The following is a 288358-nucleotide window of genomic DNA, read 5'->3' on the forward strand; positions in this document are numbered from 1 at the left end:
AAAATATATATAGGGGGCTGTTGCGCCTGCAAAAAGATTTCTATTTCTGTCCACCCAGTCAGGATATGTACACAGCCTTTTCCCGTCAGCACAACCAGCTTGGTGACCTGAATTTTCTCTATCGCAGTTGAGCAGCACAGATGTAATTGGACAGTGAAGGAGCAGCAACAGGAGTCATTTCTTTGCTTTCTCCTCAGCAAAAAAAAAAAAAAAACTTGGGTATTTGTACGAGTTACTTTTAAAAATATATTTCATAATTCTATGAAAAATATATAACAGTATTTATGTATTCACTGATACTTTTTGATCTGCCTGGGGTTCAGATTGAATGATTAGTCTTCCCAGCAATCCTCCATGTATTCTCATTCATTATTCTTTTTGGTGGTACGATGCAGCACTTGATCATCTCAATTCATTTGCACTTTAGAAACACAAATTTTCAGAAGATCTAAAAAAAAATCCAAATACTCTACAGCTTGTCAATCAGGAGCCTAGCTCTCAATCTGATTGCATATATGCGTTACATGAAGAGATGTTTGACTTCTTTGACTCCTGTAGTAATGACATGAGTTCTGCTTGCTCATAAAGAAAATTTAGAAGACATCAGAAAAAATACTTTGATGCAAGTATTAAGACAAATACGGTACATATCAATGCTAATACACCAATGACTATAATCCTGCCCTTCCTTGCATTATGAAGCATATATCTCTCTAGAGGGTACTTATGTATTTTTTTTTTTACAAATAAGTGCAAACTGAAAAGTTTTGGTAATTGTTCTGCCTTTTTGATAAACTCTATTACAAAACACCATTTAATTTCTGTGCCTCTGGATACAATCTCAAGATAATAGTTTCTTGATGCATTTATGTTTTTAATCTTTTTTCCCCCATTTTTTTTTCTTTTTTCTTTTTAAAGTAATGATCTGAATCTGGAATGAGAAGAAATGTTAATTTGTAACTGGATATTATGAAACATTCTCTGTATTTTTTTGTATAATGATACAAATATGCATATCGCTGACATAAACAATATCAAATATGGTGGGTGTTATTACCAGCTAGTCTAAAAAGGTGTTACATTGAGAAATCTTTGTAACAGTGCACGTTTTAATAATTCATGATTATTTTTAAGTGCATCAAACGTAGAAAACTGTTTTCTTACGTTGTTCTCAATCTGAATTTATCAGAAGCCAGTTTGTATAAAATTACAGTTTGTTTTTGGTTATATCTATTAGATTGTAAGCTCTTCTGAGCAGGGCCCTCTTAATTCTCTTGTATTTTATTGTATTATAACTGTATTGTCTCCTTTTTATATTGTAAAGCGCCATGTAAACTGTTGGTGCTATATAAATCCTGTATAATAGTAATAATAATAATAAAAAAACAGTACACCTTTTGTTGGCATTTTGACTACAACTAATATACATGGATGCTAAAAACTGGCATTTGATGCACATTACTACATTTCTTTAAATTTAAAGCAGTATTTAACCTACAACCAAGCATTTATCACACTGCAGTTTTCCAATCATTAAATGTGGTTGCTGCATTTGCTTTATTTTTTTAGGATTTTTTTTATTTATTTGCACCTGGTGATCCTGTCTGTAAGGCTGTTATTTTTCACCAAAACAGGCTGTCCTTCAAATGTAGCAGTTATAATGTTGAGATTAACCATGCATCACTGAAAGGGGTGTTTATAATGTTTAGCTTTTATTTATTTATGTAAAGCCTTTATCCTAAAAGAAAAAAAAACAACTGTTGCTGTAACTGCTTGTGTAACTGCAGTGTGAGCTGTAGTTTTGCTTCAATCTATTAAATTTGCTAGTACATCTAGCACTCCCCTCCATCCAGAATGATAATGCTGTGGGCATGTGAAGCCCACAAGCATCCTGTTCTGGGATACGGTGCCTGTTCTCTCCCTGATCTCGTGCAAGCGCATTGGGTCATTTTTGCAGCGTCGTTGTTCTGACGAGAAATGCCCCCTGTCAAATAATGCCCACCCTGTACTGCGCATGCGCAGCGCTTGTGTAGTATGGAGCCGCCGAAAGCCGCCGAACAGTGGAATGCAATGTTCAGCAGCTTTCGGAGGCTCCATACTGCACAAGCGCTGCTCATGCGTAGTACCGGAAGGGCATTATTTGACAGGGGGCATTACACCGTCAACTAATCAGGCCATTAAAGTGCCCACCCCCACTGTGATGGCAACAAAGCCCTCGGTGCTGCCCACTGACTCCTGGAAATGATGACACACATCTCCCAGGAGCAGTAGCGAGCGGAGGCACAGAGGGAAGTGATGTAAGGAGCCGCGGTGAGGAAGGAGGAAGATTTCAAGGGACCACATAGCAACAGGCATTAAGAGATGAGTAAAAAAAAAAAAAATGTCCAAATTTTTTTTTTAATATTATTTCATGCACAGTAATGCCTTTTTTTTTTTTTTTTGGGTGGAACTCCACTTTAAGGATTGCTTGGCTGTTAGTAGCAACAAATACACAGGATAAACTTCCTCGATGTGCGCACTGACATCACTAGGCCTGCCCCTAGCGCATTTCATCACACGTCACGTAACTTCTTTAAAGGGACTTTATTTTCAAACTATTTAAATCTACCTAATAACTGGTTTATACGTATAATATTCTCTATTTCACGGAAACTAATATCACAGTGGTGGCTTATTGCATTAGAATTTACTTGATTATTTTATTTAAAGTGACACTGTCGGAGTGATTTCACTGTTCTTATTTTTCTGTTCATATTGTGTTGATGTTCCCCATAAAGGATATACACAAAGGGGTTTATTTACTAAAGGCAAATCCACTTTGCACTACAAGTGCACTGCAAGTGCACTTGGAAGTGCACTTGGAAGTGCAGTCGGTGTAGATCTAAGGGGGACATGCAAGGAAAATAAAAAACAGCATTTTTTCTTGTACATGATTGGATGATAAAATCAGCAGAGCTTCCTCTCATTTCAGAGCTCCCCCTCTGATCTTAAATGACTGCACTTCCAAGTGCACTTGCAGTGCACTTGTAGTGCAAAGTGAATTTTCCTTTAGTAAATCAACCCCAAAGTGTTTATATATTATATTAATCACGTTATATGTTCAATAGGGGAGCACTGTACCACCTTTAACACTAATATATGATAATCTTTGCAGATCATGCTGGGATTCTCTAACTGCTGCCAGGAGTTCAAATGACAACAGGGTTGAGGAGAGGGTGCAAAGGCATGGGATGGAATCAAGAGTATCTAAAAAGTTGACAATAGATAGATGGAATGTTGGCACTGTCTTCAGCAAAAAAAACCCCACAAATTTTGAAAATATTCGTAATTACTCATCTTTATGAAGTGGTGACAAGGTCTCTTTAAGCAGAAGCAGTTAAATACAACAGTTAATTTATGTTACCTTATCTGCCTTTAGGACAAAAAAAGCATTATTTTGATGTTCAATGCACTGTGCAAGCAGGGACCATGGTATGTGCATTGAACATGAGTGTATGTTTTAGCAAATCAATTAAGAGATCATGTTTGCTGAGATCACATTTGCATTAATTAATAATTAGCTAAACCCTAGGCAAGTAAGTACAGATTCAAAATACATAATTGGGAACAGTGCCAAAATATTTATTTAGTTTGTTATCCAGGCACCCCTACCAGTGATCACAGCCAGACCCATTGCCTGCAATGCAACTGTAAACCATCTTGGTGATGAACACTGGTCAGAACACACCCCAGCTTAGTTACAGGTTAATCATCTGCTCACTCAACCTTCACTTCCAATTAGCATATTTATTATAAGCACATACAGTATGCACTGCTGCAGAGCCTGATAGATTTGTAAAGCTTCCTTCCTGCTCCCAACCTGGGTGTTGATGGATTGGAGAAAGCTTATATCAAGGCAAATTCAGGTACTTTAATTAGTTGCGTTTAGAAACACGTCTAATTATTTTAATTAGCACAAGAATTTTTAATGAATACATAGCTTTTTTATCATATATGCTTGGGGATCAGCTTTGATAGGACTGATAGGACACAACGTACACACAGTAAAATCATAGAAAATATAGTTAATAGGGTTTTTTTGCTTTTTAAAGAATTTTTAATGAATACATAACTTTTTTTTTATCATATATGCTTGAGGATCGGCTTTGATAGGACTGATAGGACACAAAGTACACACAGTAAAATCATAGAAAATATAGTTAATATTGTTTTTTTTTTTTTTTTTAATATTTTTTTCTTTAAAAAAGCTAGTGCTTTTAGTATATTCTTGTTTCAATCCCTCTAGCATTATATTTATGTGTAATCATTACATAGCTAACTTCCATCAATATCAAGCTTTCTCTTAATCCATTCAGTTTTTATTCTTTGCAGATTGAGCTCCTTGGTCTAGTTCTCTCTGTTTTCCCTTAAACTGTGTCAAGACACTAGCAGCAGGATTCACATACCACCTGGCAGTGAACAAAAATGATGTATTAAAATATAACAGTAAGATTAGTTTTCTTCTTTGCACTATGCACAAAGTTAGGAAACATTGTTAAAGCAAAGCTGTGCAGAGAGAACCACAGGAGTTAAGACTGCCGACTTTTTTCTGAAGGTTTTGGTGCTGGCTTTTAAATCTACAGTCCTGACCTGGAACAAACATGGAGGATGGGAGTTTAGACTTTCAAGGCTGCAAAGCATTATATTCTACTTCTTGCTGTGAATTTTGCACATGCTTAGCTTATGTTGAGAAGTAAATGATTTGTACAACAGAGCCACATTTATGCACAATTTTACATCAGCTTGTTCCAGAAACAACATTTTGCAACATGACCCGACTGATTTTCTCTTAAAGCGGAGTTCCACACAAAAATGGAACTTCTGCTTTTCGGAACCCTCCCCCCCTCCGGTGTCACATTTGGCACCTTTCAGGGGGGAGGGGGGTGCAGATACCTGTCTAAGACAGGTATTTGCACCCACTTCCGGCATAGACTCCCATGGGAGTCTATGCCTCTTCCTGTCCCTCCGCGCTGTCTCCTGGGAACACACAGCTCCCAGGAGAGAGCGGGGACCACTCGGGACGCGCAGCGCGACTCGTGCATGCGCAGTAGGGAACCGGGAAGTGAAGCCGCAACACTTCACTTCCTGATTCCCTCACCTAGGATGGCGGTGGCAGCTGCCGAGAACCGAGCGGGTTCTCGGCGTCCCCTGCCGACATCGCTGGACCCTGGGACAGGTAAGTGGCCATGTATTAAAAGTCAGCAGCTGCAGTATTTGTAGCTGCTGGCTTTTAATATTTTTTTTTTTTTTGGCGGTGTGGGTGAACCCCCGCTTTAAGAGGGAGCCATGCATCCACAATGTATGCAGCAAAAATGTTTAAACATTGGTCTGCAGTTCCCTAATCTAACTTACTGGTAGAAAGCCAAGTAAAAATGTAATGGGGCCTCCTAACCTTCAGGGCTATGTTTTGACTCATGTTTAGGCATATAATGTGATCAAGGAAGGAATAAAGGAATTGGGGGGGGGGGGTGTAAGTGGGGCAGCTTCTCCAGGCACAGTGTTTTCATTTGGGGAGAGGGGGAACTACATGGCATGTTGCACCCTCCTCACCCACACCGTCACTGACAAACTGTTGAGTTGCAGCATAAAGTATTGCTTTGCTGGCTAGTGTTCTAGTACACTCCATTGTTTTTTTTTTTTGCCCACAGCTAGCATGGCACCTTATTGCATGGCATACCCTCTCTCGCTAGTCTGCTGCAATAGGGACAGTAAGCTGTTGTTGCTTAGCTCCAGTTCCCATCCACTCAGGTGGCAGAGCTGCTGTGTGCCTGGATTTTCCTTTATCCTCTTCATCAGCATTGTAAGAGAGAGAGCAGAGTAGCAGGCTGAATGAAAAGCCAACTTTGTTTCTGTTGTCTCTGTTCCACTTCTCCATTCCTGGGAAGCAGCAAAACATCTGCATGGTAAATGCAGTGCTCACAATAGGCATTAAAAGCAGCCAAAAAGTTGGTTAGGCATTTTAACTCTTGGCACTGATTGTCATACTATAGTACAAAATAGTACCTATCCTCTTTTAATTAAAAAATGAAGATGTGCTATGTCTAAAACAAACCTCTACTGCAGGCAAATATATTAAGCTAATGCTAGTGTTAAAGATTTGAACCAAAACTTTGTATTTCTTTGGGCTCCCTTGGGGATCTATTAAACCAGCCATGTTGTGCAGCCAAACACCAGCCATATATCCCAGCCAATCACTTTGCTAGTTACCCCCCCCAAAAAAAAATCAATTTGCTGTGACACTATATATATATATATATAGATATATAGATATATATATATGGATATATATAGGCTTATGTTACCCCCAGCTTCTGTCCCCAAAATATAGGTAAGGGTGTCACTGTCATCCTTTTGACAAGATTCCAGAAAATGCTGAGTATCCCAAATGTTGTGAGAACACTATCCTGCATTGTGCTCATGCATAATCTTGTGGGGTCTGGGGTACTCAGCATTCCTTGAGATCTTTTCAGAAGAATGTTCAGAAGAATGTGAATGTTGTTTCATTAAGGTGAAAAACTTCTGACAATGACTGGCCCCCCAGCAACCCCCCCCCCCCCCCCGTTTTACTCACCTAAACCCGTTCATTTCCTCGGCGGAGATGCGCTCACCTTCTCTGCCCAGGGTTCGCGGCGCCCGCTGTTGTCAATCAAATCCAGTGACGCAGGTGCCGGGGAGCGGGGCTGAGTCCTGCATTCTGCATCTATGGACACAAATGCTGGACTTGGGAGCGTGCCCGCAAGGTAACCCCCTGGGAGAGGGCTTCTCCTAGGGGGTTATTCGATGGGGAGAGGAGCTGATAGCACCACCGGTTGACCCCAGAAGAGGATGATCAGGGCCACTCTGTACAAAACAAACTGCACAGTGGAGGTATGTATGACATGTTTGTTATTTAAAAAACAAAAACAGGTGTTTACAATCACTTTAACATCACTTTGAAATATGGAAGCCAGTGTAAAGTAAGCATAGAAACCGGTTTTCTTACATTTTTTTTTACTGTTATGCTGCTATTTATTATGGAGTAGCGGTCCATATATAATAAGTGCACCTTGTTTTTTTTTTTACTGTATTACATTAATAGGCTCAATTCCCACAGCTAACACACCAACATAAGGAAACTTAAGAAAACGTGCTTTTTTTCCCAGGTAAGTCTATTGAGATTTGGAAGTTACAATCACATTGCTAAAATAATGATCCTTTTTCTTGTGTTAAAGCTTTGAGAACTGAGCCTATTTCATGATTCTCTACAGAATGGCACTTTAACTTATGCACAAGCATTTCATTTATGTTTACTGTAAGCAAGTTTTTTGTAAAAACTAAAAAATTGTGATAGAGCAGGGTTATCACACAGTTTTATCTTAAAGATTATCTCCAGTGATGAAAAACCTTTAGCCACTGCAAGGGTTATCTACTTATTTTGCCTAGTCAATGATTAACAAGGTGATATACCTACTTTTTACTTTGAAAAACTCACAGGCTTTCTCCTCCTCATAGGACAAGTCCCCCGAAGCCTATTCTTTTTGTTGCCCTGCGAGGTACAATTCTCTGATTTCATCCTGTACAATGCAGGACCATTAGGCCTGCATTGCATGAGAGGACACCCAGGACCCTAGGTTAGAGGTCATCTATGGCCCACGGACACATCTGGCCCACAGGATTATGCCTGGACTGCATCTAGGATCAGTGCTGTACCCTCAGACTGCACTAAGTGAGGAATCAGATCAGTCAGTCTACACATCTGATAAGGACACTAAAGTAAGGCGGAGACTGATGTATGCAAACATTTTTTTTTTTCCAAAATCTTTTTATTGGTTTTTAAAAAGAGAAACAAAAACAGATAAAGAGAACAAACAGTTAAACATACATTGGTCTAATATGATGTCTATGTGATCCTTGCAGGAATCACGCTGTCACCTTATTCATGAAAAATATATTATGAAATCAGTCATAGCGGTAAAGTTTACTGGGTCATGAGGTGGTGCTATGTGCAGTTGTACATGGTAAAATAGCATATTGTAGATTATTGTGTACACCTGGCACCCGCTTGGGAGCTACTTTGTGATTGGGGTCTACTGAGAGGCCTCTGAAGCGGTGGAGGGATCTGCCAGCCACTTAGACCAGACTTTGCTATATTTGTTGGGGCAGCCTCTGTTGTCATATGTGTCTTTATACAGAGGTAAGCTATTGTTAATTAATTGTTTCCACAGGGAGAGAGGAGGGGGGGTTGGTTTGTGCCAACTAAGGGCTATAGCTTTACGGGCATAGAACAGGAGCAATCCCACCAGTGTGCGTCCCGCCACCGTAGGAATTAGTTATTCTACCAGGCCTAGTATGCAGATTGACATTGATGGTTTTAGTGGCACAGAGGTGATTTGTGTGATAAAGTCCAATATCTCCCTCTAGTATCCGACAATTGCTGGACAGGTCCAGAAGATGTGGGTGAAGTCCCCAGGAGTCCCACCACATCTCCAACATCCGGGAGGGGAGTCGGGGTTCATTTTGTGTAGACTGTGAGGGGTAAAATATGCCCAATGGACTATCTTGAATTGGATCAGGCGATCTCTCAGAGAGACCAGGGAGCTAAATGGGAAATCCCATATGTCATCCCAGTCATCGTTGTCAAAATTGGGGATGTCATGGGACCATTTAGATCTTAGCTTTTCCATAGTCGGGAGGGAGATGACAGTCAGGTGTGAATATAATTGAGAAGTGGGTTTTTTTGCACAATCTGATCTAAGAAGGTCCTCCAGTGAAGATTGGACTAGTTGAGGAGGGGAGTTGGAGAATTGGTGACTAAAGGCATGGGAGAGTTGAAGGAATCGGAAAACATAGGACTGTGGTATATTAAAATCGGAGTTTAGTTTGGAGAGCGGGACTAGGGATTGATTGGAGATAATCTGTGCTACCGTTTTAATGTTAAATTTGGTCCAGGCATGAGGCTCAGGTAGCTTATAGATGTGCTCCAGGGTTGGGTTTATCCAAAGGGGAGCATTGAGTGAGATTGCCTGTTGAGGGTATTTTTCTAATTTGAGACCTGCCCCCCATGCACGCAGTGTGGTGCGCATGGAGGGTGTCAGTGGATAAGGGGCTCGAGGGCCTTGAAAAAGCAAAAATTTGAGCGCCTCTAGGGATCCCAGCACTGCCGTCTCGACCTGGGTAGCTGGGTTGGAGGTGTCCGGATTGAGCCACCAAGCAGGTGTTACCAGCTGGGCGGCCAGATAGTACTTGTATAGATCTGGACACGCCAAGCCACCTTGGGAGGTCGGGCGTATCAGTGTTGACCAGCTGTATCTGGGGGATTGGGACCCCCATAGGAAAGAGGCGAGGAGGCGATGTAGTCGTATGAAAAAGGATTCAGTGCCGGTTCACACTAGACGCGACACGACTTGCAGGTCGCCTCACCGAGGCGACCTGCACACGACTGCCGAGGCGACTTGCAAGACGACTTCTGTATTGAAGTCTATGCAAGTCGCCCCCAAAGTAGTACAGGAACCTTTCTTCTAAGTCGGAGCGACTTGCGTCGCTCCGATTAGAACGGTTCCATTGTACAGAATGGGAGGTGACTTGTCAGGCGGCTAGGTCACCTGACAAGTCGCCCCCGTGTGAACCGGCCCTTAGGAATCCACTGTGGAGAGTGGCGAAATAAGTATGTAAATTTGGGGAGTATTTTCATTTTAAACAAATTAATGCATCCCAACAGTGAAAGAGGCAACGATTCCCACGCCTTCAGCCTTGCCGAGTCTCCTGAACCACCGGGGACAAGTTGAGGGGTAAGAACTCAGAAGCCTGCCTGGAGACCACCACCCCCAAGTATTTAAAATTCTCGACTCATTGTAGAGGGATGTCCGTGGGAGCTGTGTCACGGGTTGCAGGATCCACGGGGAACAGGAGAGATTTTGTCCAGTTAACCCTGAGGCCCGTGACAGAGGAGAAGGAGTTGAGGACCTTTAGGGCTTCCTCGAGTGATGGACCCGCATCATTGAGGAAGAGTAGGAGGTCATCCGCATACAGGGCGACCCTCTCCTTCAGCCAGCCAACCTGCAGTCCCCTAATGTGAGGAGAGGTGCGAAGGGCCTCGGCAAGTGGCTCCATCGCGATGGCAAATAAGGCCGGAGAGAGAGGGCAGCCCTGCCGCGTGCCCCTGGACAGATAGAAGGACCGTGACAGGCCCCCTCCCAGCTTAATAGCCGAGGTGGGGTCACGGTAGAGGACCTTCATCCATTCAATGAAGATCAGGGGGAACCCCATCCTGCGGAGGACCTCCCAGAGAAAAGGCCACTCGACCGCGTCGAAGGCCCTCTCAATGTCTAGGGAGGCCACCACTCTAGATCCTTCATTGAGATGTTGTGCGTGTATGTTGGTGAACAGACGCCTCAAGTTAACGTCTGTCGCTCTATTGGCCTGATGTATGCAAACTTTAATATATAAGGTGTGGCTCTGAAATGATGGGGAGCTGCTGGTGTGAAAGGAGGACTATGATGTGATAAGGAGGCTTTTGAGTGGAGGGAGGACTTCTGATGAGATTGAGGGCTTCTGATATGATGTTCCTGGAGCATGTTTATTCATTTATTTAAATTTTATTATTTCATTTGTAAACCTTTTTATTTTTTTGTGGCTTGAGAATATTTGTGAAACATATGATGTGACCTCTATACTTAAAGGTTTGAAAACCCCTGTGCTAAGCAGGGAGGGTGGTCTACTAAAAGGTTAAAGTTTATTTCATCCTCGGAGTTCAGCTTTAAAAATTGGTAATTTTGTGTAGTGTTACAACCAAAGTTACTTAAGTGTATAATTTCTCCACGAAACAGTTTGCATGGAAATTGCAAGTGTTTGCCGAAGGGTACTGCATTTCTACAGAAATAAATACCATTTACATATTTAAACAAGTTCATTTGTGAACTTTTTATTGGAATTTAAAACTCTAAGATGTAAATACAAAGGCATGACTCAAACATATTCACGGAAGTCAATGCCTTGCTAACTTTGCCCATATGAAGACAGTACTGGTTACTATGACAACTGCTTCTGGTAAACATGTTTAACATTACGTGCAAAATACAAGCAACATGTTACAATCTCTGTAATAATAGCAGATCTGTTAATGCAGCTGATTACTCTCAATGGTGGCTGCATCGTCGTCATTTTCTGTTATAAGAAATGTAAATATTGAAATTTATTCTAATGGAATAATCTCACAGATGTTTCTACTGTGTGGCTCAGTGATTAGGCTAGGTTATGGCTCTAGTTATTTTAATAAAAACTGTGACTGACACCTCCGTTGATTCTTGTCTTGTGTATCCCAAAGTGTTATCCATCACAGATGTAGCTGACAAGAATAAATACATGTTGGCATTGAAAGGCTATTCTGTCCTTGGAAATGCATTGAATGATGGAATGATGAAGAATTAGACATGCATTTTTATCTTACACTTAAAGAAAACAAATGTAAATAACATTTTCTTAACATCTTTTGACCAGTATTGACCTTGTACATCACTGCTAACTACATATTGACGTATACATTTAAAAGACTTAGGGCTTATTATAATGGTGGTCATATATGTTTATGTCATTATTTGTCACTTTGTAACTGTTTTTGCACAGTTATTGGGTTTTATCACAGTTATCATCTTAAAAATGCCACCAGCAAGTATACAATAAATATTGCTCATAGGGAAAAAAAAGAAAGTTTGCAGGAGAAAGCCAGTACCAAGAAGTCACACAGAGGGCAGCAGTGAGCACCTATTGAATATGACAGCATGCAAGTCTTTCTGCTAAACCATTAAAGGGTAAGTGCACCTTTACTAAAAAACTGCCTACGCATATGAGGGGCCTCTGCAGATAAACAACAAACTGTGCAACTTTGACTAAAGTTGAATATTGTCCTTGCTATAGGTGTAGGCCATTTACATACCTCATGAAGCCTGACTGAAATACTTCTAGGATGTTGCTAAGCGAGGCCTAGTTATTACTGCTCACCTCCACCGTCACAGGAGTGAACTCTCAAAGAGCTCAGAACTACTGCATCAGGGGTGAGAAAGAGCATGTGAGTTTGAATAAGAAAAAAAAGCTTACTCCTGTGATGATGGAGGTGAGCAGTAACAAGTAGGTCTCACTTAGCAACATCCTAGCAACATCCTGGGAGTCTTTGAGTCAGCCTTCGTGATGTATGTAAATGGCCTACACCTGTAGCAAGAACATTATTCATCTTTAGTCAGAGCTGTATGGTTTGTTTTTATCTACAAACACTCCTTACCTGCATAGGCAGTTTTTTTTGTAAACGTGAACTAACCCTTTAAGGTGGAGCTAAACCCTCCTATCCTTTACTTCCATCTTAGCCTCTGTTTGATCTGCAGTTTCCATGGTGCTGTCCATGTGAACAGTTATGACTCCAGCCAGTTGATGACTTGAGAGTTCTGTTGAGAGTACAAACAACTGTGATAGTGATCATTCACGGTATGCTTTAACTGTACCTGTTTCGGGAAGCAGTTAATTGGATGGGTTTAGTTCTCTTTAAAGAGCACCAATCAGTGATTATTTTCACCAGCTTCTAGGATAGAAGCTTTCATCCCACCTCCACTACCAACAGATAGAGAGGAGGTGTTGCTTTCCTTCCAAGTTTAGGTGTGCTAAACATAGAAGTTCTTTAACCAAAATAAGATAAACATCAGTATTTTCCGTTTTTGTTAGTGCTCCTGGGTACTCCCTCTTTAACTTTTTCATTATACTGGAACTGATCAGATAAAAATATAAGCTACAGCATTACAATGAAAATGTCAAATGCCACACGTCTGTCAAAATCGTAAATGTTATGTACAGTTACTTACATAAATGCTTTTTATAAGAAATTTCACATATAATATAACCTCCTCCTTAATCGACTATAGTATGAACTGTAATCATGAACCAGATTTGATTGGAGTTAATCAATTCTTTGAGATTTTATTTTTCAAATTTTGCTCATAGAAGGTCCTGTATGAAATGCATACCTATATCAAGACTATGTGCATACAAATTCACTCTCAGTGTGTTCTGCTGTTCAAGGGATTATAGAAAGCTGTGATCAGGTTAATGTAATCATTTTTGTAGCTTGTCTACAAGTCTATATACACTACATCTATATATTCAAATTTTACTGCACTTTTAGATAATATAAGGCTGCAAAAAATCCCTAAAATTACAAGTTACACCTCTATACAGTATATGCTGCCTATGTGAGCGATTACCTGAATCAGGTATGGAAGCATGTAAAGTCACCCATGTCCCAAACCCAATCTCAACCATTTCACTTTCTGGAAATGAATTGCCTTGTAAATATGTGACATATTCCTGCTATTGAAAGCTAGGAGTTCCTCATGGATGATCATGGAAAGGCAAAAGTCTGTGCATAACAGGCTGGTCTACAACAGAATTTAGGCAAACACATGCACATTGGCTGTGATAAAAGACTGGAAAAAATTTCAGTATAGCCAACTGTGAGCATGTTCTTATGCACATGAGTACACAGACAGTATGTCGTCATGAATATTAACGAGTACTCAATGTAATTTCTTATATACCCTTTGGATGATTAGAATAAGAAAAAAAATCAAATAGATTTTGCATCGGATGTGTAACTCCCTTATTCCCATAAGTTCATTTATAAATGCTATAACTGAGTTGCAAACATTTTGAGAAAAAAAAATAAAAATATTGCTTGCGGTTCACAAAGTATGAAATAAATGTGTAATACAATACCTAAAACAAAGTAATTTTAAGAAACGTTCTTTCTTTCTTTTTTCTACTATATTCAAAAAAGCAAATAAAAAAAAAATCTGAAAATATTTTTTGTTGAAGGCGATGTAATTAAGGCTCAGAATTCAGATTATGTGTCCTTTGTTGATGCCCATTAGTTGGTATTGTTGGGCGAACGGTTTGGTCCGAGCAAAAGTTTGGCCTGAACATCGTCCGTTCAGGTGTTTTCTGTTAATCCTGGGAGATGTTCGTCCACTGAGTGCACAGTCAAAATGTTTTCAAGGGGCGGGGCTGGGAAGCCAGCCACCATGTCCTCAACAATGAATGAGTCATCAGCTGTCAGCTTCCCCGCTGACAGCTGATGTCAGTGGACTTTTCTGCTGACAGCTGAAAGAAAAAAAATGGCGGCAATACAAAATAAAAAATAAAAAAACAATGTGGGGTACCCCCAAAATCCATGCCAGACCCATATCTGATCATGCAGCCTGGCAGGCCAAGAAAGGGGAGGGGACTAGTGAGTGCCCCCCCCTTCTCCTCAACCATACCAGGCCACATGCCCTCAACATAGGCGGGTTGGTGCTTTGGGCAGGGGGGCTCTGACAACCCTGGGCTGTACTTGTGGGGGTCTGCCGGCAAGGGGTTAATGGAATCTGGAAGTCCCCTTTAACAAGGGGGCCCCCAGATCACGGCCTCCCCCCCTATGTGAATGAGTATGGGGTCTATTGTACCCCACTTCATTTACCAAAAAAGTGTAAAAAACAGTAGACAGGTTTTTGACAATTTCTTTATTAAAAAAATGAAAAATATGCCCCTGATGTAGATCCGCCGCCTGCCGCCAATGCCGGACCCCAAAAAGAAAAGAAAATGCTTTGCCGTTAGTGAAGGCTGACTGCCTACTGCAGGCTCTGCAGTTTGACAGGAGCCACCTGGCAATGTCACCTGGTGGGAATGCCCCCTTGTTATGTCACCGACCCAGCATGCACCAGTCAGTGATGTCATGAGGAGGCAGGGCCGGATGACATCACCAGGTGGCCATGCCCCTTACATATTTAAAGCTTAGTTCCAGCCATTTCTGTGTTTGTTAAAAGTCAGCCGCTGTAGCTGCTGAATTATAATAAACACACAGTCACCTGTCCCACGGTCCAGTGATGTTACCGCTTGAAGCCTCTCTTCTCTGCTTCTCCTCTCCATGGCACTGGCATTGCAAATGTTGGCACCCAGCTCAGACAGCTTGCGGCTTAACAGCCGGGTGCGCACTGCATATGCACGAGTTGCACTGCACTTCCTGAATGGTCGGGCAATCTTCTGGGACCTGTGATGTGTCCCAAAAGATTGCAGGGAGGGAGGGGAGAAGAGAACTTCCGCTCATGGTGCTGCAGCACTACAAGCAGAGGTGGGAGCTGGGTACCTGTCAAAACTAGGTACCCACTCCCCGCCCCCCCCAAAAAAATGACATACCAAATGTGACATGTCAGGGGGTTAGGAGTCCTTAAAGTGGAAGTTCCACTTTTGGATGGAACGCTGATTTAACAGCGATTTAGTAAAAGACTTGTTAAAAACCCTTCTAGTGTTGTTATTTATTTTGGACAGTTTTTTGGGTGAATGAGTATGGGGTACAATGTACCTCATACTCATTCACATGGGGGGTGGATCTGGGGGCCCCCTTGTTAAAGTGGGCTTCCAGATCCCGATAAGCCCCCTGCCTGCAGACCCCCACAACCACCACCCAGGGTTGCCGGGAAGAGGCCTTTGTCCCCATCAAAGAGTAGAGAATGATCAATTTGCACTTTAAAAATTCTCTAATACTTTAGTAAATCAATCCTAGTGCATTCTGGGTCTGCACAAAGACTGCAGACTGCAATCAGCAGTTGCTACAGTGTTAATAGAAACTTAGCTGAGTAGAAGAAAAAGTTTTTTTGACCGATTATATTTTTTTATTTTTTTTTTATTCCATTTTATGATTTTAAGTTATTTTTAGTTAATTTGTATTGTATTTTATAGGAATATGATTATCTGTATTTATTCATTAAAGTCTTTAATCATAGTTAAATATGAATTATTAAAATATCCTCTTTGGATCTGTGACTCCTCAAATGCTCTGGATGAAACTGACATATTAATTATAGCTTTATTTTTTGGAACCTTGTTATGATCGATCAGTTTATGTTTATTTAGCTGTAGATATTATATTTGTTCTAGGGATGGTGCCATCAATATGGTCTAGTTGTTCCTTCATTACTTTTAGGCATTTGGAGAGTATATATTCAGTGGTGATCCGGTGGAGCATCCTTGCCCTTTGAGAATGTCATCACTGATGAAACATGTCAGGATGGAGCTATGCTACATGACAGCACCATGCACTGAAAGTGTCCCCTAGTGGTTAATTAGTGACATGTTTATACAGCGCTGATATATCCTATATTTATGTACAGTAAGTGTAATATTTTTATTTAATGAAATGTTCCTTTACTGGCTTACACTATGTGTAGCATTGGTTTCCTTTTTTCTCTTTCTGAGTATATTACTTTGAGAAGTTGGAGCAAGGTCTAAATAACCAGTGGTGTCCTGTGGTGGTGTTTTGAGAGTATCCTGGTTATTATGCATATGCAAGTGTAATCTTCAAAGTGATCTTGGTTCCAGTTTATTACCAACTAGCAATCTGTCAGAGAATACCTATCAGATTTTTGTCTTGCCGAAATGCGCATGTGTGTGGCATTCTTAGCATGATAGTGACCAGCCACATGCATGTGCGCATGTTGGTACCAGATGGGCTATTAAAGGATGCTTCTGCTCATGTTTAAGTGATGACTGGTCTTTCAGCTATTCCCTGCATCTTACTACTACTCTGCTTGTTCCCTTGTTGCTGACCAAGCTTGCCTCTGACCTGAACTTGATTTCTGCTTCTGCCTTGTCACCAGTTGCTGACCCCGGCTTTCTTCCTGACCAAGTCTCTGCCTTATGATTCTGTACCTCGCTGCCTGCCTGTTGCTGACCTCATCTATTCCAGTGACCATGCTTCTATTCCTGGCTTGGTTTCCACATCCTGTTTGATTGCCTACCTGGCTCTCATTTGTACCAGCTCTGCTCACGACAGTGAGTTCCTGTCTCAAGTCTGCTGGGATCTCTGACAAGCCTTGCATCTGGACCCTTCAGCCCAGGTGAAGTGCCCCTTCAACTTTAGCTAGATCTCAGTGCACATTTCCTGTTCCTGACCATGTTCTGCCAGTCTGCCTTGGACCGCATCGCCTGCTGCAAGCACTCCTATCAACACCTGCCGGTACTCATGTTCCTCCTGTCCCTGGGTACCCTCTGTTCCATCCTCAATGGGACCTGGATTGGAGATACAAGAGAGGCCAACCTTGTCATTTCATGTCTCCGATCAGGTACGTGACACATTCCTTGATAAGCACTAATGGGGGTGGATCTACATAAAAACACTCTCTATAATCTGAGGGACATGGGATTACGGTAAGCCTTGTATGAATTATTCATGATGGAGGCTTACTCACTGGAGTGGAATGCACATTATTTCTTTTGTGTGAACTTTATAAGAAGCTATGTGGACTTTTTCACATACTGTCTATTTATGTTATTATGCACAATGGTGTTTTTTTTGTATTTGCATTTTCCCAGATAAACCAGACGCTAATCTGATCATGCACCCTGGCTGGCCACTAAAAGGAGGAGCACTGATTGTTACTCCCCTATCCTGAACCATACCAGACCAGGCCATTTAGCTGCCAGATGTGGTGAGAGTTCATCAGCAGTAGGTCATCTCAACAGGTCAGTGTGTTTTGTTTTGGTAAGTAAGTCATTGTCAGTCATCATTGTTGACACAGTTCACTAGTAAGATACCCTCCACATTCTGAAAGCATGTGGCCTGGTGTGGTTCAGGCTGGCTCCATAAGACTTCCATGGGGTTTGCTGCTACATTTAGGCTTAGCATTTTTTTTAATTGTTCAGGTAACATCAAGCAATCCAAACTTTGCTTAGTTTGCTCAGCACTAATTATCAAGTATCATGCCAGACTTACATATTTTCCATTATTAACTACTTGGAAATCTGAGTTGCCCTATTTTAGGAAAATGTCATTATCTTTTCACACCAATATGTAATAACTTGTCAGGTTAGGTAGGAACAGGAAAGTCTCTAATATCACTCTAAACATAGCATGTTGATACAACATATACAAACCAGGACAATGCTAGTTATTTAAAAGAAAGTGCAGCCTTTATCACTTTTCACAGACTCCTTTGATTTTATTTATGAAAATCTTGAGTATTTATTTAACTTGTGCACATTAAATACTCAACTGAAGTAAATAAGGGATTCTATTAATAAAAAGTATGTCAGTCCTTTGCTTTCAGTGCAGGGTTGCTTTTGTCTATTTACTATGTTTAACATTTGTGTTACCCTATGCCTGACAGAGTACTGTATTTTTTATACATTCTAAACTTTCAACAGTAAAACTATTGTAAATGTTACAATAATGGCATTAAAAGGAATTTTGTCAGTTTATACACTCTTGTGGAACTTGTCAAATCCATGACTGTACTATAATATTCAAGAGCTTGATAAGCAGTATTAACTTTTCTGCATATGTGTGTGCATGTGTCAATAGCTAATATGATGTTAAATACATTAGCTATAGATTATGGAAGATGCTTCTCTAAGTAAATTAAATGAACCAGCTTTATCTTCTCAAGTACTTTCTGCAGGTCATTACTTGCTAGTCAAAAAGAGAAAAGTTCAGAATATGAAATAAAATCAATGAGGTTGACTGAAAGCCAAGGAATAATAGAATATAATTAAAAACTGGTTATTTCAAGATCTACCTTGCACAATTCACTTTAGAATAACATACAAAGCTTGTACCATGTTATTTGGTAAAACAGCAGTCTATGTAGCAGTGCATATTTAAAAAAAACAAAGGATTTTTTAAAAGATACAGTAGATGAATAATGTCAACAGCTAGTAATTATTTTTATGAGTGAGATGTCTCTGTAGCCAAGGACATCTGAGCACTGCTTTATTTAGTGCTTCAAATTGATTTTAAGTGAGAAAGTTTTCAACATAGCGGATTAAAAAATACTTTATTCTTATCTTATGCTAATTTCAGCAAAGGTAAAGGGTGACACTGAGCACGAATATTGCAGCAAGAGCTGCTTTTTTATTTTTATGTGGTTGGGGGACAAAGTTTTAAAAATGACCAGAAAAGTTGAGTTAGGCCTAATTTTCAATATTAACTAAGCCTTTCCTTTGTAAAATAAAAGGTTTGTGGTTGTAAACTGTTACTTACTGTATACCCAGTGAAGTGACTGACCTCAGGTGATACACAGAGGTGAAAAAAATTCTCCTACATAATTTTTAGCCCTTATCTACAGTCTTCTCTTCTCTATAGCCATTCAAAGTGCAGAATTTGTACAGCTTGTCTGAGCTTCGTGGAAGCAGGTGTTGCCTTATGAGTTTATGTGAAATCTCCATTAATAGCTGTAAAATATTGTAATTAGGAATACATTACATTTAGCTTGTATCTATGCAGGCCAGAACATATTAATCTTCAAATTTATCTCCAGACAAGTCGTGCCCAGGCTTTTGTGTACAAACAATGGGTTTCAAACCTCATTGTGGTACACAAACTCACTTCAAAGGATCCCATGCTGGGATATGCAATGAAGGTAGGCCCACCCCGGATTCAATAATTAAACTTCCTGGGACCATTCAAGTCAATCTTAAGCTCACAAGGATTAGCATGAAAGGGGGGATTTAGGCAAAGTAGAGGGAAGCTAACCAATCAGAAGTAACGCTATGCCAACCATTGAGGCATCGGCCTGTATTGATATACACAGACTAGCTGGGAGAAAAACGTTCTCTGTTGGGGAGACCAGACATCAGCATGAGACCTTGGTAAGAATGGGTAATTATGGGAAAGGTATGCCCTCTACTTGTAACTAAATATGTGTGTAGATTAATGTTTTAAGGAATATACTCTGTATTCCTTCATGTAATTCTTTTATGTTAACCTAATATTTTCTTCTTTGGTGTAAGACTATAGATAGATGTTTGTGTATTAGATAGATGCTTTCAACTATGGCCTAATAAATGCTATTATAGTAAAGCTTTCATTCTAAGTCAAAAGAACTCTTATTTAACCCACATCATATACATGAGATATTAAATCTTAAATATAACAAACAGGTAACACAGGGGCCAGGAAGCTGAATTTACACTCTGCAGAGCTCATTGAGGAGAGTTAAGAGCTGGTTGGAGGGAAGAAACACACCCCCTTCAGCTCCCTCCCCATCACCTTTTTTATCTCTTGGTGTCAGAAAAATCTATCAGAAGTGACTCATGCTGGCAGCAGAGGAACAAGGCAGCAGAGAAAAATGACGCTTAGTGCTCTGGATTGAGACATGTACACACTATAAAAGGATATGATTTGCTCATATTTTGTGTCTGACATTTACAACTCCCCCACTCCCCAACAACATATGTAAATTGTTCTTTACTTAGTGAATCAGTGAAATGAAATACCTGGTACTTCCAGGTATATGTGTGTGACTCACTCCACCTCTCCCATGTGATAGTGCTAGGTTCCACCTGGTTAGCACAGCAGGGTCATATGAGGCTGGGAAACAAGCTGGTTTGGAGCTTTCACAGGGATTTCTTTCACTAGCCCCTGTGACTGCACAGAGCATTAACAAAGTAAGGAAACGTACTCCTGTGGGGAAGCAGGAAGCTAGCAAAGTGAGTATTCTACGTTGCAAAATATTGCCTAAGACCTAGCACTTATTAACTTTGATCCAAACTTTAATCCTAACGTAACTCTTATCCAAATTCCAAACACCAAGGCACTCATAAAAGTGCAGGCTTATGATAATTTTAGAGCTATTATGTCAAAGCCTAATAGTTCTGCACCCATATCCTACAGACTCAAGATCTCCTTACCAAAAGACCTAAATCTGAGTACCTATGAAGGTATGTTAGCTAATAGTAATCTTTTTTTTTGGATTTTGTGGAAAGATCAGTTGAGATGCTTTCTCCCAATTTGTTATTGGTTACTGCAAATCACCAAAGATCTTTCCTTTGTCTTAACGAAGACCAAAATTAGTTTACTTACTAAGTAAAATTATATAACTTACTAAAGTAGAAACTGTACATTTCAAATAAAATGCAAAAGAAAGTTCTCAAAACTTAGTGAATAAGGTGAAGGTGTGTTCATATCAATCATTCAATCAGGTGCTATAAAAAATCTTTTTTTTTTTTTACATCTCCCTCACACATGAATGTTTTTTCTAAGTGAAAACAGCATCACCTACAGTAATTCAGTAAACATTCCGAAGGTATCTGATCCTTTAGTAAATCAATACCAATGTGTCCTGTAGCATTACATGCAAGACAGCTCATCTGCATTTAGATGCAATGTTAAAGTGTTAAAGAGAACCTCTCATTGTCTAAACAAGAGAGTTGATACTACTCTCACCCCACAAATCAAATAATTTATTTATATATATGTGTATACTGCTAGTCAGACAAATAAAAAAGGCATTTCAAAATGTTATATGGACTGACCCTATATTAAAATGAGTCAGTTTGGTAGCATCTAAGCAAAGTCCATGGGATATCAAATGGTCTAAACATGTCTGTATCTAACATTTAAGACATTATGTGAATATACAAATAGATAGTAAAAGATGTGACAAGTAAGAAAAAAATTGTCTGGAAATGTCTGTTATAATGTTCAAGTTATAATGTAATTATGTAGATAGATAGCAAAAGATGTGGCAAGTTGTAACAAGCTCAAACATTCCTATGACTGACCATTGCAGTCCTGTTTTTGTAGAAAATTGAGGTCTACTAAATGTGAATAATGAAAATACCACATTTACAACAAACATTGTCATTAAACAACTCATACAATAAAGACTATGAGGAAAAGGATCAAACATGTGTTGAAAACTATTATCTTAAGGTCCATGCTACAGAATGTGAAAGATTTGCTGTACACTGCATCTAATTAAATACTTCTGATCCTGATGATTAAATCTAAAACAATGCACTCACTGCAAAGACATATTCTAGGAAATATTAGCACAATAATATGATGATTCTATGTATTATGGTGTATATAAAGAACCCACCCACACCTCTGCTCATTTGACTGAGATTAACTAATCCTCATTCTCATGGCAACTTTCGTTCTTTCTTGTTAAAGATGTTCTTGCTTTATATAAAATGTAAGTATAAAATGTGTAGTACATATGTAAGCCAAATACGTCAAGCGAAGAAAAGCTAAATTACACCACTTGACTTTGGCTAGTAAGCACTAAACATTGCTGTGATATTTTATGAAATAATAGAGCCTTCCCTTTTCACCACACTTAATAAACAATATTATTCACATATTCTTGTCCATTTTGTGCCTAATACATTTAATTGCATAAAATGTGTTACTTGTAGAAATGCAATTTATTACTGGGTAAACAAAGGACATGGTGTATGTATGGATTTTGTAAATTTTTAGAGCACACATGAATTAAAATGTGCTTAAAATACACACTATAGCACAGGTAAAACTTACTCAGTAATGATCAATAAATTTTTATTAAAGCACATAAAAAGCTATGAATTGGACCTATATGGACAATAACATATTTTATTGAAATTCCTTTTTTACTAACCACGATATTGATAATTTACAATGAATTTCTTAGCTAGTCTTTCATTCTGGCTATTATACTGGACAATTTTGGGAAAATTACACAAAGATTCAACTTATATCCTTTCATTTTTTAGTGAACATCACAGTATCGGAAGATTGGAACGAATACGTTAGTCCAATTGCCAAACACTGTTTGGGTGTTTGGTGTGGATAAATGTGGCAGCTTCCAGCTTGTTCATTTATGTAAAACTTTTATTCCAAATGAGTTCATCTTTGTAAAAAAAAAATAATAAATCTACATTGTTTTGCAAGTAAAAAAATGTGCATTTATAATTTTTTTTACTAGCAGATCGTGGGTGCCATGCAGGACTTCTGCAGACTGTCTATGTAAGCTATCTGCTCGTGCCTCATACAGGCAGGCAGTTACGTAATGACAGGAAGAGATGATGAACTACCACACTGACAGGAAGAGACGATGAACTACCTAGAGTGCTCAACAGTGCCCTGGTAGTTTATTGAGAACTACAAGTCGACAACACACAAGAGTGGTAGCGTTGTATTGTGTTATGGTAAAAACTAGGCAGCACGTTGCTTTCATGAGGCATCAACACTTGTTAGCCGCCTCCACTGATTTCAATGGTAATGCCCTGTAACTGCACCTGAACAACATCTACAGCATTTATACAGTGTTACTAAAGCAGTTATAGTAAAGCAGGTAAGTGTTAATTGGGCATTGGGGGATAGGCAGTGGAGGTTCCTGTATCCCAGATGCACTGGGAAATAATAGAGAACTAGGACAGAACAGCACTAGACACTTCCTCTTTCTACAGAGCAGCTGGTTGGTAACATCATTTGCTTTTATGTGCAAGTAAAAGCATTAAGCCAGCCACCAATACTTACTGACAGTGCCAGACAGGACCAGCAGCACTGAGCATTATTGTCGAGCAAAGCATTTTGTGTTAACAAAGTTGAGCTGGACCAAGCCAAGTGTCAAAGAGATCAAAGTATACAAATCCATCTTGCAGAGAATTCACAAAAATGTCTGCTATCACACTGCAACCTAACCACGCCTCAAAGCAGATCATTTCCTTTCCATCACTTCCCCTTTATACAATTCCCACTAGAAAAGCAGCTCTTTCATGGACATTTTTTCAAGCATTCTTGAAGCATTTTCAACTCTTTATAAACTTAAGAAAAACATGTCATAAACACATCATAACTGCCATAGGAGCGTTCAGTTAACATTGCTTCATAAGGAAATGCTTCCGGACGGGTGCACTTCCAAAAAATCCTTTTATTGAAGCTTCATGTGACAAGTGGTTGACAGATGGAGTAGGGGACAAAGAGGTAGACGCGTTTCATGCAAATGTTACCGCTTAGTCATTACCTAGCTAATATTTGTGCAAAACACATTTACCTCTTTGTCCCCTGCTCCATCTGTCAACCACTTGTCATATGAAGCTTCAATAAAAGGATTTTTTGGAAGTGCAGCCATCTGGAACCATTTCCTTATGATACACAGCATGCGAGCTGGGCTAGCACCTGACTAGTGTGTGTACGGATTAACCAGAGACTCACTCACCTGGAGCAGCTTTTTTTTTGTTAACATTGCTTTGTTCTTCATAGTCAACACACATGTAAATGAGCCCTAACACACGTAAGCTGGATTCTGCTTTAATTTATTAGTCAAATTCATCTAAATCTGCTAGTCTTATGCCCTGTACACACGGTTGGACTATGATCGGACATTCCGACAACAAAATCCATGGATTTTTTCCAACGGATGTTGGTTCAAACTTGTCTTGCATACACACTAAATAAAGAGGGGATACCATCCAATTAGGTCATGAAGGTTGCCACCATCCCTGATGCAAGGAAATAAGATAACCCCCTCAGATAGTTGGTGGGACTGCAACGGAGTAATAAAAAAACAGTTTTATTGATACAAATATAGAAAAATACAAAAAAATATAAAGAAATCCACGTATAAATCAAGTAATGTAGAAAAAGGCTAAAAAATAGATATGCTGGTGTAGTAATCGAAAACATATATATTCATGCGGTCTTCCACTTGGACCTATGCGTTTTTGGACTGAATAGAAAGTCCCTTCATCAGGGGAAACTTGTGGGAAGAGTCACACTGCATGATAGAATATAGATTTCCTTGTACCTGTTTACGGCTCTTCTTTCTACCGATGACTCCACGACGTACGGCGCCTGTACGTCCAATAGCATCGCACCTGATCCCGCCCTTCTGAAACTATATGAAGCCGCACCGGACCATGAGACACTGTCACTGTCCTGGTCGGTGGCAGTTTCACTCATATGGACGAGTACCATGCCCTTTAGCAGTGGATGCCAGCTCCAGACCCTTATGGTAATCTTTCCCTCTTCTTCTGGTTTGTGGAAATGTTATGTGCTGAAGGCACAATTTGCTGCCTGTCATTATTGCTTTTCCTTTCACTTGTAGACTCTGCTTTTGTGAAGGAATCACCTACTTAATTGGTCCACCGGAGCTACCTACCTGCATAGGGTGGTCTCTTCCCCCCTGTACTGTTTTGCTTTTTCCCTCACTCGTTCTTTAGCCTTGAGGTTCAGTGCTACCATTTGGGTAAGATATATACTTCTACTTATTTTGTGTTTTGCTTGGACACAGATTCATATGATAGTCACATAGCTTTGTGTTCACGCTACTATCATTATTTTTTATATAGATATTGGCCTCGCCAGTTTTCTTGTTTCTAGATACCAACATATGTTCCATTTAAGATATTATCATTTTTTTCTCCAGCGAGCCTTGCCAATTTTGGCATCATACGGGTGGACCAGTGTGGATAAGGCAGGGCCAGCCACACGCCCCGTCCTCTTTGGGTATCTCGGGGCATTTTTGACGGGCCTGTCTCCGGGATCTGGCAATGAGCTTCTTATCCACTTAAGGACTAGCCTCGTTTTGGATTTTAGGTGTTTACATGTTTAAAACAGGTTTTTCTGCTAGAAAATTACTTAGAACCCCCAAACATTATATATGGTTTTTCTTCTAACACCCTAGAGAATACAATGGCAGTCATTGCAATACTTTTTTTTGCACCGTATTTGCGCAGCGGTCTTATAAGCGCACTTTTTTTGGAAAAAATTCACTTTTTTGAATAAAAAAATAAAACAACAGTAAAGTTATCACAATTTTTTTTTATATTGTGAAATATAATGTTACGCCAAGTAAATTGATACCCAACATGTCATGCTTGAAAATTGCACCCGCTCGTGGAATGGCGTCAAACTTTTACCCTCAAAAATCTCCATAGGCGACGTTTAAAAAATTCTACAGGTTGCATATTTTGCGCTACAGAGGAGGTCTAGGGCTAGAATTATTGCTCTCGCTCTACCGGTCGCTGTGATATCTCACATGTGTGGTTTGACCACCGTTTTCATATGCGAGCGCTATTCGCGTATGCGTTCGCTTCTGCACGCGAGCTCGTCGGGACAGGGGGGTTTTAAAAATTTTTTTTTTTTATTTTTATTATTTATTTTAAAATATTTTATTTATTTTTACACTGTTTAAAAAAAAAAAAAAAAAATTGTGTCACTTTTATTCCTATTACAAGGAATGTAAACATCCCTTCTAATAGAAAAAAGCATGGCAGGACCTCTTAAATATGAGATCTGGGGTCAAAAAGACCTCAGATCTCATATTTACACTAAAATGCAATAAAAAAAAAAAAAAAAAAGTCATTTAGAAAAATGACATTTGAAAAAATATGCCTTTAAGAGGCGTGGACGGAAGTGACGTTTTGACGTTGCTTCCGCCCAGCAGTGTCATGGAGACGAGTGAGCGCCATCTTGGCCTCACTCATCTCCAGACACACCACGCAGAAGGACGCGATCGCCTCCGCCGCTACCGACGGCTCCGGTAAGCGGCGGAGGGCACCGGATCGCGGCGGGAGGGGGGGGGCCCTCTCCCGCCACCGATAAAAGTGATCTCGCGGCGAATCCGCCACAGGGACCACTTTTATCTGAAAGCACGAAAACGGGGATACCGGGGTTATGGCAGCTAGCTGCTGCCATAACAACGATATCCCCGTTCAAACTTAGGACGTATATAGTCGTGCGGCGGTTGGGAAGTGGTTAAACTGAATATGCTTGGGTATGTTGTACTTCTCCTTTGGGTAACCGGGCTGAATGGTCTGTGATACAAGCAGTTGTTGTAATGCACATGATGTGTACTTACTTAAATCTATATTCTATCATGCAGTGTGACTCTTCCCACAAGTTTCCCCTGATGAAGGGACTTTCTATTCAGTCCCAAAATGCATAGGTCCAAGTGGAAGACTGCACGAATATATATGTTTTCGATTACTACACCAGCATATCTATTTTTTAGCCTTTTTCTACATTACTTGATTTACCGTATTTATCGGCCTATAACACGCACTTTTTTCCCCTGAAAATCAGGGGAAAATCGTGGGTGCGTGTTATAGGCCGATCCCCGCCGATTTCTGTGTCATCGGAGCGATCGCGGCAATTGCCGCGGTCGCCGCCGACATACACAGCCGTGGGTAGATTCAAAAATGGCGCCGAGACTGCAGGGAGCCGAGATACACATACTCGAGTGTTCTCGGCTTTTTCCGGCGCCGCCGTCACGCCCAGTCCCGCCCCTGGACCTGTGTTATGTCCATCATAGGGCGGGACTGGGCGTGACTGTGAGCGGCGCTGAAAAAAGCCGAGAACACTCGGGTATGTGTATCTCGGCTCTTGTCGGATCCGAGATACACATACCCGAGTGTTCTCGGCTTTTTTCGGCGCCGCTCACAGTCACGCCCAGTCCCGCCCTATGATGGACATAACACAGGTCCAGGGGCGGGACTGGGCGTGACGGCGGCACCGGAAAAAGCCGAGAACACTCGAGTATGTGTATCTCGGCTCCCTGCAGTCTCGGCGCCATTTTTTGAATCTACACCGAGTGCACAAAGCTGCACTGACATGGCTGGACTGGGGCAGACCTGCACTAACGAAGCTGCACTGGGGCAAGGCTGCACTGAGGCAAGGCTGCACTGGGGCAAAGCTTCACTGACAAGGCTGCACTGGGGCAAAGCTTCACTGACAAGGCTGCACTGGGGCAAAGCTGCACTGACAAGGCTGCACTGGGTCAAAGCTGCACTGACAAGGCTGCACTGACAAAGCTGCACTGACACTGAAAAGGCTGCAGATGGACAGATAAGGCTGCATTGATGGGCATTTTAATGTAAGTTTTTTTTTCCTTAAACTTCCCTCCTAAAAATTTTTTTTCCTTAAAATTCTCTCCTAAACTTGGGGTGCGTGTTATACGCCGGCGCGTGTTATACGCCGATAAATACGGTATATGTGGATTCCTTTATATTTTTTTGTATTTTGTATATTTGTATCAATAAAACTGTTTTTTTATTACTCCGTTGCTGTTAAAGTCCCACCAACTATCTGAGGGGGTTATTTTATTGTCTTGCATACACACGGTCACACAAAGTTGTCGGAAAATCCGATCGTTCTAAACGGGGTGACGTAAAACACGTACGTCGGGACTATAAACAGGGCAGTAGCCAATAACTTTAGTCTCTTAATTTATTCTGAGCATGCGTGGCACTTTGTGCGTCGGATTTGTGTACACACGATCGGAATTTCCGACAACGGATTTTGTTGTCGGAAAATTTTATAGCAAGCTCTCAAACTTTGTGTGTCAGAAATTCCGATGGAAAATGTGTGATGGAGCCCACACACAGTCGGAATTTCCGACAACAAGGTCCTATCACACATTTTCCGTCGGAAAATCTAACCGTGTGTACAGAGCATAACACTACCCTCTCCCCAGATTGACAATCTCAGTGTTTCCTCCATTGAAGTGGAGACATCCTAAGAAAAAAAAAAGTATGTTACTGGCCAGATCACCAAGTGAAAAAAAAGCTTAATAAAGAAAACAAATACAGCCACCACAGTTAAAATAGTACTAGAGATTAGTGTCACGTTAAAAAATGCCCTAGTACTTGTGCTACCTCTCCCTGTTCTCAAACATTTACCTACTGTCCTTGTTTCTGCAGCTGTATTCTGCACAATCCATACTGTCCCTTCAAACTTCCAGGTTGTTGAAGAGAGGTGAGGGCAGGGGAGCAATTGGCACCTACATGTGTCTGCCAGGAACTAGAAGAAGAAGCGTAGCTTGCTGGCACTGTGTGTTTCAGTGAATGCCCCAGTCAGAAGGCGTACACGCATGGGTGTCTCCTTTACTGCCATCTAGGCAAAAGAGACACCTGAAAACAGGGAGAAGGAGGGAATGGCTAGGGGACCACCTGGGGCAGCCAAGAAGGATGATTTTGTAAAACATTTTATGTAAGTGTGAAGTTCTTGAACTAAAATTAAAAAAAAAATCGAATTAGTATAATTTATCCCTTTAAGGACAGTTATGCTGCTATATATTACATTTGTGGTTTTGGGTTTGATACTGATTTAAGCTACTCTATTTCTTTGGTAAATTAACACCATGGCTGTTATCTGTAATTTTCTATAAGATATGCTTTGCTGTATCTAATTACTTATTGTAACCTAAATACATAATGTATCTTATGTAAAGATAATGTAAATCTTATGTAAATAGGAGGATTACATTGTGTATTTAGTATTAATGTTCACTGCAGGGATAAATATTATAAATATAAATATTACAATTAAATATAATTGTACCTAACCTTTCAAACCTGTTGATTATAAAATATAGATAAGATGCTAAAATTAATAATATGAAAAAAGCATAGAGGCAACTTTAAATGCTAACTCCATTTCCGTGGGAAAATATTAGCACATTAAAAAAATATATACTGTATACAGGTATATAGCATATACATTTGCTACACAACTCATATTGTAATTGAATGTTATTAAAAATGACCTTTCCTTTTCAATCTGTAGTGCTGTAATTTTATGTAAAATGCAATACAATATGGCAACCTGGAGCTGTTCTGTGCACAGACGGTGTACAGTATGCTTCACAGAAATACCATTTCCTTCTTGTGTGATTGGCTTACTTATTTTCCCAGAAATCTGCACAAAGTCAGATTTTGGGCATCCTCTGCAACAAAAATGTCCCTTTTGGTAAGATACTTAAGGAAAATCATATCTAAAGGGATGCAGACCTTCAGAGGCGGCTCTCTAATTAGGCAAATTAGGCGGTCGCCTTAGGCCTCGCCCCCAAAGGGGCCTCGCGGCCGCCTAATTTGCCCATACCGCAACCTCGATGATTCGCCGGGACCGCCTTGCATTCTCGATCCGGAGTCCCGGCAAATCAGATTCCCGCAATGCCCGCGGCTTGTGTGGGGTGTCTCCGCTCCCACACGCCGCAAGCTCCACTCCACTGTGCATTGCAGCCGGCATCTCTCCCCAGCTGCCTGACACGCACAGTGCACTGCGGAGCGAACTGAACCCGCCCCTCCTCCTCCTCCTGTGATGTTTTCCTGTGCAAGGAGGAGGAGGAGGGAAGGAGTCACACCACTGTACCGAGAGGCGCGCTGGTCTGAAGTCTGTGTGATCTAAAAGTGAGTCTTGGAGGGGAGGAGGGCATGAAGAGGAGGGCGAGGGAGGGGGAACAAGCAAAGAGTTCACTTGGAGTGATTTGGGGGAGAGGATATCCATCCATCCCCCATACCATCCTGGCTCCATCCACCCCACCCCAATCCCGGCTCCATCTATCCCCCGATCCAATCCCAGCTCCATCCATCCCCCCTTACCATCCCGGCTCCATCCACCCCACCCCCATCCCATCCCGGCTCCATCCATCCCACCCCAATCCCATCCTGGCTCCATCCATCCCCCGATCCAATCCCAGCTCCATCCATCCCCCCGATCCAATCCTGGCTCCATCCACCCCACCCCAATCCCATCCCGGCTCCATCCATCCCACCCCAATCCCATCCCGGGTCCATCCATCCCCCGATCCAATCCCAGCTCCATCCATCCCCCCATACCATCCCGGCTCCATCCACCCCACCCCAATCCCATCCCGGCTCCATCCATCCCCCATATCATCCCGGCTCCATCCACCCCAATCCCATCCCGGCTCGATCCATGCCATCCTGGCTCCATCCATCCCCGATCCAATCCCACCTCCATCCATCCCCATACCATCCCAGCTCCATTCACCCCAATCCCATCCCGGCTCCATCCATCCCCCCTGATCCAATACGATTCCCATTCCATCCCCCCATACCATCCCAACTCCGTCCACCCCCCATACCATCCCAGCTCCATCCACCCCATCCCAATCCTGGCTCCATCCATCCTCCCGATCTCATCCTGGCTCCATCCATTCCCCGATCCCATCCATTCCCCCCAACCCATCCTGGCTCCATCCATCCCCCAAACCATCCCGGCTCCATCCATCCCCCGATCCCATCCTGGCTCCATCCATCCCCCGATCCCATCCAGGCTCCCTCCATCCCCCCATTCCATCCCGGCTCCCTTGATCCCATCCTGGCTCCCTCCATCCCCCCAATCCTTTCCCGGCTCCATCTACCACCCCGATCCCATGCCAGCTCTATCCATCCCCCGATCCTATTCTGGCTCCATCCATTCCCCGATCCCATTCCAGCTCTATCCCCCCAGAACATATCTTCTCCCCTCCCAAAGCCCTCCTAGCACATATCCTCCCCCCAATCAAACAGATGCTGTCTGCCACAAAGGGGGTGGCATCCATTTGATGGGCACAGTGGCTACATTTGATGGGCACAGTGGTTGCACTTCATGGGCACAGTGGCTGCATTTGATGGGCACAGTGGCTGCTTTTGATGGGCACAGTGGCTGCTTTTGATGGGCACAGTGGCTGCATTTGATGGGCACAGTGGCTGCATTTGATGGGCACAGTGGCTGCACTTGATGGAACAGTGGCTGCATTTTATGGGCACAGTGGCTGCAATTGATGGCACAGTGGCTGCATTTGAGGGCCCTGTGGCTGCATTTGATGGGGACAGTGGCTGCATTTGATGGCACAGTGGGTGTACTTGATGGAACAGTGGCTGCATTTGATGGGCACAGTGGGTGCACTTCATGGGCACAGTGGCTGCAATTGGTGGCACAGTGGCTGCATTTATGGTCACAGTGGCTGCATTTAATGGTCACAAAGGCTGCATTTGATTGGCACAGTGGCTGCAATTGATGTTTTTTTTTTTTTTAGAATTTTTCAGTTTGTTTGCATCCCCCCCCAAGAATTGTGAGCAATTTATACAGTTAATTTTTATCGCTTGAATTATTTTTCCCATTATGGATGTGAATGGGGCCTCATGTCTTAGATTTGCCTAGGGCCTCACAAAGCCTAGAGCCGCCTCTGCAGACCTTGTCACTTTCCTCATTAGAGCCCTGCATATGCAGCAGCTGATTGATAATGATAAAATCACTCCCATACAGATTCACTCTGCTCATGAACACAAACAAACAGCTATTTCTTCAGAATAACAAAAGGTAAGAATCTGCAAACAAGTTTGTTAAAATCCCTGCAATGTACATAGATCAACCAGAGGGGAATGTTAAAAGTGGAGTTACTCTTTCGTGCAGGTTGATATTTTTATCAAGTATTTTTTAGTTATTTTGTTAAAAAAGCTGAAACTACAAAACACTTTCAACTTTGTTCTTCATCAAATGTTTTTTTACTTAGTATTCTTTTATTACCACCACCACACATAATGAGAGTTAGCAGTCATCAAAAAATAAGCTATGGTCATTTTGCAGAGCAAAGCATGTTGGGATTTCGCCTTCTCTATATTCCCCCCAACTGTTTTGAAATATGAGTCTTCTGAGCACATTGCACAGTAACATCAAATTAAAATTTGTTGTTGCAATATATTCATAGATATTATGTGTGCACGCAAATAAACAGTGTGACATTTATGGATACAAAACCTACTTTCTAATGGAAACCCCAGCTAATTGTAATGTTCTGAGCTGCAATTGTTCTTACAAGATGCTGTGATTGTAGCACTTCACACTGAGGGAATGCTTGCAATACATCATGTAATATGCTATACGAAGTACACAGCTGAAATGCCATAGTAGTGTTGTATAGAGTACATATTTGTCATATGATCATATATATATATATCATTTATAATATGTGGTGTATTGTTAATATATATATATATATATTTAAACAATACACCACATATTATAAATATATTATGATACACCAGTGACCGTATCAATGTATAAGACCACGTGCAAAAATCACTATGACTCCAAATTAAACTTTAACATTATAACATCTCTATATTGACATAGTTACTGATAAAAGAAAACTGTGACATGCAGAAGCAGAAATAGAAACTCAGTGCATATTCACAAGCAGCACTTGGAGTAAAACTGTAGGTAAGTACTGTCTTTACTGAAAGTGCTTGGGGAAGGAGGAAGCAGATATGACTATTTGAGCTGAAGTACATTTATCATTTAACCTAGCTTATACTAGTCAAAAGAGGGAATACAGAGGAATTACAGATATTGTTCTGTATAAATCATATCCCTGTGTGGTTCCGCACAAGTAAGATGACAGAGACTTGGTAAAAAAAAGCATGGGCAAAATAAAGTTTAAATCAATAGCATAAAACCGATGCAGTAATTCTTACCATTATGTTCCCAAAAACCTATTTTACTCTTGATATTTAAGTATTTATTTCCTTATACATATGTTTCCTCATATTTTACTTTGGAAGTAGGAAATCAATAGGAGTAACAGTGGCAACTATAGCCTACTTGAAACATGGTGCTGAACAAAGAAGATTTATTTTTCTTTTAGAGGAACTATTCAATATTTTTTTAAATACAAAATTCTGAATTAGCAGCAGTCACTTTGCAGCCCCATTTTATTTCATTTTTTTTTCACAGAATTTGAATAAGTATACAGAAAGCTGCAAACAGTATACACACCCCACAATCTGGAATGACACTAAGAACTACAGAAAACAAAAAACCTTATCACCGTCTTTCCTTATGCCCATCCCTCCTCCAACACTTATGGAGTTATGGAGTCACCATCATTTCCTACAACCTAGTCATGGTGGTAAGCGACAAAGAGATATAACTGGGTCACAGGGCTATAGTGCAGGAGAACTATGTTAGAAAGTACATTCCAGATGACTTTGGCCTTATTGATCATTGTGTAGCCACCAATGAGGCAGAGGCCAAGGGACAAGTGTGTCTTGCCTACAGTCAAGTATGGTGGTGGGAGTGTCATTGTCTGGGGCTGCATGAGTGCTGCCGCTACTGGGGAGCTACAGTTCATTGAGGGAACCATGAATGCCAACATATACTGTGAAATTCTGAAGAGCATGATCCCCTCCCTTCGGAGACTGGGCCCCAGGGCAGTATTCCAACATGATAACGACCACAAACACACCTCCAAGACGACCACTGCCTTGCTAAAGAAGCTGAGGGTAAAGGTAATGGACTGGCCAAGCATATCTTCAGACCTAAACACCATTGAGCATCTGTGGAACATCCTCAAATGCAAGGTGGAGGAGCGCAAGGTCTCTAACATCCACCAGCTGCATGATGTCGTCATGGAGAAGTGGAAGAGGACTCCAGTGGCAACCTGTGAAGCTCTGGTGAACTCCATGCCCAAAAGGGTTAAGGCAGTGCTGGAAAAAAGTGGTGGCCACACAAAATATTGGCACTTTTGGCCCAATTTGGATATTTTCACTAAGGGGTGTACTCACTTTTGTTGCCAGCGGTTTAGACATTAATGGCTGTGTGTTGAGTTATTTTTAAGGGACAGCAAATTGACACTGTTATACAAGCTGAACACTCACTACTTTACATTGTAGTAAAGTACTTTACATTGTACTAAAGTGTTATTTCTTCAGTGTTGTCACATGAAAAGATATAACAAAATATTTCCAAAAATGTGAGGGGTGTAGTGACTTTTGTGAGATACTGTATATATGGACTACTGGCTACCAAGATCAGATTTATAATTGTTTTCTCCTCTAGGCCAGCTACCTTGACCCCCCTTATTAACACACACGCAGCTTCACAAACAAAATCCAATGCAATATTATAACCAAACTAACACAATCACAGAAACATGTCCACAGAAACAAAAAAAAAAAACATACTAACATAGCCACAAATATGTCAACAGAAACATAATTAGTATCCTTTTGACACATCCAGATACATCAGCAAAAACCTAATCAGTACCCTACTAACAAAAGCAGGGAACACAACCAGAAAATATAATAATCTGGCAAATCAATCAGTAAAATACTTGCATAACTAGAAATATATAGAAGGACACAGTCACCAACATTAGTAACATTAGTAATGTACTGACAGAACCAGAAATCTGATAGTGTTTCAGTAAAAAAGCATATTGTATGACTATAGTAGGTGGATGCATGTGGCACCTATGTTGCAAAAATCCATCTGCTACCTAGATTGTGTAGATGATACATACAGTAGAATGTTGTATCATAGCTTCCACATGGCATGTGCAGCAAAAGTCCATGTCGCCTATGCTGCAACAATGCACATGTTACCTAGGCAGCATATGTAGCAGATGGATTTTCATTCCATAACTCACTTGCTAAAAAATATTAAATAAATAAACAGTGGCTTTAATCTTACTACACTGTGAGATGTGTTTCCCATACTATTGTCTTAAATAATCTGAGGGACAATAGAAATGTAAGCAGAATTTTTTTTGTATTACACTGGTTAATGTGATACGCTACACTATGAATGCAGTGTTTTTGGTTTTTGCATTAGATGCTGTGAGCGCCATAAGGACAGTGGAACATCTGGGGATTAACTGCAAGAAGGGAGTAGACATCTGGAGGCAAGATACTTGCATTGAGACTGATTCGACCCATTGATACATAAGGCTCAGAATATCTGGTGAAAGTTTATTCACAATGAGGGCACAGAAACAACAGAAAGATGTGAGATTTGAAGAATTCACATGTTGTGGGGACTATTTTGTGTTTTGATTTTTCATGCTTACATGGACTATAATAATATTCAAATAGACTGGGGTTATAGTACATTTTTGGTTTAGGAATAAAGCACTGGTTTCTGATTCAATTTATTATACTTACCCAGGGGGATAAGATACTTCCTGCTGCTAGGGATACGAAAATTTGCAGTTGGGAGTGTCATCTGGGGTGCTGGATAATTGATAATTCTAACTAAACAATACGCTAAAAGGTGATTTGGGGTGATATTCATAACACATGTCCCCACAGTGCACTGAGGTGAATTGGCCCTTAAATTTTAAACACACAATAAAAAGTATTTTTATTAACTACAGTACTACCTTAACTGCAGTGGCCCAGGCAAAAAAAAGGAAGTAGGCATTTGGCACATGCACATGCAGTAGTCTGCCAACTCTAACAATTTTGCAGGCCATCTAGCATCCACCCCATGCCCAGCATCATTCCTGCAAGAAGGTCCCACCCCAGCATCAGCCCTTCAAGGTGGCCCACCCTACACCCCAGTGGCACTGAATAAGAATATTGCACATTGGGGTGGGTAGAGGCAGGAAGCTTTACTAGCAACAGCTGCTGTCCAAATAAACAAGGAGCAGCAGCAAGCAGGCACCTAAACTCTATGGGGGAGATTAACTAAAACTGGTGTACATAGAATCTGGTGCAGTTGTGCATAGTTACCAATCAGCTTCTAACTTCAGCTTGCTCAATTACGCTTTGCCAATAAAGCCCAGAAGCTAATTGGTTACTATGCACAGCTTCACCAGATTCTGTGTGCACCAAGTTTTAGTAAATCTCTTGGTATGAGCCTAGTAAATCAGGTCCTACAGGAGGATCCTCCAGTGTTCAGGAGGGGCACTTTAATAATTTCCCCTTTAAATTGTATTTCCACTTTTGCAGCCAGATTTGATAACTCCCCTCCCCCATATATTTGCTATGTATTCTCATTCAGACTACTTTCCTATGAATAATTATAAAAATTCATTTTTTACCTTTTAGATGTTTCTGAGGAGAAGATGTCTTGGCTGACTGCAGTCATTTTTTTTATAGCTAGCTAAGCATGATCTGACCCAATAGCTGGACTGGGTACTGCTGAGTCCAGTTCTCATGAACATAAAATGGAGAATGCCAGCTCCTAAACCTTCGGGCTGGGTTCACACCATTGCAAATTCCCTGCATCAAATTCGCAAATAGCAGGAGATTTTGAACGACTCTCTATGGAGCCAGTTCACATATCTCCGCAATAAGTCAGGTGCGTTTTGCACAAAAATGCTGTGCGTCTTTTGGTCAGTTTTAGGTCCAAATTCAGCCCAAAATTCGGGCTGAAATCGGACCCGAAATGGTCAACCAGCACGCACCGGACCCCTGCTGTAAGCCGCATGCGGGTCATTTGTGAACCGAGCCTTAAGCCCCGTACACACAGGTCGAATGTCGGGCGGCATTTGGCCCATGTATACTGCAGCCAGTCCGACAGAAGCCAGCTTCTGTTGAAGGGGCATGACCAAAAAAGGTCTGCTGACCGCCTCCCGATCAGCGCTCTCAGTCATTGTAAGTATTTTTTAATGTAAGTAATGCTATGTGAATAGGGGCAGGTAACAAATAAGTAGGTATTATCCAAATTAGGAGTAAAAGTGGCAATGCCCTTAAAATTATTCCAAGCTGGGAACACGAATGGGATAAACATTGCCATTGTCTCTGTAATGTCAAACCAGTCCACTGGCCCTTCTTGGCTGTATTTATATAGAATGCAAGCAGATTGCACTGTGTGGATTTAAATTACAATAATCACATACTTTTTCATTTGTTCAGTACTGTAACTACAATTAATATATTTTACTCTTAAAATAATGAAAAACACATTTCTCAAAGTTTATCAAACTAAAGATTTAGACTTAAGCAAGCTTTGCACATAAATGCTGCATTTTAGGAACATTATTGGCTAATGTAATTGTTCCATACAGTAAGAGCTAAATATACTGAGTACATCTCCCAGTTGTACAACCATTTAATCCCTTTCACACTAAAGTAACCTTAATTCTAAACTGGAGATTCATTAATACAAAATGCTACATATTCAGCTTTTTAGCTGGGTGCTGAGAAACAAATCTTGTAAAGCTTCCTGCAGAGAATTACACTTTAAATATTCAGTACTGAAACATTACTGTCTTTTCTTTCTGCCCATCCTTTATATGAATTTTAATCTCATGATAATAACATTGCAGGTTACTTCTTGAATGAGAAACCTATTAGTTGTTGAAAGCTGAGAACACCATTTATAAGGAATATTGTTTTATATACTCTTCACCCTTAGCTTTTATTTCTGGTTCAGTGATGGGTAAGATAAGGCCCTTAATCTAGTTTAGTTTTACGATATAATGTTCTGTATTCACAATATTTCTGTACAGCCCAGAACAATTGTAGCTAGAGCACAGTACATTTACCTTTGCCCATAAGAAAAAGAGAGATTCAAAAACAGATTGAATGCTGGTGTTAAACCTTGATGCTTTGCATTAGTGGGATAGCATGACACTATCATTTGGCTTAGCAATGGCTGCAGCAGTTGAGAAAAAAATGAGAATTCTAGTTGGCATTTCTTGCCACTAGTGTCACCAAAAGTCAGCACGTGATGCCAGTTCTAAGGAACCGCACTCAGAGGAAATATTGGAGTTTGGCTTTTAGAGTGTATGTCTTTAAATAAAATACATATGCAGTACCTCTCTGAAATACATGCACATATTTTGCCTTTTTAAAAATAATGCAAGTGCAGAAAATAACCCATTGATCTACCAGAAAACCAGCATTCTCTTAAAGTGATACTAAAGTCTCATTTTTTTTTCTTTAAAAATAACAAACATTATACTTTGCCTTGCACAGAACAGTCCAGATCCTCCTCTTCTTGGGTCCCTCTTCGGCTCTCCTGGCCCCTCCCTCCTGTTGAGTGCCCCCACAGCAAGCAGCTTGCTGTGAGGTCACCTGATCCGAGTCATAGCTCTGTGTTTCCATTCAGACATGAAGCCATAGTTTGGGCCTGCCCCCTCTCTCCCCTGATTGGTTAACTGACTTTGATTGACAACAGCGGGAGGGAGTGTTCCGGATGGTTGAGGCACTTGTGCACATCGCTGGATAGAGATGGGCTCAGGTAAGTATTAGAGGGGCTGTGGGGGGCTGCTGCACACAGAAGGTTTTTTTATCTCAATACATAGAATGCATTAAGATAAAGAACCTTCTACCTTTACAACCACTTTAATTTCCTGTTTGAGCTGAACTACAAAATGCCTCCCCTCACCTTATCTCTGTAACATATACAGTAGACAAAGTGTTCTGTAGTCCACAGAAGAGAAAAAGCAAGGGCTGACAAAACTGAAGAGATTTCAGTGACGCAGAGGATGAGTTGTCAACCCACTAAAGAAAATGAGAAGCTCAATGGGTTTCTGGCAGCATCAACATGATTTTTAAAGAGACAAACATGGTTAAATGTGCATATTAAGACAATCACAAGCAGAAACATGTCTTCAGAAACAACATAATTAACGTACTGACACAACCACAAATATGTCAACAGAAACATAATTACTACCCTAGTGATACAGCCATTAACATCCACAGAACATAATCAGTACCTTACTGACAAAAGCAGAGAATGCAATCAGTACTGTACTGGCACAACCAGAAAACAATCAGTGCCATACTGACTTAACCAGAGATATATTTGAGGACACAATTGGTATTGTACAGATACAATTCTGTATCTACAGAAACACCATTAATACTGTACTGACAAAATCAGAAACCTGAAAGTGTTTTTGTAACAAAAACATACAGTACATATAAAGATGGATGTTATCCATATAATACCCATTTATTGATAAAATATAAAAAGGAGGTTGTGTCCAGTAAATAGATACCACATATGTCAAGTCTTAAAATTGTGTGCGCCTGTGATATCACAAAAAAACTATGGTACCCAAAAATCTATGTAGGTGATGTTTTAAAACAAGCTTATCATTTTAGAGTTAACCATGAGCTCTTGTGCTAGATTTCTGCTCTCACTCTGACATTCGCAGTTATATGTCACACATATGGTGCAACAGCAGTTTGCTTACGTGTGTGCACCCTGGGCATGCGTTTGCATTTGTGCATGTGTGCAGGGCAATGGGGATTACGGTAATTTTTAAACATACATTTTTTAATACATTGTATTATAATTTTTTAAACTTTTTCCATTTATGTATTTATTTTTATTTGATTGCTATCCAAAGGGGTTAATAATCCCCATGTGATAGTCGTGAGCAGGTCACAAGTAATCTTTTCAGAGACATTAGGGGCCTAATAGACCCCGATGTCTACTCTGCCCTTCATACCATCTTACCAAGTACAAATCTACTCAGTTAGATGTGTCCCCTGGCTGTACCAGACAGGAAATAGTTAATAACCCCCATGTGATAGTCATGAGCAGGTCACAAGTACTCTTTTTGGAGACATTAGGGGCCTAATAGACCCAGATGTCTACTCTGCCCTTTATACCATCTTACCAAGTACAAATCTACTCGGTTAGATGTGTCCCCTAGCTGTACCAGACAGGAAATAGTGAATCTAAAACGGGAAGTGAAAAAATCATGGTTTCTGTTTTTTTTGTTTACATTTGAGATTGAGGTATGGATATGCATTGCTCTCACATCGCTCTCCATCCTGAAGCCAGCAGTTGTGGTCCTAGGCTCCAAGTAAAAGTGGGAGAGCCAGAGAACCACAGGGGGAGAGGGGACCATTACCGCCGGCATGGGGGGGACCATACCACACAGCCCACTATGTTAAAGTGATCAGTGGCTATACAGCTTCTGCATCACTTTTACTTTATAGTCTTAAGGTTTCTGAACAAACAGAGCAAACGCTAATGGCTGCTGCACCCATCAATCCAGAGCTAAACTAGTTAATCTATCTGCCACCTATGTCACATTGAGACACATAAATTGTTGTAGCATACCAGGTACATAGATTGTTGCAAAGAAATTCACAGTGTTAAGTGATAACCTTTGCTTTCCATATGCTGAGAATTTAAAAAATGTTCATAAAATAATCTGTACACATATGGAAAACATTATTTTTGCTGTACACTCTTAAGAATGCTATTAGTTGTTAGCTATAACTTAATGGAGATTTTTTTTAGGATAGCAATGTCTGCTATGATTTATAAAGATGGATATATTCCTTATTTAATTTTGCTAGTTTATTTGTATTTTACTGAAGTCACTAGTTAGTAACATATGCAAAGCTGTATATAACACATCTGTATCCAGACTGGGTCTCAAAATCAGAACATGTCCAAAATCTCTATATAATGAATGCATAGAGCAAAAACTAAGTGGTAAATATGTGCAGAATAGTAATGGTTTTCACACTTTGGTTTAAACAGTGTTATGTAAAGACTAAATCCACCAATATCTGAAGAGGTGTAAATTTCAAACGTGTGGTTTACTAAACCTCTGCATTTCATATTAGCCTTGGAATGCAATGTTTACTGCAAAGAAACATGAAATTGAATGAAATAAGATTTCATACCGGACATTCTTACACCATGTTCATGCACTTGCAACAACACAGGCAAATGCTGTCCATGATACTTTCTGTATTTGGGCACTCAAACTTTGTAAATTATAATATGATGTGGAGAAAACATATAGGAAATGCCGTTAAAGTCATTACATTACAAACATTACATACAATATGTACCAATATGTACACAGAGCCCTTTTTTTTTTTTTTTTTTTTAGAAGATTCCCTGGTACATAGCCAATTCAGTTTAGGTAGCAGTGAATAATACTATCTATTAAAGAGGCCTTCAGATGTAGGCAGTGGTGTACTTTGGTTTTGTGCTGCCCTAGGCAAGACAAAGTCACCGCCTACCTCCCACTGTGCTTCCTGGTCATCAACAGGCCAAGGACCGGTACCGGTCCACAGCCTAGGGGTTGGGGACCCCTGCATTAGCCAACTTTTGTTAGGACATGCGGCCCAGTGTGCCCTATGGCCAGTCCGGGCCTGAGTAGGACTATGGAGAAGGAACGTAGCTACCCATAGCTAGAGTTTAGTGTCACTTTATTTAGACACCCTCTCCCACTGTTCTTATATTCACCTTTCCTTAATGTGGGGGTAAGTAGAGAGTTCTGAGCCCTGCAGAAACTCTTAACATGACCTGGAGCTTACACAACATTTTTTCTCATTGGTGCAGCAAGTAAATAGTGTGGTGGGGGTTCCCAAGCTGTACATACTGCAACTCTTCATCCCCTCACACCTAATACAGTGCTGTGAAAAAGTATTTGCCCCCCCCCCCCTTTTTTTTGCATATTTCTCACACTTAAATGATTCAGATCATCAAACACATTTTAATATTACACAAAGATAACCCTATTAAATCCAAGATGCAGTTTTTAAATTATTATTTAATTTATTAACTGCTTGCTGACCAGTGCACGCCAATGCATGTCGGCAGAATGGCGCTGCTAGGCAAAAGGGCGTACAGGTACGTCCCCTTTAAGAAGCGGTGGCGTGCCCGAGGCTGGCAGCGCGAGTGCGCACCTGCCACGGTCTCCGTGATCGTGACCATGGGTCCCACGGACTCAATGTCGGCCGGGTGCCTGCGATCATGTCACGGAGAGGAAGAACGGGGAGATGCTTTTGTAAACAAAGCATTTCCCCATTGTGCCTAGTGACAGGACAGGGATTACAGCTCTCTCTCTCATCGAGAGCTGTGATCCCTCTCCTGTATATTGAAGTCCAGCCCCCTAACAGTTAGAATCACTCCCTAGGACACACTTAACCCCTTCACTGCCCACTAGTGGTTATCACTTCACTGCCAGTGTCATTTACACAGTAATCAATGCATTTTTATAGCATCGATCGGTGTATAAATGACAATGGTCCCAAAATAGTGTCAAAAATGTCCGATGTGTCCGCCATAATGTCGCAGTCCTGAAAAAAATCGCAGCTCGCCACCATTACTAATAAAAAAATTAAAAATAAAAATGCCATAAAACTATCCCTTATTTTGTAGACGCTATAAATTTTGCGCACACCAATCAATACACGCTTATTGTGGTTTTTTTTTCCAAAAATATGTAGAAGAATACATATCGGCCTAAACTGAGAAAAAAAAAATGTTTTTTTATATATTTTGGGGGATAAAATATTGTGTTTTTTTTTTAAATTGTCGCTCTTTTTTTGTTTATAGCTCAAAAAATAAAGACCGCAGAAACAACATGTGATGTCTAAGGTAAATAGTACAATGGTAGCTATAATAGCACATTAAAATAAGGCAGGTAAATTCTAGAATGAGGAGGCAGCCATCCTCAGAGGGTGTCCATTACCTCTGTTGATAATCAATGTTGAAAAAAGGAGGGGTGTGGAGGCGCCAACTGTGGTAGCTTGTTTATGCAAAAATAAAAGTTAGTGTAACTGGCCAGTAGAAGGAGCTGTGAGCCCCGAGCGCGTAACCTGTACTATCCCTGCATTATCCCCAACACCAGCCTGGACATTTGCCGTGCATCAGTGACGTAATTTCCTCTTCCGCGCTCCAGAGTGGTCAGCGTGGAGCTTCCCATGCACTGGATGCAGCGGTTCAGCCTGTGTACAGACTCCACACCCAGACGCCTGAAGGAATGAAATCCGAGCCGGAAATAAGATAACAGCACATCCCAGGACACTTTCCATCTCAAAGAAACACCTCCACCCTGCGAACCAGTAAGTGTAATTGTTACACTAACTTTTATTTTTGCATAAACAAGCTACCACAGTTGGCGCCTCCACACCCCTCCTTTTTTCAATAGAGATAACTTGGAACAGTGGTGAACCTTCCCAGCAGTGTCCGGCCCTACAAAAATTACTCCAAGAGCATGACGAGGACTCATCCAGGAGGTCATAAAAGAACCCAGAACAACATTTAAAGAACTGCAGGCCTCACTTGCCTCAGGTAAGATCAGTGTTCATTATTCAACAATAAGAAAGAGACTGGGCAAAAATGGCATCCATGGGAGAGTTCCAAGGCCAAAGCCACTGCTGACCAAAAAGAACACAAAGGCTCATCTCACATTTACCAAAAAACATGTTGATTATCCCCAAGGCTTTTAGGCAAATATTCTGGCCATCAGTTGTGCCCTATAGCCAATCTGGGCCTGCTCATAGCGTCCCCTTCTGCCTGCGTGTGGCACCACCCCCCCTAAAAAATGCCACCCAAGGCAAACACCTGGTTTGCCTCATGGTAGATATGCCCCTGGATGTGGGTCCCAGAGTCAATGTTGCTTAGAGATTTAGGCTACCAAATGGGGATTTTTTTGTACCTAAACATCTTGTGAACTGCTCCACATATAGGGTAATGTATTCAAGGGCATTTTAAGAAATCAGTGGGCATGTGTGCAAGATCATAGGTTGGGTCTCATTGCTTGCTATAAAAAAAAAAAATAGTGTGCTTAGTGCACTGCAGTGACAATTGGGCATGGGTTTCATTATGCCAGGTGTGTTGCTAGGATTATAAAAAGATCTAGGGCACTACTGGTTACAGAAGGAAGAGTAGTAGTGAGGCGTGTGTAGTGCGCCGAAGCGAAAAGTGGGTGTGACCAAATTGCAGTAATGAAGTGAGAGGCTTAAAGAGGCATGTTAAATAAAAATAAAAATGTTTAGATTGCTGTGTCACAAGTTATGCCGTGTACACACGAGCGGACTTTTCAGCATCAAATGTCCGACGGTCTTTCCGATAGACCTTCAACGGAGTTACGATGGACTTTCAGACCGTTGGTATGAATGTGATGACGTATGAAGGGACTAGAATAAGGAAGTTCATAGCCAGTAGCCAATAGCTGCCCTTGCGTCCTTTTTTGTCCGTCGGACTAGCATACAGACGAACGGATTTTTCGACCGGACTCGAGTCCATCGGAAAGATTTGAAACATGTTCCAGATCTAAAGTCCGTCTGATTTTCGACAGAAAAAGTCAGCTGAAGGTCCGATGAAATCCACACACAGTCGGATTGTCATGGCATAAGAGTCTCACAGACTGAATAAACCTCAGCAATCATTAAAAAAAAAAAAAAACTTCCATTACATAACATCATTAAAATAGACAGGGTCTGCTTAGCAACCAGAAACTGTTAAGACAATGAACACTTTGGTCAGACGTATGCAATGTAAAATATAGTTTATACAGTGCAGGAGTGTGTAATGTACAATATAGTGTATACAGTGCAGGAGTGTGTAATGTACAATATAGTGTATTTAGTGCAGGTATGTGTAATGTACAATATAGTGTATATAGTGCAGGACTGTGTAATGTACAATATAGTATATATAGTGCAGGAGTGTATAATGTACAACATAGTGTATATACTGTAGTCCAGGAGTCTGTAATGTACAATATAGTGTATATAATGCAGGAGTCTGTAATCTTCAATATAGTGTATATAGTGCAGGAGTCTGTAATGTACAATATAGCATATATAGTGCAGGAGTGTATAATATACACCATAATGTATATAGTGAAGGAGGCTGTCCCCCAGATCAATTGCCTCCCAGGTCAGTGTCCCCCAGCAAAATCACCCTTCAGATTTGAATCCGATTTTTTTTTATTATATTAATTAAAGTGCATCAACAAACAAAATTGCAAAGGCAAACCCTTTCTTAAACCGAAAAGTCAGTGTGAGGTTATCAGAGACTGTGGATATACTGCATGAGGTTATCAGAGACTGTGGATATACTGCATGAGATTATCAGAGACTGAGGATATACTGCATGACGGTTATCAGAAACTGCGGATATACTGCATGAGGTTACCAGAGACTATGGATATACTGCATGAGATTATCAGAGACTGCGGATATACTGCATGAGATTATCAGAGACTGCGGATATACTGCATGACGGTTATCAGAGACTGCAGATATACTGCATGACGGTTATCAGAGACTGCGGATATACTGCATGACGGTTATCAGAGACTGCGGATATACTGCATGACGGTTATCAGAGACTGCGGATATACTGCATGAGGTTATCAGAGACTGTGGATATACTGCATGAGGTTATCAGAGACTGCGGATATACTGCATGAGATTATCAGAGACTGCGGATATACTGCATGACATTATCAGAGACTGCGGATATACTGCATGACGGTTATCAGAGACTGCGGATATACTGCATGAGATTATCAGAGACTGCGGATATACCGCATGACGGTTATCAGAGACTGCGGATATACTGCATGAGGTTATCAGAGATTGCGGATATACTGCATGAGTTTATCAGAGACTGCGGATATATTGCATGAGGTTATTAGAGACTGTGGATTTACTGCATGAGGTTATCAGAGACTGCGGATATACTGCATTAGGTTATCAGAGACTGCGGATGCCGGATATACTGCATGAGGGTATCAGAGACTGCGGATATACTGCATGAGATCAGAGACTGTGGATATACTGTATGACAGTTATCAGAGACTGCGGATATACTGCATGAGGTCATCAGAGACTGCGGATGCCAGATATACTGCATGAGGTTATCAGAGACTGTGGATATACTGCATGAGATCAGAGACTGTGGATATACTGCATGACGGTTATCAGAGACTGCGGATATACTGCATGATGGTTATCAGAGCCTGCGGATATACTGCATGACGGTTATCAGAGACTGCGGATATACTGCATGACGGTTATCAGAGACTGTGGATTTACTGCATGAGGTTATCAGAGACTGTGGATTTACTGCATGAGGTTATCAGAGACTGCGGATATACTGCATGAGGTTATCAGAGACTGTGGATTTACTGCATGAGGTTATCAGAGACTGTGGATATACTGCATGATGGTTATCAGAGACTGCGGATATACTGCATGAGGTTATCAGAGACTGCGGATATACTGCATGAGGTTATCAGAGACTGTGGATATACTGCATGAGGTTATCAGAGACTGTGGATATACTGCATGAAGGTTATCAGAGACTGCGGATATACTGCATGAGGTTATCAGAGACTGCGGATATACTGCATGACGGTTATCAGAGACTGTGGATATACTGCATTACGGTTATCAGAGACTGCGGATATACTGCATGACGGTTATCAGAGACTGCATATATACTGCATGACGGTTATCAGAGACCGTGGATATACTGCATGATGGTTATCAGAGACTACGGATATACTGCATGACAGTTATCAGAGACTGCAGATATACTGCATGAGGTTATCAGAGACTGCGGATTTACTGCATGAGATCAGAAACTGCGGATATACTGCATGACGGTTATCAGAGACTGTGGATATACTGCATGAGATCAGAAACTGCTGATATACTGCATGACGGTTATCAGAGACTGTGGATATACTGCATGAGGTTATCAGAGACTGCAGATATACCGAATGACATCAGAAACTGCGGATATACTGCATGACGGTTATCAAAGACTGCGGATATACTGCATGACGGTTATCAGAGACTGCGGATATACTGCATGAGGTTATCAGAGACTGCGGATATACTGCATGAGGTTATCAGAGACTACGGATATACTGCATGAGATCAGAAACTGCGGATATACTGCATGACGGTTATCAGAGACTGTGGATATACTGCATGAGATCAGAAACTGCTGATATACTGCATGACAGTTATCAGAGACTGCGGATATACTGCATGAGGTTATCAGAGACTGCAGATATACCGCATGAGATCAGAAACTGCAGATATACTGCATGAGATTATCAGAGACTGCGGATATACTGCATGAGATTATCAGAGACTGCGGATATACTGCATGACGGTTATCAGAGACTGCGGATATACTGCATGACGGTTATCAGAGACTGCGTATATACTGCATGAGATTATCAGAGACTGCGGATATACTGCATGACGGTTATCAGAGACTGCGGATATACTGCATGACGGTTATCAGAGACTGCGGATATACTGCATGACGGTTATCAGAGACTGCGAATATACTGCATGAGGTTATCAGAGACTGCGGATATACTGCATGAGGTTATCAGAGACTGCGGATGCCAGATATACTGCATGAGGTTATCAGAGACTGGGGATATACTGCATGAGATCAGAGACTGCGGATATACTGCATGACGGTTATCAGAGACTGCGGATATACTGCATGAGGTTATCAGAGACTTTAGATGCCAGATATACTGCATGAGGTAATCAGAGACTGTGGATATACTGCATGAGATCAGAAACTGCGGATATACTGCATGACGCTTATCAGAGACTGTGGATATACTGCATGATGGTTATCAGATACTACGGATATACTGCATGACGGTTATCAGAGACTGCGGATATACTGCATGACAGTTATCAAAGACTGCAGATATACTGCATGACAGTTATCAGAGACTGCGGATATACTGCATGACGGTTATCAGAGACTGCGGATATACTGCATGACGGTTATCAGAGACTGCGGATATACTGCATGACAGTTATCAGAGACTGCAGATATACTGCATGATGTTTATCAGAGATTGCGGATATACTGCATGAGGTTATCAGAGACTGCGGATATACTGCATGAGATCAGAAACTGCGGATATACTGCATGACAGTTATCAGAGACTGTGGATATACTGCATGACGGTTATCAGAGACTGCGGATATACTGCATGAGGTTATCAGAGACTGCGGATATACTGCATGACGGTTATCAGAGACTGCGGATATACTGCATGACAGTTATCAGAAACTGCAGATATACTGCATGACAGTTATCAGAGACTGCAGATATACTGCATGACGGTTATCAGAGACTGCGGATATACTGCATGACGGTTATCAGAGACTGCGGATATACTGCATGACGGTTATCAGAGACTGCGGATATACTGCATGACGGTTATCAGAGACTGCGGATATACTGCATGACGGTGTCAGAGACTGCGGATATACTGCATGAGGTTATCAGAGACTTCGGATGCCAGATATACTGCATGAGGTTATCAGAGACTGTGGATATACTGCATGAGATCAGAGACTGTGGATATACTGCATGACGGTTATCAGAGACTGCGGATATACTGTATGATGGTTATCAGAGACTGCGGATATACTGCATGACGGTTATCAGAGACTGCAGATATACTGCATGAGGTTATCAGAGACTGTGGATATACTGCGTGACAGTTATTAGAGACTGCGGATATACTGCATGACGGTTATCAGAGACTGCGGATATACTGCATGACGGTTATCAGAGACTGCGGATATACTGCATGACGGTTATCAGAGACTGCGGATATACTGCATGACGGTTGTCAGAGACCGTGGATATACTGCATGAAAGTTATCAGAGACCGTGGATATACTGCATGACGGTTATCAGAGACTGCGGATATACTGCATGACGGTTATCAGAGACTGCGGATATACTGCATGACGGTTATCAGAGACTGCGGATATACTGCATGACAGTTATCAGAGACTGCAGATATACTGCATGATGCTTATCAGAGATTGCGGATATACTGCATGAGGTTATCAGAGACTGCGGATATACTGCATGAGATCAGAAACTGCGGATATACTGCATGACAGTTATCAGAGACTGTGGATATACTGCATGACGGTTATCAGAGACTGCGGATATACTGCATGAGGTTATCAGAGACTGCGGATATACTGCATGACGGTTATCAGAGACTGCGGATATACTGCATGACAGTTATCAGAAACTGCAGATATACTGCATGACAGTTATCAGAGACTGCAGATATACTGCATGACGGTTATCAGAGACTGCGGATATACTGCATGACGGTTATCAGAGACTGCGGATATACTGCATGACGGTTATCAGAGACTGCGGATATACTGCATGACGGTTATCAGAGACTGCGGATATACTGCATGACGGTGTCAGAGACTGCGGATATACTGCATGAGGTTATCAGAGACTTCGGATGCCAGATATACTGCATGAGGTTATCAGAGACTGTGGATATACTGCATGAGATCAGAGACTGTGGATATACTGCATGACGGTTATCAGAGACTGCGGATATACTGTATGATGGTTATCAGAGACTGCGGATATACTGCATGACGGTTATCAGAGACTGCAGATATACTGCATGAGGTTATCAGAGACTGTGGATATACTGCGTGACAGTTATTAGAGACTGCGGATATACTGCATGACGGTTATCAGAGACTGCGGATATACTGCATGACGGTTATCAGAGACTGCGGATATACTGCATGACGGTTATCAGAGACTGCGGATATACTGCATGACGGTTGTCAGAGACCGTGGATATACTGCATGAAAGTTATCAGAGACCGTGGATATACTGCATGACGGTTATCAGGGACTGCGGATATACTGCATGACGGTTATCAGAGACTGCGGATATACTGCATGAGGTTATCAGAGACTGCGGATGCCAGATATACTGCATGAGGTTATCAGAGACTGGGGATATACTGCATGAGATCAGAGACTGCGGATATACTGCATGACGGTTATCAGAGACTGCGGATATACTGCATGAGGTTATCAGAGACTTTAGATGCCAGATATACTGCATGAGGTAATCAGAGACTGTGGATATACTGCATGAGATCAGAAACTGCGGATATACTGCATGACGCTTATCAGAGACTGTGGATATACTGCATGATGGTTATCAGATACTACGGATATACTGCATGACGGTTATCAGAGACTGCGGATATACTGCATGACAGTTATCAAAGACTGCAGATATACTGCATGACAGTTATCAGAGACTGCGGATATACTGCATGACGGTTATCAGAGACTGCGGATATACTGCATGACGGTTATCAGAGACTGCGGATATACTGCATGACAGTTATCAGAGACTGCAGATATACTGCATGATGTTTATCAGAGATTGCGGATATACTGCATGAGGTTATCAGAGACTGCGGATATACTGCATGAGATCAGAAACTGCGGATATACTGCATGACAGTTATCAGAGACTGTGGATATACTGCATGACGGTTATCAGAGACTGCGGATATACTGCATGAGGTTATCAGAGACTGCGGATATACTGCATGACGGTTATCAGAGACTGCGGATATACTGCATGACAGTTATCAGAAACTGCAGATATACTGCATGACAGTTATCAGAGACTGCAGATATACTGCATGACGGTTATCAGAGACTGCGGATATACTGCATGACGGTTATCAGAGACTGCGGATATACTGCATGACGGTTATCAGAGACTGCGGATATACTGCATGACGGTGTCAGAGACTGCGGATATACTGCATGAGGTTATCAGAGACTTCGGATGCCAGATATACTGCATGAGGTTATCAGAGACTGTGGATATACTGCATGAGATCAGAGACTGTGGATATACTGCATGACGGTTATCAGAGACTGCGGATATACTGTATGATGGTTATCAGAGACTGCGGATATACTGCATGACGGTTATCAGAGACTGCAGATATACTGCATGAGGTTATCAGAGACTGTGGATATACTGCGTGACAGTTATTAGAGACTGCGGATATACTGCATGACGGTTATCAGAGACTGCGGATATACTGCATGACGGTTATCAGAGACTGCGGATATACTGCATGACGGTTATCAGAGACTGCGGATATACTGCATGACGGTTGTCAGAGACCGTGGATATACTGCATGAAAGTTATCAGAGACCGTGGATATACTGCATGACGGTTATCAGAGACTGCGGATATACTGCATGACGGTTATCAGAGACTGCGGATATACTGCATGACGGTTATCAGAGACTGCGGATATACTGCATGACAGTTATCAGAGACTGCAGATATACTGCATGATGCTTATCAGAGATTGCGGATATACTGCATGAGGTTATCAGAGACTGCGGATATACTGCATGAGATCAGAAACTGCGGATATACTGCATGACAGTTATCAGAGACTGTGGATATACTGCATGACGGTTATCAGAGACTGCGGATATACTGCATGAGGTTATCAGAGACTGCGGATATACTGCATGACGGTTATCAGAGACTGCGGATATACTGCATGACAGTTATCAGAAACTGCAGATATACTGCATGACAGTTATCAGAGACTGCAGATATACTGCATGACGGTTATCAGAGACTGCGGATATACTGCATGACGGTTATCAGAGACTGCGGATATACTGCATGACGGTTATCAGAGACTGCGGATATACTGCATGACGGTTATCAGAGACTGCGGATATACTGCATGACGGTGTCAGAGACTGCGGATATACTGCATGAGGTTATCAGAGACTTCGGATGCCAGATATACTGCATGAGGTTATCAGAGACTGTGGATATACTGCATGAGATCAGAGACTGTGGATATACTGCATGACGGTTATCAGAGACTGCGGATATACTGTATGATGGTTATCAGAGACTGCGGATATACTGCATGACGGTTATCAGAGACTGCAGATATACTGCATGAGGTTATCAGAGACTGTGGATATACTGCGTGACAGTTATTAGAGACTGCGGATATACTGCATGACGGTTATCAGAGACTGCGGATATACTGCATGACGGTTATCAGAGACTGCGGATATACTGCATGACGGTTATCAGAGACTGCGGATATACTGCATGACGGTTGTCAGAGACCGTGGATATACTGCATGAAAGTTATCAGAGACCGTGGATATACTGCATGACGGTTATCAGGGACTGCGGATATACTGCATGACGGTTATCAGAGACTGCGGATATACTGCATGAGGTTATCAGAGACTGCGGATATACTGCATGAGATCAGAAACTGCAGATATACTGCATGACAGTTATCAGAGACTGCGGATATACTGCATGACGGTTATCAGAGACTGCGGATATACTGCATGAGGTTATCAGAGACTGCGGATATACTGCATGACGGTTATCAGAGACTGCGGATATACTGCATGACAGTTATCAGAAACTGCAGATATACTGCATGACAGTTATCAGAGACTGCAGATATACTGCATGACAGTTATCAGAGACTGTGAATATACTGCATGACGGTTATCAGAGACTGCGGATATACTGCATGACCGTTATCAGAGACTGTGGATATACTGCATCACGGTTATCAGAGACTGCGGATATACTGCATGACGGTTATCAGTGACTGCGGATATACTGCATGAGGTTATCAGAGACTTCGGATGCCAGATATACTGCATGAGGTTATCAGAGACTGTGGATATACTGCATGAGATCAGAGACTGCGGATATACTGCATGACGGTTATCAGAGACTGCGGATATACTGCATGACGGTTATCAGAGACTGCGGATATACTGCATGACGGTTATCAGAGACTGCGGATATACTGCATGACGGTTATCAGAGATTGCGGATATACTGCATGAGGTTATCAGAGACTGCGGATATACTGCATGACGGTTATCAGAGACTGCGGATATACTGCATGATGGTTATCAGAGACTGCGGATATACTGCATGACGGTTATCAGAGATTGCGGATATGCCGCATGAGGTTATCAGAGACTGCGGATATACTGCATGACGGTTATCAGAGACTGCGGATATACTGCATGACGGTTATCAGAGACTGCGGATATACTGCATGACGGTTATCAGAGACTGGGGATATACTGCATGACGGTTATCAGAGACTGCGGATATACTGCATGAAGGTTATCAGAGACCGTGGATATACTGCATGATGGTTATCAGAGACCGTGGATATACTGCATGACGGTTTTTAGGGACTGCGGATATACTGCATGACGGTTATCAGAGACTGCGGATATACTGCATGACGGTTATCAGAGGCTGCGTATATACTGCATGAGATTATCAGAGACTGCGGACATACTGCATGACGGTTATCAGAGACTGCGGATATACTGCATGACGGTTATCAGAGACTGCGGATATACTGCATGACGGTTATCAGAGACTGCGGATATACTGCATGAGGTTATCAGAGACTGTGGATTTACTGCATGAGGTTATCAGAGACTGCAGATATACTGCATGAGGTTATCAGAGACTGCGGATGCCAGATATACCGCATGAGGTTATCAGAGACTGTGGATATACTGCATGAGATCAGAGACTGCGGATATACTGCATGAGGTTATCAGAGACTGCGGATATACTGCATGACGGTTATCAGAGACTGCGGATATACTGCATGACGGTTATCAGAGACTGCGGATATACTGCATGATGGTTATCAGAGACTGCGGATATACTGCATGAGATCAGAAACTGCGGATATACTGCATGACAGTTATCAGAGACTGTGGATATACTGCATGACGGTAATCAGAGACTGTGGATATACTGCATGAGATCAGAAACTGCGGATATACTGCATGACGGTTATCAGAGACTGTGGATATACTGCATGAGGTTATCAGAGACTGCGCATATACTGCATGACAGTTATCAGAGACTGCGGATATACTGCATGACAGTTATCAGAGACTGCGGATATACTGCATGACGGTTATCAGAGACTGCGGATATACTGCATGACGGTTATCAGAGACTGCGGATATACTGCATGACGGTTATCAGAGACTGCGGATATACTGCATGATGGTTATCAGAGACTGTGGATATACTGCATGAGTTTAGAAACTGCGGATATACTGCATGACAGTTATCAGGGGCTGCGGATATACTGCTTGAGATCAGAAACTGCGGATATACTGCATGACGGTTATCAGAGACTGCAGATATACTGCATGACAGTTATCAGAGACTGCGGATATACTGCATTACAGTTATCAGAGACTGCGGATATACTGCATGACGGTTATCAGAGACTGCGGATATACTGCATGACGGTTATCAGAGACTGTGGATATACTGCATGACGGTTATCAGAGACTGCGTATATACTGCATGACAGTTATCAGAGACTGCGGATATACTGCATGACGGTTATCAGAGACTGCGTATATACTGCATGAGTTTATCAGAGACTGTGGATATACTGCATGAGGTTATCAGAGACTGTGGATATACTACATGAGATTACCTGTGAACTGGGGCCCCGATGACAGCTTTGCAGAGTGCACTGCACAGAGGACACATGAGGCTGTATTCGCGCGCTAGCTAGCAGAGAGGGGGCAGGGCCGGGAGCTCCACTCGAAACAGAGCGGCTGTACTGTAGTAAGCAGTGATCAGAGTGGGCGCCTCAGTGGAGCTTCTGGTCCCGCCCATGGACCTCTGTATTCCCAGCCAGTATAGAGGGAGCGGGGCCAGGAGCTCCACTGACACGCCCACTCCGATCACTGCTCTAATTACAGCCATTCTTTTCTGAGCATACAGGCTACATGGGGCAGAGTCAGCACGTCAGTGGAGCTCACGACCCCCGCCCCCTCACTGCTGGCTACATCAGGAATACAGCCTCCCATGTCCTCTGTGCGCTCTGCAAATCTCATAACTCTGAAGGGAAAAAAATCGAAAAAAATCAATGTTCTTCAAATCTGAATCGATTTGAGGTCACAACTCGATTCAGGATTAAAATTGTTTTTTTCCCCAGCCCTAGTGAGGGATCTGTTCCAGGAAATGGGTGTCCCCAGCAGTTTTTCCTATTTGTCTCCAGCAGAAGGCAGCATTTAAAAAATGGTGCCAGCAGAGCGCTCTACACTTGTATGGATATTCATGTTGCCAGCCATGCACAGACCACTCCAGTTGTGCTGTGCAAAGCGTACAAGGCAGCATTAGTGGTCAGTTCAGAAATGGTGCTAATAGTGTGCCCTTCACATGTGTGGTCATCCATGCTACCACACATGTGAGGATGGCTCCATGTGCTCACTGCAAACTTTACACTACCCAGGGGCTCCTGGGCATGATGCTGCAATCAATGACTGTGAGAAATAGCTAACTTGATCCCTGAACTGTTATTCCAGACCTCTAAATAAGTGTGTTACTTAATCCTGGCCCATGAACTCTGTGTGTTACCTGTGTACAGAGTTCAAAGATCAGGATTAAGTATTGTACAAAGTTCAGGGTTCAAGATTAAGTAATATACAGAGTTCGGGGATCAGGTATAGGTAACACATAGCGTTTAATGGGCAGCAATAAGTGACACGGTGAGTGCAGGGGTAAGTATTAAGTAACACAGAGAACCCTGTATGTTACTTAATCCTTACCTCTGCACTCTTTATGTTACTTAATTCCAACCCCTGAACTTTGTGCATCCCTTAATCCCAACCCCTGAATTCTGTGCAGTAATTAACCCTGAACCCTGAGCTCTGTGCATTACTTACTCCTGACCCTTACTTCTGTGCTTTACTTAATCCTGACCCCTGCATTCTTTGCTTTGCACTCTCTTGACCAATAGCAGCACAGGTTTAGGTTTAATTTAACCATACACATTTAAGCCCCGCATCCCTATATTTAGTTTGTAAAATTTGGTAAACCTAACTTAGCCCCAGTGCCCCCTCTCTCCCCTCACTTAGCCCCAATGGTCCTATTCAACAATGCCTTATTCTATGCCATGCATAGGTGTGCGCAGCCTATTGCATTGGGGTGTGCACCCCAAAGCTCAAACACACGTGTGTGTGTATATATATATATATATATATATATATATATATATATATAAAATGTAAAATGTATTAAAACATGGACGGTGTCAGTAGAGCAGTGGATGTGTTAGTAGGGCAGAGATTTGTGTCTGTAGGGCAGTGGACGGTGTCAGTAGTTTTTTATTTATTTTTGAATTATTTTATTACAATTTTATTTTTTTATTATTTTTACAATTTTATTAAGAACCCCATTGAGGGGCTTTGGTAAAATATCAGCAGGGGGAATCTGTGCCCCATGGGATGATTAGGGTGTGCCCAGGCACACCCGACACACCCCCTGCACACCTTATGGTACCGTGTAAGTCATATTGGATCTGTCTGTACCACACCATTTAAGCTATGGTCAATATTCATTGCAATGAAAACCATACCCACTGTTTGCCATAATGTAGCGTTTTCCTTTTCTTGACCAAGGGGGCCTAAATTATGATCTTGCACACAGACCCACCGCATTCAGAAAACACCCCTGATGAGTTGTGTGTATAAAATACTAATATGTTGTTGATACATTTTTCATGATATTATATTACAGTGAAAAGACATAAATGTATCTATGATGTATATATGCGTATATGTTTTTGCTTTTCTAAAAAATATGCCTGGTCACCTGCATATACTGTATAACCTTAAATAATCGTACTCTGAAAAACACATTGGATAAACAGAAACATGAGCAAATACTTATAAACTATCTTATAGTGACAAGATGATTATGCATACAAGTGTGAATAGAGAGTGTATTATATCTTGGAGGGTATAAACTCTACCAGCTCATGTAAATGCTGGAATCTGGAATGTTTGGCAAACCTAATTATTCTGATTTTATTGAGACAGCATACAGTATGTAATATAGTTACAAAATGTTTAACTGTATACCCCCTGTTGTTTTCTCAACGCTACAATATCTACCACTGCAATTTACAATTTTGGAGTGTCTAAACATATTGGGGTGGTGGTGTAGGAGATAGCAAAAAAAAAATCTGACAGCCATCTTTGCATCAACTCTAATGCAGCGTACACACGGGTGGACTTTTCAACCGGACTGGTCCGACGGTCTATCCGACGGACTTTCAGCAGACTTCCGACGGACTTTCCCTTGCCTACACACGATCACACCAAAGTCAGATGGATTCGTACGTGATGACGTACGACCGGACTAAAATAAGGAAGTTCATAGCCAGTAGCCAATAGCTGCCCTAGCGTCGGTTTTTGTCCATCGGACTAGCATACAGACGAGTGGACTTTTCGACCAGACTTGAGTCCGTCGGAAAGATTTGAAACATGTTCCAAATCTAAAGTCTGTCAGATTTTCGACCAAAAAAGTCCTCCGCTGCAGGTCCGATGAAGCCCACACACTGTCGAATTGTCCGCCGGACTTGGTCCATCGGACCAGTCCGGGCAAAAGTCCAGTCGAAAAGTCCGCTCGTGTGTGCACGGGATAATACTTTTATATTTTCACTAAGAGTTACATTTTCCAGGCAAGCTTTCAGGTGATACCCCTTCTTCTCAGTCCAAGCAGTATTGTCACAAAAAACTGCAGCAAATGTTATGAAGAACAATATCTGAAGAAAACAAATGTGTAAGCTTTTTTTTCACAGATTGGTCTTCTTAACATTTTGCTAAAGCTTTGTATATCAGTACTACTTGGATCCAGAAGAAGGAGATAAACCAAAAAACGCCCATCCTTAAGATGTAACTGTTATTGTAAAAAAAAAAACATCACAGACAGTACTTAACTATGTTGACACAGGACATTAACTGTTTTGTCCAGCCAAATATTTTTTTGTTTGTTTTAGGTGGATCAGGAAAGGGTTGGAACTCCCTCTGTGTTTTTACTGCCATTCAGGGCACTGCTAAAGAGATTCCCCCCCCCCCCCCCACTACCTGTCCTGCTGACTTGTTTTACCTGACAGGAAGTCAGAGCAAATCTTCAACACAGGCAGAAATAAAAGAAACATTTTTAGTAGAGTGGAGGAAGGCTAGAGCCCCTGTAAAATGTTTATTTCTCTCTGTATCCTCATTGCATATTTTCATTCAATTCCAGTCTGGTAAAAACATTGATGCCAGAAAATTGAGGGAAAATCACTCTAAAGGGACCAGTAAAGAACTGGCATAGGGTCTATTCTTTTTCTACTCTATTTGAAAAAATGTTTTGGCTTGATATAAAGTTTAAAGCACAACTCCAGCCAAATATTCTTATTTCACTTTGGGTGGACAGTGAAAAGGTTGGAGCCTCAGTCAGGCTTACCGCATTTTTCACTCCATAAGACACACCCCCCCAAAAAATGGGGGAAAATGTCTGTGCGTCTTATGGAGCAAATACTGGCCAGACCCCCCTGTCACCCCCACCGCCATGTTACAGTACCAGGCCTGCCGTCCCCCATGAGCGCCAGTCGATCTCCAGGCTGGGCCTGTCACTCAGCCACAGACAGAAGACAGAGCAGCCCAAGTGGCCGAAAGAAGTACGGCTGTGGCGGCCGCTCGGGCTGCTCTGTCTTCTATCTGAATGACAGGCGGATGTGATGACAACCTCACCAGGGAATGCCAGTCTGTGCGAGGTGGAGGACTGTAACAAAGATAGATGGAACACTGATTTAATGATACATTGAATCAGTGTGACGGGATATTCAAATCCATGAGGTGACAGAGCTCTGTGTGATAAGGCTGCATTTAATTAGCACAGGTCAGGCTGCATTTCATTGGCACTGATCAGGCTGCATTTCATGGGCACAGGTCAGGCTGAATTTCATGGGACTGGTAAGGCTGCATTTCATAGGCACTGGTAAGGTTGCATTTCATTGGCACTGATCAGGCTGCATTTCATGGACACGGGTAAGGCTGAATTTAATTGGCACTGGTCAGGCTACATTTCATGGGCACTGGTAAAGCTGCATTTAATTGGCACCAGTAAGGCTGCATTTAATGGGCACTGGTCAGGCTGCATCTAATTCGCACCAGTAAGGCTGCATTTAATTGGCACTGGTCAGGCTGCATTTAATTGGCACTGGTAAGGCTGCATTTAATTGCCACTGGTCAGGCTGCATTTAATTGCCACTGGTCAGGCTGCATTTCATGGGCAATGGTCAGGCTGCATTTCATGGGCACGGGTAAGGCTGAATTTAATTGGCACTGGTCAGGCTACATTTTATGGGCACTGGTAAGGCTGCATTTTATTGGCATTGGTAAGACTGCATTTAATGGGCACTGGTCAGGCTGCATTTAATTGGCACTAGTAAGGCTGTATTTAATTGCCACTGGTCAGGCTGCATTTAATTGGCACTGGTAAGGCTGCATTTAATTGGCACTGGTAAGGCTGCATTTAATTGCCACTGGTCAGGCTGCATTTAATTGCCACTGGTAAGGCTGAATTTAATTGCCACTGATCAGGCTGCATTTAATTGGCACTGGTCAGGCTGCATTTCATGGGCACTGGTAAATATTTTAGTACACCATTTAGTTCAGAATATTTCTTTTCTTGTTTTCCTCCTCTAAAATCTAGGTGCGTCTTATGGTAAAGTGCATCTTATGGAGCAAAAAATATGGTATATTGCAAACCGTGTCCCTTTACAAAGGGGTTTGAACTTCTGAATAATGTATTAATTGCTGTTTGTGACTTCCTGTCCTGGTGACAACAGCTCCATCTATTTTTTGTGCACACTTCACAGGAAGAGAATGGGGAAATCTTCTCAATAGAGCCACAAAAAGAAATAAATACCTGACAAAATGTAACTCTTTCCAACTTTCCAAGGCTTTAAATAAAAGGTGAATTTTTACTTTAGGCTTTATAATTTACTTAATTGTAATCAATTTACTACAGGCTGAAAATTTAAACTCAGGTTGATAACAAATTCTGATGGCGGAAGTCTGTTATCTTCAAAGGGCATTGGTGCTATACTGTAAGTCAAATATTCATTATAAAGTGAAATAATAATATACAAAAAGAGGACAGGGAAGGAACTGGCAGACACATTTTATAGCAGAATTTACTGTACTTTTGAAGTAGTGAATGATATATTGTCTCTGATTTTTTTTTTAACCTATGTTTGTCTTGGGTTAACCTTACCATGGTATCCTTTGGAGGTAAGGTTAACCACTCTTTACTAACTACCAATTTAAGTCAGCACTGCAGAAAATGCAGCTAGCTTCAGCACCTTCCCAAAGCTACACTGTCTGTCTTTAGGAATTACAGACTCCAAAACAAGAACCTCCACCATTCAGACTGACAGGCAGGCAGGCAGGCTCTTGGATTTTCGATCCTGCTTCAGTGTGCTCTATATGAACTATCTGCAGCACAATGCAGCCACAATGCTTCTGTGGTCACATAAAAAATCTTAAAGACGTCTTTTTGCCAACTTTGAGATCTTCCTTGATCTTCACTGGTCATCTTGGAATAGGGCAGAGCTGATTTAATTCTGCTTTGTCGCTCCCTGCAGCATTCCTGCAGCAGTGATCTTTTACAGTCTGACAAAAACAAGCAACAGATCAATAAAAAAAAAATACCCTCATAAACGCCTCTCCTTGAATAAACACATTGAATGCTCTATGTGACATCTTGTTTAGGAAATAAACATATAACACCCGAGAAAGGGTTTCCAGAGTACTATGTGTTATCTAAAGAGGCAGCACAGCAAAATGGCTTGCTTAGCAGTTTCACTTGTCTGAAAAATAAACCTCCAAAATATCTTATACTGGAGGAAACACTACTCTGATGACTTCCTTTAGCGCAGCTGAAAAGAAAACTAGAGCTCCAGTTTCTGATTGTATACAGAACTGCATAATATTTATTGCTAAATCATCCACCGTTTATACCATATTACATGTTGCACCCATATTTGGGGTATAACATGCAGCATGTTGTCAGGTTTATATTTAGCAAATGTGGATGCATTTATTAGATTGTTTTTGTTTTTTTGAAAAAGATTGACTTAACATTTTAAGTTTTTGTTTCCTTGCATATCACACAAGACTGCTCAATGTAACTTTTTTTCTATAACAATCAGAAGAAACAGCACCATTGCAACAACACCCATTTTTTAGAAATCAGGTTAATTCCCATATTAGTGTTACACTACTGGTTTATGCAGAATATTTTAACCTGTGTGTGTTGCAATGTTAAAGTCTATACTTGGAGATGAAAAAAGAATTGGAGAACATGTGACAAATTTTAAAAAAGGTTTGGTCACACATAATATTTCCAAGCATTTTAGATTGTTCCATGCCCGTAGCCCCGCAAAATTAAAATTTTGGGGGGGTAGAGAAAGTGACCCCTCATTGGAGGGGGGGATTGCATTCGACAATTGAGCCATCGAGAGTCTTTTTGGGTTTATGAGACCCGAGTGGGGGTACCCATGGGGCTCAATGTCGAATTTGATTTAAATTGTTTCATTTCGGATAGCTAAATATCAGTTTTTCTTTTTGTGATCCTAATAATCTCTATACAATTTATGTTCTGTTCACTCACCTAGACTGGGAAAATATGTTATGTGACTGATTGATGAATATATACTTGTAGTGTTGTCATAGGGTGGCTGCAGCGATATCGTTTTTTACAAATCATGGAATTGCATGTCCCACATTCTATATGTTTAATTAATTATTTATTTAAGCTCTTATTATTTTCTAACCACGATTTCACATTTTTAAAGTCATTTTATTTATATATCCCTCTTTTCTCTTGTGGCCATTGTCTACTTTGACTTGTATATTACCCCCCAGTCTGTGGTCTGGCTGGTGTGTTTCTGATTTAAGCTGTCTCAGGATTAGTAGTGTGCATATGCCTTGACATTGGTTTACAGAGCAGTCCGTGGGAGCGAGGGTGGTCTCTGGCTATGCATAGTGAATACCATAGCAACGGTCTAAAGTGGAGGCTTGGTCACGAGGGGCGGAGTTTGCCTCTGTTTGTGTTCCAGCGTAAAGCTGGAAACATGAGTGCAAGGTCACATGACCGGGCATCCCGACGTCAGTGATGTCATGGCAGTCACAGCTTTTAATGTGAATAGGAATCATCTCCCTGAACGCATGGTCATGTGACCTGGTGTCATGTTGTTGATGACGCCTTGGTTGCTATAGTTACCCATGAACATTAGCAGGAAGTAATTCCCCTGACCTCATAGTTGCCCAAGTTGATTGGATGTCACCCGTGGGAGGTTCTATTACACAGGAAAATGAGATATGGGGCTCTCTATATATATAGATTTGATGTCTGGGACTCTATTACCGCTGAGGAAGTCCAGATCCGGACGATACGCATGAGGGAGTTCCTTTGGACATCACTGCAGCCACCTTCTCTATTGATGTTACCGTATGATGTCATTATACACCTTTATCCCAGCACTAGGGTTGTAGTGCTTTGTATGTGAGTACATGACTTTCAATAAATGTGATTATTTTAGCCACACACATTACATGTGAATATGATCACCAATTGAGAACAACTGAGTGCGGTCTCCTAAAATCGTGTGACTGTCTGCCTATGTAAGTTTCCATCCATGTCCACTGAGAGTGGTAAATGCTTTTTTGACCCATCTGTTAGTTCGGGGGTCCATTTGCTGAGGTGAGTGGTTTGGATAACTGGTGGTGGAATCACGGATTGCATTGCACTTATGAACTGTTGTGAGCACCTAGACCACCGCAGAGGAGACCTCTTTTGTATCAACCTGTCTATTTCTACTTTTAAAGGGGACTTTATTATATTTATGCTATGAGTAACATTTGAGTCTTCTGGTTGTACATATAGCGCTGCACTGCTTATTTATTTTGTATACTTAGAGATGAACTTTAACATTAGGCTTACCGTATTGCTTTATCATATAAAAATTACATCTCTGTAAATATCTTAAATAATAATAATATCTTAAACACATTTTCAATTATATCTTAGTGAAATTATTCAGTGTTACATTGCCGGAAAGTAGCTTTAAGAAAAATTATCTTTTATAACACCCCCTCTTCCTTTAAAATTAAAACTTTAAAAATAAGAACCATATAAATGAAATGTTCTATTTAACGCCTCACCACCTGCCCACAAGAAATGGACAAAAAAGAAATAAAAATACATTCTGATTCTATTTTAGGAAAATATTGTGGTACAGCAGGAGTTACTGGTGCAAGAGAAAGCTCCAGACAGCAAAAGCAGGCAATCTTTTTCATAGACATTTTATTTTTTTATTATAGCTTATTGCTCCCACAGACACATGTTACACTGAGCATGCAATGCTAATATTGGCAAAAAAAAAAGTGCATTAAGATGATTGGATTAATCCTCACAAGCATTCAGAGAGGCATTAATGCTTCTTCACACTGTGCTGAATTAAAAATAAATGTGACCTGTGTCAAGTTGCATCTGTCACTATAATCCTATACACCTATTTGGCTCTACTGGGCTGCAACTGTCCCTGTTAAATCCACTGAAAATCAACAATGGGATTTAAAGGGAACCTGCAGTAATAGAGAAATAGGGAGAGATTTACTAAAATGGTGCACACAGAATCTGGTGTAGCTCTGCATAAGATGTTAAAAGCTGGTTGGTTACTATGCACAGCTGCACCAGTTTTAGTAAATATCCCCCATAGTGGCTGCCATTGCCGACATCCATTGAAAAATTCAAGTTGCTGGTTAGCATTGATGAAATGTTTTCAGTTCTTTCAGAATCTTATACCAGTGACGCGCTTGAAGGTTAACATGTCACCATTAGCATACTTGTTCTAGGTGAGTGAAAATGCTGAAGACAAAGGATCAGTATGAGAGCCAAGCAGCTAGTATTATTTTTTGGATAAAGTTTTCTTTAGGCACAGGTATTTTTCTTTTCTTTGTTGTAAATGTTATCAGATATGACAAGTTTTACAGTTTGGTTCCTAAAACTAAATCTGTTTCAAGAAATTAGGAGAGTAATATAGTAAAATACTTAATGCATAGCAAGATAATCTATCTCACTCAGACTGTTTACCTATGTTTTAGATTTTGACACTAATATCCTATTTGACTGGATTGGATCTTGCTACTATCAAAACAACAAGCAATTTTATGTATTTACTACACACTTTTGCTCAGAATTTAAAAGAATAAAACTGTAGGTTACAACAAGTAACACAAAAAAGTCTCTTTGCAAATATCAAAACCTACTAAATCGTAAAGCAGGAAAGCCCCATTAAATAGTGTTACAGTATATCCATGGCAACAACCTTTTTAAATTACCATGGAAATAGAACATTTTCTCTCCTGTAAGACTTTTATTATATACATAAAGAAAATATTTGGCATCAACTCCTAGTAATTTTAAGAGGTATACAAAGATTTTTGATAAATGACAAAAATGAATATGTGCTAGATGTATTGATATTTGAGTGATGGTAAAAGCATTATATGTTGCATATGTATTATTTTGTAAAGATTTGAGAACCAACATAAATATTATAAATTTATAGTTATGTTAAGAATAATAATACTAACAACAAAACTATCACACACAAATAGAGCATTTATAGAACAGGGTAGGTATGTTTTCATTGGTAGCCCTGTGTTTAATTTAAATGCCAATGCACAGTGGACCTATAAAAATAAAAAAAATAATTGTACAGTAAATCAATCCCAAAATGTGTTTTAATACAGCACCACTGTTTACAAACCAATTGAGGAAAGAATAAATGGTACAAAGTAGGCATATAAAGAAATACAAAAGCTACCCCCCCCCCCCCGTACAGTGCTTTCAGACCAGAGATCTAAAACAAGAATGTACCTTTTTCTGGTTTTCTGAATGAGTGGCTCCTAACATGGGTTATCATTTTCATACAAGATATACCGGTAATTAGTAAATACAACTTTTAACCAGAAACATTAACAAGTTTATCTTTCTTTATTGCTTTTTTAATTAAAGGGTTTAACAATCAAGGTAATTAATGGAAACATATGTGAATCCTAGTGAAACTATTTAATTGGCAATAACTTCAGTAAAAACAGTTTCTGTAGCTGCTGTTCAGAGCAGTATATAGCATATATACCACTATATATACAGTATATAGTAGTTATCAGATATTTTGGCCCTGTGCTTTATCAATAAAGTATATTTTTGGAGAAATAATTCTGAAAAGACTGCTGTAACTTAAACCACAGCAATTCAATGGGGCTGAGGTCAGAACTCTGACTTGACCTTTATAAAATAAAGAATCTCTTCTGTTTCAGCCACTCCATTATTGCTATACTTCTGTGTTTTGACTCTATACCATATTTCATGGCTCTACATCTTTTGAGTTTAAAATTACTGACACCTCAGGGGTCATTTACTAAAGTTAAATGAAGTGAACCTGTACCTACAACAATGTATTATGTTGCTCAGATCAGAGCTCATTTAAGAGCTATTCATGCTAAAATTTGAAAACAAATAAACATAGAAGTTTCACAAACAAAGCAGTATGCATTAAAAAAATATAAAAAGGTAAATAATTGGAATATTTCTTGGGTCATTTTGAACTAGAGATGAGCAAATTGGAGATATCTAAATCTGAACATGCATATGTGAATTAGAATTTACTTATCCATTCAAACAAACCTTTATGTTCTGAGTAAATATTTCATAATACGCATACTCAAGTAAAAAGGCACCAAAGGATAGGTCTGTTTCCCATTTCTGTAGAGATTTTACTATAAAAATCCAAGTAATAATTTAAATAAAAATACCTACACATGTAAAACCAGACTTTATCCAGTGATTGAAAATTTTCGGTAATGTAACAATAACCCTTTTAATGAGTTTGTGTTATGATTACTTTAATAATTAATGTGTTAATTTATAGAAAATAATCAGCAGTTGTATTTTAGTCATAAGTATGTGACAATTAATTGATCTAATTAAACTTTTTTTTTTTTAGATACCATATATACTCGAGTATAAGCCGAGTTTTTCAGCACATTTTTTTGTGCTGAAAGTGCCCCCCTCAGCTTATACTCAAGTCACTGCCATCTCTGCATACCTGATCAGCCCATGTCATGCTCAGACGGCAGCCGACCAGTGTACAAAAGCCGCGCCTCCTCCTGGTCCTCATCCGTGATAGGGGAACACTCAGTTTTCCAGCAGTGAGTCAGTGTTCAGTGTTCCACCTATCACGGTCATCCTCTCATCCTCATCCCATCGACAAGGATGAGAGGATGTCTGTGATAGTCGGAACACTAACTGCTGGGAAACTGAGTGTTCCACCTATCACAGACAAGGACAAGGAGGAGGTGCGGCTTTTGTACACTGGATGGCCGCCGTCTGACTGCATGACTCGGGCTGATCAGGTAGGCAGATCGGCACAGGGAGGCAATGGACACAGGGAAATGGACACAGGGAAGGCATGGACACAGGGAAATGGACACAGGGAAGGCATGGACACAGGGCAATGGACACAGGGAAGGCATGGACACAGGGTAATGGACACAGGGAAGGCATGCAATGCACACAGGGAGGCATGCAATGGACACAGGGAGGCTGCAATGGACACAGGGAGGCTGCAATGGACACAGGGAAGTATGCAAAGGACACAGGAAGGCTGCAATGGACACAGGGAGGTATGCAATGGACACAGTGAGGCATGCAGCTGCAGATGGGCATTGTTGATCCTCTCTTTGCACTTACGGTAATTGCTGCATTTCTCACCCTCAGCTTATACTCGAGTCAATAAGTTTTCCCAGTTTTTTGTGGTAAACGTAGGTGCCTCGGCTTATATTTGGATCGACTTATACTCGAGTATATATGGTAATATACATTAAAGCCTACGGTATTTATCTAATTTCCAAATAAATTTGCTAAACAGCAGACATTTGAAAGGAGTGTTGAAAAATGTAAATATTGTTAAAATTTAAAGCAAAACTCTCAGCCAATTCAAACATGAAAAAGTCCCATCTAACTTGTAAGCAGTTTGTTATTACCAGACAACCCTACTGTGAGCATCTCTGATTCAGGTCGGCCATAGATGGGATCTATCTATGGGCAGGTTGGTTGTACTGAAGTTGATCCATCAATAGACTTCAGTACAATCAGCCTGTCATTTTTTTTTCATGTGATAGCCGCTGGCAGTGATCATTGTATTCTGGCGGACGGGAAAACTCCTATTGTCAGAATACAATAGCACAATGGGAGGAATTTCCCCATCAACACTAGCTGTGTTGATGGGGGAATCAAGTATTTTTTCCCTTCATCTTGTGGTTGTATGTATGGCTTGCTATAGTTTTAATTTGCTACAGGGGCTGGACTCCTGGATTAAGTCCTGCCTAGCATCCCTAACTGGCATATCTGTAGGGGCACCGTTACTGGACAAAATGCAAAGTGGGCTGGAAACGAAATCTGAAGGACACACATGGGGTCATAAAGGTAATAGTGCATATCTTGTGGCACTTGCACTTAGACAGGAATTTTGAAAGTTTAAAATGGCCAAGGCCAAGTTAAGCTTACTTTTAAGGGATACACAGTATTAATTTGCAGTGTCATAAACTAAAAAAAAAAAAACTTGTTTAACCTCCCTGGTGGTATTCCCGAGTGTGGTTTGGGTGAATTTTCAGTACCAAAAGCGGTAATCCCGAGCCACACTCAGGATCGCATTGCAGGATCCAGGCAAAGTTACTTACCTTGTCCCCAGGACCCTGCAATGCCCCCCCCCCCCCGCTGTGTGTGCGAGCTGTGTCCTCCGCTCAATTCATCACAGTGCTCCATTCCCTGCGAACGGGGTCGCACGGGGACGGAGCATGGCTCCAAATTAAAAAAGTTAGAAACACACAATACATACAGTACACTGTAATCTTGCAGATTACATTACTGTATCAAATTATTTCACATCCCTTTTGTCCCTAATGCTTTGTCCAGTGCCCTGCATGCAGATTTATATTATATATACTGTTCTTTCTGCCTGGAAACTTGAGAATGTCCATAGCAATAAAAAAGTGTCCCTTTACGTCAAAAGTGGTTTTAGAAAACAGCGATAATAAATTGGAATCACTTGCAGAATTGAGCGATAGTGATTTGTGGGGAAATTCTTCATCAAACACTGAAAGTAACGAAAGCGACAATTCTGCAACTGAGCACATTTCAGTGTTTTTGATTTGATTACATTATTGAATACATTTTATTATTATTATATTACTATTTGTTATAATTATTTATAGTTATTTATTATATTATAATTTATGGTTTTGTGTTTCAAACTTTATTATACCTGGGATGTCTACTAGACTCTTGTTTGGACAAATTTAAGTGTGTTATTCCTAAGAATTACAGGCCTACAATATAAAATGCCAGATTTTCACCTAAACAATGTACCGCTTTGAGCATCAAAAATCTGACATAATCATAACATCAAGGAGGTTAAAGTGGCATCTACGCTTTCTTTTTTGTCAGTCGTTAAAATATAACATAAAACTGATTTTTGACTTTCCAAATCCTTGCCCTGAGGCTAAACATTTAGCCTACGGCATACTGACCAACTTGAATGTATTTATATATTTTAACCCTAATCCTTGGTATCTAAAACTAAATTAAAATCTGCCTCCAAGAGCCAGGATTGCTGTCATAACATGCAAGTATACATGGCATATTTGCACATTATGGCAGACTTACCGGCCAAAGGGAACCCTTCAACACTGCAATATGTTGACCATCACTCTATCACTATTGCTAAGTGCTAATATATTCATCCAGTTTTCTTCTAGGGTCAGAATCTCCAGCCACCTTGATCGGCTAGCCCAAGATGACATAACTCATGTGCAAGAACTCAGGAGTTAATCAATTCTGGGAATTGTACACTGAGTATTTATATTTGGAAAAACATTGCTGATGAGCTGATCCAGAGGCAAGAATGTATAAAGTCTGGTCCAATTTTCTCCAAAAACCTTTCCTGATCCCTAAGGGCAATGGGATAGCTTTCAAAATCATACTTTCCGTTATTAGTCCTGGGTTACTACAGTGTGAATGAGCTAAAGTTTTGTAAAGTTAGCCTTTGTTCACATCAAACATCCGAACATGGGCAGGGAAAGCACAATTGTTCTAAGATATTCCCTGCTCATGTTCGGATGCTTGCGTTCATATCACTTTAATGCACACTTTAGTAATCCAACACCATAGAGAGAAATGCTAATAAGCTTTAATGAATCAAAGACAACTATTGCAAAAGACACTTTGGTTGAATTACTAAAGCTGGAGAGTGCAAAATCTGGTTCAGCTCTGCACAGAAACCAATCAACTTCCAATTTTTCCTTCATTTTGTCAAAGCTTAATTGAACAAACTGAAGTTTGAAGCTAATTGGCTACCAAGCACAACTGCACCAGATTTTGCACCCTCCAGGTTAAGTAAATCAACCTCAGTGCATCTCTAGAGGTAACATGGGCAGGGACATCTCCTTTTGCCAGATATTTATGTCACAATACAGCCAGAATTTTGAATTGCACAAGCACAGATACGTGTGCTCTAAAATGAAATACCTATCTGTACATTACTGATCTGTTGGAGATTAATTTATGGTGATTATAATGATTAAACAATATATTAAGCTGTAAGACAGAACATTATATTAATTTCAAAAGATTCAATTTTGGGCAGAGAATCGCTAAATAATTAGTAGCCTCATCACTGACCTTTACCTTTGTGATCCAGTGTTGGCAGCTATAAGACACTGTGAATGACTGTGCTGGGTCATTTCTATCTTCTGAGTATACAGTATTTGAAATGCCTGTTTTTGTAGGTATTATAGTGGTTAATCCTTACTTTGAATTATTCTGACAGCTGTGCAGCAATTAATAAATCTTTCTCAAACTGATGAAGCCAGACAAAAACATTAACTCTGATCACGCTGGGTGACTGCATTTTTTACACTTGTTTTTAAGATGTGAAAAAAATATAAATGGTTTTATAATGTGTTTGCAATAACAGACTTTATAAGGGTCTTTAATATCTAAGATGACGTAGTATACACCGAGTAACAGGTATTATAAGGTTTAATGACTGTCACGCATAGGGAGTTAACTTGTTCACTTTCACCTTGTTCACAAGCTCAAGCTTGTTACTTCCACCTGATTGGGTATTTAACATAAACACAACTTCCTAGTATCTACTAAGCTAAGTAAACATTCACTTTGCAAATTGATCATTACCTTGCTAACTAAACATTTTGTAGCACTTTAGTAAATCAAACCCATAATGTTACAATGACTTTAACAGCAACTTGTAACCCAAAGAGGTAATGATGATATGATTAAGCACCAATGAGAGCGCTGTGAAACGTGTTAGCAGTTTGTATTTTATCCTGTTTTTGTATGGACTGAATCTTCAATAAAGGAATTTTCTTGGAGTGCGGCTATCCGGATCTTAATTTGTTCATATGCCTCATACATACTGAGCCAGTACCCTTTGGCAGGGAAGGTGATATTCAGGTACAGATGCCTAGAGCGAGTTTTCTTCTTACCAAAGAGGTAAATACATGCCTTTAGTCTGGCTTTTCAGATCTTCATTGCGTGGCCCTGCCCAGTGCTGACATGAAATGCTTGGGTGGAGCGACGTGCAGATATCACAGCACTTCGTAGATCCCAGAAGGATGGACATTTATTACTAAAGCCAGCTGACTTGTGACTTTCCCATGCGTGTTAATGCAAACTTGATATAAGTGCATTACTTTTTATATGTAATACATTTTTATGGTTTTACACTATGGCGAGCCTTTATCTTTTTTTGGGAAACTTACACAAGTATGACTATTCGGAGGACATCTGTAAAGGCTTCCCGCTAAAGATTGAGCCATATCAGTTGTGGTACCTGTGAACCCAGAAGTAGATATACGGTGAGACGGTCATATACACATTTCCCTAAGCAAGCAAAGGCCTTGGCTGGGTACTAGCCACAAGCGAGATAGAACTCCCATGATAGGAGATCCACTTCAGCTGTTAAGCAGGCATTTCGTGCAGCGGAGGTGTCACTTCTTTTGTGGTGTGGACTTTTTGGTCTTTGCAATGCACATTTTACCATGATCTGCACTGTTGGAATAACACTCAACTTTGATCATATCTTATTTTTATTGGGACTTTTATTTTTATCAGTTGATTTTTCACTAATTGGTTGGTCATATTTTCACTTTATTTCTCACAATTTTTCATTTGTGGATTAGGGCAACTTTATTTACTATTATATTTTGAGACTGTATATATCTTACAGCAATGTTTCTCAACTCCAGTCCTCAAGGCGCACCAACAGGTCATGTTTTCAGGATTTCCACTATTTTGCACAGGTGATTTGATCAGTTTCACTGCCTTAGTAATTACTAAAGCTGTTTAATCTGAGGGAAATCCTGAAAACATGACCTGTTGGTGCGCCTTGAGGACTGGAGTTGAGAAACACTGTCTTACAGCATAGTTGCTGTTTTTTTAGGTTATATAGCAGTTACCATATTTTTCCTGGTTTATATCAGAAGAAATGAAGCTATGGTATAGATATGAAGTAGGTGCAGGGACCATTTGGACTGTATCCAAGCAAAGGTTGTTTGGCACTGAGAAGGGGTACACAGTGAAGATCTCAAGATGAAGCTGACAGTAAAGATTTACCTTTGTGGGTTACACTGAGGTTGGGGAAGGGGGAAGCTGTAAAGGTCAACTTCACTAAAAGTGAAGGCTGTAAGTGAATGTGTCTGATACTTGGATGACAGACAAATTGCTGTAATAAAAAAAAAATGTAGTACAAGATATAACATTCAGTCTAGAAAGCAAAAAAACTGAGCATTTTTTTTTATATTTGGCAGTATGTTCAATGTAAAGCTGTAATTTGGCTTTTGTGGCTTTCGTAGTTTATACTAATGTATTTGGAAATAACGTCCAAATAGACACAGGTCCAGATGTGTTTTGTGGAGAGCCTAGAGAATGAAAATGGTGATCGTTGCAATATTTAATGTCACACTGTATTTGTGCAGCGGTCTTTCAAATGTAATTTTTTTTTTAAGAAATACACTTTCATGAATTAAAAAAAAAAAAACAGTAAAGTTAGCCAAAAGTTTTTGTATATTGTGAAAGATAATGTTACACAGATTAAATAGATACCTAACATGTCGTGCTTTCAAATTGCATACACTCATGGAATGCCAACAAACTACGGTACTTAAAAATCTCTATAGGTGATGCTTTAAATTTTTTTTCCAGTTTAGAGTTACAGATGAGGGCCAGTACTAGAATTATTGCTCTCCCTCTAATGATCATGGCGATACCTCATAAGTGTGGTTTGAACACGGGCACAACTTATGTATATGTTTGCTGCTGCATGCAAGCACAGAGGGATGGGGCGCTTTAACCACCGAAGCCCCGGAAGGTTTTACCCCCTTCCTGACCAGAGCACTTTTTAAAATTTGGCACTGCGTCGCTTTAACTAGCAATTGCGCGGTCATGCAGTGCTGTACCCAAACTGAAATTGCGTCCTTTTTTTTCCCACAAATAGAGCTTTCTTTTTGGTGCTATTTCATCACCTCCATGGTTTTTATTTTTTGCGCTATACACAAAAAAAGAGCGACAATTTTGAAAAAAAAAAAACAATAATTTTTACTTTTTGCTGTAATAAATTTCCCCAAAAATTAAAAAACAAAAACAAATTTCCTGACGCATCATGGCAGCACACACACTGGGTTGTGACTCCGCCCCCACAACCTGATAGGACTGATTAGCTATAAGAGGAGCCCCCCCCCGCTGCATTCTCCTTTTTTTCCTCACCTGTTAGGACTGTTAAAGATAAAGCAAGGACCTCTTACCACTTCGCCCCAGCTAGGTTCAGCCTCTCCTAGTTGGAAGCCCTGACTGTACAGTCTTTAAATGAGCTTTATGCAGGGACCCCACTCTGATGGTCTCAGGGGGACTACATTGTCTTGTTACAAGCCTTAAACAGGCTTACACTACCATGCAGCGGCCTCCATCTTTACTCTTTATATGTTCTCTCTTTCTAGTTTCTTTCCGTTTGTTTTTACCTCATTTTTCTCTCTCCTCACTGCTGAGTCTTTTAGTCCTCCGGCCGCCTTGACCCTCCCAAGATGTCGGAAGTGATGCGGGCATCTATCTTCTTTCACCAGTACCAAAGATGGCGTCGGGTGCCGCGGATCGCTACGGCGCATGCGCGGTCCGTGTGTCACTTCCGCCGCGATGGCGGTCTATTTAAAAATGATGTTTATGCTGTTTTGGCTGCACAGGTTATTGCTCTGTATCCAGAATGCTCGCACTCTGCTTTTTTCCACACCTTCTATTGCCGCCACCGCTTAGTGACTACCCTCTGACCCGGTAAGGCTTATCTTCATTCTCATGGCTGTTTTACATAGATGCTAATGCATGCTGAATATATTGTACTGAGCTTTATAGGGTTAACCCTTCCCTTCACAGATACACTCTATCTTTTGCTCATGGAGGCCGCTGCCCCAGCAGACCATCCACAACCAGTAAGGTAAGAGGCATCATGGTTGGTAAGTAGTGAAGAGGAGTAAAAGAGAGCCATGCCACTAATATCATTTTATCCTGATAGCCCTGGCAGGTGGTCAAGATCATCTCATTCTAAACGGAAAGAGAAATCCCCTTCAAGACATTCACACTCTAGAAGCCGGTCAAGAACTTCTTCCCACCATCACAATAAAACATCATCCTCCCACCAATCTCAAACCGACCACCATAACCAACCTGCAGCCAATGCCTGCTGGATATGTGGAGCACAAGCCCTTCCTTTTTTAGCTTGCCAAACATGTTCTGAAGAAGCCACTAGGGAAAGGGATTCAGAGAGTCTGTTAAAGAATCAATTCTGCAGGTATCAGCCACAGAACCAGTTAGGCCAGTGAAAAGCACATCAGCAACAATCACCTGTGTACCGCAGGAATCAGACAACTCATCAGCCGTCAATTGGCTTTGATTTTGCTTTAATAGATCCCTTTGCAAAGTCAGTGAAGGAGGCAATTGGCTGGGAGGAACCAAAGGAATCGCCCTGCAAGCTCAGAAAGTATTTCCCAAACCTAAAAAGGATCCAGAAAGCTTTCCTTTTATCGATGAACTTGGGGAGTTAATTAAAGATGAGTGGCAAAAACCTGACAATAAGTCCAGCTTAAACAATCGGATAGCAAAGCTATATCCTTTAAAGGAACCAACCGTAAACCCTCTCATCACGGCATCTGTAGTAGACGCTTCATAAATGCGTCTGGCCAGACATGTGACATTGCCAATAAAAGACGCAGTGACTTTCAGTGATGTCTTGGACCGGAAATTCGACCTCGATCTCAAGAAAGCCTATTCAGCAGCAGGGGGAGCATGCAGGCCAGCTATCACACTAGCAGCAGTCGGCAGAGCAATTAGTAGCTGGACCTCTAACATTGAATAACTACTGTCAGAAGCAGCTGTTCAGGAGACAATCATAACTGCTCTACAGGAACTCAGCTTAGCTGGGGACTTCGTAGCCGAAGCATCAGTAGATATAATAAGATCGGCAGCAAGGGCGATGCTGTCCTCAGTCATGTCCAGGAGAGCCTTATGGTTAAAGCCGTGGGTAGCAGATACAGCTTCCAAATCAAACTGGTGTAAGATCCACTATGACGGAAACAACCTGTTCGGTCCTAAGTTAGACCTCGCCATCTCGAAAGTCACAGGGGGAAAATCGGGTCTTATTCCCTCTGATCGAAGACCAAAACAGCAGAAAGTTCACCCTTTTAGTCAAAATCTTCCTGAACGATACTGAGAAGCCAGATCATATAGACCAGGCAAAGAGTTCAAACGAAATTGGCGTAATACCCAATCGTCTTTCCTGAGGACACAGAAGCCCAAAGCTCCTATTACAGGGGATCAGCAGAAGTCGTTTTGATGGCACGCCTGCCCAGCATGTGTTAGTGGGAGCCAGGCTCAGCCTGTTTACGCAGGTGTGGGTAGAACATATAAAAGATCCCTGGACAATAGCCACAGTCCATGAGGGCCACAAATTGAGTTTCAAATAAAGAAACCCCAGAGATCACTTCCAAAACACCCAGCTACCATCATCCCTTCCAAAGCAAAAGCTTCTGATCAAATATGTATTAGAGTTAATGTAAAAACACGCGATTGCAGAAGTTCCTCAACATCAGAAAGGCAAAGGCTTTTATTCCCCCCTTTTTCTTGTCAAGAAAAAAACAGGGGACCTGCGTCCGGTTATAGATCTGAAGAACCTCAACAGAATGATACTGGTGGAATCTTTCAAAATGGAGAGTCTTCAATCTATACTACTGGCAATAAATACAACAGATTGGATGCTATCAATAGATTTATGCGACTCCTGTCTCCATATTCCTATACACACAAGTTTTCAAAAATACCTTTGGTTTGCAATCGGGCAACGACATTTTCAATTCCGGAGTCTCCCGTTTGGGATATCCACGGCACCCAGAACATCTCGATGATATCCTACTCTTGGCCAATAGCCAACAGTTACTTCTCCAACATCGGGAAGTACTAATATCCACATTACATCAATTCGGGTGGATGATAAATTGGAAAAAAAGCAGTCTGGAGCCAACCCAATCAATGATCTTTTTGGGAGCAGAACTCAACACCAGTGCCAACACGATGAGTCTCCCTCAGGAAAAAATGGGACATTTAGTCCAGAAAATAAAAAGGCTAATGGAAGCAACACACCTATCCGCCAGAACATGTCTCAGCATATTGGGATCCATGTCTGCCACATTTCCAATGGTCCGATGGTCCCAGTGGCATACGAGGACATTCCAGATATCATTCCTATAACAATAGAATGGAACATCAATGAGTCAATGAATTTTCATCAACCAATCAGTGAAACAGTCTGCGTGGTGGTGGACGCGAACCAGCAATCTAAAGCGTCATCGACACATTGTGCCTCCTCAGCCAGAAATAGTCACATCGGATGCCAGCCTTCAAGGGTGGGGATAACATTACCAGGATCAAGCGGTACAAGGCCACTGATTTTTTCGCCCCCTGGGCATAGTATCGAACATTCTAGAACTCAGGGACACTTTTCAGGGTCTCCTAGCATTCAGGCCATCACTCACAGAAAAGAGTGTATTAGTATTCATGGACAATACGGTGGCAGTGAACTACATCCGGTGGCAAGAGGGCACCCGGAGCAGTGCCCTAATGCGAGAGGTACATCCTATCCTCGACTAGGCTCAGATTCATTTGGAAGACTTGAAAGCAGTGTATGTTCCGGCAGTGCAGAACCAACTGGCGGACGATCTAAACCGAACGTTCATCTTGAACAACGAATGGTCACTAAGCCAACAAGCCTTTTCTCTTCTAACACTCAAATGGGGAATTCCCGATATCGACTTGGCAGCAACTCAAATGAACAAGTGTGCCAAGTTCCTGGCGAGAGTTGCCTATCCAACAGCACTAGGGGTCGACTGTCTCCATCATCAGTGGAGGTTCCGTTTAGGTTACATATTTCCTCCAATCCCCTTAATAGCCAGGTTTCTAGCCAGGCTAAGGAACTCAACATCCACAGTGATTGCGGTAATACAGTTCTGGCCGAGGAGGCCATGGTTCACAACTATCCTACAACTGAGTACAGAGGATCCATTACTCCTTCCGGTAACTCCAGACCTACTCTCACAGGGCCAGTTCCTATATCCAGCACCAGAAAGGTTATACCTAATGGCTTGGAAGTTGAAAGGGAGAGGCTTCTAGATCAAGGTTGCTCTCTACAGGTGGTGGCCATCCAACAACAGGCAAGGAAGAAGTCGACAAACGGCACTTATAACAGGATTTGGGAAAGATTCACTACATTAGCACAAGAACAGTCCTGGGACCCACTTTCTCCTACAGTGTCACAAATTCTCGATTTTTTACAACTAGGCCTGGAGAGGGGGCTAAGTTCAAGCACCCTAAAGGACCAAATATCTGCCTTGTCAGCCATGATGGGAATCAAATGGGCCTTCAATCCTCTTATAATTCAATTTCAGAAAGCATGCTTGAAACTAAGACCACCCAGAAAGCCAACTTTCCCGACCTGGGACTTAACAATAGTTCTGGAAGCCTTATCAAAAGAACCATTTTTTCCTCTGGAGTCAGTGTCTGTATGGGATCTAACCCTCAAATTAACCTTTTAGTGGCAATAACTTCTGCAAAAAGAGTGTCCGAGCTGCAAGCACTTTCAATAAAAGAGCCTCATTTGCTGTTCTATCCTGATAGAGTTGTATTAACACCATCTGAAAAATTCATACCTAAAGTGGCATCTACTTTCCACTTCAATCCGGAGATCAGTTTACCAGCATTTCTCACTAACCAAGGGATTCCACATCCACTAGATATTAAATCACTGATTTCTTCATATCTGGAGGCCACAAAACCATTCAGAAAAACAGAAAACTTGCTAGTCATACCATACAGCCCCAGGAAAGGTCAGGCAGCTTCTTCCAGGACAATAGCCTCTTGGCTTATAAAGATCATTAAAAGAGCATATGCAATCCAGCTTCTTCCAATTCCTAATGACCTAAAGGCTCATTCTCCAGAAACGATTTGCAAAGCAGCAACTTGGTCTTCTAGAACCACGTTCATGTCTCACTACAGAATAGACCCGGCTCGTTTAACGACTGTTGAATTTGGGAGATCGATCATTAAAGCGAATTCTTCCAAATCCTGTTAATTAAAAATACATTTTTAAATCTTCCTACAAAGCACCCACCCATGTAGCGATTTATTTCCCAGTGTGTGTGCTGCCATGATGCGTCAGGAAAATGGAAAATTGTATACTCACCTTTCCGTAATTTTCCTTACCTGACGCATACCATGGCAGCACACAGATACCCACCCGTCTGAGGTGATAGATACTGAGAATTCAGCGGGGGGCTCCTCTTCAAAACTTATAGCTAATCAGTCCTATCAGCTTGTGGGGGCGGAGTCACAACCCAGTGTGTATGCTGCCATGGTGTGCGTCAGGAAAGGAAAATTAAGGAAAGGTGAGTATACAATTTTCCATTTTCTTCATCAGTTTAGGCCAATATAGATTCTTTTTTTTTTTAATTATTTTTTATTGGTAAAAATAATAAATTGCAATAAGCGTATATTGATTGGTTTGCAACAAGTTATAGCATCTGCAAACAATGGGAAATATTTATGGCATTTTTATGGTATTTTTACTGTTATTTATATTTTTTACTAGTAATGGTGGTGATCTGCGATTTTTAGCAATATTGCAACATTGCACCAGACAGATCGGGCACCTTTGACACATTTTTGGGTCCATTGACATTTATACAGCGATCAGTGCTATAAAAATGCACTGATTACTGTGTAAATGACACTGGTAGGGAAGGGGTTAACACTAGGGGGCAATCAAGGGGTAAATGTGTGTTCCCTCAGTGTGTTCTAACTGTAGGGGAATAGGACTGAGTAGGAGAGGAGACATTTAGCTGTTCCTACTTATAGGAACAAACGACATGTCTCCTCTGGCAGCGACCAGCGGCCACCGCCATGCACCGGGGTCCCCCGCCATGCAGCATGGGTGGCACTCCAGCGACGCACATGCCCTCTGGCTGCCTTTAAAGGAACCCCATATATATACGGGGTTTTGCGCAGCGGAGCCATTGTACGCGAACCAGTCGAAACCAGTTAAAAAAAATATATATAGTATTTATTTTATATATTTATTTATTTTACACTGTCTCTTTATTTTTTTAAATTTTGTATCACTTTTATTTCTGTCACAAGGAATGTAAACATCCCTTGTGTGAGAGAAATAGGCAGTGACATGTACTCTTTATGGAGGGATTTGGGGTCAAGACCCCAAATCCCTCTTTTGCACTTAATCACCACTTCCATACCAGGCACTTTCCCTCCTTCCTACCAGGACAATTTTTAGCTTTCAGTGCTGTCGCATTTTGAATGACAATTGCGTGGTCATGCAACAGTGTACCCAAACTAAATTTGTCTTATTTTCTTCCCATAAATAGAGCTTTCTTTTGGTGGTATTTGATCACCTCTGCGTTTTTAAATTTTTGCGCTATAAAGGAAAAAAAAACAACAATTTAAAAAAAAAACTGATGGGCACTGATAGGCGGCACTGAAGGCACTGATATGCAGCACTGATGGGCACTAATAGGTGGCACTGATGAGGAACTACTGACAGGCATTACTGAGTGGCACTAATTGCCACTTCGATGAGGCACTGACAGGCTTTACTGATGGGGCACTGATTGGCACTTTTTTTGGCACTGATTGGCACTGTTGTGGGCACTGATTGGCACTGTTATGGGCACTGACAGGCGTTTATTATGGGGACAGGCTGGCAGGTGTTGGGCACTGATTGGCAGCTGATGGGCACTTTTTGATGTGCTGATAATCAGCACAGACCCCCTCACTCTGACAGGGAGAACTGCCAATCAGCTCTCCCTGTCAGCATGATCTGAGGAAAGCTGTTTACCAGCTTTACTTCACGAGATGACCAGCTGTGATTGGTCACAGCTGATCATGTGGTAAGAAGCCTCTGTCAGAGGCTTCATACCATGTTCGGAGTTGCGGTGTGTCAGACTGACACACAGCACCTCCGATCGCCATGCTGCGTGCCCCTGCGGGCGCGCGCCGGCTGTGTTATCCTGGACACACCATATGATGTCCAGTCAGGATATCACAACCACTTTGCCACCGTCATTCTGCTATATGGCAGGCGACAAGTGGTTAAAATCATTCAAACGCCAAGTTTGACTGTTTTGAATACTGACATTTTTTTTAAATCTGGCGCCTTTAAGGCTTCAGTAAACCAGAAGTTGTGTCATGACATCACTTCCGGGTTACTAGATCTGAGACCCAATCAAAGCCAATTCTGGCTTTGTTCAGGTCTTCGGCCAGCCGGTGGACGTGGCGGCTGGTCCCTCGGTTCTATCGGTGGGATGGGAAAGACTGGGTAAGCCACAGAAGGCAGCGGGAGGGGGACGTTCCCCTTCCACTGCTTGTAATAATAGCCGAGTGGCTAATTAGGTGCATCGGTTGTTATTATAAGAAAGCCAATCGGCTCTAAAAAACAGCTGCAGGCATCACCCCGGTGCAACCCCTTGAAGCAAAAGGATGCATATTTGCGTTAAGTCAGCATGAAGGGGTTAATTGAACAGGCTGAATTTAGAAGCTGATTGGTTACTATGCATAAATTCACCAAATTCCATGGGCTCCAGTTATAGTAAAGTCGGGTACACGCTAGTCATTTTTACCTTCAACCTTGTGGCTTGAACAAAAAAATAACTGTCAGCTCCAGTCGGTGCCGCTGTACTAACCATGCAAGGTTAGTTCAGCTATCTCACCCGCTGAGCTGTTGTGTTCTGACAGGAGGACGGCCCCCCCGCCAGAACACTCCAGGCTGAGAGCACAGATTGGGAGTCGGACGGCTGCTGGTTTTCCAGCATGCACATCTGACATACACACAGGCAGAATGTCGGCTGGCATTTGTTGAACCGGCAAATGTCTCCCAACAATCTGCCTGTGTGTACGGGGCTTAAATCTACCCCTTTATATACAACAATACATTATGCTTCCTGCCAAATGCATGTATACTAATTGTAGCCCAGTAAAAAAAAAAAAAAAACTGCAACAATGAATAAGCATAGTTTATTTCAGAAAGCATTATAGTAACCACTTTGAGATACATCTCCGAAATGTATATTAATACAAACTGATATTTTCTTGTTTTCTAAAGCAATATATAACAATATAACAATACTTACATAGCAATCTGGCCCAAGCTGAACTATAGACAAATTCTATCTTTTTTGCAAAATTTACATAAACGTTTACAGATTTTTACAATGATTTGCTAAGCAGGGAAATGTGTGAGTACATTTAAAAAAAAAACAGAACAAATAAAGTTTTAGTGAAAGTGAAGCTTTTGGTCATAGTACCTACCATTGAGTTTTCTCTTTTATTCTGTAGAAGACTAAAACAAGGAATGTGTTTGTAATGGATTGGAGCCCTAATTTATCTCCAGAATTCTTTGCTCCAATGTACGTAAATCAGTCTGAATGTGTGTGTGTCCAGATAAAGGAAAATGTATGCATTTTAAGGTTTACCAACAGCTTAACAGGATCTATTCAAAGATAAGGATACAGAATGGCTGTGCTGAGCACCTTACTTTTTTTTATAGTTTTGTATATTATATACACCATATATATATACAATATATATATACAATATATATAATAGTATACATATGTTTATTTTTGTGTGGGTATACATATAAATATATACATATAAGTACATACATGTAGATTTTATATTCTGTGTAGAATTATACTTTCATTCTTTTTTTTTTGCACAAAGAATGAACAAAGGACACCTGCTCTATTAACATATACCCACGTATTCTAACTTCACTAATCAATGTTGAAATAGTGATTATGTTCTTATGTGAATCATATTATGCATTCCGAATATTAATTGTCTCCTTGTGTAAAGGTGTGCTCAGGCCTTCAATTCACATTCAGCTGAATTCACCGCATTAACCATAGCATACTTCAATTTCAACAGTCTCATTAAAGTACTAAAATACAACCACCTAGAAAAAGTTCTCTTCTAAGGAAAGGGGAAAAATATGACCTTCATTAATGCAGCTCTGCCAGGAAAAGTACTATATGTAGCATCGACATAATGCAAAGAGCTCTGATAAAAACCTTTTCAGGAATGGAAAATCTCAGAACATTGGAATAAGTGGATAAAGAAACAAGAGGGAACAATGTGTGTCAAAAAATGGCTTATGTTCATATTCACATGACATGCAAATACACATTCTGTATGCATTTGCTGTGTCTCCAGCTAAATTTCTAAAGTCACAATTAACCAGCCTACCTCCTGTTGATCCTCAGACAGTGCTTCCCCACATGTGGCTACTTCCATATTCTGTTTCCATTACATTTGTAAAAAATGAGAATTTTCTTTTCTTGATTGGAGCATCAGGCTTCAGTGGATGTTTTTAAGCTTCATTTCAAATGACAATGCTGAATTGAAGTCCATATTAAGAATGCAGTGAGAAATTTATGAGATCAAAGACAGTCTTGTTGCAGCAACAGCAGGCAAGTGAAGAAACAACATCTTCAGTATTGTCTTTGTGACAATTCTAGTTATTAAAATGTATGTCATTTAAACTTTGATTTTCACTTCATTTGAATAATTTAAATTTGTTTTAGCAAGAAGCATGCTTATTTTATTGCTATTTCTTATTATGAGTTCAATGTGAAAATAACATTTAAAATTAAAGATTTACTTTTTTTTCTTCTTTTTTTGGAAACCACTCTAGAATTTAGGGTTAATCTTTTTTTTGTGATTGTAGCAGTAATAGATGTAATGGCATTTAAGTTTTATTTTTAATTTCCTTTGTGTTGATGCAAATAATGCATCTAAGGCCCTGTTCACATGGGGCGAATCCGCTCAACGGACTCCGTTAGCTCAGCGGGGGATCGCACCGCTGATCCCCGCTGAGCAGGCGGATGACAGGTCCGTGTCTGCTTACTGGGCAGGGACGGACCTGTCAGAGCCCCACTATTCTCTATGGGAAGATCAAATGAAAAACGGACAGCATGTCCATTTTCATCCGATCCCATCAGATCCGATCTGCTGGAAGGATGGCGAACGTATCGATATCCGTCTGTTTTCAACGGATCTTGTCAGATCAGATGGCAGGTGGGTGTCACCGGACACATCTCCGCTGACACCCGCCTGCCCATACAAGTCAATAGGTGGCCTGCTCAGATTCACCTGAAAAACTGACAGGCGGATCTTTGCAGCCCGACCGTGTGAAAGTGGCCTTACGCAAGCCATCATTTTACATTTTTTTCTTGCTTTTGTTATATAATGAGTTTATGTAAAATCTCCAATAACAGATGTAAGTAATATTGTAATTAGAAATATATTTAATTAGATGGAAATATATTTAAACCATTGAGTGTGTTTCTCCATTATACCACTTCTATCTTTCCAGTAGGTGTTGCCATATATATTTTTCTACTTATGAGTCTGGTCATTATTTTTTCTTTTTTCACATAGGTTGTATACAGTAGCCTTCTTAGAATCTCCCAATCAGGCTGCACCCAATATACATTTTCTAGGTATCGTGACCAATTAGGGTACATTACCTTAAGCTGGGCACACACAGTCAAAAATCAGCTTAAAACAGTCAGTTTGACAGGAACCGGATAACTTTCATCCCGTGTGAACAGCTGACTGTTCTACAGAATCCACTGCTAAGTCCGGCTTTTGTCGAATAGTCATGCTGGAAAACCAGCATCTGATCATCTTTGCCAGCCAATGGCTCGGAGCACTTCTGAGTTTGTTCTGTCAGGGAGCAGACCCCCTGTCGAAAACAATAGCACAATGGGCAAGATTGTCACTTTAGTGTTAGTACAGTAGGTAGCCAGCTGGGTTGAATTAACAAAAATCTTATAGTGTGTATCCACTGTGCAGAAAGGAATGGGAGATAAAATTAATTGTTTCCAAGCTTTGCTTTTCTCTTCATGCTGGGACACAAAAGCACTCAGTATGGCCAGACCTGAAGCTGAGAGGTAAACTAACTTCACACTTGTACTGTATACTGTGGTTTTGTGTGGAATTTGTAAATATCATATAACCCACCAGATGTATACTATACATTGTATTTTAAACATTGTGAAGTGTGTAAATTGTATATATATATATATATATATATATATATACACAGTATCTCATAAATGTGAGTACACCCCTCACATTTTTAAAAATATTTTATTATATCTTTTTATGTGACAACACTGAAGAAATGACACTTTGCTACAATGTAAAATAGTGAGTGTACAGCTTGTATAACAGTGTAAATTTGCTGCCCCCTCAAAATAACTCAACACACAGCCATTAATGTCTAAACCGCTGGCAACAAAAGTTAGTGTTACAAGATCTCAGGTGTGAATGGGGAGAAGGTGTGTTAAATTTGGCTCTCACTCTCCCATACTGGTCACTGGAAGTTCAACATGGCACCTCAAGGCAAAGACCTCTCTGAGGATCTGAAAAAAAGAATTGTTGCTCTACATAAAGATGGCCTAGGCTATAAGAAGATTGCCAAGACCCTGAAACTGAGCCGCAACACATTGGCCAAGACCATACAGTAGTTTAATAGGACAGGATCCACTCAGAACATGCCTCGCCATGGTTGACGAAAGAAGTTGAGTGCAGCTGCTCAGTGTCATATCCAGAGTAGGGATGAGCTTCGAGTTCGAGACGAACTCATGTTCGACTCGAACATCGGCTGTTCACCAGTTCGCCGAACAGCGAACAATTTGGGGTGTTCGTGGCAAAATCGAAAGCCGTGGAACACCCTTTAAAAGTCTATGGGAGAAATCAAAAGTGCTAATTTTAAAGGCTTATATGCAAGTTATTGTCATAAAAAGTGTTTGGGGACCTGGGTCCTGCCCCAGGGGACATAGATCAATGCAAAAAAAAAGTTTTAAAAACGGCCAATTTTTCAGGAGCAGTGATTTTCATAATGCTTAAAGTGAAACAATAAAAGTGTAATATCCCTTTAAATTTCGTACCTGGGGGTTGTCTATAGTATGCCTGTAAAGGGCGCATGTTTCCCGTGTTTAGAACAGTCTGACAGCAAAATGACATTTCAAAGGAAAAAAAGTCATTTAAAACTACTTGCGGTTATTAATGAATTGCCGGTCTGACAATACAGACATAAAAACAGCATTGGAATTGATAAAAACGGCATTGGAATTGCCCACAGGGGAACCCCGAACCAAAATTTAAAAAAAAATGACTTGGGGGTCCCCCTAAATTCCATACCAGGCACTTCAGGTCTGGTATGGATATTAAGGGGAACCCCGGCCAAAATTTAAAAAAAAATGGCGTGGGGTCCCCCTCAAAATCTATACCAGACCCTTCAGGTCTGGTATGGATTTTAAGGGGAACCCCGCACCAAAATTTAAAAAAAATGGTGTGGGGTCTCCCCAAAAATCCATACCAGACCCTTATCCAAGCACGCAACCTGGCAGGCCGCAGGAAAAGAGGGGGCATGAGAGAGCGGCCCCCCTCCTGAACTGTACCAGGCCACATGCCCTCAACATTGGGAGGGTGCTTTGGGGTAGCCCCCCAAAACACCTTGTCCCCATGTTGATGGGGACAAGGGCCTCATCCCCACAACCCTTGCCAGGTGGTTGTGGGGGTCTGTGGGCAGGGGTCTTATCGGAATCTGGAAGCCCACTTTAACAAGGGGACCCCCAGATCGCGGCCCTCCCCCTGTGTGAAATGGTAAGGGAGACAGTTTTTGACAATTCCTTTATTTAAATGCTTCTTCTTTCTTCTATCTTCTATCTTCTTTCTTCTATCTTCCTTCAGTTTCTTCCTCCATCTTCTTCTTCTTCTGGTTCTTCTGGTTCTTCCTCCGGTGTTCTTGTCCGGCATCTTCCTCCATGGCGCCGGCGTCTTCTTCCCTTCGTCTTCTGGGCAGCTCCGCATCCAGCATGATAGGATGGGAGGCTCCCGCTGTGTGACACTTCTCCTCTTCTGTCGGTTCTTATATAAGGAAGGGCGGGGCCACCCGGTGGCCCCGCCCCCCTCTGACGCACGGGGACTTCCCTGTGGCATTCCCCGTGAACGTCAGAGGGGGGCGGACACGGAAGTCACCATGCGTCAGAGGGGGCGGGATCACCGAGTGGCCCCACCCTCCATTATATAAGAACCATCAGAAGAGGAGAAGCGTCACACAGCGGGAGCCTCCCATCCCAACATGCTGGATGCGGAGTGGCCCAGAAGACGAAGGGAAGAAGACGCCGGCACCACAGAGGAAGATGCCGGACGAGAACACCGGTGGAAGAACCAGAAGATGAAGAAGATGGAGGAAGAAAGCAAAGGAAAATAGAAGATAGAAGAAAGAAGAAGCATTTAAATAAAGGAATTGTCAAAAACTGTCTCTTGTCATTTTTAACATTTTTGACACTTTTTTTGTGAAATGGTAGGTACCCCCTTACCATTTAATACAGGGGAGAGGGCCGAGATCTGGGGGCTTGTTAAAGGGGGCTTCCAGATTCCGATAAGCCCCCTGCCCGCAGACCCCCACAACCACCGGGCATATATATATCCTTATCTATAAATGTATATTGCAGTTTGAACTACTTCTAACTGTGCATATGTAAATACTCCTATAGAGAGTATAGAGAATACTCACATATACACCTAACCTAGTAAACAGATACAGTAGCAACCACACGTTGGATGTAAATTTAGTAGTCTCTTTCTGTATTATATTTTAAGTGGTTGCAATATTTAAAAAACAATGTAATGAAGGGTTTCTAATGAGTATTAATAATGAACATTGGGTGTTGTTAGTTGTACAAAGGCTAAATATAATACAGAATGTGTACAGGAGGTGTCCAGATAGGGCTGTATTGGTGCCAAGCAATAAAAACTTACCGTATATACTCGAGTATAAGTCGAATTTTTCAGCCCTTTTTTTTGGGCTGAAAGTTTCCCTTCGACTTATACTCGAGTCCCCGCCATCTGTCTGCATGATCAGCGTGTCATGCAGGCAGACGGCGGCCGGCGTGTGATGATAATGCTCGGAGGCTATTCCAGCTTTCAAAAGCTGCGCCTCCTGCTCTTCTGTGATAGGCTGAACAGCTGTCAGTGTACAGCCTATCACGGACATTCTCTCATCCTCGTCCGTGGTATGAGAATGAGAGAATGTCCGTGATAGGCAGTCAGCGGTCAGCCTATCACAGACGAGGAGGAGGCGCGGCTTTTGAACTGTGGAATGGCCGCTGAACAGTATCATCACACGGCCGCTGTCTGAGGATGGAGATCGCCACAGGGAGGAAGGAGATCGCCACAGGAAGGCTACACAGGACACAGGTAGGCTGCACATGCACACAGGACACACATGCACACAGGACACACAGGACACACAGGACACACATGCACACAGGACACACATGCACACAGGACACACATGGACACACATGCACACAGGACACACATGCACACAGGACACACATGTACAGGACACACATGTACAGGGTACAGGTAGGCTGCACAGGACACAGGGAGGCATGCAGCTGCAGATGGACATTATTGACCCTCTGCATTTCTCACCCTCGTCTTATACTCGGGTCAATAAGTTTTTCCCAGTTTTTTGTGGTAAATTAGGGGTCTCGACTTATACTCGGAATGACTTATACTCGAGTATATACGGTAAGCAAAAAAGTAGAACTGTTACTTAGGTCATAAAATTTGATTTCATGTCATCTTTCTTTCTAAACTTTGGAAGAAAAAAGCCCAACCTTCACTCATTTCGATGAGCAATAACATAGACCATGCAAACAATAAAATAATGTGTGCTTTTTTGTTAAAGTGGAACTCCAGTATAACTATCTATATAAAAAAAAAAAAAAAAAAGCATTTTAAAGCAACAATAGAGAAGGGCTATAATCTCTGTAAGTTTTTTTTTTCATTTGTGTTAGGGATCACTGAAAGGGTAAGTGAAAACTCTCCACTCCACTCCAAACAGGGATCCAGGCAGCAATGCCATCATGAGTTTTGACTAGATTACATTTAAATTATATTTTAAAAGGTTGCTGTCTTTATTACCTACAACCTAACTATTATTCTATTTTTTATGTTTTTTTGTTAAGTTTTCTCCCATACAATGCTTTGTTAAAGTAATACTCTTACATTATACTCTTACATATAGACAAAGAACAATTAAATATGAATGTGTCAAAAGCCATATATCTATGGATAGTGACACAGGTGTCTGCTTTTGACATGGTATGATAAAAAATATATACTGTAGCTGTATAGGAATTATATATGTTTGCCCCCTACAAGCATATCTGTTTACTAGTTTTTTGGGGTGCAATATGAGATGTTTACCTCTGCTGAACAACAATGACTTTGACTGCCATAGTTTATTCTACATGATTAACAAGGGTTACTTCAAGGGGCATTGTATGTAAGTGCAAGTCTGCACATTTTTATAAAAATGAATTATTGGCCCACCCACGTGTGGACCTCTGCTGACATGCAAGTGGCTTGCACTAACCTCCATTCATCAAAGAGATAAAAGATGAATAGAGGTGCAAGAAAATACAAATGAGCAGACAAAAATATCTTGAATGCTTTACGCAAAGTTTAGTAGGAAATATTAACTATTATTATCATTATTTTTATTATTTTCATTATCATTTTATGTCAATGATCTGATGTTCAGTAAATTACCCTCTGTGTTTCACTATTCTTGCCGGAATGTGGAAGCAGCTTGAATATGTGGATAATTTGATGTATATTAAACTCTGTTAGATAGCAGAAAACACTTTTAGATTGCATAGATCAGTGATTAAAAGGGGTCTTTGTGAATGATTCTGGGAACAGGTGGATATGTTTGCTAAAGGGATTTATATGAGTAAAACAAATCTTAATGCAAGAATTATTTGCTTTCACTTAGTGCACTGCTTCAATTAACTGATATAATTCTGCATTTGGATTTCTGTTGATAGGGAAATGGGGAGGGGTGGAGAGTGATGCTTTCGCATAATTAAAATCAATGGCCTATTTGCTGATATTAGTAGAAACACAGCAACATCTACAAAGATAGATGTCTGCTCACACAACTGGCTATATAATATATTTCAAAGTAGGTCAATGGAGCAGCATAAAAGGTTCATGGAAAAACTTCTATGTATTCAAAAATCTGCACTGATTGCTGTTTAAAAACTATGGATTAGGAATTTATGATTTTTATGATCTTTAGGAATATATGATTCTTTTACTAACATATACACAGCTATACGCTTACTCATTGTTATTCTTATATAGTCACAATTTTTATATTTAACACTTCTATTTTACATTAATTGATGCTATTTTAACAATGGATATTACAAAACTCTCAGGTTTGGGTTATGAAGATCTTTTGTGCATGCCACCTTCAAACGGACCTCCACTCTCTCGAACCACTTTCTGTTATCCCACTTCTATCCCCTCCTCTCTAACAATCGGATATTTTGTATTTAATAATTAATACCTTTTATGGGGAACCCTTCCTGCACCTCCTGGATTCTTGCCTGGGCAAGAATTACATATTCAATGCTCTCAGTCTCCTGAAATATGCATGACACACATCCAAAGAGATCTTGGGTACTTTACAAGTTGCATCATCAAGGAGCTGACTGTCTCTTCCTGGTTCTTTCAGTGGACTTTCTTGATGATGCATCATGGAGCATGCAAGCTGACAGAGGGCTGGCTGAAAGAACCCAGGAGAGCCAGCTGGCCCCCCAATGACAAGAGAAAACAATATGGTGCACATGACCAGGGCCGATACAAGGAAGGGGCGGGAGGGGCCACTGCCCTGGGCGGAGTGTGGGAGGGGGCGCAAAACACTGGAGCATCATGCTTTGTCTCAGCCTCTGTGTTGCTAATTCTGTCCAAAAGCAGTGCTGAGAATGTGCATTTACTTGCTGCAGGCTTTGCTGAAAAGAACAGAGACACTCTCCTGGGCACAGGTCCCTGACAGGCTGGGCGATTAGATTGGGACAGTGAGAGCTCCAGTATGGGTGGGCAAAGCAGGCAAACAGCAGTACATTGAAGCCCCGATCACTGCCCAGCAGACATCTGAGCTTTCCTCTCTCCTGGCACAGACTGAAGATAAGAGGCTACAGATAACAGAATGCTTTTCTCCTCTTGTGAGCCCCAACTTGTTATGTTATCCACATTGTGCAATGCTGTGCTGTAAACCTGTGCTGACCCTTGCAGTGCAGGTTTACTAAAGGGAAAGTAAAATGTTTATGAATAGGTTAGAAATATACTGGGACTTTTCAGGCTCTACATATGTATTGCACACACACACTGTATCTTAACCCCCCTGGCGGTATTCCCGAGTCTGGCTCGGGGTGAGATTTTAGTACCAAAAGCGGTAACCCCGAGCCAGACTCGGGATCGCATCGCTGGATCCTGGAAGACGCGACTCACCTTGTCTCCGGGATCCCGCGATGTTCTCCCGCTGTGTTCGGCGGCCGGATCTTCCGCCCGATCCACTGTGTGCCCTGGCTTCCGTTCCCTGCGAGCGTAGCGACGCAGGGGGTGGAACCGGCGGCAAATTCAAAATGTATAAAGCACAAACACACTGACACATTGTAATCCTATTGGATTACATTACAAAATATAATAAATATTAAAAAATTGACCTCAGATTGCCCCCCAGTGCTTTGTCCAGTGCCCCTGCCTGCAGTTTTACTGTACTTTGTGTCTGGAAACTGCAAAGCGACCATGGCATCCAAAAAGCGTGCTTCAACATCAAAAGCGACATATGACCTGCTGGAAAACAGCGACAGCGAGACAGAATCGCTTGCAGATGTGAGTGATAGCGAATCATGGGAAGGTTCGTCATCAGGCACGGAAAGCGATTTCAGCGATGATCCTGCGACTTTGCCCAGCGATGTGCGGACTTGGTGCTCGATTGATTGCGGTACAGAGCACGCAGCGCCCCCAAGATTCCCGTTTACCGGAGCGCCTGGTATAAAAGTGGAGGTTGAAGATGACAGCCCCTTGGGATACCTCCAACTCTTTTTGACTGATGAGGTCATAGAAATAATTGTTACAGAGACCAATCGGTACCAGGAACAACAAGCTGCTATACCGCAGAGGTTTTCAAGGAGCAGAAAATGGGAACCAGTGACCAAGGAGGACATCTGGAAGTTTCTGGGCCTAATTATTCTCCAGGGAGTGGTGGGCAAACCCCTGCAAAAGTGGTACTGGACAACCAACAAAATATTAGCCACTCCTTTTTTTGGCACCATAATGTCGGAATACAAATTTTCACTCATAATGAAATATCTGCATTTTCAAAACAATGACGAATTTGATGAGACTTCTCATCCAGCTCCAAAACTGAAAAAAATTTGGGACTTATATCAAATTATTCAGAAAAATTTCCAGCAGACCTATATACCAGACAGAGACGTCAGTATCGACGAAAGTCTTATGGCCTACAAAGGAAGACTTAGCTGGATACAGTACATCGCGTCTAAGAGAGCGCGATTCGGCATAAAATCATTTATGCTCTGTGAAGCCAGCACTGGTTATATATGGAATTCGGTCCTTTACACCGGGAAAGGGACGAAATTCAACGACAGATTCAGTCAATATGGAATGGCAACCGCTTCTGTTCTCACTTTGATTGAGCCATTGTTGAATCAGGGGTACTGTGTAACCACAGATAATTTTTATACTTCTCCAGAACTCTATGAGTTCCTTATACAACACAAGACAGATGCTTACGGGACTGTTAGAGCTAACCGGCGTGACATGCCGCCAACCTTTGCCAAAAAAAAGCTCACTGCAGGAGAAATAGTTGCCTGGCAAAAAGGCAAAATGATGGCACTAAGATGGCGAGATAAAAAAGATGTGTGCCTAATGAGTACCATTCACAACACCTCTACTGTCATGGTACGTACAAAAGTTGGAAAAGATGTTATGAAACCTCAAGTCGTAATGGACTACAACAACACAATGGGAGGTGTTGACAGAGCTGACCAGGCCATGACTTTTTACCCTGCTATGAGAAAGCAACAAAAAAAATATTATAAAAAAATCTTCAGGCATCTTCTTGAACAGTGCCTGTGGAACGCTTTCATTCTTCTAAAAAAAAAGAGTGACAGGCCTGTGATTCATGCAGACTTCGTTTGGAAAGTTGCAGAACTCATATTTCTGAAGCACCAAACACCGACCACTGTAAATCGATCTGGACGTCGTGCTGCTGGCGTTGTGAACCCGGAACGTCTGACAGGTCGACACTTTGTGGACCACATTCCACCAACAGAAAAGAAGGCAGCACCCACAAGGATGTGTGTGGTTTGCTGCTCTAAACGTGACGACACAGGAAGGAAAGCCAGAAAAGAAACCCGGTTCTACTGTCCTGACTGTGACGTCGGACTTTGCGCTGTACCCTGTTTTAAAATTTACCATACCCGAGACGTTTACTAAAAGCAATATGACTACTAATATTGCACTCTTGTTTGGACAAAAAAAATGTCAGTGTTTTTGATTTATATTATTTACTAAAATTTATTGAATAAAAAGTATTATTACTATTATATTATTATTTGTTATTATTTATAGTTATTTATTATATTATAATTTATGATTTTGTGTTTCAAACTTTATCATACCCAGGATGTCTACTAGACTCTTGTTTGGACAGATTTCAGTGAGTTATTCCTAAGAATTACAGGCCTACAATATAAAACGCCACATTTCCATGCAAAAATAATGGTACCGCTTTCAGCACCTAAAATCTGAAATAATCATACCGCCAGGGAGGTTAATGAAAAATTGCATTTTAATAAAACATAGTGTGTATGTGGAATACATCTATGTAGCACCTGAAAAGTCCCAGTATATGTCTAATCTATTTAACCACTTGCCCCGGAAGATTTTACCCCCTTCCTGACCAGAGCACTTTTTACAATTTGGCACTGCGTCACTTTAACTGAAAATTGTGCGGTCGTTTGATGATTTTTAGCAGTACTGCGACACTGCGACAGACAGATTGGAGACTTTTAACACTTTTTTGGGACCATTGGCATTTATACAGCGATTACTGTGTAAATGCCACTGGCAGGGACGGGGTTAACACTAGGGGCGATCAAGGTGTTAATTGTGTGTTCCCTCAGTGTGTTCTAACTGTGGGGGGTAGGACTGACTAGGGGAGGAGACATATTGTTTTTCATACTTAGTAGGAACAAACAATATGGCTCCTCTTCCCTGACAGCACAGGGATTTATGTGTTTACACACACAAATCCCCATGCTGGCGCTCGTGCATGTGATCGCACGTGGCCGGTGGTAATTGTGCCCGCCAGCCACGCGCATCGGGTACCCCGCCATGCAGCAGGCGCGTGTGCGCCCTCTAGTGACTGAAAAAGGGAAGGACGTACCCGTACGGAATTTCGCCCAGGGGAGCCATTTAGCTGCAGTATATCTGCGTGAGCCGGTCGGGAACCGGTTAAAGATTTGACCACAAACAGCAAGTGATGGGATGCAGCCAAAATCCAGCAAAGTAAAAAAGTCCACCCTTGCACTGCTGGAGGAAAGTTTGCACTTGCTCCAGCCAGCTGCAGTGCTCTCCCCCTCCACCCAAAACCTCAGCATCATCACATATCATACAGGAACATTAACCCTGTATGGTATAATGAGGCTGGAGTGTGACCACAGCCACTCACAATTCACACAGGAGCTCTACAGGACCAGTCACTGCACTGGGAGAGCCTACTGGAGCAAGGAATAAAGTAAATCTGGGTACACACGGATCAAAATTTGTTTGGTTTAGCAGGGACCAGCTGAATTTTGATCTATGTTTGGCCTTGCCTGTTAGAAGCTGCCCTATCAAATCAAATTATGTAGAATGCGACTGCTGGAATCTTGTTCAAACAGCAGCTTGCAGCTAATCAGCTGCATTGCTGATCAGTGTATTCTGACAGAGAGTCCCCACTGTCAGAATACGTCTCAGTAAAGGGGATTTATGCATCCACCTCTCTTGTGTGGATGGATGAATCTGTTAGACTAGGTTCACACTGCTGTGTGGAGCTCTTCACAGCAGGGGTCCGATGCGTCCCTGTTCTCCTTTTTAGGTCTGATTTCAGTCTTAAATTTTGGCTAAATTTGAACCTGAAACGGACCAGAATACGCACAGGACACCTGTGCAATTTGCTCCGCAGGCATCCCAGAGCTGTGTGAACTGGCTCCATAGAGAGCCAGCCCCAATCTCCTGACATACAAATTGGATGCGGGGAAACCCACATAAGAATTGCACTAGTGTGAACCCAGCCTTAGTGTTTTTTTTTCATTCAGCCCGATGGCTGAATGAAAAAAACAAATCTATGCATGTGTGCCAGTTTAGGTGGTTTTACCCTAATCCTCTACTCCTAGAATAAAAGGCCCATACACACAATGAGAATATTAGACATTTTTTTTTCCATGCTGGTCTCATATGGAAAACAAATAGGTTACTAAAGTTACAAAAATTCTCATTAGATAGAATGCAACTTCAGAAATTATATATTGTAATGTATTCTTTCATTTCCAAGCATGCACAGATTTTTTTGTGCAAATACCATACTAATTACAAAAAAAAAGTTTATTCTGTTATCTTACAAGAATTTTTTTGTGCTTATTTTGTGATATTTTCACATGAACTGTTGTAATCAGCTCTTGAAAGCTGTGTACTAATGATCAGATTATCAGACAATAGCTCCAAATGCACTTGTTTTCATCTAATGTTCTCACCATACGTACTTGGCATTAATGAGCATTAAACCCATGCACAACCTTGGGGGGCACAGTTTGGCATGTTTGCCCTGGGCACTGGATGACCTTGTCCTGGCATTGCACATGACATGTGAGAATAGTATGGTGGCACTGGACTGGCTGTGCAGCAGCGGAGTGACAGGCCCCTACAGAACACCACTTGATCGCTGGGTTTGTCAGAATGTTTTTTGTGCATAGACCAGCAAAAAAAAGGTAAGAGAGGAAACAAGGGGAGCTAAGTTCCTCTCTAAATGAAACATTAATGCATTCTGTACCGCCTCTAAAATAAATAATGCTCAAGCATGGAAAAAGCTTCTTATGTTTGAGGCCCGAGGCAACTACAATTGCTCTAAGTAAAATGATAATTTCACAAAACTTATGTTTGCCAGTAAATAGTAGAAAAGAACTGGCATTTGTCAGACAAGAAATCGACATGCTGTTAAATAGCTAAAGTCAGCAGGAACAGGCCAATATGTTCATATGATTCTGTAAATTTTCCTGAAAGTGGCCAAGTGTCAGATGTTCACTCAACTAAATGAAAGCTAAATGTAGATAAGCTTATCAAAATGTCTTAATCTTGTTAATCTTTGATCAGGTCTGCTTGATTAAAAACAATATACTTTTTTCAATCTCTATTTATGTGATATACCCACAATGCACATGATATAGACTGTTGATAAAGTACTTTTGAACAACAAACTCTCCAGCAGTGTTAATTTTGGCAGCAAATTTCGATTTAGTTTTAGTTTTAGTCTTAGGACTAAAATGGCATTTTAGTTTTAGTCCCATTTTAGTCTTCTGCAATTGTTTTAGTTTTAGTCGTATTTAGTCGACTAAATCTCCAGTATATTTTAGTCTACTAAAATGTCTTACGTTTTAGTTGACTAAATTCTCCAGTACATTTTAGTCGACTAAAATCGTACGGGTGTAATTAAATTGTAATGCATTAGTTAATATTTCTCTACAATTTCCAAACTCATTATATACTGCTGGAGTGAAAAATCTAATATGTTATTATTTATGGTATTGAGGTATGAACATGCACTACAAACCAGTGATAATTTTGAAGTCAAATTTCAATTTAGTTTTAGTCTCAGTCATTTGAGTAAAATGGCATTTTAGTTTTAGTCCCATTGTAGTCTTTTGACTAAAATGCCATTTTAGTTTTAGTCGTATTTTTGTCATCTCAATTGTTTTAGTTTTAGTCGTATTTTAGTTGACTAAAATAGTATTCATTTATTCTACTAAAATGTTTTAGCCGTTCAACTAAATTAACACTGCTCTCCAGAAATCATTTTAAAGGTTTTATGGGATGAAAGAATCAGGATGTGGCCATTTAAGAATTTTCATCAATCAGAATATCTCATTTTACATGCTGGTTAAGCCTCCTATATGATGTATTAATGTTCTGTCATATATAATCTGTTGGCCTGCAAAACAACGAATAGGACAATCAACGTTTGCATCAGTTTTGCATCAGTAGGGTTGAGTTACTAATGTAGCAGAGGTTGTTCATTTACCAACATCAATAATCACTTTGCAAAATGATTATTAGAAAATCAGGTGAAGCTGTGCTCACTTTAAATACGGAATCATGTGCTAGAAAACAAGCTCTCTCTTTTTTCTTTTTTTTTTTTGTGTTTTTGTTTATTGTTTTGTTTGTTTTTCTCACATCTGAATGGGCATTCAAAGTAAACACAGTTTCACCCCATTGTTAACATTGACTTTTTAAAATGAATATTTAGAGTACCCATGAACCTTTAGTAAATCATCACCAATGAGTAATGTCACTTTTTTTTTTAATAAATATTTTATTAGCAGGTTAACAGAAGGGCTGACAACTGTTTCATATTCATAGTGTAATGTCACTTTTTTACTTATTCTGAAGGCTTTTTTCCAAGTGGAAAGTATAGCCTTCTGTGCTCGTGGTGGCTAGTTCTACTGTTTGCTTTATGTAGGGACACCATTTTTGAAGACAACACACTTAATTTATAGGCAACTCAAACACTGTTACAAGGAAATTATCTGTTAATGGAAATGGTGAACTATGGATAACATACTGCCTGGGACCCAGCTGAAAAAGCTTAATGTATTCAGTTTGATGTATGTAAACGTAAGGTGATTTGGAATGCACAGAGCTCCCAGCTGTGAAGTTATTCTTTGCAAAACAATGCAGAAATACTTCTAGAGAGTTGTTGGTCATAAAACAAGAGCTACATGACAAACTTAGCAATAATGAATGTAATGACTCCTTTTTGTCCCTTTCTGATGTTTTCATCTTCTGCTCTGCATGAGGTTTTTGTGCACCTATAGTTCCCCCCTAAGGATGCTTAAATAATGAACATAACAAAAATGCTGTCCTTCTCAAGTGCCAAGTCAGATGTTATCCTTATTACAGGTTAAATGTATTGCACAAACCTTTTCTTTCTTTCTTTTTCTTTTCTTTTCTCTCACTTTTCATGTATTAAAGTCTAAGGTCTCATGCACACTGGACGTTATGAAAATGCCAGTAGTGTTAGCTGTAGAAAGCTGTAGCTGTAGAATGAGTTTGCAGTAGCGTTTTTTTTTTTTTTATGCGTTTTTCAGCATTCTTTAGCTGTAGCTTTTTTTAGTAAAACTATACTACCACAAAAGTTTATGGCTCAAAAACATGGATAAACACTGAATAGCTCTGTTTTTCAGTGTTTTTTTTTTTTTTTTTTAAGCATTGTTCATAGTTTTTAGGCTTTTATCAGTTTTAGAACGTTTTTACAGCTGATAACAGACAATGTGGACACTTAGGATAACATGCTGGGGAGTTTACTGGCTGTAGAAAAAAACATCAGAAGCCAGTGTGCATGAGGCCATAAAATTGTCACTATCCTAAGCATATTTTTAGATCAACGTTTAGACATAAAATAATTGTTTAAGCTACCTGAATCCGGAAAATATATGAGATTCATTATCTGGAAACACTTTGAAAAGGAAAATAAACAGAAGAAAAATCACAGTCACACTCATGGTGAAGAATAGGGAGTACCTGTGTTCTATTCTTGTATATGGAACAGATTTCTGACCTCTTTAACCTAAACTGAAGGTAGTCAAAAGCCATCTCCATTCCCTTCCACAACAGGTGGTGTCAGCATGGAGTGTTGATAATTTCAAAAAACTCTTAGGCATCTTATGCCCTGCACACACAACCGGTTTTCCCGTCAGAATAAACTGTGAAGGTTTTTCCACCGGAGTTCCGACTGAATTCCGCTGAAAATGTCTTGCGTACACACGATCACACAAAAGTCCAACGGTCAAGAACGCGGTGACGTACAACGCGTATGACTTGACTAGAAAAAGGAAGTTCAATAGCCAGTAGCCAATAGCTTCCATCTCGTACTTGCTTCAGAGCATGCGTCGTTTTTGGTACGTCGGAACAGCATACAGACAGCGTTTTTCCTGACAGGAATTGGTTCCATCGGAAATATTTAGAACATGTTCTCTTTCTAGGTTCGTCAAGATTTTCGATGGGAAAAAGTCAGATGAGGCATACACACAATCGGAATATACAATGAAAAGCTCCCATCTGACTTTTTCTGTCGGACATTCCGCTCATGTGTATGCACCATTAGCAAACACAATATACAGGGGTATGGGATATAAGCTATCCAGGGGTATGGGACATAAATATATACACACTCCTACACCTACATCAATACAGGTTGAACTGGTTGTACCATTTCTCTTTATATTGTGAAGCACTTTGCAAACTGTTGATGCTAAATAAATCCTGTATACTAATGCTATTAATAATCCCAGTATGTGCACTACTGCTCTAGTGGTGCATTTTTAGCCAAACTATTCAGACAGAGCTTTATTGCTATGCTCACACTACCTGTGCAATGCTATGAATTTTTCTTTTAAGGTGGGTTATTTATTCAGCAATATCACTGGGTAGTTAGAATGAATGGGCACTGGGGCATGATACTGAAGTTATGATTTTCGTAAAACAATTGCAGGATTATGTTATATATAGGTAAAGGAGATGTCATATATCTATGGTAATTTAAATAAGAATATGAATAAAGCCATGGCTGGATGAATAGATGTTGATGTTGATAGATAGTGTGATATATAGATAGATAGATAGATAGATAGATAGATAGATAGATAGATAGATAGATAGATAGATAGATAGATAGATAGATAGATAGATAGATAGATAGATAGATAGATAGATAAATAGAGATACAGAGATATTTCCAAAAGTCCATAGGATAAACAAAAACTTATGTTGTCTATTATCGATTTGCATTTATATTAGAAACTGGCAATATACATAAAAAAAATTAAATCAACAAATTTCCTTTGATGGTATATATGCAGTTGCATAAAATGATTGTGACTCACCAGGGAAAAATACACACATAATGTTTTAATGCTAGCAGTGCATTTTTCTTTCAACATATATTGTATTCTGTAGCTATAAAAGGCAGACAGGCTCTTTTTTTTCTTTTGAATAAACACCTCCACAGGCCCAAGAAATTCTGTCATTCAACAGAAATGAAATATACGCTCCAATGGCTAGTCAGTAGCTCCTTTGAGAAATGTGTTGTAGGATAATGTGGAGTTTTAGACTGCATCATAACTGCAATCTCAAGGACACACATGACTGACTTTTCTAACATTCCTTGGCTATAACTAAAGAAAATTTGTTCAGCCAAACGATGCTATATTGTATTAATAATGTAAATTGCTTACTTGTTTACTGTCTCTTCTATTTAAAGATGTGACAACCCTTTACATCCTTAGTTATTCTCCCTAACTTGTCATCAAGAGTAAAATCTACATTCTGATTCTCTGTATGTGAGAATGTAAGGAACTTGAAAGGATGTTATTGTGCTAATTTAGAAAAATCTAAAGAAAGGGGGCACATGCACATGACAAACCTGAATGGAAACACATTCGTTCATAGCCACACTCCACGGACACTCTGACCATCCCAGCCAAACTTTGGCTGATCTAATCCCAACCTTCTCCTAGAAGCATTGCAATATCAAGGGATCATACCTGGACTGTGGGTCAACCGCAAAAATTAAAAATATAGTAGCAAGCAGACTTGAAATCTCTTTGATTATTTACCAATGGTGCCAGCTCTGCCAGTAATTTTCTAGCAGACTCCAATGAGTCACTCTGGAACAGTTTGCGCTAAGGCTATGAAATACTGAATCAGATACTTTTTGGCTTAATGTTGTTCATGATAAGTTCCCGGCTGTTTTATTCAAACCCTCCCCTGACTTTCTCAAGGGGATTTAAGAGCTAGACCAGTGCTTGATCCTCTTAGAGAACTAGATGGATGACACCACTATTATGCTGGTCAGCCATGGAAGTGACCTTGAAAGCCTACAGATTGAACCAAAAACCTTTATCTTTTCTCAACTGGAGGATGCTAAGAACCATGCTTGCCACAGCACTGAGGCCTACTTAAAAATATCACTGATCTTCAAGGTTCTATCCTAGTGTTTCTCCAAAAACCGGTCCCTGACATTTCAGCCAAACACTTCAAATAGGACCAAAGTCGCAGAGCTACTACCCTCAGACAATGAGACAGCCCTCCCAGGAATGTGGTCACTAAATTTATATTTTTTCAAGGAAAACATGTTAAAGGCAGCCAGATAAGCTCACATTCTGTATCTTCAAGGACATACCTACCAAATGTATGCAGACCTGGCCTAGTCAACCATCACTAAACAGCAAGATATAGGACCCTAACTGCAAGTCTTACAGTCTCACCACATGCGGTATAGATGGGCATTCCCTTTTAGACTAATGTTTAACCCCCAAAGGAAGCATTTTAAAGACATTACCTGGACTGAATTCAAGATCTGCCTCATAAATCTCGGTTTTGGGACCCCAACTGATCAGTGCCCCTCACCTTCTATCTCCATGTTTTGCCAGGAACACCTATGCCTGCAGATATAAGCATGAAAGCGCTGCTCACCATAGCTGGTCCTAGTATGGATGTATAAATGTAAAAGCCTCAGTCAATGCCTCCCCATGGGCCAGGCCCCCTGACATGTTTCACCCCACCCACTGGGCTTAATCATAGACCTACGTCAAAGGGCTTGGCCTGAGAAGCAGCATTGGCTTTCACATGTATACATCCATACTAAGACCTATGGTGGCTATAGGCTATTGTGATTGCCGGTTTCACGCTTAAATGTTCATTGCTCCCGTGATGAGTTTTTCTTATGCTGGTATCACTGCTATCCTTAGTGCCAATGGGGCTCTACACCTCAACCTGGAGCAGCACCACCAGGTATTTAGGGCCTATGCCTGCAGATAGTACATCCCCTTGCCTGCGCCATACCTCACTTGTTCTATTCCCACACTATTCCCACACTCATAAGCCCTACAAGTGGGCTTATGAGTACAGGATTACCACCATGGCTTGTTCCATTTTGAGAAACATAGTTACATAGTTGGTAAAGTTCAATAAAGACGCCAGTCCATCCAGATCAACCTGTGCTAGTGAGTGTGTGTATATGACTTATAAGTGACCTGAGACTGAATCGTTTCCTCCCAATGCTACGGACACTATTTAGATATTTGAATATTGTGATCATATCTCTTTGTATTGTCCATATCCCCATTGCACACATTCCTGGACATAAGCTCTTCAGTAGCGGGTGCTGTAGCAACTGCCAGCTGCAAACTGGGCTTGTCATGAAACAATGCACATATTTGCCAGCACACCGTGAATCATCAGATGTTGTCCAAAACTGTTATTGCAAAAAGATCACATCACAAAAGACCAAGTGCATATCATAGGATGTGATGCCTGACAAAGTTGCTAACCCTGGGTTCCTGCTTCCCTTCTCCTTGGTAGCCTCTAGCCCCCCCCCCCTTTGTCTCTCCCCCTCCCCTGTCCCACTGAAATGTGCAGACTTGGGGCGCATCTTGTGTAAATGTTTCTTAGTCTGACTTGAATATGGGTCTGCTGAACCATAATATATCCACTATACTAACTTTATAATAAATTAAGGCTAATTTATACTTTTTAGCATGCTCTAATGCAAATCAACACACATAAACAAACATTTGCCAGTGTTTTAAATGGTGCTAGTACACAAATGGTAAATTCATTTACATGCTTTTTCTATTTATTTATATTTGAACTTGCATTATAGGGCCTATTGATGACATTGAGCACAAAAAAAAGGCATGATTGCTGACACCATAAATAAACATAATGCAAACATAAATAGGAAAGAGTGAATCCAACATTACAGTTTGCAAACCATTATTGTACTAGCAGTTTGAGAATGTCAGTAATGCAGACTTTATTACCAGTGCTGAATTTTGCTATATGTTACCTCAATTTTGTGTGACTTTTTAACTATTTTATTTGCACCTGGGAAATCAGATCATAACTGGCATTTCTACTGATTAATTTATTTGAATTCAGGCAATACAATTGTAAATTAGAATTAGTGCATAGAAAGTAAAACCTTTGTAAGAAAGAGTTTACTAAGTCCACACAGATATTTGAGGACAATAACAAATAGGATGAACAGGTGAAAAATGTCTCATAATGTTTTGCTATCAATAAGTTACATTACATATAGGGATAATTGAGTATCAGTTATTACCAATAAATGTGATTTACTGTGTGTGTGTGTATGGGTCTGTCTGTCACATATCAGCCCAGATCTTCTGTTACAGTGATTGCACTGTCACTTTCATGTTAAATTTTAAAATGCAATACATCTCAGACTGCATTCAGTAATTTGCTGTGGATATATGTTTTAATTAAAGGTTAAACCAATTCATGCTTTAATTAGAAGAAATTATAAAAAGCGTTGACAGTGTGTATTTACTTTGCATCTAAAGAATAAAAGATACTTGTTACTGATTAGTTACACACCTCTATGTCAAGTCAAGGTATAACAAAACTAAAACTATTATATTAGGCTTTTACCTAAACACTAATTAAGATTCGATTTTTAAATTTCTAGTGATTTTGGGTTGGATTTACTAAAGGCAAATAGACTGTACACTTTGCAAGTGCAGTTGCACTCATTTTCCTTAATAAATGTAAATATGGTACAACTTCACTTTGTAAAGAATATCCAGATCAAGTGCAAGGAACATTAAAAATAGTTTTTGCTTGCACATGATTGGATGATAAACATCAGCTTTACCAAATTCACTAAGCTCTGGGGAAAATTAGTGCAACTGCACCTACAGAATACAACTGCATTTGTAATGTGCACAGTCTATTTGTCTTTGTAAATCCACCCCAATGCTTCTTGCCTATTTTTTAAACATGCACACACACACAGACATTGTTCACACCATGTGCATACATACGAAATCAAAACAATTAGGTGCACACACATGATCACATGGGGCTTATTATTAAAGTGGTTGTAAACCCTTTACAACCACTTATTACTGCAGGTAAGCCTATAATAAGGCTTACCTGTAGCTACCCCGGGTATCTCCTAAACCTGCACGGTTTAGGAGATATCCTCTGTATCTGCATGTGCCAACGTCATCAGCACATGCACACTGAAGCAATGGCAAGTACATGCCTTCGCTTCAGTTAGTGTGCTGTTAGCAGTGTCTCCCACGTGCATGCGCGGGAGTGACGTCATCGCGGCTCTGGCCAATCACAGTGCTGGAGCCCGCGTTTTCCAGAAGTAACTCCGGGAGCGATGACGCTGGCTGGAGCGGTGTAAGAGGACCGCTGCGGGGGCTTCGATGTAAGGTAAGTAATTCATAATGAGCTAGTATGCTATGCATACTAGCTCATTACTCCTTTGTCTTGCAGGTTTTTTTTTTAAGTTAGTGGGTTTACAACCACTTTAAAATAGACATTTTCTCAATTGTTATCACAAAGGTTTTGTTTAAAGTGTCAGTAAACCCATTTTTTTATTTGAGTCATTATCTTTAATAGTATGTTCTCTTTCTGACTGCAGAAGCTTTTGGTAATGTACAATATATTCTTATTATTAGAAAATACCTGATTGATCCTGCTGTTTCTATAGACTTCCCTATTGTCAGCGGCAATACTATAGCAGCAGATCCACTTGCTGCTGCATTTCCACTTTCAGCATGCATGCTCGATCAGTAACTTCCTTTTGTCGTTGGCTTGAAGGGTGGCTCAAGCAGGTTGATGTGTTCCTTTCCCCTACTACAGTACTTGCCCCATGTGATAATCTGCTTTAGAATGTGAAGTGGCTCCTGAAGAGATGATTGATAGAGGCTTGAACTTACCTTTTTCAGAAAAAATGTAGCTACATGTAGCATTCAGTGCCAGCCACATGCTTACAGACTGGAAATCTGATAATTAGATCTCAGAATTCTAAACTCCTGTTTTAGCAGAGATCTAGAGTTAAAATATTGGGACTTTTGGTTATGCAAACAACACTGAAGTCAACTTGGGGCAGCCTTTTCTCCAGGAAATTCTCTCCCTCTCCGGGATATTGTATTAAGCTACTGCCAGAATACACTGAACAGCTGATTGGCTAGAGCCACTAAGTGACAAAGGCTTTCCAATATGTCCCTTCAAATGATTGGCTTTGGTCAAGGGGATGGCCATGTACCGATTGAAATTTGGCTGGTCCCACCTGACCCAGGCACAATTCAATTAGTGTAGGCAAGCTTAAATATTTTTAGGCTTTAGATGACTCTTTCTGCTATAATTTTTACACATTTACATAATACAAAAGCAACAGTTTGTAGAAACCTATAACAATCAATCATGTTCCATTTTTCATCAGTTAAAATAGACAGAATAATAAACATTTACTTCTGAATTGTTATTGAGTTACTTTTCTTTTCCAATTGCTTTTAGGCTGACCATGGCTGACCATAGACTATGTATGCAGTTTTAATAAGCAATTCAAGAGATTCATCAGGTGCTTACTAGTTCAGTAGTATATGTGTGCAACAACTTGCAAGAATCGTTTTTTTAAAAGAAATATACAAAACCATATTATCAATCACATACATGATCCACTCAGTGGAATAGAAATTGAAGTTTCTGACATGGCATTTGAACCATCAGTTCTCAGCTCTTTTTTTCATCTGAAAATGGCAGTTTATGTGAAACTATGTCATTGCATTATAATTTTATAAAATAATCCCTAAATGAATGAATGAGCAACAGTCTTAAAGCGGAGTTCCACCATATTTTGAGAGGTGGTCTTAAACTAAAGACCACCTCTCCACCCTCAATTTTGGCTAGTAATTTTTTTTTTCTTCTAACTTACCTTTTTATGAAGTACAGCCTGTACTTCCGATCCATCCTGTCCACGGCACAGGACATCATATCCTCTTCTTCGGCAGACCCCCTGCTGTCTTCTGGGACCTGTGTGTGTCCCAGAAGACAGCTGGCCATGCACAAAGTGCAGCACGACTTGCGCATGCGCATTAGGAAACGAGCAGTGAAGCCGCAAAGCTCCACTGCCGGTTTCCCTTAATTGGAATGGTGGCACCTGTGCCCGATCCGATGGATGGATCGGCCTCGAGGGGCCGACATTGCGGGCTCCCTGGACAGGTAAGTGTCCTTATTAAAAGTCAGCGGCTACAGTGTTTGTACCTGCTGACTTTTAAAAAAAATTAAATTTGCGGGTGGAACACCGCTTTAAGTTTCTACAAGTTATGTTAATGCTATATAAGCAAGAGGTGTATGTTAGTTTTCCTTTTTAGCAGGTGCAGTAATATTTCTTAGTAAACATATCTCCCGGTCTTCAGCAGCATGTAATCTCAAAGAATGAAAAACAGCAGGAATCATGCACAGAATTTTTGATATTTAATATAATCTTTTAGGATCTCCTTGACCTCAAATAAATGTTTTTTGTTTTTGCTAATAATAATAATATGCTAATAAATCACTATTATGAATCACCACTGATATACAGTATGCTATATCAGTTTAGATGGTGCAGAATAAATGCAGAAATTTCCAGCACTCTTGGTATAAAGATGAAGTGTTAACTAATAACTTGTGCCATGTAAGGCTATAACAAGGGTGTCACTGTAAGATAGATGGCATGGTTCTCTATTCATTATATATTATATATAACCAGGTGCACAGCACAAATACATTTTTTGACTTTGCAATGGCCACATCAGTTTGGCAAGCCTATGAATTCTAAAGGGCATATACTGGCATCACAAAACAAAGCACACATTACTTATACCATACTTTTGCCAAAAATGAATAGCAGTCTTGGTACAGCTTAACAGAACTTAAAATATACATGTTTGGATAGAACATGAAAAATATATGTTTGGGTAGAGCTTTATGTGACTCTGTAGGGAAGATGACCCTTTACTACTTGTCCCAGTGACAAATGGGGTTATAAACAGGCATAACATATTGATATTAGCCTTTACCCAATATATATATATATATATATATATATATATATATATATATATATATATACTGTATGTATGTGTGTGTGTGTATATATAATCCAAAAAGAGAGAACTGCGTTTTGATGAGGCACAAGCTCGTCTTCCTCAGGGCAACAAACAAGTGAAGCAACACAACATATATATACCCTAAAACCCCTTCTATCATTATCATCCATATGTGATGACATCAACAAGTGCAAAGGTCAAAGTTCCAGCTAAAAACAATCATGGCCAAATGTCCAAATTTGGGAGAACAGAAAAACAACAACAAAAGTAGCTACAAAATAGGAATCAATAAAGGAAGGAGCCAAATCCAGGCACTAAAGTCAGAGACAAAAAAACTGCATGACAGAGTATCAAGCTGCCTGGGCAAGATGGTCACCCATGCTGAGGCAGAGCTGGAGTAGAAGAGCATGGTGAACATGTAATGTGTATAGGAAAAAGTACAAGGGGGGTGCTGCAGAGCAGCTTTTAGCACCAGGAATGCAGATTAAGAGACAAGTAAAAAAACAGACATGAACCTGGGGCTCGTTGAAACGTCAAAATGAAATCTTCACTTTGCGTTCACCTCTCAAGACCCATGTGTGCCGCTCTCTCTTTTGGATTATAAAGTGTACATAGTTTATGTTTGTGTCCCTGTCCCTGAGATATCTGTTCTTACAGACAGAAGTATAATCTGAAAGAGGTTTTATTCCTACCATATCCAAACTTTTTAGCTGGGGTTCTACTTTTTGAAATAAGAATATTGCGTGACTCCATTTTATTATATTTTTTTACACATTTTGTAACATAGTCTGTATACGACTAACAAGTAAATTCAGGACAACATCTCCAAAGTTTATAAAACAACTTATTAGACTTTATTGTTAATTTTACAGTGACATTTAGGAAAGAGTAACGTACTTTTATGAAATGATATCTGTAAGAAAAAAGTCTACATACGATAAAGCAAAAGGCAGGACAGATCTTATAAGTTACAAAATATACATGAATGAGTGCAATTAGCTTTTAGACACATTATACACATTATATAAAATAATCCCTTTGGAAAATAAATTAACTTGCATACATTTGAACAAAAACATAACAGAAGGTAAAATGGCACACATTACATTGTCAAATATTATAAGATCTCAGTTATCATTAATTGTGTATAAATTATAGTTTACAAAGGCCTATTATATTACTGACAGTTTCAATTAGTATGTCCAATAATACTTAGCAAAAACAAGTTTACAGAGCAAGGTTCTCAGAATGAACTGCTAACATCATTCAGCTACCTAAGACAAGTAGGTACCATGGGCCATGATTATTTGCCACACACAACAGGAACAAATGAAAACATTCTGATATTCAATATACTGTCAGGTTTGCAGGAAGATTTTAATGATCACATGGCTGGCAAGGTAACACTTTTAAAATTTTGCTTCACACATATGGAATCTGTAATAAATTCCTTAGCACAAACACTTTAATTGGATATATATTTTTTTCAGATATACACGCATACAGACACCAGGAATGTTATTAATCATACATGAAAAACCAACTAGTATTTTTTTCAGTGTCTCTATTAACCATATACATACTGCCAAACAAATGTAGGAACAGACATATTAACCTAAAGCTTTATAATCTGTGGCTGTATTCATAGCTAGAATTGACTGGTGATTCTAAAAATTGTTAAAACAGCAAAGAAAAGCCAAAATGTTTATTGTTAACAGTATTTACCAAAACTATGTCCCTTTTTACAGAATTACTTTTCTGGAATTTTAAAGGATAATTTTACACAGTACAGGTATAACACAATTTAGTTATATTTATGTTATTACATATATTTATCATTTGCAAGAGTTCTTTCTTGAAATAAAACAATTCTTTTCATGTTTAACTTTAGCTCTGCTTGACATTGTTATCTTCAGATTGCAGTCATTCTCAAGCATACCCTTATATTTACAAAGTGGCCAATGTGAGACCACCCCTGTGTGATGGTATGGAATAGCAATCGCGGTCACAAGGTATGATGGTTCTTAGAGTCTTTCTCAGAAAAAAGATGGGGCACCAGAGTTGTAGATACTTGTCTAGTGGCTACAGATTCTGATTTATCCATGATGATTCCTGCATCCCCGGTAGCCATTTTCTAATTAATTTAAAAATTAGAGAGGAAAAATCAGTGACAAGTGTAATCCACAACCTTTCATTAAAATGAACCTGGCATCAGCGAGTTTAACATGAAATAATGCTAAGAGATAATATTGTTACTTAGGGTTAAAAATAATTGCCCCTTTCCCTCTGGAAACATAATCTGATTCTACTCTGCATCTTTAGTCTACTAATTGCATACCTAAATCCTTTACCTAATGCTCCTCCAATATTAGGAGTTTTTATTTGTAGACCCCTAACTTGGCCTACTGGGAGTTCACCTATTTGAAGAGCCTGTTCTACCTTTAAATGTCACTTGAATACCTGACCCCACAAGCTTAGATACAAGACAAGTAATCAAAGTGAGGAATATCTTTTGGATTTGAGTGGGAAGAAAAAGCATAGTGCCCAATTATCTCAGCAGAGGGGAATGAAGTAATCATCATTGTAACAACATAATTTATTTATTAAGAGCAATATTATTTAATGTAAAGCTAGATGAAAGGGCCTGTGCATGTCGATGCTGAAAGTCTAACAACACAATCTGCCACAGTTTTTTCCTTGTGTTCCTTGAAGCACTCGCAGAGCTAACATGCTCTGTGTACAAGTATTCACTATAGAGGTGATATGGGTCTACTGTTTGAATAGCAAGATCTTGTAGTTTTCATAACTTTTTTTACACCACAACCACCAATCAGATGTTTGTCTTTGTTATTATCCCTGCTGTGCTGTCCTGGCATAAGCTAGCATCCTCTATAGGGATAAATGGGACTGCTTCAACAGAATTGGAGAGTTTATGGAGATGGTCTATCGAGAAAGCTGTGGCTTTGGGCAAGCTAATGCCAACTGCCAAGGCTGAATTTGTATCTGTGCTTTGCAATGTATAGTACTGATGTGAAACTGAAAAAAACAGACAGCTAAACAGACAAATACAGCAAAAATATGTATTTATTTATTAATATAGTTTCCTAGAATACTATCATGCATATTTTCAACAAATGTGTTAGCTCGTGGCTAAGGCTGATCTACTAAACATTGATTTTTATACTAACAGACTAAGCAGAAATTGTATCTTTCCTTAAATTTGGATAAAGTAACACAGGCAAGAAAAAAAAAAAAGTAACTGCATTAGTAAATTGGTCACATAGCCTTCACCTGAACTACTTTCCCCTCTCTAAGCTGACTTGGGTTCAGATTTAAAGTTCAATGATCCAATATATAGGCTTTTACTGCTTTTCAGGCTTTTTCAGTAAGGCAGTAAAGGGAGCAATGCTGATGTGCAAAATGTGATAATTCATAGCAACCAATCTAATTTCAGTTTTCTATGTGTTCTGTATGTATTAAACTCTGCCTAATCAAATCCATTATAGGTGAAGTGATAACATGGGCACAAGGCCGTAGAGGGTAATTTACTGAATGATTCCTTTTTTCAAAGCTTGTATGTTTTTAAACCAAATCAACTGCAATGATTTGGTGTTTTTATGTGAACAAAGATTCTGTAAGTCTAATATAGAAATATCGGTCTACAAAAAAAACACCCAAAAGTCAAGGGTTTTCAATACCACACAGTTTAAAATATTTGCATAATCTTTTTTTTTTTTTTCTTTGGGATAAAGTAGGAAAGGGCGAAATCCCTATCATGTTCCTTTTTCCTATACTGTATATGTCCCACTGAGAAAAATTCCATTTGGTTCTTGTCCTAGAGCAACAAATGGGAAATCTCTCCAAAGTGAAGAGAATTCATAGCTAGGACATCTATAAATGTGACAGAGGGTCTTCACTTTAAAATTGACATTAAACCGTCATTTAAAAAAAAAAAAATAACAAACATGTTTTACTTACCTGCTCTGTGAGATAGTTTTGCACAGAGCAGACCTGATCCTCCTTTTCTGGGGTTCCCCGCCAACACTCCAGGCCCCTCCTATTCGGGGACTGCCCCCATGGAAAACCACTTGCCATAGGGGCACCCATGCGTGCTTGCTCGCGTCTATTGACACAGACCGCGTGACTCGGCTCCTGCCCCAGCTCATAGAATGCATTAAGGTTAAAAACCTTGAGGCTTTAGAACCACTTTAATTCTATTTAAAGACTAAATATTATTGGTAACCCCAGGAAACTGCTCTCTATTTTCTCTTCGTTGCACCAGTCTTTATTATTTACTCATAACTGGTTGAGCCCATAACAGTAGGTAGGAAAGAGTGATAAGGCAGAGTTGTGTAACATGGCAGAAAAAAGCTGAATAAACATATGCTTACATACACGCATAAAGATAAAAAATGTGTTAAATGCACAATTATATGACATTTGCAATAACTTAAATTTTTTCATACCTGTTCTTTTAAAAATACATGTTCACTTTTGTTGCATTATAACATAAGGCTCTAAAAAAACCCACTTAAAAAAAGGACATCTTTTCCTACGCTTCACAATATAGCATTATACTTGATTTTCTTAATTTCATATTATGCTGGTTCAAAACTTCAGAAAAATTTAAATATAAAGCTGTATAGCATACAATAAACTACCATAAAATCTGCTGAATTCCATCATGAGGTTCCAGTAAAAATATACTATCAAAATTTTACCTATTTTTTTCCCATTTTCAATATAAATGAGTCATGATTTAACAATTTTTTTTAAAGTTATTTACAGTTTGTTTTCAAGAAGATTAAAAGGTCAAGTTGTTTTCTCAGTTAGTTCATAATTTATGTTTGAAATAATGAGTAATTTTATTTCTTCCTAAAAACCCCCTTTGCATTGTTTGTATAAACCCATTTTATTGCTGCTAGGGAATACTGTTTGGCAATCTGAGATATAGCGGTCATATAAAAAATGCACACTTAATCAACTTTTGTCGTGCTAATAAATCTGAAATTCCAGTTTGCTTGGTTGCTATGTGTGTGGAGTGTCTCGAATCTGGCCATCAGTTAGATGAAAATGTCATGGGAACTATTAACATTTAGTTTATGTTAGGAATGCATATGCAAATTGACTATAAAGTGACTTTCAATACGTCAGCCCAAAAGCTGTGCACAACAGGAGAAAGAGATAGCTGCTATTTGTATCCACTGATTAATTTACAAGTAATATTGGAGAAGGTCTGGGAAATAAAATAAATAAGAAGTCTCCCGTGTAAACCTGAATAACTGTTATTAGCTGTTATTAGCATGACTTGCCACAGCAACATACTGACCTTTAAGCTGGCGCATTCTCCTAATTATTTTACATTTGTTATACGTGGCACAAGTTTCTCTTAAACTCACTCGACAGACTTTAGCAGGGGGTAAAGAGAAACCTTGGCAGTTTAAATATACATATCATTGCAGATTGCTGTGCTACTCATCTGGGTCTGCAGAAAAAAAAAAAATTCTAATGGAATTAAATAATATCTTGCTGGTCTGCTGGCAAAAAGCCTGAACATCGAGATGACCTTCACTGCGGCACATTCATATGATTAACACTACTAAATCTAAACTGGATTTGTTTTTTTTTTTTCTTGCTAAATTAGTTTTATTATTACTTGTGCAGTTTCCACTGTGCTACTGAAGTTTGAAAGTTTGGTAAATAAATTAGAAAAATTTAATCACAGTGTCTAATTTACTTAAGTGTGATGTGAGATGAAGTGAAGCGTAACATCCAATCATATGCAATAAAGTTCCTTTTTTATATTTCCTATCACATGTTTAGGGCTAACTTTAGACTTCATGATGCCATAGAAACAAGTAAATGATAACATCCTCCTGTACAAGCTCCAGCCCAGGTGTCATGTGATTACTTAGAAAAAACTCACATGGGACTGCACTATAGTAAGCAGCATGTTGACTACTTGTATGTAGCTACCCTCAACTGTACAGACCACTATACAAAAGAAAGGAGACAAAATTCTATGTTACCTGAACAATAAAGAACTTTCTAATTCTTCTGTTTCAGGCTGCAAAAATAGTGATTACTGATGCTAACACCAAAGGAGACCTATTGGGAAAGTAATTACCTACTGAAGCTAAGATTTTGATCCAGTGTTGGTGGCTGCCACTACAGCAAACTAGAGGGCAGGGCACACTTGTGCAGAATTATATGCTCTGAAACCAGAAAAACTCCCAAGTGTTAAGGATTGGAAGCCTTCAGAATGGAAGGAACAGCAAGGATTACAATTATTGTAACACTAAATCACTGAAATACAGGCACACTAAGGTGTTTGAATAAATCATTAATTTGCTTCCCAAGCTTTCCAATTTTACCCCTTTACCACTTTCAGGGCTCCTTTGGTGCTCATGAAGAGATTGACGGGTACATGCAGGTACCTGGGAATGCCTCCTTTGTGCTCACAGTATCACTTTGCATTATTGTATGCTTTACTTTAAACACAACTTTATAATATAATGGAGATAGTATATCCAAACAACCAAGTTGCAAGTACAGGTCTCAATGTCAGACTACACTGAAATGACTATCCGTGGAACTGCTAAATTCTCTGTGAAGTAACAGATGTTATACTAAAATACCTGATAATTCCACTTAATAGACAACATACATGATGCACACATGCACCAGCAGTAGCCCATTACAACTTGATGTAACTACATGCCAGAGCTGCTAATGCTGGTTTGGGTTCAACTATTGGCTAAATACATTATATTTTAGAGCTGTCCTAATTGAATTCATGAATATAATTAGACTAAATAAGTATAGAATCCTTCCTGGTTTCTTCTTTCCCTCACTGCCTTTGAAGACTTTGGTGACTTAAAATACCAACAGTAAGGGCTCATTCACACCAGACAGCATGCATTACTGTGCACCAAACATGTGTGCGCTGATATGCAGTGTGAGCTTGTGGTGCCCTCTGTTACAATAGGTGAAATTAATGAGATAAAATGCAATGCAGTTCCTGACACACTTTACGATGTACAGGACATACTGCACAAAATGTCCAATTATTTTTCAGTGCTCGCGAACACAGAGCATTAGCATGAACTGAAGCCACACAGAAAATGGCCTACCTATTGAAAACACAGGCATTTATTATATATTAAGAATTACATACAAATGCAACTTTATCTGTTATTACAATGGTACAATGATAATAACAACAGTGCAAAAAAAAACTATGCTTTTTAAAAGAAAAACCTAAACTTTGAGGAAAAATGTGCAGAAGTACCCAAGCTCCCTCTGGTGCCTGGTGATTTTTCTGCTTTCTTCCTTCCTGGAGAAAATCTGTGTATCCATGCCAAGAGATACAAGGGGCTGTAATGAAAGATCTTAGTGGAATTGTAAAAGTTGAGAATGTTCCTAGAAAAAATCCTATCCTATTTACTTATTTCATCTGCACACGATTGGATGATTGAAGTGGATATTCATATAATTTATTATGTGAACATTCTCAACTCCTTCGGTGACCAGCCTAAATACTGGCTGCAACATACAGTAGTGATAGGCTTGGTTTATTTTGTATCTCAACAGGACCTAGGACTAGAATGGCAGGTACTTGTAAAGAGTTACTTCTGGATCCCTGTTTCACTTTGTTGGCTTTGCAGCAGTTGTTCTGGCTGGAGAAGAAGCTGATGGAAAAAATCATAACTTTTTGTCCCCTATGTGATAAAAAAAGTTTAGCAAAAATAGTATGAATAAAATAATAATTAAAATGTCCACGCCCCCCCCCCCCCCCCGAACATTTTGAGCTTTGCCATCACCACAAACAGGAACATACAGACATAAAAGCATGTCCCAGGGGGGCCTGCGCATGAAAACATTGATTGCACTAAATATGTTATATATCACCACACATGCCAGAGTGAGAGAAATAATTCTAGGCCCGTTATTCATAGTAACTCTAAACTGATGACCTGTAGAAGCATTTTTAAAGCATCACTTATGGAAAATATAGGGTACTAAAGTTTGCTACTGTTTTAATTTTCTTGTTTGACATGTTGGGCATCTATTTACTTGACAGAACCTCAGCTTTTATATATTTACTGAAAATGGTGCAATTTACTGTGTCTCAGTGTCCTAAACACTTTTGTGTATTTTTTACTAAAATGTTTCATTTCATAAACTAAAAGAATTGGAACTACCACTATTTTATTCTATACTGTGCTTTCAGAAAATATATTATATTTTGAGGGTTTATATAATCTTCTGACCTAAAATGATTTTCTAACCTTGTGCAGAAAAAAATGCAAAAAAAAACTGTGAAGACTGTGGCAGCAAAAGGGTTAGAGCCCTTTCCCACTGAGAGAGCGGCCGTGTTAGCGGTAAAGCGCCGAAAAAAACGCCATTTTTGAGATGCTTTTCGGCGGCTAGTGGGGCACTTTTAACCCTGCTAGCAGCCGATGAAGGGGTTAATAGCACCCGCAAATCGCCGCTGTGGCGCTTTGCAGGTGCTGCAGCGGCCCCTTGATTTCAATGGGCAGGGGCTCTTTAGGGGCGGTGTATACACCACTCCTAAAGCGCCTCAAAGATGCTGCTTGCAGGACTTTTTTGGACGTTCTGCCAGCGCAGTGCCCCAGTGTGAAAGTGCTTGGGCTTTCACACTGGGATTGCAAATGAGGCATTTTTTAGGCACTTTACAGGTGCTATTTTTTAGTGCTAAAGCACCTGAAAAGGACTCCAGTGTTAAAGGGGTATTAAAGTTACAGGGGGAAATGTTAAATGATGTTAAATAACATTCTTTAGGAAGTACACAATCTTTATATACAGGTGGGTTTTTTCTTCCATTAAGTTGTAAACAGAACGGCATTTTGCTTATTATCGCATAACAGTGACTTATTTTATTTGCAAAAGTATTAACATGTAAGGACTTTGAAGAAAAACAAAAAAACTTTTGTAGACGCATGGAACTTTGTTGATCTTTGCTCTCAATGATGTAGCCTGATCTGCACTTGAAGAAGAATTAATTTTGCTCATATCCAGTGCCCACAATAATATACAAACAAGTAACACTTAGATGTAATTAAAACAGAGAAAATATAAGGAAAGTTATGTTAAGTTCATGTTTTGCTAGTAGTCAAATTAATAAAAAAAAAAAAAAAAAACATTCCTGAAGCATGACAAAAATGTCCTAAAAACAAAACAAAAGCTATTCAAGGTCTTAAGAACTAGAGCTGGTTAAACATGATTTAACTGAGTGTGACAGTTTAAGCCACAATTTGGAGACTGGTTGACTTTCAGACACTTGTTTCCTAAGACATCTATGTACAAAGAGCAATACCAGTTGCCAATATGTCTGATGTTTCACAGTACCACACAAAAATCTATACAGACGTTTTACCCCAAGCTACATTTTTGTCATAATTCATTAGTTCTCTCAATCATTTCCAAATCTATTGGACATTTATATGATAATACTTGATTGTTGCAGGAAGCATATTGGAAAGACTTTGTTTTCCTAAAGGCAGAATCTTATAAGAGAAAGTCTATAAAATGCCTCTCCTGTTCATCCAGATTGATCAGTTTTTCTAAAATCCCAACCCATAGCACTTCTGTCAGTACAGATTTTCTTCAGAATAGACAAAAATGCATCAGTTTGTAGAAACAAGGGCTGGACATATGGTTTTCTGTATCATTTGGCAATTTAGAATGTTATGGTACATTGCTCGTACATGGATTTAAGGTAGATATGGCATCACCTGTATCCTGCAGGACTTCACTTTCATGAAGAATGTAGGTGACAACCCAGTGACAAAGGTGTTTACCATAAACTGCGGTACAGTTACAGTGCACCACTCTTGGAGTTGGAGACCATTACCAACACAGTGGACCTCTGTCCAAATAATACCACGGTAGAATACATTTTTCTAGTGGGAACAGTGCTGATCAATATTTCTTGATGATCAGTGCTTAACTACTTAACTTTGCTACCCTACTGTTTCTTTAAAGCATTTCTAAACACAAAATGTAATATATTGCAGCTTAGCGGTCCTTAAATGTGGAGAGCATGTGTTGTGCAGTGTACATCTGGACTCATTCTCAGTATGCTGAGAATAGAGATGTGTGCCAGGGACAACACATAGAAACATAGAAACATAGAAATATTGCAATGCATATGTGTGAATGGGCTCTAAAGCAGCTCGTAGACATGATATGATCATTATGAGGTCTGTTTAGGTCAGCCTAGATGGAATTTAGGACCTCTCAAGCAGATTTAGTTATGGTGCAAGAAACACTTTTCCATATAAAGAGGTTACCTTGTCTCAAACCCTTCCAGGAAAGCAGGTGTAGTTATCTTATCTTATGTTATCAGTGGTCTCCTCAAAAATAGTATTAATTACCTAATCGGATCATTCCCCTATAGCCTTGGACCTTGAGGTGACACATGCTAGCCCAAGAACATGATGCTGCCAGTTAAACAAAACACTTCTCTGTAATGAGGAGATTAAAGCCTGGCACACACTTATGCCCTGTACACGTGGTCGGATTTTCCGACGGAAAATGTGTGATAGGACCTTGTTGTCAGAAATTCCGACCGTGTGTAGGCTCCATCACACATTTTCCATCGGAATTTCCGACACACAAAGTTTGAGAGCTTGCTATAAAATTTTCCGACAACAAAATCCATTGTCAGAAATTCCGATCGTGTGTACACAAATCCGACGCACAAAGTGCCACGCATGCTCAGAATAAATTAAGAGACAAAAGCTATTGGCTACTGCCCCGTTTATAGTCTCGATGTATGTGTTTTACGTCACTGCGTTCAGAACGATCGGATTTTCCGACAACTTTGGGTGACCGTGTGTATGCAAGACAAGTTTGAGCCAACATCCATCGGAAAAAAGCCATGGATTTTGTTGACGGAATTTCCGATCAAAGTCCGACCGTGTGTACAGGGCATAACAGTGTTGGAGCCGCTGTACTAACCATCTGACATTAGTACAGTGATCTCCCCTGCTAAGTGGTTGTTTTCTGGCAGGGGAATGCCTCCTGTGCCAGAGCACTCCAATCAGTGATCTCTGCTATTGGCTGAGAGCGCTGATTGGGAGTCAGTCGGCTGCTGGTTTTCCAGCATGCTCGACCGGACAGACTGACATACACACAGGCCGAATGTTGGACATTTTTTTCTTGAACTGGCAAATGTCTCCCGACATTCGTCCCATGTGTACTCTGCCTAAGGCTCAACTGTGCAAGGCTCTGGAGGATTTTTTTTAAATTAAACACTGACAGTCTCACAGGCTTCTACTCTATAAGAAGCTCATAAAGCTTACATTAGAGGTCAGTGCATCTCAGAAGGTACTCGTCTCAAATGAAACTAAAACGGAGCTATTGTTATCTTCATCTACAGTACTCCGACTGTGAGCAGTTGTCTTGTTCGTGCAATCAGCTAAAGACAATTGATGCAAAAAAAAATTGAAAAAAGTCTCTTATGGACTAAACAAAAATGTTATGAGCACTCCAAAAAACTCCATAAGATGCTGGTGAATAAACTATCAGCCAGATCATTTCAAACAGCCAAAGTTTCTTTTCCAACAGGATGGTACTCCTAGTTATTCCCCTCATGCTATTGCAAAAACCTTTGAGAAATTTTATAGTAAGCAGTATAATTGCTTTTTGTCAGAGATTTATCCTTCTTTAAGGGCCAATTCACATTATACAAGCCAGTAAATCGCATAGCAGCTGGAGCAATCACTACATCAGCATTGCCGGTTGCACTAGGGGGCAGCGTAATGCATGATTCAGCACATTTCACTGCTCTCTGTTTTTGTTTTGAACAAGCTTAATTTGAAGTGTACAAAACATACACTTCATTCACTGCAATGTCAGGTGGCACTCTGCGCTGCCTGACATCGCTGTGTAATTCAGGTCAGTGAGCTGTGATAAAATGCAGCATCCTTTTTCACTGATCTAATCAAATTCAGATGTCATTCAAAAATCAGTGGGCCATCTATTACTTGTCCCTTTGATTTTTACTGTCCTTAATATAAAATTCTCATGTTTTGGTACAAAACCCCTGATGCTCTCCATGCTTACAACCTGATGGTGCCAGAGGTTTGTTGGAGATGTGAACAGGACAAAGGCACTCTATTTCATATATTTTGGTAATGCATTAGGATAAAATCTTTTTTGGGTATCCACTCAAAAGACCAAATTCTAGATACCTCCCTGCCTCTGGATCCTCTCCACTATCTCCTAGGACTGCCTTTTCAAGGCGTTGCTAACTATTCCAAAAAGCTCACTGTGTACATTTTAACATCAGTTAGTGGATTTATTTATCAACAATAGAGATCAATTGAGACTCCGTCTCAATCCCAACTCCTTTCCCCCATCACAGATGTAGTATGATGGAGTGATGGAATATCTTATTGCAGTAACTGTGGATTTGGGCTCCATGGGATTACTCTCCTTTTGGTTTGTTTTCCTACACACACACACCACCTCTCCCTGATCTCATCCCCTGATCTGTCTGAGCTGATCTGACTCTTCTAAAGGCATGAACACATTGTACCAGAGTGAACCTCATTAATCTTTTTGTTTTCTATGTGAAATATTCTTTATATTATTATTGGATCTGGGACTCCATAGGGGTCCTTGCTCCTGTTAAGATGATTTCATGATTTGTTGAAATGCTTTCTTATTAATTTTATTTTTTTTTCTTACATATTCTGCAGTGATATTTAATGTTTGGAACCTATGATACCATTAAGGACATTCTCATACTTTTTATGAGATAATATTGTAGACAAAAAATATCATAATGGATTTTAGTCATTTAGGTGCATTTTTGTACTCCATGACATGTGGTGTGAGTATATAATTGTGATTGAAATATTTTCTGTCCATTGTAAAACTGTAAAGTTCTAATAAAAACTGCAATTAAAAAAAATGAATCTTGGCCAATATTAAACAATCGTGATTTACCTTTCATTGTTGAACAATTTAAATTAAAAAAGTGACCAATCACCATGAATCAAAAACGAATTTTGTTCTCTTTTTTCTTTCCCTACATTTTACTGAATCAGTTCCGATAAGTTTTAATAAAAACAAAATGTATTCTCCAGCTGCTCATTCCTACATATTCTATAACTTAATAGGAAACATAACATATAAAACAAATTATAGTTATGTAGAATCTACTGATTATATAGAATAAAATATTTATAAAGATAAATTAAATTAACTATTTGCCCAGTCTGGCATATTAAGCAGGAGGCTCATCTTAGTCACAATTTCCTACTTCCTGATCATAAACAAAACAAGCCAGAAGGAAATAGTGAGATTAATTAGCTGCAGCTGGTAATACCCAGGAGAATCTATTGCCATGGGGAACAGGAGGTTACATCCGATTTCTGCTGCCTGCTTTGGGATTTATGCTTCATGGCCTTGATCTTCATTTGAGATAGACTAACACCCAGGCAACTTTTCCATAAACGCTAGGGAATAACTTTTAATAATAAGATAAGCAGCATTACAAGCCTTGTCTACATTGAAAACAAATGGGCAGAATTATTACCTAACTGATAATCATCTGGAGGAGGTTTTATTTATTCATTTTATGTGAATAGATAAACGTAGGCAATGTCATCACTGAATAGTTATACATATAACTGATTTGGCCTGAGAATAGCCAAATGTAACTAATAATGGCTTTAGTGCCTGAGCACCAGAAGCATTTATTATCAGCAGAGGTTTCTATCCTAGTCTCAGAAATAGTATATTGCCAATGCCAGCTGACTTGTAAAAAGACAAGAGAATGCAAAGTTTCAGAAGTCTATTCGATTATTTCTGTACCATGAAGAAAGACCAGCAGGAAAATTAGGTAACATTTTCAAACATAGTGGATTTTCATTGCTCAATGCTAGTCTCCAGAGGTCCTCTGTTGCACTCTGCATGCTATGAGATTGCACCAAATAATTAGTATTGCATAAAATTTTCTCTCATGTATGATCAATTATAATCTCTAAAAGTACCGACAGGTTGGTAGGATGGAATAATTTGAGTATAGTGGCCAGAGCTACTCTTTTATTTTTAAGGGATGCTGAGGGATCCATTTTTTTTCCAGGCTGAATTGAGAATCCTGGCACTATCCTTTTTTAACACAGGTATTATGGTTGAGAATATTATTTTCAAGTATATACAGTAGTCTACTTTCTATGCCATAATCACACAGAGGAAATCAAATATTGTTTTCAAGCCTCCTTTTGCCTGACATGTGAACTGACATAGAGCCATAAAGCAAACATAACAGAGAATTAAGTTACAGTAAATATCTATGCTGTATACAGGTATGGAGATACATAAATAGTTGTGGATTTTATTAGTAATGCTTTAACATAATATATATATTTTTTTATTTTAGACTTATGCCCTGTACACACGGTTGGACATTGATCGGACATTCCGACAACAAAATCCATGGATTTTTTCCGATGGATGTTGGCTCAAACTTGTCTTGCATACACACGGTCACACAAAGTTGTCGGAAAATCCGATCGTTCTGAACATGGTGACGTAAAACACATATGTCGAGACTATAAACGGGGCAGTAGCCAATAGCTTTCGTCTCTTAATTTATTCTGAGCATACGTGGCACTTTGTGCGTCGGATTTGTGTACACATGATCGGAATTTCCAACAATGGATTTTGTTGTCTGAAAATTTTATAGCAAGCTCTCAAACTTTGTGTGTCGGAAATTCCGATGGAAAATGTGTGATGGAGCCCACAGACGGTTGGAATTTCCGACAACAAGGTCCTATCACACATTTTCCGTTGGAAAATCCAACCGTGTGTACAGGGCATTAGTGCTTTTTTTCAGCTGGTCATGCCCTAGGATACAAGTTACAGAAAAAATAGTTTTGGAAATTGCCATCATTTTCTTTTTTTTTTTAATCAACCTTTATATTTCCTTAGGAATATTGCTTAGAATTTGCCTTAGCAAATAGTATCATTATCTTGAATACTATCTATTTTATGTAATAACAATGAAATATTCTGATAATAATTATGTATTATTATTTTTTTTTGTAAACCTGCAGCTCTTTCTATTTTCACCTGAGCATGTATCCCCCGGGTGGAAAGCCAACACCTTGTGCAAGTGATACAACATAATTATGTAGCTTTTTTTATCAAAGCCTTTCCACTTGTATTCATTGAAGCTATTAATTTCTTTTCTCATTTGCAGTAAAGCGAGAAATAGCCTGTTTTGTATCTATAAAGTTACTATAACGCGTATTCAGACCAATTTTATGGGATTGACCTTGCACTTTTTACTATCCTTTATTTCATCTTCTTCATTCTATTTGTGTCTATCTGGTCATTGGAGATGAAGAGAGCAGCATGGATAACAGAAACAAACTTACTAAAGTAACATCATAGCACATAATATGAAGTTCATCTATCAAAGTAATCAATAAACAGATTCCATTATGGAACATACCGGCAGTGCAATTACTAAACTCTTACCTCATTAGTTAAATGTTTTTCAACATTAGCATTAAAAGACCCTGTATTAAAGTTTGAAAATCTTTTTCTATCAGATGTGAACATTCACCAAGAACTCAATTCAGTTGGGTGAACTGTTAAAGCAAATTACAGTAGCTAACTACACAAAATGTACAAGATTCTTACTTTTGAGCTAGCATTGGTTAACATTGTGTCATCAGCTAGACTTAAATTCTAAGGACCCATTCTCACTAGCCTGGTCTTCTATTTTGTGTTAATTGAAATATATTTGGTTTGTGAATTAATGTGTGTTGCATTAATACAGCCTATTCGTTTGAACAGACCAAAAATCATGCATACAGCATTTTGGCATCACAGGTCACTACAACTCATGTAACCATACATTACACTGCATTGCAAAGCAAATGAGCTGAGAAAGTGAGATTCAGAATTCCACTGCCTTGCACCAATGCGCGCATTACCATACAATAATGGTCACCAAAATGTAAAGAAAATAACAACCCACATTAATTGAATACATGCCAAACACTTATTTGGAACATCAATCGCTTCCTGCCTGGCTTAAGTGCCTGTACCATGTGATCGCTGTGGCTAATCACAGCAGATCAGATGACAATTGTACACAATGGATGGCTTTCATACATGCCATTCATTGTTTGCTATTGTGTTGATACTGTCACCAGTCAGTGTCCCTAAACACCACCACACCAGTTATATGATGATGCTGTACTGCCCTGGGGAACTGCTGACGGTATGTAAAAAAAAGTGATCTTTTTTATATATTTTCATTATTGAAAAAATTGCGACAAAAAATGACATCTGCAAAAAAGTCACCATGCTTCTTAACCACTTACTGCCCGCCCGCTGTCATATGACGGCGGGAAGGTGCAGCTGTTGTTCTGGGCCGCCGTCATATGACGGCGCAGCCTTCCAGGCAGCCCAGCGGGTCCCGGTGTGCGTGCCCGGCGTCCGCGATGTCCGCCGGGCACCCGCGATTGCCCGGTAACCGAGCAGGACCGTGGATCTGTGTGTGTAAACACACAGATCCACGTCCTGTCAGATGGGAGGAGACCGATGATATGTTCCTTGTACAGAGGAACACTGATCGGTCTCCTCCCCTTGTGAATCCCCTCCCCCCACAGTTATAATCACTCCCTAGCAACACATTAACCCCTACAGCGCCCCCTCCTGGTTAACCCCTTCATTGCCAGTCACATTTATACAGTAATCAATGCATTTTTATAGCACGGATTGCTGTATAAATGTGAATGGTCCCAAAAATGTGTCAAAATTGTCCGATGTGTCCACCGCAATATGGCAGTCACAATAAAAAAGGCAGATCGCCGCCATTACTAGTAAAAAAAAAAATAATAATAAAAATGCTATAAATCTATCACCTTATTTTGTAGATGCTATAACTTTTGCGCAAACCAATAAATATATGCTTATTGCGATATTTTTTACCAAAAATATGTAGAAGAATACGTATCGGCCTAAACTGAGGAAAAAAATTAAAAAAAAAAAAAAATTGGATACTTATTATAGCAAAAAGTAAAAAATATTGTGTTTTTTTCAAACTTGTCACCCTTTTTTTGTTTATAGCACAAGACATAAATACCGCAGGGGTGATCAAATACCACCAAAAGAAAGCTCTATTAGTGGGGAAAAAATGATAAAAATTTCATTTGGGTACAGTGTTGTATGACCGTGCAATTGTTATTCAAAGTGCAATAGTGCTGAAAGCTGAAAATTGGCTTGGGCAGGAAGGGGGTGAAAATAACCAGTATGGAAGTGGTTAATAAATACCTTGGACTGTCTACTTTCCAAAAAGGTGGCATTTGGGGGATATTTGTACTGTCCTGACATTTTTGGGCCTCAAGAAATGGTATAAGCCATCAGTACATCAGGATTGATTGATTTTCAGATATTTATACCATAGTTTGTGGATTTTATAAATTTCCTACAGACTAAATAATATACACTGATTTGGGTTATTTTCACCAAAGAAATGTGGCAGCATACATCTTAGCCTAAACTTATGTAGAATTAGACAGAAATTAGGAAAAACACATTTTTTTTTTTCAAAATTTTTAAAATATTAAAAGCCCAGCGGTGATTAACCACTTGCCAACCACAATATGTATATATATGTTGGGGTTTGCAAGTGGTTTATCAGGATTATGGGTGAAGATATCAGCCATAACCCTGGTATTGTTTTTTACAGCCCGCAGCTGGCTTTTTTATGAAAATGATCCGAGCAGCTCATAAGCCACTGGAATGCTTTCAGAAGGGCCAGGAGGGGACGAACCCCCCCATCCAGCCGCTTGACGGTGTTTCTTGGGCTTACTGTTTCTGCTGGTTCACTCGAGAAACAATCCGATGGTGCTACCAGCTGGGCATACAGGCGATCAAAGAGTAGGTCCACTTTGATTACCCCTATGGCCTTTGAGGACCGGAGCAACGTCATGATGTCACTTTCAGTCCAGGCTGAAAGTAAACAAGTTTTTTCTTTTCAAAGCAAAAGATCAAAACAATTTTTTTTATCTTTTGCATTTAAAAGTAAAGGAGAGATTTAGGGTCTTTTTGACCCCAGATCTCTCCATAAAGAGGACCTGTCATCCCTTTTTCTATTACAAGGGATTTTTACATTCCTTGTAACAGGAATAAAAGTAATTAAAAAAATTAAAGGGACAGTGTAAAATAAAAAATAAAAAGTAAAATAAATAAGAAAAAAAAATTAAGACGACCATCCGTCCATGCTTGTGTGCAGAAGCGAACACATACATAAGTCGACTGAGAATCTGCCACCTAAAAAACATCACATATGGGACTTTTTGTCTCCTATGTAATAAAAAAAGAAGTTAAGTAAAATATTATTTTTTTTTGCAAAAATATAAAGTTACACCCCCACATATACGCACATATGATTTATGTGTCGGGGGCTCCTACGTATTAAAACATTGATTTCAATAAACATGGTACATATCGGCGCACACGCCAGAGGGAGAGCAATAATTCTAACACAAGACCTTCTCTGTAACACCAAACTGATATCTATAGGGGGCTTTTGAAGCATCACCTATAGAAAATATAGGATACTGAAGTTTGTTGCTATCTCACAGACGCACACACATTTAAAGTTGGACATGTTGGGTATCTACGTACTCTGTGCAGCTTCGTCTTTTATATTTTACCAAAATGTGGGTAGTTTATTGCATTTATTTGCCCTAAGATTCACTTTAGTGTGTTTTTTACTGAAAATTTGGGTTCCCTAGGCCTTTGTAGTAATAAAGTGTGACATAAGAAATTGGAAATACCCCTATTTTATTCTCTAGGGGGTCTGCTTTCAGAAAAGATATAATGTTTGGGGTTTTTGTGTAATCTTTAGTCCTAAAATGATTTAACATGTGTGCAAAAAATGCAAAAACGGCTCTGGTAGCGAAAAGGTTAAAGTGTATTTTTTTTTAAAAAAAAGCTCTAATTGTGTGAAACAAAATGGTAAAACTGTCATATGGGTACATGCAATTGTCATCCAAAGTGTGACAGGACTAAAAGCTGAGAATTGGCCTGGGCAGGAAGGTTGTGAAAGTGCCCGGTATTGCATAGGTTAAACATGCAGTTGACAGTGAGATTTATTAAAATATCCTATGGTCAGTTGTGACTATGAATATGGTTTACAGTTGGAAAAAAAAAGTACATACACTGACAGGAAGAAATTATTTCAGAAAGTGAATTTTTATTTGTGAAAAGTCATATGCAGACCAACACAAAGAACAGTGGTGTAAAAGTGGAATGAAATTTGTGGTTAAAGTTTTGCTTTGTTTTTGTTCGCTTGGTAACTTCTGGAATCCAAAGGTAGGAGTGAAGAAGGGGAAGAATTTTGGTGGATGATGAAAAGCGTCATAAGACTCCCTGCAGCTGCATAGTTGTGGACTAAATATCTGCATATACATTGGAACCTCGGTTTGCGAGTAACGCGGTTAATGAGCATTTTGCAAACCGAGCAGTGTATTTCTAAAATTCCTAACTCGGTTTGCGAGTGTTGTCTCGCAAACCGAGCAGGATTCAGGCCAAAATCGGTGTGCAGTACTGCTTTTGGCCTGAGGTGGGGGGCGCCGGGGCAGAGCAGAGCCGAAAGTCGCCGATTGGCGCCGTTCGGAACTGCACAGAAAGGCCCGAGGACAGTTCGGCTGACCTCGGCAAACCTCGGAAAGTCTCGTGAATGGAGTCTTTCCAAGGTTTGCCGAGGTCCACCGAAGTGTCCCTCGGGCCTTTTCGCCCATCTCCGAGGCTCTCTGGCACCCCCGCCTCTGGCCGCATGCGGTATTGCATCACATTGAAGTCAATGCGGAACAAATTATTTTCATTTCCGTTGAATTCAATGGGAAAATTTGCTTTGATATGCGAGCACATTGGATTACGAGTATACTCCTGGAACAGATTATGCTCGTAATCCGAGGTTCCACTGTAAATCAGATAGCAAGCTGCTTCTAATAACACATTATTGTATTCCTTTTCCTGAAAATGTTTAGGTATTTTGATGCACATACAAATAATTACAGTATAATCAGTAAAGCCAGGGGGCAACTTAAAGTCTAAGTTTAGGTAAATAAAAAAAAATCAGTACATGGGACAGTACTGGCTAGTTTAACCCCTTCCCACCCACCCCAGCGTACCTTTATATGGTTCTGAACACCCAGGAGGCAGGAAGAATTGACAGCCAATCACAGTGGTCACATGATCGGGAGCTGGTCCTTCGGGAAGTACAGTGTATGCACTGTAATATTGTAGATCTAGCTTTTCCTTTTATTATTTTTGCCTTGAAGGGCATGCCCGCCACTTACATTATAGGGAAATTTATTGGATATTTGCAATCACATGGCCAGTAATATAGAGTCACAAAAGAATAGTTATACATTTTACATAACTTGTATGCTGTCACCGACATAGCAATGTTTGCTGCTCCATTGGGACATTTGTTGTGTCTTAAAGCAGTTGTAAACCCTGCTTTGTTATTTTTAACTACAGGTAAGCCTATAACACATTATGCCTGTGTCTTGGTAGTTTCTTTTTTTTTTTTTTTTTACTCGGTTTACAACCGCTTTAACTGTCCAACTACCAATATGTAGTCAAAGAGATACATTTTGGAAATAAAAATCAGTGATTTATTTAGGAAATGCAAAGTTCAGTTAAAGTCTTATACTGTTTTTGCTACTAAAGTACAGTATATGGAAATTGGTAGCAAAATGTGTATTGACTAAATATAAATGTATGCATAGCTTCAATTGGGTTTTAAGGAATGAGTGAGTCAGCTATTTTAATATTGAATTGCAACAACCTATGTTGATTATTGTGTTTTTAGATTTGTTTTCAATTTATTTTTACTATTAGTAACCAGTGGTGGTCATGTATATCTCTAGAGAATGATTTAGCATTACTGGTTCAGATGGACTGTCCTTCAGTATCCTAGAGTTTTTGATTTTTCTTTTGGTTAAGGTAATCAGTGGTTCTAGTTTATGTGATATGCATTGACATACATAGTCTGTTATACATATATTTTATTAAAATCAAATATTAAATTGGTCATGTATATCTCTAGAGAATGATTTAGCAATACTGGATCAGATGGACTGTTCTTCAGTATCCTAGAGTTTTTGATTTTTCTTTTGGTTAAGGTAATCAGCGGTTCTAGTTTATGTGATATGCATTGACATACATAGTCTGTTATACATATATTTTATTAAAATCAAATATTAAATTATTTATAAGTATGTATATCCTGTGGGTTAAGTTCACATTATATACAGTAGGCGTTGAACATTTTTTTATTCTATTGTGCTTAATATGGGGTCTTATGGTACAGGTTTAGGGAAACTTATAAAGCAGTGAATGTGACATTCACCAAACATTCAGTGTAGTAATTGATTCAATGCAGTGGCAGCCCGTCCATTAGGGGCGCCCGGGCTCCGCCCCCTCTCTCCATGCCACCCCCTATATGAATAATGGATAGATTCATCTATCCATGGTTGCCATGGCCACCCCCAATTCAGGCATCCGGCCCCTATCAAGATGCCAGGCTCCTGAATTACAGCGGCGAGGGTGTTTTATTGAAGCACCTGATTAGAGCCATAGCCATAGACTTTAAAATAGGATGAATATTCCCTGTTGTAACACTGATCCTCAATCCAGCCAATCAGAAGCAGGTCTGAGACCCGTTTTCTGATTGGCCGAAAAGAGAAGTGTCCCAATTGGCCGCTGAGGAGGAGGGAAGAAACGGAAGCCACTGATCCCTGTGGAGAGCAGTGGAGGGGTGCACCGAGGGGGGGGCAGTAGTACTGTTTGCTGCCCCCCACAAAAAAAATTACCACTGGCCGCCACTGATTCACTGGCAGTTAAATATGTCCCATGGTATGAAAGCCATGTACATTTGATATTTAGATGAAAAAGAACTAGAAAAGGTACAATTTCTGGGGAAATTGTGAAAAGTGTTCTTGCCTCTACAACTGGAGTGGGCGGAGTAACTGGGTGGAGTGCCTGGAGTAACTGTTCTGTGGTTGGAGTAACTGTGGAAAGGTTGAACTGGGCAGATGGGCAGAGTAACTGTGTGGAGTGTTTGTAGTGAGTAAAGATAGTAAACATTACACTAACCAATTGATTGATCAAATTTAAAAAGTGCACAAGTGCTAATGATGTAGAAGGTAGAAATATCGGTAAATGACTTTGTCGGACACAGACTTAAGGGTTACCAGGATTTATTCCGCCCCAGCCAAAGCGTAGCACCTGACGGACTCGCGTCCCAAAATGAAGTGTGTCAAAAACAGTTTACACGGTGTACATATAATTTCAATATATTGCATCACAAGCGAACTGGCGGTATATTTCCGTTATACATTGTATTAACATTTTGAACAGTCAACTTTTTGAACTTTTTGGATACAAGGCAATTCATTAAAGCATATACTTTAAACCCTTACAAATTTTCAGTTTCTCTGCAGTTTTGCTATTTGCTGTTTCTTTATCTTACTAATCAGCAAGCAGGCTATAGCACAGGAAGGAGAGGGTGAGTGTGATGTGGACAGTGTGATAGGGCGAGCTGACGTGCTGCATCTACCGTCTGCAGGACGGGTGATCGTTTTAGCCGGCCGGCTTCTTATGCTTATTTGAATCTGCTACACTGTAAGTGTTATTTTAATTCTTTTAATAAACCTCATAACCAGGATTACGCTATGTTGTTTCCCTCTCTTTTCCCGGGGTACCCCTAAATGAGAACAACCCCCCAGCTAGGAGTCTTTTATTAATCTCCATGATAAGAGTGATTTCCTGTGACTTGGTGGACTAGCGGTATCATCACCCTTAGGCTGTATGAAGTGGCATGTCGTTTTCTACAAGCCCATCCTATGAAAGGCCCTGACTGGGTTAAGGTCGCAAGCCCCCTTGTGCTTGCCGTTTGGTAATCGCGCATTTTATTTTATTGTCAGCTACGACAGTGGTGCGGTGGAGGAATTTTTTCTATTTTACATTTCCTGCTTTAAAAAAATGGGGTCTGAGCCTATGTATTTTCACAACATTTATTTGGACTTTATTCACTGTGTTAGGACTGTCCAGTGAACACTTATTGATTTAGGTTTCAAGAACTGTGTTAGTTATTTAATTTGGGTTCTAACCAATTAGTCCCATTCAACACTGGTACTAGTATTTACTCCTATTTACAGCGCTGCTATATTTGTTATATTGTTGTATTAGTGTGTGTATCTCACATAGAGTGGTTGCTTTTGTTATTATGTAGTTTTTTTTTTTTGTTTTTTTTTTCACTAAGTTATTTTCATCACTATTTTGGTTATCCCCTATTTGGTCATTCACAATATTTCACGAACAGGTACCCTTTTTGGGTGCACTACAGCGCGGTATTCCTCTTACTATATGATGAGGAGAGATGTCTGTGATGGATGGGGGGGGAGTAAGTGAGTTCAGTGTCTAACAAGTACACAGAACATGAAATATAGAGAATGATTTTTAGCTAATTGTAAATGGTCCCACATAACTATGGCCACATAAACTGACCCTCATTGCCACTTTATTATCTGTTTGATGACCACTGTCTCACAACCACTGTTTCCTGGCAACACTCATGCCCTGTTTATGCAGGCTCTAAGCGTGTTCACAACCACTGCTCAAAACACAATACACAGGATCATGATAGCTGTAATAACTGTGCAGTACTCCTGACTGGAGACACTGCTGCACCCTGGAGATGTAAATGTGATCCAACAGTGTGTTTTTTTCTGTGGTGGCTGCCCAGACCAGTTGAGTATATCCTCTTGAGTGAAGAAGGTCAGATATTGGCTTCTTTTCTCTGCACAGAAAATCTTCATTGAAATCTCCACAGAGTATTATAGGTTGGCAATCCATTATTTCCAAAGATTCCAAGAGGCCCAGCAGGTTAGTAAGGAATTGGCCAATACTGTAATCCGGTGGCCTGTAAACGACAGCGATCAAAGCTTGTACAGGGGACTCCAGTTTGACAACCAAGAACTCCAAGTCAGTCACATTGTGATGATACTGCTTTTCATAGGCCTTGAAATGGTTTCTGACATACAAGGCGACACCTCCGCCACTTTTACTTGCAATGTCAGGAAGGTTCATGTACGAGAGGTGTCTGTTGCGTTTGAACAGGTTGTAGCCCTCCAGCTGGAGACTTTCAGCAACAGAAGAGCCTGAGAGATGAGTTTCAGTGAAACATAAAACATCTCCAAGTGTCAACTCATGGTGAGATTTGATATCTTCAATGTGAGCTGGTAATCCTTCCGTGTTGTGATGGATAATTGTTAATGTTTGCTGTTTGTCTGTTGTCTGTAGAAACTTTAAGAGGGGCATAACACTTTCCAGTGATGCATTCTTCATTGAATCCAGGGAAGCTGTGATTTCAGGATCAGCAAAGATCTTCTTCTCATCAAAGTCGGTTATGTACAGTCCTTGTAGTGTAGTCGTTCTACTCAGAGCAACATAGGCCATTCCCGGTTGGAAGACCCGTTTCAATGAGACCACTGCCGACTGTATCGACATCCCCTGACACTTATGAATCGTACGTCCAAAAGCCAACTTCAGGGGGAACTGCCTGCGAACAACTCCTTTCTGTCTCAGGTTTTCCTCTACCCTTTCTATGTACACCAAGTTGTCAGCATCACAAGACGACTTGTTACGGTATCTCTGTCCTGCATTTGGATTGTCCAGCACAAGCCCAAGCTTGTTTACCGTAGTAGCACCATTCTCAGTCTGGATGATTATTCTTGCAATCTTGCCAAATGTCCCGTTAACAAGCCCGTCTTCTACATCAATGTTTCTTGGGATCATGATACGGGCACCTTCAGCTGCTTGCAGTGTGTCAATCAGATTGTCTTTGTGTCCTTTGAAAGGTTGGTGTTGCCTCAGCATCACTCCTGTCTTAGGGTCTTTTCTGTAATCGTCGGCATCTATGTTGGTGACGTTTGAATGGAGAACAGACACAGTTGCAGCATTATGTTTGTGAACCTCTTTGTTGGTGGCAAATATGTGTAGCACGTCATTAGGGCAGTGGGTGGGATCTGTAAAAGCCTGAGCAAGCAGAGCTTTGTCATCATTGCTTAAGGTGCCAGTCTTCTGCTTGACTCTGATTCTATTCAAAAGCTCAGCAAATGAAATGTCTTCCTTCTGTCGCATGATCTCTGTCAGCGTGATCATCTGAAAGTTGTCTTTCCAGACGTCATTGGTATTTTCCTCAAACACGCAGAGTGGCTTACTTTTTCCCAGCGGGGGGACCTGGTAAAAGTCTCCTACTGCTAGTACTGACATACCACCAAAAGGTTTCTTACTGCCTTTGATTTGCTGTAATCTCCAGTTGATGTAGGCAAACAGGGGCTTTGAAATCATTGACACCTCGTCAATAACAATGATCTCCGCATTTGACAGCTGTGCCCTCACTTCATCTATTAGATTTCCAAGTCCTTGGTAGGGTGGCTTCAAGCTTCTTGGCAACTTCAGCAGAGAATGCAATGTGTTGCCTGAAATGTTGAAAGCTGCTGTTCCTGTAAATGCAGTTAGTAAAACGCTGGGCATGGATATGTCTGCTTCCTCACGTAGTCTGGTAAGTTTACAGAGTATCTTTGTCGCCTCAGCATACATGCACTTTATCAGGTGTGATTTGCCTGTCCCTGCACCACCAGTGACAAAGTAATAGAATGGGTCAGGATTTAGGCCACGCACACGGTTAGTGCACCAGTCACAAACTGAGTAGAATGTCTGAGCTTGTGTCCGGTTAAGGTTTCTGTACATTTTCCGAAGGAAATCAGGGCACATTTGTGGGGCTTTCACAGTAAGCGCAATTCCACCTGTTTGTTTGTGACGTGTATACTCCGGAACATCATCTTGTTCATTCTCATGAAGTGGCTCCCCTTCTTTGCGTTCCTCTACACATTCCAACCTATCCAACTCAGCTTCTGGGGCAAAGGTGTTCCAAGCATCTTCAACAGGTCCGTTTTTTACAAAGTCATCCAAGACTTGTTCCACAATTTTGTTGTGTTGTTCGAACTTCTTTTGGTTGCTGGTAACAATTGCAGACACTGCTTGGATTGCTTCTTCTCCTGGTAAGCTCACACAGGCGCCTTTGTAAAAATCCTGGTGTGTTGGGAACCTTACAGTTTTCAGTGATGACTCTGAACGGTGGGGGAGGTACAGTTTAAGCAGTCTGCCGTAGTAGTTCTCAGGGTCCTTCTTCTCTGAGAAGCGTGCATGCCTGATGATTGCAGGCTTCCCTCTCGTGCGTTTTTGAATCATTCCCATTTCATTCAATAGGCTGACACGCTTGCTGTCTTCCTTTTGCTTGCCATCTTCCTTCTGCTTGCCATAGACAACCCTGTAATGGGATGCAAAGTCTGCCAGACACATGGACTCAAACTCTGGTGTTTCAGGTCTGGCTCTGTATTTGTCGACAAAACTCGTCATCCACACATTAAGAGAATCGGCTGGTTTGTTCTGCAATGCACTGAGCGGGAGACTCATTTTCAGTGCGTTGTCACCAGTTGGCAGAAAAACAACCTCACGTGAGCAAGACTTCATTTTCAGGCTGCACGTACGGGCCACAGACTCCTGGGCGCTGACCTCTCTGTGTTTTGAATAAGCCTGAAGAACCTCTTTCATTTCTTCTCGTTCTGTCGCTGTTTCTGGGCTCATTTCTTTGGCTATTGTTTTGAGATAGTCACTCAGCTCCCGTTCTGGCTTGGATATGTAGGACAACATGTACATGATGCAACCATACTCATCAAGAATGTACTGGATGTCCATGTTGGCGTTCCAGGCCGTCAGCAAATGTGGATTATAGTTGTTCACCCAGCAGTCCTTGACATCACGCTTCATTAGAATCACGCTTGAGGAGGTCAATGCCTGAATGTAGGAGTTGTACTGATTCAAAGTCATATCACACTGTGCCAGTAGCTGTGACATGTCTTCAAGCTGCACTTTTGGGTTATTAAGCAAATCCCAGACTGGTTTCAGTTTGTTTTTGGCTGCTTGTGGTTTCATTGCACAATCTCCTTGTTCTTCTGGCATCGGGTAAGTTATCCTCGTTTTTCTAATAGGTGGCTTTGGAAATCCAAATCTGCATACTCTGTTACCTTTCTTGCATGATTTTGAATGAGATCTGCTGTGCATTTGAAGTTCTGTTACAAATCTGTGAAGTAAGGCCTGTTTGGCTTCATCAGGCAGCTGGCATGAGATGTTATGATCTATAAAGGCACACACCTTGTCATCACTGTCTTGTCCAAATATAGGAGCTCCTGCTACCCAACAGAGACAATGTATATGAGGGCTCCCTCTCGCCTGAAATTCAACCCGGTAAAAGTAATCGATAACTTCACCAATTGGCTGTGCAGGACCCAACAGCAGCTCTCGCATCAGAGCATCAACCCGTTTGTCAAACATGCGCATGGTGGTCACTGGGTTGCCTCGAAGAATGTCACACTTTTCAGCCCAGTCTAGCCCCGCAAAATCCACCTTTTGACCTTGTTGTGCCTTTATTGCCGTTATTACCTCTGGCCATCTGAATTCTGCAGCAGAGAAGGTAAGAAAAAATGTTGGCTTACCCAATTGTCTGACCATGGCTAGCAAATTCTTCAGATTTTTATCCCAGTAAGCTGGACTCCCTCTCAGTGGTTGCATGAACCTTGTGGCATCTCGGTTTCGCACCAACCTCTCAACCTCACACTTGTCCTGTAGCAGCTTGTTGGATATTTTCCGTCCATCCCTGGTATTGGGTTTTCCTTTCCTTAACTGGATGGACATGCTGCTTTTGGCCATGTGTGTTTCTGTGACAAACTGCGCAAAGAAGAGGTAGCTTGTGTCTCTTGCAAAACGAGTATCAACACAAAAAAGCCTTGCATTGAAATACATGCTCGGGGACAGTTTGACTTGTCTTGCCTGGTCCAATGTATTCTGTCCAGTAGGGAACTGAACAGGGAAAGCCATTGCCTCAAGCCTAGGAACTTTAAAGAAGCTGACAGGTGTGTTTCCTTGTGCAGGTGCAATGCTGAATATTCCATCACCGTGTGTCAGTGCTTCCTCTCCAAGGTCAGATGGCTGCAAACAACTGTCTAGGCCAATTCCAGGTCTTAGTGTATCCTTCTCATCCTCTGCATTGGGAGGTTGTTGGTCATGGCCTTCCTGTTGCTCAGAAGCAGCCGGTAAACATGCAGACTGTACCTCTGATGGATCACAATTTTCGATGCGTTCAAGTATCTCCATCATTTCAGTTTCGTCACAACTGTCGAGTTCCATCCCATCATCATTATCATCATCATCAGCGATTGTCTCATCCACTCTAATTGAAATGTCACTGTAGTCGGGGTGTGTGTCAATGAGTTTTGACAGACCTGCTACTACATTTCCCATGTTGACATAATGAAACAGCTGGTGGCCTTTGTAAGTCAGACGTCTTTTCAGCTTGACTCTGTGTAACTGGGATTTGCTGTGCGATCTTGGTAGAGTATTGACCGTGGTTTCCACCTCGGATGGCACACACACTACAGCGCCATGTATAGCTGCCTGTCGACCTTTGGGAAGTGTGATGATCTTGGCAAATGGCAGTATTTTGGCCAAAAGTTGTCTTTCCAGCACATTCAAATCGCAGAGCTCTGGGGGAATGGGCGCCAGCTCCATGTTGTTAGCTACAGCGATGGATGATTTGTGTCCTGCTTTTAAATGTAAATCACAGTTGTGACAAATCCATTCTTTGGTCCTTTCATCTGGTACGGTGCATTGTTCAGGTCCTTGACAGTGATTGTTGCACACATGGACATATTTCCCTGTCAAACAGGCAGCAACAATGTGTAGATTCTTCTTGTAATTGCTGTGAATGCAATGTTTCACTTGGTTAGGGAAAAGGGTGCGATGACACATCGTGCACACAAATGTTGGCCCAGCTTTAATGCATTCATGGAAAGTGGATATAGCTGTCTGCATTAGGCTGTTGTCCACTGGTTGACTGCATTCCCGCATGACACGAGTCCATCGTCTGTATTTCATTCTTATTTTGAAGGCACATTGCATCTTATGGGTTATGCGAAAATCTGCTTGAGTTTGACGCTTCATTTTCATGTAACTCATGCAATGTTGCAAGTGACGTTTTCTGAAAGCAGGATCATTATGATATTTTCTGGTGATGTATTGCTTCTGCTTCAACTTGAAATCGACATTTGTGGCATATTTTCTGGTGATGTATTGCTTCTTCTTCAAGTTGTAATCTGCATTTGTCGCATATTTTCTGGTGGTGTACTGCTTCTGTTTCAAGTTGAAATCTGCATTTGTCGCATATTTTCTGGTGATGTATTGCTTCTGCTTCAAGTTGAAATTGGCATCTGTTGCATATTTGCGAATGATATATTGCTTCTGCTTCAACTTAAAATCAGCATCTGCTCTGTATCGGCTGGTGATGTATGTCCTTTTCTTATTGGTGACAGACATCTTTGTAGCCTTGAAATCACGCCTTCTTTCATTTCTGTGTCTTGTCTTCAGTTTTTGTCGTCTCTGTGCATTTAATTTGGACAATGCCTTACTGTCCTTCCATATGCCCTGTGAGGATTTCGCATCAACTGACCGTGGAGAATGCTTGCTGGCTGGGAATCCAGTGTGTGTTACATCTTTGGTCATCTGTGTCACTTTGTTCTCCACATGCTTTGCATTATGTGGTTTGTCAGATTGCACCAGTGGGGACAGCAAACCATCTGACAGACGTCTTGCACGATGAAATGAGACTGGCATGAAGTCATACTGCAGTCCATCAATAGGGCCTCTGGTGTCTGTAAGGAGCAATTCATACAACTTATAAATCCTTGCCCCCATATCACTCAAATGTGTAAAAGTGATCATAACAGCTTTTCCTTTTCCAGTGGCAGGAAGTCCATCCTTATTTCGACTATGAGAATCAAACACTCCATATCTCCCAGATTTGTCTCTGAACAATGCAATGCAATATGGCACTACTATAAAAAGTGCATGTGTAACATCTGCATTGAGGCACTGAAGTCTTGTGGAGAGGTCAACAAACCAACCTTGGTTGTCACCGTCTACCGTGTCTCTCATACATCCCGATAACACTGGAGATTTAACAACGTTATACTCATATTTGTCAGTGTTGACTCTGAGGGGCACTTCTTCCATTGTCAAGTGTTGATGCTGATAGACATTTCTTTGTTTTAGCTGTTTTATTGTTGAGCCATACAAGCTGTTGCCCTTCTTCAGTATTTGATCAAGATCACCCTTTCTCACATCATCAAGCTCACTGTGGTATGCCAAAAATGTCAGAGCCATGCATGTACACTGTTTGTTCCTTAACCTTCCATAGCCATGATGACCCTGATGAAATGATGCCTGCACAGAAATCTCACTTGGTACACATGGTTCTTGCATGCCATGGTTTTCAGAAGTGCCCATCACACTGTCACTGTGCTCTTGAACTTGACACTGAGTTGAACATGAAAATGAAACCACAGGTTCACTATGTACCTCCTGGGCACATTCACTGTCACAAACCTCCATATCCACTATGCTGCTGTGGGGCTCCGGATCCAGTTTAGTCCAGCGTATCTTTGCAGCTTTAGATCTCTTTCCTTTAGATGGCATGATGATATTTGTGGAAGGAGCTATAATTCTCCTCAGAGCTTTGTTCGAAGAGCTATAATTCCCCTCAGAGTTGTGTTGGAGGAGGAGCTATAATTCGCCTCAGAGCTGTGTGGGAGGAGCTATAACTCCCCTCTGAGCTGTGTGGGAGGAGCAATAATGCTATAATTCCCCTCAGAGCTGTGTGGGAGGAGATACAATTCCCCTTAGTGTTGTGTGGGAGGAGCTATAATTCCCCTTAGAGCTGTGTGGGAGAAGCTATATTTCCCCTCAGAGCTGTGTGGGAGAAGCTACATTTCCCATCAGAGTTGTGTGGGAGAAGCTATAATTCCCCTCAGAGCTGTTTAAAAGGAGCTATAATTCCCCTCACAGCGGTGTGGAAGAAACTATAATTCCTCTCAGAGTTGTGTGGGAGGGGCTCTAATTCTCCTCAGCTGTGTGGGAGGAGCTATAATGCTAAGCTGTAATTCCCCTCAGAGCTGTGTAGGAGGAGCTATAATTCCCCTCACAGCGGTGTGGGAGAAACTATAATTCCCCTCAGAGTTGTGTGGGAGGAGCTATAATGCTAAGCTATAATGCTATAATTCCCCTTTGAGCTGTGTGGGAGGAGCTATAATTCCCTCAAAGCTGTATTGGAGGAGCTATAACTTCCCTCCAAGCTGTGTGGGAGGAGCTATAATGCTATAATTGTCCTTAGAGCTGTGTGAGAGGAGCTATAATTCCCCTCAGAGCTTTGTGATTTTTTTTTTTCAAAAATAATTTTGTTTTTTTGTTTTTTCAAAAATGATTTTGTTTTTTTATTTTTTCAAAAATGATTTTTTTAAATGATTTTTTTTTTCAAAAATGAAATTTTTTTTTCAAAAATGAATTTTGTTTTTTTCAAAAATGATTTTTTTTTTAATTTTTTTTTTTCAAAAGTATTTTTTTTTTCAAAAATATATATTTTTTTCAAAAATATATATTTTTTTCAAAAATATATATTTTTTTCAAAAATATTTTTTTTTTCAAAAATTAATTTTTATTTTTTTCAAAAATATTTTTTTTTTTACATGGGGCGGTCATAATGTTTTGGCTGATCATGGGGTGGTCATAATGTTTTGGCTGATCATGGGGTTGTCAGCTTTTGTCACCTCCCACTCTAGTTTTGAACATTTTGCCATTCATTCCTATGGGACCAATTTCGCCGCAAAAACGACGATATTTCGTGGACCATTCGGCGAAACGTTCCACAAAGTGATAGCACACCAATCGGGAACAATCCGCTCGTTTCGGTATATTACTTGTCTCTGTAGTGTAAAAACTGTGGGAGGAGTCTACAAGCATTATCAAGTCTAGCAGATGAAGTCACATGCATTTGGGGTGTCTCAGCATCTTGTGTTTACAACCACTGTTTCCTAGCAACGCTCATGCCCTGTTTATGCTTCCCAAATACTACTTCATCAAAACTGCCCCATCAGAATTACCCCATCAAAACTGCCCCATCATATTCCTCTATTATAAATCAGTACATGGTGTGTCTGTCCCCTCCCCCGGGCTCTGTAATCAGAGCTGAGATGCTCCAGCCACCTCCCCCCCTGTGTATAACAGAAGCTTTGGTAACCATGGCAACAAAACAAACACTAACAGTACACTCTGATTAATGGCTAAAATTTCCTGAAATTACCTCTAAACAAATGGCCGTATTTTAAAAACTATACATCCTACAGCGAAGATCTTTATATTGTGAGAATCACAAGACCCAGACCTAGATTTTGATACATAGTATGTCTCTGAAATATTAAAATTGACGGCACGGTCACAGTTTAGAAATTGCCCTTCAAATTTAGAGGGGGCTAGAGTGTAGTTTCAATGAATGTCAATGGACGGCGTGAGTTGCAAACAAATGGTCATATTGTGAAAACTATCAGGACTATGGCTTAGCCGTGGACATGTTTAGTGGCAGCAGGGATAGCTGAACGTTTTGATATAAGATTTGTGTAGGTGGGCTTGAAAATGAGGGAGTGGCGGCAGTTTAGAAATCATGTTCTGATTTTTCAGCTTTTGTCATCTCCCATTCTAGTTTCCCCATTCATTCCTATGGGACCAATTTCGCCGCAAAAACGACGATATTTCGTGAACCATTTGGCGAAACGTTCCACAAAGTAATAGCACACCATTCGGGAACAATCCGCACGTTTCGGTATATTACTTGTCTATGTAGTGTAAAAACTGTAGAAGGAGTTAGGGTGGTAAATTTGGCTATAATAATAAGAATAATATATATGTGAGATAACAATAAGTGGTCTTGCTATGCAAGAACACTTAACTACATATGCAATGTGAAATATACCTCTATCAAAGTCCAAACATTGCTGCAAATCATTTTATCTGCCTAATGGGTATTCTATGAAAAAGTAAAATAATGGTTGATAAATTAGAGGAACCTGAAAATTACATAACTGTATTGATTATAAGGATGAGGTTTAGGTTTTAATAGGTTAATGTCACATTGAAACAGTATTATCTTTTCAAACTGCAAGACTTTTATGTAAAAGAGGCTGTAATGCTGCTGGTTTCCAATGCCTCTTGTCAACCTGTAGGTCATCTGGAATGATGACTGCAAAGTTTCTTTCCTCTCTAATAGCATCAGTGTACCATTAATCCTTGACTCTTCTTTTAGATTCTTGCTGGCCCATGTGTGCTATCTAACACGTTGTGGCATTGAACTGCAAGCAGAACATTTCCAACAATCCCACTAATCTGCCTAATTCATTAATCACTGGTTTACCCAAAGGAATGTCAACTTTTTCTTTGCAGTACCTTGTGTCATTTGTTAAGAAGTCTACTTTTCCTTCTAGACTGTCTTTTACAACTAATGAATATCTTAAATAGAACAGGTTCGGAAAGAGATCCCTGGAGCTTGCTATAGTTAACCTGTCCTTATCATGAATATACTCTTGTTGCCAAAAGCTGTTGCCAACAATCCATCAACCAGTTCAAAGTTAAATCATCTGACCTTGAGCTATATAGTAGTTTAATTTGAGTAACAGCAAACACTGAATAACATTTTTAAATGACTAAACATTAAAACTGAAAAAAAAAACCATAATAAAAAAAAAAAAATCAACCAGCACCAACAATTGGAACAAACACACTGGACTTATTTCCATGGAGCACAGAGTAGGGTTCTTCTGGTATAAAAGTAAGCACGCTTTACCATAAGATCGATTCTGTTAGTAGGGGCAGCATAGTGGGGCCCATGTCAGAAATCAAAATGGGACATTGTATTGCTGGAAATGTTACCATTTACAGTTGTTTGGTCTGCTACTGTATTTCTTTTTTCACTGTCAGACCAAACTGATTCCAGTGTGTGATGGTATTAGTTGCATATGTACAGTATATCCTTATTGACTGTATGATGGCAATTTTCTGGAGTACAGCCGCATTGATCCATCTTTAACCAGAAGACACTTGAAAAGGCAGTGACCATCAGAAAGATTTTCTAGGGCCAACAACATAATACATTTTTCTAACATGCAAACTCTGAGCCATTGCCAATTTTAAAATTGCCTAGCAAACAAAGTAAGAGTTGTATGTTCCCTTTACTGTCACTCTCAAGCCCTCTCCTACAGCATGTCTCTACTCTTCAACTGCACCTGTTGCATGTCTGCAGTGTTCAGTGTTCTTTAGTAAATCATATTTTGGGCCCCTTGATAACATTGGGGGCCACAGTTGAGGTCCCCTATACCTCAGAAGTTCACAACTAGTGATCTAAGATAACAACAAAATTAAAGTGCAGACACCCTGTGATACATGAAATTATCTGTGTTTGTACAGTATTTTTTCATTTAGTTCCTGTGACCCAGTGGGTTTCCCCAACCACCCTTTCCATTCACATTTGAATGGTCAGAGACTCAGAAACAAGTACAGACTCTGATTTTGTCAGTTTAATTAGTCTGTTAGATTGGTCCTTAGTGCAGGAAATAGCAGGGGTAAGTGCAAACTAGGACACAACTTATGTCTCTGTGTATACAATGGGATCCAAGGGACTCTAGAAGGACACATGATTGACTGAAAGACTATTGATCTAATTATGAAATCAGCACATCTGATCTAATCTAAAATTTTCTTTTTGAAAAGCTCATGCCAATCAAAGATGTGCATTGTAGCAAGGCTGCAGAAAAAAATGTCAAATGAGTTATCGATGTATAATTTTACATTAATATTTATGCAATTTTGTTTAGCAAATCAGTTGTTAGCCACCATATCTTAACAGCAGAGGGCACTTAATTATTAATTATAGCCCTTTCCTAAATATTATCTATATGAGCATTTGCAAACATAGCACATCTGCATTATATGCTATAAACAATATGGTTAATTTTCTTTGGCAAATTTATGGTTTTAATTAACAGTAATTCTTTTTTTTTTCAACTTCCTTACATAGCTCTTTTCCAATTAAGGAGACTGTTTCCTAGCTTAATTCACAACTAACAAAAAGGATGCGTGGAACCTGTAATTGTTATTTCCCACTTGAAAATAATAATAATAAAAATCTTTTTATGCAACCTATTTGTGGTTACCAAGTGACCTCTTATAATACTGAACCACTGACTAATTAGCTGCACAAGTATCTATGTTAAGTGACATGCTGAACAACAATGTTTAATTAGAACAATAAACCCTTATTCATGCAAAAGGTTTAAAATAAAAAGCCACTGTAAACCACAACTGTGACAAAAAATATAGAACATTTTCCTTTATTTATCTGTGTTAATGAAAGTAGCTTTATAAAAAAAAAAAAAACTTAATACAGAAAGATTAGATATTATATATACTGCATATTTTCTATTTTTTCTACACTATTTATAAGGCCAGGATCCGAAGTGTTCTTTTTATTGTAGTGTTTTGCAAATTAGTGTACTGAATGATGCATTATTATTAATGCATTTGCTTTTACAATTGAATAGTTTGTATTGAATTAAAGCAATCACAATCAAGAATTTCCAGTTAGCAGCAATCAATTAGCTGGGTTAGTAAATAGCTTAACATGCTATTGTTCCCTGCTAACTGGAGATAAGCCAGTGCTGTTCACCTTAACGATCACCCCCCCTCCCTCGGCAATGTACTGTGGACGGGTGGCCGCTGCAGGCAAAGCGAAGCACCAATACATTGTTGCCTACTTCCGGGTATCGGGCACGCGGATGCACACCCTCCGGCACGAACCCACTGTGATTGTACACAGCTGGAGCCTGTCAGCAAATCCCAGCCAATGATTTCCATCCAGGACCTACTGATCAGCTGTGTTCAATCACAGCCCGGAGCTCTGTATTGACATACATCATCGGGCTCTGTACACAGGGAACAGTCTCTATGTAAAGCAGAGATGAGAAACTTAGAGATCTATTATTAAAAACAGCACACTTGATCACCCTAGAGCAGGGTTTCTCAAACTGTGTGCTGCGCCACAGAAATGCAGGTGTGCCATATGAAGCATCAGGAGGGGGGGGCTAACCTGGGTTATAGCCCCGAGTGGGCCAACAAAAAGCCCTAGGTCTCACAGTGCTCATTTTACATTATTAGCCCTGAGTCCAGGGTGGCAGGCTGATCCTCCTCTGGCCTCTACTGTGGCTGCCGCACTGCCGTAGGATCACCTGCCACCTGGCGTCTAGTGACCGGTGACATCACAACGTCACAAGAAGAGAGCGAGGCAAGGCCCCAGCATTCAGAGCAGAAGAGGATTTAAACTCCTCCTCTGCCACTCCGCTCTTAGTGACTTAATTTTGGCTTCAGCTCCACCCACCTCCTCCCACCTCCCTTCATCTTTTTCAGCACCACTTGGCTCAGAGCCTGTGCCTGAGGGAGGGGAGCATGAGCACTGCACCACATGTCTGAGAGAGGAGCATGTCCAGTGTCCGCATGCACCTGCCTGAGCCTGAGGTGAGGCGGCCTAGCCGACCTGTATGAAGTGCTTCTGGGTAGGGAGGAGTTAACAACGCATGTCCTAACTCTGCCCGTTGCTGCCCACTACTTTGGGGGAGTCATGTCCATGCTTTGGATAGGCTGTAGATACAATCTATAAATGTGTGAGATAGGATTTCAGAAAGTGCTGATGGGAATGGAATAAAATATATTTTTAGGATATGACTGGCTGTGATTTGATTTTCAGATTATCTGTATGTATATGTACTGATCCAGGTATCGGGGGCATTGTATGGATGGAGGTGGGTAGGGGCCCTCAATACACCTCTATGCCAAGATGTGAGCATACCCCATCAGTACACATAAGTAAAAATAAAGTTCTTCACCACAAAAATTGTTAAATCTTTTCAGGTGGGCCGCAAAAATTCTTAGATCTTTTTGGTGCGCTGCAAGACAAAAATGTTTGGGGAACACTGCCCTTGATGTTAACCTCTTTCCAGCCAGTATCAGTACAGTGACAGGGTATTATCATTGATCACTATATTAATGTCACAGGTGATGTCAGTGGCAGATAGTTCTCCCCAGCGTCAGTTAGTGTCAGATCGCAGTCCCGTTATAAGTTGTCACCGCCATAAGTAGTATAAAAAAATAAATAAATAAAAATGATATACCAAAGTTTGTAGGTGCTATAACTTTCACCTAAACCAATCAATGTACACTCTTTGGGATTTATTTTACCACAGACATGTAGCAGAAAACATTTTGGCCAAAATGTATAAAGAAATTTGATTTAATTTTTTTTTTTTTTAAGCTTTACAATCACTTTAAGTAACACAAATTCTGTCCCGTCCTCAGTCTGTGATAGGGCAGCGAAGGAGAAGCAGCACTCTGATAAGCTCATCTTTCTGTCACTTTGCTTTCCCCTCCTGTCAATATGCTTTTTGTTAACACATGAGCACTACAGCACAACTGATTGACTTCTTTTTCTGCCCTTTCTAGTCTGAGCTTTTCTGTACAGTCATAACATCATACAATAGCAGGTACTTACAAAAATTGTATAAACAGAACTGCATTGCTGCCTGGAGTTCAGTAGTTTTCTTATATTTTATGTGGTGTTACAGCACACGTATAATGGCAGCTGACATCAGCTGGAATAACATCCTGTTATTCATAATATAATGTATGATGTGTCTTGTCTCTAGCCATGACAACTGCAAATCTCAGAATACAGGGGCAACTGAACTGTCCATAAATAACTTTTTCAAGACACTTTTTAGCAGAGTTTCCAGTAAGTCATACTTGATAGATATAGAAGGGTTGATTATGAACAGGGAAGGTAGGGATTATATGTGTTACCCATAGAAACCATTTAGGTTTTGGTATTTTAAGGACTTTGGGAAATAGCTTTGGCCAAAAGTGGGACACATTTTGAAAGACAGGTGTAATGAGGTTGTTTGTTGATATTCCCGGTTTATAACAGTTTTAAACCTAATACAGCACAAATCTGAGCTCCTTTTCCTTTGTTTCCTGTGTTCTGTGGATTTATCTGATCCTCTGGCAGCTTCAATTTAATCTTTCACTGGCAAATTATTTCTTGGTTTGTATTTCTAGAACACATATTAAATTGCTCTTTCAAAAACAATATACACAGTATTTGTCTGCTGGGCTGCTCACGTGACCACCAGAGCTTAGTGTACTGCATGCAATAATGATTACTTTATAATAGTTTGGTTAATGGGCTCCCTTTTATTAGTGGCAACTGGCAAATAATTATGTTTAGACTAATCCACCCTTGAAATTTCTACATTCATCTGCTCTTTCATGAGAAAGGAAAAATACATATTTGGTGGAACAGAATTTATCATAAAACGCATCGCTACACGGACTTTTAGCCAGTATTTCTTGCTGAAACAATGATGTATAACATCTGACAAACATCTGAACTGTGGAATTAAACTGAACGCTTTGTTTTGTTTTGTGTGGTCTGACTTATTTTACTCAGGTTTCAGACACTGACAGTTCCTCCATTATTTACAATAGGTACATTACTTGAATTGTAGGGGTTTACATTCATTTACTTGTTATTGTCCCGCATACTTGTATATTGTTCTATAAATATTTCACATCAGCAGCACTGGATGCCAACAGTTTAATATCACAACTAAAGAATATCTCCTACAAATATGAAAGCTGGCACTTAGTCCATATACTGAACATAAATAACACAACAGGCAAAGCTGTTAAAACTGTGTTATACTTTATTAGCAAGAAGTTCAAAATAAAGTTGTGCTACACATATATGATAAACATATAAAGGAAAGTCCATTGAGTGATATGAAATCCAATGAATCCCTCAGTGCTTTAACCTTTCACCAGAATGATAAGTGAATTTTAGAAAAAAGCTTCGACCTCTTGAGAATGGCTGCTTACCAGCTCCTTATGACCTGCTGTTACGGGAGGTCTTTCCCGCTTGTGGCTATATAACCAGCCAGGACCTTTAAACCTCCAAGGGAATCTCGCTGTCAAGCCTCCGCCACCAAAGATGGGCCCAATCACAGTTGAACCCCAAGAATAAATAAGGCCTCCATAGTGTAAAATCCAAGCAAATAAAATACAGTATACACAAAACAAGGATAGGGATTGGGAAAGATCAAGTCAGGCAGAGAGGGGCAAGCAACAGCAAGTGAGATGGTTTAGGAAGGAGACCAGGGGGGTTCAGGTACAATTGGAACAGGTAGAGGCAATGGAAGCTGGATAACAGGTTAAACGCAGCAAAAGCCAGAGTAGCGGGTACAGAAGCAGGATCAAGGGCAGCAGAATCAGGATGTGTGAAACACAGGGAAAAACATTGAGGCCAGTATTAGCAGTATGATTCATGTATTTCAAAATCTAGTCATCCCCTGCATACCCTCTAAAATATTTATGTCAGAGCAAACAAACAAAGGAAAGCAAAGGGTTAACATAAACCACATAAACAGCACTGGAAATATCTAAAAATGTGGCTGAAGCTGTTCTTAGTTTTTTTGTTTCCTTTTATTGGCCTTTTGTTGTCAATTTGTATTTGTTGTACAACATGACTTTTTATGTAATAGATGCAAGTAATGATATCTGACAGGTGTAATCTAATTAAAACACAATGGACTGAATTTAGGTCCAACCTGCAGCTCATATTATTGTGTATTGTGGCTGAACAAAATGGATTTTTACATAACACTAAGGGGCCAATTTACAAAGCATCAATATGGCCTAACTATAGCCATATGAATTGTAATAGCTCTGAAGTAAGCAAAGCCCCATTCAATTTAATGAATGGATGGGAAGGGTAAGTGGTGGGAGGTGGAAATTTGTCACATGACTTTGAGAGGCGAGGTGACAGGACTTTTATCTGGAGAATAGTGTTATGCAGAATACACACAGAAGGATGCTGCAGCCTCCCTTGTATTTTGCAAATTAAAGTGGAACTGCAGTCTGCTGACATAATTTGTAATAAAAACATCTTTGTTATTCCGAAGTTTCCCTCAAACCACTTTGCATATTTTTTTATATATGCTGTGATTCTGTACTTGCCAAATATGCTGCAGAAATCTTCCTCCACTGAGTCTGGCTGCTACCATTTTAACTGTGGGCAGCTGAATATGCTGCCTGTGCACTTCCTGGTTTTGCACAGACACACAGAGGCACACCTCCAGCTCTGCAGCTCTGAGAGAGAGAGCTGTGCATGATGTCATATGCCTAGGCTAATGACCAGACAACAAACAGGAAGTGGGCTGTATAAGGTATTTACTGGCAAAAAAAAAAAAAAAAATTACTATCCAAAGTTAAAACAAAAAGGGCAGGAGGATGAAAAGTTGAAAAATTACAGAAGTTCCGCTTTAAATGTAAAATTCTGGCACATGGTATTTTGAAGTACTGCTGAAAGCAGATATTGCTTTCTGTTACAAATGCACCCCCAAATGTGCATATGCTGAAAAATTTGATTTTAAAATGTTTAGAGTAATAACTCAAAAAATCTAGTTCCTAGCCACTTCAATACAGGGCATTTTCACCCCCTTCCTGCCCAGGCTAATTTTCAGCTTTCAGTGCTGTCACAATTTGAATGACAATTGCGCAGTCATGCAACATTGTACCCAAATTAAATTTTGATCATTTTTTTCCCCACAAATAGAGCTTTCTTTTGGTGGTATTTGATCATCTCTGTGTTTTTTATTTTTTGCGCTATGAACAAAAAAAGAGTGACAATTTTGAAAAAAAAAAACACAATATTTATCACTTTTTGCTATAATAAATATTTAGGTCAATATGTATTCTTCTACATATTTTTGGTAAAAAAATCCCAATAAGCGTATATTGATTGGTTTGCGCAAAAGTTATAGCGTCTACAAAATAGGGGATAGATTTGTCATTTTTATTATTATTATTTTTTTTTTTTACTACTAATGGCGGAGATCTGTGATTTTTATCGTGACTGTAACATTGCGGTGGACAGTTCAGACACTTATGACACTATTTTTGGACCACTGACATCTATAAAGCGATCGGTGCTATAAAACATGCACTGATTACTGTATAAATGTGACTGTCAGGGAAGGGGTTAACACTAGGGGGTGCTGCAGGGGTTAAATGTGTGTTAATGTGATTCTAACTGTGGGGGGAGGGGACTGATGAGGGGAGGAGACCGATCAGTGTTCCTCTGTACAAGGAACATAAGATCAGTTCTCCTCTCTCCTGACAGGACATGGTTCTGTGTGTTTAAACGTCATTTTACTATACGGCGGTAGGGAACTGGCTAGACATCAGAGTGTGGCAGCCATATTCCATGGACACACTGATGAAAGCAAGGATTTATTTTAAAGAAAAAGTGAAGTCCCTTGAATTCATTTTTTACTGAGATATCTAAATGTCTTTTGGAATAAAAATATTTCCTATATATTGAATTTGAAGTATCATGTGCAATGTAAGGCTTGTTCTATACTCCAGTTTAAAACCCTAATTTACTGTGTGTACTACTAAGCATAAAAGCAAAAAAATACTTTTTGTGTGATGTGTCTTATTACTATTTCTTGTCTTTGTATTTATTGAAGAGCCATCTGTTTTGTCTAAAGGCAGTCAATGGAACTGGAGTTCAGAAACTCTGGTTGGAATTTGAAAATTGAATTTCATTTGAGTGCTATGAGGCTACACAAAAATGTATTAGGTCAGATATGTTGGGTTTGATTTAGACAATGTTCAACTAGCAAAGAAAATGTTAATTTAGTGAGTTAAAGGGTAGAGGGGTTTGTGGCAAATATCCAATCATGTAAAAAAAAAAAAAATAGGCGACTAAAGGAAATACAGCATCACCTTTCTGATGCTAAATGAACATTATTTTTGCAAAGGTAGTGATGAACCGTACCACCCTGGATTCAGTTCAAGTAGGATTTGGCAATTATCAAAGAAGTTCAGATTTTGAACCCGAACCCCACTGGAATCAATGAAGGTAAATCTGTCAATTCAATAACCATTTTGGGCTAATAGGGTTGTAAACAAATAGCATGGGGGGTGCTGCCCTGGGGATCATGTACCTGAGCAATCTTTTTTTTTTTTTTTATTTGGACAGGGGCATTGATTGGTGTTTACAAAAGAAAATGGTTTTAAATTGCCAGCAAATTACATTTTCTTTCTTGTGTCTATTAAAAAAAATACACAAACCCCTCCAAAGGGCCCCAAAATAGTTGGGGGACCTTTGAAAGGGCCCGTGTGCTCTGTTTTTACTTTTTTAATAATCTCATATAAATCTCATTGGCTGGCTATTTAAACCGTATCATGTTTTTTTTTTTTTTTTACTTGTAACATGTATTTTGCAGCAGCACATTCTACAGCATACAGTAGATGAAACCCCCCCCCCCAAATGCATAGCAGACACTCTGGTGTGGATTTTAACAGGGGCTACATGTAAAAAAAAACAAAAAGCATGAGGCCCCCTAAAATCCATACCAGATCCGTAATTCAAGAAAGGGGAAAGACCATAGTATGCACATCCCCCAGTCAGTAGATTTCTTTCCACTTCATCTGTCAAAATGACCATTATGATAAATACTGCCTACAGTGGAATTAATTTTCTAAAAGAGTATGGAATATTTCCTTAGCTAAATAATTGTGCACATGCTTTAGTGAATATGTTCATTTGTGTTCAATACACTAATCACATGCAGGTGAATGTAAAAAAAAAACAAAAAAAAACAAAACAATACAGCATTTCACCTTGCATTAGATTGGATGATGTAAATGAACATGGCATTATTCACTAAGCCAAGTAAACTTTTTACACCATAAGTAAATTAACCCTAATGTCTTAAAAGAGAGTTTCTAGTACCAGTAAGATTGGTATTGTACAATAGAACTGAATGGTAAGCATTTCTGAGAAGGAAACACCTGTCTCAATGTGAAAGGGTCACAAAGTATCTGCTAGTGAGTTGACAACATGATAATCTGTAATTCTCCTAATAAAATCTGTTTTCTCCAGTCCTGCCCCATACAATATCAATATGAAATTGAATTCAAACCCTTTAAAAAGATCACAGTGTGACTTTGGGATTTGTAATGTTATTAGGGAAGCTGGCTCAAGAAGCAGCAAAGTATGACAGAGAGAATTTCCCAGTGGGCACTACACATTATTTCAGCACTTTTATTTATTTACTTTTTTATTTATACAGAGATGACAAGTTACGCAGCGCTTAACAAAAGACAAAGAACCATTCAAATCAGACCCTGCCCCAAAGGAGCTAACAATCTAAGATCTCTACCACAATCATGCATATATGTAAGTAAATACTGAGGCTAATTTGGGCAGAAGGCAATTAACCTGCTGGTATGGTTTTGTTTTGTAGGAAAAAATGCAGAAGAAAAACTTGAACAAACGGTACAAATATTACATAGACAGATCCCTGCAGGAAAATAAACCTAGAGCTCCAGTGCTGCAATTCAAAAGTGCTACCAGATCACTAGGCTCATTATTAGCTCTTCAGGTTTCTTTAGAGATTTTTGTTAATATTATTATTATTATACAGGGTTTATATAGCACCGACAGTTTGTGCAGCGCTTTAAAACAGTAGGGCAGACAGTACAATTACAATACAATTCAATACAGGAAGATTTAGAGGGCCCTTCTCGTTAGAGCTTACAATCTAGGAGGGAGGGTCAAGTGATATGAAAGGGTAATAACTGAGGGGGATGAGCTAATGAAAAAAATAAAAGAACAGTTGTCAGGTGGAGGCAGAGTAGGCTTCTCCGAAGAGAAAAGTTTTCAGGGATCATCTAAAAGTAGATAGATTTGGAGATAGTCTGACAGATTGGGGTAGGGTATTCCAGAGGATGGGAGAGGCTCGGGAGAAGTCCTGGAGGCAAATAAGGGAGGAGGTAATGAGGGAGCTAGAGAGCAGGAGGTCTTGGGAGGAACGAAGAGGACTATTAGGTTGGTATTTTGAGACTAGGCTAGTGATGTAGCTGAGGGCAGAGTTGTGGATTGCTTTGTAACTTATTGTTAGTATTTTGAATTTAATTTGTTGGGTGAGTGGCAGCCAATGGAGGGATTGGCAGAGAGGGGTAGCAGACGCTGAGTGGTTTGTAAGGTGGATGAGTCTGACAATAGTATTCATGATGGACTGAAGGGGGGATAGTCTATTTAAAGGTAAGCCAATAAGGAGCGAGTTGCAGTAGTCGAGGCAAGAGATAACCAGGGAGGGAATCAAGAGCTTTGTGGTTCCATTGGTTAGGAAGGGACGTAGTTTGGAGATGTTTCGGAGGTTAAGGCGGCAAGCTTTGGAAAGGGATTGGATGTGGGGCCAAAAGGAGAGTTCAGAATCCAGGATAAAACCTAGCACCCTGGCATGTGGGGATGGATGGATGGCTGTGCCATTGCTCTTGACAGAGAATTAAGGGGAAGAGGCACGCGGGGGAGGAAATATTATGAGCTCAGTTTTGGACAAGTTAAGTTTGAGGAAGTGGTGTGGCATCCATAGAAAGACCATCTAGAGATGGTTAGCTTCATCAATGGCACTTGCAGCCTACAGATAATTGAGAGCATTTTCCAAATTTGGTAATTCACAGTCAGATAAGGGAATAATTGTATATTTGTAGACCCCTCTGTGACTCTAGCTTATGCTCCCTTGTTAAGGATACTTCATGTAGGCTGATTGCATTTTTATGACTAATCACTATTGGTAATGAGACAGGCCAACATTTACACAGCTCCCCCTCTAGTGACACAAATGTAAACTTTTTGGTAGTCAAGTTTTCTGCTCATGCATGGCCGGCCACTGCCTAATAGTTGTGGAAAACTTCAGAAAATAAATATGATTCACAACGCAAGTAGTGTGATGGGATTCCTTTATACATACATAGTTTTAAATGTTGAATTCCCTTTTAATTTATGTAAAACATTTAACAACAGTCTATTTAAACTGCCATGTTAAATCAAAGCTTTCTGGAAGCATGCCACTATACACTAGGCTATAAAAGAATCACTCCATGAAATAAACAAACGTGTCTTTCATGCACTCTCCATGGGTTAAACTCATCTAGAATAGATAAAAAAGGAGGCTCAGTTTAATCAGAAATCACAGCACACAGCAAGCACTTGAAAAAACAGCATTGAAAATATCAAAAAATTTGACTAAAGCTGACATTAGCAATTTTGGGTTTTCTTCTATAGGTCTTTTGTTATCAATTATGTTTCTGTCATATGACATGATTATTCATGTCAATAGATGCAAGTAACCACATCTGACTGGTGCAATCTGATTAAATTACAATGAACGGCACTTGTGTCAAACAATTCACTGCAGTGAATCGAAACACCCTACATGTTGCAGGTTTTATTGAATACAAGTAATCATTTTTATATCTTGGCATACATAATACACTACTTCCTCCTACACATGCTTCAAACTAGCTTTACTTTCTATTTTGTCTTGTTTCATGGATACGCTTTGCTTAACTAGGCTTGCTCTGTTAGATCATTAAATAAGAAAATAACTTCTCACTAGAATTTGGTGTGTGTGTGTGTGTGTGTCTGTGTGTGTGTACGCTGTATTTGGAGAAGAGATGCCTACAGACATGCAATGCCAGTCAAAAATAGCTGGGTCAGGAAATACTCTCACATCTTCGTATATGCAATTCCAAACCATCGCTGGTTAAACCAGCCAATTGAAGAGATGAGAGGTCATCCAAGGCTCTCCGAGACCATTGCATATAAACATTACTTGTATTGAAGAGTTAATAAAATTGTAAAGTTTATAGATAGGCCTTAAGAAGACCTATCTTTGAATAGAGATGCCCATAGATATGAGATGGTGGTCAAAAGGGGCATAATGGGAGACCATCTCATGCCTGAGGGGGCCATCGGGGGATTGGTAGACTGGACAAGTTGAAAGCCTGTTTCAGTCTTATTGCTTCTATTCCTAAGTTAACTGTTCCTGGTGTTGTATAACTGTGCTCCTCCTGTCTCCCCTCCTTTCTTCCAATAAATATAAATGCTTATCTGAGGATTTTTATTTATAACATTATGGCAGCACTGGGTGACAGAACATTCAGAGAGCAATTGGATTTAACTACCTTCAGGTGTTCTGAAGAATAATTGTAAGGGAAATTTTTGGGACCCAGACAAAGGCATGTTGGGTCTGGTTGGGTATTTTTTAAGACACCAAGAGCAAATTAATAAAATTATAGCAGATAATCTTAAAGCAGCATTATTTTTGTCTAATGATGGAAGCGGAGGAAATAGTATGGGTTTTTACTGAATAAGAATGAGTGTTTATACTGAAATAAAAAAATGCATTGACGTTTCCCAATGTCTGACCACCTTCCAACAACCCTACACTGCGTATGGGCAGCTTTACAATACCAGCATCTAAAATCATGCCTTATGTGACATAAGATGAAAATAATGCAATCTAGAAGTTAGAAAACAAAAAAGATTAAAGCAGTTTCAGAAAAATATGAAGGATAGCTTGGTGAAGATGGAAACCTGTTGCGTTCCATCTAGCTGTAGCATACAAATCAAACAATAATATAACTTTTTTGATATCTAACATTAAAGGGTTGTCTACCTAAGAGTGAAATCATAGTTATAGGTGGAGTCTGGTGGGCTACTAAACTTCTGGAACATCTTATTGCATTTCCCATAATATGAAATAAATTAATAATCCATAAGGGAGAGTAAGAGTCTATCACTAGGCCAAAAAGGTGTGCCAAAGCAGAATTTAAAGTGCAGTTTCGGGGTACTTATACCATTTTAAGTCAGAAATAACTGAACTTGGTGTGAGTATGGTATATTCACATAAACCTGTGTAAATATATATTGTTAAATAATTTAAATAATAAATCTAAATATATATATATATATAGATAGATATATATATCTATATATATCTATCTATATAGATATATATCTATCTCTATATATATATATATATCTATATATATAGATATATATATATATATATATAGAGATAGATATCTATATCTATATATAGATATCTATATATCTATACACACACACACATACACATATACACACACTATATTGTCAAAAGTATTGTGACGCCTGCCTTTACATGCACATGAACTTTAATTACATCCCAGTCTTAGTCCGTAGGGTTCAATATCGAATTGACCCACCCTTTGCAGCTATACTAGCATCAACTCTTCTGGGAAGGCTGTCCTCAAGGTTTAAGAGTGTATCTATAAGAATGTTTGACCATTCTTTCAGAAGCGCATTTGTCAGGCACTGATGTTGGATGAGAAGGCCTGGCTCACAGTCTCTGCTCTAATTTTTTCCCAAAGGTGTTCTATCGGGTTGAGGTCAGGAATCTGTGCAGGCCAGTCAAGTTCCTCCACCCCAAACTTGCTCATCCATGTCTTTATTGACCTAGTTTGTGCAAAGGTGTGCAGTCATGTTGGAACAGGAAGGGGCCATCCCCAAACTGTTCCCACAAAGTTGGGCGTATGAAATTGTCCAAAATGTCTTGGTATGTTGACACCTTAAGATTTCCCTTCACTGGAACTAATTGGCCAAGCCAAACTCCTTAAAAACAACCTCACACCATAATCCCCCTCCACCAAATGATTTGGAGGGGTGGCCCAATACTTTTGGCAATATGGTATGGATGAGTGAGTTTGGGGTGGAGGGACTTGACTGGCCTGTACAGAGTCCTGACCTCAACCCAATAGAACATATATATATATAATTATACTGTTCCAAGGGTAGCCACTGCATGCTATGTGTGAAGTAAATGTCCAGGTGCTCACCCACAAATAAATTCATAGAAATCCAGGACAGGTATAGAGGCACTCAAGATTTGTGATAGGTTATAATATCTTTGTAGGCTGGATTTTCAACAACTGTGAAAAATTTGTGCAAGATAGGCATATCAACTACACATTAAATACCTGAAATAGCTTTACTAGTCTATAAAAATAAACTCAAAAGAATTGAATATTTTTCAGCAAAGACATTCTGGATTTCCTGCAAGTATAATTGGGAAAAGGTCTGTCTGTGAATAATCTTGGCGGAACTTGCAGAGCAATGACCTTGGGGTTCAAATGTTAGCTCTGTCAGTACTGTTTTAGAAGCAACTGCATTAGATCAACGTGCTTGAGTGTTTATTAAAGTCATGATGAAAGCTAATCCATGAAATAGAGATTTAATACCATGCCAAGAACTCAAATTGCTGCTGGAGTCATTGAAATTGACCACATTGAACTGCTAAGTCTGTAGATCCCATTTTTTAAAATGGAATTAAACATGGACTCATAGGATTAGTGTGAAGTGCCATATATTGGCCTGAGTTCTGGCAATAAGCACTTTAATGCTCTCCAAAAAGGTTAAACATTATACACCAAGCAGCTTCCTTTTGTAAACTACAAAAATGCCATCTGATTTAAATTAATATATCTACGGCAATACAGAAGCTGCTTTCATGTCGTAGCAGTTCTCAACCAGCTGTTTGGGAGTCACATGTGGCTTTTAGCTACTTTTAGGTTCCCTTCACACTTTCCAACTCTGCTGCAAAATGTTACTACACAAGAGTTACCATGTGGTATTTTATGCACTATTGTGCACTGCATTAAGGCAACTCAATCTTTTTGAACGCAGTGCCAACACATCATAAAGGATTAAACACTGCTCCTGCACCATTTATGTTATGCAGTACACCACAAAACATGCCATGCATTTGGTTGTTGGCTCCTATAGATGTGAGTCTGGATGCCATTCTAAAGGAATGGCACCACAATTCATAGGTCATGCATTAACATGTGGTAAATACCACAATACTACAATTATCATATTCAGTACTGCAAGACCTAGCTGTAAAGCCAGCCTTAATATTGTTCTCTGCATGTTCTCTGTAGCTACACTGAGTCTATCTTTTATTTGATTGTTGCTCTGGAATTGGCAGAATTTGGGGATTTCTGCCTTTTTACTTCTCCTTGATGATCACAGTTTAATCCAAAAACACAGAAATAACCAGTTTTAAATTGAAGGTCTTTTTTACAAAAGGCAATTTACATTTTGGCAAGGGTGTATTGCAGCATAGGGTTTCCATAGTCACAACAGCAAAGTAACTAAAACACAAAGGAGGATGGTTGGATATTTTTTTTTTTGTCCTACTGTTCTTGTATTCTTATATATGATGAGTGTTCCTTTTAAGGACCATTAAGTCAACCTTTTTTCACCCTTTAAGCTCAGCTGAACTTTAATTTGAATTCAGCTAGATTCATTCCAGATGCATCAAAACAAACGGTGTACAAAGTCTTAAAGTTTCTTTCTTTTTTTTAAGCAGCCAAAGGCTGAGTAGATAAATCTGTCCACTGCCAGCATACTGCACAGAAGGACCCTTTTTCTCAGTGTGGAAGCAGTGATCTCTCTGCAGAAGTCCAACACGCCAACTGCAGAATCAGATCATTAGTTCTGCAATTATGAAAGATTGTGCTCACTGCTGATTGGGGAGCGCTAACGCTGACTCTGCAGAGAGATCACTACTTCCACCAAGAGAACAAGAGTCCCTCTCTGGAACATGCCAACAAGAGGCAGACTTTTCTACTCAGGCTGTGGTTGCTTTTTTAAAGCTTAACTCAAGAGAAAGAGCTAAATACACAGATGAAATACATATATGGTGGCTGGTTTACTTGCCAATGAATTTGTATTTCTGTCCACCAGTCCTGATATTTACACAGCTCTGCCATATAGCACAGCCCTGTCTGGCAGGGCAGGAGACCTGATTTTTCTCTGCTGCTATTAGGTAACACTCATAGGTCTTGTCCCTCCCACAGCCTTAGATTAGAAAGAAAATGCAGTATCAGTGGACTGCTCTCCTCCTCTATTGGCAAACCCTGTAATAAAAGATAAATACTGCAGAACACTAGATTGGCTCCTTTAGCTGTTTCTCCTTCGCCCAATCTGGGCTCTGCTGTACATGGATTGCAAGAGACTGATACTATGTCAATATCAGGTACTGGGTTTCAGCTTTAAGAGAACAAACTGTTGAAATCTGCATACCTTTTGTTTTGATGCACCTGAAATATAGTTATCTGATATAAACTGAAAAGTCAGTTGGGCTTAAATGGTCAATAACAAAAAACCCTACACTACAGTTAGCGTATAAGTAAACCATTGACAAATACTACAAGATCTGTAATAGAGTACAAACATTTAGGCAATTGTTAATATCACTTCTTTTTCAACAGATAACTATGTTTTGTATTTTACTGGCCCTTTAAATATATCAATAAGTTGCAGAAATGAAATTCATACTAATAAACTATCTCATGATAAATAATTAACATTTCTGATGCAGGACACACTGCACTCCTAACACTCACTTGTATATAATATGTATATAATTGTTCAGTAAGATAAAGTTTAAACTTTCATTTTTTTTTCATTAAAAATACAACATTTGGATTGTATATGTATTGCATATAGATTTTTTATAAGATTGTTCATTTAAAGTTTGTTTGGTTTCACATAAATGCATATCATGACCAGACTTACAAACCTCAACACAAAAGTCAACTTGTTACTGTTCATTGCTAGACCCCGTATCATTTCACCATCTGAAAAAATGTGCCTGCATTGAAAACTGTATGATTTTAAGCCCATTGTCTTTAAAAAGAGCCCTTTATTTGATCTCTACCATTTTTTTTCTTACCAGATTTGCCTATCACTAAGGACTAATTAAAGTAACTGTTAAACCTTGTGAAGTCACCTATAATGTTCCTAATAAGCGCATCATTACAAATCCATGATATGGGGTTCCAGAGTGATTCTGGCTTTGTGCCAATAAGTTTAATTATTTTTAATAGTTAGTGCCAGACATGAGCAAGTCTGTAAATATATGATCCATTGTTAATCCATAAACCGGCAGATTTGAGGCAAATAGGATAAATCCGGATTTGTATGCACTGGGACAAATTCAATCCTTTCTCGATCCATGCCCTGCAGAATCAGGGCAATGTGGGGAAAATCCGAATTTGTACAGAATCTTTCATCTTTATTTTTTTATCGGTCTCTACGGCCCAAGCTGTCCAGTTTCTGGTGTGGCAGAATTATTGAATGCATTATTGGCTTTAGTTTTCAGATGGAGTAACTTCCGACAGACTGCATAATCAATGCATGTTGTAGAGTAGAAAAAACGAGGTGTCTTGGTGCATTAGCTCCACCCACTCACATGTTGTAGGACATCTGGGCATTCATTAAAGCGGACCTATCATGAAAAATTGAAAAATCTACCATTAATACTTCAGCATAAGTAAAAGCTGAAATGCAATGTATAAATACTGTTATAAATAGTTTTTATGAGAACTAAAGCTGTAAAATTGTTCCCCTCCTAACATCAAGTGTAATAGCAAGAGCTGCTACACTAAAAGAGACCAACATCTAAAGGACAACTGTACCTTTAGTGCCGTTATTCCTTAAATGACTACCTCCTTGCCAACAACTACCAAAGTCTAACACTTACTTTTATACGCTCCTTCAATTTTTTTGTGCTGTGCATCCTGCTGGGAGCCACATAGCTGCAGCAGCAGAAGTCTCCTGTGAATCTCTATTTATTCCTATGGAGAGGTATATGCATCACATTTCCCAGTAGGATTGGATGGAGGAAGAAGATGCCAGCAGAGACTACCGCAGCAGTTGTGAGGTTCCCAGGGGCCAGCACAGCAAAAATATTGAAATAAGAAGGAAAGGTAAGTATAAAGCATTGGTGTTGATTGGGAAGGGGTGTTCGGTTAAAGGATAGATACATTTATTCTATAAGCTTGCACTTTCCGAGTTTTTTTTATATGGCCTTGCCTGTAACCCTTTAAAGGCATTATAAACCTTCCTACCTGCACCTTCCCCACCTGCTAAATATGTGCATTGATCATGTAAATTCATGGTGTCATTTGTTGCTCTACATGCACAGCCTATAGTACAGTAAATCTTCACATTACCGTGTTAGAAGTTTCTGTTTTGTGTTCAAACATGAGGCATGCCACATGACACCATACAGATTAATGCATGACCTCTGCCTGTAGTGTGAGAATTGACACTTCCTGTGACGAAACTACATATCCCACAATCCCTCCGTCTCCCATTCTATGAGAGCTAAACAGTAATTAGATCAAAATCAGACACAAATGGGCAGAGCAATAAAGAGAGAGCTCAGTATGCAATGCAACACAAAGAAAATGGAAAAGCATGCATTGGACGCAGTGTAACTAATACATAGACATAGGGGAATCAATCAGCCATGATACTACAAACTGCAGCCACAACATGTGAGCCCATCATTACAAGGTAAAAAAAAACTTGTAAAGCAATGAAGCTTTTAAAAATGTACAATGTTTTTAAGGTTTCCTAGCAGAAGATTTGCATATTGGTGGGGTGGGCATTAAAGCATAAAGAAGGATTTATGCTAGAGCACAACTGTCCTTTACTGCATTTGCATGGGTTCCCCTGTGTTTAGGTGCGTGTTTACTTTACACACTTACTGTCACCAGGCTGTTATTGACAGTCATGGTCACTCTGAAGAGGCTGAGAGCCAGCTGCATATCACTCTTGTCTGGTGATCACTATCAATTGAGTATAATCACCTGACAAGACAGTGTTGCTTGGTCATGAAACAAATAACAGATTTAGTGATACACACGTTCAAATTGCAAAGATCCACTCATTCACACACATTCAAACTGTCTGAACTGTATATAGGACAAGAAAAGCAGTTGATTGATGACCGCATAAACTAACAAAAGTAAATTTTCTATGACCAAATGATCAGTCTGCTGTATTGCACATAGATCAGCCCTGCCTGTTACTTTTTGACCACAAACATTATCCACATCAGATATATTTGTGAAAATGTTACCGCATGTCACTACTAAAACTCTGCTATAAAAGCTGTACAGTAAGAATGATCACTAAGGCATCTTTAGAGGATGATTGTGCTGTTGTCTAAAGCTTGAACTGATGTAATATAAACAGCAGAGGTGTAACTAGAACCTTCAGGGCCCCAGTGCAAAAAACCATGAAAGGTTCTCCTGGCTCCCAACCGGGGCCCTTCCCACCTGGGATGGGGCCCTTTACTCCCATCGTGGGACAATTTATTACAGTCCCGGCAGCAGGCCACCTTCCTACCATCTTGGGGTCTCCCCACAGTGGCGGAACACCAGAGCTCAGTCACAAGTGTGACCTTTGTGACCCTGGTAGTTCCGCCACTGGTGTCAGTAGTTTTTATTATTGTTTTATTTCTTATACATTTTTTACCACTTTATTTATTTATTTTTTGACAATTTGATCTTTTATTATTCTTTACATATTTTTTATGACCCCCATGGGGGGGCTTTGGTGAAATATCAGGGGTCTAATCAGACCCCTGATGTCTCACTTTTGAGACAGAGAAAGGGACTCTGCAGCCTCAGTTGCACAGAATGAATGAACAGAAATAGCTCTGTACACAGCTTCCCATTTATTCAAAAACTGAGGCATAGTAAACAAAGTTTACTATGCCCCAGCTATGAATGAGTCAGATCACTGACTATTCATTAAGACAAGAAAGGGGCCAGTAAATGACAAATGTATCAGCTCCTTCCCTGCTCTCCATCCTGACAGATCCCCAAAACAGCCAAGGCGTGGTGGGAGGAGGAAACCCGAAAGCTTTTCTGGAGGGGGATGGGGGGCCAGGGAAACAGTAGCCCAGGGCAGAAGCAGTATGTGGGAGCAGCATTTAGAGGAACCAATGCCCTCCATTTCTCTCCTGCAGCTGCTGAATGTTGGAGGGGGAGAGGAGGAGAAGTGTGCATTTAGTGGCTACATGGAGGGATCATTTCTACATGCCATTGCCCTCCTATCCAGCCATATAGGGGGTGCATGGGCCCCCTGGAGCATGGGGCTGGTTCACGATGGCAACCCCTGTGACCACTGTACAAACAGGTAACTCTTTTTAGCGGAGACCCTTCCTACCACTATGGTGCTGCACAGAATGTACATCCTCTGATGAACCTCAGCAGCGTTTTCTGAGATAAAGAGATGGGAGACCAAGGTTAGTGTCAAGCTAGCTCCTAATAGATAATGATCAGCCTGACACAGATTCCCCCTTCTCACTACTCTTTAGAGAAAGTTGCTCATCCCAACTCATAATATCAAGAGCACTAAACAATACAAATACATGAATTAAATTATATAGCCCCCTATCTCCGATAGGTAACCTTTCAATTTCTTTGACTGTTTGTTAAACAAATGTGGAAATACTGGGGTTCAAATTTGGAGAGGAAAAGCTGATACATTTGTTACAAAAATGTTCAGATTCTGCTTGGTCATGACAAATTGCATTCCCACTGGACTCAATTTCCTTATATTCAGTCAGTTCATCTTCATCATTTTCATATAGAAGTTCTACCAGATTCCTAAGTGCTTGCTGCTATCTAATTGTCTTTGCCAGGATAACAGTGATTCAGTAAGGAGTGGTCTATTTAACACAAATCCTGGGACTTTTACAGTCCAAAGCTTTTGGAAGAAGGCTTTTTGTTTTGGAGTGGTAGCACCAATTTACATTTACAATTTGGCAGTTTATTGTCTGCTTTTTAGGATGGTAACATTTTAAATATAGGCACACTCTCCCATTCATGTAAATGTGGTTATTTATATCCAAGTAAAACATGCAAAGAACTATACAAATGTAACTTAGGAATTTAATGAAAGTGTTCTGCTCTTAGCTATAATTTTCTAGGTTGAGACATTTTCAATTCAATAATGATGTATAATTTTGCACTGCACCAATACTAAATAAAAAAAAAAACATTTTGTGCTTAAGATTTAGCAAATATGCCAAGTGTATTTCTCGATGTTATTGCAATCAGAGCTCTCTCTCTCCCTCAGTTAGATCTCAAGTGTTAACAGTTTCAGACTTCGAGCCATTCAATCCTTGAGTTGCCCAGTCCATAAAATTCAACAATTGTTCATGTCAACAGGCATTTATATAATTCATATTTTCTAAAAGAGCTGGTTTGAGATCAGAAACTATTAACCCTTGAGTTCCCATTGAGGCAGAGGGAGAACAGAGTACAGTCAGAGTATCATCTACACAGGGTGAGATGTGATATTATCAGTTCCTTTGTTAAGGTAGCAGTGTTAAGGCATGTCCTACTCAAAGCACAAGTGTATATACTTGAGGCAAATAGAATAAAACATTTTTTATTTTTTTTGCCAGATGTGTGCACTGCATTTTACACTTAGGGTCACCTTGTAATATAACCACCTAATTAAACTATCAAATCAATCTGTATCCAATCAAGCAGGCACATGCACTAAATGGTTGTTGGTAGATCTAAAGAAAATTGTATGATCAGATTTTATGACAGTGTGTGGTGAGCTTAACCGCATAGGCTCAATTTACAAAGTTAAAATACCAGGATCCTTATTTTCAAAAAAGGGAAAATTATTATCATTTGAGTCCAATAAGACTTGAAAAGTCACAGAGCTAACTTTATCTGTTAAATGTTAAGGCTTTGTAAATCAAGCCTAATATCTAATACCAATGGGTGCAAATAGTGGGAATCCATCTTTAATCACTAGTGTTGAGAATATGATGTTGGCATATTTAGCTAATTTTAAGTATCAAGTTCACAGCAAATAATTTCCCAAAGGTCTCCAGACTCAAAGAATTTTAATTGCAACTGACATGGTCTTAGAGACACTATGTACTGTTACTGTGCTTGTAGAGGCTACTGGAGATCAATCTATAAGTGGAGGCTATCAAATGAAATGACCAGGAACACTGTGTGAAGGCTCCCAGTTAGAAGCCTTGATGATGTAACATCCAGATGTGCCTGAAATAATGGTATAACTGTTTCGGGACCTACAGTATATGCTCTCCTGGGTGTGTTTCTCCAGGCATATGACATCTATGCTGTTGAAGATACCTCATAGTTTCACCTTAACATACCTATACATCTAGGTTTTAGCCAAGAGCATAGAAATCACTTCACTTTCTACTTATATCTGATTTCCATGGAGTCCCAAATGCAAGCATTAATGCTAGTCATATATCTCAACCAAGGTCTGCATGTTTAGTAAGCCCCTAATTGCACGGCCAGTGGAAAAATATTAAATTATGGATGGAAGCAATGTAAATTGGACCATTATGTATCAATGAAATATTTAGAGAAGCTAGTCACCAGTGCAATTTCTAAAATAAGCAACTGCATTTCAGGCAAATAAAGCACAAAACACGCTGAATAGCCAAAATATCCGAAGCTGTCACGGGTGATGCAAAGGTTTACACAAAAATATGAAAAAAGGTGTTTATTGTACACGTAAGATGGGTAATTGAATGGCCCACCTGCATTTCATGTTTATAATGATAAAGTAACAATTTAAATATTTATGGGCTAAGGTAATTGTGGATTCCTAGAAAGCCAAAGCTGCAGTCTGCCCTCTTAGCTAAAATATTTATTTTGCATTTTACCTATGCACTTGACCTGTAGCTCTCACTAATAAACAATGGATGAATCTCAATATACAGGAGGAATCTGGCTATTCATGTTCCAAACAAAATGTTACAATCTAAGCAAAAGCTCTGACAGTCAGCTTGCTGGAATGTAAATGTGCTTTCCACTACAGAATACCATTTTCTTAGGCTGAAAGGCAATTATTGTTTTTTATTATCTTTCTTGATATTTTAAGCACATTTTAACTGCTATCAGAGTGCATTCATCTTTACCTGTCTTTAAACCAATGTCAAAAGAATTTGGAGAAGGTTTTGAAAAAAAGCCGTTTAAGCCATTTATCACTCTTTTATTGTGCTCTCCATTTACCAACTGCAAGAAGCTATCTGAGCATTTTTTGTGCGTGTGTGCATATAGTTTATGAAAGCAATTGTGGGTAATTAAGAAAATTGTACATATTTTGCTATAGCAGTCGTGACCTTCTGTGAATCAACCTTTTTGTCTTTAAAGAGCCAGTAAAGCCATAAATATTTACCCTACACATACATTATGCAATACAATATTCATATGCTTTGAATTAGTTTAAGATACAGTATATGAAGCTATACATATATTATTTAACATAAAGCTTAGCTCAGTAATGCACAACCTCATAAATGTAAAGAATAAAACATATTTAGGCATTGTTTGCTTTAAATGAAACATGTGATACCCCTCATCAGTGTTCTAGTGATGTGTATATCTAATGATGGCAAGTATATCTCTCATATCTATTGTAGTCACCACTGTATGGACACTTTTAGGTTTCTACACACTTGCATTTAAGAAATTGAGTGGTTCAATAGCTCAAGCTCATTCTGGAATTGAAGCACAGTATTATATTATTGTGTTTTGCTCTGATCACAATCAGCAGAACACAACACCCTTGACAAAGTTGGATGAGAGGAATACATGCTGGGCGCAGTAGTTGACACAAGGTGGTCATCCTAGTAAGCTTGCTTATGCTGATACGTGGTTTTTTATTTTTTTTTGAGCTGTGAGCATTTTTTAAATGTGAGTTCAATATATGTTTTAAATGATATTTTAAAAAACAGCACCACATTATTTGGATGTACAATATATCTTATCCCAGAGTTATATGCAATAAAGGAATGTGGCATTATTCATTTAGTTAATACCACTGTGAATATGGCAAGCACTGTATCCCTTCTTAATTATAAGAGGTCAATACAAAGGGTTGTGTTCCTGTATTGGGGGGCAGGAATTGGAGCACCATCTGAGTCAGGATTTAAATGAAGCACATACATTTTAGAATATGCTTTATGTTTTTTGACATTGCTGTGGACTCATTGCACTACAGTTAAGCCTAGTACACACGGGACAAAAGGTGGGTAGCATTGGCTGGTTCAATAGAAACTGTCCGACATTCGGCCCATGTGTAAAGCGTTCCGACAGAAGCTGGCCATTTGGGGCATGACCGAAAAAGGTCTGCCAATTGGCTCCCGATCAGCGCTCCCAGCCAATGGAGTGTTCTGGCGGTGGGCCATCTCCCTTTCAGAACATAATAGAACAACAGGGGAGATTGCTGTAATAATGTTGGATAGTTGGTACAGCAGCTCCTCCTGAGCTGTCAGATTTTTTTTAGTTCAGTCCTACTGGGTTTAAGGAAAAAAAACAAATGTGCACAAGGCTTTATATAGATATTCTGACATAGTATTTAGTGTGTATTATACATGTATATATTCTTAATAATTCATATGTATATGTTCTGTTTTTCAATTGCTGATTCTGTGTTACCTGAATTCTTTCACTTTAGTGCATGCAATGATTTTCTCAGTCTTCAAAGCCAGATCCTTTGCTTCAGTCTTATGCATCAAAGACAGGCAGCTTCACCAATAGATTTAATAAAGTAGGTGCTATATCTCAGCTATGCCCAATACCAGAAAAAAAGTTTTTTGTCAGCAGAGGAAGCTTGCACCAGCCCCATTGCCACTATGCAGGTTGTCATAGTGGTAGTTCTGCCAATTAGATTAAGGAAGCACATGCATATTGTGGATATTGTAAAATAACCACCCTTTCCTGCTCAAGTTATGCCCATTTCTAGTAATCTCGGCTTGGCAGATACGCCAGACTTTCTAATACAGTAAATACCTTCAGAGAACAATAATAAATGATTTTCTAAGCATCCGTCTTCTTGTTTTGTTTTAAACAAGCGACAATATTGGCAGCCAGCTTTACTCTGCTAAAACATATTATTCATATACTTTTGGGAACATAGCAAATTGCTCTTTTATAAAATTGTATTTTAAAATAAATGTAATTGTAAGGGTTTTGCTTTTCCCTTTTTGTGTGCATGTGTCTGGGTGTTTGCTCTATGATTTTCTCATATATTGCTGGCGCCAAGGGAATTCCTGGCTATGTTGATAATTAATTTAAAATCTCAGACAAGAATTTCTTATCTGAGAAAAACAATGCACCACATCACTGCACATAATAAATATTCAAAGAATTTTGAAGTGCCTGGATTATGTGCTACATTTAAACAATATGACCAAATGCATTGCAGAGCAAATTGAAAGTATCAATGTCATTTTCTAATAGCCATGTTACCGCCGGCTGAATATCGTCTAAATGGATATGTTGATGGATCTGGGAAATCTGCACATGAAAGCATTTGATAGTGCTGTCTACTTTTATATTCTGCGGATTTGTGGTCATACACTGTCTAAATTATTAAAGTATAGGGCATAAGCATGCAGCCTGTGCACTCTTGGCAGTTATTGAACTATATCATGGATGACGGTAAAGCAACAGTTCGCTAACTGGCAGCATGTGCTGGAATTTACATTTTATAATCAAATTAAATCTGTGAATGCTAATTGAACAATCCAAGAACTAAACAACAACAAAAGGAAATGTATTCAACTCCTCCTTACTAAAACATTTAAAGGTTCAGTCAACTCAGAACATATTTCTGATATGAATGTATGCTGGTAGACTGAATGATTCAGTGAATGCAAAGGATGTAGTCTCCTTTTTATTGATGAATTTTCTTTAATGTAGTAAACTGCTTATGGAAGGGAGTATGGCTCTCCCCTTGGCAGAGTGTTGGTATCTCCTCACTAGCATGTCCAAATGATACAATCTGGTGACTAATTTAACTCTCTGTTCATGAGTGAAATATTAGTTATAGATGAATTGAATAATTTTGTGAACTTGCCCACCTATTCAACATTACTCTTCATTTCTACATCCTGCAATATTCATAGTGCATCTCTGCATGTGTTTTCAATTAAACTGATTTATTGTACTAGAGTCTAATCTGCTAATAATACTCTCTCTTTACACTATATATACAAGCTGTATTGACACTTTGTAGGTCATCTTAATGTTTAAACTGCTTTTGATATCAACAGGATCAATAACTGCTTAGGTTTAGATAGCATTCATTCCATAATTTAATTTTCAGTCTAAATTATGGACATATAGTATATACTCTATGTCTACAATCACTAAATAATGTTTTAAAGCTATATGTTAAGATGAATAAGAAATTGTGGTGGATCAGTTTGGTTAACTCCAAACTTAAAGTGACGCAACACAATATCCTTATTCTACAGAAATAATCCATACACATCACCTACTTGATGGCCCTGCAAACTTTGTTTCATGTAATTCTTTCTTACTTTGTTGTTCTACCTCCTTGTAATGTCCTCTGCAAGCTCCTGAACCTTTCCTTTCCCTCCTCACAAACTGTTTGCTTGGAATGAGCAGTGCATATTAGTTGTGCACTACTCTATGCACACTAGACGTTCTACAGTCTACAGTCCATAGTCCCTAATCCTCTCAGAAGTGAGCAAGAGAGGGTGGATACATTCTATCATAATCAAAATTATAATTATGTGGCTCTAAAGACAAGATCTTAAACTAAAATTTAATGTACTGATCAAAATATGATTTTTGCCACTGTATCAATGCATAGAAGAGACAGAAGAGCCCAACACTGACTGACATTTGAAGGAAAGAGGGCACTTCAGGTCTAGCCAAGCAGCTTACCAGAAATCAGCGACCCTCAAGTTATAGAGTGGTCATAAAGGCACAAAAGTATGGTATCCCATTCTCCTGATTGCTCCAATAACAAAGATAAAATCACAGGGATCAATATTCCAGGACCTCATCTATCACCCAATGTCCATCAGAAATCAACAGACATATGGTAGACATACCCTCATCGAAATAAAAAAAAAGCCTCCATAGTGTAATATAATCCAGTAAAAACTCACATTTTTAAAGTATCAAACTCATATGTAAAATGCAGTATAAGCGCTTGTTTCAAACCAGTAAGATGGCCGTGACGTCCAGCTTTTGATGTCATACATCGTAGGTCCCGCCTTATGCATTTCACCAGAATTGATGTCATCAGAGGTGTGTTTAAAACCAGTAAGATGGCCACGGCATCCATCGTGCTGACATCATAGGTCTCACCTTACGTGTTTTGTCACAATTGATGTCATCAGAGGCGTGATGATCGATCCCTGTGATTTTATCCTTATTATTGCAGCAATCAGGAGATTGGGATTGTGGAGTGCCCTCTTTCCTTCACGTGTCATTCGTTGTTGGGCTCCTCTGTTGTTTTATGCATGGATATAGTGGCCGGAAAACTCATTAGATGTTAATCAGTACGTGGATTTTTTAGTTTAAGATCTTGTCTTTAGCGCTGCATAAATATAATTTCAATTATTATTTTATTTCAAGTTTAAATGGACTTCTTTGCTGGCTGCTAGTACTAATATTATATGTCATTAAATATTATCTTTGGATTTTATACCTTAGCGCAGACAGGTTTCATTTTTTATTTACATTCTATCATACAGTGGGCCATGTAGCAGTAATGTAGCCACCCTCTAACAGGAAGCTGCATCACAAAGAATTTGTAGATTTGGGGTAGGCTGATAGTAATAGAAGGCATACTTGAATATACACTCTATTGCTAAAAGTATTGGGACGCCGACCTTTAAATGCACATGAACTTTAATGGCTTCCCGGTTTTAGTTCATAGGGTTCAATATTGAGTTTGTCCACCCTTTGCAGCTATAACAGCTTCAACTCATCTGGGAAGGCTGTCCACAAGGTCTAGGAGTGTGTATATGGGAATGTTTAACAGGCACTGATGTGGATGAGAAGGCCCAGCTTGCTGTCTCCCTCTAATTGTAAAGCGCTGCGTAAACTGTCGGCGCTATATAAATCCTGTATAATAATAATAATTCATCCCAACGGTGCTCTATTGGGTTGAGGTCAGGACTCTGTGAACGCCAGTCAAGTTTCTCCACCCCAAACTCACTCATCCATCTCATTATGGACCTTCTTTGTTCACTGGTGTGCATTCTTGTTGGAACAAGAAGGGGTCTTCCCCAAACTGCAAAGCTGAGAGCATAAAGTTGTCCAAAATGTCTTGGTATGCTGACGCCTTAAGGGTTTCTTTCAATGGAACTAAGACTAGGATACCATTAAATTTCATGCGTTCAGATGAACTGGTCAATTCACACTTCATCCAGAGTATTCCTCACAATTAACTGGTAAAGTGATCCCAATTAGTGTAATTGAATACCACATAGTAGCATTGGCAAGGGGTCAAAAGTGAAGGGTGGGAACTAGGATTTCTTGTGGGACAGAAGCAAGAATGAAATATATATGCTAAAATAGAAAAAGTGAGAACAAAACAGTCCACTCTGCTTAAAGAGGAAGTATACCCCCTGACAATTTTCCTATTTTTTTCAAGTTTTATATACTATATAGTTATGCAACTTTAAATACATCAATATTGGCAAAAAACAAGGCAGGAAAATATCTTATTTCTCATATTTTGTATATCTTCACTTCCAGGTATCAGCCATGCCATTTCTACTGCTGTTTCTTGAATCTAGTATTGGCGTCATTTCTGCCCTTACTGTGTTTCTCTCTACTAATCTCGCGCATGCGCCGTATCGCCTGAACCAAGCCTCTATCTCGATTGCGGTTACTACAGCAACCGAGCTAAACCATAGCTGAAGCTAAATAACTTGCAAGGTGGTATCGCGAGACTTCCCTCTGTGCCGTTCAGAGAGAAAGTTAATGAATGATATTGACCGGCATGCAGAAGGGGACAGAAATGGCACACACAGTCCGTCGTTAAAGAATAAACCTACTGCACAATCGTGCCTGACGTCACCCATGCTTGCAGGGCGATTGCTATGGAAACCACAACAGTGAGTACACTTTCACAGGCAGCGATCAGCTGCCTGTGCTATCTAGATTTCAAAAAGCCCAAGTTGTATTGGAGGGTTAACTACTGATAGATTAGATTGCTAATTGCTTACTCACCACTAACCACTTCTGTTGTGTAATGCAGGCTGATGTCAACATAATTTTAAATTTTAACCGCTTCCCAACTGATGCACACTGATGTATGTCGGCAGAATGGCACGGCTGGGCAAATGGGCATACCTGTACGTCCCTTTGAATTTACCGCCATGCCATCGCGTGCGCGCCGGCTGGGAGCTCCGCGAGTAGGATCGCGGGTCCTGTGGACTCAATCGCCGCTGGGAGACCTGTGATCATCTCACGGAGCTGAAGAACGGGGAGATGCTAATGTAAACAAGCATCTCCCAGTTCTGCCTAGTGACAGTGTAACTGATCATAGCTCCCTGTGATCGGGAGCTATGATCAGTGATGTGTCACAGCTAGCCCATCCCCCCTACAGTTAGAAACACTCCCTAGGACACACTTAACCCCTACAGCGCCACCTAGTGTTAACCCCTTCACTGACAGTCATATTTACACAGCAATCAATGCAATTTTAATCGCACTGATCGCTGTATAAATGTGAATAGTCCCAAAATCGAGCCAAAATTGTCCGACGTGTCCGCCATAATGTTGCAGTCACAATAAAGATCGCTGATTGCCGCCATTACTAGTAAAAAAAAATATTAGTAAAAATTCCATAAAACTATCTCCCATTTTGTAGATGCTATAACTTTTGCGCAAACCAATCAATAAACGCTTATTGCGATTTTTTTTACCAAAAATATGTAGAAGAATATGCATCGGCCTAAACTGAGGGAAAAAAAATGTTTTTTTATATATTTTTGGGTGGTATTTATTATAGCAAAAAGCAAAAAATAATGAGTTTTTTTCAAAATTTGTCGCTATTTTTTTTGTTTATAGCGCAAAAGATAAAAACCACAGAGGTGATCAAATACCATCAAAAGAAAGCTATATTTGTGGGAAAAAAAAGACGTCAATTTTGTTTGGGAGCCACGTCACACGACCGCGCAATTGTCAGTTAAAGCGACGCAGTGCTGAATTGCAAAAAGTGCTCTGGTCTTTGGCCAGCAAAATGGTCCAGGGCTTAAGTGGTTAAGAGGAACTGGGTTTAATTATATTGTTGTACAGTAAAACACTGGTCTACTGGTCAGATGTAGGAAGCAAGCTATCCATAAACAAGTACAAAGTCTGAAACTGGGATATCCCCAAGACTAAGCTCCAGGGGGATGAGTGAAACGCATCAGGGGCGTGGCCTGGCGGATAGCCCAGGCTGAGGTTGTCTCTCTCTTAACACCATAGGACTCCGTGGATGTGCGGCACCAGGGATCTTTCCTCTCTTCTTTCCTGTAACTAGTTTTGGCCACCTTAACACTATATGCCATGTTTTAACTCACTAAGAATAAGTCACACTAGCAACATATCCAGAAACCAATTTTATGTGGTCATTAGAAACGGCAAATATTTTCAAACACAGGAAATTCTGTACATGACTATTGTTTATTCCTTATGTTATTGTAAAACGTTTATTTTTCTTTGTTATAGACATCCTGTTTCATTAATATTACTTTTCTTGTTTGGATAAAAGTATATATATTTATTACTATTCAGTGTACTTTCAAAAATTATGTCAGGATTTCACTTTCGCTGTAAAAGAAATATTAAAAATGGAGACAAAAGTATTTCATTCAGGGAACAGTTTATTCAACAAAAAAAGAAAATTACAAGGGAAAAAGACTGCTCCCTTAATTGCTGGTTTGTGCAAGGTGTAATAACAGTCATTTTTGACTATATTGTAGATAAAATTAGAAATGGATAATTATCAACACAACATGTTTTCTGGAGTACAGTAAAGAATAGTTGAAATTGCTTGTCAAAGGTATTCTATTTTAAGGACATAGCAGAATACTGGTTAGATAAGTCAGTCAAGGATGGTGTATCTTGACAACCCAGTGAAGAAAATACATTTTCACATAGCTAAATAAATTTATTATAGTGGCCACAGACCAGACTAGCTGGTTGCTACCAGTGAATCAAGTGATACAGATAATATACTGTATGCTATTTTAAGGTTGTGAGGCATACATTTAAATTTAGAACTCATTAGAAAAAAAAGATTAAATTGTGCAGTAACACTATAGGGAGGTAAAAAGTAAAGTGTTAACACTTCTTTTAAGAATGTTTCGCCTTAACAAAAACTAGTTGTAATTAGGCTTATGCAAAAATCAGAATGTTTTGCCCTACATTGTTAAAAACATGTAGGATAACTTATGAAATATTTATTTTGCCCCCTAATTTAGCTCTACTTTCTATGTCAGAGTCATACTCTTCTGCTTGGATGATAGGATCCCCTAAAGTCTAAAAATTGCTATCCTGTTGCTACTGCCTGTTTTAAGACACTGACCCTGATCAATTAAAGGAGTGAATTATATAACACAAAGTGAAAACTCACTTTGAAAAGAATAACCAAACATGTGCAAGGATGATTGAAGAACAGGATTTTTACTAGCCTGTGATTTGATGACCTCATTTTCTAAGCTAATGGAAAATTCACTTTGCAAAGAAAAAAAATCAATTAGCTTGGTAAATGAGGTGAAATGCTGACTTCTATAATGTGCAAAGAAAAATCCTATTTTTATTTTTTTTTCCTTGCAAATGATTGGGTATTCTTTGCAACATAAATCCTCAAGTTGTTTCACCACATATATGAAGCTAAGTGAAAATTCAGTAAACCTACATAAAAATATTAACACTCCAGGTGGGTTTACAGGTCATCCACTAGCTGTGAGTACATTCCTTCTTGCAGTATTCAGATACAAACAAACATGCCACACTTCTGTAGTTTTTTTTTTCCTCGATATGCAACAAGCATTACTGAAAATAATGCTAACACTGTGGGACATTGCTCACGACAGACCCTGTCCTACTACTTCAATGAGTTTTTCCCCAGTAGGGTATGGCTAGGCTTCATGACTGAGCCCCTATTGTGAATAAATACATTAAAGCAGGAGGAGAGGGTCTGGTAGTGAGCGATGTGCCAGATGCTCCTGTCTGACTCTGTGAGTTTGCTGACTGTTTGTTTGTAAGTGAAAATTTCACTATGAAAATTACACCTTTAATAACTCAAGCCACTATCTCCCAAATTCTGTGCATAGGAGTAATGAATATCAAATCTCTATTTTTTTAATATTCTTCTTCACAAAGGATTTGGTTGTGTTTTGCACACATTTAATGTTGCTACCATATAGTTATAATTTAATGGTTCTTTTGTCAGGTATTTTATCATTTATGTATTTCTTATTCTTATATACATTTTATAGTTTCTATAGTATAATTGTATTGACATGGCATTGACATTCTCTATTCTAAGCCATCGTATAATGACTCTATTGCATCCTTTAATACATTTAGTACCTTTACTTGCGATTATCCTCATAAACAGCCTCCCACTCAGTGAAGTTCAGGATAGCTCTGGTAATGCAGGTTAACAGTCCTAAAAGTTTTCGTTTTTAGGGAATTTATCTAGAAACACAGGTGAACAGCTCGAGGGATCCAGTGCCCGAGGATGAAGTGTCATCCCACAGGAACTGCAGTACTCTGAAAGCAATTGGTGAGGTGTTCTCCACATTAGCTGGGTGTTCCAGAGAAGTTGTATACTATTAGGCTCCTGTTTGGCTACCCACACACTGGTTGTGACAATGAAAGGCTGCTCACTTGGTTGAAGAATACTACCTTTGCATTATCAAGTGTGGCCTCTCTGAGCTGCGGAGGAAGGGAAACTGATAAACATATCTTCCCTGGGCATGTCCAGGGACTCAGGATGTTGTGGAAAAAGGAGTTCAAAGGGCATATACCTGCATCTGAGCATAGTGAGTCAATGGGCACTCTACTATGACATTTGAATATCAGGGCTACATTTGTCAGTAGTGGCATGATTTAAAGTTTTGTTTCTTTTAAATTATTTTAATACATATGTGTTAAGATTTTTTTGTAATCTAAGTAAATTTATAATTGTGATGCTTGTATTGGATAACTACCTTCCAGCACACTGGCCGTGCACACTTCTAAATTTTGCCCTCGATATCAAAGCTGCAGTAAACCAGGAACATCCATGCCATTGTGCCACATACGGCATAAATTAACTACATGGACAGACCCTCATGCAACATTTGTCCATACACTCGCCAGTTTTCCCAAGCCTTTTCTTGCGCTCATCTTCTGCTCCTGAGCCTTTCTGTTCCTGCTGCAGCCTGGTGCTTGCAGCCTGTAACTGCTACTCCAATTATGCTCCACCTGTTGCTCCTGGCTTCAGGCACTATTCCTCTTACATGCCATTTGTCACTCCTGGCTGCTGACACTTTTCCTGATATGCTCCACCTGTTGCTCCTGGCCTCAGGCACTATTCCTCTTATATGTCATTTGTCGCTTCTGGCTGCTGACACTGTTCCTGATATGCTCCACCTGTTGCTCCTGGCCTCAGGCACTATTCTTCTTACATGTCATTTGTCGCTCCTGGCTGCTGACATTGTTTCTAATATGCTCCACCTGTTGCTCCTGGACACTGGCACTGTTTTTGATATGTTCCACCTGACGTTGGCTGTAGGCACTGTTCCTTATATGCACAACCTGTTGCTCCTGGCCTCTGGATCTTCTGCTCCTGAGCCTTTCTGTTCCTGCTGCAGCCTGGTACTTGCAGCCTGTAACTTCTAGTCCAATTAAGCTCCACCTGTTGCTTCTGGCCTCAGGCACTATTCCTCTTATATGTCATTTGTCGCTTCTGGCTGCTGACACTGTTCCTGATATGCTCCACCTGTTGCTCCTGGCCTCAGGCACTATTCTTCTTACATGTCATTTGTCACTCCTGGCTGCTGACATTGTTTCTAATATGCTCCACCTGTTGCTCCTGGACTCTGGCACTGTTTTTTATATGTTCCACCTGACGTTGGCTGCAGGCACTGTTCCTTATATGCACAACCTGTTGCTCCTGGCCTCTGGCCAACATTTCCAGTATGTTCTACCAGTTTTTTTGGGCCACAGGCACTGTTTTTGTTATGCTCCAGTTGCTGATGGTTACTCCTTCAAGCCCTCACAGCTGGCAATCTCTGAGAATCTCCTTTTCGGTGCTCTCATTACCGTCCTCCATTTCCTCACTAGTCACCTACTCATTTCTGTCTGTAATCCTATTGTGTCCTCTTGCTACATCTACCAGTATCTACACCCTGGGGGTGATATGCAACTAGTTTTAACCCCTGGGAGGGAGTCCCTGGTAAATACCACCTGCCCCATAGACAATGCTCCTTGAAAAAACAAAAAAAAATGAAAAGTCATAGAGTAGTGTTTGGTTTGATCTGCGTTGTTCGGTTCATGGCAATGTTTTTCTTATGCAGGGTTTTTTTTTCCTACTAGTTTTCTATGTGAGGTCAGGCAATTAGTAGAGAAGCAAATGTAAGAATTCAAGTAAGCTCTCACACTTGACACAGACACAAAGTAAAGAAAGCTTTCCATTGCAATTTATAGAGACAAAACTGCACATATGTAGTATGCTGTGTGCCCCAGGCTCCGTGGACAGCATTGTGGTATGCAGATTAAACAGTGAAACTGTATCTTCCAACAACTGATTTGTCTTTCTGATTAAAGTGGTATTAAACCCAAAAGCACACATTTATCTTATTGCAGCTTACCAATTCTTAGATGTGAAGGCTACATAAGTTTTCTTTGTCAGGCTTTCTTTCCTTTATGTTTATCTGGTCATCTGGCCCGTAAGTCTGTTGTTTTTCAAACAAAACAATCTCTACTGCAAATGAATCAGTTAACACGGTTAAAACAAACCAAAACTTTATCCCAAACAATAAGAAAACAGTTGCTGTAACTGCTTGTGTAATGGCAGTGGGAGCTGGAGTTTAGTCAATTTGCTAGTATATTTAAATTTGCTAGTACATTAAACACTCCCCTCCCCCAGATTAGCAATGCTGCTATCTGCTGTGCCACTTTGCTCCTTCATCCAGAGTGGGGGCACTCTAATACAGGAGATGTGTTACTGGCCAGTTTACCAGGTGAAAACAGAGGGAAAAGAGGCTAAAAAAACAAAAAACTAATGCTGCCACCACATTAATGATTGGCAATCTGTAATATACGAAGTGATCTCAAAATGTTTCAAGACTTGTTTTGTAACACGCCAACAGATGGCATCACACAGCTGCACACACAGTCACAGGGAGCACCGACCTTCATAAGTCAGTGTGCCAAAAGGCATTGTCCTATGTACATCGGGAGCTGTGCAACTGGTTCTGACTATGTGCATTACCACGTCTGCTATTTCATCATGGACAGCATTTTTGTTTTTGGGTTTAATACCATTTTATCTACTCTTGCAGGATCATAGACAGTACATTGTTTTCAATCTGAAACACCTGTCTTGTAGACTAGCAATAAGTGTGGGGTACAAGGCAACCATTGCAAAGCATAACCGCACTGTTCTAGAATACAAACCAGAAAAAAGAGCCTAGCATATTTAGTAAACAAAAATAACCGATCCCATGTAGATATAGTTTATAATTAAACTATCTGTAAATGAAATAAGTCCAGAGATACTGTACATTTAAAATGAAAGAAAAAAATGATAGCATATATCAATATCATTATTCACATTGCATCAGTTTCACACTGATACATATAAAAATGTAAAAAAAAAAAATAAAGTTTACAATTTAGTCATTAGGTAAGTAAAAAAACAATATGTATATTGTTGTGTTAATGCTTTGCAAAATAGTATTTTAGCATTTTAGGGAAACAGCAATAGTTTACGACTACACGTATACTGATAGGTTCCAAGTGAACCACCAGTTGGAAATAACAAATAGATCAATAGCAAAACATTTTTCATGAGTGAACAGTAATCACAGGTTCTGACAATAAACAATTTGTAGGTTACAAGAGCCATGGCATTCAAATAATAATTTCCTACTAAGTTTGTTTATAATGTATTTAGATTGACCCCACTATACTGCAGAGGTGAAAGCAGATAAACAAGCTTTCATGTGCCTGTATTTCAGCTGCTGTGTCATGTAAACATGTTGTTTGAAGAACGTATAGATAAAATTGTGGAGGCAATTTGGATAAGCCAGGAAGTTAAAATAAAAAGCATTAGATTAATAAAGGACCCATACCCAATTTAGTGGTCAATATGTTCACCAGACAGCAGACTAAGCATGCAATTTCACAAATTGTGCATGCAGCTTGTAATATCGCTATATTCAGTTTTTTAGAATGATGAATCCATATATATTCAATAGCTTCAGAAACTATGGTAGCATGTTTGATTTTCCTGACTATATTTGTTTATTTTATGTTGTTAGGAAGATTTTCCTGCACCTTCTTGTTCAGATGATGTCTGTCAGACAGCACAGAAAGTGTGGGTAAGTATTTATAAATGTATAAAAAAAAAAAAAAAATTTAAAAAAGTTCTAACTCAGGGTTAGGCAACTTCTGCACTCCAGCTGCTGTGAACTACAAGTCCCATGATGCATTGCAAGACTCTGACAGCGGAAGGTATGACTCACATAGGCAAAGGCATGATAGGGTTTATAGTTCTACCACAGCTGGAGTGTTAAGGTTGCCTGCTGCTGTTCTAACCCTTTCCCACTAAAACTCAAAATCTAAAAAAAATATATATTTTATATATTAGTTTGATATGAATCACCCTTTACCAGTGTACAATATTTTCTGTCTAGAGGGTTAAAAAAAATTCACACATGTATATCTCCAGCATTATTAGCAAGCTTTAGTGTTGTTTCTGTACTGGGAATATTTTTTGTTACAGCCTAACTGTATTAGTTTACAGCTTGTAGTTTAGCTTGGTACTTTTGCTCCAATATATTTTTGTAGCTACTATGTGATATATATATATATATATATATATATATATATATATATATATATATATATATATATATATATATATATATATGCAATAATTGGCTACATAAAGAATTGGCCAGCTCTGTTCAACATACTCCATGCAGTTATGCTAGACTTTTCTAATCCAAGAAAATTAATTTCAGTATTTTATATCACATTTTCTTACACATAAAGTAAATAGTTGGGGCCCAGATATTTATTGCAAAATATATTTGAAAATAATTCTGTTTACGGGGGGGGTACCACATACGTTAATTGCAATTTATTTTAAACCCCTTCATGCTTAATGGGTAAAACAAATGTTAATGCCTAAGCACAATTTTGCAACTTTGACGTGTTAGTAAAAACATACATATCATCTACAACTACTTTGTATATCCAGGTGAATTATACCTTGTTTTTTTTAGGACAAAATGGATTTTTATTTGGTGGTAAGTGGTTATGGATATCTCCTGATTTTATTTTTTATTATCAAAGGTAAACTGGGCCAAAATAGTAAAAAAAAAAAAAAAAAAAAAAAACATTTTATTAATGTAACTGTATATTTCTTGTTACTACCATAACCTACCACCAAAAAACAACCCAAAATAATTTCTCCTGCTCCTGACAATTGCAGTGATACCACATATGTGTATGTTATTTGTTGTTTGTACCCCAAACACAGTAGTACAGCCCAGAAACAATAGTGCACATTTTGTCCTACCTAAAATACACTGACACTAATACTAATTTTAAAAAAATAAAATAAAAATCCTGCCCAAAATATACTGACCCTTACCTTTGACCCTGACCTTGACCCAAACACTAACCCTGGCACTGACCTAGATCAAACCTCGATGCCACCGGATGACATAGCCAGGTGGCCCCATCCTTTGCCTATATAAGAAATGTCACAGCACAGAGCAGGCCTGCGGCAGGAGGCCTCCCGAGGGACAAGAGCGTTTTTAATTCTTTACATTTTTCTGGTCGGCGGGAGGTGTGATTGATGATGGATTAACATCGAGGGACACTATTTTTTATATTTTTTATCGTTAAAACATGAAAATTATAGTATATTTGATACTTTGTCTATGTATTAGGAATGTTATAAGCAACTTGGGCACAGCATGATAAATTAATCTTAGTTGTCATATATCTGGTATTCCAGTAGTAGTCCTGTTACACATAACAAATCTGCCTACACCCGATGGATGTTGAGCTGTTACAGTCTTTACAGAAGATAAAAATACGTTAACTTCAGAAAGCATATGTTACTTGAAAGACTTACAGCTCTCAAAACTAAATCAGTATTTAAAGAGTGCTGAGGATGCTACATTTCAGGTAATACAATACCTGTTATCCTTCAAAATGCATCAAACAGAGCAGCACATAAGTTCACAGACACACAAAAATCCAAACTTATATGACTAAATGCAGACACAGGAAAATGTAAGCTTTTTCTACTCTTAAAAAAAAGTATTTTAGCTTTATATCTTATGTACTGTTTGCATTGTAGATACAAATATGTTAGTGAAGTTCTTTAATGGTTAAAGTGGTTGTATACCCATTTTTTAAATTTTACCTAGTAAGTAAGGCTTACCTGAAGGTAAAATGAATGTCTCCTAAACCTGTATGGTTTAGGATATATTAACTTTGCATGCAGCCACTGACATCAGTGGTGCATGCGTTGTGAATGCCCGGTAGAAGGTCCGGCAGACGCTGCCGGACCTTGCCGGGAAGAAGACTCCCACGCGCATGCACGGGAGTGACGTTCCAGTTCCTTCCCTCCCCCCCAACACTTTGTAAATCTTTATTTGTATCAGACTGGATGTATGTACGTATTGGTATATAACTTTTCTTCCAAAACTACTATACATGTTTGTTGATATATATGACATGATCTAAGTATGAACAAGTGTATGACAGGATACTGTGGGGTTGATTTACCAAAGGCAAATAGACTGTGCACATTGCAAAGTGCAGTTGCTCCAAAGCTTAGTAAATGAGGTAAATCTTCACCTTGCAAAGAATACCCAATCACATGCATGGAAAAAAAAACCGGCATTTTTGCTTCCATGTGATTGTATAATGGAAGTCAGCAGAGCTTTTGCTCATTTACTAAGCTCTGGAACAACTGCACTTTGCAAAGTGCACACTCTATTTACCTTTAGTAAATCAACCCCTATATATCACACCTATGTCATGTACTTTTTGTATTCTTTAAACGATTTAAATGTAAACTCTTTGAATATACTGTAATTGTGATATTATTCACATCATCTCAATTATTACAATTGTGAATATATGGATACACTATGGAATACCGTTTCTCTATTTGATTTAATAAAAAAACATTGAAACATAAAGTATACTTACATTTTTTGTATTCCTACATCCTATCACCCTGGATATTCTTCCTATATTCCTGTAGGTTCAGATGTCACAGGGGTCGCAATTACAATTCTTCCCATGCTCCAGTGGGGCCCGTGCACCCAGATTTCTAAACTGGATGTCTTGGCTTAAGCAGTTCCCTGAGATCTGTCTCACAAACATTTTACTGTGTAGTATGAGGTGAACTGATACTAAGGAAGCTTACAGGGTGGCCTGCTCCTGTGCATAGACATTTTCTAACTAGCCATAGCTCAGTGAAGTCCTCAGATGGGATGGCTACCTGAGCACATGTGCTGCCGCACCAGGACCCCCTGAAGCCCCCTCCCCCCTCTATACTGGGAGCTGGGACAGACCAGCAACATTCCCATGTTGCTGGTCTGTCCCAGCTCCCAGTATAAAGGGGGTTGGAGGGGATCCAGGGAATTCTGATGTGGCAGCATGTGTACTCAGGCAGCCATCATTCCTCTCTTCCAGCCCAGGGACATCACTGAGTTACAGCCAGTCACAGAACTTCCATGTATGCCTCCACTAAATCCCTTCATTGGAAATGATCAGGATGCGCCTCCTACGGACAGGTAGTAACTGGCACTGAACTAACGGCCTTAGCCTGGACAAGCAATTTACCCTGGAAAGGCCAGGGGTGTCATTACCGCCTAGAATTTGTATGACACCCCCCCCTCACAATACAGGGACATTTCCCTCTGAGTCCTCCCTCACTACTCTGTACTCTCCCTGAGTCCCAGGGACTCTTTGGGACTTTATGAGGGCACCACAATGAGTATCTTGGCACACAAAAGCAGTGGGTGGTGGCTGGGGAACCCCAGGTCATCTTTTGCATCAGGGTCCACAAGCTTAAAGCTATGCCTCTGCTTCCTGCTATCTAAAGCTGCACAGCTATGCCTCTTTCTATGGGTGAACTTGTGTGGGCTCACTCCTGAGCCACCCTGTCTGTGTCTATTGACCACAGACAGTACAGCTCGGCCCCTCAGCCAATGGCTCCCACTACTATCAATCTGCCTTGTGTGGAGGGAGAGTGCAGAGGGAGATGTTGCTCTCATGCGCAATGATGGATCAAGAATGGGCTCAAGTAAGTAAAAGGGGGATGAGGGGAGTATTATTTTAGACAGCAGGTTTTTTAATGTAATGCATAGAATGCATTAACCTCCCTGACGATATTCCTGAGTGTGGCTCAGGGTGGATTTTCAGTACCAAAAGCGGTAACCCCGAGCCACACTCTGGATCGCATCGCAGGATCCAGGAAGAGGTTACTTACCTTGTCCCCAGGATCCTGCAATGTCTCCCTGCTCTGTGTGCGAGCCGTCCTCCACCAGATCTATTACAGTGCCGAGCTCCATTCCCTGCGAGCGTTGTGACGCACGGGGGTGGAGAACGGCGCCAAATTCAAAAAGTAAAAAACACAATACATACACTGTAATCTTACAGATTACATTACTGTATCAATTTATTTCACATCCCTTTTGTCCCTAGTAGTTTGTCCAGTGCCCTGCATGCAATTTTATATTATATATACTGTTCTTTCTGCCTGGAAACTGGAGATTGTCCATAGCAACCAAAAAGTGTCCCTTTATATCAAAAGTGGTTTTAGACCATCTAGAAAACAGCGATAATTAATTAGAATCACTTGCAGAATTGAGTGATAGTGATTTGTGGGGAGATCCGTCATCAAACACTGAAAGTAATGACAGTGACAATTCTGCAACTGAGCAAATTTCAGTGTTTTTGATTTGATTACATTATTAAATAATTTTTATTATTATTACAGTGGTGTAGTGGATAGCACTTTCGCCTAGCAGTAAGAAGGGTCGCTGGTTCGAATCCCAACCATCCCAACCATCCCAGACACTACCTGCCTGGAGTTTGCATGTTCTCCCTGTGCCTGCGTGGGTTTCCTCCGGGTACTCCGGTTTCCTCCCACACTCCAAAGACATGCTGGTAGGTTAATTGGGTCCTGTCTAAATTGTCCCTAGTATGTATGAATGTGAGTTAGGGACCTTAGATTGTAAGTTCCTTGAGGGTAGGGACTGATGTGAATGTACAATGTATATGTAAAGCGCTGCGTAAATTGATGGCACTATATAAGTACCTTAAATAAATAAATAAAAAATAAATAAATTTGTTACAATTATTTATAGTTATTTATTATATTTATGATTTCGTTTTTCAAACTTTATAATACCCGGATGTCTACTAGACTCTTGTTGTGGACAGATTAAAGTGAGTTATTCCTAAGAATTACAGGCCTACAATATAAAACACCAAATTTCCATGCAAAATAATTGTACTGCTTTCAGCATCAAAAATAGGACATAATCATACCGCCAGGGAGGTTAAGATAAAAGGGAAAAAAAAAACTTTAGGCTTTACAGCCACTACATTTTCTCCAGCTACCTTTTACTAAATGCAAGTCAAAAGCAACATCAGAGTAAGATCATTTGATCATTTAGTGAGGATATCCACACATTAAAAAAGTTGTAAAAAAATCAGAGACAATATCCAACAGATAAACTGTATGCGGGTTGAAAAATATCTGTAAATCTCCTTTATCTGTGAATGTGTTCCGGCTGAGTCATAGCTCAAACATTGCTGATTGATTCACACATCACAGTCCATGACCAATGTCCCCAGAACACAACTCTAAAAGCAAAATAATTTTACATTGATCATAGTACATTGTAAAACACACTTTTCTTTTAGATTTATCTGGACTCCTGTCTAGATGTATGGTATTGTCAAAAAGGGTTATGGTGGTAGAACATTAGTAGAAAACATTTTTTTTCTGATTTTCCATGTACAAAAAAGAACCTATAAAATGCCAAAGTGATACAAGTCACAAGCTGCTCTTGATATGTGGATATGCACAGCAGTGTTGTGAATAATGGTAGAAAGTAGATTTGATAAAGTTTGCCCATTGTGGTCAAGCTGCCATTTAACAGTAAAATGTGATGTGAAGAAACTCAGAAGTGTGCTAACAATATTTGAGTGATCAAAATAACAAACAAGTACTGAATATATTTACCCGCTCTGGGAAAGGAAATTGCACAGAGCAGCCCAGATTCTCTTCTTTTCAGGTCCTCTGATGGCTCATCTGGCTCTTCTTCTCTGATGAGGACCCCATAGGAAGTTGCTTCTTATAGGGTGCTTGGGCAGGCTTCCTCCTGAGCTTCGCTGTCTGCATCTATAGACACAGACAGCAGGTCTTTGCCCTGCCCCTCCATTCCCTTGTCACTGGCTTTGAATGAAAGTAGTGGGAGCCAATGGCTCCCGCTGCCTCAGCAAACACCAGGAAGTGGGGGAGAGAGCGGCTGCAGATGGACACAGTGCTGGATCGAATAAGGGCTCAGATAAGTTAAAGAGGAATGAGGGGGGATACAAATACTTCAACATTTTTTAGCTTAGTGCAAGGAATGCATTAACCACTTCAGCCCCGGAAGGATTTGCCCCCTTCCTGACCAGGCCATGTTTTGTGAAACGGCACTGCATCGCTTTAACTGACAATTGCGCGGTCATGCAACGTTGTACCCAAACAAAATTTATGTCCATTTTTTCCCCAGAAATAGAGCTTTCTTTTGGTAGTATTTAATCACCTCTGCGTTTTTTATTGTTTGCGCTATAAACAAAAAAAGAGAGACAATTTTGAAAAAAACACAATATTTTGTAGTTTTTCTATAATAAATATCCCAAATTTATTTAAAAAAAATAATAATTTCTTCCTCAGTTTAGTCTGATATGTATTTTTCTACATATTTTTGGTAAAAAAAAATCGCAATAAGCGTATATTGATTGGTTTGCGCAAAAGTTATAGTGTCTACAATATAGGGGATAGATTTATGTCATTTTTATTATAATTTTTTTTACTAGTAATGGCAGCGATTAGTGATTTTTATCAGGACTGCGATATTGCGGCAGACAGATCGGACATTTTTGACACTATTTTGGGGCCATTGACATTTATACAGCGGTCAGAGCTAAAAATAGCCATTGATTACTGTATAAATGTCATTGGCAGGGAAGGGGTTAAAACTAGGGGGCAATGAAAGGGTTAACTGTGCATGCCTGCTGTCACGTCTTAAAGGAGTGACGTACAGCTACAGCGGCTGGTCGGCTACTGGTTAAGGTAAAAAAATAAAAATAAAAATAGGCTTTATATCCTCTTTAAAACAACACCTTAAAATTCTCAGTAAGGTGTGATATTGATGTGGACACAACCCAACAGTCTTGGCTGGCGAAATAAAATGAATTTTGCTCTCCTTAACAGCACACAACATTCGTAGTGGGATTAAGCAAAATAATTAAGCATTCATTTACAGGAGTTTAAAAATACAGCTAGATTATTTTAAACCATTTTAATCAACTATTGCAATAGGTAATTATTAGGGCTGTTACTGATTAAAATTTTCATGTTCGATTAATCGAGTTTTTTTTAATCGATTAATTGACTAATTTAGATTAATTATAGCGCACAGATCCAACTACTTTTAGCTGATCTTGCATTGCAACTCTGCATTAGTCAGTGATAAATGTGGTATACACTATATACTGTAAATTCACCCGACACAAGTTAGTTTCCACAATCCATGACTTAACTTCACAGTTCACACAAGTACGTTTTAAATTCACACTGTAGCACTGACATAATTTTTTTAATTAAACTTTAAGAAAAACGTAGAAAGTTAGTTTAACTTTAATTATAAAACTTATCTAGTATATTGACTGTCAAATTTGGTTATCAAATTTGCTTACACTTAGCTCACTGAATGATCCCAGTTAACCACATCCACATTTACCATCACTGTCCAGGCTGTCCGGTGATGTCACGGACATCAACGTCACCGGACTCCTCCCCCCTTCCCTTTGTTAGCAGACATAGGCACTTGGGGAAGGGGGGAGGAGTCCGGTGACGTCGATGTCCGTGACGTCACTGGATCTCCGACGGAACTCCCTGAAGACCCAGAAGCCGGCGGAGAGGTGAGTACCGATCAAAAGAATATTGATCGATCAAAAAAGTTAACAATTAATCAAGGAATTAATCTTTAATTTCCACAGCCCTAGTAATTATATATTGATTAATCTTGCAATTTATCAGTGCTAACTTCTATATGGTTTAATGATTTCTACCATTACTGAAACTGAGGCAGAGAGTGGGAGAGCTGTCTGCTTGTCCCCAAGCTGGTGATTGTAAGGAGTCCTACCTACTTAGGAATCCTACAAAATAGTAGTTTTAACAAGGCTGTCACAACTCAGAGCACTTTCTTCAGCTATATCTGAATGATGATAATTAGCTTTTGAGCTATTTGACTAAGCTCTCAAAACAGTGCATCAGTGCAAGGAGGCCCTTTCAGTGAAGGTTGAGTAGGTATAACCAGGTTTTTCACATTTTGTCCAAAAGTGGAATTTGACTTTAATAGGGTGCCACTGATGTGTGACAGTGAAGATCAATTTAGTTTTCTATTTTACTAGTTTAAAGAAGTCATACAAAATTAAATTTCATCCTAAATTTGCTAGAATAGATTTCAACAAGTAAAATAAAAACATCTGTTTTGAGAAAAAAATAAAGAGAAAACACAACCAAGCCAGCCTATGCCTATCCTTCATGCATAATGAATTAATTTGTTCTTAACCTTTACATGTTTATTTTACATGTACTGGTTGTTAAGCACCCAAAACTTCTAACGATGGAGGAAAAGTTTATATGCTATGTTTTATGCTCATGTAAGTATTTGTTAAAACTTTGGAAACTTAGGTTCATACAAAGGACAAACAGAACCTGCAATTTAAAACAGCTAAATGCAAAAATAATGGTATTGACTTGAGGATAAATCATCCTCAGTAGGAGCATTATATTAGTAACACAGTAAAAGCTAAAACTACAGAGAAGAATGGCTTGGAAGATGATTTCAAATAATTTCATTTAAGCAACAGGTGGAGAAAAAAGTATGGCTAAAAGGATATTTAGCATCCGCAATTGCAGGCAACAGTACTAAACTTGTATATAAAAATAATGGACCTTTGTTAGCCATAGCAACCATAGTCTTTACTATGCTATAGTAATAACTGATGATTGTCATGTAAATTGCAGATACATTGCTTTCAGAATACTGTTTGTGAGCTTGACATTAAACCAAATTAAATTAAATTACCTAAAATCAATTGTACATTACAACTGTTTAGCATACTGATTTTATTTTACAATGGCATACTAAGGTTTTAAGATAAAAAATGGGATTTCAGAAACATTTTGGTACAAACAAATTAAACAATTTTGTGTGATATTAAATTAAACTGCATTATATTTAATGTAAACATTGTTTGATTAAACTTCCAGTGTCTATTTTCCTTGCTCCTTGGTGGTCAATAGCTTGAACCACCTCTTCACCCAGTTTCTGTCTGTGCTCCCTTAGATAACTATCATGACTGGGACTCAAGATGTGACCATTATGATGCCTAGTGGTAAGGAGTATTCTTCAGTTCCCTTCCATTAAAGATTTCTGCTATTTGCTACTTACACAGTACAATCCAAATCAATGATGTACCAACTATGAACATTTTCATTATATTTTTAACCAGTGTTTGCATGCCTTTCCAAGTGGTCAAAGGGCTTGAACCACCTATTTATCATGTTTCAGTTTGTGCTTCTTTAGCTAATTATGGTACCCAGAGGCAAGGGGGCATGTTTCAGACCCCTTCCATTAGAGATTTGTCTGCCACTTGCACAGTACAATACAATTTCCAAACATACTCCAACTATGAACATCCTCATACCACTCCTACTGCTTCCCCTATGATAAGCCCTAGACAGGTCTGAAATCAGAATGGTGAAATTTAGAGGACAAAAAAGAAAAGAATTGCAAAAAGCATAGAGGCAACGTCCAACACAATTTAGCTTGGGTGCTGCCGCTGACATTCTTCCTTTACTCAATAACTTTTAAAAAAATAATATAAAAAAGGTTAACAAGTTAAATTTGCATATCTTAATACACTGGAAACATTTTTGCATCTTGGATCTAAGTACTTTTTAAGTGTAGTAATTTCTGCCAGTGTATGCTGTTACTAATGCTGTCTCAGCATGACGTCCCTTCATTTATGCTATGCCTCTTAACTACGCAGCCCTTTCATATATTCAATGTGAAGAGTGGTGACATTTGCAATGTTAATATTGAAATCAAATGTTTAAAAATCTTGTATTTCTCCACTTTAAACAGTTCATTAAAATAATTCTGTATACAACCAAAACATTATTACCAAGATCAATGTTTACACTTGCAGCAAATCCACTTCAGCAAAAAGGGCTTGCTAATGTTCTGCATTTCCCTATTATTCTGAAAGTGTATTTAGCATTTGAAAGTTTGTTCAACAAGAATATTTAAATACGGTACTCTGAATGTTTTGTGACATTTACTTAAATAATGTTAAAGTAATTATTCTCTTTTAAACATAATACAAAAAGATTTTACTGATTTCTGCTTCCTTTAAAGAATAAGCCTTACTTAATACAATGTTTATCGGGTAATTATGATTACTGTATAATATGCATTTAATTTTTAATATATATTTAAAGGGTACATACAAAACATAGACTACCATTGGTGAAAAAATCCTCTATAGATACACATAATGGACACTGAAAAAACAGTATTTATTTAGTATTTTTATTACTAGCCCCAGGGATACTTATCTGAAAAATGGAAATCAATACCCAGGAATATGCTTGCTTGTTACATGTTATCTACAAAAGATTAGAATATATCATTGTCTGAAAATACTAGTGGGCCATACAGTTCATAAAAGCAGAACGTGCCAAATAGTGTGCTATAAAAGCGATGCTTTTTGAGCGTAGCTGGTGAATTTTTCTTTAACCACTTGCCGACCGGCCACAGTAGATATACTGCGACAGGTCAGCTATATTGTGTGAAGAAACGTACCTGTACATTATTTCGTCCAATACCCAGCGGGGGCACCCGCGCCCATTGATTGGCCAGAGGGCGCCCGCCACCCGCGATGTCTGCCGGCCACCCGCGATCGCTCCCCAGAGAGACATGACAGTGGTTTGCCGGTGTAAACAAAGCAGATCATCATCCTGTTAGGTATAAACAGAGAGATCTTGTGTTCCTGCTAAGCAGAAACATGGATCTCTCATTTCATACAGTGAGTCCATCCCCCACACAGTAAGAAAGAATCCCCTAGGGACACACTTAACTTCTTGCATGCCAGTGTCATTAGTACAGTAACAGTGCATATTTTTAGCACTGATCACTGTAATAAAGTCACTGGTTCCCAAAAAAGTGTAAAAAGTGTCAGTTAGGTGTCCGATTTGTCCAATACAATGTGGCAGTCCAGCTAAAAATCGCTGATCACCATCATTGCTATTAAAAAAAAATGAATTTAAAAAAATGCCATAAAAATATCCCATAGTTTGTAGATGCAAACCTTTGCGCAAACCAATCAATATACGCTTATTGGGATTTATTTTTTTACCAAAAATATGTAGCAGAATACATATTGGCCTAAATTGATGCAGAAATTAGTTTTTTTTTACATTTTTTTTATTGGGTTTCATAGCAGAAAGTAAAAAAATATTGTTTTCTTTTGTCTGTCTTTTTTTGTTTATAGCGCAAAAAATAAAAATGCAGAGGTGATCAAATACCACCAAAAGAAAGCTCTGTTTGTGGGAAAAAAATGACATCAATTGTATTTAGGTACAGCATCGCAGGACCGTGCAACTGTCAGTTAAAGTAACGCAGTGTTGTATCGCAAAAAATGGCCTGGTCAGGAAAGGGCTGAAGTGGTTAAAGTCTGACTTTGGAAATGTTGAAAATGAATTGCTTGCTTAGTTTAGGGATGAGGGGAAGCTCACCCACACTCCAGTGATGGACAGTCCCTCGGCATCATCACATCCAGTGCAGGGCTACAGAACGTCAGGACCTTAGTCCACTGGGGTGTAGGGAAAAAGGCTCTGCGGGGGCTGGTATAGGAGTGTGGAGGAGCAAAGGAGTGGGTAAGTTATTCTACTCTAACAAGTCCCATAGACCTAAACAAGCTTGTTTTTCAAGTTTCAAGTTGGGCTTTAACTTTTTCTTAAACTAACTCTGAATTGCATTAAGTCTTCCAGAACACTTTAAAATTTGCATTTTAGAGAAGACAGTCTTAGTAGTATAACAATCCTTAAAAAAAAGTGAGATGTGAGGTGATATGCCAACAGATGGGAGTCTTCTTAATCCTGTCACTGGTCTACTCACACAACATCTGTAATACTTTGAAACTGGTTGCCAATTTAAGATATCTTTAAGTGTTGTAAATGATAATAGTTTAATATATTTAAATAACCAAGCCCAGAGTTGGGTTAGCAAAACCAAACAAAAACAACAAGTAACTATAATATAAAAAGATGCCATTTCTGATCTCCAAAAAAATGTAGATGTTTAACTCTCATGCTACTCCCCTGTCTTAAAAGCTTTTAAAGTCTCTGACTTGAAACATAAGTGGAGGTCAAGGATTTTGAAAAAAAATAAAACATCAAAAATCTAGCATTTCTAGAAACACAGCAAAGTCAATGCATGTATTTTAATTACAACAGGTTACCTTTAAGGGAATGTGTTTTTTAGCCAGATCAGCACACCAATCCAATCAGTAGAGTTTGGGCTAATGGTCCAGGCCGAGCGAAAGTTTGGCCCGAACATTGGTCGCCCGTGAGGCGAGCATCCGAATTTGCAGGGTGTTCGCCCCGCTGAATGTCTTGCAATGCACTGCACACTGCACAGTGCATTCTAAGACCTGACTGGGCAAGGTATCGGGGCTTGCACAGCTAAGCAGACCCTCCTGCCTGCATGCCTGACCTAAGGGTTGGTGGATTCCAGAAAGTAAATGCTTCAGAAATCATTTGTCTTTACTCAAGATAATCACGACTAGAAATGCTGGGGGGGGGTTTTCTTTGATTTCTGATTGAAGTGATTTCTCAACAAAATAATGCATGTTGACATGGATGATTAGGTGAATTTGCTCTAAATATTAACTGCTTCAATACAGGGCATTTTCACCCCCTTCCTGCCCAGACCAATTTTTAGTTTTCAGCGCTGTTGCACTTTGAATGACAATTACGCGGTCATGCAACACTGTACCCAATTTTTTTCCCCACAAATAGAGCTTTCTTTTGGTGGTATTTGGTAACCTCTGCGGTTTTTATTTTTTGCGCTATAACAAAAGAATAGTGACAATTTTGAAAAAAACACAATATTTTTTACTTTTTGCTATAATAAATATCCCAATTAAAAAAAAAAAACGAATTGTTTAGGCCGATATATATTCTTCTACATATTTTTGGTAAAAAAAAATCGCAATAAGCATATATTTTTATTTTTATAGTTTGCGCAAAAGTTATACCGTCTACAAAATACGGGATAGATTTATGGCATCTTTATTTTTTTTACTAGTAATGGCGGCGATCTGTGATTTTTTTCATGACTGTGACATTGCGATGTACATATCGGACACTTTTGACACATTTTTGGGACCATTCACATTTATACAGCAATCAGTGCTTTAAAATTGCACTGATTACTGTTTAAATGTGACTGGCAGGGAAGGGGTTAACACTAGGGGGTGATCGAGGGGTTAATTATGTTTCCTATGGAGTGATTCTAACTGTAGGGGGCGGGGACTCACAAGGGGAGGAGACCGATCAGTGTTCCTCTGTATTGGGGACACACCATCAGTCTCCTCTCCTCTGACAGGACGTGGATTTGTGTGCTTACACACACAGATCCACGGTCCTGCTGTGTTCACGAGCAATTGCGGGTACCAGGCAGACATCGCGGCCGCTGGGCACGCGCACCGGGGCCCGAGCAAAGCGCCGGGAGCGCACGCCCCTAGATGGCCGGGAAGCCCAGGATGTCATATGATGCCTGTTCAGAATGGGATATCCCTCCTGAGGACGTTATATTACTATAGCCAGGTAATGAAGTGGTTAATAACAAAATAAGTAGTGTTTTCAGCTTGTGGTGCTGCTTTAAGTGGAAACCATTTTGCTTCACGCACAAAGTACAACTAAAGGCTCCTGTATGACAGCCCACACAAGTAGCAGCTCTAGCCACTATATAATGCACAAACCTCATAAAGTAAAAAAAAAAATCATTTACCTGCTCTAATTCCCCTTCCCAAACAATGCAATTCCCAATAGATGAGTTTCATCAACAGAGGCAGTGTTGTCAATCCAGAAAGCAGTGGGTAGGATTAGGTGTGGTCAGGTACAGGTAGCCACACTCCTGTAACATTTTTTCAATGGTACAAGCAGGCAAAGCCTATCTGAAAGTGGCAACTTTGTTCTGAATTCAGAAGCAGTGCAACATCATTGTCACTCAATCATGGGTGATTGACTAAGTGAGAACTGTAAGTGCAGATACACTGTGTATATATATATATGTATATTATATATATATATATATATATATATATATATATATATATATATATATATATATATGCACTATATATATATTGCTTGGAGGTCAAAAACTATGATCATTATAAAAATCAGGCCTATTTTTTTTTATTTATTCTGTTGTTTATTCTATCAGGAACAAGAAGTTATGACAAATCTCTCCAATGGAGCCAGAGATAAAAACAAAAACAAATTTAAAAAGAGTGAGGGAGACCGGAATACCTGAATATGTTTTTATAGCTGAAGATTCTGAACCCTCTGGACACTATTATAGAACCTTATCTATTTCTAGCAAGCATATATTGCAATACCTGTTCAAGTAGACCAGTGATCCAGCTTTGACAAAATCATTTGCTAAATTACTTTATTGCTGTTTATGTTTTTCAAATCATCACAATTATATATATGTAAAAAATATGTATATTTACTACACTATAAGGACTCCCCCTGTCTCTCCTCTTGTTTTCCATTTTTTTTCCCAGAAAACATCTCACATTTTCTCCTGCTGCAGATACTACAGGGGATTACCACCCTACAAATAAAATAAAAAATCTGGCCTTAGGTTTTTATAAATAACTGCACCACATTCTTTACCAATATTTAGTACTATAGATTCTATACCTTTTTTACTTTTTTTATAGAAATAAATCATTTTATTCAATATAGGTAACAGTAAGGAAAATATGGTATGCAAAGTTAATCGATGCTGCTGTGAAAGAGCATTTTCTGATACTGCAAAATAGTAGTAAACGCTACATATGAATTTGTAAATATTACAAACTGCTATTTTTCATTTTGTCTCTGCTCTGGTGTGAGATAAATCTATCTTGATATGCTTTTTCCAAGTCTCCCCATAGACTTTAATCACATTTTTGAAGCTAAGCTGTTGTGGTAAATGTATCTCAGTAAGATCAAATCTTATCTTATCTAGAGATTTAATTTACGTTGTATCAACATATATGCATCCCAAGAAATTCAAAACTTCTTTATATAAATTGCAACTCTCAACATTTCTCTTTTATGCTACATTGCAAGATTATTTGTTAAGGTATGCCTGTGCCAATCGAAGATAGATTTCTCCACGAATGCCTATAACTACAGAGGTGTATGAGGGCTTGTTTTAAAGTGCTTTTACTGCAAATATTGTAAATACTTTAGTTCATTGTCTGAGCACAAATTAACTTAAAGGAGTTTTAAAGGCAGAGTGTTAGCAACCTGTGTTAGCAACCCCCTCCAGCCCTCCTAATAATTACCTGAGCCCCATCTCTGTCAAGCAATGTCCACAAGTCCCTCGGGCGTCGGGGACTCTCCTCCTGATTGGCTGAGACACAGCAGCGGTGCCATTGGCTCCCACGGCTGTCAATCAAAGTCAGTTAGCCAATCAGAAGAGAGGGGGTGGGGCCAAATGACAGCTCTGTTTTTGAATGCTGCTGCTTGCTGTGGGGGCACTCAACAGGAGGGAGGGGGCACTCAACAGGAGCAGCAAAGAGGAACCAGAGAAGAGGAGGATCTAGGCTGCTCTGTGCAAAACCACTGCACATAAGAGGTAAGTATGCCATGTTTGCTATTTGTTTTAAAAATAAAAAACAAGACTTTACAATCACTTTAAGCATTGTAGAAATAGTTGTTCTTCAAAGTTCACAACATAATCTCTAAAGTTTTAGCTTTTTTATATACAAGCAGATCTTGACAGCTTGCCAGTCCTCTACTAGGAGCAACCCCCAGGTGTTTTTAAGTTATTAGAAATTGATCTAAACCATCTATAGAATCTCTGTTGTGACCTTTAAGGACTTTTAATATGGCAAATTCACCTTTTCATAAAAAAAAAATGAAAAGATGCACTACCTCTGTAACCTTTCCCCACCCTCAGATCCTCACTGTACTTTGTGGTCCTGTACCTCTCTTCGGCTGCCCCCCCAACCGCCCTCCATTCACCCACTAGTCACTATAATAGATTGAACACTGAGAGTTGCAATGCCAAGCAGGGACTGGTTAATTTAAAAAACACTAACCAATGAGAATCTCTGTTGAGCCTTCTTTCTTCCAGGACCTAGTCCCTGCGAAAAGATAAGACTCTCATTGGTGAATGTGGTTCACCCACCACATTCCCCAATTTACATGAAGTAAACCTCTGGTTGCTGCAGGAAGTCATACATTTATTGGTGGTATTATTTTTGTCAGCATGCCATCACAACCAATTACACTGTGAAAAATAAATAAATAAATAAATAAATAATAAAATGACATGGGCCCTACCAAAATCCAGATCCCAATTGAAACATGCAGCTTGGCTGTCAAGGAAAGAGAAGAGCAGTGAGCATGCAGACCTCCTTTTTGGTCCATACCAGGCCACCTGTCCTCAATTTGAGGATGGTACCTTGCGAGAGGCTTCTTCTCCACATCCATGGCCCAGTAAATTTTTGGGGTCTGTGGGGAGAATTATAGGAATCTGGAATCTCCTTTAAAATAAGGGACCTTCAGATATACTGTATGTCTTTTTTGTGTGGGGCACCCGCTTAAAAACCATAACAGACTCTCATTAAGGATAAAGGTCTAGTATAGGTTTTTAAGGGGAACCCCATGCTGTTTTTTGTGGGGTCCCCTCTTGCAATCCACATCAGACCATCATCTAAGATAAAGTGTCTAATAAACACTGATCAGTCAGAACATTATGATTACCTACCAAAACATGAACACCCACTTAATATTGAGTAGGTCCCACTTTTAACACCAAAACAGCCCTGACTAGTCGAGACATAGACTCCAACAACAACAATAACAATACCTTGCCTATTAGCCTTGAAAATGGACAGAACTGATTGTCAAGATTCCATAGACTTCATTGGAGTTCACATTAAAGTTTGCAAAGTTTCGCCCATCACTACTGCAGATAGCCAGCATTATTAATCATGCAGATACTGTAACTATGGCTCTGCCCACCCATCTGTCTATGGACTAACAACCTTACTTATTCCCCTGCTATTCATACCTTGTGTATTGTATGCTATTACCCTATGTAACCTTTTTGTCAATTTCAGAACACCTTCTAAAAAAAAAAATGACTTAGAAAAAGATATTAAAAAAAAAAAAATTCTGTGGATTGGATTCATTTAGATTTGTTTTAATTCTTCTCTTAAAGTGCATGCCCAGCCAAAATTATTTTCCTAGTTTCGGAGTGGCAAGGGTTACAACCCCATCAGGAATTAACTGCTGTGTGAGGATTCATTAGTGAGAATTTCTGTCCTGAGGACAGCATTTTACCAGGCAGAAAGTAAAGTGATTTCTCCCACCATCACACGGATAGAAATAAATAGAAGGCTTTCTTTGAAATAAATAAAAGGTTTTCTTTAGTACAATGGGGAAGGCTAGAACGCACATTAGATTTGTATTGCTGTATTTATTGCTATTTCAGATTTTCCTTCTCTTCCTGTCTGATGAAATCATTGTTATCAGGACAAGAAGTAAGGGGAAATAACGGAGCTCTAGATACCTAAATATCAGTAAAAACCTGAAAGGAGTTTCCTTCCCCACTCTATCCAAGAAAAACAAAAAAACTTTTGACTTGCACATTAATGGACAGAACAGGGTGCATTATGTCATGTATACTATGTTTAGTTATTTTACAAATAGAGCACGGGAGCATTTATAAAATATGTAAAACCTGTAACACACAAAATACATGTTACCACTACAGAGACAGCCATTTAATTTAGGCTCTTTAGGTTTCCACTACTGCGAGTTGTTATGCGACTTGACACATGTGAAGTCCCATGACAAGTCAAGACCCATGTATTTCAATAGTCCCCATTCTAATTGGTGCGACTCAAGTTACAGCAACTCCAAAAAAGGTTTTCGCACTACTTTATTCCGACTTCGGTTTGACTTGTTCTCCCATGGTTCTCACCAGCCGCATGACATCGCATCAAAATCGCATTGCAAAGGCGCACTGTAAATTGCGTGACTTTCAGTCGCAATAGAGGAAACCTAACCTTAAATTTGTTAAAGCAATATACTGTAGCCATCACACAGGAACCTTAATACCCAAACTGACACTGTCATGATCATAGTTACAAGATATTTAAATGTTTTATACGATGAGTTTGAAATAACAATAGTAACGATAACATTTATATTTTAGAATTATCTCCATATTATACTGTTCTGAATGAACTGCAGCCACAGGCTATTATGTAGTTAACTTATTATTAATTTATTTCTTAATTCACATTCCATTCAAAAATTTGAATGACATTCACTAATAAAGCTTTATACGCCCCTCAAGCACAAAGAGGATTCGATTTTTTTCGACTTAAAAATTGCATTTGATTATCATCTTGTATCCATTATTAGGCATTAGTTGGCTCTTGTTATAATTTTTAGCACTAGTCGGTAGTAGTTCTCATTTATTATATCTGCACTGAGGTGCTGCTGGACAACAGTAAAAAAGTTTTCTTTATGAACATATTAGACACATATGCACGTTTTGTTTTACTATACAGTACACCCAAGTATAGTATTTTGTTGTGCATACATGTCTGTATAAATTGACAGACAGTCAGACTAGGATCTCTGCATTTATATCCTACAGAAGTTTCCCAATATTCAATATAGCTGGCTAACACAAAACCCGAAGGGCTATACAATACAGAGGATTTTAATCTCTTGCCACTGAAAGATTTAACCAGAATTTTTTTTTGTAGTTCGATCAAGCCCCTAAAATTGCTAACATGACTGTAAGCTGCAGTTACATAGTTACATCAGGTTGAAAAAAGACAAAAAAAAGTCTATCTAGGTCAAGAAACAGAAAAATAAATAATTTAATATAATAAATAAATAGAAAATCTCCAATGCAGAATCTTTTACCCACAGTTGATCCAGAGTAAAGCCAAAAAAAACAAACAAACAAAAAAAAAAACTATAAAGCATTTTCCAATTTGTTCTAGCAGGGAAAAAATAAATGCCTTCTTGAACCCCCAGAAGACAAGCAGATATTCCTTGGATCAACAATCTCTGATGTTACCGCCTATAAATGTCAATATCCACTACATTTGTTTTGCATTAGGAATGCATGTACTTCTTTTTTAAAACAATCTACTGGCCAGAACTAGTTCTTGACTTCTTGAGTCTATTCCACATTTTCATAGCTCATAATATGAAGAAGCCTTTTCATATGTGAATGTTAAATCCTGTTATGTTAACTCCTGATGTTAGGTCCTATTGGATTGCTGATTCAATAAGCAAATGCAACAAATGACACTCTATAAAGCAAACTACACACGTATTATGCTATATCATCTTGTGGTTAATAACTGTACATAGTTGGAGCATTCTGCAATCATGCTGGGGTTATTGCTACCACATGCTGCTTGTGTAGCGTACTCCAAAGGGAGGTACTTGTTCCATCTGTTTAACTACTCTTAGCGATTAATCACTAGTGACGTTAGTAGCATGACCAAGCTAGTAAAATCCCCTGTGTGGCTCTGTCTTAATGACTGGTCCAACCTCAGCCAACTCAAGGCAAAACTTTATATATATATATATATATATATATATATATATATATATATATATATATATTCATATAGTGGCAGGGCCTCACCCTGTCACTATATATATATATATATATATATATATATATATATATATATATATATATATACATATATATATATATATATATATATATATATATATATATATATACATATATATATATATATATATATATATATATATATATATATATATATACATATAGTGACAGGGTGAGGCCCTGCCACTATATGAATTTGAGTAACACATTATTTCAGATTTGCAATGTGTTTTGTGAGCAGAGAAAACTATGTTTGTATGCTATGTATGTTTGTTGCTTCTCTGAGTTTGGTAGTCCTAGATCAGGGCATGGAGTTTGAAGGTTCAAGGGTAGGTGATGTTCTCAGGAGACAAGACCTTACACTGGGGACTTCTTGCCCATTGGACTAAGAAAGTCAGGGCAGCTATATGGGTCCGGGGAGACTGAGAAAGAGATGAAGCGGGAGAACCCAGGGTACTGGGGGCCAGGAGTAGGCACATACAGCAGGGTGCTGCAACCAAAGCTGAGTGAGCCTGAAGAGCACTGTGCTGCTGACAGGAGAGCCAGGTGGCTCAGTATTTTTGCAGAACACTGTTTTATGTGAGGCTGAAACCCCCTGTGTGGGGGGGTTATATTGTAAATACTTTTATTTTTCTTTTTTAAGGAAAGTGGGCTACTGTGTCTACTGTGGGCTACACAGTTCTGTCTGACATGGACTCCACTAAAAAAAGCATATACCACTGAGCTAGTCAATATATATATATATATATATATATATATATATATATATATATATAGTGATTTCGGCCAGGGATTCTGTCATAAAAACAGGTTCCAATTTATACCTTTATATTTTTGAAAGAAACTGAATGTGAGACATAACCATAAAATTATTTGAGCTAGTATGTAAATAACTATTTTATTTACCACTTGAGGTCCGGGCCATAGCCGAATGACGGCTACAGCGCGGACCTCAATTTTCGGGAGGCCGTCATGGGACGTCCTCCCCTGTGCACACGCACCGCGCGCACCCTGCAGGGCGCGCGGTGTGTGCGCTGTGATCACCGAGTCACGGAGACTCGGATGATCACAGATCCGATTAAGGGGCTGATCCCGGCCCCTTACCATGTGATCAGCTGTCAGCCAATGACAGCTGATCACATGATATAAACAAAACCTCGGTGATCGGTTTCGTTTTCTCCTCACGCTGACAGCGGCTTATGTCAAAGGGACATCAGTCCCGAAGAGAAAGGAGGCACATATGCCTCATCTGTGCCAACAGGTGCCATCTATTATTGCCACCTGCCAGTGCCCACAGTGCCCACAAGTGCCACCTGTCAATGTCCACAAGTGCCACCTGTCAATGCCCACAAGTGCCACCTATCAATGCCCTCCAGTGGTGCCATTCAGTGCCACCTAGCAGTGCTGCCATCAATCAGTGCCCAATCAGTGCCCATCACTGCCACCCATCAGTGCCCATCACCACCACCCATCAGTGCCCATCACCGCCACACATCAGTGCCCATCAGTGCCGCCTCATCAGCGTAGGAGAAACGAAGGAGAAAAATTACCTGTTTGCAAAATTTTATAACAAAATATAAAAAAAAAAATTATTTTTTTTTTAATTCTGTCTTTTTAATTTTTTTTAACAAAAACTAAAAACCGCAGAGGTGATCAAATACCATCAAAAGAAAGCTCTATTTGTAGGGAAAAAATGATAAAAATTTCATTTGGGTACAGTGTTGTATGACCGCTCAATTGTCATCCAAAGTGCGACAGCGCTAAAAGCTGAAAATTGGTCTGGACAGGAGGGGGGTTTAAGTGCCCAGTAAGCAAGTGGTTAAGCCATACCTATATACATTTATATTATAGAGTTAAAATATGGAACTACTGTATCTTTATTAGTATCAACTTTCAGTAATATGTCAGTCACACTTGAATAGTATTTTTTTTAAATCTTATCTGTGGGAGGATTTGTATTAATTGCATGTACAATATTTAACAAACTCAAATAAAAATAAACTAAAAAAGGTTCTTGGCAACATCCATTTGCACTGCACCTGAAAAATTTGTAACCGGCAAAAGACAGAAAAATGGTAATTTATTCTGAGAATGCGGCTCTTAAATAAATAATTACGACAGGGTGATCCGATGAATGATTTAAATCCATGCATTGCACTCTCTGACTATTATGTTGTTTATACTGGAGCAATCTGCCTCAATCACTTTAAATATGAGACTGCATGCAAGCTGCTGACATGCATCACTAGTTAAGGAAACAAAAAGAGAGAGGCATTTTCACATCCAATTCACATTATAGTGAAAAATGTTAGAGCCAAAACCATGATGGATGAACATGATGCTTAAAATGCTGCCATTAAAAAGAACTTGTGGATCTCTAATACGCCTGCTGTAGCAGATAGACAATAGCAATCTCCTTCTAGGCTGCTGAAAGAATTACTGTACCAAGGGCTTTACTGAAATAGCAGGGAATATGAAGGTAGCAGAAAATACCCCATATTGAAGGTAAATTTAACACTTATCTTTCATAACACCATTTTACATTCATTAGCCAAGAGTAGGTAAAAGCATATAAATTAGAATACCTAGTAGTAGGATGGGATTATATAACTGGAATTGTATGGTTCTACAACTTTCACACCTCCCACCCTGTTCTTAGACAATAACATCTGCCTATCCGCGGTGATTGAATTAAAGTGTCTATGCTACATGTCCACATTTTAATAAAAGCATCAGTGTGATTCCCTAGGGGCTGAAACTTCAAAACTGTTCCAATAAGTGAGACATTTGTGAGAAATGAAATTCAGAGAGCCTTAACCACTTGACCTCTGGAAGATTTATCCCCCTTCATGACCAGGCCATTTTTTGTGGTACAGCACTGCGTTAGTTTAACTGACAATTGCGTGGCCATGTAACACTGTACCCAAATAAAATTGACGTGATTTTTTTTTTCCACAAACAGAGCTTTCTTTTGGTGGTATTTGATCATCACCATCTTTTTTTTTTTTTTTTTTTATAGTGCAAAACACAAACAAACAATTTTAAAACAATATGTTTTACTTTCTGCTATAAAACATATCCAATAATAAATTGAAAAAAAATCTAATTTCTTCATCAGTTAAGACCAAAATGTATTCTGCTACGTTTTGTTGGCAAAAAAAAAAATCCCAATAAGTGTATATTGTTTGTAGAAGCTATAACTTTCACGTAAACCAAATGATGGTATATATTTAAGGATTTTTAAATTTATTTTATTTTTTTATACTAGTAATGACTTATAGCTGATGGCAATATTGCGGCAGACAATCAGACACAAAGTGACACTTTTGACACTTTGCGGGAACCAGTGACACTAATACAGTGATCAGTGCTAAATATGAACCTGTTACTGTACTAATGACACTGGCTGGAAAGGGGGTAAACATCTAGGGTGATCAAAAGGTTAACTGTGTACCTAGCCAGTGTTTGTGTACTGTATGTGCTGCTTTTACTAGGGGAAGAGATGGATTCTAGTCTCTGCTTTGCGGGAACAAAGAATCCATCCCTTCCCCCCTGTCAGAACAGCGATCTGCCTTGTTTCCCATTCTGTGTTGTTTACCAACGATCGGCGGGTGCTGGAGGACATTGAGTACCTTCCACCCACAGATTATATTCACAGCAGAAGCAGACCCCCTGTGGCGCACACCTCCTGTAGGCAGAAGTGCAGGATGATGTATATATACACGTATATAGGAGAGCTGCGCTGTAGCAGTAAAACTACCTATGGGGCAGACAGCAAGTGGTTAAAAGCAATTTTTCTATGTTGACTAATATATAGACATCTTTGGATTTATCTGTCAAAGCCCTCCCCCATATGCATGAATGCAAATGATGTGACTGACCATATTTAAACACCACGGCTTTGTCCGAAGATGATTTTTTCCGCAGTGCCTATAGCTACAGAGGTTATTGGGAATTGATTTTACTGCACATTTTACTGCACATTATACAATTGTCTGGGCACATATACAATTTTAAGCTGAATTTAAGGCAAATACGTCTGCTAAAGATAAAGCTAAACTACATATATTTCACCTGTTGTGAAGCATTTTCCTCATGTTTTATGCTCTATTTATACAGAACCCATTTTTAATGATAGAACATTGAAAGGATGAGGTTATCAGCCCATTTCCTCTAAATTAAGTTTCCTGCCAGCAAATTACAGGTGTTAGACTAACAGAATTATACATTGCAGGAAAATCTGATTGGCTTATAGTGTTGTCCCTCCCTCTCCGGAAATTACAGTAGTTCTGATGGGCAGAGGGCTACATAAAGATAAAATAAAATCAATTTAGAATTTTATTTTAAATACATGCAAATAGGTTTGTTTCAAGCGCTTATTTGATGGTGGAAGAAGTAAATGTCTCACATAAATAATCTATCCAGTTTTGTTCAGCATAACAATATTTCCTTGACAGTTTCCCCCCATCACAAACCTTTATACATCCATTCTAGCAATGAACGTGGTCAATATGAGTAGTTATTACCAAGTCCCAGAAAAGGAATCTCAAATGAATTGCTATAATAGAGTTTGTAAGTAAAATAGGAGTTGCAAAGCCCTTTAAGGATCGTGTGAATTGACATTTAGCTACTGAAGCGCTTCTCTTCCATTTTTACTAAAGCCCAGTAGAAATTAATTCACTGATTTCTATACAGCTGCTGGATATTATGTTTTTGTATACAAACAACTGCTATTCTTCCATTTAGAAAATATATCTAAGATTTATAATGTACCTTTTGTGCTTTTGATCCCCACAGAAGCGTATGGCATGTGAAGAGAACATTGAAAATGAGCCAGGTGAAATCTCGTATTCTCAGCTATATTTTACAGAATGCATGAGAGATTGCAGTGCTTTTCCAGAGTTCACATTCACTTGCTTAACGAGTGATTTTTTTTGAGTGTGGTTGTTAGGAAATTTATATATATTTTTCCAAAGAATTTTATTTGGCCTGAACTTCCCTCCCAAGGTATTTATAAATATAAAGTGACAGGCCAATATATGCTTCAGCACCAGCTCCAGTGCTTGTCGGAAAATATAAGTCCTAAATCTAGATAGACATCTTGACCCAAGAAACAAAAGTAAAAATGATAAAATATTGCAGTGTCTGGAGCTGAAAAGACCATAGAACATTTCATTGAAAGAAATAAATCTAAAGTAAACCGTAGATTTTTGAACCTTTACTTCAGATAAAGCTTACTATGGCACAAATAATGGCATGTTGCAAATGGAACATTTATCAAACATTTTCAGTAGCCTAACGTGAGGTATACTAGCAACCAAAATCCTAAGGATTCCAAGAAAGAAAATGTGCTTTACCACATGATAGGAAACGTTGAAAGGTCACAAAATATAAACTGAACTATAAACTGACTTACAAAGTCTTTTATCAGTTATAGTATCCGTTATAACTGCTAAAGCTGAAGGTTAGTCTGACAATTACACAAAGCCATAGCTCTCATTTGAATCTGATTTTTAGCAGTGGGGATGTCACTAAATGTTTTGAATTGCAATACTGTAGATTTTGTAGATGTTGTGTTTGTGTATTAGAACCACTGGTAATATTTAACCACTTGCCATCCATGCCATAGCAGATTTAGTGCTCCAGGGCAGCTCTCCTGTACAGGATCATGTATTTATATGTGATTCTGCATTTCTGCCCACAGGGGGTGCGTGTGCCACCGGTGGGCAACTTCTACTGTGAGTAATGACAGTAGAAGCTGATCTGCGGGTGCTGGGCACTGGATGTCCTCTGGCACCCACCGATCGTCTGTAAAACACACAGAATCAAAAGCAAAAACCATCACGTCCCCTAGTAAAAGCATGTAACACAGTACAGAAAAACACTGGCTAGGCACAAGTTAACCCTTTGATCACCCTAGATGTTTAACCCCTTCCCAGCCAGTGCCATTAGTACAGTGACCTGGAAAGAGTATGTGTGCCACTCAGGCTCAGTAGAGAGGGGGTATGTGAACGGTACATCCACAGCTGCTGTTAGAGTGCTGACAGAGGATGGAGCCCACCCTGGCTCCTGCAAGGGTTCAAGAAAAAAAGGGGTAGCCCCTGGAAGTCGCACATCTAACGTGACTTAGAGAGGTAAATGTAGTGGCAACCTCAACCTGGACTCCAACCAGGCCACGCCCCCAACATGTTTCACCTCCCCTTCCGGGAGCTTAGTCATGGGGATATTTTTAGCACTGATCACTGTATTAGTGTCACTGGTTCCCACAAAGTGTCAAAATTATCTGTAAGTGTTTGATTACCTGCCACAATATCACAGTCCCACTATAAGTCACTTATCATCGCAATTACTAGTATGAAAAAAAAGACATTCCAGAAATATAAACCATAGTTTTTAGGCGCTATAACGTTCATGTAAACCAATTAATATACGCCTATTGGGTACATGTAGCAGAATACATATTGGCCTAAATTTATGAAGACATTTGATTTTTTTACATTTTTTTTATTGGATATGTTTTATAGCAGAAAGTAAAAAGTATTGTTTTTTTTTTTTTTTTTTTTTTCAAAATCGCCGGTCACTTTTGTTTATAGTGCAAAAAAACCCCAAAAAAACCCAGTGGTGATCAAATACCACCAAAAGAAAGCTCTATTTGTAGGGAAAAAAATTACATAAATGTATTTTGGTTACAGTGTCGTATGACCGCGCAACTGTCAGTTAAAGTAACGCAGTGGCGTATCGCAAAAGATGGCCTGGTTATGAAGGGGGGTAAATCTTCCAGAGGTCAAGTAGTTAATTTGCTAAATGTCACAGGTATTTTTAAAAATACTTATTCCTGTGCTTTATACACTTCAAGGTATTCTGAAATAGGAGAAAAACTAAAAAGAAGATTCCTGCATGTGTATACTCCTTTACCAGAATCCGAAAATCCCATATCATCCTTATTCTATTGTCATATACCTTAATACATCCTTTACCGCCTCTCAAAATTGTCTCTCTCCTGAACCATCCACTCCCAATGCTCTTGTGCTTTCAACTTTTTTTTTTTTCTGTAACTTTTCTTTTCCTCTAGATTCCCATCCCACTTGACTTACATCAAACTGTCACTACCTCTCTTCACATTGAAACTACTAATATGCGTTCAGTATAACTGCCAAAGAGATAACCACTGCTGCTCTTTCTCTCAAAGTATAACCTGTGCATCAAATATAATATATTTGAAATTATTATCACTTTACAACAAACTGCTGTGGAGCTAGCAAGAGAAACTTCACAGCACAGTCAATGGACCCTTAAGTGTTATTATTTAGCAAAAACTCAATAAACACTATATATGAATGACATCTAGAAAAAAAAAGCATACATCCAGAACATTATCAGATTATGTTTTGCTGAATTTATAAATGAAAAGACTATAGGGTCCAATGCAACCACTGAAAATGCATTTTATGTATTTCTGAATTTACTGCCAGTCATCCTGGGAGGATGAATCTTTAGTTTTAAGTGTTTGATATGACTGTGATTAATTCTGTTATGGAATGTAAATTTCCATACTCCTGCTTTCAACCTCTTTATGCATATGGAATATCATTTTAAGTACATTGAACAGTGTCAGATAAATATAGCTTAGCATAAGAATCTTTTACTATGGCTCTGATGTTAGATTTTTTATTAAAGATAACCTCTCACGAGAGAAAAGCCTTCACTGATACTTGTCTGTAATGCTGATCCTGTGTCTTCTTGGTCCACACCAAGCTGGTAATAACAGCACACTCAACCTTTATTTGTTCTGGAACAGTTGCTCACTAAAGAGTGAAGATAGAAGATTACCAGCCAGGCAATGCACATCTTCCAGCAGAAGAATGAGGAATTCACATATTTTCTTTGCACATTTTCTTTGAATAATTGACACTTAAATGGTTAAAAAATGGTGTTCTAGTGTTATATCTGAGCTGTTTTCTATTCTTTTGGGCTCATTGTGTTATGTGCATGCTTTGCATGACTCATTGCATGACATAATATTCCAGTGGGTAACTGAAAGGACCAGATTAAATTGTTTCTACAGTTCCTAAAAAGCAAATAAAAAATGACTACAGGTTTAGTCATTGTAAAATAAAATATATGTAGTCCTCATTGAAAAAAAACAGAAATCTATTTGCATGCAGCACCGATGCTGTGGTCTGAAATACCTGTTTAGCAATTACTACAGCCCTCATTTGCTGGTATGCAGTAATGTTCCACAACATTAAAATACCATGGTACAGGAGTGCCTCAGAGTTTGTTTGATGTACCCCTATATAGCTGACACTTCTACTGAGCATCTTCAGCATGATGCAAATCTGACTACTCAATTGCACAGGTACATTTAACAAAGGAATCGCATTTGCTTTTCTGAGGGTCACATTTACCAAGCTGCACAGAAAACATAATTTTAAGGCCAATCCTGCGGAATACGTCTTTAGTGTATGTACCTACAGCAGAAGTATTGGGACACCTGCCTTTACACGCACATGAACTTTAATGGTATCCCAGCCTTAGTTTAGTCTGGAGAGTTCCATATGGAGTTGGCCCACCCATTGCAGCTATAACAGCTTCAACTCTTCGGCGAAAGCTGTCCACAAGGTTTAGGAGTGTGTCTATGGTAATGTTTGACCATTCTTCCAAAAGCGCATTTGTGAGGTTAGGCACTGGACGAGAAGGTCTGGCTCGCAGTCTTCAGTCTTATTAATCCCAAAAGGTGTTCTACTGTACTGAGTTGAGGTCAGGACTCTGTACAAGCCAGTCAAGTTCCTCCACCTCAAACTCACTCATCCGTGTCTTTATGGACCTTATTTGTGCACTGGTGCGCAGTCATGAGAACATTAGAACAGGAGGGGGCCATCCCCAAACTGTTCCTGCAAAGTTGTGAGCATGAAATTGTCCAAAATATATTGGTATACTGATGCCTTAAAAGTTCTCTTCACTGGAACTAAAGAGCCAAGCCCAACCCCTGAAAAATAACCCCACACTATAATACCCCCTCCACCAAATGATTCGGACCAGTGCACAAAGCAAGGTCCATAAAGACATGGATGAGCACGTTTGGGGTGGAAGAACTTGACTGGTCTGCACAGAGTCCTGACCTAAACCCAATAGAACACCTTTGGGATGAATTAGAGTGGAGACTGCGAGCCAGGCCTTCTTGTCCACATCAGTGCCTGACCTCACAAATGCCCTTCTGGAAGAATGGTCAAACATTCCCATAGACACACTCCTAAACCACGTGGACAGCCTTCCCAGAAGAGTTGATGCTGTTTTAGCTGCAAAGGGTGGGCCAACTCAATATTGAACCCTAGGGACTAAGAGTGGGATGCCATTAAAATTCATGTGCGTGTAAAGGCAGGTGTCCCAATATAGTAATAGTATAGTAGTAGTAATAAATAAATGAAAAAAATACTAAAGCGCTGATGTGGATGTGTTTGGGTGATGTGAAATCATTAAGTGATAAAAGCTGCATCTGATAGTGCTGTGTCACCGTGACTGAGAAAATAATAAAAATATAGGTAGGAGTTTACTGGCTCCTACCGTCACTGGCTCCTCCCCTAGGGAGGAGCCAGTGACAGTATCGAAAGTGTTTGTTAACACAGCAGATGCTGTGTGAGCGGTGTCTAAACTTTTGACCATTGATTTTAAAGCGCCCTAGCTACTACATAAATGTGAGTGGTTTTAATCCAGTATACAGATTCATGGTACTTGTATCATTGCGCAATGATGTGCTCTCTTATTTCTTTTATATGAATCATCATCCAAACGGAGAACTTGAGAAAAGCAGCAAGAGATTATAAAGGCTTAAGACTTAATATTATTCTCACAGGATTGAATCAGTGGGGATTTTGGTTTATTTATTATTCACTTTTGCATGTTGTGGTTATTTATATATGCAGGGGTATGTGACCCCCATATGTATGCTCTTATTTCACGGTGATATAGTCTATATACAGCACACTGTGTGATATTATATTTGTGATATATATTCACATTTGTATTGAATATTACATAGCACTCTGGCAATTTGGATATTTATTTATATTCACATGTTATCGAATATTACATAACACTCTGGCCAGTTGGATATTTATTAGGACACATTAGTGATTTATTTAGTAGGGTGGGTATTTAATATTTAGCGCACCAATATATTTTTATTATAGTAGTAGTAATATAGTGTATTTTGTCATATAAAACTGTAGCATTGATAAAGGTGCAACATCCCTGGACATATTAACAGCAAATAGACATATAGAAACATAATCTTAGATTGGCAAGGTTACAGTAAAAGAACTGCATGTTTCCCAAAGCACATCAAATAACTTACTGATTTGCAGCATTTTTTAATGTTCTATTACATTGTCAGTTTATCAGTCTTGTTACTGAATTATCAAGCGTGGGCTTTCTAATAGGTGGGAGTAAACTTGGCCCAACTAACTAATGTATTTTTGACTGATCAAGATGGTCTGCAATGCTGTCCTTGTTGTAAAGTCTTAATTTGCTCTGTAACATGAGAGATCTAATAGAGCTGCTACTGACACAATACAGTAAGTGATTTAGAATAAACCACGGTAGGGATTTACACTGTAAACAAATGCTAGAACCTTATTAGGAGTATTATTAATTGTAACAAAATGTGTAAGGGCTACTCCCATAAGACATTATATATATATATTTACAAAAATGTGAGGGGTATACTCACTTTTGTGAGATACTGTGTGTGTATATATATATATATATATATATACACACAGTATCTCACAAAAGTGAGCATACCCCTCACATTTTTGTAAATATTACATCTTTTCATGTGACAACACTGAAGAAATTTGCTACAATGTAAAGTAGTGTGAGTGTACAGCTTGTATAACAGTGTAAATTTGCTGTCCCCTCAAAATAACTCAACACACAGCCATTAATGTCTAAACCAGTGGCAACAAAAGTGAGTACACCCCTAAGTGAAAATGTCCAAATTGGGCCCAATTAGCCATTTTCCCTCCCCGGTGTTATGTGACTCATTAGTGTTACAAGGTCTCAGGTGTGAATAGGGTGCAGGTTTGTTAAATTTGGTGTTATCGCACTCACTCTGTCATACTAGTCACTGGAAGTTCAACATGGCACCTCATGGCAAAGAAATCTCTGAGGATCTGAAAAAAAGAATTATTGCTCTACATAAAGATGGCCTAGGCTATAAGAAGATTGCCAAGACCCTGAAGCAGTTTAACAGGACAGGTTCCACTTAGAACAGGCCTCGCCATGGCCTGGGGGCAACCAGGTGAGGAGCACAAAGACAAGTGTGTCTTGCATACAGTCAAGCACGGTGGTGGGGGTGTCATGGTCTGGGGCTGCAAGAGTGCTGCCAGCACTGGGGAACTACAGTTTATTGAGGGAACCATGAATGCCAACATGTACTGTAACACACTGAAGCAGAGCATGATCCCCTCCCTTCGGAGACTGGGCCACAGGGCATTATTCCAACATGATAACGACCCCTAACACACCTCCAAGATGATCACTGCCTTGCTAAAGAAGCTGAGGGTAAAGGTGTGGGACTGGCCAAGCATGTCTCCAGACCTAAACCCTATTGAGCATCTGTGGGGCATCCTCAAATGGAAGTTGGAGGAGCGCAAAGTCTCTAACATCCACCAGCTCTGTGATGTCATCATGGAGGAGTAGAAGAGGACTCCAGTGGCAACCTATGAAGCTCTGGTGAACTCTATGCCCAAGAGGGTTAAGGCAGTGCTGAAAAATAATGGTGGCCACACAAAATATTGACACTTTGGTTCCAATTTGGACATTTTCACTTTGGGGTGTACTCGCCTTTGTTGCCAACGGTTATTTTACATTGTAGCAGTGTCATTTCTTCAGTGTTGTCACATGAAAAGATATAATAAAATATTTACAAAAATGTGAGGGGTCTCACTGTATATATATATATATATATATATATATATATATATATATATATAACAAAAGCTATTTGCATGTGCACCCTAAATAAACAGAATAATTAGAGGCAAGACTCAGTTTCTTGGGCCTTGAAGCTGAAGCTGGCAGGAGGACCAGGGAAGGGAAGCAAAGAAAGACGTCAGGCATAAGGGCACATGCATGTGTGTTAAAGGTCATGCAAAGCTTGTTTTGGAGACAGACGCCTGGGACAGTGTGACCCGAGAAGCAGGATGTGTGTAGAGGAGTGCATAGTCACTGCTCAGTACCATCGCTGCTGTCAAGGGAGCCCGTCAGTCAGGCACAAATAAAGCATCTGGGAGATTCTAGAGGCCCCAGCTGTGTTTCAGTGATTACTGCTATTGTAGCTCATAAGAAGGCTTGTTACCCTTCTCCTAGTAAGGTTAGTTACTGTATTCTTGCATAGCAGTTATTTATCTACCAGCAAAGTCGTTTATGTACCAGTTACACATTTATTTACGTTTTTTTTTAAACACAGAACCATATTTTAGATCAACCAGTGGTTTTATTGTGTGAACCTGTTTAATTTATTACATGTTATATTATCTGTATTTTTTTTTTTTTTTTGTGCATTAAAGTCAATCCACAAATATGACAGCACTGGTTTTAGCATTTTAAAATATATCTGTTCCTAGCTAGCAATAACTGTAAGGAGAGCTAACAAAAAGCCATTTGAGATAGAAATCCAATATTTCATGAGGAAAAGTACTATTCACAAGGAATTAAGATTTGTAATAGCTAAATTATTTCAGAAGAAAAAAAAAAAAAAAAGAGCAAGAACAATAAATGCTACAGAAGCAGGGCTAGCAGCAGCTGGTATTTTGGGCACAGCCTGTATACCTAGCAATGACTGTAATTAGAGAAGCAGATATACACTATTGTATCTATACTATTTCTTTAGTAGAATACAACATAAAAAAAGTCATGTTCATTTGTTGTATTTCTCTAAGGAAAACGTATAAAAGCACAGCTCATTCTGCTTTTGCGAAGAAAAGAATAGTATGGGAAAAATACTGTGAAATAAAATAACACAAAAAAACAAATAAACTGAAACTATGGGCAAAAATGACAGTCTATCACTAGCATTAACGCAGCAGTTTTGGTTTTCTGATTCCTTCCTGCCACATAGTTTAATTACCTCTTGATCCTGCCAGATCTGTTGATGTTGCACTTCCTTTAGACCCCTTTCACACTGAGGCAGTTTTCAGGCGTTTTAGCGCTGAAAATAAAAAAGCGCCTGAAAACTGCCTCTCAAGCCACCCCAGTGTGAAAACCCAAGCGCTTTCACACTGGGGCAGTGTGTTTGCAGGACAAGAAAAAAGTCCTGCAATCAGCATCTTTGGGGTGGTGTATACAGCTCTCCTACACCCCCCCCTGCCCATTGGAATGAATGGGCACCACATCACGGGTGCTTTTAACCCCTTTTTTAACCCTTCCTTGGGGGGTTAAAAGCGTCCCGTTACTGCATGAAAAGCGGCACCAAAGTGCCGCTATAACATCGGTAAAGCACCTCTTGTTTTAGCTTGATAACGCTGGCACCGCCCCAGTGTGAAAGTAGCCTTTAAAGAGTGACAATGCTGTTCTGTCTGCAGCAAACTTGCTGCAGCATTGCCATCATGTGGATAGGGTTGCCTTGTCACACTGATGTCACACTGACAGTTCTAACCAAGCCTGGACATTGTTCACCCCCCTGAACCGTTTAAAACAATGCTGCACTACCCTTAAAGCAATATACCATATGTGTATACAATAATAAAGTGCAATAGTACTGTGAGATAAATCTTGAATCCAAACTTTGTTTGTATTTTGCTTTAGTGTTTGGTTTTTGTTATTTCTCTTTGCGTGAGTGACACATTTACATCATTGTTCACCCCCTTGGTCCTGTTCCTTTGCGTAGTGTGAGTGCTCTAAACCAGTGTTTCTAAACTCCAGTCCTCTAGTACCCCCAACAGGTCATGTTTTCAGGACTTCCATCAGATGAAACGGCTGTGGTAATAACTAAGGCAGTGAAACTGTTTAAATCACCTGTGCAAAATAATGGAGAGCCTGAAAACATGTTAGGGGTACTTGAGGACTGGGTACAATTATGTACATCATGACTGTTGCCTTATGAGTTTATGTAAAATCTCCATTAATAGCTGTAAAATATTGTAATTAGGAATATATATCATTTAGCTTGTATCTATGCAGGCCGGAAGATATTATCTTCACATACATCTCTGAGTAGACCAGACAAGTCAGTGCCTAGGCTTGTGTATACAAACCATGGGATCCAAACCTCATTGTTTTACACATACTCACTTCAAAGGATGCCATGCTGGGAAATGCAATGAAGGGAGGTCAATACTTAACTTCTCTGTAAAATTTAAGTCAATCTCCTGCTCAGAATGGTCCCAAGGATTTGTATTAAAGGGGGCTGACTTATGCAAAGTATAGGAAAGCAATCAGAGCCACGCTAAACCAACCAATGAGGCATCAGCCTGTATTGATATACACAGACTAGATGGGATGAAAGACTTTTTCTTTATGGGAGAGCAGACATCAGAATGGAACCTTGGTGCAAAGGGTAATTGTGGGAAAGGTCTGCATTTTACTTGTAACTAAATATGTTTGTAGATTAATGTTTTTGGGAATATAATCTGTATTCCTTCATGTAAATCTCTTATTTAAACCTAATATTTTCTGCTTTGGTATAAACTATAGATAGATGGTTGTATATTAGATAGACTTTCAACTACTTACCAATATATGCTGTTATTGTGTTAAAGCTTTCACTCTAGGTCAAAGAACTCTCATTTAACCAAAATCATATCTGAGAGATATTAAATCTTAAATATAGTACACGGGTAACAATGACGTATTCTGACACCCCCCCCCCCCACACACACACACACACACAAGTCTTTCGCTGGGAAGCTCAGTGTGCTGTTGCTTCTCCTCCCTCAGCTCTTGAGCACAGAGGGAACATAGAGAAAGTGATCACATTAAAAAAAAAAAAGAGGAAAAAAGGTATTTAGAATGTGTTTTTATATCTATACACAAATGTGTGCCTTTCATTTTAATTTTAAACTGAATGGGTTGTTTTACAAAGTGATTGTTTACAATAACTTTATCTCATTTAGATGTACTAATGTGAAGAAAGCAGAAACCCACAGCAACCAATCAGAAATAATTTTCTAGCTTACCTACAACAAACTGAAATGTGACATTGTTATGGCTTGGCTGCTATGCCTTTTTCTGTATTGCTTTCTGCACTGCTGTACTTGAAAGGGCTCGCCTGCACAGTCATCTGTAGTCCTGTCTCTCCTCCATCATGTTGTTGAAAAAAAAGAACAGAGGAGGGAAGACAGAGAGAGAAATGAAGATCAGCAGAGTAACAGAGAACAGCAGTTCACTATGCATTAGGAGATCTCCTGTGCACATTGGTCTGCCCTAAAATAAATACGAACCAAGGCAGAGAAAAGAGCAGCATTCTGCAATTTTGTCTGAATCTTCTCTCAAATCCATTATAAGATGTGTGCACAGCATAGATAATTGCTATTCTGTTTTTAAAATCATGACAGGGGCAAGACAGGGTTACACTGCCATGTATGAAAGCTTTAAGTCAGCTTACTTTACGACATCCATTGTGCTGACAAACAAAACATTCCGTAGCATCATTTTTTAAATGGACTAAAAGTGGATACTTTTGTCAGCTAACAGAAAGTATTAACGTTTATTTTTTTATGAACAAGTTTCATACGGTTTTTGACAAGACACATTCTTTAGGCCATCTGCATGTGTGTTGTACAAAACATCAATCCTTAATAATGGTTTTATGAAACAGACTGGACTTTAATATAGAGCAATGAGAAGAAGTAACTCATAACAACTTATAATAAATCAGCTTCTCTTAGGTTGTCATGAACTGCAGGAACCTCATTTTTGGATTAGCTGCACATCATTTTAAAGGCAAGACTCTAAAAGTCATCACACGTAATTGCTGTTCACACTGTATTGTCCAACAAGGCTTTTTGAATGCAGTGGCGTCGCTGGGGGGGGGGCGCACCCGGGTGACATCCGCCAGAGAGGTGACATCCATCGGCAGGACCCAGGCAACGCCAATGCACCAATGATCCGCATCTCTCACGCCGCCGGCTGTCTCATACACATGAACAGAGTGAAGCCGCCCCTCCTCTCTGTTTACATCTACACAGAAGGAGGGGCACTGCTGTATGCAGTGAGGGGGTCTGCACTGTGGGGGTTTGCACTGAATTAGGGTATGCACTGAATTGGAGGGTCTGCACTGAATTGGAAGGTCTGCACTAAATGGGTCTGCACTGAATTGGGGTCTGCACTGAATTGGGGGGTATGCACCGAATCTGCACTGAGGGGGGCTACGCCGAGGATGACTACACTGAATGAAGGGTCTGCAATGAATTGGGGTCTGTACTGAACGAGGGTTTATACGCCACTGTATGAATGGTCTCCAGCTTAGCCTCCATCTGTCCCTCTTGTTTGGAACCAAATCAAAGGGGTCTCTCTTTCCTTCCAGTTTTTGATCTTTCTATGTGTGTGATGTAAAGACCTGCACAATATACTGTTTAATTAAAGTTGAGTTCCACCCAAAAGTGGAACTTCCGCTTATTCACCCCCCCCCCAGGTACCACATTTGGCACCTTTCAGGGGGGAGGGGAGGAGACGGAGACCTGTTTTTGACATGTCCCCTGCCCTACTTCTGTCGGACCTCGCTGCGGCGAGATAAGCCAGAAGTCTGGCCCCCTCCTCCTTTCTCTGCAGCTTGACCAATTGGAATGCGCAGTGCGTTTCGCTCATGCGCAGTAGGGAAGCCGAAAGGCTGCACTGCCAAGTTCCCTTACCAGCATCGGCGGCGGCTGCATCTGACAGCCGATCCGAAGATCGGCTGCAGTCCCGACATTGCGGGCACCCTGGACAGGTAAGTGTCCATAAATTCTAAGTCAGCAGCTGCAGTATTTGTAGCTGCTGTCTTTTAATTTTTCGTGGAGTGGGCGGACCTCCGCTTTAAGAAACTGTTAATTTTACAGCACTGCCTATTGCAAATTACTCACTTACAAAATCAAAAAAATCAAAAAGCACCACTGTTTTTAAAGCACAAATGAAGCTCTGTTATATGATCACTGTAATGCAGTCAAGCTGCATAAATTGTAATAAATGTGGTGCCGCAATAGCTCACAATTTTCTGAAAAAAATTAAAAAATATATAATCCTGACCATCATAAACAAGGAAAGAAAATATGAACAAAAACATGTAAATGTACCTCATGACTTTACAGTTAAATACTGGGGTTATAGCAACAGCTAGCTATGCCATAACCGTGGTATCTTTTATTCTACAGACAGCTTTCAAAAAGTAGTCCCAGTGGTGGATTCACCACGAGATCACTTTTATATGCAGTGGGAGAGGTGCCCCCCCTCCCGCCGCTTCCTGGTGTGCCCGATGGCTAGGCAGGAAACCAAGTGAGGGCAAGATAGCCCCCACTCGGCTCTATGCCTTTGATGGACCTGAGCGATGTCTGACATCACTTCCGCCTCTTGGGCTTAAAATAGAAGTATTTTTGGGGGGTTTTTTTATTCATACTTACCTTGGTGGATGGAGCATCAGACCGATGCTGCAGCTGCCCCCCACCGTCTTTGCACTGAGAACCGAGCCACCGAACATTGCCGATGGCTCGGTTTTCACAGATCCCAGAGAGGAGAGCTGCTGACTGTCAGTCAGCAGCTCTCCTCTCTGATCCTCCACACTCACCGGAGCTCTGAGCTGTGGAGGGCCAGGGAGAGGCCGTCTTAGAGGCTCGCTGAGAAGCTGAGACTGCCATCAATCAAGGCAGCTGACAGATCCAGACTTGGAAGTCGGGATGATGCGCTGCCTCGACTGATGGCAGTGACGTCAGCGGACAGTGGACTTCAGACCTCTCTCCGCTGAAAACAGGTCACAAGAGTGCAAAACGAATTACACTCCTGTGACCCATAAGAGAAGCCCAGCCTAAAAAGCTCAGATTGGACTTCTCCTTTAAAGGGCTGATTTATTTATTTTTTTGTTAAAGGTAAAATGTCATTATTTTTTTACATTTTTTTTTGCTTTTAAAAGTGAATGAGAGAGAGGTCTTTTTGACCTCAGATCTCTCAATAAAGAAGACCTGTTATGCTTATTTCTTTTACAAGGGATATTCATTCCTTGTAACAGGAATAAAAGTGATAAGAAAAAATTGTTAGAGCGAGAGCAATAATTCTAGTGCAAGACCTCCTCTGTAACTCTAAACAGGTAACCTGTAAAAAATGTTAAAGCGTCACCTATGGAGATTTTAAGGTAACATACTGTCACCATTCCACGAGCATGCACAATTTTAAAGCATGACATGTTAGTTATCTATTTACTCAGCGTAACATCATCTTTCACATTATACAAACAATTGGGCTAACTTTAATGTTTTTTTGTTTTTTATCATTAAAGTGTATTTTTTCCCCAAAATTGCACCCTGAATGGCCGCTTTGCAATTACAGTGTGACATAAAATATTGCAATGACCGCCATTTTATTCAATAGGGTCTCTGCTTTAAAAAAAATAGTATAATATTTGGGGATTCTAAGTAATTTTCTAGTAAAAATTACAGATTTTTACTTACCTACAATTGAAAGTATTAAACCTAAAATTCAAAAGTATAAAAGTATAACTAAAGGCAGCACTCTTTTTTTTTGTTTGTTAATTTTGATTAGAACACCTCTCAGGTTGTTATTGCTGTCTATGCCCCCATTACAGAGATTTACCCTCTCTGTTTGTTTAGCATTATCACTGAAAGTGAAAGTAAAAGAAAATGTTAAATTTTCGGTTGTCACCAGAACAGAAATAAAGGGGACATCTTCCAATAGTTCAATAGCACTAATTCTAGTGGCCCTGGAGACAACCAGGGATTGCCTCACTTGGAGGGATTTCCTCTCACTTCCTGCTTTGACTATAGGAAAGGAAGTGAAGGAAAATCTCCCCAATAGGACACAAATGGCAAAAAAAATTGACAATGGTTTTAATTTCCCTTTCTCTTGCCTTAGGGCATTAGTGGTTGAGGGGGGCGTTAAAACCCTGTGGTTTAGCAGCATTTTGACTGCTCCTCCTACCTACTCCCCTTTAGCTCCAGGGGCAGCAGCCAGGGATGTACACATGTCATGGCTGTGATGCTTTGCGGTCACAGCAGGAATTATACACCCTGCCACTTGGTGAGCGTGATCCATTCAAATGAATAGGACCACTCAGCAAGTCCGCCACAACTGTGTGCAATTCATCAATGGAGCATACTAGTGCAGGGGTTCAAGAGGTTAGAGCAGCCAGTGAAGACGTAATGAAATGCCTCCTCACCACCCGTTAAATGCTCTCTGAAGAGTGATCTGAATGTAGATCTCTATTCAGGGGCCAAAAAAGTGTCAACGACCCTCAAACAACAGACAACTTTAAATGCTCACAGAGAGAATATGAAGTATTGCCTTCACTGAAAATAATGCAACACTGGAACATATAAAACACCTGACAACAAGCCACAAAGGAGTTATTTGTACCCAGTTCCTGTGAACGTATGTGTTGTCCCTTCAGGCGGTAGATTCCAGGTGGTAAATTGTACATTGGGAATCTAATCCCTTACTTTTTACAGATCAAATGAGCCACCTGGCTGCTCTACAAATGCTGTGAATCTAAGAAATGTTACATTTAAAAAAAATGTGAATTTATTTTTATTTTTTTCTGCTGAACACATTACCTCTCGGGCATGCTCTTCTTCCTAATGGTGCTGCAAATCATATATTTGCTATATGTACATCATCATTTAGTACATGAAGTGAAAATTCATGTCTTCAGGGAAGCTGGGGATGCCAGATTCCATTTATTTTTATATGACTCAGGACTGCCTGCAGTGAAGGTCATAGGAGGCAGAGAAGCCACAAAGAAATGTTGCATTTTGAAATGAAAAACTGCCTTTGTACCACCAATGAACAAGCATAGCATTGAGTAAAATCATTTAAGTTACAACCTTTAGAGCACTGCATATAACTAAGGGTTCATTTAGATGTGCAAATAAATCTGAGTATACACAAATGCACCTAATGCATTAAAAGCAGAAGTATAGCCAAAGCTTGTTTGGCTGTACTTTCTCCTATGGATCACAGGAATGCAGTTCATTTTGCACTCCTGTGACTCGTTTTCAGCAGAGAGCTGGCTGAAGTCTGCTCTCTGCTGACGTCACAGAGTTGGTCCAGGCTCGGCTGGGAGTCGGGATCAGCCTAGATCCCTGGACCGACATCCGGTTCAGCCTCTCAGCAAGATGCTGCAAGCCTGAGGCGGCCGCTCCCACCCCCACCACAGCCCATCGCTCCGATGACCAAGGAGGGGGCAGAGTAGAGAGCTGTGACTGATAGTCACCAGCTCTCCGCTCACTGAGCGGTGAGAACCGAGCGATCGGCAATGTTCAATCGCTCAGTTCTCAGTATATGAGACACCTGGGGACAGATGCATCATCGGACTGGTGCTGCATCCACCAAGGTAAGTATGAATTAAAAAAAACAAAAAAAAAACATGCTTCTCATTTAAGACGTGTTAACAACACATTTTTTACATGTTTTTGACGTGTTCACATTACAAATGGTTGCCAGACGCCCCCATCTCAGCTAGTAACGCTTCCTAAGCACATCTCAAGCACCCTGTAAACACCATAGGGGTGTTTGTGATGCATTTGCAGTGTGTTTACATTGACACCAATGTAAGCGTTTGGGGAACAGCAAAGCCTGGCAAACGACACAGGTTGAGTCAATTTTGATGTGACGCTAATGCAACCATGGGTGCTGCAATATACTCAGTTTTGACAGGCGTTTGTGGAGCTTTGAAAATATTAATGAAATGTCTCCTTTTGAAGCTAGTGTAAACTTAGCCTAAGATACATTCATGTGTCAGATGCCTTTGATGGAAGTTGCCATTTTCTGACTCAAAGCCTACATACTAGTTCTGAAACAAACTCTTTCTATGGCTATATATTTTCACTGTAGATGAAGGCATAGCCCTTTAACTAGCGTAAAGGGTGTGGGTTAGAGAATGGCATTATCTAGTGAGGTTTCTGAGATAGATGTTTCTGCAACATTGGAAAAAAAAAAGGAGCAAAATTATGGATGCTTTGAGATTTTATTTTTTTTATCCTGATAGGCAATAAAATACCATTCAAACATATTAAAACCTGTGTTCCAACGTGTCTCTGTTAACAGATGGTTTCCTTTTTTTTTTTTATGCTAAGCTAACAGAAATGTTTTTGTGGAACAACAGTAAACCATTAAATATTGTTTTCATGTTTTAAAACTTACTGTTTTACTCTATTAAAAAATAACTGAAAGCACCTTGAAAGTTAATATGTTTCATATGCCATTCAGTGGAACAATTTCTGGTGCTGTCACACCTGTACAATACAGTGTTAAAACACCAAAAACATTCTCCTAAATGATAACTGAAACATTAAGGCTGGGTTCACACTAATGCTCCGTACACACAATCGGACATTCCAACAACAAAATCCATGGATTTTTTTCCTACGGATGTTGGCTCAAATTTGTCTTGCCTACACACGGTCACGGTCACAAATCTTGTTGGAAACTCCGAACGTCAAGAACACGGTGACGTACATCACGCGGTGACGTACGATGAGCCGAGAAAAAGTTTAATAGCCAGTGCGGCTCTTCTGCTTGATTCCGAGCATGTGTGGAACTTTGTACGTCGGAATTATGTACACACCATCGGAATTTACGACAACGGATTTTGTTGTCGGAAAATTTGAGATCCAGATCTAAAATTTTGTGTGACGGAAATTCTGATGGAAAATGTTCGATGGAGCCTACACACGGTCGGAATTTCCAACAACAAGCTCCCATTGAACATTTTCCATCGGAAAACCTGACCGTGTGTATTGGGCATTAGTGTGGACGTGGCTCACAGCAGGGGTCCGGTGCATCCCAGTTCTCCATTTCAGGCCCAAATTTTTGCCTGAATTTGGACCTGAAATGGAGCCAAAGACGCACAAGACCCCTGTGCAATCCGCTCCTGTGGCCGCCACGGAGATGTGTGAACCGGCTCCATTGAGAGCCGGGCACACTTTTCTGTCATGCAAATCGAATGCAAGATAACCCACATTCAATTCGCACTAGTGTGAACCCAGCCTAATTAATGCCTGCAAAAAAGTAATAAAGGGCCTATAAGGTAGGTTTTGTTTTTAGCATGCCCTGACTCATATAAATGAATCATCAATTTGTCTGTCCTTTTAAATATGCTTATGCCAGTTTACTTGAAGAGCAGCATCATACAAGTGATTCATCCTTCACCTATGCACTGTTATTTGCTAATACATCCATGAGTCAGTAGATAATAATAAATAGATGTACTCAAATCTTATATCTGTGTTTAAAGAGGAACTACACCCAAGTACAGGAAAATGAAATGTAATGTAGCTGTGAACATTTAAGAATAAGGATACTTACCAGTCCATGCAGTCCAGCCCTTTCTTCCATGCAGCTGATGCTTCCCAGACATCATGTTCCATCATCTTGGCTTTGGGAGTCACCTGTCACCTCTTGATGACTCACAGCCAGCTTCCTACTGAGCAGTGAGACTGATACTGTAGCCTCCTGCCCTCTGGGAAGGCTACATCACTAGTGCCTTTCCAGGGAGATCCTGTGTTTAAACTAAGAGATCTCACATGATCTCAGGGAAAGAACATTTTTATCATTACTGTTTACACATTGCCATGGCTATGCCAACATGAAATTTGTGTGGAGTTTTACTGCTTAGGTTTACGCAGCTATGAAAAAAAAATCTTCATAAATTATTAGTACAACTTTAAGACTTTTAGGTGTAAAGTCAGCTTTTTAAGTGTTCCCCTCCTCCAATTGATAAAATCTGGAATAAAGCACCAATGGCAGAAGATAATATACTCACCTTTCCTCTGGAATCTGCCCGTGGTGCCTAGATGAGGGTGGCGTCATCCCCTTTTCAGTGAGATTCCAGGTAATGTTGAATTGCCCAAATTTCACTAATAAGATGATCCAAGATTTCACTGATGCATCTCTTCTCTCTAGAGTTGGTACATTCACCATTCTGTGGGATCTCAGGGACAGGAAGATGACATCACTCCCCTGCACTATGGAAGACTAAGGAAAGTATGTTATTTGATATTTTTCCAGTAAATGAATTGGGGTTTGCATGGACAAAAAATAGTTTGATGGTGACATTTCATGGGCATGTAACTGCAAATATTTTATATTACACATGTTTGTGGAAATGAGTATGGCATCTAGAATATCCCATGACCTGAGGATTTATGGTAAGGGTGGGTGTTTTTCTTGGATCATTTATATTCATTATCCAATTGATGTATATATTTTTTTACATTCTGTTCTACACTGATTTTCTTCTTGGTAATGGATGGAGATAGTGAATCAGATTTGACTAGACCTAGACTGGAATATAAATGCACCTTTGCAGAAACAAATATTATAGCAGACCTGAAGATGATACCAGGTTTCATAATACTAAAGAGAGCTTCAAAAGAGTGATCTGTAGCAGCATGGGAAGCCTAAGGGCTGATCAATTTAATTCCAGTGCTTAGTGATGGTTGTACCTTGCCTCACACTCACAATCAGTGGTTTCAGCATAAAACCCTCACTGGGACACACAGCAGACACTAAAAACAAGCACAATCATATAACAATGTTAACCTTAACAGTAATGCCGCGTACACACGGTCGGAATTTCTGGCAGGAAAAGTCCGATGGGAGCTTTTGTTTGGATATTCCGACCGTGTGTATGCCCCATCGGACTTTTTCTGTCGGAATTTCCAACGGACTTAGATATAGAACATGTACTAAATTTTTCTGTCGGAAATGACGATGGAGGTTATCCCGTTGGCAAGTATGCAAGTTCTTAAAACCAAATTCTTGGCTAAAAATATTTTTTCACACCCCTTCCACTCGCCTCAAACCCTTCATTCTATGCATTTTTTATCCTTACTCTGTGTAGTCCTATGTACTCACCTAGATTCCTTCTCCAGGTCCCTTGTCACAGTCAGTTCTGGTTGCTTGAGAATCCTATGATGCGATGGTGCCCAAGATAGCTGGTCTTCTACCATCCTCCTCTGATTACATCAGTTCCTTCTGGATCCTGAGAGACCCCACCACTGCAATAGGATGTGTCGGAGTCATGCAAGCATAAATGTGAATACCCAAATAAGAACCCAATTATGAAGGGAACAGAAGAGGAGAAGACTTTGGGCTGGGGCATCATGTGACTGTGGCTTAAAGTAAATATAAAAGGTCATTTAGATTTAATTTTTTTGATCTAGCGACCACATATTGGGGAGTGGTAGGGAGTAAAAAATATCCCATATTGGGGTTTAAGTACAGAATTTATTTGACAAATACTACTGCTTACTTACTAATTTATATCTATCTATTAAAAAGATACTGTGGCTGTAAACATTGAAACAGGGGGACATTTAAATAAAATGAACACACAGTAAGTATGAGAGTGTTACTGACAATCTAATGTTTGCAAGGACCACCTGTTGTCTGTAATATAAGCTGATTACCTGCACATTTTTGTTTAAAATAGTTCATCATGCATTTTGGTATGCTAAATATGATTTGCTATTAATAGAAAAAATGCATCTGTTGCCACGCTTTTCTTACGACTGTTATTTTGTCACAAAGTGTTGTCTGTATTTATCAGTCAAATTTAAAGTTCATATGTAGCTTCTTGCACCAAGATAAACTAAAAAACAGTCCCAGGGGACCCAAAGCTAGAGATGTCTGTTATAAAAGGAAGACTGGATCTCTCATGTCATGCTCTGGCCCTCTTTTTCTCAGACAAAGACCCAAAAAGCCCTGTCATCATTTTAGTTACTGATGAACTAATGCTGTTAATTTAATATAGTAATTAGCTCAAATATCAAGCAACAAGTCTTATTGCAATGTCCATAAGAGAACCTCCTTAGTTTGAGGTTTCCAGAAGCATTCTCAAAATCAAATAAATATGCAACCTTTGTGATTCCAGTTTTGATTATGCACAGTAACAACAAAAAAATGCAAAAAAGAATAGAGTAATGCATGGTAACCTGTAGCAGCCAATGGTTTTTTGTTTACTGATTGACTGTGCAGTCACATCTAATAGTGTTACTGTGTCACTGCAATTTACATATGATTAGTTTCTCTACCTATCTATTAAAGCCCAACTCTGGGAAATTTTTGTTTCCCATGCAGTGGGGCTGTGCCCGTGCTGCATGGGTCAACTATTCATTGTTTCTAGGGGTGAAAAGAAAGTTTATACTCACCTGATCCTCCAGAAAACCGCACTCTCCCACAGTCCAGCAGTGGACTGTTCCTGTCTATGGAGCATTCTGACATCGGGGACAGTCCATTTTAAAGACCACTGGAGTAAGGGGGGCAGGAGCTGCAAGAACCGGTCATCTGCAGGGAGGATTGGTGGATCAGGCAAGTATATATTCGTTGTCCTCTCCCCAACAACAGAACAAGCAGTTAACAGCCCCACTGCAAGGGTAAAAAAAAAAAAAAAATTGCCCAGAGTTTTCCTTTAAACAAGTCTGCACATGTTTTCTTCAGTTTTGATAAAACTATTCCTACTGATTTTACTTTCATTTAGATTCTTATACCTTAGAAATCACTAAAAGCTATGTGAGTGTGTCAATTGTGGCTATACTGTAAGTCCACAATAATTAAATGAAATGGTCAATTATGGAATGTATTTAGAGAGAAAATATATGTGTGTGAGTGTGTGTGTGAAAAACTGGAAAATCTTGGAATATATGCATGGCTAGAATCACTGACATCACTGACCAACTATCATTATCACATGTCTTGATAGTTAATGACATGCATGGGGGAAGTGAACGTAAGCATATGTATATGAGGATTTAATGCTTAAATCCTCATTTGCAGAGCACTGAATGTGTGGAGATTATAGACTTAGATGACAGAGTACGATTAAGCAGGTCTCCACAGGAATCAGTTGTGAAATGTTAATAAAATCAGTGATTCATCGTTTGCAAACTGCAAATGATTAAATGTGATTGGTGCTCACAAACGTAACAGTGATGTTACTAGAGTCTCTATTTCCAATTGAAGAATGGTAAATCAAAATGTTGACAAACAGCAGTAAATGTAACTAGATCAGGTAAATGTTTATGCTACTGCAGGTGGCAAATGTGCTTTATAAATAAAGATAAATATAAATAGATAAAAACGCCCTAAATGTTTAAAAAATCAATCTTTGCCCTTAGCATTCCAAACAGCTTTATAGGGTTGTTACTAATTATGTAAACAATCCCTAATGCTGTAGAACAGGGATCTCCAAACTGCGGCCCAAGGGCCAGATGTGGCCCTTTGCTAGCCTTTATCCGGCCCTCGGGGCACTATTCCTCCCAAAGATATGAGCCACCTATCTGCCCACTGACACCAAAAATGGGGCACTATTTCTTCCACTGATACCATTAAGGGATACTACTCCTCCTACTAAGAGGGGCACGACTCCTCCTCCCACTGACCACCAACCCTGAGGCCATATTTATTCTTACTGATGCTGGGCCCAGGACATTTTCTACCCCCCGCTGGCCACTATCCGGCCCTCCTAACGCTGGAAAGATAGTAAACTGGCCCTGCTGTAGAATATTTACAGCACTTACCTTTTCTGTGCTTATACTTCTTGAAAAGTGAACATGCGTTCTTATAGGGAACATGTAGTAATGTCAATTGTCACTGAGCAGTACTCTGAAAAAGTAATTTTTGTCTTGAATTCCTCCTGAAAACAGAAGTGTATTTGCTGTGCTTTGAGCCTCTTAAGTTAATATCCGCCGACTTAGATCTTCTAGAGCACTGTGCCTGTGACTGCTTGTCTAATGATATTAGGAGAGTGATTTTGTGACTTTACTATTGTGCTGATCCATGTTTCTTGCTAGTGAGAAATATGTACTTTAGGGCCTGCAGTGCACCCCCCCCCCCCCCGCATCATTCTATCATTCTGTAGATCTGTAATTTCCCCACCCTTTGGCTTCTTGAAAACTCCCCCATCAGTCATCAGTGGGCAACTCAGAAATGAGGAAGCAAATCATCACCCTTACAAAAATGGTCTCTTCCACACAGAGACACAGTGCACAATAAGGCATAGCAGGCCAATAAAGGGGAAAAGATCAGCTGCACCATACTGGTGGTTAGTCCTCTACCCTCTGCTTACCTTTTTTTTTGGGTGCAATTTCTGCAGTACAGGTTCTCTTCAAACATTTACAAGATGATTTGTTTTGGGATGCGCATATATCATGATGTTTCTGTTCAGTCCCCAAGATGGAGGGTCCACAGAACAGCTGAATGGTATACATAGAATGCCAGCTGGTACGTTAGGAAGTTGTCCCACATATATGAACAATTCCTTTAATGAGGATTACCTTAACAGAACACTGTCTAAATATTTAGAAGCATGGATAATAACAATATACCACTTTTCTAATAAGCTGAATAGACATATAGCAGCGGGTACTTAGTATACATTGATATATAGAACTACATACCTTATTAAAGTTGAGAAACACTGCTATATATTACAGGATATTTATGCTGGATTATATGTGCCTATTGCAATTAATCACTAGTGTTGGTGGAAATTATGTTACCATACTAGAGTCTCACTACACACCAAAAAAGTCCACCAATTAACTGCTGATTAGTTACAATGTTTGGAACAACATTTCCTGTAATAAAGCTCAACCCCAGACAAATACAAGAGCTAAAGTGTATATCGGTAAAGAAAAAAAAAAAAAAAAGCAAAACAAATATGCAGTGTATCTCTGGAATACATGCACATTCTGTCATGTTTTTTTTCCTGAGAGTACAAAAAATACCTGTTGATCTGCAAAAAAAATGTGCTTAGCTCCTAGGTCTTGTTCACATGGAAGGCTGGGGGGGGGGTGCAGTAAAAAAAAGATGGTTGATTTGCATTTTTTACTGCTTCCTGAATGCTGTACAAATTCCTGCAGTCCTAATGCTTCGTTTTGCGGGGTGGAAAAGATTATACAGCTGCAAACATGTTGTAAAATGTTTGCAAATACACAAAGTGAAGCATCAAGGCACAATAGTTGCATGCAAAATTCCCCTTGGGATTAATAAAGAAAACATGCATTCAAAAAGGTGGTAGTATTACCTCCCGATTCCTTGGAAGCCTCTGCTCTACTGTGCTCATTTCGGAGAGGTGGTAGAGACTGCCACCATGTGAAAGAGGCTTTAATTACCTGTTGTGGGCCGACAACACACAGGATTTTGTAGAGTCAAATGTACTAGAAAAGATGTCAGCCCTGCTCACTTTTACTGAAGCCCTCCCCTATCCTCATCTCCACATCACTGAGAGTAAATGTCCGTTAGTCCAAGATAAGAACTGGGAGGGCTGATTAGGCTTCTTGATATAGCACAGACAGCGGGCACAAGGTACAGAACAGTTTTGAGTTTCTGACAACATCAATAAATATTTTTTTGACTCATCGTACAGATTTAAAAAAAAAAAAAATCAATGGTATATTTAAGCAAAAAGGTACGCAAATAACAAAAGTTCATTGTTAGGGTTGACATACACTGTGATCCAGTTGTGTATTCATGATATTGTTAAAATATATATTTTTTAACTGAATTTAGTGTAAGTACCAGACTTCGTTCTGACATCAACCTCTGCAAATCACCTGTACAGCAGTATGCAGGTGAATAAAATGAGTTAGAGCAAAATAAGCCCCTCAGACTTAGTTGGCAGTGAACGTACGGACAGAAGAAGAAAGCATGATTACGATTTGTCACTTTGCTACTGCTACTTGTCCAATCAGCATGCTAGAGGTGTGTTCCTGGCCAAGCTTTGCTGATGCAGTAGAGGTAAAGAACTTGTCTAGCTTGTGTGGTAGGAGTGCCTGGCCACAATGCTGTGTAATTTGGTGTTTGCCTGCCTGATTTAAGCAGCGTAAAAAAAAAAAAAAAATCATAAGAATGAAGTCATGGGTCACAGCTGAGACCCACAAAATCTCTCTGTTGTTGTTTACTGTTGAATTACACTATGCCCTTCAACTTTTAATAACTGGGTAGTGTTTATATTGCCCTTTTTTCTGACTTCATATGCCAGTATTGCAAAATGACCCTTCATTTAACATTGAGAAAATGAGCTTCAAAGTAATTTGAAAAGGCCTTTTTTTAAAATAATGAGCAAGACCGTTCTCCAAGCAGAAATAAATTATTATTTGGAACACTTTCATCATTCAATTTACAACATGTCACCTATGTTTAAAAAAGGATGGAGTTGAGCCGTTACAGATGACATTTTCCTACATTAACAAATAAAATTATAGTATTAAAAAAGGCAATTTATTTAAGCATTGTGAACTGTGAACTTGCTGGCACTTCTTGGTATAAACAAATAACAATTACTGACAGTACCATATAACGCGCTGTATTTCAGATCAACAATAACTGTTAACCTTATAAATACTAAGGGCCTGACATCCCATTCCCAGAAGGGATTATGCTAATCTAGCTCTACATCCGTCTTTCCAGCTGTATATATAATTTTCTTTTCACATCCCTCATGTAATAAATACTCAATGCAAAGCCACAAAAGCATTTCAGTTATTAGTGGGTTAAACCAGTATCTAGAATTACAAACAGTCAATATTAATACTAGAAAGTTGTCCATGAAACAAGTATGCTTAAAAAAAAAAAAAAATGTATATATATATATATATATATATATATATATATATATATATATATTTTTTTTTTTTTTATATATATATATTTATTTATTTATTTATGATTTATGTTTCTGTGTTGTTATTCTGAATCCTTGAATCTCAATTTAGATTTTTTTTTTTGCCAAGCCAGGTGTTGCATGGGCTTCCAACAAGTGAATTTCATAAGGAGGTGTTTTTTACCTTAGCCTCAGTACACCTCCAATTCCTTTTGCAGGAAATATTATTTTTTTATTTAATTCCCATGAACCTAATTTGAAATTTGGGGAGAACATAAACTAGCTTGAAAATGACTGCTTTAATAAATCAACCTATAATTGTCTGACTTAATCAGCGGTCACCAAGTAGCAAAACTCTTATGTCCCACGCCCAATCAGATTAGGGGAATTTAGACAAGTTAGATTTCCTTTATATGTAAAAAAAAAACAAAAAAAATACAAGACTATCTAAATCTAAGTGGTTAATAATTTAATAAATTATCTTTTAATTTAAAGTACTACATTTAGCTTTAAGCGATAAAACTTTCCTCCAAAAATAAAAGAGAGGTGTATGTTCAAATTGTTTCCAAGTGTATAGATTTTAAACAGGTTAACTGTGAGCGAGGTGAATATTTATATTTGAACAAAGTCAAGAAGAGCAGCGGTGTATCAAATAGGGACCTATGTCCTTATATATACACAATTGGTTGAAAAAAATGTGAAAATTGTAAAATAACCACCCGCTGTCACTACTAATAGGATAGGAAACTAGCATCAATGAAGCACAATTAGAAATGTGTTGACACTGGGTGTAAGGACACTTGGCACCAGTCACAACAATTTATGTGCCACAGTTTGACAACCCAAACTCACAGCCTAGAAAATGAATACTTAGAGTGAGTTATGTCATAGATGTATCATATAAGTGGGTCACTGCTTCATATTTTTAACATCTCATGTTCTTATGTACAGAAATTCACGAGGGCCAAGGAAATTAATTCCCCAATTTCTGTCAGCAGAGTTAGGGAACGGCAATAAACAGCTTACTGTAAAGCCTCTAGCTACAATAAAACGGCTGTCAATAAAGCATGCCCGATATGGTAAATAAAGGAATTACTTATACAGTAACCAACAGATCTGTCTCTATTCTCTATACATAAAGAATGAGGGGAAGACAAGTGTTGCTTAAAGTAGCTCAGAAAACTTCATTTTTTTTTTTTTTTTAAATCTGGCAGCAGACAGCAGAAAACATCAATATTTTAGGCTGCCATAATACTGACAGTTTTGCACCTGAGCTACTGCATAAATGTAAAACATAGTAAAAGTTGTCAAAATTTGAGCGTTGATAGTACAGTTTTGTTCACGGATACATGCTACCTGAAGGCACAGTTCACTAACAGTTAATAACACTGCAAACTAACATAACTGGGCTAATTTAATAAGGCGAGAGGAGCAACATAAAGAGTGCAGTTACCAAAGGCAACCAATCAATAATCACCTTTTGCTTTTCCATTAACTCTATGCTAATGAGAGGTGAAATCTAATTGGTTGCTATGCACTGTTGCACACAGCAACTCATTAACGGCTACTGCACTGCACTTAAATAATATCAAATGACCTTATGCTAAAGATGTGCAAGAAGTACAGTTGTAGAATACAGTGTGAAACATCACTAAAGCACATGTGACACAGTGAGTCACTCTATGTTTTATTTCCTTATACGTCTACCAACTACTGCAAGCATCCACAATTCCTAAGGCCTAATGCCAGTAGTTCCATTACTTATTGGGGATATAAAATGAAGATAAGGAAGTTGGTGCAGTACACCCTATCCATTCTGGATCTACTTTACAAACTCAAGAACTGGTTGCTCCAGTGCAACTGTCATTAAATAAAAGGTTTCTTTGGCTGTAGATCCAGCCTGATCTATTCCTCCCCCATCTCTAATATACTGCAGACTTGGCACCGAGCCAGTACAAGCCACATAGAACCATACTGCCATCTACAGGCCATTCTGTTGGTCTTTAGAGGCAACAGACAAGCCTCAATGAAATAAATTAGACAGCTCTGCATTTAAATCTTTATTAGCAGGGAATTATTGGACTGAAAGCTAATGCTGGATTTTGTAAAATATGAGTTTCCCTGATCACTAATCCCTCTTTAGATGGCAAATTTCACAGCTAAAATGAGCTTTGACAGATTGCTTTTGCTTTACTTAGATGAAGAAATATTTACAATGGATTGAGTTTGTTCTGCATAATTTTTTCTCTAATTATTTGAATAAATCCACTTTCTCAAAGTATAAGTTTGCTTTGTAAGAACGAGAATAATACAGCAAATGCTCAGTGATACAGTTCCTACACATTTCTACAGCAATATAGGAAAACTTTTCGGTATGACACAATAGAAATCTGGGGGCAATTCAAATCCATAGCCCTGTATGTTCAACAGACCTGTATAGTAAACTGATCACTGTTATCCCTACAAACTGGGAACAAAAAAAACTAAACTAGCAACATTTTATAAAAACTATAGGACTTATTTAATAAGGCAATTCAAAGAGCAATGGTTATTAACAAACTGAAGCATCTAGCCAGATTTCAATTTTCATCAATTTGTCTTGATCTGAACATTAAATGAAGGTTTGCCAATTAGTTGCTATGGGTTAATACACTTTGCTGATAACTCATTGCTCTTGGCCTTATGAAATATGCCTGAAGATTGATTTGATTATAGAGGGATTTATACACAGGATAACATGTATAAAGAGTGATTATAGCCTATTTATTTTTTTGATACTTGTAGGACAGAAGAACACAATACATTGTGCAGCTAGGCAGAACTAGCAAAGGCACAGGACTGAGAATACACATAAAACTTTTATTTAGCTACAAGCATGCGTCCATCATACCTGTAGCTTTTCTGACAAATAATTTACAGAATGAAAAAACAAAAACAAAAAAAAAAATAAAAAACAAAAAAAAAAAAACAAAACAAACAAAAGCAAAGTAACACTCAAAATGTAAAATACATTTGTGACAGATGTGAATTGCACCCAGTCATGCATTGTTTACTCACAATTAGCATTTTAATGCAAAATACATTATCTTACTTTACAGCAAGAGTAAAAAAAAGTTAACCCCTTTTTGTGAACATATAATTATTGTCCATGAAATAAAAAACTTTAAAATCAAAATCTTCTGAAGTCTGTCAGTGGAACATATTCAGTGTGAAAATAGAAAGTCCTCAGAAACTTTTTTTTTTTGTTTTTCTTTTCATTATTGGAGTGTAGGGGTTACAGTGGGGCTCTGGTATTTAACATGCACATGTATGGTACAGTACAATCAGGAATGTACATAAGTATATATGCATAAACATGTGTATGCATATATATTCCGGACTTATGAGTCCTCAAAAGTCTTTCAAGACTCAGTGACAAAAAAAATAGAAAGGGGTTGATTTTTTTTCCCTCTCAGTAACATGAGCAAGCCAAAGAAGACTGTATGAAGACATAGTGGCACTTTAATACTGGTTGATTGGGCACTTGTATGCAGTACTTATAGACCAGTAAAAGTGCTCGTTTACCTGTCTGGTGTGTAAAGGACCTTTTGTCTTGAAGCCTCCCTGGGAACTGCACTCTGAGGCACTGAAGTGATCTGAACTAGTGGAAGAGCGTTTGGAAAGGGTGTCACAGCCCCCAACAAAGGTGTTGTCCAAAGGGAGTTCCTGAATGACATGATGCTTTTTTACTGACACTGGAGTATCTGCTTTAAGATGAAAAGCAGACTGCGGAGAGGCAGACTTGTAATGCTTAGCTAGGTCAGGGCTGTTAGGTTTGAAGGTTGTTGGGGGAGCAGTGCCCCAATCAAAGCGTCCAATCCCTTGTTCCTCCAGCTCAGCTGGAAGACTAATAGTCCCGTTGATAGGTTCATGTACAGTGTCATCAGGTTTAGATTCCTCAATGGTAACAAAATTCAGCAAAGAACTTTTAGGAGATTTTCGTTTCTTCCTTTTCTTTTTTTTATTCTGCTTGCTCTCCTGGTTTGGTGACATCCACTCTGCCCCTTGTTTGCTCCTCTGGGCAGCTTTAAATCTTGATGCATGCCGACATCGAACCAGAACTGTCACAAAAATGACAACGATAACCACCATGGCACCTGCCACAATGGCAATCATTATAGTAAGATAATCCTCGTTTTGGTAGGGTTGACTGCTGTCTCCAATGTTTCTGTCTAACGGAGTTTCCATAGTCCTGCGAATTAAATCATGAATGTAGGAAGCATTCCCAGCTGTTTCATTGACATATAGGAATACCAGTACCAGCGTGTGCAACGGTTTAGGGTATCCTAAGTCACTGATATTTACCACTAGGCGGTGCAGGCCCACATCTGCTGCAGATGGTTTCTCTTCCAAAGTAATATTGCCTGTTACAGGGTCTATTCGAAACAGACCTTTGTTATTTCCACTGACAATTGTGTATTTCAGTTCGGCATTCATCCCAGTGTCAACATCCACAGCAAAAACTTCTGCAACAACCGAGCCAGGAATGGCTGATAGAGGCACCAGCTTAAATGATGTATTGGATGGAGGGGAGATAACTACAGGGCTATTATCATTAGCATCCATTATATTGATTGTTACTTTTGCAGTAGAGGAGCGTGGATTTTGCCCTCCATCTACAGCTTTGACATCAAATGTGTATGAACCTTGTTGCTCTCTGTCAAAGGACACATTAGACTTAATCAAGCCAGAATATGGATCAAGGACAAAATTTTCATTGTCATTAAGTATTGAAAGTGTTACAGCTTTGTTTTCTCCTGCATCCGAATCTGTTGCTGTGATAACACCCACTGTGCTATATTTTGGAAGGTTCTCAGATACAAAGAACTGAAAGTGGTTATGTGTAAACTTCGGACTGTTGTCATTCTCATCCAGCACAGTCACTATCACAGCTGCTTGGCTCTGCAGTGGAGGAGTGCCATTGTCTCTGGCTGTGACAGTAAAAATAAAACGTTCTTGCTCCTCTCTGTCAAAAACTCTAGAGGCTGTCAAAACTCCTGTTTTCCGGTCCAGATCAAAAAATGAAGCATTGGGGCCAAGTTGATAAACAATGTCTGCATTCTTCCCACTGTCTTCATCTGTGGCACTGATAGTGGTTAAGTAGAGACCTCTGCGGTTGTTTTCAGACACTGATAACTCAATTACGGGCTGGATAAAAATTGGAGGATTGTCATTCTCATCCTCCAACTCCACTCTTACCAAGGCAGTCTGGTTGAGGCTTGGTTTTCCAGTGTCTGCAGCAACTATCTTGAAACTGAATTCTTTGGTGCCCTCATAGTCCAACAAGGAAGAAGTTTCTAGCAAATACTGGTTATCGTAGACGGCTTTCAGGTGAAAAGGTACTTCTCTTTCAATGAAGCAAATGACCTTGCTGTTGACATCCGTGTCTTTATCGGACACTGTGATCAGGGCTATCTTTGTGTTTATAGGGTCCTTTTCTGATAAATACACTGTACCATTAATAGGGCTTATAATATACCTGAGATCAATATTAGGTGGGTTGTCATTTACATCAGTCACGTTAATAGTTACGGTTGCCCTTGCAGGTGTGGAGCTGCCATCTGTGGCTAGGACAGTTAACTTGTGAATTGCAGTGTCTTCCCTGTCCAGTAGTCTCTGTACTGTAATTAATCCAGTAGTATTATTTAAAGCAAAAAGTCTTTTGGTAGCAGATGTCACTTGGGCACCATATATATATTTGATCTCAGCATTGCTGCCTATGTCTGCATCTGTTGCATGCAACTGCACTACAGAGGTCCCTATGGGAGCGTTCTCAGGGATATGAACTTCTATCTGACTTTCTTTGAACACTGGTTTGTTGTCATTCACATCACTTACTGTGACTTGCAGGATAGCAGTGCTGGATTTCTGAGGGTTTCCACCATCCTCCACTTTGATTTTCATCACATAAGTGTCTTTCTGCTCTCTGTCCAAGACCTGCTGCACTATGAGCTGTGGCCATTTCTCCCCTTCTGGTGTCTCGACAATGTCCAGTCCAAAGACACTCTGTCCATTTAAAAGCCCATAGTGCTGAACTCCATTGAAACCTGTGTCAGGGTCAACTGCTGATGGAATAGGGAACCGGCTGTTTATAAGTGTGTTTTCTGGAATAGAAATGTTGATCACAGTTGAAGGAAACATAGGTGCATTATCATTGGTATCTGTGACAATTATTTTGATCTTAATAAGCCTGAAAAAGTCATTGGGAAGGATGACTACTTCAAGTTCAAAGAAACATTCATTTTCCTCAGCATAAGATGATCCAGCACAGAGTTTTTCTCGGTCTATTCTGGTGGAGGTGGTGAAGATCTCCCCAGTTGTGCTGGACACCTTGACCAAAGGAGAGTCGCCAGCTTTAGAAACCAGTCTGTAGACCAGGCTGTTACTGGTTCCAGTTGCAGCATTGATATGTGAGATATTCAGGTCCTTTGGTATGTTTCCAATCGGTACATTTTCAGGCAGTTCCTCTCTTATAGTGTAAATAAGTTCTTGGGCAATTGCAGAATCCAGCCTTAAGCAGGCAATAAGAGCAGCCAACAGGTAAAATTCCCTTAGGTCCATGATAATGTGCTTCCTTTGTTTTCTTGGATTTTAGGATTTAAGGGTTGTCGCTGAGAAATGGTGCCGATTTGCAAGTGGAGGCGTGCATGGACTGCAAGATGCCTTACATCTCATTTCTAATTGGAGCCAGCAGCTGTCAACACAATCACACAAACAAACAGATTTGTTTCATTCAGTACAATATAAGTCTATACAGACATAAACACACAACACATTTGACTTGCAAAAAGTAACTACCCTCAGCAAAGCTTGTCATGTGTGCAAAAATAAAACAGTCTAATAGACCCACACTAGCATGCCTGACATTATGTGTTCATAGGATGCACTCAGCTACTTTTCCTGATATCTTATTCCTACACATTTCCTTTTTCTAATCACCACTGAGTAATGCATGATTCACATCATGCACCTATCCATATAACTGTTGCCAATAAAATCCTAAGCCTTTACCAGTATTCCTTGTAACTGCACTGTCAGCTGCCAAATACAATTTGTGCTTCATTGCCTCTACTCTGGAGTCATTCCTCTTATCGGAGCCTATTCCTTGTGTCTTTGCTACTAGACTGCTATGATATGGAGGACTGGAAGGAGTATAAGAGGGCTGCTGCAGCAACCGCTGAACATGCTTGTAAGCCCTGATAGCTAAAAGATATTGCCTGGGCTTTCCATCTCCTGTTAATGCTAACCTGGCAAGTCTGTACAATCCTTACGTATGCTAGCTACACACCTTACGATGCTTTATTTGCAAACTGGATTTCTTGTGGCTCACCTAACATTATGCATTGCTAACAGATATGGGATGCAAATCCTTTCTAATATAATGAAAACAATGTAATTGTTAAATCTGGCCACTGTCTAAAAACTACATTGTGTACAATCATACAATGGTATCACCCACATTGCAATCTGATCATGCTATGGGAACATCCTCATCCTTTTTTTTTTTTTTTTTTAATTTTCAAAGTGATGATCACATTGCATTGTGTTCACCCCACAGACAATCCAGACTTGTATACAGTCCAGTCTAAATGCAGCTGTCAGATTGGAAGGCATGTGGGTTGCTTTAACTAGTAATAAAGGGCTTGCAACTTACAGTCCAGAGGTGAGTTAACTGCAGCCAGGGATGGAGCATCGGTAGGTATCAGGGCAGTTAGGCTCCTTTTTCTTGATGAAGAAAAAAGACGCAGTCTGGTAGTGAAAAGGTCAGTCCCCCTGGATGTGGTCTTCAACTAGTAGTCAGAAATACTTGTTAATGCAGCTAAAGTGGAGTGATTGTGATGCAGCTTCCATCCGCTGGCCAGTTTCTAATGTGATCTGCATTGGGCTGGAGAGAGAGAAGCTGATATGAGCCTGCGATTAGTTCCAGCAGTGATAGAGGCAGGTACGGATGCAGGTACGGAGGACGGTACGGAGGACGGTACGGATGCAGGCACCAGTGCGCTCTCCCACCAACATCTCAAGATACTCTCAAGCTAGCAAAAAAATAACAGGCAATCAAACGGCACCATGCTAAACTTCACTGTGTCCCCTGAACAGCACGGATCTGATGCATCTAGGAATCCATCCAGCAGCAATTGGCAGGGCGACAATCACAAGCAGTTTGGTGAATCCTAAACCCAAAGGCTTTCCCTTTAGAAGGTGTTGCTCCTGGACGGTGATTTAGCAACTCCAAGCTGAACACTGTAAATCATTCTCTCCGCCGGGTCCACCGCTCATCATCATCATCGTGTGCTCCAAGGTAGTAAAACATCAATCGGGTACCACATCCGCTTGGAATAATCAAGCCACTTATATTTTCCATTGAGCAGAGGAGAAGATTTCCATCTGTCACTGTAACAGGAAAAAAAATAAAATAAAAAAAAAATAAAAAAATAAAAATAAACCAAAAAATAAATAAAAATCAGGAGTCTGCAACTTGCTATGGCAAATGTCAGAATGCTAATAGTGCTGCTCACTGCTAGTTGCCAGAAATCCCCAAACGATTGGCTTTGAGAATGCAAGATGATCCTTCTTCCCCTCTTTATACTAGCCCTCTCATAGACGTGCATGAGATAGCCCACCCTCTTTCCCTCTGAACTGGATTTCTTCATAGAACTCTCAATAAACCCAAAGGGAGGGCGTGTTTGTTGCCTGGACACGCCCACGACCTGCTGGTTGGCTGTCTACGAGTATGTGCTTGGGAAAGAGACGGAGTCGGGGCATAGAAGGCTTCCCTTTAGACGTGCCCGCTGCTCGCTCCTCCCAGCCGGCTAAAGGGTGCTGGAGACTTTTTACTGCCCGCCGCCGTTTAGTTGCTCAGTTACATTGTAGCAGCAGGGCTCTCAGTATAGTAATCCTTCACAATCAACTTACAATGTTAACCCTCCCGGGGCAGCGCTTTGTGAAAGCGTGGATATATTTATTAATATAACGGCAGCAGTTTATCGCTATAATAGTATTATTTTAGTTAAAATCTACGTAGCCTTCTTACAATGGCCATATACATGACGATTATATATATATATATATATATATAGTTACATAGGGGTTGATTTACACTCAGAATTGGGTGCAGCTGTGCATGGTAGCCAATCAGCTTCTAACTTCAGCTTGTTCAATTAAACTTTGACAATAAAAACTGGAAGCTGATTGGTTAGCATGCAGAGCTGCACCAGATTTTGCACTGTCCAGTTTTAGAAAATCTCCCCCATTGGTTGAAAAAAAGACACAAGTCCATCTAGTTCAACCAATAAAAAAATATAAAAAAAAATATATATATATATATATATATATATATATATATATATATATATATATATATATATAAAATTCTATATACACAATCCTTTACCCACAGTTTAACAAGATGAAGGGAAAAAAACTCCAGCAAAGCATGATCCAATTTGCTCCAGCAGGGGAAACATCCCAATTGAAAATATGTAATACTCCATATTCCCATCACACACATTCCTGGATAACGCTCTAGAAGATTTGGGTTCTGCAGCAACCAGCAGCTGGAAACTGGATCAGAAAGTCACAATGAGGATATTTGCCAGCACATAGATCGACAAGGTAGCATCCAAACCAATGGCGGCCCCCCATCCATGCGTCCGGCCCCCTGATCTACATATTAGGTGCCGGACTATGGATTCCAATGGGGGGTTTGAAGCACGTGATTAGAGCCGGAGGCTCTAATAGGCTTCAAAAAAGGGTAGGCTCGATATTGTGTGACAATAGCGAATGAATATTGGCTATTTTCACACTAAATCTCCTCCCTGCCAAACAGGAAGTGGCTCCTGAGACCCATTTCCTGATTGGCCAAAACATCATATGATCCTATTGGACGCCTAGCGCCTAGAAGGAGGAGAGAGGAGACACATGGCAGAAGCCGTGGAGGAAGCGGCTGGAGGAGAGGACACCAGAGCAGCTGCCCGCGGCCCGCCACCCACCACTGAGATGGGGTAAGTGCTGGACCGACCAGCAGACAGCGAGGGGGGGGGAGGGGGTAGTGCAGATTGTAGATCAATCAGAATATTTTGATCAGATCAGGACATTTTACTTGAAATCCAGGATATGTATGTATGTGCCTTTTCAATAACTCATAGCTCCCATCATATTATTTGATTCGGAATCGTTCGATCAGATTGCAAACTGTATGGCCAACATTATGGTTTAAAGTCAATCTTGGTAGACCTTTGTTGGGTCTTTCATTGATTGCTAAATAATGCCAAATCATGATTGGGAATAATAAAATCTTAATAGGCCGTGGTTGTGATTGCTAAATAATGCCATATACCTATTAGGAATAGTAAAAAAAAAAAAAACGATCTTAATAGACCTTCATAGCGTGATTGATTTCTATATAATGCTAAATCATGTTTGCGAAAAATGAAAAGGGATTTTAATAGATTGTAAGCTCCTTGAGGATAGGGACTAATGTGATGATAAATTAACGGCGCTATATAAGTACCTGTAATAAATAAATTAAAAATAATGGACTTTCTTTAAGTCTTTTATTGATTGCTATATAATACCAAAATATTTATTGGCGATAATAGTTAAAAAGTGATCTTACTAGACCTTGGTTAAGTCTTTGGTTGATTTCTATATAATATACTATAATGACTGGGTATAATAACATTTCGGTTGAACACTTTTATGACAAGAGGGCATATTATGCTATTCAGCATGTCCCATGACACACTTTATTTGCTTTACCCTTCCAAAAAACAATTTGACATTTTAGTAGAGAGGTGGTAACATGTATCTTTAGCAGTGGTAATAAATTGATGATAGCTGTTAAAATAAAATGCCATGGCAACATAAAATGAACAGCACTATAAATGCCTGGAAGTGACCTTATCCCTGTGAATATTAATAATCAGTCCTAGAAATGTCCACTTTGTCAGATGATTGTGATGATTTTTTAGTAATGTCAGCCAACCTGGTGCAGTGTGACTAGAAAGACAAGCAAGCCTCTTGCACGTGTAGAGGGGTGCTGGGGGTGCCTTGGGTTAGGAAATGGCATCCTTCTAGCCTGTTACCAGTATACAGTTGGAAAAATAGCTTTAGCTTCATTTAGAAGAGCTGCTTTGTAGTTGGCAGCATGGGATGGAGCAGGGACTGATTCAGGCAGGTAGGTAGGCAGTGATATCAGCTGTGTGTGGTCAGTAGTGCAGGGCTCAGGGACTGACAGAAGGACACACACAGGCTCTGCACTCCTCTATAGACATACAACCTCTATGCGGATCTTGTCCTCTCGCGATGAGCCCTCCCTGCTTGTTTTATTCCTCTATAGCTGATCGCACTAAGCAATGTATAAAGCGCACTGGAGACTGGAGGGACATTGAACATTACTAATCCCTCTCTCCTGCCTGCCCCCACCAACAAGACCCCTGGGCCAGTAATCAATCCGCGAGGGGGAAAGGGTTGCGAAGGGCAATGAAATCCATTAAAAGGCCAGAGTGCCCTGGGCAAAAAAAAAAAAAAAAAACGATTTTCTTTAGAATGTGTTCTCCATTCACAATCGCACAAGGCGGAGGATGCTGGGATGAATGTCAGTGTAGTATGGTGCCTGAACCGAGCAGGCTGTCATCCGCTGTCCGGTACCAGCGCCCTGTCCATGGTGCTGAAACTCATCCTATGGGAGTGACTGGGCGGAACAGAACTGGGCCGGGATCGCTCTACACTGCCGACCGTTCCCGTCTATTCCACCTCCTCTCACTACCATCTGCTGCTCGGCATTACATTCCTGTCCATGGTGCTGAAAATCAGCCTATCCGTTCCCACAGTCCATTCCCACCTATATAATCCCTTCTCTCTCCCATCTGCTGCTCGGCATCAGCTTACTATCAGTGGTACGGAAACTCAACCTTTAGGGAATTGTCCATTCCAATGCCACTTCCATCTGCTGGTTGGTATCCTCGTCCTGTCTATGGGGCTGCAACTTAGCCGACGGCCAACCATACTTTCCATCTATTTAATCTATTTACTCTCTATGGCGGCTAAAACTCAATCTAAGTGCAACCGTTTATTCCCATTAATCCTTTCTCACTCCCATCTGCTGTTCGGCAATCGGCATGAACTCACTGTCCATGGTGTTAAAACCCAATATATAGGAAGCAGTTTATTACCACCTATCCTACACAATCCCTACTCACTCCCATCTGCTGTTCGGCATGAGCTCACCGTGCATTAAAACCCAATCTATAGGAAGCAGTTTATTACCACCTATCCTACTCAATCCCGACTCACTCCCATCTGCTGTTCGGCATGAGCTCACCGTCCATTAAAACCCAATCTATAGGAAGCAGTTTATAACCACCTATCCTATACAATCCCTACTCACTCCCATCTGCTGTTCGGCATGAGCTCACCGTCCATTAAAACCCAATCTATAGGAAGCAGTTTATAACCACCTATCCTATACAATCCCTACTCACTCCCATCTGCTGTTCGGCATGAGCTCACCGTCCATTAAAACCCAATCTATAGGAAGCAGTTTATTACCACCTATCCTATACAATCTCTACTCACTCCCCATCTGCTGTTCGGCATGAGCTCACCGTACATTAAAACCCAATCTATAGGAAGCAGTTTATTACCACCTATCCTACTCAATCCCTTCTCACTCCCATCGGCTGTTCGGCATGAGCTCAATATCCGTGGTGCTGAAACTCAAACTATAGAGAATTGTTCATTCCAGTGCCACTTCCATCTGCTGGTTGGTGTCCTCGTCCTGTCTATGGGGCTGAAACTCAGCCGACAGCCAACATACTTTCCATCTAGATCATCTATTTACTCTCTCTATGGTGGCTAAACTCAACCTAAGTACAACTGTTTATTCCCATTACTCACTCCCATCTGCTGTTTGGCATGAGCTCACTTACCACTGTGCTGAAACTTAAACTAAGTGCAACGGTTATTTTCACCTATGATAATCCCTACTCAATCCCATCTGCTGATCGGCATTAGCTCACTGTCCGTGGTGTTAAAACTCAACCTATAGGAAGCCGTTTATTCGCACCTATTCAATCCCTACTCACTCCCATCTGCTGTTCGGTATCAGCTCTCTGTCCGTGGTGCTAAAAGTCATCCTGTGGAGGACTGCCCATTCCCATTCCACTCACATCTGCTGTTCGACATTAGACCCATGTCCATGGTGTTAAAACTCAACCTACATGGAGCAGTTTATTACCACCTACCCAACGCTGCTCACTCCCATCTGCTGTTCTACGTCATACCATTATCCATGGTTCTGAAACTTAACCTATGAGTCATCCTTTATTGCCGCCTTAGCATCAGATCCATGTCCATGGTGCTGAAAGCCAACCTATGGGAAACTGTCCATTCCCATCCCACTCCTATCTGCTGGTCGACATCAGACCCCTTAACTTATGAGTCGCCATCTATTGCCACCTATGCGATCCCTGCTCACTCTCATACTATATTCTGTTCGGCATCAGATCCCTATACACGGTGTTGAAAGTTACCCTTTGGGGAACTTATTATTCCTACCTATTCAACCCCTGCTGCCTGTCAATGGTGCTGAAAGTCAACCTATGTCGAACTGCCCATTCATACCTTACTTCCATCTGCAGTTTGACATCAACTATCTGTCCAAGGTGCTAAAACTCAACCTATGTGGAACCAATTAATTCCACCTATTAAATGAATGCGTCCTGTACATGGTGCTGAAAGTCAGCCTATGGAAAACTGTCCATTTTCAGACACTCCCATCTGCTGTTTGACATCAGAACCGTTGTCCAAGGTGTTGAAAGTCAACCCATGCTGAACCGCCCACCCCACCAAATTTCCATCTGCTGTTTGTCATCAGCTCCCTATCCAAGGTGCTGAAACTTTATTTACGGGAACTGATTATTATCACCTATCCAATCCCTAATTCCTGTTCACAGTCAACCTATAGATAACCGTCTATTCCAGCTCCATTCTCATCTTCAGTGCCCTGTCTTTGGTACTGAAAGTCAACCTAATGGGAACTGTCAATTTCAACCCCATTCTCATCTTCTGTTGCATGTCAGTGCCCGGTCTTTGGTGCTGAAAGTCAACCTATAGGAACCGTCCATCACAACCCCATTATCATTTTCTGTTCCATGTCAGTGCCCTGTCTTTGGTGCTGAAAGTCAACCTATAGGAACTGTCCATCACAACCCCATTCTCATTTTCTGTTCCATGTCAGTGCCCTGTCTTTGGTGCTGAAAGTCAACCTATGGGAACCTCTTTAATCCCTGCTCACTCCCATCTGCTGTTCAGCTTCAGCTCCTTATCCATGGTGCTGAAAGTCACCCTATGCTGAACTGTTCATTCCCACCCATTCAATCCCTGTCCACGTCCATCTGCGGTGTCCTTGCTGCTGAAACCCATCCCAGGGATGGGGTTGAGGGAGAAACAGAGCATCCCTGTGCTGGGACCATTCTACACAGCCATCCATCCCCACCTACTTAATCTTAGTCAAATCATCCGCAGTTTATAATCAACCTTCACTTCCCTCAAGCAATGAATGTGTTAACACTCCATCCATCACTTCCATTAACGATTAACATCCAGTGCAGTGCAATCATACTGTCGGTGTTTTTCCTCTCCCCAATGCTTTCACAATTGTCCTCAAACTTTACAAAAGCCCTCACGTCCTATATACTGTACGTGTCATTGTAGAGCTTCACATAGCAGCTCCTATTGTTCCATCACTCCCACTTCTCTATGAAGTCAACAGTTGTAAGGCAAAGCTTGTTTCTGTCGAACAGTAAACACTATTGTATAATCACATGTTGGGTGAGATAATGCTAGCTGTGTCACCCCGTTGAGGCTTAGGTCACAAAAATAAGCTACAGTGTTAAATATAGAACAAATTGGCTTGTGTTCTCTTACCTATATTTAAGCAGAACAGACGTGGCTACACCATTAGAGGAAACGTAATTGCTAAACTGCTGGGAGTAAAGCAAGCCACCAGCTCTTGGTCCTGGGTTCTAGTGTGTAATAAAGTCTGCAATTAGATTGTTCCTGTATAGTGGGCTACAAGAAACCAAACACTGCAGACGTTTAATGCAGTCGGTGGGGGTATTTTTTATTTCCCATCCTTATTAAAGGGTAAAGTTGGTTTTGAAGGGACACTTGAACTATTAGGAATCTGGGAGTTGTAAATTTACTGACATGTTATGTCATCAAACACTGTACAGTCTCCAGGGGAAGAATTTGTTTGAAAGCAACTCTACTGCCTGATGTCATTCTTAATCGTTATTTGCTTTCTGTAAATTGATGTTTATTAGCCCTGCCTCCTGTTACTTTAGTCACAACAGAACACATTAGCACTTTACACAAGTTGAGCTTTCTTAATTTACTCTTTCTCTGCTTTGTGGGTACAGGAGGTGGTTTGCCACTTTGTTTTTTTCTTATTTCTCTGTGTTAAGGGACACTGAAATAATTCATGTGATTTTAATGCTGTTTTTTTCCAATGCAATGTATGAGTAATGCAATCAAATGTATAATAATACATTGCCAGCATTACAACCCTAAATTACATCATAACCTTCAACCTTTGTGACTAGAACTGACAACCTGAATCTCTAGAATCTCCTGCAATTTCAGGACCATTGAATCGCAAACTTGGCACTATATAAATCCTAAATAATAATAATAATAATCCAGTATGCATTTCCTGCTATTTATTATTTTTATAATAATAATAATCCAGGATGCATTTTCTGCTACTTTATTATTATTATTAATAGTGTTACTATTATTTGCAGCTTTAGAGTTTTGCAATCTGCAACCACTTTATCCCTTTCTGGTTTATTAATGAAACACTGTGCCACCTAGTGGTATAAAGTAGGCATAGCACACAATAAAAAAGTGCACTGCACGTACTGCTGAACAGAAGAAACACAGCACCTCATTTCTAAAAAATGTCTCAGGGAATAATCGTCTCAGACAGGCTGTGTGCCAGCAATCAGTCAGATTCGCCCTTTCTCTGTGCAGTGTAATAGAATAAAAGAGAGAATAATGCTATGAAAAACATTTTTCTTGCAGCCACTTGAGGCCTATACTTTTGTTTGTTGTTGCTGTTGATAGGTGTTTTTTTTCCCCTGTATTTGTGTTCTTGGACTTTTATGTTAATTAAGCATATTTTTAAACTGAATTGTGAAATCTATAAATTCACAGAAGTAAGGCTCGTGCCTGAGAAGGTTTGAAAATAGAAATAAAACACCGTAAGAAGCTGATTGGGCAGTCCAAGATTTCCTTTAGGGACCAGGAAAGAAACAATCTCTTGAACGAATGAAAAAAAAAAAAATTCTTTTTTGTTTGTTTGTTTGTTTGTTTTTTTTTTTTTTTAAGAAAAAAACAACATGCAGATCAAAAGGTCCCCAAATACATAGCAAACCCTTAAGGATCTGTTATTTATTGTGCAGGAACATTGGAGGTGTCTTTGTGTCAGCAATGCAATTTTCTTTGCTGGCAGTTTTAACTGTCGCTTTTTCCTATGAAAATGCCATTTTGCTGTAGCACATCCTGCAGCAAGAATGCATAGAGCCACCTCCCCCCCCCAAAAAAAAAAAAATGCATATCAGATCCTTTGAGTCTGGTAGTGTGAGATCTTGAGAATCCATACCAGACCCTTAATCTGAAAAGGGACTCACCCCCACAGCCATTACCCGATGGTTGTGTGGATTTGCAGCTGAGGGCTTTAATAATAAGGGGGCCATATCTATGTGAATGATAATGGAGTACATAGTATCTCTACTCATTCACAAAAAAATGTCACCTAGAAATAAACACAGCCAATTGTTTGAAAAATCCCTTATTAAACAAATAAAACTCCCCCAAAAAAGTCTCTCATTGTAAATCCATTGTCACGATACCCACAGGTGCCGAACAAAAAAAACAACTAATGACCCGCTGCACATAACCAATCTTGGATGATAACACTAGACAAATGACAGCTCTCTGAGCAGTCATCAGCTATATAAAAGAAAGGGGTGTGTGTAGTGGTGAGATTACCTATGGGTTCATAGAAATTGCACTAGCGATAGTGACATTAAAATACAAGCTCAAACACTAAAGGAGAGACTTTTAAAGGGGGGGCTATGGCCATAGGGCCCTGAAACGAGCCTATAAAAGGGCATTAGAGAGCCCATGTGAATTACTACTCTTCCAGGGGGATCACCGCCCAGAGGAGGTAAAGATTAGACCAATCCTTAAATACAACAAACAGCAAATGAGATAATGAGTGTCCTGGGGGAACATTGGCATTTACTGACAATGGACAAAACCATAAAGTGCTTTGTTGACCCCACTCAACAAGTTACTTTTAGAAGAAATCACTCAACCAAAAACATTCTCACATCCAGTCACTTTGATAGAACTGGGCGTTCTGATCCATGTGGGACACGACCTGTGGGGATGTACAGATGTGGCTAATGTGTTTTTTTCCACTACATATGTGTAGATAAGGACCCCATGGTGGTTGGATCCACCACCATTAGACCTAAACATTTTACAAATTGCCAATCTAAGGGCATTGTATACCTCCTTACGGGGGATACAGTGCCTTTTATGTTGGCAAAATGAAACGCATGCTGTGGCAATGTGTCAAAGAACATGTTGAGGATATTAGGGATGGCATCCCCAAGAGTCCCATTGCAAGACACTTTGAGAACCGTTGGCCTTGCAATTTGGATAATTTGGGGTTCCTGGCTATTGATAGAGTACACCCACACTCAAGGGGGGGTGACTTTAATAATGCCATTTTGCGCTCCGAATCATGATGGAGCTTTACTCTTAAAGCTGATCACCCATAGTATTGTAAGATTGTGTGCCTCTCCAAATCATTTATCATTCTATTATGCCCCCCTTTTTTTGGGGGGGGGGGGTTTGGATGGTCAGGCGGGTGTTTGTTGGTGTGTTTTTTTTTCTTTTGCGAGTACTTTGTTCTTGGATGTATTCTCGCTAGGTCCCATTTGGCCTTGGTATATCTATCCATTTGGACATTGTGTCTTAGATAAGGATTTTTTAAGGTCTGCTCATTGGTTGAGACCACAATGGATGACTGGCTGATATGGACAGTTGCTTTGTTCTTGTTTTCCTCACATTTTGCAGGCCAGTCTGTGCAGGTGGCATGCTGGTTTATTGTATGTCAAGGCTCATGAAGCTTTCCGTTGGATGGGGATTGATGCTGGCGCACTGGAGTCTATATCTCTGGGTTGAATTGTGGCCTGTTCACATGGGCCACTACCCCATCGACCCCTAGTGGGGCGTCTTTTACATCTTGGCATGATGTCGGACCTGTTCGGCATCTGGTTAGCCTTTGATAACTGCCTCTGCCCACTGAGCTCCGACATCACTTCTGGTCAGCACACCCCGATGTCATTTCCGCTTCCCAAGCGGAGGTGAGGGCATACATGGTGCTGGGTCTGACCGCATGGATGCGGTTTAGACAAACACCTATGTAGGTGTGTTTGGGCGCCTTTTTTGCGCTCTCATTATGTATTTGATTTTTGGATTGGCCAATTGAGAGAGGACCCACCCAGTTCCCCAGTGACCATCCCCCTTTTGCATCCCTTAAGGGCAGGTCTGTGTGGGGGTTGTTGTGCTGGACTAGTGGGCTCTCGGGAGACCCAGACACTAAACTCCTGTGGAGCTTGTTTGCTGCCTTGGGTGTTAGTGCAGATTTGCCTACACTTGATGGACCAGACATTGAATTAAACACTTCCTGTTTTGGGGTGAGATATAATTTGTTTGCTTTGTTTAAGGTCGATTGTGTGTATGGCTTATTTGGTGAGGATACATTTACCTTGTCTCCTCTTGGATATAGTTTGCAGGTACAACAATTTTGATTGATGTTGCATCTAGACATGCACTCCCAGCTCGTTTTTCCTCTATTAGAGTGTGAACCAATGTGCTTTTGCCACCCATTTTTGCAGGTGAGTGCAGTAGTATTCAGGTTTTTTGATCATTTCAAGTGTTGTTGATAACACGGCAATATGGCTAGTGAAATGGCAACCCTGGTCCATCACTGATAAACTTTCTTGATTTATTCCCATTAGGTGTGCTCTTTATTATAATCTACACCATATACAGTGACCAAGTCTCATATATGATCCATATCACTGAAGTGAAGAGTTCTTTTCATTTCTTAGTCTCCCCTTAGCCTGAACACATCCAACTATATAGGTATGCCTCTGTGGTCTGATCTTTCATATGTGGGCTGGATGGTTGGGTGAGTGTTTACTGGTGTGTTTTTTTTGGGGGGGGACAGTTTGGGGACAACTTGGGGACAGTTTGTTGTGTGTTTGTGTATATATATATATATATATATATATATATATATATATACAGTGGGGACGGAAAGTATTCAGACCCCCTTAAATTTTTCACTCTTTGTTATATTGCAGCCATTTGCTAAAATCATTTAAGTTCATTTTTTTTTCCTCATTAATGTACACACAGCACCCCCAGATTTATTAAAAAAGAAAAACTGAAATATCACATGGTCCTAAGTATTCAGACCCTTTGCTGTGACACTCATATATTTAACTCAGATGCTGTCCATTTCTTCTGATCATCCTTGAGATGGTTCTACACCTTCATTTGAGTCCAGCTGTATTTGATTATACTGATTGAACTTGATTAGGAAAGCCACACACCTGTCTATATAAGACCTTACAGCTCACAACGCATGTCAGAGCAAATGAGAATCATGAGGTCTAAGGAACTGCCTGAAGTGCTCAGAGACAGAATTGTGGCAAAGCACAGATCTGGCCAAGGTTACAAAAAATTTCTCCTGCACTTAAGGTTCCTAAGAGCACAGAGGCCTCCATAATCCTTTAATGGAAGATGTTTGGGATGACCAGAACCCTTCTTAGAGCTGGCCGTCCGGCGAAACTGAGCTATCGGGGGAGAAGAGCCATGGTGAGAGAGGTAAAGAAGAAGCCAAAGATCACTGTGGCTGAGCTTCAGAGATGCAGTCAGGAGATGGGAGAAAGTTGTAGAAAGTCAACCACCAGTCGAGGCTTTATGGCAGAGTGGCCCGACGGAAGCCTCTCCTTAGTGCTAGACACATAAAAGCCCGCATGGAGTTTGCTAATACACACCTGAAGGACTCCAAGATGGTGAGAAATAAGATTCTCTGGTCTGATGAGACTAAGATAGAACTTTTTGGCCTTTAATTCTAAGCGGTATGTGTGGAGAAAACCAGGCACTGCTCAACACCTGTCCAATACAACAGTGGAGCATGGTGGTGGCAGCATCATGCTGTGGGGGTGTTTTTCAGCTGCAGGGACAGGATGACTGGTTGCAAATGAGGGAAAGATGAATGCGGCCAAGTGCAGGGATATCCTGGACAAAAACCTTCTCCAGAGTGCTCAGGACCTCAGACTGGGCCGAAGGTTTACCTTCCAACAAGACAATGACCCTAAGCACACAGCTAAATTAACGAAGGAGTGGCTTCACAACCACTCAGTGACTGTTCTTGAATGGCCCAGCCAGAGCCCTGACTTAAACCCAATTGAGCATCTCTGAAGAGACCTAAAAATGGCTGTCCACCAACGTTTACCATCCAACTTGACAGAACTGGAGAAGATCTGCAAGGAGGAATGGCAGAGGATCCCCAAATTCAGGTGTGAAAAAGTTGTTGCATCTTTCCCCAAAAGACTCATGGCTGTATTAGATCAAAAGGGTGCTTCTACTAAATACTGAGCAAAGGGTCTGAATACTTAGGACCATGAAATATTTCAGTTTTTCTTTTTTAATAAATCTGCAAAAATGTCAACAATTATGTGTTTTTCTGTCAATATGGGGTGCTGCGTGTACATTAATGAGGAAAAAAAAAGAACTTAAATGATTTTAGCAAATGGCTGCAATATAACAAAGAGTGAAAAAATTAAGGGGATCTGAATACTTTCTGTTTTTCAATTGTATGTTAAAACGAAATGATTAATTATGTCTTGTTTGTGCATATACCAGATGTTTTGTGATTCAAATATGGAGGATTATGCTCTCTACATATATTTTGGCTTTAGTTGCCCCTTTTTTTGTTTCTCTTTTATGAACACTATACATATAAATAAATAAACTTTTTTATCTTTATAATAATGATTGGTGTATATATATGTTTTATCTTAACCACGGGAACTACCATATAAAAGCCTATTTTCTACAATACTTTTTTCGTTGTAGTGGGGGCATTATTTTTCAAAATTGGCCATGGCTATATTTAAGCAATGTTATTGTCCAAATATTTTATGACCGTGTTGCCATATTTAGACAATAATGTAAGACTCCATTCCTCACCCACTTACTTACATGACTGGGGATTCCAGTTCATGTAAGAGAATAGGCCAGGTAACGACAACAGTTGGTAAGGATGCAAACTCTGCTTCTTTAACAACTATTGACAGCCAGGATGGTGGTGGTATCATTGCCCAAATATGGCCATGTGGCCATATTCAGGCAATGATGTAACCCACTATATTCCCCACCCATTAGGTGGGGACTTCCAGCCATGTTAGTGAATAGGTCGGGTAATGTCAGTGGTTGGTAAGGACACAGCTGATACTGTAGCTGTCAGGTTCAACAAAGCTGAATGCCCTAAACGTTCTGCTCTCGGATGAATGTGCAAACAGTCAGTGTTTGGTCCAAACTAAAGTTCAGACGGAATACTAAGCTTATCTTTATTGATCTTAATTGGCTGAATGGAGTAAAAGAAAATAAACAAGATGTATTTGTGGAGGTGTGCATTGAAGTGAACCTGTTGCTCTGCCCTGCTTGGGAAAAAATAAGTTTGCTTTAAGATTTAGGGATCTGAGGATTACACTTTTGTCCTAGGTAGTACTAGATGGAACTTGTTGGTGTTTTTTCAACCTTACTTACTACCTAGCTACCTAACAATAGAACCTGATTGATTGGTACTTGTTTACACACTATGCAGTTTTTATTCCCCGCTTAATCAGGAAAGCCTATGAATCTCAGGCTCCATGAATTCAATTAATAATTGGACAGTGGGCAGCAGTTCTCATATAAGAATTTGTTAGTAATGGTTTCATATCTTCTCATTTTATTTTATTTTTTTCATAATGACATTGCTGTCAGTATCAAAATACAAGCATTTCAGTGGTGGCTGGTGCTCAATTTTCTTGGGGGGGGGTGGGTGGGCCGCAGCCCGTGGCCCTCAGCAGCCACCCCCCCCAGCCAGCCAACTGTCCCACACCCCTGGTGCTCAATTGATCGCTGCTTCCATCCCCCACCATCACTCGATCAATCGCTAGGCCCCCTGACAGCTCTGCACTTATCCCATCAAGTGCTCTAATCATGTGCTTAAAAAAAAAACAAAAAAACATTGAAATCCATTCGTTCAGCTCCCTGCATGTAGATTAAGGACCAGGCGCATGGATTAGGGGAGCAGCGCCCCATGCTCCCTGTATGAGCAGCTGCCACTGAAGCATTTGGCTGTCAGAAGTCATGGTCAATAGTCTATACTATAAAAATAATGCAACTTCAAAGGTCAGAGAATGGCAAACATGCAGTAGTGCAGCATACTCGCCTATCCTTCCCAATACAATGCAGAACTTAGCCACACAGTGTAAGCAACAAAGAATGAGACACACAGGGAAAGGATTGATTGTGGCTATGGTAGATTTATTTTACAGTATGATGCAAAAAAAATTAACTTTTTTAACTATGGTGGGTATTGTTTACAAACTGTTTATTTCAGTATCAGCATACAGCATGTATACAAAAGTGGGACATAGATATATAATTTCTAAAAGGAGAAAAGCATGAAAACATGTCTAAAGGCAATGACACTATGAGAAAGTATGTGTAATATATTTCGTTCAACAGCATTTTGCAATGTTATTGAAATCATAAAAAGGAATTAACAGTATGAAAATAAATACAAAAATATATCCAAATAAAAATCAAAACAGCCAATCAATATTGTAAATAGTGTACATAGAATCTTTCGAGACCTTTCGAGAAGAACTTGTGGGCTCTAGGGAGGGGGTCAGGGAGATGGGGAAGCCTCAGGAAGCACCCGGAGGGAACTCGGGGGTTATGGTAGATAGGGGTCAAGGGGCCTGGGACTGTTGAGATAGTAGTAACTTTGAGGGTGTTCTGGAAGCATTGTAACATGGATCCAATAAGGGGATGGGGTCTGAAGCTCTTGGAGGTGTCATTAAGAGTGAGCCAGGGGATCGTAGATAGGTCACCCTCTGCCACATGTTGTTCTATAGAGATCCATTCTTTACATAATGTGTGTATATGCCTACCAGGCTGGTCAGTAAGGTCGCGTTGTGTTACTTTTAAAATTGGGAAGACCATCTCCTCCCTGGCTTTTAGGGGCAGATTTTTAAGACTTATTTAAGACTTATTCTGGGGGATCATTCCCACCAAATAAACTGACTTAAGAGTGAGCAGAAGGATGCAAAGGCAGTCGGTAAGTTAATAAGGACAAATTGGAAGAGATATACAGTAGGAACGAGGGTAGGATGGTCATCTTAATGGCTGCGGCCATACTAAACCAGGAAAGATATGACCTCTCCCAGGAATTCAGAGTCTTTTTCATCCCCTGGAGAAGGGGGGGAAATTCAGTTGGTAGAGATCTGCGAGGTTCGAGGGGAGCTGAATCCCCAAATACGTGATCGCTTTTAGATGCCATGAGAAGGGAAAGTTGTCCTGACATTTTCCCAGTAGGGATTGAGGAAGAGTAATATTTAGGACATAAGATTTAGAAAGATTAATTTTAAAGTTGGATATTGAAATTATGAAACTCATTAAGCAAGTTGGGTATGGTGATCAGTGGGTGGGAAAGAAAGAAAAGAATATCATTGGTGAAAGCCAAAACTTTTTGCTCTGATATGGTGAAGGAGGGGTTCTAATGTGAGGACAAAGATGATAGGGGATAGCGGGCACCCTTGTCTGGTACTATTGTGGATATAGAAGGCATCCAACAGGTGACCATTTACTTTAACCCTCGCTTGTGGGTTCGTGTATAGGCTCATGATAGATGTATGCATAAAGACCCCAAGCCCAATAGAATATAGCAATTCTGCTATGTAATCCTAGGCCGCTCTGTTGAACGCCTTCTCCTCGTCTGTAGAAAAGAAGAAGCCTTCTGTACAAGAATTTGAGAGCCAGTGATGTATGTTAATAGCTTTACTTGTGTTATCGCGTGCGGGTCTGTATTAGTGAGGAATAGGTCTGGTTGGCTTTGCTTTGTTTATGGGCTAATTCTAGCTCTCAAATACATTTCAGTAGATCTGAAATGTGGGGTTGACACTGGTTTTTAAACTGAGCTGATAGAGATATACACTCCCCCCTAAATACACACTTATGGGCCAGCCATTGTGTAAGTGCTGAGATGTGGGCCTAAGAGTTGATGGAAAAAAATTCCTTCAAGGTAGTCTCTAGTCTGCTCAAATCAGTGGGATCACTTAGATAAGGTGCGGTTGAGCAGCCAAATTTTGGATTTTGGGTCATGTTCGGGAAGACGCAAGGTAATGGGATGATGATCGGAGATGTGCATAGGCTCTATACTAGCAGCATTTCAGGTCTGGTTGAGAGAGGAAAAAATAGTCAATATGGGAATATTTGCTGTGAGGGGGAGAGTAGAATGCAGTCTTTTGTGTCTGGAAACAAAGCTCTCCAGGTGTCATGCAGGAGAAGCATATTAAGTTAAGAAATGATTTGTTTGAGAGCCCTGTATGGTATTGCAGAGGTGCCCGATGATGAATCAACAAACGGGGACAAGGGGACATTCAAGTCCCCACCCAGTACCAACATTCCCATCAGAAATGATATCAAGCGATCTATGGTTTGCTGGATAAAGCTAACTTGTCTCTTATTGGGACAGTAGATGTTTGCAAATGTAATGGGACGACTATGTCGTGTGCCTTTGGTCTACAACTTGAAATGGGAAATTTTTGGAAACTAGGATGGCTACTCCCTTTGTTTTGGAGGTTGGTGAGGATGCGTGGAAAAGTACAGGGAATTTGGGGTTAAATAGTTTAGGGTTGTTAGGTCCTTTAACGTGGGTTTCCTGGAGGAAGGCCACTTGAACCCGGTGCTTGGAAAGTTCCCTCAAGATGTGAAATCTTTTCTCCGGGGTATTCAAACCTCTCATATGGTCGGAGGGGAATTTTATGGTTGAGAATGCAGACATTATAGAACTTAAAAAGAAGGAGTGAATATAATTCCGGTGGTGTCGACTGAATTGTGTAAGTGAATCAAAAGGTGAGGGGGCTCCGGCTTGGCGAAAAGTAGAATCACCTAATTAAAGGTTAGGCAAAAACAACCGACACACCCGGAAAAAAGAAAAAAAAGGGGGGGAATAAGAGAGTAAAAAGGAGGAAAGAGAAGGGTTCCAAAGGGGAGTATAGGAAAGGGATAAAGATGAAAAGAAAAGTTTGGGTGGGATAGGCACAACACTGCTCTTGCCCACAAAAATGTACCGAAAGGAAGGTACAACCTGGTCACTGACTGGGTTAATCGGGGGATGAAGTGTGGTTGACTAAACAGTGAAGGGAGGTCCATGTGATGGGATTATCTTTAACATGGTATAGAGTATATGATAGGGAAAAGTAAAGTGTCGACTATAACCTGTAGGTTATATCTAGTGTTAATGACAGTCTAGGCTAATGGGCTAACATGTGAACTATTCAACCTGAAAAATAACACTCAATCCAACAAATAAATTGCAAAGGGTTACAGGTGGGTGTGCGTAAAGCATTGGGCAGAGAGAGTAGAACTATGAAAATAGAAAGGAGATTGGTTGATAAACCTTCACCAACATGGCCCGCCTGGCCCATAAAACATGTGCAAACTTAATCTAATGTTCTTATCGCCTTTTATACAGGTAACCCTATAATATACTGTAGGTAGTAACAGTTCTAGTTCAATAGCAATGAATATAAAACATTGGGAAGTTGACTCATTCAGTATACAACACTTCTATATAATATTATCGAAACATCCTCAGTCCCCTGATAGGTGAGTGCAGAGGTCTCAACCCCCCCTCGACCAAGGGAGCACGATGAGCAATTGGAGGCCCACTGCGAGAGACTACTCTGCCAATAACCACATCCACAGTTGCCCCTTCTGCTCAAAGAGAGCAAAATGGAAAAGAAAAAAAAAAGATGGCAAAAAGGGGGCACAAATGAATAGTCATGGGAAGAGAAACCTGTGAGAAAATAAAACAGTTGTTAGAAGCATCACAAGCATACATATGCTAAGAAACAGATAGTTATACTGGAGCACCATGTGCCCTTAGTGGCCTTTTTTCTGCAAAGCCTACCAGCTATTGTCACTAGATATCAATGCACTACAGTTCCTCAGGTCCTCAATAATTTTGGATACGGACTTAGTGCACAGTTCTTGTTAATGAAAGCACAGTCTGCTCGGTGTGGCCGTTGGCAAGTGACAGATACAGCAGCTCGCCTGGAGATAGCACGGACTGGATCAAGCAAAAGGTCCGGGTGACAGTCATATCACCAATGCAAAAGTGTAGTTCAGAAACGCTGCTCTTAAAGGGGCTTCATCAAGCCGAAATGTTACGATCCAAAGGAAAGGTCGGGGGACCTAATGAGCACAGAATACATGGAAGAGAAGGCATCTGGTAGATAAACAGTTTTGTGCCGTAAGAATAGGAGCTAGCTGAACTGTACTAGCTGTAAGAAACTAGAGGGGTCAGTTTGTAATGCAAGATGGAGAAGGAGACTGGGTCCAAGCGGACATTTAGTATTTTAGGCAACTTTGGGTTCTCCCGATGGGGCAGCAGGAGCCATACCTTGTCCCCTGCGACAATATGGTGTTAAATTGGGTCTGCAATGAGGAGTGTGTTGTTCAGGATCCGGGGGTACTAATTCCTTCCATATCTCTGGTATGCAAAATTCTTGATACCAGTCTGGAACTGAGATTGGAGCCAGGTTGACATGTTCAAAAAACTGTGGGAGATCCACCGGTGTTTGAAGAGTAAAGGATCTGCCCTGAACTGTCACACACAGACCAAAGGGAAAGTGCCATTTATATGCCATATTTCTTTCTCTTAAAGTGGCTAGTATAGGCTGCAAAGCTCTTCGGTTGTTAAGGGTAATTTGAGAGAGATTTTGGAAGATCTTTACCTCTGAGCCATTGAAAGAGAATTCTTTCTGTTCCTGAGCTTTAATAGCGACTTCTTCTTTGAGCCGATAGTCCACAAAACAGCAAACAATGTCTCTAAGGGGGTCTCCTTCATGGCCTCTAGGACAGAGTACCTGGTGGGCACTCTCAAACTCTAATGGAGAGTCCTGTGGCCTTTCCAGGTAATTGTTCATCAAGGTTTGGAGGGCTAGGTCGGGCTCGACCAATTCTGGGATGCCACAGGAGTGTAGGTTTTTTCGACGGCCCCGGTTATCCAAGTCTTATATATATATATCTTTTTGTTTCTAGCTTTAGATACACTTTAAAGGGATATTTAAACGAATCAACATTCCTTTATATGCACATTGAAAGGCCTTTTGAATTGAATAAAGATATGTTGGTGTAATGAGCCTCCATACTGGATTGATTTACTATTGAAGAAATGTTTACATAGCAAAACAAGCCTCCATTTGAATAAAGTAAATTATGTTTACTTTGAACAGCCAATCACATGCAGAAAATTTAAAAAAAAAATAATGTGCCTTTTAGTCGCTCCAATTATTGAAGTTAAAGTGTTATTAAACCCACAACAATAAAATCAGTCTGACTATGCAGTAAAGCATACTTGTTAACTTGTTATACTCACTCAAAAATACCAAAACATCTGGTTGCCGATAATTGTACCACATCCATGTATTTTTTTAAAATAGCAAAAACCAAAACATTAAAGTAGAACTTTACTTGTATAAATGGGACAGATAACATAATAGATAAAAAAGTTTATACAAAGTTTATTATGATAAAAGTTACTTTGTTTTAAAAGATTGCACTCTGTAGGCCCCACATATAGTGGAAGACCACCCGATATATAGTTTTCTACTACAAAGACAGATTGTAACCCCATAGACCGTCAGCCAAGAGATCTGAGGCCGATGCTTTTCACTTTACTGCTTCCTCAGGGCCCAATACTTTTGGATAGCGGGGTAAGTAGTTTTAACTAGAAGAATAAACAGACATAAATCAGTACAAAATAACCCTTACATCAATAAATTGAAAGAAAATAATCATAGAAAATTATCATGAATCCATTGTATGTACATGTGGCGTGTCAGAGTGCCATATAACACGGGGGGGTGGGGGGGGTGGGGGGGCAGAGGTGGCTGATGAACCCTAGTAGGAGCAATAGGGATTGTTCAAACAAGTTCAAGTCCACGAGATTTAATATCTTTACAAAAAAATGATATACAGTATATAGCAATTAAACAGACTAGGTTATTCACTTAGTGGCATTCATCCTCATATTCATCCTCAACATATGCTGACAAATGTGTGCTTCAATAGGAGAGACACACATCCCCTGACCCTGTCATGGCAGGCCCTGGGAGGCACATAGCGGTGGGGGATCCCTGCTGTTGGGGGCCCCAGCGGCCATTTGGCTGCAATGGGACCTCTAGTACATGAGGGGCCTCAGCAGCCATTCGGCCACAGTTGGACCTTTATTACATAGGACCCAGTGCTCCAGTTCAGTGGGACCTTTAGTGTATATGAGGAGTGGGGGTGGTGGCTCTGACTGTGCATGCAGTGATGCGTGCATACGCAGTGTATGGGTTGTTGTGTCCGTCTTGTTGTTGGTGCCCCATCTGTCGGGCAGATTACATGGCCGGTATTTGGCTGAAGGACAGGCCTTAGCTGGCCTGCCACTTCATTGCAGATGACACTGCCATCAAGTGGATGGAGGGACATGCCTTTCCTGGGCTCGCTGCCGCGACTGCGCTTTTTGAAGATTTGATGTCATTATGGCCATTTGATGCCGGCTAGCTGCCTGTGTTTTGTCAGCCAGCGGGGGGACAAGCAGTACTTTATACCATGGAGCAGCTATGCAGCTTTATGACTGTAAAGGTGGCTTGGATGTGGATGATGTTTTACATAGGTTCACTACTGGACTATCTACTGGCTTTCTTTTAAGAGGAATTCTTATGTGGTGAAACCTGCACTGTCATCTGGATATTACGGCCTTGGGTGTTAGAACCATATCCTTTGTCCCTATTATGACTAAAGAGAGTGGACCCTGGGGAACTGTGGAATTAGCAGCAGGACACCTCCCAAACAGTGATTACCTGATAAACGATGCATCATACAATTACTAAGTACATTTTCTCCGCCTTTGTTGTGGAGTTTAAATACTTGTTGTAGATTTATTATAATAATGTGTTTTTTTGGGGATATTTATTATGATCTCATTAAAATATCATTTATTACAGAAGGGACTGATTCTGGCTGGGCACCCTTTATCTTGTTATGTCTTAAATTCCCCTATGTGGGTTCAACATTAGGGATAAGCCAGCGGTTCGAGTTGAATGTAAGACTCGAACATCGGGTGTTCGTTTGTTCTACAACAAACTGAACATATGGGGCGTTCGCCGGAAATTTGAGCGCTGCGGAACGCTCCATAATGCACTGTGAGATCGCAGTACATTGCTGTATAATGATTGAGCAAAGCATGCACTTGACTAAGTCCACACCCCACACTATATATGGCTTCTTACATAGCGGCGGTGTGTAGTGTTGTTGGTGTGGACAGAGAGATATCTTGAGTTAGATTAAGCAGACAGGTTATTCAGTTAGTGGCAGTGTATATATATATATATATAGATCTATATATATAGATCTATATATATATAGATCTATATATATAGATATATATATATCTAGTATATAAATAATAAATAATATTGTAAATATTTTTGTATATTTTATTATATCTTTTCATGTGACAACACTGAAGAAAAGACACTTTGCTACAATGTAAAGTAGTGAGTGTACAGCTTGTATAACAGTGTAAATTTGCTGTCCCCTAAAAATAACTCAAGCACAGCCATTATTGTCTAAACCGCTGGCAACAAAAGTGAGTACACCCCTAAGTGAAAATGTATAAATAGGGTCCAGTTAGCCATACCCCTGGTGTCATGTGACTTGTTAGTGTTACACGGTCTCAGGTGTGAATGGGGAGCAGGTGTGTTAAATTTGGTGTTATCCTCTCACTCTCCCATACTGGTCACTGGAAGATCAACATTGCACCTCATGGCTAACAACTCTCTGAGGATCTAAAAAATAGAATTGTTCCTCTACATAAAGATGGCCTAGGCTAAAGGAAGATTGCCAAGACCCTGAAACTGAGCTGCAGCATGGTGGCCAAGACCATACAGCGGTTTAACAGGGCAGGTCCCACTCAGAACAGGCCTTGCCATGGTCGATCAAAGTAGTTAAGCGCACGTGCTCAGCATCATATCCAGAGGTTGGCTTTGGGAAATAGGTGTATGAGTGCAGCCAGCATTGCTGCAGCGGTCGAAGGGGTGGGGGGGTCAGCCTGTCAGTGCTCAGACCATACGCCGCACACTGCATCAAATTGGTTTGCATTTCTTTCATCCCAGAAAGAAGCCTCTTCTAAAGATGATGCACGCAAAAGCCCGCAAACAGTTTGCTGAAGGCCTACAGTCAAGCATGGTGGTGGGAGTGTCATGGTCTGGGGCTGTATGAGTGCTGCCGACACTGGGGAGCTACAGTTCCTTGCTGCTGGCCATGTTATTGAGCCACAACATGCAGAAGAGTTGGTAGAGTGGATAACAAAGCCATCCCCATCCTCCTCATCCTCTGTCACCCAGGCTCAGAGTAGTTTGTCTTCCAACGCAGCTGCCAAAGCAGCCTATTCCACTGGCTTCTTGTTCACAGTCACTCCTTCTGTAGCCCCAACATAATGCACAGAGGTGTCCCCAGAATTATTCGACCATGGTGTCGGTTATATGCTGCTGGAGGATGTGCAGCAATTTGAAGGCTCCGATGTTGGTTCACAGGTTGAGGAAGGAAGTAACGTGAGCCTAGAGAGAGGGGGTGCCACAGAAGGACAAGAAACTGACAGTCATGTTCCCCCAGCTGCAGCATACTGCCAAGTTTGCTCCAGTGACGAGGAGGGAGGGGGTGATGAGGTCACTGACTGTACTTGGGTGCCTGAGAGAAGAGAGGAGGAGGAGGAGGCACAACTCCAATGAGGCAGGATGTCCTCTAGGAGGCAGCTTAAGGGCAGTCACCCTATTGCATCACACAGCAGAGCTCCGCAGGTGCAGGGCGCTGCTGAATCCCCGCTGACTTTTAAAAGTTCCTTGGTGTGGGCCTTTTTCGACATGTGTGCAGCAGTTCGCACCATTGCTGTTTGCAACCTATGTTTGAAGTGGATCAAGTGTGGCCAGAACAGCAGCTGCTTGGGCACCACATGCTTGACCAGACATATGACGACCTCCCATGCAGTCTGTTGGCAACAGCATTTGATAGACCCACATCATAGAAAAAGGCCGACTTCTCCTTGCTCCTCATCTGGGATCTCCAACCTTACTATACCTCCAGTCCTCTCAAAAACCTGCACTGAGAGGAATGAAGGTATAGCAATAGGTGTCCCAAGTTCTTGCAGCCAATCTGCTAGCAGTACACCACCAATTGATTTTAGCAGGCAAATTTCCCTATCCCAGTTGCTGAACCGTAAAAAGAAATTCGGTCCTAGCCATCCACATGCTCAGCGTCTAAATGCTAGCTTGGCCAAATTGCTTTATTTTTGATATAATATTTTTGATATAATATTTCACAGCAGGGCCTGTTCCTGCACCCAACAAGAGTAACTCTGAGGGGTTACAGTGTTCTGGCACCACAAAACCAAGGGCCCAATTTTTCTGCCCCTGTTTAACAGGGGCAGTAATTACAATTTTCGATATAATATTTCACAGCGGGCCCATTCCTGCGCCCAACAAGAGTAACTGTGAGGGGTTACAGTGTTCTAGCGCCACCAAAACCAAAGGCCCAATTTTTCTGCCCCTGTTTAACAGGGCCATGTAATTACAATTTTTGATATATTATTTAACAGCAGGGCCTGTTCATGTGCCCAGCAAGAGTAACTGGGAGGGATTACAGTGTTTTGGAGCCACCAAAACCAAAGGCTGAATTTTTCTGCCCCTGTTTAACAGGGCCATGTAATTACAATTTTTGATATAATATTTAACAGCAGGGCCCGTTCCTGCACCCAACAAGATTAACTGTGAGGGATTACAGTGTTCTGGCACCACCAACACCTAAGGCCCAATTTTTCTGCAGAGTATATAGGGCAGGCCATATAGTATATATACTGTTGTTCAGAGTTTATAGTGCCTGGGGGACCCCCACGCCATTTTTTTTAGATCTGACAATACATCACAGCCGCGAGCAGTTTTAAATGACATTTTTTTGCTTTAGAAATGTAATTTTGCTGTGGTACTGTTATAAACATGGGAAAGATGCACTACTTTACAGGCAGACTAAGGAGACCCCCCCAGGCACGATATTTAAAGGAATATTTCATTTTTATTGTTTCACTTTAAGCTATATTAAAATCGCTGCTCCCGAAAAAACTGCAGTTTTTAAAACTATTTTTTTGCATTGATACATGTCCCCTGGGGCAGGACCCTGGTCCCCAAACACTTTTTATGGCAATAACATGCATATAAGCCTTTAAAATGAGCATTTTTGATTTTTCACGTTCGCGCCCATAGACTTTAACGGTGTTTGCACACATTTTTTGCCTGTTCGTATGTTCTGCTGCGAACCGAACTGGGGGTGTTTGGCTCATCCCTAGTCAGTGTTTTCAAGTGATAAATGAGTGGCTCTTTGACTATCTGTCCTATTGAAGCACGCATTTGTCAGCATATGTTGAGGATGAATTTAGTGGGTTCTTGTCTGATTGTGACATATATCATTTTTTTGTAAAGATATTAAATCTCATGGACTTGGACTTATTTGAACCATTTATATTGCTTCTCCTGGGGTTCATCACCCGCCGCTGGCCCCCTGCATTATATGGCATGCTAGAGGAAGGGTGTAAGTTGCACTTCTATGTCTCTTCACATGTACATAAAATGGATGAAAGATAATGTTGGATGATTTTTTCTTTCAATTGATTGATACAAGGGTTATTTTGTACTGATTTATATATGTTTGTTCTTCTAGTTTAAGCTACTCATCCCATTATCCAAGAGTACTGGGCCCTGAAGAAGCAGTAAAGCAAAATGCTTCATCCTCTGATCTCTTGGCTAATGTCTGTCTATGGGGTTACAATCATGAATGAGTAGTATAAAAATTATATTTGAGTGATCTTTCACTATATGTGGGGCCTACAGAGTGGAATCTTTTAATACAACGTAACTTTCATCATAATAAACTTTGTGCAAACTTTTTTAACTACTAAATTGTCTGTCCCATTGGTACCAGTAAAGTCCTACTTTATTGTTTTGGTTTTTGCTATTGTTATACTCACAATGGAACCTAAGGGGTAACCATTGTTTAAAAAGGCTGTTTGATCCTGTCTTCTCTGTTACTCCCCCTTTTCCATAGTCCTCAAATCACCTCCTGATAGGAGAGAGGCTATGGGACAAGCTGCACATGCTTAGTTAGTGTGCATTGTATTTTCTAGAGAGAGTGCATGTGATCAGCACAGTGCCAATCAGCACTGTCCAGACAGAGGGTCATAGCTCCTGCAGCCTGATAGGACAGTCAGAGCAGAATGAAAACTCCTCCTACAAGCTTTAATCAGACACCAATAGAAGTCACAGGATTGCTCTAACTGCTGATTAAAAAAGGTATTTAACAGTTTTTATTTATTAAGTGTTCTTGCATAGCAAGACCACTTACTGTTATCTCACATATATATTATTATTATAGCCAAATTTACCACCCTAACTCCTCCCACAGCTTTTACACTACATAGACAGTAATATACCAAAACGTGCGGATTGTTCCCGATTGGTGTGCTATTACTTTGTGGAGCGTTTCGCCATATGGTTCACAAAATATCGTTGTTTGGTCCCATAGGAATGAATGGCGAAATGTTCAAAACTAGAGTGGGAGATGACAAAAGCTGAAAAATCAGGACATGATTTCTAAACTGCCACCACTCCCTCATTTTCAATCCCACCTACACAAATCTTATATCAAAACGTTCAGCTATCCCTGCTGCCACTAAACACATCCACGGCTAAGCTATAGTCCTGATAGTTTTCACAATATGACCATTTGTTTTCAACTCACGCCGTCTATTGACATTCATTGAAACTCCACTCTAGCCACTTCAAATTTGAAGGGCAATATCTAAACTGCAACTGTGCCTTCATTTTTAATATTTCAGAGACATACTATGCATCAAAATCTAGGTCTGGGTCTTGTGATTCTCACAATATAAAGCTCTTCGCTGTAGGATTTATAGTTTTTAAAATACGACTGTCTGAAGTACTGCACAGTTATTACAGCTAACATGATCCTGTGTATTGTGTTTTGAGCAGTGGTTGTGAACATGCTTAGAGCCTGCATAAACAGGCCATGAGCATTGCCAGGAAACAGTGGTTGTAAACACTGATTATCATCAAACAGATAGCACACCTTCACCTCCATTCTATGTCAAGATGCTGAGACCCCCCAAATGCATGTGGTCATACCTTCATCTGCTAGGCTTGATAATGCTGCTAATGTTTTTATAAATGTATGTTTTAATGTAACTATGAAGCACTTTGGGCAACAACGTTGCAATTAAATGTGCTATATAAATAAATAAAAGTTTAAATGCATTTCTCACTCTATCAAGCTTGTCATGTGCACTTTTTAAATTTGATCAATCAATTGGTTAGTGTAATGCTTACTATCTTTACTCACTCCAAACACTCCACACAGTTACTCTGCCCACTCCATAAAGTTACTCTGCCCAGTCCAACCCTTCCACAGTTACTCTAGCCACTCCAACCACACAACAATTACTCAAGCCACTCCTCCCAGTTACTCTGCCCACTCCAGTTGTAGACTACTGGTGGAGGCAAGAACACTTCACACAATTTCCCCAGAAATTGTAGTTTTTCTAGTTAAAACTATTGCATTTCCATGTTCTGTGTTCTGTGGGAGAGCAGATGTAGTGAATGCAGGGTCCTAGGTTCAGTATTACTTTAATACAGCTTAACATTGTTTATTAAAGAGACCCTGTTTCCAGACCATTCATTTCCAACAACAATCTTCCCATAAGGTTACAGTTCCTTGAAAAAATATTCACACCCCTTGACATTTTCACATTTTGTCAAGTTACAACAAAAAACATCAATGTATTTTGTTTGGATTTTATGTGACAGACCGACACAAAATGGCACATAAATGTGATGTGGAAGAAAAATGATAAATGGTTTTAATTTTTTTTTACAAATAAATATGTGAAAAGTGTGGCGTGCATTTGTATTCAACCCCCTTTGCTCTGCTACCCCTAACTAAAGTCTAGTGGAACCAATTGCCTTCAGAAGTCACATAATTAGTGACAGTCCACCTGTGTGTAATTTAATCTCAGTATAAATACAGCTGTTCTGTGAAGCCCTCAGAGGTTTGTTAGAGAACCTTAGTGAAGAAACAGCATCATGAAGGCCAAGGAACACACCGGACAGGTCAGGGATAAAATTGTAGAGAAGTTTAAAGCAGGGTTAGGTTATAAAAAAATATCCCAAGCTTTGAACATCTCACAGGGCACTGTTCAATCCATCATCTGAAAATGGAAAGAGTGCCACAACTGCAAACCTACCAAGACATGGCCGTCCACCTAAACTGACACGCTTCCTTCCTGGCTGTGGCTCTGGTGTTGGAGATGTGGCAGGAGGAGGAGTAGGACCTGGAGGAGGTGGAGGAGGAGGAGTAGTAGGACCTGGAGGAGGAGGAGGAGTAGTAGGACCTGGAGGAGGAGGAAGACTATGTGTGAGGTTACAAATGTGGGTAGCACATGTTATTTGGCTCCTCAACCCCTTATTGAGAGCTTTCAAAATTAAGGACTCACACAGGAGACGTTGGCCCTCCTCCATCTGCAGCATTTTGCAGGCAGTTAGGCCAGCAAAGTCCTCCTCCACACTGTGGGGGCTTCTCAGGGGCTCTGTAGCCTTCCAAAAGAGGCCTATGGCAGCCTCCTCCAGGTTACTCCTCTTCCTGCCACTTTGTCTTTGAAGGTGTAGGGGAGGGATCCGGATATCAGGCAGCCTGCTTGACCCGGCCACCTCCTGGCTGAGACTTCCCTGTGTATGAAAAAGGGACATGGTTGTAGTTTTTGCATCATCAATCACAATCATAAATTAGTACTCCAAACTAACATCTAGTTAACATCATTGATGGGACAACCAGAAATATTTAGAGGAATGCTATACCTGGCTCAAGCTGGGCTCCTCCACATGTTGCTACCTGGAAGGCCCAGGTTGGGCTTCAGAAGCCTCAGCTGGGGGGGGAGGAAGCGTGGAAGGAAGACTGGAGAGTGCTGGCCTGGGTTCAGTCTGACCTGCCAGAAAATGCAGCCTGTCATAGTACCACAGCCTGGGGACATAAATGTCATCTGCAGCTCCTGATCTCCGGGAATCCTGGACCTTCTTGTGCTCCCTTAGATAAGTGCTCCTCAGGCCACCAATTAGGATCTTCAAATAGGTGATGTCTGCCGTGGGGATCACCGTCTTCACAAATTCCAACAAATTATCCAGCGCTGCCTTCCTCTTTGTTTGGTTCTTATATTCAGGGTGGTTTATCTCCCATAGACAGGGCAGCTCCCTGAACATATCAATGAAGATTGCCATAAAGTCCTTATCTTTAAAGATATCCATTTTCACTGCAAGACACAACACAAGACAAACCCTAATGTCAGCCTAAAGTCTTCTAAACTTGTGCAAATACAGGCCTCAATCTAGAAGCAGTATAGGCCCAATGTTAAATCTTACCTTCGTTATCACGATCGGCGCCTCCGTTACTCCTTCCTCCGCTCACAGAGGTGAGGTGTTACGCTTTATAGACACTGTGCATACGTGAAACTCCGCCCCCCTGACGTTCTTCATGGCAGAGTCAGAGCAGGTGTCTGATATTTACACCAACGAGGAGGAGGAGGAGGAGGAGGAGGAAAGCCTGGAGGCAGAAACGTCCCGATCCAGAAGGAGACGATTTAACGCATCAAATATGTCCTTTGGGGAGATGTTGGAGATGGTCGACATCCTGAAGAGGGCAGACTATGAAGCAAAGTATGGACCTTACCCCAACCCCAATGTCCGAAAGGCCAGGATCATGGCGAAAGTGGTCAAAAGTCTGCACTGGAATTTCGGGGTACGTCGATCGAAAGATCAGCTCAGGAAGCGGTGGTCGGACCTAAAATTAAGAGAGCACGAGCAGTACAGAAAGATCCAGAGAGTGCTGCAAAAAAAGTAAGTAGTTGTTCTGTGTTCCTAGTCTTTTTGTGTTTATTACGTTCGTGCTGCTCCATGTGCTTTTCTTGACTGTTATCCAGTTTAAAATATCAACTTTCATGTTCATGGGCACATTATTCGTTCGTATCAAACATTTTTCTTTTGGCCTATAAAACACCATTGTTTTGGCCATATGCATTTGCCCACATTTTTTAGGGCCTACTTGTCTGAAAATAATTTGGTTGTGTAGATGGGTTTGTTACTAGAATGAAATGCAAACTAGATTCTGTGTAAGGAGAGGACACTCAGCAGCTGTTTAGACATCTGGACGCTGGAGCACTAGTGTGGGACACAAGAACACCCTTTTTATTAGGGGGCCCACACAGGTGCTCCAGTGTATACTATAGGGGTGTCTCCATCTGTGAAGCTTGTACAAAACAGGTATTGAAGCTTGAGAAAGGACACTAAAAATTCTACATCTTGGAACTCTGCCAAAACAGACAATTGTACCCCACTTCCAAGCAATGTTTCATATTTATAGTTCCCTCATATATCTGAGTGCTAAGTATACCATTTTTTTTTTACATAGGGGAGAAAAGACTCGGAGGACACCCCTCATCCGAGGAGACCAGAGACCTCCCACCTCTGGAAGAAGGGGAAATCCACCCAAGACAAACAGAGCAGGAGGAGGAAGACGTGGTGGAAATTGGCACCACAACAGGTGAGTGTCTGCGACCACAGGCTCAGGTAAGAGATGGATGCCGGCATATTTATAATACATGTTTTTTTTGGTTTCTATATTTTAGGTGATCGTGATGTTGTGGATCCAGATCCTTTCACCTCGGAAAGTGCACAGATCCTGATTGGGGAGATCATGGGGTGTAATAGGGACTTGGAAAACATCAAGAAAAACATCAATGATGTTCTTCAAAAAAATAAGAACATCATTGATGTTTTGGGGGGAGTTTAAAACCCCTCGAAATCCCTTTGTTTTATGGTGTGCTACAATTTTTTAACATTTTTTGTCAAATTGGAGAAAAGCTAAATTTTGAAGATGCACACAGTGTGTCAACATGTGCTATCTTCTGCCATCACTGGATATCAATGGACGCATTTTGGGGGTGCAACCCCTTCCTCAATAATAAAGTAGCTGAGAGGAAGGGGTTGCTCCCCCAAAACACGTCCCTTGATCCCCCATGATGGCAGCTAGCACATGTTGACATCCGGCTATTTGTGTGCATCTTCAAAATTTGGCTTTTCCGGGGGTGACTTCACCCCATCTGAACGCAATATCAAACACAGTTTGTAAATACTCATGTCTGATATTGCCTTCAAGTTCTACCAAATGTGAACTTTGTAAGTTAAAGATTTGTGTCTTTCTTGTTGGTTTTAAACATGCCTGTTTTATCTTAAATGGACATTTCTACTTTTTCTAAGGTGACCCCAAAAATTGTTATACAACAAACATGTTGGTTTGTTTAAAAACCTTTTCTAAATGCACATGTGATTGTGCAGGTATTAAAAAGATTGTTAATCAAGAATGTGTGGATTGTTTTCTCAACGCTACAACACTTTTGGGGTGCTCTAATTGCTGCTTTCTGTGACAATGGGTGTTATTTCCTAAGGGCAAATCCACTTTGCACTACAAGTGCAGTTTCAAGTGCACTTGTAGTGCAAAGTGTTTTTGCCTTTAGTAAATAACACCCAACAGTGCTTTGTAAGGTTACACAATCACGCCATTTTCAGGACTCACCACATTTCTGTCAGGGTCAGCTAAAATAAACACAAGCAGTAAATGTCACCAAAGATTTGCTTATTTTGTTTTTTTTATTTGAAAAAGGTTTTACACATTGTCTGGCAAATTGATAGCCCCCCTACCCGCAAAGAATTCAAGGTATCTTAGCCGGACATCACGGGCACTCAGGGGGGGCAAGCCAGGACGGCCACCTTCAAGTGCCGTCAGGGTTGGTTCATTTTGAATTCCCGCCTCAGGCCCAACTGAGCCAGCATAGTTGGCAGAATGTTGCAGTAAAAAGTTGTGTAGAACACAGCACGCCAGGATAATGTGATTCAGTTTGTATTCCGCCATATGTATGGGTGTAAGAAATAGGCGGAACCGGCTGGCCATGATTCCAAACGTGTTCTCCACCACTCTTCTGGCTCTGGCCAGCCGGTAATTAAAAACCCTCTGGTCCGGGGTGAGGGTCCTCATCGGGAATGGCCGCATAAGATGGTCCCCCAGCGCAAAAGCTTCATCCGCAACGAAGACGAATGGGAATCCTTCCACATTGTCTTCTGGAGGTGGCAAGTCCAAGCTGCCATTCTGGAGACGCCTGTAGAACTCCGTCTGGGCAATGACTCCACCATCAGACATCTGGCCATTCTTCCCCAAGTCCACATACAGAAATTCATAAGTACCCGACACCACCGCCAACATCACAATACTATTGAACCCCTTATAATTATAATAGTACGACCCCGAGTTGGGTGGTGGGATGATGTGGATGTGTTTCCCATCAATTGCCCCTCCGCAGTTAGGAAAGTCCCACCGCTGGGCAAAGTGGGAGGCCACAGTCTGCCATTCCTGTGGTGTGGAAGGAAACTGTGGAGTAAAACAAAATAAAATTAGTCTTTTTGCACATAAACATGGAAAGCAGATTAGACACAAACATTCTTGGCCAACATCAAGATAACATTTATTTATGGGAATTTTTAAAGACCAAAGTATAAGGTACACCTATCATATCCCCCCTCTCATGGGCCATTTCTAACATTATAGGGGGGGAGCTCTTGGACAGGTAACCCTCTCCACTTCATTGAGAGATGAATGCCTAAATAATGTGTATTACTTGGAACAGCCCCTCCTTAGTTACACTATTGACAGCCCACTGGACAGGTAAGAAGTGTCATAATACAAAGATATAAATACACACTGTACACATTTTAGCACATTTGGACATTCTGCTATTACCTATCAAGATAATAATAGGATACCAAAACTTTAAACAGTACCATTTGAAAGTATACAAATACAAGCCAGGAGAGCATGCTGGGGAGGTAAGTGAAGGCAAATATGTATGAAGGAGCAAAAAAATAATTACAAAAATATCAAGCATGCATGAGGACAAAGGGGACATTCACAGCATATTACAATCATGGTAATAGGGAATGAGGAAATAAATACAATATATTAGCAAACATTAAATACAATAAAATGTGATATTAAAGGATAAAAATCTTACCTTCATATACTCCTTCTGCAGGACTTGGATGATGGCAGAACAGGTCTCTGGGATAATGATCCCCAGAGCCTGGGGGAGATGCCTGTCGAGAACTTCAAGTCCTGCAGGCTTCTCCCTATCGCCAAGTTCCGCAGGGTGGCGACTAGCCTCTGCTCCGGAGTGATGGCTTGCCTCATGCAGGTATCCTGCCTGCTGATATAGGGGGTCAGCAAAGCCAACAAACGGTGAAATACGGGGTACTTCATCTGGAGAAAGTTCCTGAAATCATCAGGATCTCACAGGGCAAAGGCATGTGACAGAACTGGTCACGCTGAAGCAACCAATTCTTGGTCCATGAACTCCTCCCCACCCTGTTCATGGACTGGACTTGTGTCAAGGTCAGGACCCCAACACCAAGCCCCCTGCACAGCACGAACTCTACGAGTAGTACGTATACGTAACATGGCTAGAAAACGGTCGGCTGCTCAGAACGAAGTAACAGAACACACTGAAGAACAGCAAGGCCTGTGAAGAGCGACCTGAAAAACAGTAACGAACGAACAAGAACAGAATGACAAGAGTCATGCGTCACTTGCTGCACGCACTGAAGAGCAGATACAAACCCACAAGCACAGAGATTAGCAAAAGGAGCCCAAAGGATGCCGCGCTTGGTTCTGAACTGGCCTGGAGAACAGGGACACACCGGACCCCTGCTGTGAGCCACGTCCACACTAATGCCCCATACACGCGATTGGATTTTCCGGCGGAAAATGTTCGATGGGAGCTTGTTGTCGGAAATTCCGACCGTGTGCAGGCTCCATCGGACATTTTCCATCAGAATTTCCGTCACACAAAATTTGAGATCTGTATCTTAAATTTTCCGACAACAAAATCCGTTGTCGTAAATTCCAATCGTACACAATTCTGACTCACAAAGTTCCACACATGCTCGGAATCAAGCAGAACAGCCGCACTGGCTATTGAATTTCATTTTTCTCGGCTCATCGTACGTGGTGTACGTCACCGCGTTCTTGCCGATCGGAAATTCCGACAACTTTGTGCGACCATGTGTACGCAAAACAAGTTTGAGCCAACATCCGTTGGAAAAAATCCATGGATTTTGTTGTCGGAATGTCCGATCAATGTCCGATCGTGTGTACGAGGCATTAGAGTCTGCAAAAGACTTGACACTGGGGCGGAGGCTTGAGCTATTTTGCAAAGAAGAATGAGCAAAAATTTCACTCTCTAGCTGTGCAAATCTGGTAGAGACATCCCCAAAAAGACTTGCAGCTGTAATTGCAGCAAAAGGTGGTTCTACAAAGTATTGACTCAGGGGGCCTGAATACAAATGCACGCCACATTTTTCAGATATTCATTTTTAAAAAAAAATGTAAACCATTTATCCTTTTCCTTCTACTTCACAATTATGTGCTACTTTGTGTTGGTCTATCACATAAAATCCCAATAAAATACATTCATGTTTTTGGTTGTAACATGACAAAATGTGGAAAACCTCAAGGGGTATGAATACTTTTTTAAGGCACTATATATGTGTATTTAACATTTTAGTCATCAAATTTGCCTGTTAAAGCCTAACTTGTGTAGACATCCAAAAAACCATGAGAATGCTGTTGGGTGCCACAGTCTTTTTTATGATATTAGCTAGGGATGAGGTTTGGGCTCAGGTCTACCATGGGTTCAAAGTAAACCCAGTGCATTTGAGGTTCTTTGTAACATTCATGCACTGCAAGGGCCTTTGAATTGTGTGGCTTTGAATAGCCAGGAATGGTGCTTTGTTATGTGCCAGCTTCCTCACTGTAAAAGAAGAGGCACAGACCATCCATAGTGTCAGTGTACTAGAAGTTATTGCAGGGAAAAAATAGAAAAGCTGTCACACTGCATGGGGAGAGATTAGGGTCAGTTAGCAAACTGTACTTTAATTCTGATTGCTAGCAGTATTTTCTTCAGTATCCTAATTCTTGAAGTAAAACCCCCACCTATACTTTTTGTCTCTAGTAAAATTGGGCCTAAAATTGCTATTTAAAATTGTCCTGCTACTGGCTAACTTTATGTGAAAGAAAAAAACTGCACTATTAGGTATAATACGCTAAGCTGCGACTAAAAGTGTTATACGACACTAGACAAAAATAGAAAACAAAAAAGTTGCGCTACGGGCTGTTTTTATGCTTACAGGATCTGCTCAATTTCAGGTTTACTTAGTATGGCCTTTTAGCATTCACTATTATGAGCATTTATCACATTGTTTCATGATTTATATCATTTAGCGCAACTTTTTTGTTTTCTATTACTGGCTAATTTTACACTGCTGTGTCATATGTGGTCTTATAAGTTTAATCTTAGTCAGATAGTGTTTCAACATAAAATGGAAGTACACATTTATTTAAAAAAAATAGGTCAATCCTGGTGTACAGTAATACTTGGCAATTACAATGACCCATTGCCCACTGTTGTTTACCTGCCACATTCCCTTTGTTAAATGACATATTCCCTGGGTGCAGTTGTGTATATTGACAGCTGGGAACCCCTGAGGGCATCATTCACTAAATTTGCCTAAAAAAATGTGTATATGGAAAGGTTTATTCAGTTGCCACAAATTGGCCATCATAAAAAAAGTAATTGAAACATAATGTGTTGCGTTAACTGGTTATGCGGTTCCCTTCTATTTTTTTTTGAATAGTTTTCAATGGACTTTCTGAAATAAAAGTATTTGTGCTGGACATGCGGCCAACCAGATCTCTTTTTGTTAATTGAAACACAATCTTTTTTAGATCACAAGCTAAAATATCAAATAGTCAAATATACATATATAGTAAAATATGAAAAGTACTAAGCATGGTCTGTTTCATTGTTTTTATTGAATTTTTATATGTAAGTTCAACCAGCGATTGACATGGCTATACTATTATACATTGCAATGCAACCTTAATCAACATTTACAGTGTTATACAAAATGGCAGAATTGCAGTTGTCAGACCAACGTAAAACATATTGCAGTTTACTAAGAATGAAAAAAGCAAAGTTCTAAAGTAAAATCTGACAATATCATGGTCCATAAGTATTTAAGTTAGATAGCCTCTACATTAGACAAACATTTGGAAACTACACTTGACTATACAGTAATTTACATTTAAGAGAACATGACCACCTGATGAAGTATATGGGGTGGCCAGCATGAAAAGGAGTATAAATGTGTTTGTCTTTATTTTAAAAAATGATGTATGGTAAACAGAAAACTTGTGTTATATGACAGGATTTGAATATTTAAATATTTAAAAAATGGTCAACATGAAAAAGTCTATTTGCATTACCAAAGATTTTTTTAGGCATGTGGGATTGTGGCATATAAACAGTCATTGTGATAGACAAGGATTACAATGCTGGCTGCTGTGATATGTGGATCACATTGCTGGAGATTGTGATTGATGTGGATTTAAATCATGCAACAATAATTTAACTTATTTTTTTTGTGTTTTATCTCAATTTAAAGCGGAGTTTCACTAAAAAAAAAAAATTTAGATGTCAGCAGCTGCAAATACTGCAGCTGCTGACTTTTAAAATAAGGACACTTACCTGTCCTGGGGTCCAGCGATGTCGGAAACCGAGACCGAGCCGTCCCTCGATCCTCGGGTGCTGCCGCCGCCATTCTCACTAAGGGGATTGGGAAGTGAAGCGTTGCGGCTTCACTGCCCGGTTCCCTACTGCGCATGCGCGAGTCGCGCTGCGCGTCTACACTGGTCCCCGTTGTGTTGTGGGAACTGTGTATTTCCCACAACACAACGGGGGTTGGGCGGGGAGTCTGCGGCTAGCTGCGGCTAGCTATACCCGGAAGTGGGTGCAGATACCTGTATTATACAGGTATCTGCACCCCCCACCCCCCTCCCCCCTGAAAGGTGCCAATTATGACACCGGAGGGGGGGAGGAATCCGGTGAGCGGAAGTTCCACTTTAGGGTGGAACTCCGCTTTAAGTGAATATTACTTTCAAGTTGTTTGTTTACTGTTAACTCTATGTGGGATTAGTAGGGGGTACTAATGTCTGGATGAGTCCTTATTTTACAGAGGGATTCCAGACTACAATACGGGGTTGATTAACTAAAACTGTAGAGTTCAATATCTGGTGCATCTCTGCATAGAAACCAATCAGCTGCCAGTTGTTTTTTTGTCAAAGCTTAATTGAACAAGCTGAAGTTAGAAGCTGATTGGCTACCATGCACAGCTGTACCAGATTATTTTACTCTCCAGTTTTAGTGAATCAACTCCTATGCATATTTTAAATGGTAGTGAACAAATTACCAAAAGAAATACATTTTTACAAAACTCCAGAGAAAAGGGCTGTGGTGTGTCAGGAGAGAGGGAATTGTGCTTGGGAATTGGCACTGTCTGGAGTGTCAGTTCCTAAGTAAGTTCATAGGCACCTTGCAAGTCAATAAAAAAATTGTTTATGGAACATAAAGATGTTGCATATAAACATTTCTGTCTTGCAGCACTACCTGCATGAAGTTTGCATTCTCTCTGTTCTTTTATGGGTTTCCTCCGGATACACCCATTTCCACCCACAGCCTAAAGACATGCTGGTAAGATAATTGGATCATGTCTAAATTGCCCTTTGTATGTGTATGTATGCATATGAGATAGGGGCCTCATGTGTTTGAGCGTGATTTACAGGTAACTTGTATGTGGGCCACTATCTTCATGGTATACTGTATAACTGTGGATTGATATGACTGAATATTTTATATAAATATATTTATGGACTTTATGTAACATTACTGTACTTATGAATACATATGAATACATAGTTATATGAACATAATTCAGGAAAATTAAATGCTTTAACAATAATTTTCTTTTACAGGTTCAGATCAGTTTCAGTTCTGGATTGGCATCTTGCTGTGCTCTGTTTTTTCTTTTCTTTAGAACTTGTTAAATCATTAAGAAAAACAAACAAGCAATGGAAATCAATGTTGATTTGGCAACACATTGGATAATAAATATTCACTCTTTAAAAAACAATTATATAGTTCATTTAGGACGATCTAATTGTTTCTGGTTTATGCAACATAAAATACTATTTTGCACAGTTCCACTCTTAGGTTATTCATTGTGATAAATTTGACTCTTACATCTTTATACAGAACATGTCTCAGTTAATTTGCTTCTGTAAAATAGGATATGTTCCAAGACCTGGAAATAACCTGCTTAGCTTATTAAAGCTAATCATTTGCAATAAAAACATGAAGAAAATATCAACTTTAGGATGTACTGCCAGCTGAACCATGCCATGCAGTTTAGGATGATTTCATATGTTTTGTAAGCAAACCTCCCATATGTCTGATTACTTCATTACACATTGAAGAGAGGATGAACGCTCTTATTTTATACGCATTTGTACACTTCATATTTTTTCGTTTTCGTTTTCTTGTACAAGCTAAACATATAGTAGAAATGTGCTGCATTCAATCATATTCCAGCACATACTGCAGCGCGATCAGTAATTGATTTTGTTGTCAAATTTCTGGATATCGCAAGAAACACCAACAAAGCAGCAAGAAGGAGCAATGCAAACTGGTGCTGAGAACCGTCTAGACAGAGACAGATGGGATTACCTTCAGCCAATGTCATTCAGCCCTGATGTGTAGAAAAGCCTCTCAGTTCAAGCTAAAGTCAAAATCCCAATCAGGATGCTAAAGACTGCGTAGTTCAGTTCTATTCCCTGGAGTGTAAGCTGAAGTAATAAATGGTTTATGGGCCAGAACACATCTGAAGCTTTCTGAGTTCTACTTGGTTCAATTGCTTGGGCTATAATTGTATTCGTACTGTACAAACATAATCTGATTTGCCATGAACTGTAATCAGAATATTACTCTTCCTTTGACCTTTCTCAGTATGGCCTTGATTCACTACAAGCTGATAATAAGTGTGGTAATACCACTAAATATTATCACGACATAATACACAGGACTTTTGAAGCGTGATTTAACAATTGTAAAAAATTTGCATGCACTCTGGAGCAACATACTGTATCTTTTGCAAACTACAATATACAAAGTAACACCAAAATATATGAACAAGCATTTTTATTTCTTGACATACAGTAAGTGGTGGATTTACCTACGAAAGTTGTGTTCAACGGTATAATTTTTTTTCTTCATTTGGTTTATGCCTATAGTGGAAAATCTGGAAATCTGAAGGACATAGAGACTAGGAAAATAACTAATACAAATAAGTAAACATAATAACTATAACAACAACAGTAGTGCACAGTATTTGTTATAATATTGTATTATGATACTGTACATCAAAAAAGGATATCAGGGAACTGGAGAAAGTGCAGAGAAGGGCAACCAAACTGATAAGAGGCATGGAGGAGCTCAGCTATGAGGAAAAATTAGAGGAACTGAATCTATTCCTTTTTGAGAAGAAGAGATTAAGGGGGGATATGATCAACAAGTACAAATACATAAGTGGTCCATATAGTGAACTTGGTGTTGAGTTATTCACTTTAAGGTCATCACAGAGGGCAAGGGGGCACGCTTTACATCTAGGAGGAAAAAAGATTTAATCTGCAAATACGGAAAGGTTTCTTCACAGTAAGAGCTGTGAAAATGTGGAATAGACTCCCTCCAGAGGTGGCTCTGGCAAGCTCAGTAGATTGCTTTAATAAAGGCCTGGATTCTTTCCTAAATATACATAATATAACTGTGTACTGACATTTATAGGTATAATTGCTCCAGGGAAAATCCGATTGCCTCCCCGGGATCAGGAAGGATTTTTTTCCTCTGCTGTAGCAAATTGGAGCATGCTTTGCTGGGGTTTTTCGCCTTCCTTTGGATCAACTGTGGGTGAAGGATTGTGTATATGGGATTGTATTTTTTATTCTTTTTGGTTGAATGAGATGGACTTCATTGGCAGGAGGCGGAGCCTAGCAGAGCAGACATGCATTGTTAGAGCTCCACACCGCTGAGGAGAGAAGAGAAGGACAAAGCGGAGCCTGCAGGCTCAAAAGGTATCCATTTGAACCTTTTTGCCCCAGGGAACAAACTGTGAAAGTTTGGGCAGGAAATATGGTACTGGGAGGAAACCGTGGCAGAAATAAAAATCACCTCACAAAGAGCTCACAGGCACTCACTGCAGCTGAAGCAGCTCCAGTCACCTCACAAGATACAGCATCAGGGCGCTCTCACAGACAGAAAATGTCACAGCAAGACTCTCCATTTGAGTCAGATACAGAACAAATCCTCTCACAAACTTCTCCACAAGCCTCCTCAGCATCCTCAGTAATATTATTACAATTTGAAAAGATGCTTCATAAGGCTTTAAAACAAACCTCAGACCAAATAACAAAAAGCCTAACCAAAGAAATAAGAGAGCTGGGAAACCGCACCGCAGCCTTAGAAATAAAAATGGATGAAATTGAAATTACAACCCAAGAAAATATAACAGAATTGGAACAATTAAAAAAAGAGAATTTAATACTTCAAACTAAGCTCGAAGATTACGAAAATAGAGCCAGACGTTCAAACTTGCGCATAAGGGGAATACCTGAAACTGTGACAGACCTGCAATCTACTATTACTGCTCTATTACAAGAACTAAAGCCAGATATCCCTATTGAACGTTTAGAACTGGACAGAGTACACAGAGCCCTCACAGCCAAAAAGAAAGATGGACTCCCACGTGATATAATCACAAAATTTCATTATTACAGAACGAAAGAACAAATACTAATTGCTGCAAGAGAAAAAAAGGAACTTAATTTTCAAGGACACAATTATCAAATTTTTGCTGACCTATCCCAACTTACTATTACTAAAAGACGATCCATGAAACCCCAACTAATGGAACTGCAACGCCACAACATTATGTATCAATGGGGCTTCCCCTTTTCAGTCAGATTTAACTACCAAGGTAGAATTTACAGAAGCAGATCAGCAGATGAACTACAACAAACCCTTTTAAAATTAAATCTGACAGAACCCACAAGCAGCAACACCCCCACACGCAGAAGAATGGCATCGTCTTCACCTTCAGGCAGCACCCAGAAAATTTCAGAACAAAATGGGAATCATCATTCTCACAAAAGAGGCCGTTATGCCACATCATCCATGGACCAAGAAGATTCAATGGACTGACATCCTAATTCCTGATATCTCTTCATTTATTATACTAAGAGATGGTTCTCTATAAAAAACCTATATTTATAACTGAATGTAACTGCATTCTGATAGTCACACACTGTGTGGGATCATGTTACATTCCAGTTATATTTCTTATTACTTCTGATTCATATAGCCTTAGAATATATAAGTGAAATAAGGAAATTCTTGTTCAGTTATATATTATCAGGTAATAACAATAGATTTATTACTTTTTAGGACAAATATGTTCAATAATCCAGAAGTAATGGAAGCTTTTTCTTTCTTTTCTTAAAACAAATATATTATTACCTAACTAGTTCCTAGAATTATGTTTTTGTTTATTCTAATCTGAAGCAATACAACCTCAATTTTATGAGTTAACATATCTAAACAGTTACATATGAATAAAATATGTAATTGTTTACTCTAAAAGGGTTAAAATCCCAAAATAATTCAAACTATCTTCATCAATACCAAAGTTATTAACAGTACCTTTCTAACTGAATTATTTAGCCTAGGGCAAGACTAACCATATACAACCACCCTGGAATAAATAATTTCAACAAAAACTATATTCTGCACTCCAATTAATGAAACATCATTTTGATGTCTTTTGACATAGCACTTCTCTCCTGTAAGCGGAAGATCCGTGTACCCCCATTAGCCCTCCTCATTCTCCCAACCATATTATGTGGGAGTGTGACGAAGGCACTTATTCCCCTGAGAGAGATATTTATTCTCTTTCACGGGTAAATTGTGATTACTTGCAAAAAATAATTTATACAATGTATCATCTAATCTCATATGTTTTTTGTTTACTCTTTACTCCAGAATTCACTGGTTTCTTTTCTATCTATTCATCTCTTCAGTCCACACAGGTTGATCTGCGCAGTCAGCTCTGCATAACAAAAAGTAAGTCAAAACTATTTGATCTATTGCCATGGCACCACTGAATATACTTTCCTTGAATGTTCAGGGAATAAATGTCCCTCAAAAAAGGACCAAAGCCTTCCGCACTTTCCATAACAAGAAGGCTCACATAGTATGCCTCCAAGAAACACACTTCACCAAAGATTCTACTCCAAAATATATTTCTCCTTTTTATCAACAAATTTACACGGCTTCTGCCTGTACCAAGCAAAGGGGAACTCTAATTGCATTTCACCGATCCACACCATTCACCTTATCATCAGAAATTAAAGACCCAGAAGGTAGATACCTGATACTCATGGGTTATATAATGGATACAGCAATCACGGTGATTTCCTACTACGCTCCTAACAAACAACCTACACCATTCCTCTCACATATATTACAAGTGATTAATACACACAAAATAGGAACAGTGATAATGTGTGGGGATTCGAACCAGGTCCTCCTCCCATTTCTAGATAAATCACCTTTTACACCATCCAAAATAACCTCTAGATTACCTTTTTCTCAACTTCTTTCCAAATACAATCTGGTAGATTCGTGGAGAGAAAGTAACCCAATGAAAAAGAAATTCACTTATTTCTCGCACCCTCATCAAACCTTCACCAGAATAGATCATATTTTTCTAACAATAGGAATGATACCAGAAATTATTGCATCAGATATAATTCCAATTCCGTGGTCTGACCATAATGCAGTATACACTACTATAGCCTCAGCCATACCAAAAGCGCATGACCCAACGTGGTACTTACCGGACATAATGCTCAAACACCCACTACATCAGATGGCCATTGAACAAGCTTTAAAGGAATACATATCAATTAATAATACAACAGACATCTCCCCAATAACACTGTGGGAAGCTCATAAGCCTGTCTTGCGTGGTACAATACAAAGACAAATGGCACTATTTAAACGGGAACGCAAAAATCTAGCAAAAAAACTAGAACTCAATTTTAATGCAGCCTACATATCATTTCAAGATAATCCATCTCAGAGTACAAAATCTCATCTGGAAAAATCTAGATTGGAATACGATCTATTTCTCACTGAGTCAGTTGATAAATCCCTCAAACGCTCCAAACACAATTTCTACATGAATACAAACAAACCAGGTACATATTTGGCTCGGGCATTAAATTCAACTAACAAATCTTTCAAACCAATACGCTTGAAATTATCAAAAAATGTTTACACTTGTAATCCAGTTAAAATAGTCCATAAATTTCACTCACATCTCGCAACTTTATACAAGACAAACAATGAATTTAATCCTACAGAGGCTGAATCCTTCTTCTCAAAAATAACCTTACCTGAGTTATCTCAGAATCAAAAAAGCAGTTTGGATGAGCCTATAACTATAGATGAAGTTGCTAACGCCATAAAAGACCTTAAACTTAACAAAAGACCAGGCCCAGACGGCTACTCGGCTTTATACTATAAAACATTCTCAGAAATACTCTCTCCCATTCTCACTGAAACTTTTAACAAACTTCTAGATGGACATTCTTTTCGGCAAGAAACACTAATGGCAATTGTTTGTATGATCCCAAAACCCCTTTCTGATGATACTTCCTGTGTGAATTATCGGCCTATCTCTCTGTTAAACCTCGATATTAAATTATTAGCAAAAATAATAGCAAAACGCCTCAATAGCATTATAGGAAAATTAATACATAGAGATCAAGTAGGCTTCATGCCAAATAGACAGGCAGGCGATAATATACGCAGGGCAGTGTTATTGGCACATATTGCTAAAAAACGGAAAATCCCTTTATGTTTTCTATCTCTCGATATTAAGAGGGCATTTGACACAGTATCCTGGCAATATATGCAATATTCATTACAAAAATGGGGTTTTGGACCCCACTTTTTAACATGGATCAAAGCATTATATAATAAACCCAAAGCCTATATAAAATATGCTGGATACAAATCTGAAGCCTTTAATATCGAAAGAGGTACCCGACAGGGTTGCCCATTATCTCCCTTATTATTTGCCCTTATACTCGAACCCATGGCCCAATACATCAGAACAAACCAAACTATAACTGGCATTGAAGTAGGAGGTATTACACACAAATTATGTATATTTGCAGACGATATATTACTTTTTCTATCATCACCACAGGTCTCTGGTCCTAACTTAATACCAGCTCTTGATGGATTTGCAGCCCTATCCGGCCTTATGATTAATCCTAAGAAATGCCTAGTGCTTAATATTTCACTCACAAACATGGAATTGATCCCGGCTAGGGCTGCACTCCCATTCACATGGGCAGAAAAATCAATCCCATATCTTGGAATTCATTTAACAGCATCTCATTCTGACTTATTCTCAACCAATTATCCTCCTGTATTAAGACAGATCACAAATCTAATAAAACAATGGTCGCAACTTCCTTTATCCTGGATAGGGAAGATTAATGCAATCAAAATGACTATTCTACCCAAATTGCTTTATCTATTCAGAGTCCTCCCTATTCCAATTCCTTCCTATTTTTTGAGAATAGTACAAAAAAGAGCAACTTCGTTTATATGGGGCTCTTCTAAACCACGTATACCTATACACACACTACATCTTCCCAAAAATAAAGGAGGCCTGGGATACCCTAATTTTACTAACTACTACAGAGCAGCACATTTGGCCAGTCTGTCCAAATACCATGCAAAACAGGAAATCCCATTATGGGTATTTATAGAGGCTTCAGAAAATGACCCTCTATTAATATCAAATTTATTATGGCTTGATCCTAAAGATCGCTTTAAAATTCATAATCCCATAACTAAACACTTCTTATCTCTCTGGGATAAACTAAAAACCAAATATCAGTTACAATCTCCACACAATCCTCTCCTCTCTTTTATCAGAAATCCGGCCTTTTATCCGGCATGGATCTACCCAAACTCTTTTAAAGCTTGGACAACATCAGGCATTCAGACACTAAATGACTTCATAGCATCTAAATCATTCCTTTCATTCCCATCGCTTAGAGAAAAATATGATCTACCAAACTCTGAGATATTTAGATATCTCCAAATCAAAAATTTCTATACACCATTCCTAAAGGGGGATACACCATTATCCCAATTATCCATTTTTGAATCAATCTGTACAAAAGATCCATTTGCTAAAGGTACAATTTCATCACTTTATAATCAATTATATGGAGTAGCAAATCTTAATAGACCCTCTTACGTTCAGAGGTGGGAGGAGGACCTGGGACGAACTTTAGAAGACACGGACTGGTCTAACATATGGCTCACATCTAAGTCATCTTCACCCAACATCTTAGCACTGGAGACAAATTATAAAGTCCTAACTCGCTGGTACCTTGTACCCGCTAGAGTGGCAAAATATTCACCTAATACCTCAGCTCTTTGTTTTCGAGGATGCCCAGAAATAGGCACATATTTACACATATGGTGGACGTGCCCAGTAATCCAAACCTTCTGGAAGGAAGTCTTCGTGATTGCATCTAAAATATTTAAAAAAATAATACAACCAGATCCATATTTAACTTTACTTAATCTAAAACCGGAATGGTTAACACTCTCTCAATTCAAACTTATGATCCAACTAATAACGGCTGCAAAACAAACAGTGGCCAAGGCATGGAAATCTCCTACATTGGTACTAGCAGAAACAATTCACAGAATGAATAATACAATGTCCCATGCTAAGATGGTAGCCATCGATCAAAATCAAATTCCAAAATTTGAAAAACTTTGGCATCCTTGGATAAAACAACAGTTCCTGTCAAACTTCAATGACTCTGTCCTGTTGCCATGGTAACAGATTAAATGACTTACAGAGACACCCATTCTAAGGCTTCAAAGAGAACTAAAAAGAATAATAAACTGACGAGCGGGACAACCTTGTGGACCATACCTCTACCTTTCAACCCTTTTTCTTCTTTCTCTTTCCTTTTCTCCACCTTACGATTAAAGCTCATTATCAGAATTTATTTGACCTATATACACTCTACTTGTAAACAATATGTATAATAGGTATAAATCATTTAAATACCTACAAAAGTAACTAAGGAAATGATATATATATCTTTAATTTAGGTTTACATGAACCCAATGTTTAATATTTGAAATTTCATGATATTTACCTATATAAACCCTACTGTAAAACAATGAGCTTACTTTATAGATCCTTGTAAACTTACTTTATGTATCTTTATAACATTGTATACTCAATAAACTTCTTTTGACAAGGAATGAGATGGACTTGTGTCTTTTTTCAACCTTACTAACTATGTAGCTATGTAAAGCAATAAATCCATAAAAATAAATATTAATATGTATTTGGTGAATTAAATTAATATATATAAAACATATTCATAAAATTTTGCATTAAATCTATCTTACAGTAAAATTGTCCATAGGAGAATGAGCCTGATCAGTCAATTTTGAAAGGACATATGGCTCCAGCTGACAACATGCTACTTTGAACATTGTGTTGTTATTGAGAGATATAAATGGAATTACAGTTCTCTAAGGTGTTAAAAGGTAATGTGATTGACTTTACCATATGCCTGCTTCTCCATTGCTGGCCTGGTAATGTAACAAGACCAGCAACAGAGGATTTAAAGAAAGCCTGTATAGAGAGACATGTGTTGGCTGCTATTGCTGTGCTCTCCTTCTGGAAAAGTTAATTGTCTGGCTGTCCATGGCTTCAATGCTTTCTGAGTCACTGACTGTAACAAATGTGCGTCAGGTGATATTATACCATACCTTTTCCAGGCTGGTCACTCTTTTTTTTTTTTTTTTTATCGTTTAACTTTTTATTGAGGTTTTCAAAGACAAGCACAGAAAAAAATTCCACATTGGTAGGGAAAAGTGAATAATGACATATTTTAGATGCAAAAACCAGTAGTCATACTGTAATTACCAGGTTCGGTCACTTATTTTAATAAGAGGTCAGCAATGGCAGCCTACACATTTCTCTTAGTTCGGTTCATTTCATTAAAACTACATTTTGCCATGATATTAAAAATGACAATGAAACATTCAATTGAAGGCTCATACTTCAAATAGGGATTTTTTCTTTAGTATCATGCTCAGTGAATGTTATAAATCCTATGATAGCTTCCGAAGTAGTCCTCGTTGCACATCAGTGTGATGGAGAGGAGGCCATGTTAGTATAATCCATGAGCCTTTCAAGTTCAGGGCTCATGGACTATACAGAAACTCTTTTTGACTTTCCTGGCAGTATCTACAGATAGCAGTCTGTGCCTACTAACACTTCATATTTCTAAAGGTTTTAACTAGTGGTAGGTTTATTAACCACAGTTCACACTAAAAAAATCATCACATTGTCTACCAATGCTAATTGATGTCTAATCCATTCCAGTTTGCTAATCATTTTTCATCTAAGCCATTAACTGAATGTTGTTGAACTGGAACAAAATATTTCAAATCCATGGACCTGGCTGCTTTACTTTATATTTTACACAAGGCAGCCTGAATACATACAATTGAGGCCTGACAAGATAGACATTTATTTATTTATTACTTTAACTTTCAAAAGTAAATAGCATATCTTACAAAATATATGCATTTTCTGGTTTTAAATTGTTATTTCATTATTTATTTAAAGAGGGAAGCAAACATCATAATACATTATCTGGACATTATTATCATTGCTGCAAAGAAACTGCTTTCAAGTAGTTACTCTGTGTGGACAGTGCAATAATGCTTCTAATACAGATCTTTGAAGTCACTGTTTTCCACCCAAGTTTTATCCTGTGTTGAGTCCTGATGAAGGAGGAGTGCTGTTGCCCCTAAAATGTGCTGGCTGTTTCTATATGACCTATTTACGAACAAATAAGTGGGGTAAGAACATGGGTCTTGGACTTGGGTCTTGCTGTGCAATGACCAGAATATAATTATATCAATTTGTGGTACATCCCCAGGGGAACATCAAGGAGCTTGGAGATTGGGGCTTGGGCAGACCGTGGAAGTAGGAACTTTCATAAGTTTAATGTAATTGATTCTTATGAACTATTGAGATATGATAGGGACTTCCTTTTTGCACCAAAATGCCAGGATGCAAATTTTAGCAGCATTTACAAGATGCACTAAAAGAAGGAGAAAGGTCTTATCACAAGGGGTTGGAAGGTCTGTGAATTATTATGTGATTGTATCAACTGCCTTTCAGAAATTTGAGTTTGGGACATTCCTAGAAAATGTGAAGAATGGTGCCATCACCCTCTCCACATCATCAATTGTTTGGTATTGATGGGAAAAAAATAATGTGAACACTAGGAACCCTGTACCACTGCATCAAGAGTTTGTACCCCACTTCTTTCAAATTATTATTAATCAATGAGTTGTGTGTAAAACATAGGTATTTTGCAGTGATGGGAGTAAGTCACACATGTGCAAGTCACAAGCAAGTCTCAAGTCTTAACCTTCAAGTCATAAGCAAGTCCCAAGTTACTGTGGCCAAAAGCAAGCAAGTCAAGTCGAGTCCCTGCTAGAAGTCAAGCAAGTCAAGTCAAGTCATTTATTTTGGTCAAGTCACAAATTAAGTCAAAATACTGATCTACCCCGAAGCCGGGACTCGGGGGGAGCTTTCTTTTGTGGGGGGGGGGCGGCTTTTGCCTAGGCCAAAACACAGAACTGGTGGTGCCAAGTCATTGCAAGTCATTGCAAGTCAAATAGCCCAAGTCAAAGTCAAGTCGCAAGTCATTAGTGACAAGTCAAAGTCAAGTCGAGTCATTTATTTAATTTTGTCAAGCAAGTCGCAAGTCCTCAAACAGGTGACTCGAGTCTGACTCGAGTCAAGTCATGTGACTCGAGTCCCCCACCTCTGGTATTTTGTCTATTTTTTCCTTAGATAAAAGTTAGTTGAAGGTCTTTTTTCCATTTGTAGGAATAGGAGGGGTGCATCCTTTATGGACAATGTGGAATATAATTGAAAAAGGACATGTCTTATGGGGCCCCTGTTCAGTACACATGTTCTGTGCCTACACCTGTCCACTACTCTTCCCAAGTGAGTAGCTGTGTATTGCAGTGAGATCTCAAATAATCTCAGTCCTTGATATGGGTTTGGCATGTAAAGAACAGGTTGTCTAAGCCTTGGGAGCTGCCATGTAAAATTTGAAAGGGTATAATTAGCTTGCTGGTAGAATGAGGTAAGAATATTCATAGTGCACCCCGTATTAAGATTAAACAATTTTTATTATGTGGAAATATGAACTCACATTTGAATAGCATATACAGAGTATTCCAGCCAACAATATGGAGATCCTCACTGCACTTGCGGTTTGCGCATGACCAGAAGTGCTGTCACAGGCTCCACCCAATGTGTTGCATCACTAATTACGTGACTATCTTCAGGGGATACCCTGAAGAAGTCACTTGATTAGTGATTCAATGCATAGGGCAGAGCCAGTGACGTCACTTCTGGTCATGCACAAACCTGAAGTTTGGTGAAGATCTTTATATTGTTGGCTGATCTGCTGCCCTGTATATTTTATTCAAATGTGAGTGCATATTTTCACATAATAAAAATTGTTTAATCTCAATACAGGGTGCACTATGAATATTCTCCACTCTCTTTGAGCCACTACCGGATTTAACTAAGCTGGCACAGATTCCTTAAAGGGACCATGCATGTGAAGTAGCTGCAAAAGGCTGGAGGTGGAGCCGCATAGATCACCCAACACAAAGCCCAAATGACCTATGTTATGTAGGTCCACTAAGAAGGTAAGCAGCCATTGCACCTAGAGGTGGAGTGATAGCATGGGGAGTTGGAACACAATGACTTAAGTGTATATGAAGGTTTGTGTCATGAACATTTGATATTGGTTGAAAGTGAAAGTATTGACACTTAAACAGGCATTGATTTTTGTTTGATAAGAATTCAGTATTGCATTTTGAATACTATAAAAATTTGGAGATTTAAGTGTGGTTAACGCACATTATCCATTTTATGCTATTCTTACCATTTATTGATGGTTATACTTTATTGGGGTAGTGTGTGAGTACAACTAATAGTGGTAGAAGTAGTTCCGCATAATTAGACCCATTGAAGGGTATTGCATCTAAACACATTGCATAACCTATGTTAAGAGGTGCACATTTATTGGATAAGTTGTGGTATACATAGTAGCACACACATTTTCTTTCATTGAATATTCTGGGTAAGATATTCATCTTAATGATGTTATATCTGCCCAACCAGGAAACTGTACCAGGAGGCAATTATTCCAAGTTAGTCTGGATTTTCCTCAGGCTGGAGGAAAGCATAAAGCATAATCCCTTGCCAAGTACCAGGATATACAGTACATACCTAGGTATTAGTCACAGTCTGGGCCCATTTAAATGGGAAGTTTTGTTTAATGTGGGGTAGCTCGTTAGCTGGGAATTTAAAGTAGAACTTTCACATCGAGGCACTATAAAACACTGAGCGCTTTTGCAGGACTTTTCAGGCGCTTTTGAGGAGTTAGCAGTGCACTTTTTTGAAGGTCACATGACTCAAAAAACTGCTGCAAGAACAATTTTGAGGCTCTTTTGAAGCACTTTTCAGAAGCTTCCCATTCATTTCAGTAGAAAGGGGCGCTTTTGAGGCGTTTTTTTTAGTGTTCCAAACATGCTCCAAAGATGCTGCTTGTTGAAGTTTTTTCACCTCCTCACCAGCGCACCGCCCCAGTGTGAAAGCATCCATTGGTTTTAATGGGAAGCAGTTTTTCTTGAGCTTTTCAGACACTTTTTTAATGCAAAAACGCTTGAAAAACTCCTCAGTGTGAAAGGAGTCTTAAGATAAAACCTTTTTTAATTTTTTTACTTTAGATTAAGGAAGGGTTATAACCCCTGTCATTTTTTTGCCATCTGTGTCCCATAGGGCAGTGGTCATCAACCCTGTCCTCAGGGCCCCCTAACAGGCCAGGTTTTATGTATTACCTTGGGGAGATGCAGACTAGAATAGTGCAATTACTGAGCAGCAAATGATATCACCTGTGATGTATTTCAGTTATCTTGCAAACCTGGCCTGTTAGTGGGCAATGAGGACAGGGTTGATGACCACTGCCATAGGGGACACCGACCAGGAAGTGAGAGGAAATCCAGGGTCAACAAAACTAGTATCCCCATTGGAAGATTTTCCCCACTATTACTGTTCTGGTGTCAACCTTGGTGTTTTCTTTTACTTTCACTTTCAAAGATAACAGCAAGCATGAAAAATAGAGAAGGTGAATCTCCAAAACGGGGGCACAGACAGCAATTCAAACTGACAGGTGTTCTAATCCCTCTCCACTCTATCCAAAAAAAGTTTTATTTTTATTAGCACTTTAAGCTTTGGGGCTTCAGATTTCTGATAATTGATGTGCAAATTTGACAGGGAGCCATAATGTTAAAGTTCAGTCAATGAGGAGGGTATGTAAGGTAGAGTATGTGTTACACTATGCAAATGACACCTCCTCCATTTGTTCCCCATTAACTGGTTGAACGCCAAGTGTGGGTCACATAGGAAGCCTACCCTGGAGTGGGCTACACCAGGCAATGAACAGTCAAGTGTGTGTTGTGTTAAATGCAGAGTTCTTCGGAGGAACTCCTTGCACTGATCCGTAATCTAGAGAGTATACACAAGGCTAGTCTTGCCCGTGCAACCTTCCGAGACCTTCAGAAGGCCCCTGAGGAACTGTGTACGCTTTTATTTCATAATAGGGTGTACACACGGTCGGACTTTGTTAGGACATTCCGACAACAAAATCCTAGGATTTTTTCCGACGGATATTGGCTCAAACTTTTTTTGTCTACACATGGTCGCACAAAGTTGTCGGAATTTCCGATCGCCAACCACGCGGTCACGTACACCACGTACGACGAGACTAGAAAAGGCCAGTTCAGAACCAAGCGCGGCACCCTTTGGACTCCTTTTGCTAATCTCGTGTTAGTAAAAGTTTGGTGAGAGACGATTCGCGCTTTTTCAGACTCATGGCTTTCAGATCGTTTTCTGCCGTTCAGTTTGTGCTTGTGGGTTTGTATCTGCTCTTCAGTGCGTGCAGCAAGTTCCGCGTGACTTTAGGTAGTCATTGTATTCTTGTTCGTTCGTTACTGTTTTTCAGGTCGCTCTTCACAGGCCTTGCTGTTCTTCAGTGCGTTCTGTTACTTCGTTCTGAGCAGCCGACCGTTTTCTAGCCATGTTTCATATGCGCACTCCTCGTAGAGTTCGTGCTGTGCGGGGGCTTGGTGTTGGGGTCCTGACCTTGACACAAGTCCAGTCCATGAACAGGGTGGGGAGGAGTTCATGGACCAAGAATTGGTTTCTTCAGCGTGACCAGTTCTCTCATATGCCTTTGCTCCGTGAGATCCGTGAGAATAATCCTGATGATTTCAGGAACTTTCTCAGGATGACGGACCCCGTGTTTCACCGTCTGTTGGCTTTGTTGACCCCCTATATCAGCAGGCAGGATACCTGCATGAGGCAAGCCATCACTCCGGAGCAGAGGTTGGTCACTACCCTGCGGTACTTGGCGACAGGGAGAAGCCTGCAGGACTTGAAGTTCTCGACAGGCATCTCCCCCCAGGCTCTGGGTATCATTATCCCAGAGACCTGTTCTGCCATCATCCAGGTCCTGCAGAAGGAGTATATGAAGGTAAGATTTTTATCCTTTAATATCACATTTTATTGTATTGAATGTTTGCTAATATATTGTATTTCTTTCCTCATTCCCTAATTACCATTATTGTAATATGCTGTGAATGTCCCCTTTGTCCTCATGCATGCTGGATTTTTATGTAATTATTATTTTATGTCCTTCATACATATTTGCCCTTCAATAACCTCCCCAGCATGGTGTCTCCTGCCCTATATTCACCTCATGTAGTCACTTAACAATGTATTTTATCAGCTCCATAGTAGTGCTTTACCCCAAACACCCCCTAAAATGTTTGGAAATGTTATTTTTGCTTTAAATTCAGGCAGAGTGCCAGAGGCTTTTTTTTGTGGTGTCCCCAAATAATTTTTAGTAACCCTCCCTCCCCCAACTGCTAAGTCAGCTGATCCCAATTCTCTATCCTCAATCATCTATCTGCTGACTTTGCCAAACCCATACACACTATACCCATCTCTTTACTGGTCAGATTTATGGATGAATTCCCCAAAGCATGTAGTGCAAGGGCCTGCCTGTATACTTTCCAATGGCACTGTTTAAAGTTTTTGTATCCTATTATTATCTTGATAGGTAATAGCAGAATGTCCAAATGTCCTCAAATGTGTACAGTGTGTATTTATATCTTTGTATTATGACACTTCTTACCTGTCCAGTGAGCTGCCAATAGTGTAACTAAGGAGGGTCTGTTCCAAGTAATACCCATTATTTAGGCATTCATCTCTCAATGAAGTGAAGAGGGTTACCTGTCCAAGATTTCCACACACCCCCTATAATGTTAGAAATGGCCCATGAGAGGGGGGAGGGGGAATATGATAGGTGTACCTTATACTTTGGCCTTGTTAAATTCCCCTTATGAAATGCTATCTGGAGGTTGCCCCATAATGTTTGTGTCTAATCTGCTTGCCATGTTTCAGAGTAAAAATAGTAATGTTTATTGTTTTTTCCTCAACAGTTTCCTTCCAGGCCACAGGAATGGCAGGCTGTGGCCTCCCACTTTGCCGAGCGGTGGGACTTTCCTAACTGTGGAGGGGCAATTGATGGGAAACACGTCCACATCATCCCACCACCCAACTCGGGGTCATACTATTATAATTACAAGGGGTTTAATAGTATAGTGATGTTGGCGGTGGTGTCGGCTAATTACGACTTCTTGTATGTGGACGTGGGGAAGAATGTCCGGATGTCCGATGGTGGAGTCATCGCCCAGACAGAGTTCTACAGGCGTCTCCAGAATGGCAGCTTGGACTTGCCAGCTCCAGAGGACAATGTGGAAGGACTCCCATTTGTGTTCGTTGCTGATGAAGCATTTGCACTGGGGGACCACCTGATGCGGCCATTCCCAATGAGGACCCTCACCCCGGAACAGAGGGTTTTTAATTACCAGCTGGCCAGAGCCCAAAGAGTGGTGGAGAACACATTTGGAATCCTGGCCAGCCGGTTCCGATTATTTCTGACACCCATCCATATGGCGAAATATAAACTGAACCATATTATACTGGCGTGCTGTGTTCTCCATAACTTTTTAAGGAAACATTCGGCCAACTATGCTGGCTCAGTTGGGCCTGAGGCCGGAATCCTACATCAAACCACACTGACGGCGCTTGAAAGTGGCCGTCCTGTCTTGCCCTCCCTGAGTGCCCGTGATGTCCGGTTACGCTACCTGGAGTTCTTTGCGGGTAGGGGGGCTATCAATATGCCAGCAAATCTGTGAAGCCTTTTTATAATAAAAAAAAAATAAATTCTTGGTGGACATTTACTGCTTGTGTTTGTTTTAGCTGACTCTGACAGAAATGTGTTGAGTCCAGAAAATGTCGTGATTGTGTAACCTTATTATACAAAGCACTGTTGGCTGTTATTTCCTAAATGCAAAAACACATTTCACTACAAGTGCACTTGCAACTGCACTGAACCTGCACTTGTAGTGCAAAGAGGATTTGCCCTTAGGAAATAACCCCCATTTTTGCAGAAAACAGCAATTACATTACCCCAAAAGTGTTGTATTGTAGTGTTGACACAATAATCCACACATTCTTGAGTAAGCAACTTTTATATACCTGCACAATCACATGTGCATTTACCAAAGGTTTTTAAAACAAACCAACATGTTTGTTGTATAACAATTTTTGCAGTAGCATTATCAAAAATAGAAATGTCCATTTCAGATAAAACAGGCCTGTGTAAAACCAACAAGAAAGCCAAAAAACTTGAACTTACAAAGTTCACATTAGGTAAAACCTGAAGGCTATATCAGACATCAGTGTTTAGGAACTGGGTTTGATAAAGCGTTCAGATGG

The 288358-nt window shown here is 39.8% G+C and overlaps 1 protein-coding gene across 3 annotated transcripts; it reads right to left on the reverse strand.

Annotated features, from left to right (window-relative positions):
- Nucleotides 1-106526: 106526 nt before the first annotated feature.
- On the reverse strand, nt 106527-234366 carry PCDH9 (protocadherin 9). 3 transcript variants are annotated; one of them, XM_073614245.1, is made up of 3 exons: nt 233359-234366; nt 229230-232398; nt 106527-107829 (listed from the first exon to the last, which is right to left on the reverse strand). In XM_073614245.1, exons 2-3 carry the CDS (start codon nt 232263-232265, stop codon nt 107701-107703), a joined length of 3165 nt encoding a protein of 1054 aa, XP_073470346.1. In that variant the 5' UTR covers nt 232266-232398; nt 233359-234366; the 3' UTR covers nt 106527-107700. The 3 variants fall into 3 exon arrangements, with proteins under 3 accessions (XP_073470346.1, XP_073470347.1, XP_073470348.1); XM_073614247.1 differs by lacking the exon at nt 106527-107829 and adding an exon at nt 152741-157006; XM_073614246.1 differs by having other exon boundaries at nt 229230-234366.
- Nucleotides 234367-288358: the final 53992 nt, after the last annotated feature.

Source organism: Aquarana catesbeiana, linkage group LG02, assembly GCF_042186555.1.
Source record: "Aquarana catesbeiana isolate 2022-GZ linkage group LG02, ASM4218655v1, whole genome shotgun sequence".
Taxonomy (NCBI): domain Eukaryota; kingdom Metazoa; phylum Chordata; class Amphibia; order Anura; family Ranidae; genus Aquarana; species Aquarana catesbeiana.

What these genes read in the sequence shown, in the direction of transcription:
- PCDH9 (XM_073614245.1), bottom strand. Translation starts at nt 232,265, where the DNA reads ATGGACCTAAGGGAATTTTACCTGTTGGCTGCTCTTATTGCCTGCTTA. An exon ending in GTCCTTTACACACCAGACAG is followed by an intron (nt 107,830 to 229,229) that starts GTAAACGAGCAC and finishes TAAATTAATTAG; the next exon opens with AAAATGGCTACCGGGGATGC.